Below are 288358 nucleotides of genomic sequence, written 5' to 3' on the forward strand. Positions count from 1 at the left end.
TTGCTGATTCTTAAGGTGGTTTCCAGTTCTGAAAATGTTAGATGAATGATTTAATAATTGTTATAGTGGTTTCTACTATGTTCCCCCTATATGTGCACCTCATTTATTTACCCATGGTCTCCTTATTCTTTACAAGTAACAGGGAAATATTTTACCCATATTACAGAAGTGTTTTTAAACTTCTTTTTTGTGAAAGGGAAGTGTAACAAAAAGTATAGTTCATTGAATTACCATATAATGAAGACATATGTGCAACCATAATTCCAGGTCAAGAAATGGAGCATGACCAGAAGCCCCTCATACCCCTCTTCCAGTCACTGCTTCCTCCTGTTTCCATGGATTGTTTCTGAAGTGACACTTGTGTGTTCCTGTCTGTTCCTCTTTTCAGAGCATCACTCAGCTCAGTTTTGAATTCTTATTTGCACAGGTAGAGACTTAGGTTTCCTTTTCAGTTTTTAATAAACATAATTTTTGAATAATTTTAAATTTAGAATCAGGTTGCAAAGATATTGTGAAGAGTTCCTGTGTGCTGTTTGCCCAAATTTCCTTCAAGTTAAGTTACTATATGATACATATGAATCAAGACATATTGATCAAAGATAAGAAAATATCAGTGGGACATTACTGCTAATGAAATTGCACACTGTATTCATATTTTACCCACTTTTTGACTAACATTCTTTTATTGTTTTGGGAATCAATTTAGAAGATCCAAAATTGCATTTGGTTTCCCTTTTTAAAAGCAGTATTTCCAGAAATTAAGAGTTGGGGAACCACCAGATGTTGCTCCCCTTGATGTCATCATCTTGGTATATCATTTCTCTGGTCAGCAGTGTTATATTATTGTAATATGAATCTGTGGATACAGCTTTATATTTTTATCTTTGAACTTTAAGGAAAATTTTTTTCTTTTGATGACATTTGATTAGTCCATTATCTCATAATATATTATCTGTTTTTCTTGGTTATTATATGAATATCAAAGTCAGTATTTCCTATTTATGGTTTAATTTATATTTTTTACACAACAATGACTTAAAATTCCCTGGATACATATTTCTTCATTAAACAGAGACAGATTATATCTATAATTTATGGACAAAATGTACCTACCAGAATATATGAAATGGCCAAAATTTCTAATACTTACTTTTTAAATTATTAAGAGTATAAATATATCTTGTTATATTTTTCCTCCTTTTGCAAGATAATTGCCTTTTATGTACTTTTTGTTATAGCAAGAAGCACACCAAAATTTGTCATCTTATCTATTTTTTAATTACATGTTTCAGATGCTAATGAACATTTTACAATGAGTGAGTTTATTTTCCATAAGATGAAAAGCAAAAGGTTAGCTTTTAGAAATTTACTTAAAACTATGTACATATTGTTATGAATTTTAAATTTTTTCTTGTGTGTCAAAATTAGGAGCAGGCCAATTAATTTGCTTTAAAATAAAAGGAACCGCAGGGATATATAAATGCTGGTTGCTATTTATATTCTAGTTACTCCTTCTTGACTACAAGATTGGTGCTAGGGAGGGCTCCTGAGTATGTTGTGAAAGGAAGAAAGGAAAGATAGATTTGAAAGAGGAAATACACATACCTCTTGTCCTGTCTTTGGAACAATTTTCCATGAGCATTATACAGAACATGGATTTTATTAACGTCAACAGAATCTATTTACTATTTATCATTAATCTGAAAAGTAGCATTACTCATTTATGCAATATTTTTTCCTAGTCCAGTACTTGCTCTATGGACTTTAGAAGTGAATTGTGTAGGCAGCAGAGATGGAGGCTGTAATTTGGTCCATTGATAACTTCAGCTGTCACCAAGGCTGCTCTTTGGACAGCCACTGTTGATGTTTGAGCTGTCAGCAGCCAGGACTAATGCTGAGTTCTCAGTGTGGTCCTGCCCTTTAAGGAGATTAAACTAGCCTGAAACTTGTGGCAAATAATTATATGCAGTAATTGAATGATTGTCCCTAATGTCTGTGGAGATCACTGCTTTGGGCTTTAAGTCATAATGGAGGCAATGACTTTATAGAAATGTTTTGGTATTTCTCTAGGCTACTTTTGGGCCTTTGAGGGCAAAATAATTTTGAAAAGACTGCTGTGGTCTACAAAGCCTAAAGTATTTATAAACTGTCACTTTATATAAAGTTTTCAGACCCATACTAGAGATCAATAGGGCCTGTTCCTATTTGGAATACTCAGGTCCATAAACCAAGGAATATTGGCCTCTGTCCTTACCAATTTTATTAACTAAACTGTAGAATTTATACTTCCTCTCTGTAGCTGTAGGCCCTGATAGATTAGAGTTCCTGAATCCTAAAGAGCAGGAAGCCATGTCCTGGTGGAAATTTGGTAAGGGTTCCAGTGAATCTGATAGTTTCTGCCACTTAGTCTCTTTGGGATTTCCACACTGATGGAGCAGCAGCAAAGAAAGGAGTTAAAATATTGGTCTAGTAGCCCAGTTAGAAAACCTGTCACTTCCAGACCCTGAGTTCAGAATAAATTGTGAGGGACAGTTATATAAATAAGGAGGTGTGCCTTAATATTCCACTCACTGGTGGTCCTGCCTTCACTCTAGGGATTGTATCTGTGCTGGTGAGGATGTGGCTAGAATCAGAGTCCTTGTGCATGTGCTGGAACTGTAGACTGTGCAATCACTAAGAGGGAAGCCTCAGAAATCTGAGAAAAAGTGTTTATACATTTGAATCTCAGCATAATCACCCTATTACATACACAGAGGAACTCATGGGAAGTTAACAAGAAATTACACATGTGCAAAGATTTTGACATGGAGGCATTAGAGCCAACTCTTCATTGAAGGAATGGATAAATATTTTGGCTGCAGTTAACACATAGTCATCAGAATAACTTACCAGAGATACATTATATAGAAGAATTACAACTTAATGACATAGTAGAAAAAAGGGCAAGATCCTAGTATAGTTGCCTCAATCCACTTGTTCAAACACATAAACAGGATTTATTTCTCTTCATATTGAAAATTATTGGAATGAATATTTTATGAAGAAAAAAGTAAATACTAAATAGTCTAAATGAAGAAGAGAACATAGTAATGTTTGGTAAAATGCACAAAACATTTATTGGGTTTGATAATGACAAGCATGCACAACATACTTAAAAATATAAATTGTTATACATAAAAGTTACTGTCAGAAATCTTAGTGGTAGCAAAAAAAATGAATTAACAATGAAACTCCTTAGGTTGATAAAAAGATTTTGGACCAATTTTTCTTCATCACATTTAAAAAAGAAATATTAAGATAAAATGGGACAATTAAGGCTTTTATGAAAATGCTTTCATTTTGAACTCAAAATGAATCTTGGAAGATTTCTTTAGTGAATTAAAAAATCATGCACATTGACCTAATGGAAAGCAAAAGCATTTTGTTTGGTTAAAAAACAGATAGGAATGAAACAAGGCATTCAAATTATTATATGTTTTAGATGTGTTTCTAGTTTTTTAAAATTCAAAGCCTTTACTCAGGATAAAATGCAAGAACTAATAATTTTTCCATATCTGGAACTGCACATTCATTTCAATAGTATGCTCAGACTTATCTGATAAATTTAGACTGATCAGGGTAAATAATAAAAGATTGTTAAAAACATTACCATAAACCATTCAAGAAATCTTTTTAGAGTTGAAGTTTATGGACAGTTGGCATTTCTGGGAACACTGGCCACCTCCAGTGCTTAATGCATATTGCATTTCTCAAAGCTATTTTGTTTACCAAGGTATTGGCACCTTTTGACTATTACATATAAGTAGAACATAGCTCATAGTTTCAAGATAGCTCTTGCAATCTCATGTCATTATCTTAGGTGACCAAATATTCCCAATGTTTACTCCATTTAGCAGGGTCACCATGAAATGTTGGTTAATCAACTTTTGCATCTTTTTAAGTATAGCACAGCTCCAGTGGCCAATACCACTTTATCATTGGGGTGCCCTTGCCTTCTCTTGGTCATATTACATCATATGAGGTCACTGGTCATTCTAGTTACCTCTTAGGCTGCAAGAGTATAAGGATTTCCTGTGGTCAGTACAAGAATTCATCTTACAAAAGAGAAAAATGTAAGTGATCCTTATGAAAAAAATGACATCTTAAGGATTTTCAAAATTGATGTCACTTATTAAACTGGCAAAATTAATCTTTTTCAATCAAAGACTTCTTTTTAACCTTTTAGAGGTAAGTCATGGGTTGTCATTTTTATAAAAATATTAGCTATTTTATGCTCGTCAAGCAAGACAACATTGACTAAAATATCCTACCTTAAGGTTGTGAATACCTTTATTTATTTTTCATCTATGAAAGGCGCTCTAGAGAATCCTATTTTAGGGGAGGCAATATCTGAGATTTAGTAACAACTTTTTCCATTTCATGAATATTTTTCTACTTAAGGGAATGGATCTATCTCTTCCCACTGAATTACTCATAATTATACTTAGGGGACACTGAACACCTACCCAAATTCTTTGTGTCACAGCAAATTATTTTGTGACCTCTGATTTCAGCTCTCAGTGCCTGCAGCTCTTTCCTCAGTGACAGCTGCACATTAATCAGCACTTTTGAAAAATAACATTTTTATTTTCTATTGAGAAATATATTTCTGCCATAAATTTGGTGAAACTCTCTCTAATGAAAAGAGTTGCTGCTAACTCAACTTTGGCTGATAGTTTCCAATAATGAAAGAAAGTTCAGTACCACAGCTTCCTCTTTCTTAAATTAAACCTCATCTGTACTATAAATCCAAGTGTTGATATACATGATGAAGAATATTTGACATCTGCATTCCTGGAACAGTAGGAAATGAGAACTTTAGTTATGTAATACTTTAAGAATTTTGAAAATTTCATAAAATCTTACTTTAAATAAATACATTTATTGACTTAAAAACTTTGAATGTATACTAAAAAACTTAGTAAGTGGTTCTCCTGGATAAGTTATGACATTAAATTCATTTACAAGTGAATTGAGACACATGAGGTGAATAAGTGGAGAAATCATATGCAAAATGAATTACTGAAAAAGTCAAACTCTGTAACAATTTTAGGCATCCGCCAATTTTTCTATGCGAGGATTAGAGCCACTATTTTTTCTTATGATTGATCTTTTGTGACTTTCTCAGCTGATTTGAAAAACACCTGAAATATAAAAAATAAAATTTGGTGATATAGTTAGTCTCACAAATATGTTATATGAGAAAATAAAAAATAAAACCAAAAGTAAATATAATACTTAATGTTTCTTCTAATTATTCTTACTTCTAATGTAAAGGCTATATATATATTCTATGGTATGGAGTTCTTTTATAATTCATTTTTTAAAAAAGTTCATCCCAAGAAGTTAGTTGAAGTAAAAGACCCTTTCACTAACCCTAACCCTGCTGCTGGGAACTCCAAGTCTTTTAATCCCACCTACAAGGAGGTTGTCCATAGAGTACCTCAACTTTACAGCTTCTGCTGGGGGAAGAGGAGCTTCTACCTCTGGGAGCAGAGGAAACTAAACATAAGCAGGTCTATCTAGATCACAGAGGAAAAGGTGGGCTTCCCTGGGTGCCTAAGCATTGCCAGGGGATTCATCCCCCAGGAGAGGTGCGGAAGGGGTCGGGAAAACAGGCACACCTCCTGTTTCACCAGAAAAGCTCGATGCTCCCCAAAGGAATCTTAGATTGCTTCCCTATGGGAGCAGAAGGTATATGTGGGCCTCCCCAGGTCACAGAAGAGAGTGGTGGTCTCCGGTGGGCACACAGACATTTCCCCCTAGGGCTATACTCCTTGGAGCCACACCGAAGAGAGGCACCAAAGTGCAGCTCGTTTTCCCTCCAGGAGGCCTTGGCAGCATACTCGCTGTGCCTACTTGACGGCCAGGCTCCAAGGGAACTTCATAAGGGGTCTAGCAGGGCAAAAGATACCCCCTCCCCTTCAACCCCCCACTCCCACCCTCCAGGTAGCACTTTAGGAGCTTTCTCCCCCTCTAGTTGCAGTCAAGTGAGAAATCCAGGTCTACCTAGTCTTCCTGGGAGGACTTTGGCCATGCACCGAATGCCACAGCTTTGAGAGCTCCCACCTGAGGGACCGTCCCGGTAACAAACCCCAGCTCGGGGTGTCAGTGGAGCTGTGCATTTCTCAGTGACCCTAGACTATGGAAAATGTGGGTGAACATGAAAGGGGCCCACTCCCAGCAGCTATGTCTAGCAGACCAGAGGGTGTGGTGGGATGTTAATATGGGTAAGTTGCTACAGACGCTCTCCTGGACATAGCGCAGAAAGACTAGGAGATGAACATCCAGGCTCAGCGTCCCATGGAGATGGCAGTTGGCACGCATATCCAACATCCGACCTTTCCAGCTAATTTCAAGTGTGGGTCTTATACTTCACTAGGATCAAGGTACTGGTAGGATCTCTGGGGGGTGGGGAGGGGACACCAAAAATGGACATCAGCCTAGACAAAGATTGGAGGAGCCCTTAACGTTCAAGGCGAGATGGTTTGGTGAGGTTGTTCTACATGAGGCCTTTCTCACAAGACTGAGAAAGGTCAAATCTAATGTGCAGATACCAACAGGATCAAGGCAATTGAGGGAACAAGGTCATATAGTCTCAGTAAGTGAACAAAATACATCTCCAGCAACCAACCCGAGTGAAATGGCTCAGAAAAGCAGTGACAGGATTTCTTGAGGATATGAACATTTCCTAAGCACACTGCTAGCATCTTTAACTCCCTAAACTGTAATGTTCAATGCAGACTTTCTGCCTAAAGGGCCCATGGTCATCAGCTCAGCCTGATCCAAGTTTATGTTCCATCCCTTGCCTCCTCTTCTTAAACTCCATTCCCATACATGTTCCTCAGACCTCTGTATATGTTGGAAAACACTTCTTTATCATGTACTTGCTCATGGCTCACACTGTGGTCCTCACCTCTAGGGGCTGCTGAGGCCTGCTTCTGGTTATAGGTGTAGAAGGCAAAAGGGGGTAGGGCTGGGTCCTGACAACTTCCCCAGAGGAAACCAGTACTGGTTCCTCGGCCAGGTTAGGATTAGTTCCTTCAGGGAGAGGTGGAGAGGCCAACCCTGTGGGGCACGTGTGTGTGTGTGTGTGTGTGTGTGTGCACACGGGCGTGCAGCAGGGGAGTAGGGCTGTCTACCAGGGGTTGGAGAAGCCACTGGATCTGATCAAACAAACTAGGAATAGAGGTGTCCAATTTTCCCAGGCTCAGCAGAGTCCTTGTATTCCCTTTCTTCCCGATATACCGGGTCCCAATTATTTTCCCCAAATTGACCTCTTTGTAACTGTAGGCACCTTGCCAGGCTGAGGTTTCAACTTGTGTTGTGATACAGTCCATTGCACGAGAAGGGCTTGTGCATGGCTGATTATAGACAATTTCAGCCTTGTATGTACAGGAGAGAAGTTTCTCCTTCAGGAAAATCGGAAGCTTTTAGGTTATGTGTGGAACAGAAAATTTGAAGTGCTGAGCCCATTCTTTTATTACGATGTCCTATCGTGCCAAGAGGAACCAACTCTGGTTGTATTTCTTGGTCACCCCCGCACCCCGCAAAAAAAAAGTTCAAAAGTACCACAGATGAGCCCTGAACTCCTTGCTTCTTACAAGTCATGAATTGGGAAACCGCATACATTAACTTTGCCTGTCTCCTTCAACGTAGAGTGAGTAGGCTTAGTCTGAAAGCCAATTCCAAAAGACACAAAACCAACCAAGGACATTCATCTTGAATATCTGTTTTCTCCAGAAGTACTTCTGGTACTAACATCTGTATCAGTCAGGGTTCTCCAGAGCAACAGAGCCATTGGAAAATGTGCAGTCACCACTGTGTGTTTTTGTTGCAGGTTAATGTGTATTGCTAGCAAAAGTTGAAAGGAGGCTTGCCCTGGGGTATTCCAAGTCTGGTCACTAATGGCTAAGGCTGCTGGGAAATCCCCACCTTCAAGATGTTCAGGCAGAGAAGAAAGAATGACATCTGTCATTTTGGGTGAGAGAGCTGGTAACAGATTTCTTTGCCAGGTTGTGTAGCCCGGATTCCACCCTGTTCCTTTACAAAGTGTGATAACATTTCCCTACGTTGTTCCTGCCTATAGGATCGGAATGAAATCTGTAGTGACTTTAAGCCCTTGATAGAATTTGTCATTTGACAGGACTGCCGATGTTTTGTGTGACCTGATCGTCCCAATTTCGTAACAGGTAATGTTTCTAAGGCTAATGTGTATAGGGACACTTGGGCTTGGAAGATATTGGGTCTCCTGTACTCTAGCTTCTTATCCACAGGGTCCCTTCTGTCTACCCTGTATCAACAGTAGGGAACATGTACATCCCCACAAGATTACTAGAGAATGGGCAGACCTGAATTTCTAAGGAATGGAAGGGATCTGGTCCCATCAATTAGCTTGTCACTTGGACATTCGGGGGGAATTTCCAAAGAGCCATTTGTGGTGTTCTGGGTGGTGGAATGACATAGTATTGACATTACTTCTGTGGCAGAGCTACACTTACCTCCCAAATGGTTAAGCTGTTACGCTGCGGTCGGCCTTAGGATATGAGGGTGACAGATTCTTGATACCTTAGAAAACAGCTTGTCATTTGCCACTGCTTCGTGAGGAAGCAGGAAACCTCTTATGCATTCAGAACAATAAGGAATCTCTTTCTGTATCGATAGGGCAGGGCGTCTTCTCCGAAAAGGTATGCCTTCCAAGCATTGCCACTCAGGAAACCCAGGTTTTCGTACTCTGTAGAATCACGTCTGGAATTACCCATGAAGGTGAGACAGCCCTGATAAGCTGGAGAGAACTTCTGAAGACCCTTCGCTGGGTCACTGGGCCAGATGCACATTGGAACCTCTCTTCCTGCAGGAGGAAAGAGTACTTGCACTCTCCAATCATAAGATCTGAGCCAGTAGGCGTTGCTCTGAATTGATTTTTTTCCACCGCCCTGTCTTTTCCCTCTTCTCTGGCAGTGCTGAGGTGGACACACTGGAACCGAATTCTTTCACGTTGTGGCCGGCAGAGGGCAGCACTCAGTCCTACACCAGAACTCCAGGCTCTTTTGTGATCAAACTTGGCTCTGGGCATCCTGCCTCAGCTGGGCAGTTTCGTAAAGGGCTTTTTGAGGAGGTTGGGGGCAGGGGTGGGGTGGGGGTGCTGGTGGAGATGCAGCAGTGATGGTTTGGGGCCAGCCTAGTCGGTGCAGCCTTAAATGCAGGCAGGTTTTGGGAAATGGACTGGGTTATGCTCACAAACGGATCTCTAAGCAGATGACTCAAAACAGAAGCTGCTTGCCAGGGAAGGAGAATCCGAATGGGGGAACCAAAACCAAACGGATGAAACAGAACAGAGAGCCAGAGAGAAGCGAGTCACCTCTTTGTACGTATCAGTGGCTTCTACCGGACTGAGGGGATTGAGCACAGCAGTAGTAGAGCATGCCACGCTGTTCAGAAGTACATGTGTTGGAGCAGCGAGTGATCGTTTCTAGAACCAAGACCATGGTCAGATTTTTCCTCTACACAGGGTCAGTCTGTTTTAATGGATACATCTTTTACTCAGTGTAGGAACCTTTCTTAAGCCACGTAGGCTCGTTTAATATTCCTCACAGGCTCATTTAATGTTTCCCAAAGTGAGGAAGATCAGTGATAAAACGAATGAAGCAACATGAGAGCAAAATGTGCACCGTGTGGGCACTGGCAGGGCAGGAGTTAGGTCATGCCCACCCTCCCGTGTGGTGGTGCTGCTGTGATGCAATTTTCTGGTGAGCACTCATAGGTCCAAATCAGTGCATTACGTACTTGCACAGTAGAAAACCTTTGCTGCTGCTGACAAATGCCAAAATAGTTTCTTATGTCTCCTGAAAGTTAATGTGGGTAGTGCGTATCTGCAATGTATCTCAATCTTTTACTGGAGGTAAATTATTTGCTGTGAACTGTCAATAGCTATGTTAAAGGGTCACATAGGGGCCATGCCAGGAGGGGATACACTCATAAGAAGCAATTCATTATATGTAACATTATATTAAAATACATTCTACCCAAAGACACACCCATGCGCTAGCACATGCACACACACACACAGACACACACAGGCAGGCAGGCGCACACCCATGCACAAGCCCCCACGGAGGCTGGGGAAGGAACCCAAGGTCTCTTCACAGAAGCACCTGCTCTGTCACTGAGCAGCATCCCCAGCCCACATTCATTTCCTTTCTCAGTCCCACGGATGGAACCCAGGGCCTTGGCACTGAGCAACATCCCCAGCCCCTTTTACATTTGGAGACAGGGAGCTGCTAAGCCACTCCTTTGGCCAGGCTGGGCTTGAACTGGGGATCGCCCTGCCTCAGCCTCCCGGAGTGCTGGGGTGACAGGCAGGTACCACCAGGCCAGGTTGGCAGTCACGCCCGAACCACATCTGGCTCCATGTCCCCGCAAAGGAGAGAGTTGGAGGAGCTCACCTGCACCCTCATTCAGGCTCTTGACTTGTCGGTCACTCAGCATTGATGTGTTTGCCTTTGGTTCCACAAACTGCTTGGTGTTACACAGAATCCGTGGCAACGAATAAACGTGTCAGTCCCGAAAATGTGCAGTTAAGTGGCATCTCCAAAAGATGCAGTGAATTCTGCTGTTCCTAGGTACAGTTGAGACCTGTGCTCACCAATTCCCAAAGAACTGTGAGAGCGAGGACAGTGTTTGCTGCTCTATGTTCATGATTCTGCGGCCCCCTTCTGTGACAGAGATTGGGAAAGCAAACACAGGCCTTCCCTGAGTGCCCTTCTGGAGACGAGGGTTTTGCTAAGTTGCACTGGCTGGGCTAAACTGGAGAACCTCCTGGCTCGGCCTCGCCAACTCCTGGAACTGCAGGCGTGTGTGACTGGGTGGCGGGCTGGGCTGCGGGAGCCAGGGGAAGGTGTGTGACAGATCTGGACTCGCTGGCCCGCTGGGATCAGCCTTGAAGGCGATCAGATCTCGGGCACCCACAGCTGGGACCCACGCTCCCAGTCTCCAGACTGGGGCACTTCCTGGCCCAGGCCGAGTCCCCTGGAGCACAAGGCACCCAGGGTCCGCCTCCTCCTCACTCTCCCAGGTCCTAGGGCAGCCCGCGCGCGCCCCCTGCCGGACACAGTGCCGGAATGGACACAGTGCCGGAATGCGCCCAGAGGGAGAGCTTGCAGGCTCTGGGGCAGGAGATTTCTCTCGCCCGTAGGGGGCGCCACTCAGCATGTAGAGTAGAGCGGCCCACTCCGGTTATCCCTTAGGGATAGCAGACACACTTCTGGGCTCGTCTCTATGATCCAGCGGGTCAAGGAGGCGGGAGAGGTTGGGGAAGTTTGGACCCGGAAGCAAAGTAGAACCGGGAGCTTGGTGAGGCAGGAAGCCAGAAGCAGGAAGCTGGAAGCCGGAAGCCGCAAGCGGCAAGCCGCAAGCAGCAAGCAGGCCTGCAAAGCACAGCCATGGAGGTGGCGCTGGCCCAGGGGGGAGCTTTCAGCGGCTCAGAGCCGGGCCCCTCGGAGGAGCTTGCCAAGCTGGAGTATCTGGCCTTGGTGTCCAAGGTTTGCACGGAGCTGGACAACCACTTGGGGATCAACGACAAGGATCTAGCTGAATTTGTGATCAGTCTGGCTGAGAAAAATACCACTGTGGAGACTTTTAAGGCTTCCCTGGTCACAAGTGGTGCAGAATTCTCGGATTCTCTGGTCAGCAACCTGCTGCGCCTCATCCGGAGCATGAGCCCCCCCGGCAAAGCCATCCACGAGCAAAGATCCCGTGGTGAAGGCCCAAAGCGAGAAGGAGAAGCTGAAGGAGCTGTTCCCGGGGCTGCGGCAGCCGGACAACCCCGCCCCTGCCGTTGTCTCTGCCCCCTTGGGGACCGTGCTGGAGGAAGACGACGTGAAGGCCGCCCTGGACGTCCGGAGAGAGCTGGAGGCCCAGATGCTCAGTGGCTCTGCGGGGCACTGGGACACGCTGAAGAAGCAAAGGCGGGGCCGGGGCCCGGGCCTGGACAGGCTGTAAGGCCTTACCAAACGCTCCGAGGAGCTGACTGCAGTGAAGCACACCCGGGGATCCCAGCGGTGCCTCCAAAATGTGAGACTGTGGGCCTTACCAAACGCTCCGAGGAGCTGACTGCAGCGAAGAACACCCGGGAGGGAACACACAGGACAAGTTGGAAAGTAAAACAGACCTTTATTAGTCTGGCCAGATGGCATTCCCAAAGCAAAGTAGCTTAGGGAGGCAACTGGCTCAGAGTCCGAGGCTGTTTTTATAGGGGGTTGAGGGGGAGGTTAACATGTGGATTTACGAGAAAAGGAACAAAGGTTAGCGGTCAGCTGTCACGTACTGTTGGTCAGCAGACACACACACTAATGGTCACGACTGTCACGTACTGATGGTCGGCAGACACACACACTAATGGTCACGATTGTCATGTACTGATGGCCGGCAGACACGTTGATGGATTGTCCAACAGATAGTGGGTCTGGGAACGTCCATTCTCTGGACAAACAAGGAGTTGAGTAATTTACTTTTAAAACTCCATGTCTGTTACAAATTTTATCTAGCTTCCCAGAACTAACAAGCTTCTTAATCATTAACTCACATTTAATTGCAGTCGGGGCTACAAGAATTCTAATATTACAAGGTTTTGCAGTCCCACAAGGGACCCAGACAGACAGCGAGACAGAGACAGGGACCACAGGTGCAGACACCGGTCCTGCTCTTGGCGGTCTTGTTCCCGGACCCCGGAGAGGAGGAAAGGGAAGTCCAGACAGCAGTCCAGGAGCAGGAGCCAGAGCCCTGCCAAAGGCAGGAAGGACCCCTGGGACAAGGACTTGGAAAGGAGCCTGCCCAGGTGGTGGGACAAGCACGTGGACCCTCCCCCCCCCGCCGCCCAAGGAGCCGGCCATCAGCCACATCTACACAGACAAGGTCACCAGCATCCTGCAGTTCGGGTGCTTTGTGCAGCTGGAGGGGCTGAGGAAGTGGTGGGAAGGCCTGGTGTACATCTCCGAGCTGCGGCGCGAGGCCCACGTGGCCGATGTGGCGGACGTGGTGAGCAAAAGCCAGTGGGTCAAGGTCAAAGTGCTGTCCTTCAGCGGGACCAAGACCAGCCCGAGCATGAAGGACGTGGATCAGGAGAGTGGAGAGGACCTGGACCCGAATCGGTGGTGGTGGTGGCGGCAGTGGCAGGGGTGGCGGAGCAACCTGGTCAGGGGGACCAGCAAGGAGGAGACCTCCATGCGGAACCTGGACAGACCCAGCCACCTGTGGCCCATCAGAGGCCCCGAGGTGGAGGACCACTGGCTGGAGCACAAGCGCCTCACACGGTGCAACTTGGACCCCGAGAAGTGGAAGAGGAAGCAGATGATTGCGGCCAGCATCCTCTCCAGAGAGAAGTTCCCAGACTTCGATGAGGAGATGGGCATCCTCCCGCAGCTGGATGGCAAGGAAGAGGAGGACCTGGAGATCGAGCTGGTGGAGAAGGAGCCCCCGTTCCTGCGGGGCCACATGAAGTGGGGCACGCAAATGAGCCCAGTCAGGATGGTCAGGAACCCGGAGAGCTCCCTGTTGCAGGCCGCCATGATGCAGAGTGGGCTGGCCAAGGAGCAGCGGGAGCTGAAGCAGGTGCAGCAGCGGGAGGATGCCAAGATGGACTCCATCCCCACAGGCCTCGACAAGCACTGGTTTGACCCCCTGCCTGATGCCCAGGGCAGGCAGACTGCAACCAACCTGCGGGCCATCAGGGCGATGGCACGCCACATCCCCGAGTGGAAGAAGCAGGCATTCGGGGACAACAAGGTGTTCTATGGCAAGAAGACGCAGCTGTCCCTAGTGGAGCAGCGGGAGGGCCTGCCCATCTACAGGCTGAAGGGGCAACTGGTGCAGGCCTTCCGTGACAATCAGATCCTCGTCGTCACTGGAGAGACCGGGTGCAGGAAGACCACACAGATCACCCAGTACCTGGCCGAGGCCGGCTACAAGTGCCGGGGCAAGATTGGCTGCACCCAGCCCCGGCGCATGGCCACCATGTCTGTGGCCAAGAGGGTGTCGGAGGAGTTTGGCTGCCGCCTGAGTCAAGAGGTGGGCTACACCATTCGGTTCGAGGACTGCAGCAGCCCAGAGACCAGCATCAAGTACACGACGGATGGCATGCTGCTCTGCGAGTGCCTGGTGGACCCCGACCTGACGCAGTACGCCATCATCATGCTGGACAAGGCCCACGAGAGGACCATCCACACCAACGTGCTCTTCGGCTTGCTGAAGAAGGCCGTGCAGAAGCAGCGGGACATGAAGCTGATCATCACCTCGGCCACGCTGGATGCACTGAAGTTCTCCCAGTACTTCTGCAAAGCCCCCATCTTCATCATCCCTGGGCGCACCTACCCCATGGAGACCCTGTATGCCAAGGAGCCTGAGACCGACTACCTGGACGCCAGCCTGCTCATCGCCATGCACATCCACCTCACTGAGCCGCCAGGCAACATCCTGGTCTTCCTGACTGGGCAGGAGGAGATCGACACAGCCTGGGAGATGCTGTACGAGAGGATGAAGTCGCTGGGCCCCGACGTCCCTGAGCTGATCATCCTGCCCATGTACTCTGCCCTGCCTAGCAAGATGCAGACCCGGATCTTCGAGCTAGCCCCGCCAGGCAGCAGGAAGGTGGTGATTGCCACCAACATTGCGGAGACCTCGCTGACCATTGACAGCATCTATTACGTGGTGGACCCCGGCTTTGTGAAGCAGAAGGTCTACATCTCCAAGACAGACATGGACCAGCTGGTGGTGACGCCCATCTCTCAGGCCCAGGTGAAGCAGCACGTGGGCAGGGCCAGCCGCATGGGCCCCCAGAAGTGCTACCGGCTGTACATGAGCATGCCTACCACCACAAGATGCTCGCCACCAACGTGCCCGAGATCCAGAGGACCAACCTGGCCAGCACCGTGCTATAACTCAAGGCCCTGGGCATCCACGACCTGTTGTCCTTCAACTTCATGGATAGCCCCCCGGTGGAGACCCTCCTGGAGGCCATGGAGCAGCTCTACACGCTGGGGTTCCTGGATGACCAGGGCCTGCTCACCTGCCTGGGCCGCAGGATGGCGCAGTTCCCGCTGGAGCCCATGCTGTGCAAGATGCTCATCATGTCGGCGCACCTGGGCTGCAGTGAGGAGGTGCTGACGACTGTGTCCATGCTGTCCATGCAGAACATCTTCTACAGGCCCAAGGACAAACAAGCCCTCACCAACCAGAAGAAGGCCAAGTTCCGCCAGATCCAGGGCAACCACCTCACGCTGCTGGCGGTGTACAACTCCTGGAAGGACAACCAGTTCTCCCAGCCCTGGTGCTACGACAACTTCCTCCCGGCCCGCTCCCTGCACCGGGCACAGGACATCTGCAAGCAGATGCTGGGCATCATGGAGAGGCACAAGCTGGACGTGGTGTCCTGCGGCAAGGCCACGGTGCGCATGCAGAAGGCCATCTGCAGCGGCTTCTTCCGAAACTCAGCCAAGAAGGACCCGCAGGGGGGGCTACCGCATGCTGCTCGACCAGCAGGTGGTCTACATCCACCCCTCGGGCACCCTCTTCAACCGGCAGCCTGAGTGGGTGGTGTACCATGAGCTGGTGCTGACCACCAAGGAGTGCATGCGCGAGGTCACCACTGTCGACCCGCGCTGGCTGGTGGAGTTCGCGCCCACCTCCTTCAAGCTCTCCGACCCCGACAAGCTCAGCCAGCTGAAGAAGCAGCAATGCCTGGGGCCCCTGTACAATGGCCACAAGGAGCAGGACGCCTGGAGTATCTCCAGAGCCCTCAGGCAGCGGCAGCAGCGATGAGGGCCTGCCCCGCACCCTGAGGCCACAGCCCTGTGGGGTGGAGCCCAGTGTGGGCGGGGCTGGAACCGCAGCCCCCACCACATGGGCGGTCACCCCGTGCGCCCTCCTGGGGAGAAGCCGGGGTCCAAGGGAACCCCAATGACTTCCTCTTTCTTCTCCTCCTCCTCCTCCTCCACCTCCTCCTCCTCCTCCACCTCCTCCACCCCCTCTCCCTCCTGCCCCCCTCCCCCACCCTCCTCGTCCTTCCACGTCACCTCCCAGAAAGATTTCTTGGCTCAAGGAATTGAGAAAGGCCCTCTGCCTGGGTCTTGAGCTGAGAGGGTGCCATACCGGATCGCGGCAAAAGGAGCAGCAGTTGCCATGGACGCTCAAGAGCTTCCATCCCCTGCAAAACAAGGCAGACAAGGGGCATCCTCCCCCCGCCCCTCCGTGAGGGGCTGCTGGTGCACTCTTCTAGCAACGACTTGGCTTCCTGGCGTCCAACTAATTCGCGCCGAAGAGGTACAGGGGGATGTGGAGAACACTTTGAAATAAGATTGAATTGTATAACCCTAAGTGTGCTGTAACCCTAAGTGTGACATAATCATAAGAGTGATGTGTAACCATAAGATATGAAAGTAGAACCTTAAGCGGTATGGAACTGATAAGGGTGTACCCCGAACTGGACAGTGTGATAAGATGTGATAAGTCTGAACCAATACCACAAACGCCCAGTTAGAATAGTAGAAAAGGAGCTGAAGACTCCAAGCAAGTCGTCGATCCGACCAGTCGACCAGTCGATCTGCTGATCTGACTACCGACTGAGACATCTGCACACCTGATCCCGCTGAAAGGAGCATCGCCACCAACCAGACGAGACCAGAGGATGAGGCAAGCGGAGAGTCGGATAGCCTCGCGCCGACTCGACGCCCTTCGTCTACGGATCGGACCCTCTGACTCTACGGGAGGAAACGTCACGCTCCCATAAGGACTTGAGTAGTACAGGTACAGGGACGTGGTAATTGGCAGACTTAATATTGTGTGATAACTGTATTGAAGTGAATTATGATAATATAAGATAAGTGTGTGAACTGCCGTCCGAGTCCGAGTCCTCTTTACCCACGGTACCTGCTCGTGACAGGGAAACAGATATCAACGTACCATCCACCTGGGAAGAACTTGTCCAGAGACTGAGCACCCCAGCCTTCACAGCTTCCAATCCGGAACTGCATCCTGACTGCCCAGCCCTGCCCACGGGGGGGTGGGGGTTGTGGGGAGGGGAGGGGAGACTGGCAGACACAGGCCTGCCTCTCTGCAAGGCAGGGAGACAGTTTTCATGTGGGCACACAAGCACTTCCCTGGACTTCCATCCCTGGCAGAAGAGCAGAGAGAACTTAAAGTTAGCAGTGGCCTCTTTTTCCCAGTAAATAAATTCTTTCAATGGCTATGTGGCCTGGTTTCTAGTTTCTATGGGGGACAATGGAGGGGAAGGCAAGCGTTAGCTCTCCTGCAGCCCGGCAGGCAGATGACTATGTCCCAGCTGTTCTCTCTACACTCTTTAAAAATAAAGCTATGTATTAAGCTCATGAGTTGCATCTGAGTCAAAATAAATACCCTGTTTTCTCTTTACACACTTAAAAAAAATGACAATATTGATTTCTGTGGCTGAAAGCTCTATACCAGTTCTTGCTTTAAAATGCTATGTGATAGTCAACTGTGAGGACTCAGGCAGGGTAGCAACTAGGCATACTACTCAATCAATACACTTTTTAAAGAATTTTTCTGAAGTCAATATTTACTTCTAGATTTATCATAATAGAAAAAGAAAAAATTCTTTTTTATCCATCGGAAAGTTTATATAGAATAAATTAAATTGCAGATTTAGCCATTGTGTCACAAAGGCCAGCAGCATACGGTATTCAGGGAATAGAAATAGTACACTTGGTGTGGAAATTCAATTGAGTTCTTTCTCTCCTGTTGGGAACACGGAGTGACACAGTGATTATCTACTGGTGTTGGCATAGCTGGTTCTACCCCCACCTACCAGGCCCTCTGTAGACAGGAGGATGAAGAACAGGTGCTTCTGCTGTGAGGCTGATGGTGGATCTCCAACTCATGTGCCTAGACCCTGATTTAACTGGGAAGATGTCTCATCAGATTCTCAGAGTTCCAGCTTTTCTGGCACTATTTTTTCATCTGTTCCCTGGGGATGTTTGTATCCCCACCCAGTCTTTCATCCCTAGAAGGGAAAAAGAAACCAGATAATTCTAGCAGGGAATGCACATTCTTCTATAGAGAAATTGTGTTACAAAATCTGGGGCCAAGTAATCTGTTTGTAGTGAGTCTGGAAAGTTAGAGCAAATAATAGTAATTCTAAGTCACATGACTGCAGTAACTGTTCACCTAACTATGTCCTAGAGTGAAGGCAGGACCACCAGTGAGTGGAATATTAAGGCATGTCTCTTTCTTTATATAATTGTCCCTTACAATTTATTCTAACAGGGTCTGGAAGTGACAGTTGTTCTTGGTATGCTATGTTAAACAAATAAAGGCGCTCAGCTTTTAAGAGTAAAAGAGATTATGGTGTATTTAATTACAGGGCATAAAATAATTGAGAAATGAACTCCAAACTAGTGGCATTTCTATCAATAGAGAATATAAAACATTCTATAATTGTATAAAATATATATAAATATAAAATATTTCTATAATTCTATATATAAAATAGAGAATATTAAAATTCCTGAAATAGAGCAAGAGAAGCTACTATGTATTTTAACAAATTTCAATAATGAATGTAGGTTGGAAATTTGACTGAAATAATGCTATTCTTTGTAGGGAATTTTAAAACTTGGAGAGTTGGGGATTATCCTACTTTCTCATAACATCAGAGTTCCATTTCAACTTTCTGCTAGGACAAATCAGATTTCACTTGGAAATAAGTCTTATTAATGACATGCCTGGGGCTGATCAGACCCTTGGATACCTGGGGGAGGGGGACAATAGGGAATAAAGAGAAACAGAGACAATATTCAAGGTGCATGGATCAGAAGGAGTCTGCCTCAAGTGAACAGACTGACAATCTCCATGGTTGACCCACTTTTATTAGCTAGCAAGAAGCATAAGGAGGATTCCTTCTGGTGCAGTAGTATGGAATTATTTTAGTAAAGATTCAAAAACTAAGAGCTTCTCATCTTTTGGTTCCTTCTTAATTTTTTTTTTTTTTTTTTTTTTTGAGTACTGGGGATCGAACTCTGGACCTCATGCTTTTGTGGTAGGTGCCAGAACCACTGAGCTAAATCCCCAGCCCTCATCTTTTGGTGATTGATCTGATAAAGTGACCTAATAATTTAGAAGTCCACACAACCTGTTCATGTTTTAGTATTTCAGAATGCCACAGTTATATCCATCATTTGATAGGTGCCACACTCAGAAAGTCTGGTGGCATGAGATCAACTGAAAAGTTCCCTGCACAACTCTCCATACCTGATCTTTTATCTCTGTAGATGATCAGGTGCCCTAGCATCCAAACTACCATCATGTTAGAGGGTAATGAAGGGTTATTCTCTCCATAGGCTCTCTTTAATAAGTTATAGAAAGAGGAAGTTTCTGATGATTAAGTTTTAAAATTAGCCAGGAAGCACCAATGTACCAAGACTACACTTTCATGATCCTCCTGTCCCTCTGAGATCAATTCAAGAACATCTAATATTCAATCAGTAAACATCATCCACTAACCAGCAATATCTGATATGACAACTTTGGAGATGTGACACCGAACTGGTGAAAATGTAATTACTCAATCTTTTTACGAAGGGTCTATAGAAAATTTACCTAAAATAGAAGCAATTTTTCTATTCTCAAGGTGATTGTGCAGGTAAGGAAATCTGAAATGATAGTAATTAAATGAAATATGCTCACTACCTAAATTAAGCTAAATTCATTTCATACTCTCTCAGGAAAAGTTATTGTACAAATATTTTAAAAAACAACTTTTAAAATGTTACTTTACTTAGGGCAAGGTTGCTAAAAGTTAATTTGTACCAAATAAAGGAGATCAAAAAGTTACTTTAAAAATTATATTTCAAGCCATTTCCATTCATTGTCAAAATTAACTTTAAGTTTTATACATGCATTGAAATTATTTTTAAAAATCATTTTAAAGCAATTTCCATTCACTGTCAGATTTATATTTTTGCAGGAAGTCCCTAGGAATTTGAAATGTGAATATGTTAAGGCAGAACATGTCAAAATCAACATGCAATAATTCACTCTGATTCTGCTTTTGACATCCTCTTTTTAACTTGCTTTGTCAGTTTGTCTTTTTAAAAGAGAAGAAGAAATAGAGAAATGAAAAGTCATATGAGCAAGTGACTATGTAAGTGCTGATATTTGTGATAAAATAGCATGTAAAGCATATTCTACTTTTGAGGCACAAACATGATTTTAGGAAAATTAGTTGATTTGGACTTGTTTTATTTTTTCATTGAATACATACATGGATAAATGAGATGCTATTGAAAAGACATTTTATTAAAGCTTAAAATTGTGAACCAACATAAAGTTAAATATATTTTCTAAAACTCACATTTTTTTTCTGCCTAGGTCTTTTTAGTTGAAATGATCAGAAAATAGTGTGAGAGGAAAGAGAAGATGGTGGTTTATGAATACAAAGTTTAAATCACTCCACTGTAGAAAAAGGTGTGCAGGCCAATAGAAAGAACAATATAACACAAAGAAAGTGAACTATCACAACTCCAGAACTCAATGAACTACATCAATCTCTGCAAATTTCTATAACCCCAAATAATATGGCACTGAGTGAGGCTATGAAAACAGAGCAAAACAAAACAGCACAAAACAAAACCAAAGAAGTGTCCAGCAGTTGATGTAATATTTCTTGAAGATTATTTCACACTTTTGGCAGAAAATTGTCAATCTTCGCATGCATATGGAAGAGACAAAACAAGGAAATTTAGAGCCAGGTGTTGAGGTCCACATCTGAAAACCCCACCACTTGGGAGGGTGAGGCAGGAGGATAATAGTTCCAGGCCAACCTGGTCAACATAGCATTACTCTGTCTAAAAAGAAATAAAGATTAGAGAATGGCTCTGTGCTAGAGCACCTACCTGGCATGGATGAGGCCCTGGATTCAATTTTTTTAAATAAAGAGAAAAGCCACACATGCATACACAAAAGAATATATTTGAAGGGAAACATGGCATACATAAATCAAAGAATTATCAGGCTTTATTAGGCTTGATCTGATTCAGTTCTCATCAACTCACAGCAAAAGTTCTGTATATTAATGAGCGAGAAGTACCAGTGAGCAAGAGGGAAACAGACCATCTTACTAACAATGAGTGAGAAGCTCTGTGTGCAGCACTGTAATATGTATGACAGCATCCTTTTTCCCCTCTCTAAGCATGACAGATGCAGGCAGGAACCACTCCTGGAATGCAGTGTGAGCATGTGTGACAGTGACAGAGGTGTCCAGAACATCAGTAAAGGTTGGAAGGGGCTGCTTCAGCTGGGTACCAGTAGAGCTTCTCCCTGGATCTGGCTTCTGAGTTGATCTTGAACATGAGGAAAGATGAAGATCCTTTAGTTGGCCATACTGTAATTATGTTCCAGAAGCTTCTCCTAGAAACTTAATTTAGTAATAATCTTCCACTCTTGATATCTGATCACACTTTATATCTGATTCTATTCCTCATTCCTCACCATCCCTTAAGTGATATCTGATCACTCTGGTGTTTTCTGCAAGAATAGTATCAGGTGGATTTACCCAGAATCTCATTACCCCTGATGTTTCCTTTCAGTCTTCTTCTATCCACTGACCGCACCCTGCTCCTTGGCTGTAAATTCCCATGTGTCCATGCTGCACTCCAAATCCAGCACAAACTCTCTCTCCCACTGCAAGGCCTGTTGCAGCAGTTGCTGTACCTACTGACATGGTCCTGAATAAAGTCTACCTTAAGGCACTTTAACAAACGTTGTTGAATATTTTTTGCTTTAACAGCAGAAATTAGATCAACAGGAAGGGAATATTAGACATGGAGGCTTTTTTGAGAATCATTTGATTTGATGAAGTTGAAGTACTAAGTAATTATAGGGCCAGTAGTACTGAAAAACCAAAGACCATGTAGTAAAATGCCAGTCTGTTATCTAATGTTTTTAAAGATTTTCTTGAAAATAACATTATTACATTATATCAAAGGGGAGAGAAACCTGCATTAATCTGATCAGAAATAGAAATGCCTGAAGATAGTGCCTGGGAATCCTAAAATTCCAGTTATAAGGCAAGTGGCTCCCATGAGATCTGTGGTTCACATGGCATTGAGTCATCTTACAATTTAAATAAGTGTTGTCACCCTCTTGTTTAAATCCCAGATTCCCAATAAAGCCCCTATGAAAGCCCAGCAGACATAGGATCATGTGCCTGACTCCCTTCCATCTTCATTTGATTATTCCAGGCCCAGAACCTTTATTTATACAGTTCTTTTTTCACGTAAGTGGTGCCACTCTTGCTTCAGGCTTTAGAGGGGCCCTCCTTGTAGGGTACCATCTTCCCTAATCCTATTCTTACATGTCACTCACCACTCTTAAGGTCAGGGTCTAAATCTATTTGTAATTAATTAAGTTACTAAACAGTCTCATATATGAAAAACAATAATTCAGGACAGATACAATGAGCATTTAAATAGAGAAAAGAGTGATGTATGAACTAAGAGGTGGAACACTACCATCAAGAGCAGTAAGGGAAGGCCAAGTCGGGGGAGGGATGCATGCAGGTGATGGTGATATTCATGTAGAGACAGAATGTAACTGAAACACATTTAGATGAATGGCATGATGAACAGCCCTGGACTGTTAGGAATAGCACTTCTATGAGAGATTCCATTGGGGTGACTAGCAGAGCTGACAGAAGTGTGTAACTCAGTAGAGCGGTTTGGAGCTGGAGAGAGGGACTTAGATGCACCACATGCCAGTCTAGTTGAAGTTTGATGTGGAAAAGATTACTTGAAGAAAAAGCACAACCTAATCACAGAGAATACATGGTACAAATATGCTTCCAAAAGAAATCAGAAAGGACAAGGAGAAATCCAGAAAGAGAGGCAGTAACAAAAGTGAAGAAGGAAAGTTTTTAGAACGCCAATTGCCATAGGACCAAATGCCTGAAGGTTTGAAAGCAGAAGACAAAATGTGGCAATGAATATGAATAATTACCAACTTATATCTGTGAGATACTAAATGACCTTGGAAAAGAAAAAGTTAATAATCACAGGCTGTAGATATTGCTCAGTGGTACAGCTCACCCATGGGCAAGGCCTTGGGTTAGTTCCCCAGCACTGCTTAAAGTAGTAATAATAATTAAATACTATTAAAAATAGACAAAAGCTAATGTATACAATTGGACATAATAGTGAGCTTTATAAGTTAAAATGACTATAATGAGAAAGCTCCTTGAGCAATCTTCTAGGGCATCATTAATTAAAAAAAAAATCTGGGTGACACTTAGAAGTTTGTTCACATTGCAAACATATACCCAGCTGTCTACTTAGATTTCTGTACTTTTGGTATGTTTATTACCCTTCAGTGAAAAGTTTACTTAAATAAAAGAACTTTATGTGCATTGAAATTTAGTATGGTGAACTCTCATCATTTAACCTTTCAGCCTCTGATGCAAGGAGAAATGTTATTTCCTTTACTGTACTGATTCTCCAGATCAATTATCAATGTCTAGTCAATAATCCACCGCCCCCCGCCCCCGCCCCCGCTCCATTACAGGCATTAGCTATCTGAGAACTTTACAACCAAATGAATTATTTCTTAATGGTTCTCTAGTCTGCTGTGTAAACCAACTTACAAGAACCACAGTGATCTGCTCCAGCTTCTGGGCTCATAACACCCTGCATTCTGAGACAGACACAGACAGACAAGCACGCGCGCGCGCACCCACACACACACACACACACACGCACACACGCAGAGTGCCGCCCTCTGTGTTACTCTCATGACCATTCTTTGTTTCTGTGGCCTATCTGTAAAAAAGGAATTTTGGGTTTGTCCCTGAGAATTCCCTGACAGTTTTCCGAAGGGGATCTGGGCATTCCTGGTCTCTCCCGAGGAACATAGATTCCTCAGGAGGGTGGTGGTCCCGGGTATTCCGCGAGGCTCAGGCCCCAGCCCTCTCGGGGCTCACAGCACTGAGTGTGGGCGAGGCTGCTTCCTGCTCCGCTGCTCCCGCAGCCCGAGCCCTGCGTCGTGACGCTAGCGTTTGCACCGGGTCCCTGCCCGCTGGCGCTGGACCTGGTCCCCGCCCTCAGCCCCTGACCGTGGGAACAGCGCCCTCCCAGGCAGGGGAGTTGATCGCCTGGAAAGGGGAGCGGCGGCCGGACAGGTGCAGTACAGGTGGGGAATAGTGCCGTGTCCTCACAGAGCCCCCAGCGCGGGAGGGGTGGGGAGTCATGGAGGCTCTGACTGAAAAAGGGGGACTTGGGAAGGAGGCAGCCAAGACAGCAGTCGGGGTAAGGGCTTCAAGATTGCCACGGAACTGCAAGCCAGGCATGGTGACTCCTGTGGTCGCAGCTGATGGAGAAATGAAGACAAGAGGGTCACTGGAGCGCAGAAGCCACCGCATCTCAAGGCAGGGTGGTGGTAGGGGTGGGGGTAATAATAATAGCACCGTAGAGCTGCTTGGAGTCAGTTTTGAGGGACGCTGCCTCTTGAGGGCGCGTTTCCAACATCTGGCTGACTCACAGCCTCTATCCGGGGCTGCCTGCGCGTCCCAGACTGGAGCCCTTGGTTAGAATTGCAATAATACTGAGCTCAGTGATTATGTGGCAGGAAAGCTCAGTGAGTATTGTGTATACATTTTGTTAGAAAAATAGCACACTCTTCTATAGAGATGACTGAGTACCAAATAGAAATTAAAAACTCAATGGTTTGTTGGAAGATGACGTTGTGCAATGATTCTGGGTCTGGATGTGTGCAGTGGAGCTACGCTGGAGTGGAAAGCATGCTGTTTCTTCAGAAAAGCTTTTTCTGACATTTACTTCTGTGGGAAATGTATTGTGCTAATGTCACACAGAGATGCAGAGAAGACAGAAGAATGGCAATGGGAGCACATCCTCAGTGCTACCCATAGCACACAGCAGTACATGTTCTTAGTGTGCTTTCTGAGATGGCTTGCTGTAATTATCATTGTCCTTACCCTAAGTATTATAGGACACATTTAGATGCTAAGATCCTCTGATCCCATATGCTGCTGTTTAATGTCTGGTTCTTCTTTGGCAATAAACCTAGATATTATGGAGGGATAGGTGGATCCTATATTCTCAAAATACTTCTGTAAAGAGTTTTTAAGTATAGTTTTTTATTTTCAATTGCCACAAGTAACTGATAATACATATGGTGCTCAGTGTGGTATTCAGTATACATGTAGAATGTGCAGTGATTACATCAGCATAGTTGGCATTTCTGTTACCTCACAAATTTTGACAGTTTTTGATGGGAGTATGGCAGTAGCTGAAGACTGTGTCAAGTTGGCAGGTTCATACTGTGTTGTTTAGTGTGGCAATAATTTTAAATTGAAATGTTTTAGTAAAAATTAAAGAACCTAATGGCCACCCTACCTGTATCTATAGGTTTTACAGGAAAATAAAGTTCATCCTTTAAAAAAATAAAGTTCATTCTTTAAAAAATATCAATGCTCAGCTCACTTCAGGATGTGAATCCAAAATTGATGCCTAAAGGATTTTGGTTTCACAATTTTTTTCTTTTCAATAATAGCTTTATTGTGATATAATTTACATTCCATACCATTCACTAAAATGCACAATTTGGATGATATTAGTATATTCAGAGTTGTGCTAGCATCACATTTCCATCACCATCTCTTCCCAAAACTCATACTTGTAAGCAGCTATTTCCCACTGATTGGGAGTCTGAGAAGAGTGTATATCTAATTTTGGACTATGTAACTTACTGGCAGAAATAAATAAAACATCCAGGGAATAATATTCAAAGCTAGTAGTATACTAGTTGTTTAAACTGGGGATGGATGGGCATGTATGGAGCAAAATTGCTATTCCACCTTCTTCTCTCCTTCTGAACTCCCTGAATATTTTCCTAAGAAGGGTGAATAAAATTTTGGCAAGGTTAGAGACCCTGTTGATGCTGAACTTCATTGAACCCTAGCTCAATCCCATGGGCTTGATATTGAAATGACCTTGTTACTATATGCAATGGGGTCTGGCTGGAAGTGAGACCTTAGGCCCAGGTAGCATTGCAAATTCACATTAATTTAGTTCTTCATGTTATCCAGAAATGTGAAAAAGAAGTGCTTAGAATGTAAGAAGTGATCTCTGTCTGAAGCCACAGGATGTAAGTATCTTACAAAGAAAAGGCCTATAGCCTCATATGGTAGCTGCATACCTATAATCCCAGCTACTGAAGTGACTGAGGCAAAAAGGCTGCAAGTTTAAGGCCAGCCTGTGCAACTTAATGAGGACATATCTCAAAATAAAATTTAAAAATGAGCATGTGGTTCAGAGGTAGAGCATTTGCCTAGCATGTGTATGTCCCCATTTCAGTCCTCAGTACTGGAAAACAAATACCCAAAACAAAAGTAACAATCTAAAAGGTATGTGAACTTAGCTTATCCTCTTCTAGAAGGTCAGTTCCTTCTTATTCTGTTCATCAGCAGTGCCTCAATCTGCAAGATCTTACTTGAACCTAGGGTGGAGAAGAGAATGGACAGCAAAGTAAAAAGGGAAAATAGACAAAACTATCTCACTTTATGTTAAGCATTATTCTGGAATGAAGATATTTGGATGCTTAAAATAGTAAAAAGAACTGTCCTTAATATTCATGTGAGTGTTTACTGTGACAACCATCATCATACTCACACTTTAGGTAGTGATTTTAGTTCCACAGTAAGAAAATAGTAGATGAGGAAATTGAGATTTCTCAGCATCACTCATAGTTGGGACAAAGTAGGGGGCTGATGGTGTAGGTCAGTGTTTGAGTATATTCTTTGTATATGTGATTACTTAGCACCAAAAAAAACTCCCCACATAAACAGAAAACAACCACCACCAACAATAAACAACAAAAGAGCTATTACAAACCCTTCCACACAAGTTGTTTTAGTCCCATATGTATATATGAGGAAGATGAGTTCAGTGGAGACAAAACTTTCATTAAAGTTCACTGTGTCTTTCCATTTGTCTGTCTGTCCTTACTTTTTTTCTTTTCTCTTTTGCCCCTCCGTTTTTCTCTCCCTATCCCCTCCTTCCTCCCTTTCTTACCCTATTTACTTCTTCCTTTATTTTTGTTCTTCTTCTTTTCCATAGAAAAGAACTCCTACATGTTCAGGTCAGCAGAACAGCTCATCAAAATGGCATGGAAGGAGGAGAAAGGAGGGTAAGTCTCTTCAGGTCTGGATGACAATGTTTTTTCCTGAGATCAGCAAATACATAAGTTTGTCCGGAGTGAGCTATATTTCTTGGGGGAAGTCTTGAAGTCAACTGGGACACTTATGGGACATTAAATTAATTCAGTGATAGGAGTTAATTCAGGTGATTTTTTAATCCTGAAAATAAGGTATATGTTGACCTACCTCCTTTAATAAATAACTCATTTCTAATTCCTAACTGTTCTTATAAATACAGAAATATCACAATGTCAGTAACCTGGGAAAGAAGATTTGCCCATTATTTTGATGTATACTCACCATGTTAGGGAAGCCTTAGAGACTTGACTTTTAGTTCTAGCAACCTTCCATCACTTGAATTTACAGTCTTTTAAATCCTTGTCTCCTGTTCCATGACATGAAAATGATGTTACTGTGGTACAGTATATATACATTTAGTCCTCCTTTCCATCCCTGGCACAGGATCTTGAAATCCTTGGAATTTCCAGAGTAACAAGAATGTCTTGTTTCCCATAATGAGGTCTAGTCCCAAAGCCAGATACATGCTAGGCATGTACTCTACCTGTGAGGTATACCTCTATTCCAAAAGAGGCCAGTTTGATCACACCTGAGCTTATGCTAGAGACATAGTCTATGCTGAGCCTCAAGACAGCCTCAGCTAGGGGTGGTCTCCACAAAGACCTAAGGATTAGAAGGCTAGGAATTTCAGCCTCACATATGGACTTTTGGGAAAGGGAGTTGGGTCTGGAGGTCAAGCTTTATAAAAGCTCTAAGGAATAAGATTAGATGAGCTTCTCCCTAGTGAATACATCTATGTCCAGGGAGGAGGCATATTATGGTTTATATCTAGATGTCCCCCCAACACCTCTTGGGCTCATAGGTGATGCCTTGGGGAGGTAATTAGATCATGGGGTGTGATACTTATCAGTCGATTAGTCCACTGGTGAGTTTGTAGCTAAATGTGGTTTGTAAGGAAGTTGCTGGTTGGAGGAGGTGTGTTACTGGGGTGTAACCTGGAAGGGCATATCTCCCTCCCTCCTCCCCTGGTATTGCTTTCTAATTCCTGCCTACCATGCCATGAGCTATTCTCCTCTGCTATGGCACTCTGCCTTCTTGGAGCATTCCAACTATAAAATGAAATCTCAACAAACTGTGAGCCAAAATAAACCTTTTCTTCTTAAGTCATGGGTATCAGTTATTATGTCTCAGCAATGAGAAAGTAACAGACAGATTTTGATGCTAGAGAAATGGGGTTATTGCTGTGATGTTACCTGACCATATGGTTCAGAAGTCTTTGGATATTAGAGCTTACGAGAGGAGTTTAATAAAGATTTGGAGATGCTGGCTAGAGAAGCAGCCCTAGAATGCTGAGAACTCAGTTGATGGGAGAGTCTGGGTCAGAGCTAGAAGACCAGAATATTTACTACTGTACAGTGCAGCCAGAGTAGACCAGGCTCAAGAGGTTTCAGTTGGAAAGAACTCCATTAGCCATTGAACTCCAGGCCATGTGTGTTATACTGTGGCAGAAAATTTGTCTAAATTTTTCTTGGGTCCAAAGACTTTACAGAAGACTGAGATTAAAGGTGGTAGGCTAATTAATCTACCAGAAGAAGTTTATTGAGGCTGTGGCATGGCTACTGTTGGGGGTCTTTTAGCCAGGTCTACATTGAGAATCAAGAACAAACAGCCTACCTGAATGATTTAAAAGGGTTGAGTCTGACCAGAAGGAAACTCTGTTAAAGTTGGGGGCCTGAGAAGATGGAGCACAGGAGAGCTTTATTTTTAAAAAAGATTGGCTTTAAAAAGCCAAGTACCTTGGAACAGGACAACAGAAATGATGGCCTAAGAGTGTAACAGGAACCAGCAGGACTCCACCATTTGAGGCTTAAAATTACAAAGGTGAAAGACTTTGCTGGAAGAGGAGAATCCTAGGGGACTATGCTCCAAATGTGTACATCATAGGAAATGGGAGTAGATTTAGCCTAATGCAGTTCATTCTGCTTAGCCATCCAGGTGCACAGAGGCCTCTGCAACCACCAGTAAGATGTAGAAGTGCTCAGCCACTATTCCAGCAGGCAGCAGACCTGGGTATCATTCACATGGTGCTGGTTTTAGGTGCATGCAGAATGCCAGAGTTGTGGGCTCAGGAAGGTTTCCACCCAATTTCTGAAGAAGCCTTGGAATGCCAGAGTGTCCCTGAGAGGGCAGTGCGTGAAGTTGTGAGTATGAAGCTGAAAGTGCATTGGAGACCACAGAAAGTTGGAGAAGCCAGGAACATGGAACATCTGAGGAAAAGTGCAAGGAGTGAGGAAAGCCAGCCCAAGAAAGAAGCCATGAGGCCTACAACCACTAGCAGTCCCATAGAGCCAGGGCTGCTAAAGTCCTTTGGATTTCACATCTCATAACAAATTGCCTTGGGTCTTGGACCTGGAATTACGAGATTTAATATTTGCCTTGATGGATTTCAGTCTTGCTTTGGTCCCATGGCTTTCTAGCCCATATCTACTCTTTGGAATGAGAGTGTCTATCCTGTGCCATTGTATATTGGAAGTGTTTAACTTTTTTTTTGATCTTTGTAGGGGCTCACAACTGAGAGTTTGTCTTAAATCTTAGAGGAGACTGAACTGGGATGTTTCAACAATTTTGAAACTGGTAGGACTTTGGAAACTCTTAGAGATGGACTAACTGTATTTTGCCTAAAGGGATGTGCATGAGTCTTTTGAGGGCCAGGAGTGGAATGTTATGATTTGTATCTGCATGTCCCACCAAAGCCTCATGAACCCATAGGTGATGCTTTGAAAAGTTATTGGATCATGGGGACACTCATCAGTGGATTAATTTATAGCCAAATAAGATTTGGAAGGTGATGCCTGGTTGGAGCTGGTGGGTCACTGAGGGTGTGGCCTCCCTTATTTCTTCTCCATTTCCTGGTTCCCATGCCAGGAGCTAGTCTTCTCTGCCATGCTCCTCCACCATGCATGCCAACTATGGACTGAAACCTCTACAAATTGTGAGCCAAAATAAACCTTTCCTATTTAAGTTGTGGGTATTGGGTATTGTGTCTCAGCAATGAGAATGGAACTAAGGCAAGGCACTTCCCAACCCTATTGGAACAGAAGTTCTCTTGCTGAGGACCCTTTTAGTGTATATATATATATATATTGTATTCTGGCAATTCACTTGTATCATTTGTATTATCCTTTTTTATCATCAAGTAAATGGAAATGAAGTGAGCTCTTGGGTTTTTTGAGCCATTCTACCAAAATAATTGTTATAGCTTGTGTCTAGATGTACCCCCCCAAAGCCTCAGGCAGTCATAGGTGGGGCTTTATTTTCAGAGGTAGCTGAATCTAGAGTGTGTGATTGATTCATGGTGCAATGCTAGGCTCAAGGGCACTAAGATTAAGGGTGTAAGCACTACCTGCCCTAAGTAGTCTGTGTTACAGATGGCACACATGAATCCATTCATTTAAATAGGCTTTTTTTTGTTGTTGTGAGGAAAAGAAAAGTTTATTCCAGTGAACAAGAACTAAAATCAGGGAGATTCTAGAAGCTAGCAGGGAAAGAAAACTATACTTATATAGATTTGGGGGGAGTGGATGTAATCATAAGGAATGTTTATGATTTGGATGCCCAAGGACAGTCTGCTTAGGTGTGTTGACAATCACTGGACTTCTCAGCACCAGAGGGGTTATATATTTCGTTTTGAGTCCATTTGTCCTATTTACTGAGAAGCTGCTGTTGTTTTGTGAAAGCAGCCTGTTTGCTTCATCCTGTTCATTTAGGCCAGGCCAGACAGTCTGAATAAGATAATAGGGGCAGAAAGACTGCTAAGTTCCCTTCTTGCTTTGCTACCTTTGATCCACCATGAACTGTTGCTTCTCTGCAATGTGCCCCCCTGCCTTGGAGCCAGAGGATTATGGACTGAAATCTCTACAAACTGTGAAGAAATAAACCTTTTTTCCTTTAATTTTGGGTGTTTGGAGTTTTGTTTCAGAACAAGAAAAGTAACTAACACAAAAGAATCCATCCCAAGGAGGGGTTTGTGTGAATCATGACTTATAGCCCATCAGAAGCATAGGTGACAGCCCATTATTTAGATTGCTGTCTGAAATACAGGGCTAGTTGTGGGACTGAGCTCTCAACCTGTGAGATCTGATACTCTCTCCAGGTAGATAATGACAATTTTTCTATATGAAGTATTGAATCCAGGGCATTCACATTGATTTATATCATAGTCTTTTTAATTCTTTTACTTTGAGACAGGGACTGTAAGTTGCTAAATTGCCCAGTGTGGGCTTAAACTTGTGATTACCTTGTTATTGACAGATTTGAATTGAATTATTGAATATTGAACTGGTAGGCATTGGAAGTCTGCTTGTGGGGCTCACCTTTAACATCCAGTTACAGATGTGTCATGTTGTGAGAGCAAACAGTCCATCTGTTGTCCAACATACCCTATGAAATTTTCATCAGGTAAAACATATGTGATTCAGAAACTATAAAGCAGTAGTCTACTTTTAGTTAAAAATCTAAGTGCTACATTGCTTACACCAAACCACTCACCCACCTCCATCCTCAAATCTAGCACCCCAATAGATAATTCAAATGGCTTAATTTATCAACACTGAGCAATGGTTACTCTTTCTTCATACTTTCAACCTAACAGGGAAGAGATACAAGTATTTCTGAATAGTTTACTAAACTGTAAGCCTCATGCTCTCTTCTTTCTTGGTATGACAGTGATATCCCCTCAAGCTTGATTTCTATCAGGATCTGATGGCTCTGATAATCACCTGAATTTCAGAGAATCATTACTATGCCAGAGAAACAAGGAAAAGATGCTTTTGATATACATTCTTTATAAAACCACCTTTTCCATAAGACAGCTTTGACTGAGTTGTTTAGGTTTTGATAATGAAAATTTTAAGAACAAAAATGGCAAGTTAAATCTAGCATTATGCTTCCATTATAAAGACTGAAAAGTGTTACTCACTTTAATATTTATTTTAATTTTGATGTAACTATGAACTTACTGAAAAATTGCAGAAAATAAAAAAAGAATACAGAGCATTTTATATAACACCTTGCATAATTATATTACAATTGTCAAAACTAATAGTTGACATCAACTCAAAACCATAGCACTAGTAGATTGACTAATAACTATATCATTAAATAAAGACTTTATCTTGATCTCTCTGGTCTTTCCACTATCCTTTTGCTGTCCTGAATCCAATCCAGGTTCTCACATTGCAGTTAACTACCATTTATCTAATCCGCTGCAATTGGTGATGATTCCTCAGTCTTGTTTCTTTCAGGATCTTGATTTGAATAAAGGCATCAGTCTGTTGGATTGTAAATTTCATCTCATTAGTGCTTATTGGATGTTTTCCTGATGAGTTGATTTAGGTTCTACCTTTGGAGAAAATGCCTCAGAACTAAGGAGCCCTTTTCAGATCATTATATTAGAATTTTGTGATGTTGATATAGCATATTACTGTTGTTGTTAATCTTCTTTAAGGTGGTGTTTGCCAGGATCTCAACAGGGACTTATTATTTTCCCTTTTATAATTAATAAGCATCTTGGCAGAGAAACTTGTATTATGTAAACATTCTGTTTCTCCTAAGTTTCTTTTCCTTAATTTTTGCAGAAATTAATTTTTCATTTTTTCTACATTTTAAAATTACTCTGTAAGGAAGAACTTCCCCTTGTCCCTTGTCTATTCAACTATTTTAATCAATACCAACTCATAGATGCTTGTTTTATTATATGAAGTATATGCCAGGAGTATTGTTATTTAATTTGTCTTCAAATTGTTTCAGCTTTCATCACCAGGACCTTTCTTTCCTGTTGAGCTCCAGGGCATTTTGATATACTACTTTCCTTTTTCAAAAGGCATTTTATTACCTCCTGCTGTCACAAAGTGTACCAGGCTCATTTAGCATTTTCTTGTCCTAACCCTGGAGTGATCTATTTCTACAAAGCAATGTGATTATGTTTGAAACAATATTTAAAAACATTATCCAGGAAATAAGTGTGCTGCTTGAAGTTACTTTTGGGTTTTTAAAAAATATGGCACTGAAAGTTGAATCCTGTTACTGTATTTAGGTGTTCTAGTCCCACTGTCTTGTATAGGAATGGATGATATTTCTTGGGTGTTTATTTCCAGTTGTTACCTTTTATTAGTGGGAAATCTTACAAAAATTTCATTTCCATCTTGATTCAGTGATTTAGTTAAAGTAAAGCAGTATGTTTCATAATTCATTCAACATGTCTTGGAAAGAAGTTTAGAAATATTCCCAGTGGTTGTATATCAAATGGGGTGGCTGTAGAAAAGATGATTGGGGTTGAACCTTACATACTTTGGAAAGTTCTGAGGACTTAAGCAGATGGTTTATAAGGTCCTCATTATAGAGGTGTGAGGTTTCTAAATTATTTGAACCTCTCACTGTGACTGGAGAATGGAATTTTGGTTTTTGTCATTCGTTGTGTTCACATAATAAAGTTCAGGTATTTACCTTTAATTTCTTAGACAGCAATTATTAAATGACTTCCTATTTTTTCAGTTTTGATAGAAAATGAATATTTTAAATGATATATTTTTGGGTATAGAAACAATTACTCGGTGATTACTTTTTTTATTAGCTGTTTGGTTATTCCATGCTAGTGGTGTTTTCTTGAATTTATCCTGTTTTGTATTTGTAGCGCTTCTTCAATCTATAGCTTCACCTGTTCATCAATTTTAGAAAATACTTGGACATTATTCCTATAAATGTTGATTCTATTCTTTTTTTCTCTACATAATCTCTGGTGGCACATGTGAGAGACCCACTTCTTCATGTCCAATATTTTCTATGCACTTTCAGGTTACCTTTTGTTGTTATATTTTTTTCTGAGTATATTTATCATAGCATCTTCATTTCTCATCACAGAGACACAACACCTGATACCTGCAAATTCAAGGAGGAGAAGTTTATTTTTGTCTGACAGCTTGCATATGCTTCTGTCCATAGTGGGCTGGCTCCAAGGCAGGGCAGCATGGCAGAGGGGCAGGGCAGAGGAGAAACAGCTCATGGCATGGTGGCAGGAAGCAGAGAGCGATCAAGGGAGGAGAAAGGCAGATAGATCTTGCCAGGCTACATCCTCAATAACCTACATCCCCCAACCACATTTCATCTCTGTTATGGCTTATATTTAGATGTGCCCCCCCAAAGCCTCATGGGCTCATAGATGGGGCTGGATTTAGTGCATGTGATACTGGAATTAAGAGTGTATAGTAGTAAATTAATCCACTGACTGGAATTAGCATAGTTCTGGCTGTGGATAGTGGAAGCTCCGCCCTGGGTGTGGACAGCACCAATCAATAGGTGTATAACCTGGGTAGGCTATAAAGGGAGAGAAGAAAGGCAGGCTTGCTGCTGCCTCCTGCCTGCCACACCATGAAATGTTTCTCTCCTGTGATGCCCCTCTGCCATGCAACCTTGCCTTGGAGCCAGCCAACTATGGACTGAAACCTCTACAAATTGTGAGCTGAAATAAATTTTCCTTTGTTTAACTTGTGAGTATTGGGTATTTGTCTGCTGAGAAAAGTAACTAAGAGAACCTCACAACATCACATTTAGCCATAAAATCATTAGTGGATTAATCCATTGATAAGTATGTAACCCCCATGATCCAATCACCTCCCCTAAGCCCTACCTATCAGTACATGAGGCTTTGGAAGGACATACCGATATAAATCATAACATTTTGCCCCTGGCCCTCGAGAGACTCATGTGCATCCCTTTATGCAAAATGTGTATCCCTCTATACAAAATTTAGTCCAACTCTAATAGTTGCCACAGTCCTAATAGTTTCAGGATTGCTGAAATGCCCAAGTCCAAACTTTTAGCTGTGAGTCCCCATAAAAATGAAAAGAAAGTTAAACATTGCCTACATTTAAAAAAAAGCATAAGGTAAACATCCCCATTCCAAAAGGGAGAAGCAGAGGAATATGAAGGAATGGAACCAAAGGAAGATCTAAATCCAGCAGACCAAACATTAAATCTTGTAATTCCATGTCCCACACCTGGAGCATGCTGTGGTATAATATGAATTCCAAGGGAGGTGAGTGGCTTGACCCCTTTGGCATTGCTGGTGGCTGTAGCTTTCATGGCTTCTTTGTTGGACTGCTTTGCTCACTCCTAATGGCATTCCTCTGATGTTTCATGTTCCTTGCTTCTCCAACTTTTTGGAGTCGCCACAGCACTTTCTGCTTCACACCCACAGCTTTATGAACTGCCCTCTCAGAAGCACACTTCTTGGCCTCCCAGGTCTTCTTCTGAAATCTTGGAAGAAGCTTTCCTGAGCTCACAACTCTTGCATTGTGCAAGTGATTAAAACCAAGACCATGTGGATGACCCCAAGGTCTGCTGCTAGCTGAAGCAGTAGCTGAGCCCTTTTGCATCTTGCTGGTAGTTGTAGAGATCTGTGTGTGTGTGGACACCCGAGCACAGTGAACTGAATTCTGGGGAATAATTTCTATTCCTTAGGTTGCTGCCACTCTACAACATACGCTTCACCTCTCTTGTTAAAGCAAAGTCTTTCAGTTTTGTAGTGTGAGCATCTAAAGGGTATAGCCTTGCTGATTCCTCACATTCCCTCAAGGTATTTTTCTTATTGTCCTGTTCCAAAGTACTTGGCTTCTTTTTAATGCTAATATTTTCTGCAACCAAATTCTCTGTTCCATCTTTGCAGGCCCCAACTGTACCAGAGCTTCCCTTCTATTCATACTCAAAACTTTAAAAATTATTCTGCTGGGCCATTTGCTCTTGATTCTCAATGTAGACCTGCCTAAAAGCCACCAGTTGTATCCAAGCCACAGCCTCAAGATTTGGCTACCTTGAAATTTTCTCTGCCAGATTAATTAGTCCACTACCCTTAATCTCAGTCTTCCACAAAATCTCTGGGCATGTGCAACATGCAGATAATTTTCTGCCAGAGCACAACACATGACCTGGAAATCATCTTCTAGTGGAGTTCTTCTTCCCAACTGAAACCTCTTGAGCCTGGTCTTTCCTGGCTGAATTATAGTCAACATTTTAGTCTTCTGAGCTCTGACCAGAATCTCCCATTAAGCTTGGCTCACAGCATTCTAGGGCTGCTTTTATAGCTGGCATCTCCAAACCTTTCCAAATTCCTCTCACAAGCCAGTTTCAAAAGCTTCTGAACCACATGCTCAGGTGGTGTCAAAGCAATGAGCCCACTTCTGGTACTAAATCTGTCTTAGTTACTTTCTCATCACTGAGGCACAATACCAGATGCCTGCAAATTAAGTAGGAGAGGTTTATTTTGGCTCATAGTTTGTAGAGGTTTCAGTTAATAGTTGGCTGGCTCCAAAGCAGGGCAGCATAGCAAAGGCCCATTGAGAGGAGAAACGGCTCATGGCATGATGGCAGGAAACACAGAGTAATGAAGGGAGGAAGAAGAGAAATATACTCTTCCAGGCCATGACCTCAATATTCTACCTCCTCTGACCAGGCTTCATCTCCCAGTATTACATTGAGCTATAAACTCATTGGTGAACTAATCTACTGATAGTATCATGCCATCATGCCACCACAATCCAAATATTTCCCCAAAGCCCCATACCTATGAGCACATGACAATTTGGGTGAACATTCCTATATAAAATGTAACACATACTGATAATTTTCATCACTTAGAGTTTTCATCTTGGTTGTTTTCTACATAGCATTCTTCGGGTTTACCAGCTCTATTTCCTAAACCTTGTTTAAACTCCTGCTAAGCTCATGTGCTGAATTTTTACTATTTAATATACTCTGGTTCTTAGGTCATAATCTGTATTTTCATTGCTTTCTTGAACATATTAATCAGTTGTCTTCATGTTATTATTTGATAACTCCAGTCTAGATTACCTGTTGGTCTATTTTTCTACTCTTAATTTGGAAATTTAAATCTTATTTTCTGGCATGTATGGAAATTTCTCACTGAAAGTTTGGATCACAATAACTCTTTGAGAATGATATTACCATTTATTTAGGAAAATTTCAGTAGATTATATTTATGGAACAGAAGCTGATCTATTTTTTGGGTTGTCCATATTCCCAGGCTTTAGTGGTTTCAGAACTCAAAGCTTGGAGATTCTAAGGCTCCTCATCATGTTTACAATTTTTAGTCCAAATTTTGTTTTCCTAGTCAAGTGACTGCGAAGTATTTGCTCAGATATATTACAGAATTTAGGAAGAACTCTCCCAGGAGATTCTGCTTCATTTACCTGAGATTTCCCCATATGGTTTCAGTTTGTGCAAATGCCAGGAGAAGAAAACACAAGCTGATGGTTTTGCTTTAGTTCAGGCCTTTTCTTCCCAGAAATTTTGTTCCTCAACTCCTGGCAGCTTTAGTTTCTCTCCTTGGAGAGCTCTTCACCCAGTTGCTTCTCATGTTTTGTCTGTTTTTGTGGCTGCCCTCATGGTGATGATTTCTTTGAAGCTGCTGGCGAAACATGACAGAGAAAGTACTTCGTGGATGCCTTTGGCTTTTAAAAATAAAAAATAATTTTATACTTTTTACCTACTTTAAAAGTTCAGTTCACCTAAATTTTTTACTGTAATTAAATCTCTAAGGAGTCTTTTGTAACTTGTTTAATAAAACTTTGAAAACTTTTAATAAACAATATTAACTTTTAATGTTAAAACTTAAAGCTGTATTATTTTTTGTTTTGATTTCCTTAATCATTTTATAATTAATTTTACATTTCTTTAAAAATCTAGTATATTTGCCCATTGAGGAATAAATTTTGACCTTGGGACCATTTTGGAGTTCAACTTATTAGTTGATTGAAGGTATATATCACTACAGATGTAAAGTCTAGTTGTTTAAATTCAGACAAATTTCCTCTATGAATGCTGGTCTAAGTCCTTTGTGATATTAACCATATCATAAATCCAAAATTAAAATGAGATACAAGAGGTATAATGATGACCATGTAATTGTCCCTGAACATTAAGCTGGATCAGTTTAACACAAACCCATCTTTTTTCACTTTTCATGAGTTTTTAGTAATATTCATACTCTTTACTTATTAGGATCCATTTGCTTCTTAGAAGTTTGATCTTTAATTGGAATGCATGTACTCACAGGTGCATCTGCCTTCCATTATAAATTCTAAGATTATCGTAGTGATGTAAGCTGGTGATTCATAAGGAATTTCTCATTACAATGCCATTTAAAACAAATTTGATTTAAATGTATTGTATGTAGGGGTATGATCTAATTTATTGGGTATGTCAACTATCTGTTGCTTTTCCCTCTAAAAATGTAGAAACTCTCCAGAAGTTTTTAATAAATGGCAATTTTTTTATTCCAATGTTACAAAGAAACAGCAAAGACTTCCCCAGGTTGAACCCCAGTGATCTGAAGACGTATACTCCAGGACCTGTGTTAAGTTTTCATAACATCTGCTATCAAGTACAAAAGAAGAGTGACTTTTTATATGGCAGAAAACCAGTTGAAAAAGAAATACTATGAAATATCAGGTAGGTGCTTAAACTTTTCAAAAGAGCACTTTATTAGCTGCTCAGCTTTGCTTGGTTTTCCTTTTATACATAAGCTGCTGCTGTTGCTGTGAACTTTTTTTTTCTTTAAATTCTTTTATTGGTACATTTTAGGTAAACAATACATTTACATTTATCATTGGGTGCTTGTACCTGTACATGATGTATCTTGTTTCTTATTTTTTTCCGCATTACCTGTATGCCCTTCACCCCTTCACCCTGCCCTATTTACATAGACTTTGTTTTCATTTTTTTTCTTTTCTCATACTTTTTTCCTTGCCCTCCTTTCCTTTCCCCTTCCCCTCCCACCACCCCTACCCCTTTGGACCATTTCTTCCTATTTCAAATTATCAATTATTCACTTTAATCATTTCAATTCTTATTTACACTTTCAGTTTCTCACACTAGTGAAATTATTTGGTATTAACACAGGTGTGTCTTATTTATTTCACTTATGAGTATGGCCTCAATGTGCATCCATTTAGCTTTAAATGACTCTAGTTTCTCATTCTTTATGGCTGAGTAGTACTCCATTTTATACACAAAAGCCACATCTCCTTTATCCAGTTTCCAGTTGATGGGCACATGGGCTGTTTCCAGGTTTTAGCTATGACAAACTGGGCCGCTATAAACATGGGTGCACATATATCACTGTGGTATGATTCTTTTAATTCTTTTGGGAAGATCTCCAGCAGAGGAATAGCTGGGTCAAATGGGACCTCTAGCCCTAGTTCTTTGAGGTATCTCCATACTGATTTCCACAGTGGTTACACCAGTCTTCACTCCCACCAACAATGGAGAAGGGTTCCTTTATCTCCACATCTGACCAGCATTTGTTATTGGTTGATTTCTTTTTGTGTGTGTGTGTTAAATTCTTTTATTGGTACATTGTAGGTATACAACACGATTACATTTCTCATTGGGAATTGTACCTTTACATAATGCATCTTGGTTCTTATTTTTTCCCCATTCCTAGCCCTCCCTTCACCCATTCCACCCTTCCCTATTTACAAAGACTTTATTTCCATTTTTTCCATTTCTCATCATTTTTCCTTTCCATTCTTTCCTTTCCCCTCCCCCTCCCACTACCCCTACCCCTTTGGACCTTTTCTTCCTATTTTACATTATCGATTATTCATTCTAATCATTGGTACATTTTAGGTATACAATATAATGACCTTCGTCATTGGAAATTTGCACCTTTACATAGTCTCTCTGGGTTCTTATTTTTCACCCTTGCCCAACCCACCCTTCAACCTCTCCAGTCCTCCCTATTTACAAAGATTTTGTTCCTATTTTTCCATTTTCTCATATTAATCCCATTCCCTTCTATCCTTTCCCTTAGCCCTCCCACTTCCTTCCCCTTTGCCCCTTTTCTTCCTGTTTCACATGACCTATTATACATTTAGTTCTTATTCACACTTTCAGTTTCTCACACCAGAGAAACTATTCGGTATTTATTCATGTGTGTCCTATTGATTTCACTTAAGAGTATCACCTCAATGTGTATCCACTTAGCTATAAATGTCTCTAATTTCTCAGTTTTTAAGGCTGAGTAGTACTACATTTTATTAAAAAACCACATTTTCTTGATCCAGTCTCCAGTTGATGGGCATTTGGGCTGTTTCCAAGTTTTAGCTATTACAAACTGTGCTGCTATGAACATGGGTGCACATATATCACTGTGGTATGATTCTTTTAATTCTTTGGGGAAGATCCCCAGCAGTGCAATAGTGGCGTCAAATGGAACTTCCAGTCCTAGTTCTTTGAGGTATCTCCATACTGATTTCCACAGTGGTTGCACCAGTCTACACTCCCACAAGCAGTGGAGCAGGGTTCCTCTTTCCCCACAGCCCCACCAGCATTTGTTATTGGTTGATTTCATGATAGCAGCCATTCTTTCTGGAGTGAAGTGGAATCTCAGCGTTGTTTTCATTTGCATCTCTCTAATGACCAGTGATGTTGAACATTTTTTCATGTATTTATTTGCTATTTCTACTTCTTTGTCTGAGAAATGTCTGTTCATTTCAGATGTCCATTTTTAGATTGGGTTTTTAAATTTGGGAGGTCTGATCTTTTTAAGTTCTTTATAGATTCAAGATAGTAGACCTTTGTCTGAGGAAGAGCAGATGAAGATTTTTTCCCACATTGTGGGTTGTCTCTTCACACTGCTGGTGGTTTCTCTTGCTGTGCAGAAGCCTTTTAATAAGAAGAGATCCCACTTGTTGATTGTTTGTGCTAGTTCATGGGCAACTGAGGTTTTGTTCATAAAATCTTTTCCTACACCGATGTCTTCAAGGGTTCTACCTAACCTCTTTTCCAACTGGTTCAGAGTTTCTATTTTAATATTTAGATCTTTAATCCATTTTCATTTTAGTTTAGTGCATGGTGAGAGATACAGGTCTAGTTTTCATCTTTGGCAAGTTGAAGCCCAATTTTTCCAGCACCATTTATGAAAGAGACTATCTTTCCTCCAGTGAGGGTGTTTAGCTCCTTTGTCGAAGATGAGATGGCTGAGTGTGTCTGGCGTTGTTTCTGCATCTTCCAATCTGTTCCACTGGTCCTCAAGCCTGTTTCTTTGCCAGTACCATGCTGTTTTTATCACAGTAGCTTTGTAGTAGAGTTGCAGGTTGGGGATTGTGATACCCCCTGCCATGTCTCTGTTACCTAGAATTGCTTTTGCTATTCTGGGTCTCTTCTTGCTCCAAATGAATTTTTGGATTGTTTTCTCGAGGTCTATGAAGTATGCTGCTGGGATCTCAATTGGAATTGCATTAAATCTATATAGCAGTTTTGGAAGTATGGCCATTTTCACTCTATTAATCCTTCCTACCCAGGAGCAGGGGATGTCTGTCCATTTTCTGATATCCTCTTCAATCTCTCTTTTCAGAGTGCCATAGTTTTCAGAGAAGAGGTCTTTGATTTCATTTGTTAGGTTGATTCCTAGGTATTTCAGTTTTTTGGATGCTATTGTGAAAGGAATTATTTGCGCTATTTCTCTCTCAGTGAGTCTGTCATTCGTGTAGAGGAAAGCAATTCATTTTTGTGTGTTGACCTTATAACCAGCTACTTGACTGAATTTAGTTATTAAGTCTAGAAGACTTTTGGTGGAGTTCTTGGGGTCTTCTATATAGAGTATCATGTCATCCGCAAATAATGACAATTTGACTTCTTCATTACCTATCTTTATTCCTTTTATTTCTTTCTCTTGTCTAATTGACGTGGCTAATGTTTCCAGAACTATATTGAACAAGAGTGGTGATAGTGGACATCCTTGTCTTGTTCCTGATTTTAGTGTGAAGGATTTCAGTTTGTGACCATTTAGTATGATATTGGCTGTTGGTTTTTCATAGATGGCTTCTGTCAGTTTGAGGTAGAGACCATCTATTCCAATTTTTTTAGGGTTTTTATCATAAATGCATGTTGGATTTTGGCAAATGCTTTTTCTGCATCTATGGAGATAATCATATGGTTTTTGTCCTTGGCTCTATTGATATAGTGTATTACATTGATTGATTTTCATATATTGAACCATCCCTGCATCGCTGGGATGAATCCCACTTGATCAGGGTGTATGATCTTCTTGATGATCTTCTGCATTCTGTTTGCCAGTATCTTATTAAGGATCTTTGCATCTATGTTCATTAGTGAGATTGGCCTATAGTTTTCTTTTTCAGTTGGGTCTTTCTCTGCTTTGGGGATCAAGGTGATGCTTGCTTCCAGGAATGAATTTGGGAGTATTGCTTCCCTTTCAATTTCATTGAAGAGTTTAAACAGTAGTGGCAGCAGTTCCTCTCTAAATGTCTTGTAGATTCAGCAGTGAAGCCATCAGGGCCCGGGCTTTTCTTAGTTGATAAGGTTTTAATTACATTTTCAATTTCATTGATTGATATTGGGTTGTTCAGAATTTTTAGATCTTTTTCATTCAACTTTGGTAATTCATATGTATCTAGGAATCTGTCCATTTCTTCTGTGTTGTCCATCTTATTGGCATATAGGTTCTGGAAATAGGTATTGATGATCCTCTGGATTTCTGCTGGGCCTGTTGTCATTTCACCCTTTTCATTCCTAATTGCATGGATTTGGGCCTTTTCTTTCCTTTTTCTGACAAGGTTGGCTAAAGGTTTGTCAATTTTGTTGATTCTTTCGAAGAACCAACTCTTGGCTTCATTGATTTTTTGTATTGTTCTCTTAGTCTTCATTGCATTGATTTCTCCTCTGATCTTTATAATTTCCTCCCTTATATGAGCTTTGGGGTTGTCCTGCTCTTCTTTTTCTAGAAGCTTGAGGTTCAGCATCAGGTTGTTTAATTGGGCTCATTCTGTTTGCCTAATATGCATATTCACTGCTATGAATTTCCCTCGTAAGACTGCTTTCATTGTGTCCCGTAGATTCTGATATGTTGTACTGTCATTGTCATTTAATTGAAGGAACTGTCTGATTTCTTCTTTAATTTCCTCTGTGACCCATTGCTTATTCAGAAGTGTGTTGTTCAATTTCCACGTGTTTATGAAATTTTTTGAGTTTCTTTTTTTTTTTTTTGTGCCGGGGATCGAACTGGGGACCTTGCGCTTGCGAGGCAGGCGCCGGAACCACTGCACTAAATCCCTGGGCCAACTAACTGTCTTGGTCACATATTTTCCCCAAGACCTTTTTTTTTTTTTTTTTTTTTAGTGCCGGGGGGATCGAACTTGTTTCCTTGCGCTTGCGCAGCATGCGGCGAAACCACTGAGCTAAATCCCTGGCCCCTTTTTTGAGTTTCTTTTGCTATGGATCTCCAATTTCATTGCACTATGGTCTGATAATATACAGGGGATAACTTCAATTCCTTTGCACTTACTTAAACATGTTCTATGTGTGAGTATGCGATCTGTTTTGGAGAATGATCCATGTGCAGCTGAGAAGAATGTGTATTCTGATTTTGTGGGGTGGAAGACTCTGTAAACATCTGTTAAGTTCATTTGTTCAAGAGTTCAATTGAGTTCTAGTATTTCATTACTTATTTTTAGTCTAGTTGATCTATTTGTGACAGTGGGGTGTTGAGGTCCCCCACTACAATTGTATTAGTGCATATATGACTTTTCATGTCTGTTAGTATTTGTTTTATATAGTTGGGTGCACTAGTGTTTGGTGCATAGATATTTATGATTGTCATCTCTTCCTCTTGGATTCTTCCCTTTACAAGGATGTAGTGTCCTTCTTCATCTCTCTTAATCAGTGTTGGTTTGAAATCTACTTGATCTGCCAAGAGGATAGCTACTCCTGCTTTTTTTCATGTTCGTGTCGCATGGAGTATTGTTTTCCACCCTTTAACTTTCAGTCTATGAGTTTCCTTTTGAATTAAGTGTGTTTCTTGTATGCAGCATATTGTTGGATTTTGCTTCTTGACCCATTCTGCCAGTCTATTTCTTTTGATTGGTGAATTGAGACCATTAACATTGATAGTTATAACTGAAACGTTTTGACTTGTCATTGCCATGACTTTTTCTTTTTGCTGGGTTCTCCCCCTTCACATTTAATTTCTTGTCATGGCGGATGGGTTCATTCTGCTTTGCTTCCTGGCGTTGTGATCCTCAATGTCTGTTCCTAGGATATTGTGTAAAATTCTTTGGAGTGCTGGTTTGGTATTCACGAAGTTCCTAAGGTGCTCTTTGTCATGAAAGTGTCTTATTTCTCCATCAATTTTGAAAGATAGTTTTGCAGGGTACATCAATCTGGGTTGGAGGCTGTTTTCTTTTAGGCCTTGGAATATGTCACTCCAAGCTCTTCTTGCCATGATGGTTTGTGTTGAGAAGTCTGCTGTGATTCTGATGGGCTTTCCTTTGTATGTGATTTGTTTCTTTTCTCTGATTGCTTGACGAACTTTGTTCTTCTGTTATGTTTCTGGAATCTTAACAATTATATGCCTATGTGTAGATTTTTTTTGATCAAGGCTATTTGGAGTCCCATATGCCTCACTTATCTGTATGTCAAGCTCTTTTCCCCTGCTTGGGAAGTTTTCTGCCATTATTTCTGTGAAGAGATTTTTTTATGTCATCTCCACTCTCTCCTGTTTCTTCATTGAGCCCAATCAGTCTTATGTTATTCTTCCTTGCATCATCTAGCAGCTGCTGGATTGATTTCTCATGTTCCCTTATAATTTTGAAGCAATTTTTCTTTTCCTGGTCACTAATTGCAATCTTATCTTCTATATGTGAAATTCTGTCCTCACATTGGCTCATTCTGCTGTGTAGACTTTCAATGGAGTTTTTTATCTCCTGGAAATCTATTTGCATCTGTTTTATGGATTCCATTTGTTTCTTATGTTGGGATTCCATCATGTCCCTGAGATCCTCTGTAGATTTATTAATCATGTCTTGCACTAGGGGCACAATTTCTCCTGTTATCTGAGAAATTATTTCTGATTTCATTTTTTCCAGATCCCCTTTTGCTGCCAGTTCAGTGGGTCCAGGTGGTTGAGTATCAGAGTGTTCCATCTCATTTCTCTTTGGGGTTGCTGTAGGTGATCTGGAAGTCTGGTTTTGAGACTTATTTATGTGTTTTCTCATTTTGACTGGGGCGGGGGCCTCTTAGCACCTACACGGATTACCTCTTCTGAGCTGGGATAGGTGGGACAGGGGCTGGGAGCATCGGTAGGGATGGTGACCCAAAAGCCCTTTCCTATGGGCTGGGACCAGTGGGAGGGATGATGACCGGGAAGTCCCTTCCTCTGAACCAGGAGAAGTGGGACTCAGTACCTTGGTCTGGTGGTCTGGTGTCCTCTGCATCTTTGTAGTGTGGAACCAGGTGGCTGCCTGTCTGCAGCGGGGCGATTGGGCATATTCCGCACGACTGGGGACCTTGGTAGGGTGTGGGCAGACCTGCCTGTCTGCAGCGCGCTGATTCGGCGTGTTCTCTAATGTTTGATTTTGATGTATAAATTTATGCAAGAAAAGAGAATGCTGATTTACATTTCATGGTGTCTTCCAATGAATGCCCAAGGAAAAGAGAATTGACAGGATCTTGGTTGAGGAAAGTTCACTCCGTGTATGCTGTTGTTGCCCTTTTAGCTCCCACTATTGATGACAAGTTGGGCTTACAGGTAACACAGACTAGAAATTTTGACGTAACTATCAAAGCAGCCCATTTCAAATTCAAATGTCCGCAAAAGGAATCATTTGATAATCCACAAAGTATATAAATAATTCCTAGCTTTGAGACAAATTTCTGTTTTGAATTATTGGCTGTAAAATTCTGTATGAAAAGTGGTTTTCTTTACCCTGTCCACTTTCTTTGGTTTGATCCAGGTGTGGTGACTTTGTAAGGGAAAAATCAATGCCAGCCTTTTGGCCAGGAGGAAGTGGACAGGAAAAGTGGAACCAGAGAAGGAGGATCTGCCACAGGCTTCACAGTCACCCGAGGTTCATCCTCACAAGAGCAAGGAGGAAGCTACTTTTATAATAGAGGTCAGAATTGCTTTTGGAACTAGTAAGTTTCAACAGATGTACAAGAATGGGAGCAGGTAATGACTTTGGCGACCCCAGATATTTTTAGTACCATGTGCTTTTCTGTAGCAGTCACAGTCTATCCCATTCTGCTTCCTCTATGAAAGATTTGAATCTGATACAGAGGACCCTTGAGTTTTGAACTCAATTGGTTCGCTAGAGCTGGTTGTAACTCAAGTTGGTTGCAAGTGAATACAGCTGAGATCTGGATGTTTCCCTGGGGACACACTATAGACAACAAGAGGCAGATGAATCCTCCATTAACCTAATTAACCCAAGTTGTTCATATATCAGGCTGGTCATAACATGAGGGTCCACTGTACCTGAGCCTGCTGTAATGTTTTGTACCTGAGTATCTTTGATGTCTTGGAGCAAGAGTTGACAAAGTGTGATTCTGGCCAGAGTCCCTTGTTTGCCAGGGTATTAGTTTTAGAATTCATGCCTTCTTTCCTGGATTTTCCTGTAGATAAGCAGAATGGTGATGAGCTTTGATTATCTTAGCTAGGGCTGTGGATGTCTCTGAGTAAAACCTCACTATTGCTCATTAAAAGAAAGTAAAAATAATTACTTAATAAATATTTCCTTTGAGGAGGGCAGCATTATATATTTAGGAACAAAGGAGTCTCAGGAGGCTAGAAAAATAGTCCCACTCTGTAATCTTGGCCAAGTTTCTTAAACATAATCCTCCTGCTTCTTTGAATGTGTGCAACTATACCTCTCTGGATTGTTTTAGGGACTAACTGCATAAATAGCATCTAGCAAATGGTAAGCACTCAATGCCTGTTGTTTCTATAAATAGGGTGAAAACTATTAATATTTGGTTAACCTATAGGATTCTTTACCAAAGGAATTCTGGTATTGAATAAAATTTAATATATGTAAGGAATAAAGTTACAACCTTTTTCTTGAATTTCAGATGTATGGGTGAAGAATTCTTAACAAGTCTGGGCATTGATCTGTCACTATGGGGCTTATGGAAGAATCACTTGGCTTTGGCTGTTGTCATGATTGTTTTCTTCCCAATTGCTTTTCTAAAATTGTTATTCTTTTAAAAAATACTCTTAAATTCCCCTTTAATTTACTGTGAACTACCTTCATATGAAAAAGGACCATTATGATTTCTTTTAAATGTCCAAAGGACGTTTCCTTTTGTGTCTGTCACTTGCCATTACACTACTGCTTAGAAAAGATTAGTTTTAATCAAACCATTAAAAAAAATTAAAATAAGTGGAAGAACCCAAGCCAAAAAATAAAAATATTGCACACAGTGTATTAGATTATCTTGTCAGACAGAAACCACGGGGAAGTAATCTAATGTATTGAATTGGAAAAGGAGAATGAAATTCTAGATAGTCTTGATCGATTACCAATTTCTTTGATAGCAGTTTCCTCATCTTTTAAATGAATATATACGGTAGTATCTTTTAAGTTTTAATAGTCTATGAATCTATGATCTGCTATTCTTTTATAAACAATGAAGATACTAATGTTGTACTAGAAGGATGAAATCTAAAATATGTTGAAAAACCAATGTTACTTCTAGGATTAAAAAAATTCTTGGTGGTAGAAAATGTGTTGGTTAAGCTTATGAAGGTTGATAGAACTTTCTGATGCTTCTCTCTAGGGAACTGTACTATATCAAGTTTGTTTGGGGAATCTTTGGTTCTTGTACCATTTCTGGAATATTCTGGTTCCCCCTTCTCCATTGCAGGATAGTCTTGTGGTTTATAATCTGTGGGTCAGTATCTACTGAGGAACTTTGCTAAGACACATAACACCCAGCTGAATTAAGTCAGCATGGCTCTGGGTGTGGAAGACCCACTTTAAGGAGGATTGTTGTTGGAACAGTATAAAAGGAGAATGGAAGGGAAGGATTTCAGCTGATTTTCCTTCAGAGGAGCTTTGGCTGTTTATCTTTGAAAGAGCTTTGGCTCTTTCTATTCTTCAGGGGAGCTTCAATTCTCGTTTTCATCTTGGACGTCATCTCCTGGCTTCCAGCACATGTGCCTCAGCCTTCTGACACATACCCATCAGCCCTTACCACAGATACTTCAGCTTCCAGCACTGGCCCTGGGGCCTTTCTGGTGAAGATCCTTTCATATCCCATTACATATCCTCTGCTTCCTGATACAGACTTGTATGGGACATTGCCCTGGGCTACAGTCCTTCCACTGGATCCTTTGGGTCTCCAATGTGCAGACAGCCAACAAATGTTTTGCACCCTTTTACATCTGACTCTAGTAAGCATTGATTAATACAATATGTGTACATCCTGCCTCATCCTATCGCATTATCTGCAAAGCTGTTTCCATGAAAAGCTGCTGGACTCAGTAATTTTCTAGATCCTTGCCACTCTGGAAATTCTAGACTTCTGGGACTCTGTTATAACTGTCCCTGCACATATCCTCCAGCTATATGTTCACCACATTATTTCCATATTTCTCACTTTGAACCTTCATCAACAGCAAAGTACTGTATTGAGCACTAATACAAAAGTGTTTTAAAACTTTTTGTTTTGGAATGATCGTGTAACATAAGGTACATTTCAGTGAATTGCTGTGAAGTAAAAACTCATAGCCATTCATCAGTCCAGGTCAAGAAATGGAGCATGACCAGCTCACCACCCTCTACCCAGTCACTTCTCCCTCCTGTCTCCAGGGGATGTTTTGAAAGGGCACTTGTATGTTCTCTGTTGCTATAGCAGAGGATCAATACTGTTCAGCTTTCTGTTCTTGTGTGCGCAAATACAGACTTACAGTTTCCTATCACTTTTTAATAACTTTTAGCTTTCAAATGATTTTAGATTTATGGAAGAGTTGCAAACATATTTGGAACATTCCCATGTGTCCTTTGCCCTTAGTGCTAACATATAGCACATATGAAACAAGATATATTAATCAAAGCTTAGAATTACCAGTGGGACATTACTGTTCAACTGCACATTCTATTCATATTTACTGTTTTGGAGTGATACTCTTGCATTATTTTGCGATCCAAATCAGAACATCACATTGAATCTCGCTCCTTTTTAAAAGCAGTAGTTCCCTAAATAAGGAGACTAACAGGGACACACAATAAAGATCCCCTGTGAGTGTGGTTATCTTGGAATATCATTCAGTGCCTCAGTGATGCTCCCCTGGCTACTGCAACATCAGACTGAGAACATAGCTTTACATTTTTGTTTTTGAGGTTTAAGGGATAGTTTTACTTTGAAAGACACTCAATTAATGCATCATTTCACGACATATCTGTTTTTCTGGTTTACCACATGAAGACCAGGGATAATCATCTTTACATTTTTGATATAATTCCTGCTTTTTTTATGAAGGTAATTGTGCCTTACCCACAGTTGCTGTATAAGTACCATGTGCTAACCCACTGTGTCATTGGTGCTCCAACCCACAGCTGCTTATGGACAAACTTCTCATTACCTAGACAGAAATAGATATCTAAACTTTATACCTAAAATATACCTATCAGGACAAACAAAAGAGCCAAAGTTCTTAATATTTATTTATAAATTATTGAGAGTTTCAATCCTATTTATCCTCTATTTGTATTATAATTGCTTTGCATATATTTTTATTGTGATAAGAAATAAATAATAAAATATATCATTTATTCATTTTTAAATTAATAAAAATTTTACAAAGTGTGAATTTATTTTCCATAAGACAGAAAACAAAATCTTGGCTTATAAAAATTTGCTTAAGATACATACATATTCTTAATGTATTTTGTTTTTATTTTCTTGGATGTCAAAGCTAAGATATAATGGAGATTAATTAATTTAGTTTAAAAAGAAAGAAACCACAAAAATAAACGAAGTGCTAGATAAACGTATACTCCAGTTATCCTTCTTGGGCTATCAACCAAGTCTGGGAGAAGACTGTTGCTAGGGAAGGCTCCTGGTTATGTTGAGGGCAGGAATAAGAAAGCAAAAGAAAGAGGAAGTGCTCATACCTCTTTCTTTGTATTAAAATCATGCTCCATGGTTGTTAGCTTTGCTTTTCATTAACATCCATAGCATCTATGGATGTTTGAAAGTAGCATCATTCATTTATGAGATGTCTTGCCTACTCCAGTGTGTGCTCAATGATCTGTAGGAAAGAACTGTCAAGGTGACAGAGGCTGTAATGGGTCCTGTGGCTGCTTGAGCTGTCACCAACACTGCTGCATTGACAACCATTGCAGATACCCGAACAGTAGGGTGTGATGTTGAGCTCTCAATTTGTCCTTATATTCAAGGAGACCAGACCATCTAGCAACTTGTTGGCAGCTAATGATATAAAATAATAGAATGATTTCTATAGTGTTTGTAGGAATCACTGTCTTGGACTGTAAGTCCTAATGGAGATGTTTTCCATACAGACTTCTAAAAATATTAAGGATGGCTCTTTTTGCTCTTTAGTGACAAAGTAGTTACGACAAAGACCATTATGGCCTACTAGGTAAAAACTAAAAGATTTACTATCTGTTCCAATTATATGAAATTTCCAGACCAAGGCATTAAACCAATAGCATTATTTCTCAGTTATTAAAATAGGTTCATGAACCAAATATCACTGCCTTTTAAACTTACCATTTCCAATAACTCACTTGCAGAATTTATGCTTCCTGTATCTGTTGCTGTTATCTCTACTGGGTTAGAAGTTCCAAATTCTAAATAATAGGGAAACATGTGTGTCTGGAAATTCAGTGTTATGGCTTGTGTCTAGATGTCCCTCTGAAACCTCATCCAGTCATAGATGGGGCTTTTTCAGAGGTGGCTGAATCTAGAGTGTGGATTGATTCATGGGACAATGTTAGGATTAAGGATGCTAGGATTAATGGTGTGTGATTACTAAATCAGTCCACTGATTGGTTTGGCACCACCCTAGTGCTGGTATCCTGGATACAATATAAAGGATAGAAGGATGCTTGTCTTGTCTCTCCTTGCTTTGCTACCTTCTGCCCACCATGAACTGTTTCTCCTCTGCAATGCCTGTCTACCATGCCATCCTGTCCTGGAGTCAGCCAATGGTGGACTGAAACCTCTACAAAGTGTTAGCTACATAAACCTTCCCCTTTTAATTTTGGATGTTGAGTATTTTGTCTCAGCAATGAGAAAGAAGTACCTAAGATATTCAGTAAGGGTTTCACTGACTAACAACTTCTGCCATTTGGTTACTTTGGGATTTCCACACTTTTGGAACAGTGACAAAGAAAGGAATTAAAATATTGTCATTCTGAAGGCTAGGACTGCTGCTGCATAATGGGCCAGAAAAGTGACAGAGGTACCTTGGTGTTTCCAGTTCTATATTCTGATATGGGTACAGCAACCAAGGCTCTGAGCCCTCAGGATGGACATTACAATATTTATCACTGTGTCAGGTAAGCAGCTGAGTGCAGCTGCAGTATTGACTGAGAATGATGGGACTAGAAATAAAGGGAAGAAGTACAAAATAGGAATCACAGCCTGTGACACAGCACCCATAGCTATTTGCACTATAACTCTTGTGTTTTCTAGATATTAAAACTGGCCTCTCCCTCAGTGTCCACAGTGGACTTAAAGTGGTCATATGTGGATCTGAGAGGTGAGAGGGGTGCACTGAAGTGGTGCTCTCTGTGCTCTATCATGTCTCTTCTGTGCACCGCCACTTTTGGGTGCAACTGGTGGGTAGTCCCATGTGAGCTGAGACCACATCAGGCCTGCACCACATACCTCCCCTCTTTCTGCCCTTAGGCTTCTCCACAGCTGAAAGAAGCTCAACTTGGGTGCACTTGTAGCCTGGTAGTGCAGGGATTAACAGCTCACAACCACCAGGGATCAGAGCAAGGGGATAAAAGCCCCAGTCTAATCTATTTTTCTGCCAGGGAGTCATGGGATGCATTCCTTTTTGCTGTAGGGGGAGAAACTGAGCTTCTGTTGTTCTCTGGAGAGCAGCCTCATATGTCTGGGTGAAAGTATTTAAACACTTGGGTCTTGGTACACGAGTCCTGCTTCATACCTACAGAGGAACTCCTGCAAAGTATTATGTATGTTCACATAGTTTTGATACAGAGGCATTAGAGCCAACTCTTCACTATAGAAATTAATAAGTAAAATATGGTGACTGCATGCTAGAAAATACCACACAATCCTAAAAATAACTTCAAAGAGCTATGGAAGACATACACTTTATTAGTGTAGTATAAGAAAAAAACCATGATCTGTTTTTAGAAATTCACTTACATAAGCACATACACAAGATTTATTTTAATATATACCCAAAATTGTCAGAATGGGCCCCTAGGGATTAAATGGAAGAAATGGTATAGCCTGGAAATAGAAAAGAAGATATGATACTGGTAGACAAAACAAAATTGTCTAGGGAGGAGGTGTTGGAAGGTGATGCTAGGAGGTGGGGCCTGGGTGGAAGTGGATCACTGAGGGTGTGACCTCAAAGGGTAAATTTTTTGCTCAATTTCTCTTTTTCTGCTCTCTTTCTCTGCTTCCTGGCTGCTGTGAGATAAACAGCTTTTCTCTATGATGCACTTCCATTGATTTATTTCTGCATTGGAACCACTCACCCATGGAAAGATCTTCTAAATCCATGACTAAAATAGATCTCTCCTCCTGTAAATTACATTGTTATGGCTTGTGTTTAGTTGTCCCCCCGCTCCCAAAGTTTCATGTGGTCATAGGTGAGGCTTTTCTTTTTCAGAGGAGGCTGGATCAAGAGTGTGTGATGCTGGAACTGATTCATGGTACAATGCTACGCTCAAGGGCACAAGGATAAGGATGTGTGTGCTACCTCCTCTAAGTAGTCTGGATAAAATAAAAAGGGAAGAAGTGGGGGCCTGGGACTTAGTTCAGTGGTGCTGCCACCTGCCTCACAAGTGCAAGGTCCTGAGTTTGATTCCCAGTACCAAAAAAATTTTAAAAATAAATAAAAGGGAAGAAAGATGCTGTTAAGATCCCTTGTTGCTTTTGCTTGCTTTGCTACCTTGAGGGTGCCATGAACTGGTTTTCCTCTGCTATGCCCCTCTGCCAAGCCACCCTGCCTTGGAGCCAGCCAACCTCTACAACTTTACACCAAATTAACCTTTTCTCCCCTAATTTGTGGTGTAGGATATTTTATTTCAGCCACAAGAAAAGTAACTAACACATGTATTGTGGGGGGCCTTGTCCCCCCCCCCCCGCTAGTACTCTTGAGTGCCTTTTACGGGCATGTCTAAGCCTGCTGCAAGTCTACCCGGCAACAAGGAAGTAGCCCCAGCACCCTCCCCTTGCTCCCTCCCTCTAGCCCTACGGTATATATGCTGTAGCAGCTTCCACAATAAACGAGACTTGATCAGAAACCTGTCTTGTCTCCATCTCTCATGTCCCCTGTCCTTTGTCATTCTCACTCCCCCTCTAGGGTCTCCATTGACTTACCCGCGGGCCGGGACAATGTATTAGGTATTTTATCCCAGTGATTAAAAAGTGACTAAGTGACTAATACAGACAGCCTTGTTTGTTCTTTCATAAGTCACATAATAAATATTTACTGAACCACTATATTCCCATATGGAATACATGTCTATATATAGTGTATATTATAACATTTACTGTATATTATGCACTATAGGGTAATGCAGTACATACTGAGGATAGCATCATAAGGAAAACAGAATTTAACCTTGCCTTCACGAAGATTCCAATGCCTTGTGAGGAAAATAGACATCATTGAATTCATCACTGAGTAGCTGCAAAACACAGTGCTGCAAAGCAAGAGCATGAAAAAGAGAGACTTGATACACTGGGTGCAGTGCTTTGAGAAGGTCTCTTGAGAATAAATGTTGGAAATATGAACCTTTACCACTGAAGAAGGGAAAAGTCAGGAAGGGGAAAGAGCTCTAGCTGAATGACAGCAGCTAGACTATGGAGCATTTACCCTGCAGCAGGGCTGTCCTGAACACTTTCCATGTATTATCCATTAACATGTACAACCAGTCTGTAAGGGAGGTACTATTACTTTTCCCATTTTGTACACACAAATAAAGTCCTAAAAAGAAGACTTTGTAAAGTTAAACAAAATAGTCTAGCAGTGCTGAGACTGAAACTCAAGTCTGTATCCTTTCTTCGAAATGTTTTTGATATTACTCTTTTTGCTACCCCCCACTATATTCCTCTTTGCAGAGGCCTTTTTTAACTCTAAAATATATTGTATAAAATTCAAATAGGATTCTACAAAACAATTTGGAATAAGCACAAAATTCTACTAGTTTGTGTTGACTGCTGAAATTTGAAGAGCATTTTAGAGTTCTGCACACATAGTAATTAGTGCAAAATATCTGAGAGGTAGACAGCATAGATGAGCTAAAGTAATAAAATTACTCCACTGTTCATAGGTAAATATATTAGCATTGAATTTGTATTTGACTATCCTTTTGTGCAAATATATCATAATACATGTTTTTCTAAGTGAGAATACACATATTTTCCTTTTTTATGACTTAGTGGAGAAAATACTTCTTCACAAAATTGGTACAAAAACTATTAATTATGACATCAGTTTGGTGTTTACAAAAATATTTGTTTCTTCCTTTGATTTAAAGAGCATATGGTTTTGATCATTTTCCATGACACTCACTTTGAAGTTGAATCTGATTTGGTCCAGCAGAAAGCTGAAATAGAACTCTCAGTTATTACCAGTAATATAGAATAATCTCTACTCATAATTTCACTTAGTTTCTACTAAAAAATATACAGTAAGATGGCAATAAGAAACGCCAAGATAGCATTATTTGTCATTTTTCCATATCAATATTACTCTATTGAAAATAATTAAAATAAAGAGTAGATTGTTATATTTTTTAATATTTTCTTTTGGTTTTTTTGAGATAAGACTTCTCTATATACAGTGCAGGCTGTCCTTGATCTATGTAGCCCAGGCTGACCTTGACATTGTGGTGATCCTCCTGCCACAACCTCCCGAGTGCTAGGATAATAGGTGTTTACCACCATGTCTAGCTTGATTGCTTTATTTCAGAAATAACTTAAATGCTCTCTCTCTTGGAAGCTTAACAGAAATGCTGTTAGCTTAAATTTAAATTCTGAGAATCCCTTTATGCCTTGAATATAATTCTCCCTAATCTTTTGACCCTTGAAAGCTAAGTGCCTTTAGACATTTTGAGATTTCCTCTATGTGATTATCACTTCCAGATCCTGAGTTCAAAATAAACTAGAAGGGACAATTATATAAAGACTCTTCCAGCTTTTCTATCTCAATTACTATTTAAGAAAATCAAAAGTTACAGAAGGATATATTTCTTACTTTACTCTGTACTCTTGATCTTCTAGGGTAGTTGTTACATAGCCAGGGGAAAAGGAGGCCACATCCTGGGGCCTAAAAATGTCTCTTTCCATACCTTCTCAAGAGGTGTTTAATTGTTAGAAGAACAGGATGGGAAAGTTGGGCACATTTGTTCTTCTCCATGTGACAACTATATTTGTTTTAAAGAGTAAAACTTACACAAGAAAGGACATTTAAATTATACGATTGTTCCTTAATATCATGTAAGATATAGGGGATCCTTCACTCCAATTTTCTATCAGTTGAAGCCTCCTTATCACCTTGTCTATGGATCATGTTGTAAAGGAAAACTTCAGCCTCTTAAAGTACTTTGGATGAGACCTAAGATTCATGTTATCTTGAACTATGCATCACGGTTGCTTACACATTATCCAACTCCAGTGTACATATCACACTCCATACTGTGCACAGTCCCAATACCCACATATTTCATTTAGCAGTTTTGTTGGATAACACCACACCCTGAACAACCTGGTTCAAATTTGAGTTATCACAGTGTATTAATTATGATTAATAACACAAAGTACAAATTTAATTTTTGGCTTTTAAGTCTACATATCAGTACCTAGATAACAGATGTCCATCATGTTCAATGGTTAGCATGACAATGCTTCAATATGCTGTTGACTGGTCACTGGACATCCACTATTCAGTTCGGGCACAAAGTATGTAGTGCTGTTTTTTATCTCTAAGTGATAAATCTGAATAACATTTTACAACAATACATAATTGAAAAAGAGAAAATGAGCCAGCAAAGACAAAAACATCGCAAAAATAAATAAATGACATTGGAAGTGAAATCAAGATAAGTGTCATAGAAATAGTGTCTTCTAGAGGAAATTGCTGACTGGGAATTGTACACTGCCTCCTTTTGAGAAGCAGGCAAACAGCCCAAAGAACATAGTGAAGGCAAATGAACATAGCAACATAAATCAGGAAAGGGTGAAGAAAAGAACGAAGATGATTTGGACAAAGTGACGCAAGCAAAAATATTCATATTAAAGAGACTCTTATTTGAGATATTTAACAATAATGAGTGTGCAAAAGACAAAATCATTGGATGTTAAACCTTATTTATAAGAAATATGACAGTTCACTAAAACATGAACATTAGAGTTAGTTTATGTGAAAGATAGTGAAATATTATATAAGAAGAAGAAAAGCAAGCACTGTTCGACTACTCTATGTATTTTTTTACAAAGAAATAAAGCACATTAATTTACAAAATTTTTATTTTTTTAATTTCACTGCACTGAATATTGGTTTTATTTTCTATATCTGTCAAAACTTACAACTGACACTAATGGGTTTTATTGGCAATATGTTTTGAAGATAACTAATTAAATTTATTCCTGTTGATGACTCAGTTCTCTTTGCACAGTTCCAGGCTGCACAGTTGCATTACAATCCTGCACCACTATGCAAAGCAAAGACAGCCTCCTCCGCTCAGCTACATCCCTCTTTTTTGCAGTGCAAAATCCTCACCCACATTTCATTGTTTTTTTACATACTCATCATGTGTAAGAAAAATACTATGCAATAATGTTAAAAATAAGCAAACCATGGCTTGGGTTTCTTGGCATTTGTAAGAAATATTGAACATTTCTATCTATTCCAGGCCAGACAGCTGTGAATATGTAGTGTTTGTCATTTTTGTTCCCTAAACTTAAGTACACATACACACAAGTCCTGTGTCATGATGCCACATGTGCATATGCACCATCTTCACTACTTCCTCCTGCCCCACTGCACCCAGCAGCTACTGAAGGTTCTGGGGTCATGCCATACCAGCCCTGCCAGGCAGGAGAGTTCCAGCCAAGAGGAAAAGCTGCACCAGCACCATGGGTGTCCTCCAAGAAAGGGACAGCTGCGGGCAGTGTCCTGGATACCTCTACTGAACAGGGAGAGGCAAGGAGGCTGGCAGGAAAGGAGCAGCGATACTTGGGGAAAATTCATCAGGATTGCAACAGAACTAGAGAAGCCCAAGGCAGTGATGCACTGCTACAATCCCAGCAACTTTAGACATCAAAGAAGATCACTTAAGCCAGGAGTTGGAGGCCAGCCTGGGCAATACAGTGAGTCCTCATCTGAGGAAAAAAAAGAATGATAATAGCACCTGCTGGTGCCTGGTGTTAGTTTTGAGTGCGAGCTGACCTCCAGGGTGTGTTTAGAAGGGCTGGCTGACTTACCTAAGCTTGTGGATCCAGGACTGTTCATTCTCTGCCTCTGAGCACCTGTGTCCTGAGACCTGAGCTCCTAATAAGCCTAGTGAGTAAATTTGGGCCGTGTGACAGGAAAGGTAAGTACTTGGTGTATATTTTATTAGAAAATAGCACACAGTTCAATAGAGAAGACTAAACTTTTCACCTCTCCGAGTCTCATTTGAAAATGAGTAAGAATTAAGAGAAACTGACAACCCAGAGTGGTTTTTCAGAGGATGATGAAGCAGTGCACCTGATTCTGGGTCTGGAAATGTGTCAGGGGCTGGCTAACAAGGTAAATCTCATGCTTTTCTATGAGTCTGTAAAGATAAATATAGCTGTATAGGATGAATAAAAGCTCAGTGAGCCTGGGATTTACAACCAGTGAAGGAAAAATTTGCAAACATTGGGATTTTAAAGGGATTGACCAATCTGTTCTTTTTCTTAGTCCCAGGATATAAAGTTGGTTTCAAATTTAAATGGTTTGCTAAATAGTTATGGAACCCACTTTTATAATTTTTCTTTAAATAGTTGAATTTTATTAATTGCATTAAAATTGAACTAATTTGGTATAATACATATTAAAAAGAATACTGAAAAAGCTTAAGCAATATGGAAAAAATAACAAAATATTAGGTAGTATCTCTATCAGGTAAAAGACATATATATATGCCTTTAAAAAAAAAACCCCTATATATATATATATATATATATATGGGGGTTTTTTTTTAACCTAGTAGTAGAAATGTAAGCACTCACAACTTTTAACCTAGTAGTAGACATGTAAGCACTCACAACTTTTAGGAAGAAACATACAAAACATACAGATTCATAGTAGCCAATGTGTATTAGGCATTTTTATTCCAGGTGCTGGGCAATGTGTGATTCTTTTAAGAAATGTTACTTTTACATCAGTTGTATGAAAATATACACATGAATAATTTATTTCCACATTTATTATTATTAAGTATCCATGAAGCATTTGAAGTGAGTATGAGCACAATATTTGACAATAAAGTACAACCTGGAGTGGAAAGTTGCCGAGAGAATACATTGAAATGGACCTCGGTGGACAGAAGTACCCTTTGTGCTTAGTAAAACTGCATGTGGAGGCCATCATAAAAGAGAATGATTAGTGATCTGTGAAAATACAAGGAAAAACATGCTGCACCTTCAGAGAAGCTTTTCTTGGTATTTACTTTTGAGGAAAATGATTTATGAGTGTGTCACACAGGGATACAGAGGAGACTGAAGAACAGCAATGGGAGAGCATCCTCAGTGCTACCCCACAGCACACAGAGCTGTGCGTAGTCTCGGTGTGCTTTCTGAGACAGCTTGTGCAGTTGTCATTGTCCTTATCCTAAGTGTTTCAGGACACACTAGGGTGATAAGACTCTGGTCCCATATGCTGTTGTTTGGTGGCTGAGCCTTATTCAGGGATCCACCTAGATTTTATGGAGGGAAAGGTGGACCTCACAGTCCATAAATACTCTCCAAATATTTTTGTCAAAACATTTAAAAATATTTTTATTATTAACTGGCACACATTAATTGAAAATATTTATGGTGCTCAGTGTGACATTTCAGTAAACACATACAACATGTAATGATCAAATCAGGGTAGTTGGCATTTCTATCACATCAGACATTTTGTCAACAGTTTCTGAAGGGATTCTGATTCTGATGGAGTCTATGGCAAGTGGCAAAGTTCATACTGTGTTGCTTACAGTGGCAGTAATTTTGGGTTGAAATTTTTTGGTTAAAATTAAAGAGCCCAATGGCCAGCACTCCTCTATCTGTCTTGTCATCTTACATGAAACAAAAGTTTACTGTGTAAAGAAAATTAATCCCTTACTCACCTCAGGATAAGAACCAAAATATGATATTCTAGATTATTTTGGCTTTGTATTTTGTCTTCAATAATATTTTGAATGGGCTACAATTCATACACTATACAACTTGTCTAGTTAAAGCACACAATTCTGCCATTATTAGTATAATAAAAATTATGCAAGCAGCACAATACAATCTCCATCTCCCCTCATACCTATACGATGAGCAGTCATTCCCCACTCCCTGTGGATTGAGAAAAGTGGATATCTAATTTTGAGTTATGAAGATACTTATTTATAGAGATAAATATTCAGAGAATCTTATTCAAAGTAGTAATGTACTAATCATTTAAACTTGGAATGGGTGGGTAAGTACAGAGCAAATTGCTGTTCTATCTTCTACTTCCCTTCTGATCTCCAAGAATGTCCATTTTCACAAGAAGATTGAATAAAGGCTAGGTCTGAGACCTTGTTTATCCAGCATTTTGTTGATTGTGAGTTCAACCCTTTGGCTTGAGACTAGGAAAAGTTTGTTACTATTTAGAGCAGTTTCTAGCTGGCAATTAATTCTTAGGATCATGTAGCATTATGTAATTCACCTCGACGGAGCTGTGCAACTTATTGAGAAGGGTGTATAGAAATGTCTGGAAAATAAAAAGTCTTGTGACCTCTCTCTGAAGACAATGAAGGTAAGTGTCATATAAAGGAAGATGAAAGACTAGCTACATGTGATGGATGCATCTCTAATCCCAGCTACTGGGGAGGCTGAGGCAAGAAGGTTGTAAATATGAGGCCAGCCTGGATACCTCAAAATAAACTTGAAAGGGCTCAGGATGTAGCTCAGTGTTAGAGCACTTGTCTAGCCTGTTCAAGGCCCTGGGTTCAATCCTCAGTACTAAAGAAAAATACAGAAACAAAACACAACTATCTAAGAGGTATGTAAACTTAGCCTACCTTTTTCCAGCATGTCAGTTCTTTCTCTTTCTGTTCATCAGTACTGGTTCACTCTTACACAGCTTGCTTGTATCTTAGGGTGAAGAGAAAGGATAAAAAAGTAAGGAATAACAGAATACACGGCAGAAGAAAGCATTTTACTTTTTGTTAGGCATTAGTTTGGAATGATTTAACAACTTTGCATCTTTAGAATAATAAAAAGAAGTAGCCTTTAATATGCAGTTGAGTACTTACCGTATACACATATATTTTACCATCCTTAACATGTCCATACTTCAAGTAGGTATTTTAGTCCCATAGGGGCATCATGCTAAATTTTTTGAAAGGTGCATTATGGGGGGTGTATAATTCCCACTTTTTAAGGAGCATTTCTATTGATTAATTATTAATTTTAATTTTGAGTTTTATTATATTCAACAATGTGTACTTAGCAGGAAAATAAAACATTAAATTTTAATATATAATGAGTGTTTAGAATAAACCTATGTTTTCAACATCAACTGTTTACAAGATCTAAAAAAAAACCAGCAGAAATAAATTCCTATGTGAACTACAATGAAAATAGAAACAAAATTCTACCACAGAAATAATCTTTGCTCCAGTTATCACACCTAAGGCAGTCTTCACACATGACAACAGCATACACAAGTCTCCCTTACAGTCATAGCACATGTGCTTAGCTTTCCTTTCCTGTTTGGCAAGCCATACTTTTCATCTCTCTTGTCTTTTTCTTTTGTCAGGAGTTTCTTATTATATTATATAATGTGCACTTAGCAGAAAATGAAATATCAATAAAATAAAATATCAAATATGTACTGAATGTTTAGAATAAACATCAATATTTCCTACATCCAGTGTTTGTTTGCTTACTAAGTCTAAAAAGTAACAAAAGAAATAAATTCCGATGTGAACTACAATGAAAATATAAATAAAACTCTCCCACAAAAATAATCTTTATTTCAAGTATCACACCTAACGCAGTTTTCACACGAGAACAGTGTGTTCCATACACAATTATCACTTACACTCATAGCTCATATGTTTTGTTTTCCTGTCTTCTTTGGTGGGACACACTTGGCATCTTGCTCGTCTTCCTGTTTTCTTCAGAGGTTCTTGTGATGTTTCATCTCTCAGTTCACTGGTCTGCTTGAGAATTCTTTTTTTGGGTTCTTTGGGCAGATTGTTCTTCCTCTGTTGTAACTGATCACTTATCAATTCCAGTCCCAATCCTGTAAGAAAATTTCACTGTGATATTTTGTGCTTGTTATTTTCTTTGTAAACTATGAAACTATTTATGCCTGACATGTTTAGGATGGAGTAAAACACAACCATTGGCCAAAGCTTTGTATTTTGAGCAACATCATAATTGCTGGACTACTCAACATTTACTCTTCCTTTTGTTTTGTTGTAAAATGTGATCATTTTTGCCTTCATTTGTGTTGAGGATTCATAGGAATCTTTTTTGTTTGCTTGTTTGTTGTTTTGAGACAGGGTCTCCCTATGTAGTCCAGGCTAGCTTTGAACTCACTAAGTAGCATAACCCGATCTTGAACTCACAGGATCCTCCTGCCTCAGCCTCCAGAGTGCTGGGATTACAGGCATATACCACCTCACTTGTGTTCACTATCAATTTTATCATCATGGTGTAATGTTGACAGTATCAATACTATTTTGTTCCCAACATTATATGGTTTATTGCTGCATAAATAAAGGAAACAAGAGTTGTTGCACCTATTTCAAAAAGTAATCCAAATGTCACATTCAACAATTGGTTCACTAGTTACCCACTGATGTTACATTTGCTAAAAAAAAACCCCACAAGTTGCCCAGAACAAGAACAAAGAGGAAATTCCTGAAAAAAATGTTGCAAGTTCACAATAGAAAAATGTATAGTACAATCTTCAAATTTCAGAAAGACATAACATTGGCTTCTATATGGCCAAGAAAAACAAAATAGTATTGATACTGTCATATATAGCAACTTCTAATATAATTCGTCTGGTAAGCATCCCTCTGTGATCTGAAAGCAGAGGCACTATTTATGAAAGGTTCCAAGATCCACAACTGTGTAGCTTTTGTGTAGGAACATTTGCATGATCAAGACTTTCGCACCTCTGTACAAGACAGATCAGGAAGAGAGAACTTTGTGGTCAGGAGATTTGGGTTTGGATCTTTCTCCATCACTTGCCAGTGGTGAGGCCTTGAGTAGGATCCACTGTGCTAGGGTTCCTACATCTGGGGAATCCATCATTGTGGACTTGGCATAGGGAAATGCTTAATATGTGGCAACTCTAACTTCTGTTCAGGGACTAAAGGACGTAGAGTGAGGGATGTTCACACATCCATGACCACCAATTACTCCACCTTCCCTATGAAAGTGTCATAATTATGGTTCAGAATTTTAGTGAAGAGCATTGATTCCTGCTCTGCCATCTAGTGGATCCTTTTCTTCTCTGGACTATTTTTGATACATGGGGAACACTTCATCTCCTCTCTATCCCTTTAGAACTTGGCAGTTATTATCAAGGAACTGTGGTGGGTCAATGGTGTCTCATTAGTTTGCTCCAGGAGCTCTGCTTCTAAGCAGGACAAATCCAGCCACTTCTCATCATGGTTATCCTTACCAGATGATCATTAGGAACAGACTGGTCAGCCTCACAGAGGTAGGGAAAGTTAGTATCAAGCAAATATAAGTTTGGTGCCAAGTTCTTTTATATATTAATAGGTTTCCATGACTAAGCCTTCTCTGTGCTTAAAATCAGTAACCCTGACCCCACTTTTTAGTTAGAATTTTACAAAGTAGCTCCTGTAATCGAAATATCGATATTTCTCATTTAATGACCTGTTTAATGACTGTTTGAATTTATAAGCCACTCAGACTTACAACACAAATTCAGGCTTATGGTGCAGAAATGTGAGTAGCAGTGAGGCCTTAAGGTGGTTTCTTCTGCTTTTGTATTTGATTCTATGCACCAAGACTCTACAGGCTTCCCAGTGTGTCTACAGTATACTGTCTACAGTGTGTTCTCAAAAGTGAATGCAGCTTTGTTAGAATTAAAGGATATGGATCCAAATGTTGAATGGTTCTCATAAATGCAAGGACAAATAAGTGAACTTTTATAATGCTACTGTGAAGTTTATGAAGCAAAATAGAAAATGACAAAAGAGACCACACTAACAGAATTCTTCTCAAAAGCTATACCCAGAACTCTACTACTAGTTCTTCTATTTCTACTTCATCATCTCCCTTACCTGGGCCTTCTACATCTGATCATTATTCCAATGATGATACTGAGGATTTTGAAGGATCTGATGACTAAAATATGAGCTTGAATGTCTTTTTATACAGTTCTGTACACTTGTTTATAGAGCCTCAATCTTTTTATGCACAGTACACCTTGTTTATACAGTACTGTACTTTTTGCTGGTTGTACTGCTCAGTACAGTACTGCAGTTTTTGGTTGTTATACATTACAGTACTGCATGTAAGAGTTATGCAAATACAAGCAAAGTCATCAAGTTGGAGTTTCCTTTGACTATTTCTTTGTTGTGAATATTGTAAGTACATACTGTATATATGATTCCTCATTTAGCAACCAATTCTTTTAAAGATCTAGTCATATGAACTGCACTTGGTCATTAAAGAAGGAATGTCTGTATGGTGTTATATTTTAGGTTACCAAGGAGTGGCCATGTCTCATTTTCCCCAAGTGGATACATGGGCCATTTGTTATTACACAAGAATATAAGATGATTTTTCTAGGGCACCTTAGGATGGAACTGTTCCCAGTGGGTGAGGAGGCATCTGAGCAGGGAATCAGAAGGAATAAATGAAGCATTTCCTATGATGGGTCTATAGATAAGAGGGGTAGAAATGAGGTTGTGTGACCCTCTTAGGTCTGTGTGTGTGTTAATCCCTGACTCATTAATGTGATATTACAGGGGTACCCCTGAGGGATACTAGGCCCGTCAGCCCTACTGCATGACCTGTTATGGCTGAAGCTGTGGAACCCACACAGGCCTGTCCTTGGATTAATCCCTTAATCATTACTGGGGATATTACAGGTCCACCCCTGTAGGACTTAATCCTCACAGGCCTGCCCCTGGGTTAATCCTCAACCCATTAATAGGCATATTACAGGGTCATCCCTGTAGGATCCTGTCCAGCCATGACTTTGGGTGTCCCTGAGTACGGCTGAACCCTTTGAGGCTGGACATCTCCTGCCTGAAGTGAGCACTGGTGACAATATCTTTGAACCTACTGAATATCCCGCTAGAAACACAATTCATCTTCTGGTCAAAGACTCCAGAACTGTGATCCCTAATTGGGTGGATGCCTCTTAGCCAATTATAAAATTACTTAACATACTGTATAGGAAGAGACAGCAAACACTTTACTCAATAGAACACAGTAGTCACCTGGTTAATGGTGACTCCTAAGGCCCTGCTTCCCTCTGAGATGTTTGAACCCTGGGGAGGAACTACAGATCAGCAGTATGAATTCCAAACTTTATCCATTCACAGGGAAGGTGAACTCTATATACATTCTTCTAACAATGTTATTGTATTTAGAAGTTCTAGCCCACGGTTTTGTGATGGTATGGGTGAATTTTCTTGCATACTTTAGTTCCAATTATTATGTTTTATTAATTGAGAACTTCACAAAAGTCTCATTTCCATCTTGAGTCAATGGCCTATTTAAAATAAAACTATGTATTCCACACTTCTCTTAATAAGTTTTGGGAGAAGGTAGACAAGTTTTTAGTACCTGAACATCACATGGGTATGAGATGTTATCTTTTTTTCTGAAGTTTTATATTTTTCTATATTTATCATGATCACAATTTTCATTACTTAGAAAAAAAATTTTGAGAAAGGATTTTGCTATTTAGTTCAAGCTGAGCTTTAACTCACTATGTAGACCAGGATGGACTTGAACTCATGGATGGTGATCCTCCTGCTTCAGCCTCCTGAGAGCTTGGGTTACAAGTATATACCACCATGCCCACCTAGAATTTCCATCTTGGATGTTTTCTACATAGTACTCATCAAGTTTACTAATTCTCTTCCATAATCTGTGTTTAAAGTACCCCGAAGTCCACATAATTTTTATAGAACAATCTAGTTATTAGGTAATAATCTATTTTCCTTTTTCTTGGACATATTGGATAGGTGGGTTAATGTCATTGTTTGATAACTCCAGTCTGGATTACTACTTGGTCTACTTTTCTATTCTCAAGTGGAAATTTGGATCTTATTTTCTGGTACACATGATAATTTCAGATTGGAAATTTGGATGAAAATATCTTCTTTTACACTGGATTAGCTTTTTTTAGCAAAGTCAAAGCAAATCACTTTGATGAAGCAGTGACTTATTTTCAGTTTGCCTGCATTCCCAGGCCTTACTGCTTTCAGATATCAAAGCCTTGGAGTTTCCAGGACACCTTGTTTTTGAATACACTGTATGTTCGAATTTTGCCTTCCTAGCTGAGACACTGTTGAATTATTTGCTTAGATATTTTACAGCATTCAGGAGGACCACTCCAGCAGCTTCCTTTTGCTTGGTTTTCCTGAAATTTTCTCCACCCAGGTACAGCTTGCCTGCACAAATACCGAGAGGAAAACATAAGGTTCTGAGCTGGGTTCAGTGCTGCTTCTTTCTTTTCAAGATTTTGGGTCCTCTAGTCCTGGTTTCTTTGGCCTCTCTCTCTCTCTCATATATATATATATATATATATATATATACTTCTTTGCACCAAGTACCATTTTTTTTTTCTTTTCTTGTTCTTTTTTTTTAGACAGGGTCTCACTATGTAGCCCAGGCTGGCCTCAAACTCACAGTGATCTTTCTGGCTCAATGTCTGAGTGCTGATATTATAGCCATGTGCTACCACAGCTGGCCATTTTATTTTTCAAATGAAATACATTAAGTAACAATGGTATCCATACCAGTATACTAGATTCTCAGTGGGGAGATAAAACTAGAACAAGACTTGTTTCCATGAATTTGGGAGATAATCTGTGCATTGCCATAGACTTATGAAAACAGGTAACAGTGCTCATTGTTACACATGAAGTGCTGAAAATAGTTTAGGAGTTTGTCAGGCAGGAGATGCCTATGGAGCTGAATAGTTAAGAGGCAAGAATTATGCACAGGCATAATGTTTGATGGAGACAAGAAAGAAACTAACCAAGCTAGGCTGAAAGATTCACTTTGAGCAATGGAAAACAGGAAGTGAGAGTATCCCACAGGCACGAGGGAGTAGTTATGGATGTCTAGAGAAATACAATGATGATATGGGAGTCTTGAGAACTGTGTTGATAGTAGGTTTGAGGTGGGAAATAGTAATGGTGTGGAGGGAGAAAAGCCTGATTAGGCAACAGCAAAAAACTAAACTTACCTAAGATGGTAACTAGGGATGAATGTGAAAAGAAGAAGGAAGGTTTTAAAATTTTTTTTCTTAAATGCTTAGGCATTGTTATGGCTTGTGTCTAAATGTTCCCTCAAAGTCTCATGCAGTCATAGCTGGGGGCCTTTTTCAGAGGTGGCTGGATTTAGAGTGTGCGATGTTGGGATTAAGGATGTGTGATTACTAAATCAATCCACTGGTTGGTTTGGCATAGTTTTGGGTAGGATTAAGGGTGTGAGTGCTAACTGATCTATGGGTGGGTAGCCTGGATAAAAATATAAAGGACAGAAAGAGAGAGGGCTAGTGTATGAATTGTTGCTTGTTTGTTTACTATCTTCTGCCTGCCATAAACTGTTTCTCCTCTGCAATGCCCCTCCACCATGCTATCCCATCTTGGAGCCAGCCAACTATGGAAACCTCTACAAACTGTGAGGTAAAAAAACCTTTGCTCCTTTAACTCTGGGTGTTGGGTATTTTTGTCTCAACAATGAAAAAAGTAAGACAAAATTTGGTTCCAGGAGTGGGATCATTGCTGTGACTATATTTGACCATGTGGTTCAGGTGCCTTTAGGACTGGCTTGTGGGAAGAGTTTGTAAAGGTTTGGAGATGCTGGCAGGAAAAGTATCCCTGCAATGTTTTGGGCTGTGCTTGGTGGGAGATTCTGGTAAGAGCTCAGAAGACCAGAATGCTGATAGAAATGCTGCTGGTAACGACTGGGTTCAGGAGGTTTCTGCTGGGAAGAAGGACTGCCTTGGCCATTGAACTCCAGACAATGTGTGTTATACCTTGGCAGAAAGTCTGTCTGTATTTTGTTCATGTCCAGATACTTTGCCTGAGAGTGAGATTAAGAGCAGCAGACTAATTAATCTAGGAGAAGAAATTTTAAGGCAGTCTAACGTTGAGGTTGTGGCATGGCTACTGGGGGCTCTTAGTCAGATTTATGTTGAGAATCAAGAGAAAAGAGCCCAGCAGAATGATTTAAAATGTTTTGAGTTGGGCCAGAAAGGAAGCTCCAGTAATGCTGTAGCCTGCAAAGACAGAACAGAGGAGAAATTAGTCACTGAAATGATCAGCAAGAAAAAGCCAAGTATTTCAGAAGAGAGTAGAAAAGATGGCTTGAGAACATCACAAGAACCAGGAGTCCACCTTTGCAGCCTCAGAGCACAATGTTCCAGAATGGTCTCAGTCTAGGGAAGTTGTTTCTCAGGATTTGGTTCATAGGTGTTCAACCCCTACAGCCAAGACAGAAGGAAGCCTAGCTCCAGCTGGCAGCAGACGTTGGCATCATCCATGTGGTGCTGCTTTTAGATGCATGCAGAATGCAAGAGTTGTGGGATGAGGAAGGCTTCTGTTATACCCAGTGAGAGAGAACCAACCAGAGACAGATATTAAATCCACACAGGAGTTTATTACTGGCCAGGACCGGAGCCGAGGTTGACAAACATGTTTTATACACCTTTGAGGCCAACAGTTTCTAGGCCCCCCTGTGGGATAAAACTAGCAAAGCAAGCGAAAGGTACAGAAGCGGATCGTCCTGTCGTTAGAACATTTGTAAAACAATAGTTGATTAATTGTTGTTTCTAAGAGACTCTCTAAGGGGGGGGAAGTTTCTAAGCCTCCTCCTTCTGAATTCATCTAAAGGGCAGGCAGGTAGGTCAAGCAGCAATATGGAGTTTGTCTTGCTAGCTAGGGTCCTTCAGCTTCCACCCAGATTTCAGAAGAAGGCCCAAGAGGCCAGGCAGTGTGCCCATGAAAGGATAATGTGTGAAGCTGTATGAAGCTGAAAGTGCAGTGAAAAAGTCTGGAGAAGCCAGGAGTGTGAATTATCTGAGGAAAGCTCCAAAGTGATCAAAGCCAGCCAAAGAGAGAAGTCATGGGAGCCTCAACCACCAGAAGTGCCTTGGGGACAGAGCCATCCAAGTCCTTGGGAGTTCACAATTTGCCACAGATTGCCAGGGATGGTGAACATGGAGCTATGGGACTTAATGTTTGCCCAGTTGGATTTTATTTTTACTTTGTTTCCATTCCTTTCCATCCACCCTTACCTTTTGGAACAGAAATGTGGATCTTGTGCCACTGAATGTTGGCAGCGTTTAACTTTCATTCCATTTGTACAAGGGCTCCTAGCTGAGTTTGCCTTAAATCTCAGAGGAGAGTTTGGACTTGGACTTTTCAGGAATGCTGAAACTATTAGGACTTTGGCAACTCCTGGAGATGAACTAAATACCTTTTGCATAAATCTTTGGGGGAATCAGGGATGGAATGTTATGTTTTGGGTCTAGATGTTCCCCCAAAGCCTCTTGGGGTCATAGCTAGGGGCTTTTACAAAGATGGCTGAATTTAGAGTGTGTGATTACTATATCAGTCCACTGATTGGCTTGGCATAGTTCTGAGTAGGAGTAAAGGTATGAATGCTACCTTCCTTAAGGATGGGTAGTTTGGATAAAAATATAAGGGATAGAAAGAGGGCTAGTGTGTGGATTGTTACTTGTCACCTGCTTGTTTGCTATCTTCTGCCTGCCATAATTTTCTCCTCTGGGATGCCCTGCTGCCATATGATCCTGCCTTGGAGCCAGCAGATTATGGACTGAAATCTCTACAAACTGTTAGCTAAAAAAACTTTTCCTCTTTTAACTTTGGGTGTTGGGTATTTTGTCTCAGCAAGGATAAAAGAAACTAAGATAGCCAATATGGAGATGGAAGGTCAAAGAAAATAAAGAGGTTTCTATCCTGAATGACTTGGTTTGAGGTAGGAAAGGTTACCAAGTGTCAGGTAGGTGACTTTGTAAAGTAGAAAGCCCCAAATTTCAATTAGTAAAATCACATAAACATAGGATTTTAAAGCTGGAAATGGCCTTAGAAATCATTCTAGTTCCTAAATCTATTCTATCTCCTTTATTTTAAAGCAGGGCAAGTGAAGCAAAGGAAGAGTAACTCAACCAGGACAGTGAGCAGTGAGTAGGACAGTAGTGTAGTAGAACCCAAGTTTTCTCCCACTGTGTCAACCTTCATGGTCTAGATTTCTGGACAATGACTCACATTCTGGACTGAGGACCAGTGCCTGACTGCAGCCAAATTAGATTAAAAAATAAACAAATTAACAATGATTGAATACAAAACTCAGCTCTTTTCCCCCTTCTAATTTAGGGATCTTGAAAATACAAAAATCTGAGTCATTTCTCTGCAGGATGTCAAATTATGTGTGAGCTATTTTCCAGGGAATAACAGGGGTTAAAATGCAGACATAAGGACTACAAAGCAGCATTTTCCCATGTCTGCCCTACCCACACTGCCAGATAATACCCACTTTTCTTTTTCTTTCTTTCTTTCTTTCTTTCTTTCTTTCTTTCTTTTTTGCTTAAATTCTTTTATTGGTACATTTTAGATATACAATACATTTAAATTTATCATTGGGTGTTTGTACCTGTACATGATGTATCTTGGTTCTTATTTTTTCCCCATTACCTGTGCACCCTTCATCCCTTCCATCCTTCCCTATTTACAGATTTTGTTTCCATTTTTTTCTTTTCTCATAATTTTTCCTTTCCCTCCTTTCCTTTCCCCTTCCCCCTCACGCCACCCCTACCCCTTTGGACCTTTTCTTCCTATTTCAAATTATCAATTATTCATTTTAAATGTTTTAATCCTTATTTACACTTTCAGTTTCTCACACTAGAGAAACTATTCAGTATTTACACGTGTGTCTTATTTATTTCACTTAAGATTATGGACTCAATATGCATCCGTTTAGCTATAAAAGTCTGTAGTTTCTTGTTCTTTATGGCTGAGTAGTACTCCATTTTATAAAAAAAAAAAACCACATCTCCTGTATCCAGTTTCCAGTTGATGGGCACTTGGGCTGTTTCCAAGCTTTAGCTATTACAAACTGTGCTGCTATAAACGTGGGTGCACATATATCGCTGTGGTATGATTCTTTTAATTCTTTTGGGAAGATCTCCAGCAGGGGAATAGCTGGGTGAAATGGGACCTCTAATTGTAGTTTTTTGATGAATCTCCACATGGATTTCCACAGTGGTTGCACCAGTCTGCACTCCCACCAACAATGGAAAAGGGTTCCTTTCTTCTCACACTCCTACCAGCATTTGTTATTGGTTGATTTCTCCATAGCAGCCATTCTTTCTGGGGTGAGGTGGAATCTCAGTGTTGTTTTCATCTGTATCTCTCAAATGACCGGTGATGTTGAACATTTTTTCATGTGCTTATTTGCTGCTTTTAATTTTTGTCTGAGAAATGTCTGTTCATTTCAGATGCCCATTTTTGAACTGGGTCTTTAAATTTGAGGGGGGGGTCTCATTTTTTTCAGTTCTTTATATAATCTAGATAGTAGTCCTTTGTCTGAGGTAGAGCTGCTAAAATTTTTTTCCCACATTGTAGGTTGACTCTTAGCTCTGGTGGTGGTTCTCTTGCAGTGCAGAAGCTTTTTAATAAAATGAGATCCTAGTTGTTGATTCTTTATGCTAGTTCCTGTGCTACTGAGGTTTTGTTCATAAAGTCTTTTCCTAGTCCAATGTCTTCAAGGGTTCTACCTGTCTTCCAGAAAGTTTAGTGTTTCTGTCTTAATATTTAGATCTTTAATCCACTTTGATCTTAGTTTAGTGCATGGTGATAGGTATGGGTCTAGTTTTAATCTTTGGCATACCCATCTTTTCTTTATCATAGTTTTCTTGAGACAGAAGTGGGCCAGAGTGGCGGGGACAGACTCCTGTCACCCAGCAGAGCTCAGCAGGACCTTCTCTTCTGGTCCCCTGGCCTCAAGCCGGGTTTTTTTGAGCCAAGGCAGGGGAGCCATGCACACCCATTCTCCTCAGTCATATGTAAAGTATTTTCCAAGAGCGACTTTAAGCCCCATCCCCCCTAAATTACCTCGCGGGAGGATGCTTTGGTCCTTACACAAGGAAAACAGGTCACAGGTTGGTTCTGACACTAAACCACAGGTCTTGTGAGTGCAGAGTTGCCTGGTGGGGAGACCCAAGGAGGGGATCAGCAAAGATTCAAGGGAGGGTGGACTCTGAAGCCAAAATGAGGGCACAGGAGAGCAGCCATCTGGACTGCTTCTCACCCATCTAAAAGGAAAACTAGTCATTCTTCTTGGGGCTGTTTCCTCTAAAATGAGTGGTCTAAACCTCCGCCAAGAACGCAAGATTCTGAACTCTAACAGGAACTGGTACCACTTAGGGTGATCCAGGCAGGGGCAGCAAAAACAGTTTACAAGCGCTGCGGGCGAGGTTTCTGTACTCACTACCGCCCGGGATCAGCGGGCGGTGAGCGCTACCCCACCCCCACCCCCGCGCCTGCCCTGGGTGCTCGCTCCCGCCTACCCTGCGTGCGCGTTCCCGAGGGGCTGCCGCATTCAGGGGCGGCCTTGGTGTTGAGCCTTGTAACATGGTTTGCAAGCCTGATTAGTCTCATGTTTTTCATCCTTTAAATTTTGTCTAATATTTATACTCTTAATTATTAGGTCCAATTTACTTCTTAGGAATTGGACATATACTTGAACTGCATGTACTCAAAGTTGCATCCACGTCCATTTATAGGCTCTAAATTTGTTCTTATCACAGTAATGTAGGCTAGTTATTGGTAAGGAATTTAATCATTACAATTTAAAAAACAAATTGCAATGTAAAATACATTTGATTTAAATGTGTTACCTGGGGTTTACAGTCAATGTACTGGCATTATTATATAACTGTTGCTTTTCTCTCTACAGCAAAGCAGAAGCTCTCCAGATGTGTTCCAGAAATGACAAGATTTTTATCCGCATGTTACAAAGAAACAACAAAGACACCCCCGGGAATGACCCCCAGTGACCTGAAGACATGCACTGACTGGGCTGTGTTAAGTTTTCATATCAACTCTTATAGAGTAAAAATGAAAAGTGGCTTTCTACTTGGTCAGAAAACAATGGAGAAAGAAATACTGTCGAATATGAGGTATGTACTTTAACTTTTAAGAGCTCTTTGTTGATCTACAGTAATGAACACTAATTTTCCCATTTACCAACAAACTGTTGTTAACTTTTATATCTAAGTGTTTGTATAGATATACATACACATGATTTCATTTCTTTTGGCTAACCTAGGAGTGAAGTGATTGGATGACTTTTGTCTTACAATGAAGACATTTTTGAGTTTTCTTAAAAGTGATATATATATATACACATATATTTGTATATATCAACAGATGAATAAAGAAAATGTGGCATATCTACGCTATGGAGTACTACTCTAAGGAAGGATGAACTTGAGTCATTTCTAGGAAAATGGAGGCACCTTCAGACCATAACGTTAATTGAAGTAAATCAGACAAGTTTAAATACTACATGGCTTTTTTATATGAGAAACCCAAAATGTAAATGAAAAGGAAAATAAAATATAGAAAATAGGAAGAAGGGAGACAGATTTTGTTTAGATGGGAAGGGGATTAAGAGATGAAAGTAGGGGAGACAGAGGAGAAAGAAAGGGGATGAAAAAAGGATTGAGATGTGTAATGAACATGTAGGAACTCCCCACAAGGAATCTAATCATTACATAATGGAAACATATACTAATAAAAAGAAAAACTGGAAAAAGTGATATGTGTATATATACATATATATGTATATATGTGTATATATATATATACTTACGGAATATATGTATACATGTACATATACACACATACATATGTATGCATCTACTGTTCTGTTAAACAGCTCCCTTTCTAGTTAAAAACTCATGACTTCTCATTAATTCACCAATTCCAATCTAATTCTTCTGATTCTTTCCAAATTTTCATGTTTGTAAAAATCTCAAAAAAGTGAAAATTTTGACTCTCATTATTCTTTTTTGGTACCAGGGATTGAACTCCGGACCTTGTGCTTTTGAAGCAGGTGGCGGAACCACTGAGCTAAATCCCCAGCCCCTGACTCTCATTATTCTTAATATGCTTACAAGCATACTTACAAGAATACAAGTATTCTTAATATACTTACAAGTTTATTTACATTATACTTAATATACTTATTCCCTAATATGAGGACTTCCACACCACATCTGTCTCCTCTGTTCTTCCCACTCCTCCTTGTTTGTAGTCCATGTTCCTGAGAGCTCTCAGTTGCTGCTGATCTACCCAGAACTTCCATCATCTTCCTATTGAGAAAGGGAGGGGGATGGAAAGTCTGGTACAAATTATTGAGACAATATTAGAACATGAAATAACAAATAGTAATATAAGTATATTTGTCCAGGCAGAATATATCATACCTCTTTTAAATAAATTATTTCCTATTATATGACTTATTTTTTTAATTGGACACATATTTTATTGCTTTCTTAAAAGTATTTCTTACTTATAAAAGAGGTTCATTTGTTCATCAAATTTTGAATGCTTGGTATTATACAAAATAAGTAATGACCCAGATATGGCCTCCTTTTCTCAGAAACAGTGTAATGTGTGATTAAGAAACTAGAGCATTTTTACTGTGTTATTCTCCTGTGATCCAAGAATCAAAACACACAACAGAAGCCCATAACATTGAATTGGAGGTCTAGAAACATGGAGAGCAAGAGAGTGAAGAGGTATTTATATGTGAGTAGGGAGGTGGGCCATGCTCAACAAAGGCATTGGCATTTCTTGTTCATAAAAAATGACCAAAGATTGACTGTGATCTACTGAAGTGAATAGATGTGACAAGGATCCTTCTGGTAGGTTTCATTTCATGTATTCAATATTCAGTGTTCCACATGTTTAGGGGAGGGAAGGAAAAAGAGATGATAACAGTATGACATAGTTATTCCGGGGAAATTTACAGTATATTAAGGGAGAAGTAACATAGACAAATGTTGTAAAGCAAGAAATAAGGCTGGAGATGGGTTGAGATTGGTTACAAATGGGTGGAGAGTGAGGTGTGGAGACCAAGGAAACTGTGTACCAGGGGCTAGAACAGTGGTCAGCAAACTCTTCTTGTCAAGGGCTGGATGGCAGATATTTTCAGCTTTTTGGGCTCCTTGTGCCTGAATCAGGTTCAGGTGAGTCAGTGTAAGACACTTTCTTATCAGTGGGACACAACACTCAACACTCACAAATTAAAGAATGAAAGATTTATTTTGGCTCATGTTTCAATTTATTGTCAGCCATTCCAAAGAAGAAGTTGTATGGCAGAGGGGTATGGTGGAGGAGAAAAGATGCACACATATGACTGCCAGGAAGCAGAGAGAGAGAGAGAAGAGGGGAGGTGGGAAGGCAGATATATCATTCATGGTGATACTGCCAGTGACCCACCTCCAACCAGGCCCCATTTTCTAACAGCAAATCACGTGTAGGACTCACTTGATCTGATCACCATTTAAAGGCCCCACCATCGAACACATGAAACTTTTGGGGGTCATTTCAGATCTAAACCATAGCAGTGGAAAACTATAACAACCTCATTCCATCTGGAATGGATGACAAATGGCCAAGAACTTTCACAAATGAAGTTACCTGTCACCCTTCTAGGTAAAGAATCAAAACTTGCTGAGGTGCCTACTGAAGGCCCAGGAGTATAGAATGGGTAGTAGAAGAATGTAGCTCTAAGTATCGGTGACAGCCACTAGTCAGTTACAGAAATAAGGATTGTAATTGTCATATTTCTTTCCTATTTTGATCATATGTTTGTGCATATTGACACATATTAAGCAGATGTTTTTGTTTTCTTTCTTTGGAACATAATATTCATTGACTTCATAATGGTTCTTAAGCATTGTTAAATCTACATTATAATGTGTAAGTTATGGAATATCGGGAGAAGAGGAAGCATCACCCAAAGGAAAACTATGTCTTCTATTCTTGGAAGGAGGTAGTGTATTTTCATTTGTATGCATAAAAGTTATATCATGTTAGGGGTAATTATGAACTTTCTATTGTATTTGGAGATTGTTGTTGAAGGAGTTGTGTCTGGTTGTCAAGTATTCAAGGGTGGATTGTAATAATTAATTGTGATATCTGAAACTAACTGGAATAAAAACCACCTAGGAAATTACTAAGTTCCCGGTGTGTCTGTGTACAGCAAATTGAGCAGGGAAGACCAAATCTGAGTATGGGTAGAATACAGAAAAAAGAGAAAGTAGAAGGCAGTGTTTCATTTTTTTGAAATTGCTCCAGTCTTCACCATTGCTTTGGACACTGGTCTGTAGTTTCTTCAGTCTTCCAGTTCAGACTCCTGAGGGTTCCACTGCAGACTCTGGCTTTCTGACACAGACTCACACAAGTGACTCAACAGTGACTGCTGTGAGCTTTCAGGCCCTCAAGCTTTGGCTGCCACTAGATTCTGTGGATCACCAGCATGCAGATGGCCATTTTGGATTTTTCTCCCTCTAATCCTGGAGATTGCCCCTGGGAATCTTTTCCATCTGATCCAGGAAATGAGCCTAATAATTCTCTTTGCATAGTTGCATGTAAGTTTTATATTGATTAGGTTCCTCTAGACATCATTAACTAATATAGTTACCAAAAGGGTAAGTGGTTTTGAGACTACATGAAAGGAATTTAGAGTCCTGAGCCATTTTTTATTAGTCCTGACTCATTTTTTTATCATTCCTTTGTATGGTGATCTTCTGTTAATCAGCAGATTTTTGTTTATAGATTGATGTTTCTTTCTGTCAACAATTTCATCAACCTACACTAAGTGAATTCAATTTAGACTCTAGTACAGCTTGGTTTAATGTGAAACAATTATTCAGTATTTTTTTATGTTTACAGTGGGATCATGAAACCTGGCCTCAATGCCATTCTGGGACCCACAGGTGCAGGCAAATCTGTGTGAGTATAAAACAAAGTGTTAGCCTTTTTCTGTGCAATTTCAGTGTCCTTTACAAATCACTGTTACATGAGCATTTGCTCTGCATGTCTGGCATGCCCCTAGGTACTGTGAATAATGTGCAGTTGGGCCAGCTTGAAGTTTTGTCCTGAGGACCACAAAGTCTTATTGGCCAGGTTTACTAATAGGACATGATAAAGTGATTGGAATTCTGCAGCCGATATTATGAACCAATGGAGAGGGAAAATAAGTGAACAATATCTGAAGTGGAAAGATGTAACAGAAGTTCTGTGTGTGGGCATGAGACTTAGATAAAGCAGCACATTGCCTGGATTGGAACTTCAAAGATCAGACAACCAGAAGGATGACTTGGGAGGTCTGTGCTGAATAAGCCAATCAATGATACTATGCTTTTATGGTTTTTGGCTTTCATGCAGCACGTAATAAAAAAAATTATATATATACTATCATATTTCTTTACCACTTTATTTTCTGACTTGAACAGAAAAATCAGAGATGTGGCCTAAGTTTTAAGGATAAAACCCCACAATATTTATTTCTTTTTATAGATTGTTAGATGTCTTAGCTGCAAGGAAAGATTCACATGAATTCTGTGGAGATGTTTTGATAAATGGAGAACCTCATTCTTCCAGTTTCAAATGTTATTCAGCTTATGTGGCACGGGTAAGTATTGGTGAGTTTGCATTTTATGTTTCCTCATTTTTATATAGCAAGTGTCTTGGCTTATAGCTTCCAGTTGATTAGAAGATATACATATAGAACCAATCTCTTCACACCATCTCTTAATAATTATCCATTATATTTAGTGTGATGTTAAATGGCCATGCAGAGAGGATCTGGAATAAGACCTTTTAGAACAGTGGTATCGATTATAGATGGTATACATTTTCTAAAATAGTCCAGTGCTATCCTTGCTTCAACTTTCTCCTTTCCCTAAAAGATATTTTTCACAAACCCGGTACAAAGGATTCTGAAAGTGTTTACTATTAGTCATCGTAATTGCCTGTGCTCTCCTTGGGTGTGCAAATGTGGGGTGAAATGTGATTCCAATAGGTTCTGCAGTTGTCTGTGTATGTAGTTAGTATAATTTGTAAGACTGAAAGATCACCATAAGGTAGAGCTTTACTTTAGATGTGGTATGATCTTGGATTAAGTTATATCTTCTAGAGTGATGATCTTAGATAAGACTTTTTCTCAGTAAAGTATCATTTTCCATAAGGATGATATCATGAAGGGCACACTGACGGTGAGAGAAAACTTACAGTTTTCAGCAGCTCTTCGGCTTCCAACAACTATGACAAATCATGAAAAAAATGAGATTAATGAGGTTATTGAAGAATTAGATCTGGATAAAGTGGCAGATTCCAAGGTACTGTGAGTTAAACTCGTAGAATCTTAGCCAGGTGATGAGACTTCTCCTCTGTTGATAATCCGACCTTAATCAGAGGTTGTCTATAACGTGTGTGGTCAAAGTGGCTGCTTTCTCTTGTGAGGAAAGTGACTAGTTCCATGATGAGGAGGAGGAAATTAAGGTGGAAAAATCAATTTAAGAATGATTGAATCGTGGTGATGGAGTGAAGTCTAGGAAGAAAAACTTCTTCATGTTGCTTTTCCATATCCTCATTGTATCAGTTCTGGATCATTTGATAACTTTGCACTAACGTTTCTATTTGTTTTTCTATTCTCCAAATTAAGAATTCATCTATCTCTGTCTTGTTACAGAGGACTTTTTTTGGTTGCTTTTTGGAAGTTTATTTCTGAAGTTGATAAATGATGAGATCCAAGAGTTGTTGCTCAGCACTTTTTACTTTTGTGTAGTTCTCCAGTTATTTTCTGTGGCTTTCATTTTAACTTTTCTTTTTTTCCAGTTTTGTTTCTTTCTTATCTATCTCTTTCTTTTTTCTCTTTGTTCTACCAGTAGTTTTTTCAGACTCTTCTATTTATTCTAGGTTCCCTTTCAGTTTTTATAGACAAACTTCTGGGAAAGAATAAAAAAATATGACAGAGAAACTCCTTATTTTGAGGATTGTGCAGGATCATGAAGGAAAATAAGAGAATGAGTGACATCTCAAGCTGATAATGTCATAGGAAAGAAATGCTGAGCTGTCATTTGGAGCATTAGGTGAAAGTGAGCTATTTAGATAATAACTAAAGTGGTTTAACCCACTATGACATCCCTTCCTTAGAGACAATGAAGAAAAATAGTTCTACTGGCTGCTGCTTCCCGTCATACTTGATGACAACCTTTTTGTAGAACTCTGTTGTATTTGGAAAAATAACCCTGAAATGCCACTGTTTACTACTTATTTTCTTATTAAAAATGATTCTTTTTTTTTTTTTTTTTTGGTACTGGGGATCGAACTCAGGACCTTGTGCTTTTGAGGCAGGCAGTGGAACCACTGAGCTAAACCCCTGGCCCTACAAATGAATCATTTTTATTTCCATCAGTTTAAAAAATTTTACTTGCTTTTGTCTTTCCCACAATATCCTTCCTTTTACTCTTATTTTTATTTATTTATTTATTTATTTGGGGGGAGGGGGGTACTGGGGATTGAACTCTGGTCCTTGCACTTTTGAGACAGGCGGTATAACCACTGAGCTAAATCTCCAGCATTTACTCTATTTTTAAAGTGTGTTTTATTCTGTATATTCTGGAATTTTCAGGAAAAATACCCAATTATTATTGACTTCTTAGAATTCATATAATGTAATTGAGTGAAATAATTATTTTTTTTACTTTCTATGATGTATTAAATATAACAGAAATTCTGAGAAAAGAATCTGATTGCTTCATTGATATAAAAAGAAAGCAATATAGCAATATAAATGTATAATTACTAATCCTATTCACCTTAATTTCTTAGTTCTTAGCATTGTATCCCATTATTGCCTCAACTATTAATTACTGATACAGTGTAAGCAAAATTATGTACTATTTCACCCCTGAGTACATATTATGGATCTATAACCTATCAGAACCAATTATCAACTAACAAAAAACATACTCATTAAAACCATATTCATTCATATGCCCCAAATTGTCTCCAAATGTCTTTTGTAGTTCAGTTTTTAATAGGTCCCCACTGAGAACCATGAGTGGCATATGATTATTATGTCTTTGGAGACTCTAAATTACAATTTCACATTTCCTCCCTCCCCCTCCCTTAATCATACACAATGCTATCGATTGGTTGAAGAGTTTGAGACAGGTGCCCTGTGAAATATCCTTTTTACATTTGTCTGAGAAGATCAATAAAAAATTCTGTGATGCATTAGATCCCAGGCAGTGTCAATTAGGAAAGTGTTATGCAAATCAAAAACCTGCTAATGTAGTCTGATTAAAAGTGAACCTTTCTGAATTCAGGTCCACTCTTGCCTTATGATTCTACTTGGAGAATTTTGCTGGAGACAGAGAGGGGTGTTGCTAGGAGACAAATACATTTGTATAGATTTCTTCCCTTTTCCTTTCCTGTTTTTATGTTATTTATTATTTATTTATTTATTCATTCATTCATTCATTCATGGTACTAGGGATTGAACCTAGGGCCTTCACACTGAGCTTCATCCCTAGCCCATTTTAATTTTTTTTTTTTTTAAGTTTCAAACAGAGTCTTGCTAAGTTGCTAAGTCTGGAATTGAACTTGTCCTTCTCATTAGCTTCTCAGAGTGTCAAAATTGCAGGAGCATGCCACAGTGTCTGGCTTTTGACTCCTGTTCTAGACTCTGGTTTCACTATGTCATCCATATCTTTAGTATTCTGACTTACTGGCTTACAAGTAAAGATTTCACTTGGTAAGGCACCTACAGATCTATGAAAAATATGAATTTCATATCGGATCTCAGCCACTTAGCAACTCTGACCTGAGCCTACGTTTGCTCATCTGGTGAAATGGAATCCTCTTTCTTCTCCCAGATGTCCCCGTATTAGCTGTTCAGAATAATAAATATAATAAGATAGAGTGTCTTCCACTGGGCTGTCACAAAATTCTTCACCAAGTGACAGTGAATGCAGTCATTCCTGTTCAGATTGATAGTGTTTTGTTTTAGGTTGGAACTGAACTTATCCACGGTATGAGTACAGCAGAAAGAAAAAGGACCAGTATAGCTATGGAGCTGATCACTGATCCTTCCATCTTGTTCCTGGATGAGCCTACTAATGGTTTGGACTCGAGCACAGCACATACTGTCTTTTTACTTCTGAAAAGGTAACTGCTGTGGGAACTGTTCTTTTATTTATTTCATATCTAGTCACTTCTTCTGTGTATAGATGAGATGTTCTTGGTGGAGGGATGCAAAAATGAAGCAGCAGAATTTCTTCCTTTCTTGTTAGAGGGAAACAGTCAAAGAACACAGCAGTGCTATCAGGACAGATGAAAGAGAAGCACAGAGAGGAGTGGCCATGGTGGTGGTGAGGCTGATTTGAATAGCAGGAAGGTCAGAGAAGACCTCAAGACTGTGGCAGGTGAGCTGCAAGCAGGGGAGTGAAACCAGGCTGGATCCGGCAGGAGAGAACTCTAGTTGGAACAGCCAGTGTCCCTGGGGCCAAGGCAGCCTGCTGCATGTGAGATATCTGAGAGGACCGAGGGACAGAACTCAGTGGATAAGAGAAGTGGAGCTTGGCTAAAGTTCTACATAACAAAATACTATAGAGTTGTTGGCTTAAAAATAGATATTGATTTTCTTGTAGATTTGAAGGCTATACATCTCAGAGTGAATTGTCCATAGGGTTATTTCTTCTGAGTCCTCTGCTATTGGCTTGCAGATGGCCATATTGTCCCTTCACGTGTGTGATGTATATGTCATTTTAAATGGATATTAGTCACCCACTCAGAATTGATTTAGCCTTAATTGCCTAAAGACTACTAGATTATTGCTTCTACATCCATAGTAGACAGACCTAAGAAATATACACTTATGAGTCTGTATTTATGTATATGTGAATTATGGAAATAGGTTTCTATATTTCACTTAGAATTACATTGACTATAAATATATTTAGTGTGTGTTTGTGTGCATATATGTGTACTATATGTATGTATTTGTACCATTTCAGTGTGTGGATGATGTTCAGGATCCAGTGCAGTTCCTCACATGTACTGTGTAACTGCTCTTCCACTGGACAACATTCCATCCCAATGGATCTGGTTACTCCCTTTGTCTCCCACATCTAGAAACTCCTAGGCCCCATTTTTAAGGGGCTGTGCATACACCCCTCATGGCTTTCCCTCTCCATCTCTATCTTGCTTCCACTCTTGCACATGGCCCCAGGAGCAAGTCTCTGCTACGAGAGAAAAAAATGGGAAAATTACAAAATATTTGAATTTTTATACTTAAATTTCATTTCTCAATTGCAGACATAGGAAGCCAAGTTATACGTCTATGGTCACATCCTATTACAGAACATATCCATGGCATTTTTATTCTCTTTAACTGTGTTAAGTGTGCTCATGAGAGAATCATAAATGATACAAAGCACTGCATAGCACATCAGCATCCCTCCTTGTGCAGACCAGCTGATGGCTCCTTCTCAAACGCCACAATGCATACTCATCACCCCAGGTCAGGTAAAATGCAGAGCCTGCTTCTGAATGTCTGAGGCACAGCCAGATCCTCCATAGGAGACTCTAAGAGGAGGTACTGACACTCAGGGCACAGGTGTTCACACTACACTGAGTAGCAGAGCTCTCAGGCAGTCTTGCTTCCTATCCAGGCCTTCTCCACCTCCCTATTGACAAAGTGCCAGTTCCTGAGTTAAGCAGCAATCATAGGTCTGATTTGCTTTTTCAGTACATTTACATATCTTCTTCATCCAGTACCAACCCACACATACAATGGCTGTGACTCTTTGCTCTTTGAAACTGAGCTTTTTATTACTGACATAGTCACTTTTGTTTCATAGTTCTTTGACCTTCTTATTCTATCTTGAGTATCTTCTCTCCTTTTAGCTCATTTTTGTTGGCCCTTTTCATATTCTATTTACAGCATCTTCAGACTGAGTTGCAAGTCTGTTTTGCTTAAAAGAAATCTTAGCTACTTGTCTTCTACACTGTGCTGAAATTGTTGATCAACTTTCCTGATATTTTACACAGAACACCCTTAGATACACTGCTAGTCTATACTAGGTGCATATCAAATGCTTAAATTGATAACTTTAATAAAATATTGTAATTAGAATTTTGCAAAGGAAATTAAGTCATTTTTTACTCATAAATATTATCTCCTTATGAAGAACTAGTTTAACATGGTTTCTACCATGGAATTAGACCATATCATAACCTTGCCACATACTATCTGTGACACCTACCAGTCTTGATCTGTTAACACATTATCCATAAAAGGAGGCAAATAATATTATCCACCTGCCTTCCAACAACATTGTGAAAATTGAAGTGAGATTATCTTCAAAGAATGTGGAAAAGACATAGTAAGTGTTTTGTAAAGTTGTTTTCTCAGGACAGAATAATAAATACCAATCATAAAGAGCAAAAAGATTTAAGTTTAAGCCTTGATTATTCTTTTAATATTTAGTCCATGTAACTCAAAATGGAGTATATTTATAGATTACTTGCTGTGGTTGTTAATAATCTAGACTTCCTGTACCCACCCCAGAGATTCGGATTCATTGTTTGGAAAGACTGTCCAAGAATCTGCATTTTTACTAAGTCTTTTAGTGGATTCTAGACTGTCAATGCACCATCCATAAGAAGCCCTTATCTTTTAAATAAAAGCATTAAAGGTAGCATCAACTAAAATATGAAATGAGATAACATGTGTAAGAGAAGATGAAACTGAGCTGGAATCAAATGGTCTAAATCAGGAATAAACTATTTTATCAGGAAGTGCAAGGTTCAGATGTGTAATGGTTGGTTGTTTTCTCTCCTTTAACATAGGCTGTCTAGGCAGGGATAGACAGTGATCTCCATTCATCAGCCTTGGTATTCTATCTTCAAGATGTTTGACAGCCTTACCTTATTGGCTGCAGGAAAACTAATATTCCACAGTCCTGCACAGAAGGCTGTAGAGCACTTTGCTTCAGCAGGTATGGTTGAGTTCTGTATGCAGTAGGTCCCTCATGCAAAGAATCCTGGAAGAGATCAGAGGAGGTCAGCAGGAGTGCTGTTTGATCTTGTGAAGACGGACCTTGGGTTCTACTACTCTAAAACATCTTTGGTCAGTTTAGTATCAGCACTTTTCTTCATTATGAAGCACTCATTTGTTGTTTATGTTCCATTTCCTGTCCTATTTGAGTATGCATGCACTTGTGTGTCTGTCTGAATTCGTCTGCTGGGCCTATGTTTGTGTTGCTTCCCAGGTGTGGTAACATTTTCTTGAGTGTTTAGTAACTGATACGTTGGACACACAGTGGTTATGTCTCTTGAACATACCTGTCTCTCTGTTTTTCTTTTTGAGTTATTAAGAATTGAAGAAAGAACCTTCATATTGAGCTACATCTCTAAATCTTTTTAAAAATTTTTTTGTGACAGTGGTTCTCACTAAGCCACTAATTTGCCCAGCCTAGGCAACTTATAAATAAACTTCCATAATCTGTTTGTAATGTGCCAACATTTTTGAACTGTATCTTTCTATTTCAGATTGAATTAGGTAATTTTGTTTTTAATGGTGCATGCCCTCTGGTTCATTTTTGAGATACCTTGATGTGACTATAGATGCTTCCCCATGACCCTATAAACATTTTAAATATTTATGAGTCATCTTTCTTAGAAGTTGAGGTCAGAGTTCAGATGTATTGTGCTGGTCATGCTCTATGCAGAGTGCTGTTGTGAGGATTTTTTGTGTATATGGAGTTATGATTGCATGACAAATAAAAACTTCAACCTCTGAATTTGGTAGGTGGAGAAGCCAGCATTGCTTCCGTGTATACTGCTGTTCCAGTGTTTCCTAGGGGAACTTGGGGTAAAATGCATGCTGGCACTTGTACTTTTTCTTAGACCTAGATTTAGATAAGTGAGGGGAGAAGAGAGGAAAAAGATGAGGGAGACATTTTGAGATACTATTTTGCCAACATCACCTCACCTACCCTTTAATATTAATCCTTTTCATTTCCAAGGACATCAGCTTTGTCTTCTTGAGCTGCCTTCTTTCTTCCATAGGTTACAACTATGAGCCCTACATCAACCCTGCAGACTTTCCTGGATGTCGTTAGTGGAGTCTTCACTGCTGTGAAGTTAGACAGGAAGACAACCTTGAATGTATGTGAGTCTGTGAAATTCACAGAATTTTACCTAAGTGGAGTGGCAGAGATTTAGCAATATGAAAGCTCATCTGAAAAAGGATTTGTGAATTGTGAATGCACTGTACCTTATATATATATTTATTTATTTATTTATGATGCTAACGATTGAATACAGGGTCTGTGGAAGCTAGATAAGCCTTCTATCACTGAGCTCCACCCGCACCCTTTTATAATTTTTATTTTGAGTCTGGGCCCAGGCTGGCCTGCAACTTGCAGTGCTCTTGCCTCAGCCTCCCTAGTTACCAGGATGTCAGGTGTGTGCCGCAATACCTAGATTAAAGTAGTGTTCTGATAATTCGCAAATATACTATTATCGATGATCGGTGTTGATATTTTTATGTAATTTACAAATAAGCATTTATAAACTACTGTCAGTTCTAAGAGGAATTTCCATAAAAATAAATATGATCATTATTTTTATGCAAACAGGTATTTGAACCACTTAGCTATATCACCAACCCTTTTTATTTATTTATCTGTTTTTCTTAAATACAAGGTGTTAGTAAGTTGCCCAGCCTGTGGTCAAACTTGAGATCCTCCTGCCTCAGCTTCTAAGAATACTCATTCCTGTATTATTTTTAAAACAAAAAAACTTGGCACCTTAGGCTTTGCAAATAGTAAAATGCAAGAACTTGAGTTTCATATTATCAGTTATACAGGGAAGGTGTTATATAAGGAGTCACAGTAAAATATATTCAGTCATTTCTTGTCTGTAATACTGTTTCCCTTCTTTGTCCACTTTTATTACAAAGGTGAGACAATTGACGAGTTTCCCATGAGAGATGAGTCAGTCATAGAGAACTTAACTGAGTTCTATGCCAGCTCCTCCTTCTCCAGAGATACAAAAACTGAACTAGATCAACTCTCAGATGGTCAGAAGAAGAGGAGCTTAGCTTTCAAGGAGTTCACCTGTGCCACCTCATTTTATCACCAACTCAGATGGATTACATGGCATTCATTTAAAAACTTTGTGGGTGATCTCCAGACCTGTATAACTCAGGTAACCTGGAAGATTCTTTTCTTCTTGAAGTGTAAAACTGCATAGTGGCTTCTTGAAGTATAAAACTTTGTAGTGGCAGAGGCTGAGGTGTCAGTTCAAGACACAACTCTTAGTCATGTGGACTTCATTGTCATTTCACAAGGACTTCTCCAGGTGTCTGCATTGTTGTGCTCCCCTGTGTGGCATTCATGAGTGCAGCACCTGAACTGCACCCTGATCTGGCAGTGCCTGGCGGGACACTGGGAGGAACTTTCGCTTTTTCAGTCATCTCCTCTGTTTTCCCTCAAACAGCGCAACACTTCAGTTTCCTTTAGTGGGTGACCTAGTAAAGTATACTTTACCTTCTCCAAGGAACAATGGCCAGTCCATTTAAAGTGCTTAGTTCAGTGGTAATATTTGAATATATACATATTCATATATATACATATATTGTAATCAATATATTGAAGTATAATTCAATAATTATATATTGTATATTATTTACTACTCAGATGTACATAAAAATATATGCAAAAAATTTTACTTCTAATTGAAATTCTATTTTCTTTTTGAAAAGATCGTTATCACAATTATAGAGGGACTGCTTACAGGTAGCTTTTTCTTCTGGTTCAAAAATGATTTGCTGCAATCCAGAATAGGTAAGTAATTTTCTCTGTTGATTTTGAGAAAATACTGTTATTTTATTTAAGCTTGTACATACTTGTTAAGAATTAGAATTTAAGAAAAATACAGTATGTCACTGCATTATTATGATGAGAGGAGAAACTTGATGGAAACTGAATGAAAGAGTTTGGTTTTTTTAAAAACATGTATGTATACAGCATTAAACTATTGACAAAAATTTCCATTTTAACTATTTTTAAATGTATAGTTCAGTAGCTTCAAGTATGTTCACATGGTACACCACCATCCAACTCCATCCAACTCCAGAAGTGCTTTTCATCTTCTCAAAAGGAATGTCCGTATGTGTCAAAAAGTAATTCCCCATACCAACCTCTTTCAATTTCTTTCTTTTTTTTTTTTTTTGGTACTGGGGACCGAACTCGGGTCTTTGTGCTTGCACAGCAGGCGGTGAAACCACTGAGCTAAATCCCTGGCCCCAATTTCTTAATACAGTTCTCCTTTCTGTCTCTGAATATGACTATTCCAGGAACATCATATACATGGAGCCACAGATATTTGGGGTGTGTGTGTGTGTGTGTGTGTGTGTGTGTATGTGTATGTGTCTGTGTGTGTCTATGTGTCTGTGTGTCAGTGTGTGCCAGTCCCTAAGCATAATGTCTTCAAGGTTTATGAAAGTTTTAACTTGTCTTTGAATTTTATTCCTTTTTAAGACTTGAGTAATAATCCATCATGTTAGGCAGAAATTAGCCATTAGGAGGCTTGGAGACAGGTGGCTTGGGGCTACATGAAAATCAAAGAAGACAGGATGTTGTTTTTCTTTTGCTTTCTGAATCACTAACTGTAGATAAAATCCACACAACCTTGTGGTTCACACTTTAGGTGAAGCGAATACAGACATTCCTATTTTAACAACCAAGTTCTGCTCCTGTGACTAAGTCATTAAGTGAATTCATGCTGAATCAGGAATTGTATATAGTATATACATTACAATATTCAAAACAAAGAAATGGTCAAAGGAAACTCCAATTTGATGACTTTGCTTTTATTTGTATAACTCTTACATGCAGTACTGTAATGTATAACAACATAAAACCATAGTACTGTATTAAACAGTGCAATCAACAAAAATTACAGTATGGTATAAACAAGGTGTGTGCTGTATGGAAAGAGACATTGAGGCTTCAAAAAGATGTATAGAAATGTACAAAAAAAGACATCCAAGCTAACATTTTAGTCGTTGAATCCTTCAAAGTCCTCATAAATGTCATCACTGGAATTATGATCGGACGTAGAAGGCCTGAGCAAGGGAGATGATGAACTAGAAATAGAAGAACTAGTCCTGGTGCTCTGTGTAGGTTTTGAGAAGAAACCTGTTAATAAAGAAGTAGAAGAAACCACCATAAGGCTGCACTGCTTCTCATATTCCTGCATCAGTAAGTCCAAATGCAGGTCATAAGTCTGAACAGTGGGTTATAAGTGAACAGCATGCCTTGGTTGTAAGTCCAAACAGTTATTAAACAGGTAGGTCCTTCAAAGAGGAATGTCTGTCTAATATCCTGTGAGCATGCTGATAAGGTCCAGGTCATGTAAAAGGTCCAGGGCATGGATGAAGACTTGGAAAAACATTAAGGTCTCAAAACATAAAACATCCACCTAGGAAGTAAGCAAGAACCTAGAAGGTCAGCATGGCCTATTTTGCTTATAAGTAGACTTTGAGCTCAGATAAAGGAAAGAATTGAATATCTCAATTCTAGGTCATGGAGTGGGTTTGAACTAGTGTCTCTTTCTACTCTGCCTTCTTGATCTCTCTCCCTCTCCATTTGCCCCAGAACAGTTCCATCTTCTTTCTTTTTTCTTTTTCTTTTCTTTTCTTCCTCCTCCTCTTCTTCCTCCTCCTCCTCTTCCTCCTCTCTCTCTCTCTCTCTTTTTTTCTTACCAATTGAAAGTTACATCATTTCTGGAAAAAGTCCTGTGAGTAGAAAACTAACCTAAAGGTGTTTAAGAAACTGGAGCTTTTCATTTCTGCTGCATCTTGACAGGACGTGGGTGTTCTATATGGTGATAGTCTCCCATTGTTTCAGCTGCTTGTCTGCAATAGAGCTCTTTCTGGAGGAGAAGCAGCTCTTTGTGTGAGAAAGCTCTGTTCAGGAAAGAGGATATTGGGCAATCTGGTTTTATTTAGAATATGGCTAAGAATGTCATCCTGGGGGTTACCACTGCGTTTTATTTTTCTTTCTTTATTGGATTGGTTTACAGTTATAAATTGTAAATTTTTATCATTTACAAGAGATGCCAAATGTTTATGGGGATTATCAACATTTATTGAGAAATAGTCTCTGTGGACAGGGGAGAAAATCAAAAGTATGTTGGGCCTGCTACCAAAGTAAAAGTGTTTCAAGTTTATGGTATGGTCAGCAAATCGCAGTGCTGCAGGGAAAGCAGTGATAAAGAAGCTGAACAGTCTTTGGTTAAGGTTGAAGGGCTTGGAAAAGATTGAACAGTGGGTCTATCAGCAATTTGGAATTGGAAGGTAAAGATGACAAAAAATGTGACCAAATTAATCCCTAGGTAATTGCCGGAGTGGAAAGAGCCAAAGGGTAGCTTTATAGTAAAGGGAAGAATGGTTTTTGTTCCTTGTGTATCATCAGAGAGGGATGGAATGAATATCCTCATGGAGGAGTATAGAATTATTGGAGAAAGATGTCAGGATGAGGAAAGATTAGGATTTGGTAGCTGATATGACTGTGTAGGTTGGAGGTGTAATAATTAGAAGAAGAAATATTTTACTTTTTAGCATGGGAGTAGTAGAAGTCAAAACAATTTAGTAATCTAAAGCTACCTTGGGAGGCTTGGAGAATAATACTGTCACCTTCTTCATAATCAGAAGTGAGGCAAGAAGAGCCCTCATGGCCACTGAGATTAGTGTTTGCAGTGCTGTTCTTCATAGAGAGGCAGCACTTGAGGAGAAACACAGCCTCTGAGGAGAGGGAAGAGACACAGACTCTGCACATGGAGGTGGTCTTGGGTCTTCTATGGACAGCACCCAGAAGAGATCTGTAATGAAAGAGGGTCACAGTGAGAGCCTCCTGTGGCTGATACCCAGGGGTTCTGGCATCTGAGAGCATCGAGAGTTGGAGGGAGCATGGAGGATGTGGGAAACTCTCATGTTAATGCCACATGTGGCAGGAGAACTCTAGTGAAAGTCTCTTATCTACTAGCTTATGCCTTATAAACTTAACAGGAATGTAAAATATATATTTTTTTCTTCTGTAGGCATGAGTAAATGAGTAGATACTACAGAGTATCATCTTATTTCCTTAGAAAACTTATCTGATTTAGTACCAAAGAGGTTGTTGCAAACTTTTATATTTACTTGCATACTGTACTTCATAGTAGGTAAGTAACAAGACAGAGAGGCTGTGTCTTTAGTCTTGGATGTCAAGTGAAGCCAGTTACCCTTTGTTATTATACTTATGGTTCTCAAAACTACATACCAAATCATGAGCTAGGGAAGCATGTGGAGACTGTAAAATATCTATTCATTGTGGACGTTATTTTCAAGATTTTTTTCAATTGAAATTTTAGAACTACTTATACAATTATATTTCATTGAGGCACATTTACAGTGTGTCATATACAAATGTGAAAAAAATTCATAAAATTATTTAGACTATCATAGAAGAGTTCAGATATTTATCGCATAACTATTTGATTTTTTTCTGTATCCCTCAACATGCAGGTTAAATAAAAATAAAGTAGAGATAGGTAGTTAATAAGTGTAATATCTCTGTCTATACATCTATCTATTTATATAGTATATATAGATATTTTATAATTATAGAGATGCCCTCCTTTTTGAAGATATTAAAACTACCCTGAGATCATGTTATTCTGATCTTAGTTTCATCACTGATGCAGTTATAGCAAATAATAAGTACTGTGGAAATGTCTGTTTAAGTGAAAGTGTCATTAGTGAATTTCCTGTGAGAAAAGACAATGGAATTCTGATCAGTTGGGTTATCTATAACTCTCCATTTTGGGAACTTAGAAATTTCATAAGTACATGCATTAGATCACAGGTGCTGTATGGTAGAGTGCCTTTGTAGTAAATGTAAAAAGAAAACTCTGTGATAACTTTCTGCATTTACATGGACATGACAATGAAAACTAGTCACCTAGCATACCTGGTTAGTGGATTTCTTTTTTCATTTTGATATTAGTTTCTCAGAATGTTGTAATATTATTTGAACAATAAACCATCACAAATACCTAGCATTGTAGGCAGCAGGACTAATCCCTTCTTTTCTTTCTAAGGATTGAAACCAGCAGTGGAGGCTTTCTTCATTATGATGTTTACCCTTTTGATGGTATCTTCTTCAGCAGATTCTGTGGCATTGGCCATGGCAGTAGGTCAGAGTGTGCTGCCGTCCATAGTAATATTTCTCCTCAGCAATTACTTTTAGTTTATGCTGGTGAGTAAAAACTACGCATCTCTGGGAGGGAAATGTTTCCATTGTTTCTTCCTGCACATTCGCCATCCTGTAAATCTTCCTTTGAGGATTTTGTTCATGATAATCTGATGCTTAGGAAGCCATTTGTTGAAATGGAGTATATTAGGGAAGGTAACAGCTATCTTCGATGCTTGTATACTGCCTTTTTTCTTGCTGTTTTAATGTAGTTACTGTAATTTAGTTATCACATCTTTACCGATGAGCTTTTAAAATGACAAGTCTTGTGACATATGCAATCTACATAAACTAGAAACAAAATAAACAGAAGAATTATGATTGGCAGATTCCTTTGCAAAAATGCCTGGTTATCGGCTTGCCTTTTATGAACTGAAGTCTAAACCTTAACACGGCAATAGAACTAAAATGTGAAAAAAAGGCAACAAGATGTCTCAAAATATAGATAGCTCTGGAAAAACTAATCCCATAGTAGGAAGTAGGTGAAATTCCAGACAAAGAATTTTAAAAACTAATAATTGAGATGGATCGGGGTGGCAGAGTGTAATTGGCAGCAAAATTCAGCCTCTCTATGATCCAGAATCCAGACTCTGGAAAATAACCACTTGGGGAAGAAGAAAAGGGAATTAGAAAAATAGATCACAAAGAATTGGGAAGGAATGATTAGAAAAATTAAATGCTATAGAGGAGTTTGAGAAATGGACCACAGCACTGGGAAGGAAACAAAACAGTATACTCTCTCCCCAGCTCCCAGATCATGGCTTGTGAGGAAGGGAGTCTGGCTCTGTAGCAGTAAAGTGAGTACTGGGAGCTGTAGGGAAACAGCAGTGAAAGACGGGTGGTGACTTTGGCTCCAGTGGATATCTGTGATTGTTGAGTTCTGCAGGTGCAGCATGGGATTTTACTCTGTGGGTACTCCCTCCATACAGCAGGCAAAATCTGGATGGGTATCCTAGCACAGGCACACACTGCTGTATTGCTGGGGAATGCTTGATCAAGTGCCATTCTGGGAAAGGATTGATTATTTGAATCTGGGACTTAGAACAACGGAGGGATAGCTTCACTTCAGGGTTACCTTCTTACAGTGACTAGATGAGAGACAGCCAGATGAGACAGCACTGGACAGGAAGTAGGCTGGAAAGAGACCTCCTGAGGAGTTTGTGTTTGGACCAGGAAGGATATGAGCCCCCTCCACCATCACCACCACCACTAAGTTGGGAGGCTAGGGATGGCTTGAGTTGCACCAGATCTAAAAGTGCCAGCATTGTGTACTTGAGTCCTAGCGCTACTGCCAGCATCCAGCATGACTCTGGGGTTTGATTGCCTTATTTGTTTAACAGAGTGAGGGAGGACACATCTCACCTTGGATTTTGCCATAGCCTGGAGTTATCAGAGGGGCTTCTGGAATGGAGGAGGGGGGCACCTCACAAACTGGTAAAAATGATGAATTGCTGAACTCCAAAACTGCAGATCCAGAAAGAAAACCACTCATTCATACAAAAGTACAGATATGAACTTTTTTATTTCCTCTCTCTTCTTCACTGGTTTATTAGGTTCTGGGGAATTTTCCTTTGTCTTTGTTCCTTATTGTTTTCCTTCTTTCTTTGTTTTTTCTCTTTCCTTTCTTTTTTTTTCATTAATTTTTTTCTGATCTTATCCTCCATATTATTTCTTTTTCCTTCTCCTTCCCTTCTCCTTTTTTGCTTTTATCTTCTATTCCTCATTTTTTGGTTACCTTTAATTCTGTATCCTTCTACTTCTCAATAGGATCCTTTGTCTCACTACTGTCTTATCTTTCTCATCTCCTTTTGTTTAATTTTTCAAAGTTTTCCTTTCCCATCCATATCCCCCTACATCTTTAATAGTATAAGCATTAAATTTTATTAATGTTTAGATAATTAACTGTATATTATACCTATTGAATTCCTTTCTATCATTAGTGGAGATATATTTGCATTTAGTGCATATTTGTTGTATATCAATATCTGGGTTGTTACAGAGTTTGTACTATAACTGTGGATTTATTTTCTGTGGTTAAGGGTAGTACATTATTGGTTCTTATGGCAGGCATATCAATATCCAATTTGTCTTAGATGATATTACCGTTGTTGATTTACTTGATATTGCCAGGGTCACATAGTTGTTGTTATTAATGGGTTTTCTCTGTATGCCAACAATTCAGTTACCTTTGTAACGTTAACAGTACACAATCCAGTCTCAGAAAATGGGTGTTGGGCCACTTGCACTATATTATCTCCATCCAGATTTACAGAGGAGGACAGATTTTGAGACAGAGGCAAAGGACTATAGTTAGCCACACCCAGAGTGAATCACTGAAAAGCAGACTTAAGAGATCTCCATATTAGCAATGAAGTCTTTCTACTATAAGTGCCTGCAAACCTAAGCATTAAACAAAACAAGGCAATCAAAAAAATAACAGATACATTAGGAGACAAAGCAACAAACTGCCTCCCAAAATTCCCAGTTACCCCAAAGCTGATCCTGGAGGTATCAAGGGGGAGGAAAGCAAGAGCCACAGACTCTAAATTATTTGGAAGGATAATAGGAAATTTAAAAACAGATCAGTGAGGTGCTCAGCAAGATCACAGAGGATATAACTAAACTAATAGTGCAAGTATTAAATGAAATGATAAAGGAAACAAGACACTGGTAAAAAATTATCTAAGCTAAACAGAATGATACAAGACCTTAATGAACAGTTTAACACAGAATTACAGTCCATGAAAAGGTTCCAAACAGAATTATGGGAGATTAGAAATTATATCAAAAGTATGGGCAACAGAGGTGACCAATGAGAAAATAAAAATATCACAGTTAGAAGACAGGAATGCTTTCAAAGACCAATTACTTGAGATGCCTTAAAACAGTGGTGATGAACCTATGGAACACATGCCACAGTGGGCTGTTTGCATCACTGAAAGCTCTAATATGTTCAACATCACTTCCTTAAAACAAGAAAACAAAAAATGGATCCACCAACTGCTATAAAGAAGATCAATCTGATACAGACTAAGATTAATTGGAATAAGTGAAAAATCAAAAGATAATACAAATGGCCTAAAAAACTTGTTTATAGAAATAAAACTTCTCAATTATATGGAAAGAATTAAACAGATAAATGAAGCATATAGAACCCTAAGTAGTCATAAACAAAAGAGAACATGTCTATATGACATTATAAACAATATCAGAAGTCCAACATGGGACAGAATCTTAAAATATGTTAGCAAAAAGCAACAGTCACTTATAAAGGTATACCCATTAGAATTACAGCAGACTCCTCAACACAAATCTTAAAGGCCAGGAGATCTTGGAGTAAAGTGTTTCAAACCCTAAAAGATAAGTATTTCCAAATTAGACTTATATGTCCTGCAAAACTTTTCTTCAAAATCCATGGGACAGTAAGGTATTTCCTTGACAAAGAGCACATCATGAAATTCACCACCAAGGCAGCACTTCAAAAATCTCCAGAGTATTCTAGAAAGAGAAAATGAAACCAACAGTGCCCCCAAAAATCTAATAAACAAGTATGCCAGGCAGGGTGAGCTGTGAAACAGAAAGGAGAAATAAAGGAAATCACCAAAAAGAAAATAAAACAATGACAGGGATAAGTCATTACCTTTCAGTCAGAACTCTCAATGTGAATGGTCTCAGTTCCAGAATGAAAAGTCACAGATTGGCAGAATGGATGAAGAAACAAAATTCAGTTATATGCTATGTAAAAGAAACACATTTAATTCAAAAAGAAATTCACAGATTAAAAACCAAGGGATGGGAAAATATTCCATGCAAGAACTCAGGAAAAAGCAGAACTAGCTATGCTAATTTCAGAGAAAGTAGATTTTAAGTCAAAATTGATCAGAAGAGACAAAGACAGACACTACATATTGGTTAATGAAACAATGCAACAGGAAAAGATAATAATTATAAACATGTGCACCAAACCTTGGTGTACATTACTGGACATAAAAATATCAGATAACCACAACACAGTTATACTGGAGAACCTCAATACTCCACTGTCACAAATAGACAGATCAACTGGACAGAAAATCAACAAAGAAATACCAGTCTTGAACTAAACCATCAAACAAATGGAGTTGATAGATATCTACATACTATTGCACCCAACGACCACAAAATAAGAATTCTTCTCAGCAGCATGTGGGACTTTCTTTAAAACAGACCACATGCTAGCTTGTAAAGCAAGCTAAAGTAAATGCAAAAGAATTGCAAGTACCCCATACATATTATCAAATAATACTGCAATGAAACTATAAATCACTTGCAAAAGAAACCACAGTAATTAAACAAATGCATGGAAACTAAACAATACTCTGAAATAATCAATAGGTCACAGGAGAAATCAAGGAAGAAATTAGTTCATATAATCAACAGACAGTGCCAGAACAATATACAGAATGTATAGGATACAATGAAAGCAGTCCTAAAAGGGAAGTTTATACCTGAGAATGCCATTATTTGAAAAACATAGGAAGTCCTAATAAATAGCTAAATGTTGTACCACAAGGCCTGAGAAAGCTGAGAACAATCTGAATCCCAAAGTAATACAAGGATGGGAATTATAAATATCAGAGCAGAAATTCATGAAATTAAGACTATCAAAAATGATACAATCAATGAATTAAAGAGCTGGTTCTCTGAAAGAATAAACAAAAGAGATAAACTCCTAGCTAATCTTATCCCTCCTCCCCCCGCAAAAAAAGTAAAGACCCAAATCAATGCAATTAGAAAAGAAAAATGTGAAATTACAACAAACAGTGCTGATATCTAGAAGATTATTAGTAGTTGCAGCTACCTTGTGAACTTTGATGAAAATGGAGAATTAAATAGAAATGGATAGATTCCTGCATAAATATGAACTACTAAAACTAAACAAAAAAGATATAAAAATCTTGAGTAATCCAGTATTAGGCAATAAAATTGAAGAAGTAATAAGAAAACTACTCACCAAAAAAGCCCAGGTCCAGATGGATTCATTGTTAAATTCTTCAAGACTTTAGAGAAGATCTAATGCCAATACTCCTCAAACTGTTTAATGAAATCTAAAAGGAAGCAGTATTCAAAAGGCATTCTTGGAAGCTAGCATTACCCTGATTCCAAAACCAGACAAGGACCCAATCAAAAAAAGAGAACTATAGGCCAGTCTCTTTAATGAACATAGGCACAACAATCCACAACAAGATATTGGCAAATAGAGTGCAACAAATTATCAGAAAGATCATATGTTCATGACCAAGTAGGATTCATCCTAGGGCTGTGAAATTAGCTCAACAAAAGCAATTCAGTAATGGAATACATCATATAAACAAAAGCAAGGTCAAAATCCAGATTTTGTATCTCAATTGACAGAGAAAAAGGCTTTGACAAAATCCAACATCCATTCATTATTAAAACCTGAAAGAAAATAGTAATAGAAGAACCTTATCTCAACTGGGTAAAAGCCATTTATGACCAACCTACTGCCAACATTACATTAAATGGGGAAAAACTGAATAATAATCAGGAGCAAAACACAGATGTCCACTATCACCACTCCTGTCCAATATAGTAATTGAAACGTTATCCAGAGCACACAGTCAAGAAATCGAAGAAGGTGGAGTGGTGAATACCAGCAATACAGTTTCTCCAAGGCAAAGTGCCCAGAGTCTGGAAAACAACAACCTGGAGAGGAAACTGAGTGAGTGAAGGGCACATGGAACCACAAGGGAATGGACAGAGAAGAAAATAGGATTCCTTATTGTAGAAGAAATAGTTCACTGCTGCAGACAGAGCACACAGTACAGTGTAGCCACACTGCAGAGGGTAGGCAGTGAGAACAGTTTTGCTGTATGGTGGAAAACGGAGACTGGACTTGGATCAAAAGAACTTTATGTAATTGGAGACAGCAGTGAGAACACAAGGTACCGCTTCCCAAGTGGCCCTTCCCAGTGTCAATTGGTGAGTAAAAGGGAATGGAGTCCCTAGTCAGGTGGAGCAGAGTGGATGCAGTCACGATCTTCTTTCAAAAAGCTTGGGGCTTGCACTCCAAATAGTTCCACAGCTACTTCAGGGCCAACACTCCTGAATGGAAGAGGGAAGAGCTCCCTCACAGAGGACTGCAGGCAGCTGGACAGCAGATTTAAGAGAAATGCTGCTGAGAAGTGGGGGCTGGAACTACCCAGATTAGTCCTAGCCACTAAGGACTAGAGGCATCTCTCTGCTCTGCGATCAGAGGCACAGGGTGGACAAGTGCTTTGGCCTGGGGTGGGAAGGGAACAGACACTCCTGCCCTGAGCAAGCAACCTTAGCCAGCCAAGGGACAAGGGTGCCCCCCGCCCCCGACAACCAGTGTATGAAATTAATCAGCAGCCTGGAACTGAGAAAGCCACAGGGTCCATGTTCAACAAAGCTAGAATAGACACAGGTAAAAAAGTAGAGAGGCTCAGGAAAGTGATGGAAACCAACACAGAAAGAAATGGAATCCATAAAACAGATTTAAACATATCCGGGAGGTTAAAAATTCCATAGAAAGTATTCGCAAGCATTTGAACCAAGGTAAGGATACAATTTCAGACCTAGAAGACAAAACTGTGGTTACCAACCATGAAAAGAAAAATTTCTTAAAAATCAAGAGACCATGAAAAATCAACCCAACAAATGGGAAGATGAAGCAAAGAAAAATAATATAAGGTGAACTAGAGTCAATGAGAATGCAGAAATATTGCAAACGCCATGCAAAAGCTGTTCAAAGAAATAATGGCAGAAAACTTCCCAAACTTGAAAAAAGAATTTGGCATTCAAATAAATGAGACATATAGAACTCCATATAGCCATAACCAAAATAAATCCTAGCCAAGGCAAATAATACTCAAGATTATAGAAATTCAGTTCAAGAACAGAATACCAAAAGCTGTTAGAGAAAAGAAACAAATCACCTGTAAAGGAAATCCCATCAGAATCACAGCAGACTTCTCAACACAAACCCTAAAGGCAAGGAAATCCTGGAGTGAAGTATTTCAAGCCCTAAAAGAAAACAAGCCCCAGCCCAGATTAATATACACTGCAAAACTATCTTTCAAAATAAGCGTAGAAATAAAATATTTCCATGGCAAAGAACAACTGAAGAAATTCACAGCCAACAAACCAGCTCTACAAAATGTTCTAAGCGGCATTTTAGAAATCTCTTTCTTTTTTTAATCTTTTTTTTAATGAAAATCACAATTCCAAGAACACCATAGAAGGAAGCCACCAGGCAGGGCAAACAATTAAACAGCGGGGAAAGACAAGGAACCTACAGCAGAAAAACAATATGACAAGGATAACCCAATACATGTCAGCTATAACCATCAGTGTAAGTTGTCTCAATTCACCAAGCAAATAAACAGACTAGCAGAATGGATCAAAAAACAAGATCCAACAATATGCTGCATACTAGAAACACATTTAACCCAAAAAGAAATTCATAGATTGAAAGTCAAAGGATGGAAAACAATGTTCTGTGTGACAGGAACACAGAAAAAAGCAGGGATAACTATTCTATCTGCAGACAGTGTGAACTTCAAGCCAAGACTGATCAAAAGAGACAAAGAAGGTCACCACATACTTGTTAAAGGAATACTTCGAGAAGATAACAAATATAAATTTATATACACCAAATATTGGTGCACTCAATTATATAAAACAAATATTAACGTATATGAAAAATCTAATAAGCACTAACACAATTGTAACAGGGGACCATAATACCCCACTATTACAAATACATAGAACAGCTAGACAAAAAAATATCAGAACTGAACCCGATTTGTGAACAAATGGACTCAGTGGATGTCTACAGACTGTTCCACCCCAAAACTTTCAGCATACACTTTCTCATCAGCTGCATATGGGATGTTCTCCAAAATAGACCACATACTAGCCCTTAGGAAAATGCAAAGGAATTAAAATTATCCAATGCATATTATCTGACTAATGCAATGAAATTAGAAGTAATGGCAAAAGAAACCACAAAACCCCCATAAACACATGAAAATTAAATAACACACAGATGAAATTAAACAGTGTCTATAATTAAATGATAATACTGGTACAACATACTGCAACTTATGGGATGCTATGAAAGCAGCCCTAAGAGAGAAATTTATAACAGTGAATTTTCACCTCAGGAAAACAGAACAAGCCCAAATAAATAACCTAATGTTGTACCTCAAGTTTCTAGAAAAAGAAGAACAAGTCATGCCCAAAGCTCATATGACAGAGGAAATTATAAGGATCAGAGCAGAAATTAATGCAATTGAGACTAAGAAAACAATACAAAGAATCAATGAAATGAAGAATTGGTTCTTTGAAAGATTAAATAAAATTGATAAACCCTTAGGCAACCTTATCAAAAAAAGGAAAGAAAAAACTCAAATTCAAGCAATTAGAAATGAAAACAATGAAATCACAACAGATCCTATAGAAATTCAGATCATCCATACCTACTTTGGGAACCTATACGCTAATAAGATTGAAAACACAGAAGAAATGGACAGATTCCTAGATACATATGACTTACCAAAGCTGTAACAAGATATTAAAATTCTGAATAACCCTATATCAGTTACTGAAAATGAAAATGTAAATAAAAACTTACCAACAAAGAAAAGTCCAGGTCTTGATGGTTTCACTGCTGAATTCTACACAAAATTTAGAGAAGAGCTAATGCTGCTACTTCTCAAACTCTTTAATGAAATAGAAAGAGAAGAAATACTCCCCAAATCATTCCTGGAAGTAAGTTATTACTCTGATTCCAAACCCAGAGAAGGACCCAATCAAAAAGAGAACTAAAGGCCAATCTCCCTGAGAAAAATAGATGCAAAAATCCTAAATAAAATAACTGAAAAAGAGAATGCTGCAAATTTTCAAAATGATTATACACAATGATCAAGTAGGATTCATCCCAGGGATGCAAGGATGGGTCAATATGCACAAATCAATAAATGTAATACACCATATCAACAGAACCAAAGACAGAAATCAAATAATCATCTCAACAAATGCAGAGAAAACATTTGACAAAGTCCACCCATTCATAATAAAAACTCTACAGCAAATTAGAATGGATGGTCTTTATCTCAATCTGATAAAAACCATCTCAGACAAACCAGCAGCCAACATAATAATAAATGGACAAAAACTGAAAGCTTTCATTCTAAAATCAGAAAGAAGATAAGGATGTCAATTGTCACCACACATTTAATATAGTTTTGGAAACATTAGCCAGAGCAGTTAGACAAGAGAAAGAAATAATATGTGATTTTTCTACACAATATTACTCAGCCATAAAGAAGGCTAAACTTGAGACATTTATAGCTAAATGGTTGCACTTTGAAGCTATAGTCTTAAGTGAAATAAATTGGACACACATGTAAACATTGCATTGTTTCTCTGGTATGAATATTGCATTGTCTCTCAGAAACTGAAAGTGTAAATTGGGACCAAAATGTATAATACACAATGTGAAATAAGTAATTCTTTAAAAGGAAGGGGGAACTAGAGAGGGGGAAGGGAGAAAGGAAGGAAGGAAAAAGAAAAATGGGGCTTTTCTAAATAGGGAGGGGAAGAGAGGTTGAAGGGAGGGGGAGGAGAATGAAAAAATTAGAGGAATCAAGATATATCATGTACATAACTTTTAAATTTCAATATCCAGTTCTTCATTTATAGCAAGTATACACAGACCTGAATTTTTATATATACTTTGTGTTTTCTAATCCTGCTAAATTCAAATACAAGTTCTAGGGGCTCCTAGAGATTTCTTAGTATTTTCTCTGTAGATGATCATTTCATCTACATATAAAGATTTTGCTTCTGCCATGCCAATCCTATCCTAGTTGTGTCATTTTATTGCCAGACTATTTTGGTGGGGACTAGGTTTCAAAGTTTAATGGACAGATAAAGAGTAAGCATATCTGCCCTTGTTCCCTACCTTAAGGAGAAAGCATTGTATCTTCTCCATTCATACAAGGCGATCTCAGTGGAAGTATGGAGTACATGTCTTTAATTTGTTGAGAAGTTTCTGTTCTACTTCTAGTCTCCCGATAGCTTTTACCATGAACAGCTGTAGAATTTAGTCCAATACTTTTTCTCCAACTAGTGACAGGATCATATGGCTTTTTCCTTTCCTCTGTTAAAACGATGACTTTTGGGGGCGGATCTTCCAATGCTGAACCAACACTGCCATCCCTATAATAAAACCACTTTCTACATACTGCCAGATCTGACTTCTAATAGTTTGTTTTGTTAAATTTCTATCTATGTTCATACTTTTTTCTTCTATTATCTTTATCCAGTTTTAGGATTAGCACAATGTTGAGTTCCTAAAATGAGGGGAGATGTGTTCCTTCTTTTTTCTGCTTTAATTGTTTGATATAATTTATCAGTTAAAATGTTTATGAGCCTGCTGTTGTCATATAGGTAGGTTTTCAAGCTAGGAATGTACTTTCTTTAATAGGTGCTATTCAAATTTTATATTTCCTCCAGAGTTAGTTTCATTAATTTGTCTTCTAAATTACTTCTTAGAAGTTGTCAAATTTATTTCAAAAAAGATTTTTGTAATATGCTTTCTATATCCTTTTATATTCTGTAAAATCTGTGGTAATGTCTCCTAGATCTTAATATTGTAATTTTAAAAATGTATAACTGATATTGTGTAACAGGAAGAAAAGGTCTAAAAGAGCAGGGGAATTGGGAGGGGAGGGGAAGGAAAAAAGGGAAAGGAAATAATATTAGAAGAGGAAAAAAATGGAAACAAGGTCTTTGCAAATAGAGAAGAGTGGAGGGGGTGAAAGGAGGGCAAGGAAAGGGGAAAAAATAAGAACCAAGAGACTCACGTAATGGTACAAGATCCTCATGATGAATGTAACTGTATTTTATACCTAAAATGTACCAATAAAGTTAATGGGGAAAAAAAAGATATATCATGTACAGGTACAAATTCCCTATGATGAATGCGATCATTATGTATATCTAAAATGTACCAATAAAATTCAAATTAAAAAATTATACTCCCACAATTTGGAGAATCTGGAAGAAATGAGTATATTTCTAGACAAATATGAGCTACTCAAATTGAGCTAGGAAGAGAGACAAACTCTAAGCATATCAATAACAAGCAAGGAGCTTGAAGTAGTAATTAAAACAGTTTCATTTAGGAAAAGCATAGGGCCAGATGGATTTATGGCTGAATAATACCAGACCTTTAGAAATGATCAAGCACTAATGCTCCCCTAATTATTCCAAGTAATAGAAAGGGAGTATTTTTCTCCCAAATTCCTTCTATGATAATAGCATTGCCCTAATACTAAAAAGCATATTGACTCAAAAAAATGGAAAACTACAGATTAATATCCTTGATAAACATAAATGCAAAAATCCTCAATTAGATCCTCACTGACAGAATTCAGCAGCACGTTAAATAAATCATATGTCATGATCAAGTGGTCTCTCAATAAATAAAAATGTTTTCATTGATTTATTTCATGCTGGTATGGATTGTTCTGTAAAGATGCATTTAGACAGCTTTAAAAAAAGTCATAAAATATATTTACCCAGAGATACAGTGTTATATAGTAAATGTTTGGTTATCTGAAGACTGAATATATGCACACTCACTGGCAGCATTGTTATTATTTTACATATCCCAGTGGGGCTAACCAAAAATATTGGCGTTGTTATCATTTCCGTTAACTCATACAGGATACTGTGAGTTACACTGCATCCCATTAAGGGCACAACAACTAAAGGTTCTGATCCCTAGGAAATTGTAGATCACTGGGCCAGACAAGCAGCTGGTGTACTGGCCATGAATGATGGAACTCTAGAAAGGATATTAGAGGGAAGAAGTACAAAATAGTAATCAAAAACTGAATACATAGAGTGTATAGTGGCTTTCACACTACAGAGGTTTGTTTTAATACAGATGTATGGCCCAAATAGCCGAAAACATTTATAACTTGTCCCTTTACAAGAAGAGTTTGTTGACCCCTGTTCTAGTTCATTTTACACATTTTTGTGGTCTCATACCACTCTCCATTTTTTTGGTATCATACTGTTACCAGTGAAGGTAAACTAAGTCATTGACTGCATGACTAATGTCCATTTAAGAGGAGAGGAGAGCACAGACACACACACATGGGGAGAATACAGCTATCTTTGAGCCAATGGCAAAAGACTCAGGACAAACAACCCTATGGACACCTTATTCTCAGATTTCCAGGCTCTGGTTGCCAGGACTTGAGTCCATGACAGTGGCAGCTAAAGAGATCCTGGATTTGGAGACAGTTTATTTGAGTCAGTGTGAGCAGTGCTTCATCTGGAATATTGGCCTCCACGTTCATGGTTTTATTTTTGAGATCTTGAACAGTTACTAACTCTCATGAGCTTGAATTTTGCTATCTAGAAAATGAGAATAACATGAATTTAAGGCCATTGTGAGAACCAACTAAGAAATGTATATGAAGATTTTCACACTGTAAAATGCAATAGAAGCATAATCATTACATCCCCTCCCCTGGCTTTTCAGGTCCCCATGGAGAAAGCTCTCTCAGAAAGTGGTCCATACTCTAAGTGAAATCAATTAGGAAAGACAAAGATTCTGCATCGAACAGAAAATCTGAAATGAGGACCAGAAAAGAGAGAAGAATATCAATTTAGGTAAAAGTCATACATATATACCATGTACAGACAATTCTCACTATTTAGCTCCTGTCTTAATCCCCAAATTTCCATTTTACATAAACTAAGTTAGAACAAAATATATGGAAACTGACAGCACATTACAGCTCCTCCAGGACCTAGAATCAATTCCTAGAAAAACTACTTAGCTAAGAAAAAGAGAAAATGAGCTCTTGGAATCAAGAGAGAATTGACAGGAAAGCTAAAACTCATGGAGAAACACAAGACAACACAGAGAAAATAATGAAAGTTTTGACCAATAACTGCAAATCCTAAGGGAAAAGTGTCTCTAAAAACACAAAGGAAGCCTAAAGAGGGCCAGTAACTCCAGTGATATAAACAACAGGCTGGCAGCACTAGTCCCAGGAAAAGCCCATGGATATTGTAAACAGCAAAGACATTGTGGGATTTTATTCTGAAAATGATTCCTTCCACAGGACAGGCAAGTTATGCAGAAGAAATCCTCTGCAGCATCCACTATATGTAGGAGTGATATAATCAAGAGCCATCATAAGGAGGGGTTTATTGTTTAATACTGAGCTACTCCAGGGATCAGAAATCACAGAAAAACTGTACTTCAGGGTATCTGAGGTCACCCTGCCACAGTACCTATGTCAGAAATGGCCATCAGGGGCAGTTGTAGACAAGTGAAGCCTACCCACAAACTCACTAGGAAGACTAAGCAGTAGCAGTCTCAGGCTATGGAGGACACAGTACCTCCACTCTGGTGACAAGCTACGCCAAGCTCTTGTTTCTGAGAAGGCTAGTCTGAAAGCACAGAGATGGAGTTCAGTAGACTGCTTGATTTCCCTTGCTGTCTACTTCCAGACAGATATCATTGGTCTGGTTGTTTTCCTGATCTGCCAATGTGATTGGAAATATGACTTAGCCTGGAAGTTTGCTATGTCCCTGGATATACAGAGAGAGAGGCATTCGGAGGAAGAGGGATACATCATGAATCCAGAGGCGACATAGCTCGTTGGACAAAGCAGTTGTTAGTGTGTACATAGGGCACCAACAAACGCTAAAAGGCTTTGGAGTGAACATAGCCCTGAGACAGAAAACACCCCATTGACTGACCGTATCACCAGGGAAGATGAGGCACGAATGAGCATTCACACAGCAAAATCTTGGTATGGAAACACAACAGCCCTCTGTTGTGGTCATTATCCCTTCCCCATGTCTTGTGGACTACAATACTACAGGCCTCATCCAAGTACCTGGACATGGAGGAGTTTAGGGACTGTTTTTTCTGGGGTTTTTTTTCTCTTCTTCTGTCTTCTTAAATTCTTTTTTCCTTTCTTTTACTTATTTTTTTCTATTATTTATCTAAATCATTTTACTTTTAAAAATTCTTTAATTGAATTTCTATTTCACTTTTTCTCTTCTTTTCCTTTAATTCTATTTCAAATTTTCCTTCTTCTGCTTTATGTCTTCCAACACTTGTCCATTTTTATTCTTATTACTGTTAACCTTTGTGAAATTTTAGCTGTTTAGTTTACTCTATGACATTTTTGCTGATTTCTGTTGTTTATGGTGGTATAATCATTGCTTTTTAGTAGATATTTACTGTATGTGGTGTCTGATTTGTCTTTGAGCCTATATTATTACTGATGATTCTCTTTCTGTTGTTAATAGTTCCATAGTTGTTGCTTTTAATTGGACTTTACAGTTTGTCAATATCCAGTTTGTCTTTGTGTTGTCAATGTTACTGCAGCTTAGTTTCTTGTTCTCTGAATGCTTCTGCAGATGAAGTCTTAAAAAGAAAGGCTGAAACCAAGACACTCTCAAATATAACTGGGAAAGATACCCATCCCAACAGCATTAATGCCAATATAAAAATACAAGAAATATGAAAAAACAAGGCAACATGACTCTCAAATTTCCATAATTCTTCACTAACTGAATGCAAAGATATTAAAATAGATGAAATGCCAAATAATTCAAAATACTGATCAATAGAATGATTAATAATTTCAAAGAAGTGCAAGTAAACCACTGAATGAATTCAGGAAAACAATATAGTCTATGTGGTTGCAATTTAGCAAAGAGATAAAAGATTCTGAAGAACTAAACTTTTCTTAGAAATGTAAAGCAGTAAAGTCAGGTAAAAACCTTCACAAAAACATAGGACCAACCAGAAGACAGAATATGAGATTTTGAATATAAGATAGAAAGCCTATCACATGCAGATATTAAGGGAGAAAACATGCCCAGAAATTATGAGTGAAACATCCAAGAACTGTGGGACACAATTATAGATCAAACTCTTTACTTGTGGTATAGAGGAGGGCACTGATGTCCAGATAAATACCCTAAAATCTATTTCATAAAATAATAACGAAATTGCCCACATTCTGGGAAATAAATAAACATCCAGGTAGAGGAGGAATTAAAACTTCAAAAAGGCACAGCCAGAAAAGAATTCCACAGTTATATAACACTTAAAAATGTGAAAAGTACAAAGCAAGAAAACAATTTTGAAAGTAGAAAAGGTGAAATACCTGGTCAAATATGAGGCAAGCCCATAACAATAACTTCAGATGTCTCTATAGAAAGCCGAAAGGCCTGGAAGGAATAGAATGATGTATATCAAGCATCAAAACAAAGTAACTGTCAAACAAGAATACTATATCCAGCAAAACTATCCTTCAAATTTTAAGGAGAAATAAAAACCTTCCAAAATAAGCATAAACTAAATAAATATGTGACCACTGTGGGGTCAAAGGAGTTTGAAGTGAACGTGAAAGAGGAAAGGACTCTTTTCAGGACTCCTGGAATGAATGGATTAAGTTTAGAACCAATCTGCAGGACAGATCTGCAGAATTAAAAGTGGGTTATTTTCAGAATATGTTTTCTTTGGCCGTTGTGTTCCCAAGGCCTCTGATAAGCTTGCCTAGATTAAATGGGCACATGACATGTAACAAACCATCCTGCTCCCTCCGGTCCCTTGGCCAAAACTCCTGCAGAAATGTTTTCTTCTCCTTCTTTGTTTTCATATCCTTGAGTTATAAATAAATAGCTACAAAGGTCTCAGGCTGCTGCTGTTTCTCTGAGGCTCACTTCTGAGCATAAAAAGCTACTCTGGGCTCTTGGACTGAAATAAGTATGGTCTCTGAGTAATCTTTTCATCCTGTATGCAGCCATGGTTGCATACTGCAATAGGCCACTAAGTCAAAATCACAAAAGATATATAAAGAAATTCTACACACAGAAGAAGAGTTTACAAACTATTGAGAACTTGGAATAAAAATAAACATTAGAGAAAGATAATGACAAATTGGTATATACATAGTAATAACTCTGAATGGAAATGATCCTAATTTTCCAATTAGGAGCCAGACTCACAGATTGGACTAAAACATAAGACCCAACTCTTTGCTGCTTTGGAAAAAAAAAACTTACTAGCAAAGATACACACAGACCAAAAACAAAAGGAAGGCAAAATATTCCACGCAGATGGAACGTGAAAGCATGCAGCAATTGATTACTCTTATCTGACAAAACTGAATTCAAGATATTAGTTGAGATGAAGAAGGTCACTGTATTTTGGTAAATGTAACAATAGAACAAGAAGATATAAAAATTGTAAATATTTACACACCAAGTGTGAGTCCACCAAACTTCATAAACACTAGTCAATATCAATGGACATACAGGCCCCAATACAATAATAGTGAGTGACTTCCATACTCCACTGTCACAAATAATCAACAGAGAAACATCAGAGTTAAGGTATTTTAATAGATGAAATGGATTTAAAAGATGTCTACAAAATAATCCTTCAAACAACTACACAATACACATTCTTATGAACTGCTCATAGAATATTACCCAAAAAAGATCATATTTTAGGACATAAATCAAGTTTTAAAAAACAGAAAACTCTGAAATAATTTATTGCATCTTATCAGATCATAATGGAATGAAAACTAGCAATTAACAGTGAGAGAAACTATACAAACATATGGAAATTGAACAATTCACTTTTGAAGGCTCAGTGGATCATTGAAGAAATGAGTTAGGAAATGATAAATATTCCTAGAATCAAGTGAAAATGGAAATATAGCATACAAGAATCTCTAGGATACAGCAAAGGCATTGGTGAGAGTGAAGTTTATAATTTTGAGTGTGCACATAAAAAAACAGACCAGAGATCTCAAATAAATAACCTGATGATGCATCTCAAGTTTCTGGAAAAACAAGAAACTGAAACTAAACTCAACAGAAAGAGGGAAATAATAAAGATCAGAGCTGGTATTATTGATATAGATATTAAAATAACAATACACAGGATCAATGAAACAAAGAATTGATTCCTTGGAATGCCAATTGGCACAGGACCAAATACCTGAGAAGATGAAGCAGCACATAGGATTTATCATTGAAAAGATGTGCAGTGACCTTGGTGGGATGCTCAGTAACGTTTGAAGAGAAACTGAAGAATCAGCAAGAAGACTTTATGAAATAAAGTTACTAAAATATTTACAGGCTGGGGACATTACTCAGTGGTAGAGCTCACCCACTGGGAAGGCCCTAATTTAGATCCTCAGCACTTCTTAAAGTACTAACAATGATTAAATACAAATAACTAAAAACATAAAACAACTAATGATTATAATAGGATAGAATATAATTATACTACCTTTATAAGTGATGACTAGCTAGGGGCATGATGGAAGCTCCTGAGGCAATCCTCTGGGATACTGTTAATGCTCTTTTAAAAAATCTGAGTGGCAGATATATGGGTAAATATACGTGAAGCTGGCTACTTGGATTTCCTGTACTTTTTGTATTTTTATTGCCCTTCAGTGAAGAGTTTAGTTAAACAAAAAATGTTTTTGGGTATCAAAGTTTTGTTTGGTGACCTCTAAACATTTAACCTCTCAGTCTATGAATTATCAAGTCCTAGTCATTATTTTTTATTCTGCTTCATTTTATAGGGCTTAGCTCCTGTGAATCTTATAACCAAATGAATTCTTTAGTTCTCTACGGTGCTGTTTAAACCATCTTACTTGACCTACCGTCATCTGCACCAGCTTCTAGGGTTTTATCCTGCCTCCTGCCTCCTGAAGCCTCATACACGCATGGATACACACACACACACACACACACACACACACACGCACACACACACACATTGTGTCTCTGTTTATTTTGCCTGTCTGTACAAAACAGGAAGAGTTTGGGATTTGTCCCTGAGTGCTTCCTGACAGTCTTTTCTCGGTGAAAGGGGCTCCACCCAGGGGCTCCTGGTCAGTCTGTGGGTGGCTCGGGCACCCAGGGGACTCACTACAGACCACAACCAGATAACCTGAAGCTCTCCGCCTCCAGATCTCTGCTCCTGTAAGCTGAGCCCTGTGTCGTGACTCCGCCTTTGCACAGCCTTCCTGATTCCGCACACCCCGCCCATCTTGCCCCACCCCTTCCCGCAGCCATTGAATGTCCCGGGACCACACACACACACACACACACACACACACACACACACACACACACCCCGCCAAGTGAGTGGCTGGGGCCGTTGGGAGGCTGTGGGAGGTGTCCTGTCCTGTGTCTGCAGGGTGGAGACCGAAGAAGCGAAGAGGGAGTCCTGGACACCTCGACTGAGACAGAGACACTTGAAAGAGGCACCCAGGAAAGGAGCAGGGCTATTTGGGGAAAATTCTTCAGTATTGACAGAGACCTGGAAAAGTCCAAAGCAGTGACTCATCCCTGAAGTCCCAGACACTAGAGAAATGGAGGCAAGAGGATCGCTTGAGGCCAGATGATCGAAGCCAGCCTGGACACCTCAGTAAGACCTTATCTGAAGAAAAAAAAAAAAAATCATAATAGCGCCGCACTGGTGCTTGGTGTTACTTTTGAGAGGAAGCTGCCCCTTGAGGGCGCTTTTGGAAGGGCTGGTTGACTTTATCTCAACTTGTGCATCCCGGACTGTTCACGCTCTGCCTCTGACCGACCACATCCTGAGACTTGAGCTGCTCTTAAGCCTAGTGAGTAAATCTGGGCCGAGTGTGTGGCAGGAAGGGTGGGTGGGAGTACATGGCACACTGTTCAGCTGAGATGACTGAATTTGTCACTCCTCACTGTCTCATTTGAAAACGAGTGTGAAATAGAAACTGATTACCCAGAGTGGTTTTTCAGAGAAAGTTTAGGTGAGGCAGTGCAACTGATTCTGGGTCTGGAACTACGTTGAGGGCCAAATGGTAAGGTAACTCTTGCTTTTCTACAAACGAATGAAGAGAAATATAGTTGACATAAGATGAGTAAAAACACTGACCATGGGGATCTGTACTGGTGACGGAGAAATTTGTTAGCATTGGTATTTTAAAGTGATTGACCAATCTATTCTTTTTCATATTCCCAGGAAATAAAGTTTGTCCATAATTTTGGGTGGCTTTCTAGAGTTATTGAGTTCTCTTTTGTAATTATGATGTGAATAGTTGAACTTTAATAAAAACATTCAAATTTAACCAGCTTGTTACAATGTATATTAAGAAGAATACAGAAAAGTTCAAACAATAGGGAAAAAAATAAGGTAAAAAATTTAGATCGATCCGATAAAAAGATACATATATCTAAAATGTAGTTTTGTTTTTTCTTAGCTACTAATAGAAATGTAAAAGCTCATGACTCTTCAGAATAAATATACAGATTCATAGTGGCTAATGTTTGTTGGACATTTCTGTTTCAGGCCCTGGGAATCATGTAGTTTTCCTAGGAAACATATTACTTTAAATCATTTGCCTTAAAATACAAACATCATAATTTATTTATGCATTTATTATCATTAAGAAACTGTGAAACATTTGAAGTGAGCATAAGTATAATAATTGGAAATAAACTACAACCCAGAGTAGAAAGTAGCCATGAAAGAGTACATGGGAATGGATGTGGGTGGACAGAGGGCCCTTTGTGCTTAATAAAGCTACATGTGGAGGCCATCATAAAAGAGAATGATCAGTGACACAGCTCTGTGACAATAAAGGGAAAAGCACGTTACATCTTCACAGAAGCTTTTCCTGGTTATTTTTGAGGGAAATGTCTTATGAGGTGTCACACAGGTATACAGAGAAGACTGAAGAACAGCAATGGGAAAGCATCCTCAGTGCTACCCCACAGCACACAGAGCTGTGCATGGTCTCGGTGTGTTTTCTGAGATGGTTTGTGTAGTTGTCATTATCCTTACCCTTAGTGTTTCAGGACACACTAGGGTGATAAGACTCTGGTCCCATATGCTGCTGTTGGGTGGCTGAGCCTTAATCAGGGCTCTACCTAGATTTTGTGGAGGGAAAGATGGACATCATAGTCCATAAAAACTCTCCAAATAATTCTGTCAAAATCTTTAAATTTTTTATTTTCAACTGGTACACATTAATGGAAAATATGTATGGTTTTAGTGTGGCATTTCAATATACATATACAATATGTAATGATCAAATCAAGGTAGTTGACATTGGTGTTGTGAGACCTAACTAACTCCATTTTAAAGTTTGACTCCATCTTGGAATAAGACAGTAAAGTGGCCTTGACATAAATTCCACTTCACTGAAGTCAACTATTCCCCTAGTCTCCTTTGTGCCCATAAAATAATGATAAAATGTCCTTGCTGTGGGACAACAGATAAAAAAGAGACACAGCTCCTAACTCAATCCTCTGTCTGCCCAGAAAACAGATGCTCCCAGGCCCATTATCTATAGAACATTCTGTCAATGTGCTGATTGTTCCTTTTTCCCGTAAACTCTACATGTAGCCACCCCTCACCCCCCCCCCATGTAAACCCCATGCTTGGTAAATATCAACCAATCATGTAACTGCTAAATGGAACATCCCCAAACCTTGCGGTAGCCACAATAAAAACCCTGCTGATTTGGAATTCGGGGCTCTCAATCCTGAGCCACTGCATCGGTGACGGTTGAGTGCCCCTGCTCGAGCTTGAATAAACGACCCTCATGTGTTTACATCGGAATCGGCTCCTTGGTGGTCTTTGGGGACTTCGCGATCTGGGCACAACAGTGTCACTGCTTGTCAACAGTTTTTGTTGGAATTCTGATTCTGATAAAGATGATGGCAATTGGCAGAGTTCATACTGTGTTGCTTACAGTGGTAGTAATTTTGAATTGAAATGTTTTAGTGAAAACTAAAGAGTCCAATGGGCATGCTTCCTATATCTATAGGTCTTACAAACTTACAGGAATTTAAAGTTTGTTATTAAAAATATAAATGTCCACATCACCTCAGAATGTGAACCAAAAATTGTTAGTCTAGATGATTTTGACCTGATCATATTTTTTGTTTTGAATAATTGCTTGATTGGCTATAAATCACACACCATATAATTTACCTACTTAAAGTACACGACTGTGTGATTATTAGTATAGTCAGTTATACAAGCATCATATTCCAATCACCATCTTCCCCCCAAACCCATGCTATGAGCAGTTGTTCCTCACTCGCTGGGAGGCTGACAAGGGAGGATATCTAATTTTGAGCTATGAAGAAATATACAGAGATAAATATTCAGAGAATTATATTCAAAGGTAGTAATGTACTAATTGTTTATATTAAGAATGGGTGGGTAGGTACAGAACAAAATTCTGCCTTCCACTCCCCTTCCAATCTCCACATTTGTTTTCACAAAAAAAGGTGAGTAAATCTTTGATAAGGCCTGAGACCCTGTTGATCTTCCCAGCTCTGCTGGAATAGAAGCTGTCTTGCTGAGGACTGTTTCTGAGCTCACCTTGTATTCATACATTGTATTCTGTCATTTATTTTAATGCTTTGTAGTATCTTTTATTATTGCCTGGTAATTGTAGGTAACATGTTTTCCTCAATTCTATGAGCTTTTCTAGTAAATTAACCTATACCAAGGAGAGTTTTGTGTGAAGTATGAGTAATAACCAATCAGAATTGTAGATGACAATGTGCTATTCAGACTGATGCGTGGAGGGTAAGGTCAACTCTGTGGGACTGGAGTGTCAATCTGTGGGACTGACAGTCTGTCTAATTAGATACTGTTTTTTTGTTTGTTTGGTTTTTTGGTCCTGGTGTTTGCATGTGGGGCTTTCACATTGAGTTACATTCCCAGCCCACTCTTTTTTTTTCAGACAGGGTCTTTCTAAGTCACCAAGTTTTCCAGGCTGGGCTTGATCTTGCAATTCTTCTGTTATTTGCAGGTTTGAATTGAATTGCTGGATACTCAGCAGGTGTGCTGTAGAAATTTGTTAGCTCATTGTGGGGACCCACTGCAGTATCCAGTCACAGATTTGTTCTATGATATGAGAGTTGAGTAGAAGTGAAGCAGTGCATATGTTGTCAGTATATACTTTATAATATTTACTTTAAGTAAAATGTGTGATTCAGAACTTTACAGCAGTCAGCCACTTTTAGTTTAAAATCCAATGGTATGATCTCAATTATTCCTAAATCACTATAGTAGTACTGTTTTGCTCACACCAAACCACTCACCCACCTCCATTTTCTTTTCTTTTTAATTTTTTTAATGTTATGAAAAAAACCCACAATGTTTCATTATCAAGCAATAATAGCAATAGTTTTTATACTGTGCATCATTATCTACATTTTCAAATGCAAACAAGGAACAGAACCCACTTAGCATATGCAGTGTTAGTTAATACCCAGGAGTAAGTATCAACCTCTTAACAGTGGGCCTACTCCTGTTGCTCTAGCACAGATCTATTCTTGCTACTTATTCCTTGGGAGCCTTGAACCAGTTTTTTTGTCTTGATTTTTATATAAGTATACATCTGCCTACACAAGAAAGATGTGCTCCTTTTTGTCTCACAGAATTCCATATGTAGAAAGCCATAGAGGTGAAGTGGTTATCCCCTGGGACCAAATTTACCTAGCATTAGTAACTGGTCCACTCCAACAGGTAATTCGAGTGGCTTCAGTTTCTCAACAAGAGCAGTTGCCACCCCTTCCCCTAAAAAGAAAGAGGTGAAAACATTTCTGAACAATTTACAAAATTATAGGCTTCCTGCTCTTTACTCCTTTCCCTGTATGCTAGAGATATCCCCTCATCATTGGTTTCTAAGAGGATGTAAATTTTGCTTATCATTAATATACCAGAATAACAAAGAAGAGCTGATTTTGATTTGGAGTCTACAAAATCATGCTTTTCAGGAACAAGACAAGGATGTCCACTATCACCATTCTTGTTCAGTATAGTTCTGGAAACATTATCCATTGCAATTAGACAAGAGAAAGAAAGAAAAGGAATAAAGATAGGAAATGAAGAAGTCAAATTGTCATTATTTGCAGATGACGTGATACTCTATAGAGAAGACCCCAAGAACCCCACCAAAAGTCTTCTAGACTTAATAACCAAATTCAGTCAAGTAGCTGGTTACAAGGTCAACACACAAAAATGAATAGCTTTCCTCTACACAAATGACAGACTCACTGAGAGAGAAATAGGGCAAGTAATTCCTTTCACAATAGCATCCAAAAAACTGAAATACCTAGGAATCAACCTAACAAAAGAAATCAAAGACCTCTTCTCTGAAAACTATGGCACTCTGAAAAGAGAGATTGAAGATGATATCAGAAAATGGACAGATATCCCCTGCTCCTGGGTAGGAAGGATTAATATAGTGAAAATGGCCATACTTCCAAAACTGCTATATAGATTTAATGCAATTCCAATTGAGATCCCAGCAGCATACTTCAAAGACCTTGAGAAAACAATCCAAAAATTCATTTGTAACAAGAAGAGACCCAGAATAGCAAAAGCAATTCTAGGTAACAGAGACATGGCAGGGGGTATCACAATCCCCAAGCTACAACTCTACTACAAAGCTACTGTAATAAAAACAGCATGGTACTGGCAAAGAAACAGACCTGAGGACCAGTGGAACAGATTAGAAGATGCAGAACCAATGCCAGACATATTCAGCCATCTCATCTTTAACAAAGGAGCCAAACACCCTCACTGGAGGAAAGATAGCCTTTTTCATAAATGGTGCTGGAAAAATTGGGCTTCAACTTGCCAAAGATTAAAATTAGACCTGTATCTCTCACCATGCACTAAACTAAAATCAAAACGGATTAAAGATCTAAATATTAAAATAGAAACTCTGAACCAGTTGGAACAGAGGTTAGGGAGAACCCTTGAAGACATTGGTGTAGGAAAAGATTTTATGAACAAAACCTCAGTTGCCCATGAACTAGCACAAACAATCAACAAGTGGGATCTCTTCTTATTAAAAGGCTTCTGCACAGCAAGAGAAACCACCAGCAGTGTGAAGAGACAACCCACAATGTGGGAAAAAATCTTCACCTGCTCTTCCTCAGACAAAGGTCTACTATCTCGAATCTATAAAGAACTTAAAAAGATCAGACCTCCCAAATTTAAAGATCCAATCCGAAAATGGGCATCTGAAATGAACAGACATTTCTCAGACAAAGAAGTAGAAATAGCAAATCAATACATGAAAAAATGTTCAACATCACTGGTCATTCGAGAGATGCAAATGAAAACAATGCTGAGATTCCACTTCACTCCAGAAAGAATGGCTGCTATCGTGAAATCAACCAATCACAAATGCTGGTGGGGCTGTGGGGAAAGAGGAACCCTGCTCCACTGCTGGTGGGAGTGTAGACTGGTGCAACCACTGTAAAAATCAGTATGGAGATACCTCAAAGAAATAGGACTGGAAGTCCCATTTGACCCCACTATTCCACTGGTGGGGATCTTCCCCAAAGAATTAAAAGAATCATACCACAGTGATATATGTGTGCCCATGTTCATAGCAGCACAGTTTGTAATAGCTAAAACTTGGAAACAACCCAAATGCCCATCAACTGGAGACTGGATAAAGAAAATGTGGTATTTTTATAAAATGGAGTACTGCTCAGCCATAAAAAATGAGAAATTAGATACATTTGTAGCTAAGTGGATGCACATTGAGGTGATACTCTTAAGTGAAATAAGTAGGACACACATGTGTAAATACCGAATAGTTTCTCTGGTGTGAGAAACTGAAAGTGTAAATAAGGGCTAAATGTATAATAGGTAATGTGAAATAGGAAGAAAGGGGGCAAAGGGGAAGGAAGTGGGAGGGCTAGGGGAAAGGATAGAAGGGAATGGGATTAATATGAGAAAATGGAAAAATAGGAAGAAAATCTTTGCAAATAGGGAGGACTGGAGGGGCTGAAGGGAGGGCTGGGCAAGGGTGAAAAATAAGAACCAAGAGAGACTATGTAAAAGTGCAAATTTCCAATGATGAATGTCATTATATTGTATACCTAAAATGTACCAATGATTAGAATGAATAATCGATAATATAAAATAGGAAGAAAAGGTCCAAAGGGGTAGGGGTAGTGGGAGGGGCAGGGGAAAGGAAAGAAGGGAAAGGAAAAATGATGAGAAATGGAAAAAATGGAAATAAAGTCTTTGTAAATAGGGAAGGGTAGAGGGCGTGAAGGGAGGTCTAGGAATGGGGATAAAATAAGAACCAAGATGCATTATGTAAAGGTACAATTCCCAATGAGAAATGTAATTGTGTTGTATACCTACAATGTACCAATAAAAGAGTTTAATTTTTTTTAAAAAATCATGCTTTTCAGAATACAGCTTTGATTGGGTTGTACAAATTTTCACAAGGAAAACTTGAAGAATAAATATTGCTTATTAAGCCTAACATCCTGCTTCCATTATAAACATCCCACAGTATTGCTTATTTTAATATTTAATTTGACATAATTATTGACTTACTGAAAAATGCAAAAAAAAACCAATATAGAGAATTTCTATAACACCTTGCATAACTATACTACAATTGTCAAAACTAATAATGGACATTGGTTCAGAATTATAATACTAGTAGTTTCATTTTAGTCCTATTAAATGAATATGAATTTATTTCTCTGCTATCCTTTTCTGTCCAGAATCCAATTCAGGTTCTCACATAGCAGTTAAATAATGTATTCTATGTTGATTCCTCAGCTGTGTTTCTTTCATGGTCTTGACACTAATGGATACTGGTCAGTTAAGTTGTAGAATGCAACTCACTAGTATTTCTTGGATGTTTGCTCGTGATTAGGTTGATAGTAAACAAGAATAAATTTGAGACATTTTTAGGTAAACAGATGAACCTCAAGACCATAATTTTAAGTGAAATAAATCAGATACGAAAGTTCAATTATCACATTGTTTCACTTATGTGAGAAACTCAAAGGGTAAATAAGGAGCAAAATGGATGGTAGATATTGGGAAGTAGGAAGAAGAGGGTAAGGCAGAGGGAGAAAGAAGGAAAGGGAAAAGGGATTAAAAAAAGATTGGAAAAATGGAGACAAAGTTTTTGTAGATAGAAAGGGGACTAAGGGTTGGAGGAAGGGGAAGGGAATGAGAAAAAAAGAATTAAGATATATTATGTACAGGTGCAAATTCCCTATGATGAAAGTGATCATTATGTATAGCAAACATATACTGATAAAAATGTACATGGCTGTGGGAAAAATGCAGCAGAGGTACAAAGCCCTTTTCACAGCATCATATCAAGAGTTTATGATGTTGAAAAGTCTTATTACTGATGATGTTAATCTTGGTTAAGATGAAGTTTGCCAGGATCTCAACATAGAGTTATCGTATTTCCCTTTATTGTTGATAAATATTTTGGTAGAAATATGTATGTAAACATACTGTTTCTTCCAAGCTTATCTAATTTTTGTATCAGCTTGTCAAACATGTTTTACTTGTTTGAATAGTGTGTGTGTGTTTTCTTTAATTCCTTAGAAACTTGTAAATTTTTCTGTAAGGAAGAGCTTTCCTTTTTTTCCTGGTTTATCCAACTATTTATATCAGTACTAACTCATACTCTTTATTATGCAGGTTGTACTCCAGTAGGATCATTATTTAATTTGCTGCTCAAATTGTTTTGATTCCTACCACCAGGACTGTTCTTTCAAACTTGGCCCTCTTCCATTCTGATATAACACTTTCCTTTTTCTTTCTTTTATGTTTTAAAACTGCATTTCCATACTTTCTGGTATCAAAAATATGTTCCAAGCTCATTTTGTTTTTTCCATGCCCCCACCCAGAAATGATCTACTTGTACAAAGCAATTTGGTTATTTTTCTTTGGAAAGGTATTAAAAAATCAACATCTAAGCATTTACCATTCTTCTTGAAGTTGCTTTTAATGTTTTTTTAATATGTTACTGAGGATTGAACCGAAGGCATTGTGCATACTAAGCAAGTACTGTACCATTGAGATACACTCTCATCCCTAGAGCTTAATAGGTTTGTGACCTAGTAAATATATCTGTACAAGAGTGATAGTGCTTTCAAGTTCATACATTAGAGAGGACTTGACTGGAGTCACCAATTTGTATTCTTTTATGGAAAGAGGTAAAATTGGCAGGATTTAGGAGGTTTTATAAATTATCAGTTTTTATCAAAAGATGACCTATGTGCTTACAAAACAGCACACATGTGAACTTCTATTTATTACACTCTGATATGAAACCAGGGATATTTTATTATTTTAGAACTTAATTAAACAACATCCTAACTAATAACTGAATGTACGGGAAGGGAAGATAAGTAGAGATCGTATCTTTGAAATGTTTAAAATGTCTTCAAATGAGATATTTTTTGCTCCACAGTGTTATTTTAGAGTGAGGCTTTGAGCCCACATTTTCACTCTAAAAGTACAGATTTTAGGCAATATTGGCCCTCCATACTTTTCTTGCAGTTCAGAGTACCCCTTAATGTCCAGAACATTTAGGAACTATTTCATTTATAATTTTAAACTTCTTCTGACTCTGAATGATTGACTAAGTCCCTTTTGTTGGTAACGATGTCATAAATTTCATAAAGTAAAATACAGGAGATATGATAAAGATGTAGTCTGTCCTTGAACATAAACTGCATCATAATATGCTTTTCAAGCCAGATTAACCCTAATTCATCTTTTTCATGCTTCATAAATGTTGAGTAATATTTATGCTCTGTTTAATTACTAGGTCAAATTTACTCCTTAGGAATTTAACATATAATTGAACTGTATATATCCAATGATATATCTGCCTCTCATTATAGGTTTTAACTTTGTTCTTATCACAGAGATGTAGGCTGGTCATTGGTAAAGAATTCATTACCGTGCTATTTAAAACACATTTAATTTAAATGTATTACTTGAGGTTTACAATCAAATTTAGTAGGAGTATCATCTAATTGATGCTTTTCCCTCTACAGCAAGGCAGAAGCTCTCCAGATGTGTTCCACAAATGAAAACTTTTTTATCCCAATGTTACAAAGAAACAGCAAAGATCTCCCAGGGATGACCCCCAGTGACTTGAAGACATGCACTGAAGGAGCTGTGTTAAGTTTTCACAACATCTCCTATCGAGTAAAAACAAGGAGTGGCTTTCTATTTGGCCAGAAAACAGTAGAGAAAGAAATACTATCAAATATAAGGTATGTACTTGAACTTCTTAAAAGAGCACTTTGTTGATCCCACAGTGAAGTATATAGGTTTTCCCTGTTACCAACAGGTGTTGTGAACTTTTGTGTCCATGCATTTGCACAGATATATGTAATTTCATTTCTTTCAGCTACCCTAGGAGTAAAGTGATTTGGATGACTTCTTTAATAGTGGAGAGATTTTTTATGTTTTCTTAAAAGTAATATATACATATATATATATATATCTTAAATATATGTATACATACTATATATTGTGGGCCCTTGACTTATGAACTCAATTTGTTCATGAGGGCTGGTAGTAACTCCAGTTGGTTGTAAGTCAAGACTATTTTTCCCATAAGAAATAATGGAAAAACCTATAATGTATTCTGAATATCCCAAAGCGTCTTTTCATAATAAAAAGGTTTATATAATGTGCATAATTTACCAGAAACACCACTAATTTTCCTGGTGTATTCAACAAAAATTTATAAAATGTGCCTAGTTTACCAGAAACAACAATTTCATACTGTACTCACCATGCAAGTTGGCATCTTTGGCTTGCAGGAAGGGAGGATGAAATGGAAGGTGGTTATTGTTTAGAAGGAGAGTCCCCTTATATAAGAACATCAGGAATCTGACTCTGGTGTCCTTTCTCTCTTTGGGGGAGTCTGTAACCCACTGGGACCTGCTTCTGGCTTACTAGGTCTCAACCTTTTCAGAACTAAAACTGGTCTAAGGTTGTCAATTTCTGTCTTTTTTTTAACACTGTTCTGTAGTATGACACAATGTTATCATTAAGCAAGTAAATGCAATGATTAGCTTTTTCTCTATCTGAATGGGTCTTCTCTACAAATGTTTGTAGCTCTGTCTATTTTTTCAGAATTTCCTCTATTTCAGACAAAGAATTTTGCTGCACTGATTGTTGACACTCCCTCTCCTCCTCAGAAAGCTCCTCAGCTGCCATTCCCTGTTGCTCAGCCAAAAGTTCCTGATGTTCCTCTGTAAACAATTCCTGAGTGTCTCTCTACCAGTTCCTCAACATCACCTCTGTCTACTTGCAAGCCTATGGACTCTGTTATAGTGACAATGCCATCAACCATAGGGTACACTGAAGGCTCAGGCTCCTCTATGTAGCCTTCTTCTCCTGTATGGTTTTAGGCCATAATTTCTTCCAGGCAGATACCAATGGTCCTTAGAGAGACATTGGCCCAGGATTTCTCAATTAACCCCACACAGGACAGGATGTTATAATGTTCCTTCTAGAACTCTTTAAGGGTTAAATCTGCATCTGAGACCATCTGGAAGCATTTTAGGAACAGTTCCTTGGTGTATAGCTTTTTAAAGTTAGCTATTACCTGCTGGTCCATAGGCTGCAATAGAGGAATTGTATTAGGTGGGAGGAACTCGACCAAGAGCCATGAGAATTCTTCAGCCAATTCTTCTTCCAAATCTCATGGGTAAGCAGGAGCATTATTCATGATGAGGTGAGCCTTGAATGGTAAACCTTTGTCCTCTAGATATTTCTTAACAGTAGGACAGAAAGTCTCCCTGATCCTCTCAAGAAAAAGTACTCTTGTTACCCAGACTTTTGTGTTAGATCTCCTCATGACCCCTAGCCTATTCATAACTTTATGTTTTCTGAACATTCTAGGGGCCTCAGAATGATAAACCAAGAGAGGCTTTATCTTGAGGTCACCACTAGCATTGGCACATAGCAATAAGTTTAGCCTATCCTTCATAGGCTTTTTGTCTGATATTTTCTTCTATTCCTGGGCAATGTATGTTCTCCTGGGCATTTTCTTCCAGAAAAGGCCAGTTTCATCACAGTTGAAAACTTGGTGAGAGCAAAAGCCATCTCTGTGTCATTGTTTTGAAGTAGTGTATGTAATTTTCAGCACTCCTTTTATTAGCACTGGCTGCTTTACCATTCCTAATTACACTATTAACCCCAGTTCTCACTTTCAATTGTGAAATCAACCCTTACTAGCATGAAATGTTTCATCATTATCATTCTTTGATGTATCCTTTATGAGATCTGCATTTATAGTCCTAGCTTTTAAAAAAATTATAGACTCAGGGTATCACCTGCCATCTGCCTTTGATTTATTCACATTAATAATAGCCTTTCTACCTCATCTAACTGTTGATCATGACTTACAAATTGGAATAACACCTTCAGCAACACTAGCTTCCTTATACAAATTTTTTCCTATAAGATTTTCCAGATGACATGTTAGTGTACATATTAGCGAGATTGGTCACACAAATGCCCCTGTGATATTTCTCCACACCCTAGAAAATATATTTCTAAGATACCTACATTTGCTAACCTTGACTCCTTTTCCCACATCCTCCTTCTTTTAAAAAGCCTTGATCTCTCAACCTGATCATGTTGTTTCCTCCCTAGGAACTCACCTGCTGTCCCTTTTGGCAGTATATAATAGGAATAAACTCATGTCTTTTCTATATTTTTCTTGTCACTTTTTTCATATTTTTATTAGTACATGTTTGCAATGCATAATGATTACGTTCTTCGCGGAGAGTTGGTACATGTACATAACACATCATAATTCTTTTTTCACCCCCTTTCCCTACTCAGACTCTCCCTCCCTCTGTCTCTTGGTCTCCTTCCCATTTGCAAAACATCTCTCTCTCTATTTCCTATTTTCTATCATTTGTTTTTTTTAATTTATATTTTGGGTTCTCATATAAGAGAAACCATATGCTATTTATTTTTTTGTGTCTGATTTCTTTCACTTCACATTATGGTCTCAAGTTGCATCCATTTACATAAAGATGACTCAAATTTGACCTATTTTATGGCAAAATAGTACTCCATTGTGTTTAAATACTACATTTTTTTTCTATTCATCTGTTGATGGGAATATTGGTAACACAAATGCACCGTCTGACATGGCACTTTTTCTTTGGCTAAGTATTTTTAAAACCTGGAAGAGTTTACTGGCAATGATGCCTTAGTGAATATCAACCTTATCTTTGGTCATTTTAGAAGCAGTTTCTAGGTAGCTACTAATAAGGAAGATGCATCAATTTATAGCATCAAGATGCTATAAATAAATAGACCTTGAGAGTTTACCTACTTAGTATGTTTTTGCATTGACAGGAAGGGAAATACCACAGCCAAAATAAGAGGATTTTCTGTGCTACACCTTGTTCCAGGTTTACAGAACTGTCATTGTCTTTGTTCAGTATTTCAGTGAGAGGCATTTCAGTGAGAGGTATTTCAGTTATGCAACTAAGCAAAATACATGTTTTCCTCACCAACTATTGTGTAACTGGACTGGATCAGGAACAACAGACAGTAAATGCTGATGTCCTCTTAGATTATGCATTGTACTAGGGACCTCTGAAACATTACTAGAAACCTCAGCAGTACACTCCAATGTACGATGCAGGACTGAGGAAAAAAAAAACCAAAAGAACTAAGAGAGACAAAGTAGGCTATCAAGACAACCAATGCCAGTGCAACCAACAAAGGCACTGGCCAGTCCAAACCACTGATTTTTATTAGTATTTATCAACTAGAGTGAAGGCAAGCTATGTGCAAGGGCAGGACTATATGCAAGAATGTGCAATTGTGTGGTTTCTATGGAAATTAATGTAAACAAGGCTCATAAAAAGACGCAGCATTCTCAAATTAGGAACAAAATATACAAAATATATGGTTGTAATTAAAACATTGTCCTTCTAGTTAAGAAGGTTTTAGTTGTTAGAATGGAATTTGGGTGTGAATTACTCTGACTTTGGCACATAGGCTTCGGCCTGACTCACTTCTATGAACAAGCCAATTGTAGTATTAACTCTTTACATCCTGCACTGCTTGCAGTCTACTTTGGGCATAATCAATATTGCAGTTTCCCACACATTGTGGTGCAGTTACATTGGAGATCTTATCATTTATGAGAATTGTGTAATTGTAGGATGTACCTTTGTGGATTGAACATTAACTGAGATCAAAATAGCTTTTAGTTTGGCCTTCCCCTTGGAAATTATACTCTTTTCTCTGTGTGATACATATTGACCTATTTACAAATTATGAGAGACTGAACATACACACTGGGGTTTAGAAAGGCTAAGTCAGGTCTACATTTTCTTTTGCCTGCCTACTTACTAGTCTTAATTCTGCTTTCTCCAATCTGTTCTACTTAACCATTCCACCTGTGACCTTTAGCATAACATAATCAAATATTTGCCTTCTTTTTGGGTCTCAGCACAGTCAGCTCTGCTGTAATTTTTTCACCTACTCTGTCAGAATATTAGTTACCCTCACACACGCATATAGTTTGTTTGAAACATAGTTGTGTCTATTCCATGCCTAAACATCCTTAAATATCTGAGCATCCCATGCTAAAGAGTGTAAACTGAACATTTTCTCATCCTCTTAGGAGACACTTAATGAGGAAGGAAATAATTCATCTGGAGTGTGTATTTCCTTTTCCAGTTGGAAGGAGTTTTTCAATGTTAAGAACTGGTGAAGTTTGTTTTTTTTTATCCTCTGGAGTGATTTTTCTTGCTTCTTTATTTCTTCTTAAGATGTATTTTTGGGGGGTCTTATTAGGGGTTTTTTTTGGTACCAGGGATTGAATTTACAAGGCAGGTGCAGTACCACTGAGCTAAGTCCCCAGCCCCATTATTAGATTTTAATAGTAAGAACTCTACTATCTATATTCTGTGAATCATTGATTACTTGTCTAGTACTTGACTAGGCAGTAAATGAGGAGGTATTTTGAAGACATGAAACATCACTCAGAAGCTGTTACATACTTGACACAGGGTTAAAAAGACCTAAGTGTAATTGATGATCAGGAGAATTTATTACTTATTTCAGGCAATATTGATTATTACCAAAAGGGTAAAAGGTTTCAAAAAATAAATGAATGGAATTTAGAGGGACCTGAACCACTTTGTATAGGTCCCAATTCAAGATTAATAGCCTTTGTATACTAGTCTTCTTATTATTTTTTCTTTACAAGTTATTCTTATTTTTTGTCTAAAATTTCATCAACCTTCATTAATTATTCAGTTCAGACCGAAGTTAATAGAACTCTATTTGAAGTGGAACAGTAAATCAATTTGATTTTATGTTTACAGTGGGATTATGAGACCTGGCCTCAATGCCATTTTGGGACCCCCAGGTGCAGGCAAATCTTTGTGAGTATAACAGACAATACGAGTAAATTTCTTTGCTATAAATTACAGTGTGCTTTAAAAAATCACTTTTCCACAACCAGGTGTTGGTTAAGGATTTGTTATGCATATCCAGTCTCATCCTAGTTGCTGTAAAAATGCGCTTTCGGGCCAGATTGTGGCTCTGTTCCAAGGACCAGGTAGTCTTATTTGGTCAGGTTTACTAATAGGATGTGAAAAAGTGATTGGCCTACAACAGCCAATATTATGAGCCAATGGGAAGGGAGAACAAGGAGATAATATTAAAAGGAGGGAGATAGAAGAGAAATTCTAAGTGAAGGCATGAGATTCAAATAAAAAAGCACATTGCCTTGGTTGGGACCTTCAAGGTTAGACAGCAGGAGGATCATTTGAGATGTCTGTACTGGATAACTCAGTGATATCCTGCTTTTATGGTTTTGGGCTCTCTTGTAGCATATAATGAAAAGGTAGGTGAGAGTTTTAAAATATACATATATATCTATTATCTTTCTTAACTAGTTTATTTTCTAACTTGAGCAGGGAAGCTAAAATATATAGCCCGTGTTGTAGAGAAAGAAACTCCGTGTCATATATGTCTTTTTATAGGTTGTTAGATGTCTTAGCTGCAAGGAAAGACCCATGTGGACTATCTGGAGATGTGTTGATAAATGGAGAACCTCATCCTCCCAATTTTAAATGTTATTCAGGCTATGTGGCACAAGTAAGTATCAGTGGATTTTCTTTTTTTTTTTTAGTTTCCTCTTGTTTCTATATGTGCATGTGCCTTAGCATATAGTTTAGTGTGCTTCCAGCTGATTATATAATGTGCTCATAGAACCAACTTTCTTTACACCAGTTTTAATAATCTTCCATTAGATTGAGGGTGGTATTAAATGGAAAGGCAAAGATCTGGAATATGATCCTTGTAGGGCAGTGGTATCAATTCTAGCTGGTATATCATTTTGAAAAGGGTCTGCTGTTATCCTTCCTTCACTTCTCTGCATCCCCTAAAATGTTTTTGATAAATCCTTATACAAAGGAGTCTGCAAGAGTTTGCTAGTATTCATCATAATTACCTATGCTCTCCTTGGGTGTGCAAATGTGGGGTGAAATATGATTCCAATAGGTTCTGCAGCTATCTGTGTATGTAGTTAGTGTAATATGTAGGATTGAAAGATCACTGTTAGCTAAAGATTTACTTTGGCTATGTTATTTTCTTGAATTAAGTTTTGTGTTTTAGTGTAATGATCTTAGAGAAGACTTGGTTTGTCTTATTAAAGTACCATTTTGCCTTAAGGATGATATCATGAAGGGCACACTGACAGTGAGAGAAAACTTACACTTCTCAGCAGCTCTTCGGCTTCCAACAACCATGACGAGTCAAGAAAAAAATGAGAAGATTAATGAGATTATTGAAGAATTAGATCTGAATAAAGTGGCAGATTCCAAGGTACTGTGAATAAGACTGGTATGAAACTTCCCTTGTGTGAATAAACTGACCTTAATCAGAAGTTTTCTGTAATGTTTGTGGTCAGGTGGCTTCCTGTAATGAGGGAAAAGTGACTAGTTACATTCACAATTTACACAATTTACAAGGAGATGTAAATTAAACTGGAAAAAATTTAACAATGATCCAATTCTGGAGATGGTGTGAGATTTAGGATGGAAATGTGTCCTCATATAGCCTTTTCCATATTATCCTCCCTCACCCTCATTGTTCAAGTCCTGGCTCATTTGATAACTTTTTACTAATTTTCCTCTTCATGTTTTTCTCTTCTTAGTGTGCCTCCCCCGCCGCCTCCAGGGGACTTTGTTCTGCTGCTTCAGGGAGGTGTATTTCTGGAGCTGATAAGTTATAAGAATCCAAGGATTCTCGCTCTGTACATTTCTCTTTGTTATCATTTTGCTTCCAAAATTATATTCAGTTCCATTATGATTTACTTGTAATTTGTGTAGAAGTACAGTTATTTTTCTATGTATTTCCTTTCTGTTCTTTTTACTTTCTTTTTTATCAGTTTTGTGTCTCATTCCTACCTACCTCTCTGCTTTTTCTCTTTGTTCTGCCAGTATTTATTTCCAAATCCTTCCATGCCAGGCTGTTTCAACTTTTAGAGATACACCTGTGGGCAAGAGTAATAAAAAGGGGACAAAGTAACTGCTCCTTTTAAGGGTTGTGTAGGATCATGAAGAAGGATCAGAGGAATGAGTGAACTCTCCAGCCAACAAGTCCATATAGAAATTTTGCTGGGTAGACATTTGTAGTTTCAGGTGAAATTGAACTATTTAGGTGGTAATTGCTAAGGTTTATCCCACTGTGACAGCCCCTCCTTAGAAGCAGAGAAGAACAAGGGTTCTAATGGCTGCTGCTTCCTGATACTTGACAATAGCCTTTTTATGAACTCTTTTGTTTGGAATAATAATCCTGGGATGCCAACATTGATCACTTACTTTTTTATCATGAATGATTCACTTTACTTTGGGCATGTTTATTTTTATTTCATCTTTCCCATAAGGTACTTCCTTTTACTGCTCTTTAAGAATTTATTAGGGCCAAGGATTTAGCTCAGTGCCACTGCGCCTGCCTTATAAGCACAAGGTCCTAAGTTCGATCCCCAGAACAACCCCCCCAAACAAAGAATTTATTGCCCTATATTACTTTCTTGGATTTTCAGGGAAAACATACAAAGAAAGTTGACTTAGAATTTGTTTAACGTTATTGCTTGAAATAATTACATATTTTTATACTTTTTATAATAGTATAAACAACAGAGTTTCAGAGAAAATAATCTGATTATTATAGTGATAATATTGTAAGAAATTGGTATAAAAGTGTAATTATTAAGACTGTTTACCTTGATTTCTCAATTCTTCATGTTAACCAGAATTACCTTAACTCTTTCTTACTGAAATACTTTAAAGAAACTTTTATAATATCCTACCCCTGATAACTTACTATGCATGTATAAAAATGCCCATATTGTTATCAACTAACCAAAAGAATAATATCTTCATATTGTCAGCTGTATTAGAACAGTATTCATTCACATTGCCCAAAGTATTTCCAAATGTCTTTTATATATATTTCTGTTGTTAATAGAACCCTAGCAAGGGCCATAAGTAACATTTGATTATTCCTTTTGGAGACAGTATTTTGGGAGCAGTGTGGTTGAGACAAGGTCTCTTTATGCCCCAGGCTGCCTCAAACTTGCAATTGTGCCTTAGCCTCCCAAGTGCTAGAATTATAGGCTTGGACTGCCATGCCCGGCCTTTTTGGAAATAAATAACAAAACTGTTTTTCACTTCTCCCTCTCTAACACCTTCCTTCTCCCTTTGCCACACACAATGACTTTGACTGGTTGAAGAGAGTGAGCCAGTCACCCTGTGATATATATCCCACCTTCTGCATATGGCCGAAAATGGTAGTCATTTTTGTGATGAGTTAGGGTGTAGGCAGTGTCAGTGGTGAAATGTGATGGCAATTGAAAAGGTTGTAGACAGTGCAGTTTCCTGAGTCAGATTCAACCCTCACCTTGTAATTCCACGTGGAGACTTTCATGGCCGAGACAGTGGGGAAGGTACTCTTGGAAGACTAATAAATTACTATAGATACTTTCCCTTTTCCTGTTTTATTTATTTATTACTTGATTGATTCATTGATTGATTTATGATTCTGGGGATTGAACCCAGGGCTTCTGCACTGAGCTACTTCCCCAATCTGCCCCTTTTCAACTTTTGAGACCAAGTCTTGCTAAAAGTTGCCCGGGTGAGGCTTAAACTGCTATCCTTCTACCTTAGCCTCCTACAGTGCAGGGGACGTGTGAACCATGGCTGAGTTTTATTCTTCTGTTTGGACTGTGATTTCACTGTCATGACATATCTTAGTATTCTGACTATTTTAAAAATAAATGTTCGACTCAGTAAGGCACATGTGGAACTGTGAAAAGCATGGGCTTCATATTAGGTCTCAGCCACCTAGCAGCTCTGACATGAGGCTCAGTTTACTCCTCTGGTTAAGCAGAAATCTATGTCTTCTCCTAGGTGTCTCCTTATTTGCTGTTCAGAATGAGGAGAATAATAAGATAAATGTACAGGGCTGAAACTGAATTGTTCACTACATGATAGTGACTGTGGTTATTCCTGTTGATAATGTTTTGTTTCAGGTTGGAACTGAATTTGGTCTGTCTGGAGTAGAAAGAAAAAAGACCAGTATTGGAATGGAGCTGATAACAGATCCTTGCATCTTATTCCTGGATGAGCCTACTAATGGTTTAGACTCAAGCACAGCACATGGTATATTTTTACTCCTGAAAAGGTAAGTGCTGTGAGAACATTGTTCTTCAGTTTATTTAATATCTGATCACTTCTATGTACATAGTATTCTTGATGCAGGACACTCAGAATGGAATAACAGAATTTCTTCCATCCTGTTGGAGGGGAAAGGTCAATTAAAAAAGAAGATGGTGGTGGTGAGGGCTGATTTAAATAATAGGAGGGTCAGGGAAAACCTTAAACCCATAACGCAAAAGCTGAGAAGCAGTGAGTGAAACCAGGCTGGATCTGGCAGAGAGAGAGTGCTAGTTGGAAGAAGAGCAGCCAGGGAGCCTGGGCTGAACAGGCTGCCATGTGGGACATCAAAGAGGCCCAAGGGACAGAACCCAGTGACTAAGCAGAGTGGAATTTGGCTAGTGTACTGTTATAACAACATACCGCACCCTGAGTGGTTTAAATAACAGAAATTAATTTTCTTCCAGCTCTGGTGGCTGGAAAAAGATGTCCTCATGGCTGTTTTTTTTCTGACTCCTCTGTCACTGACTTCTTGATGGCTATCTTCTCCCTTGGTATTTTGTGTGAATGATGTAATCTCTTAAAAGGACATTAGTCTGATTAGGATCCTCTCAATGAACTTGTATAACCTTAATTACCTTTTTGAAGACTCTTACCTCCAAATGCAGCCCTATTCTGAGGTACTAGGCATCAAGGACTTCAGCACGTGAGTTCTGGGAGAACACAGATCAGCCCATCACAGGTTGAATAGGATGGGAGGTGGGATTGGGATGGTGGAAGATTATATAGACCTTGTAGGCTACTGTAAGAAGTATGGCTTTTACTGTAAGTAGAATGTGGGAGGCTTTTTGAGAGTTCAAGAGCAGAGCAGTGACAACTACAGAGAGCTATAGATATGGGCAGTGGTAAAGGTGAGGAGAACAGGAAGGAGGATGTTGAGGTCTGAGGGAGCCTTGACCAGGATGGTCATGGTAGGGGCTGAACAGAGGTGGGTTCTGGGTCTGTTCAGACCAGTTCAGGAATTGGACATGGGGTGGTTGATTTAGGGCATGAGTTCTAGGACTTGGAATCTGAACACATGGAATAATGAAGTAAAGTTTCTTATTTCATGAAGAAACAAGACTGGAAGGAGCCTTTTTCTTTTTGTATTAAATTCTTTTATTGGTACATTGTAGGTATACAACACAATTACATTTCTCATTGGGAATTGTACCTTTACATAATGCATCTTGGTTCTTATTTTATCCCCATTCCTAGACCTCCCTTCACGCCCTCTACCCTTCCCTATTTACAAAGACTTTATTTCCATTTTTTCCATTTCTCATCATTTTTCCTTTCCCTTCTTTCCTTTCCCCTGCCCCTCCCACTACCCCTACCCCTTTGGACCTTTTCTTCCTATTTTATATTATCGATTATTCATTCTAATCATTGGTACATTTTAGGTATACAATATAATGACATTCATCATTGGAAATTTGCACTTTTACATAGTCTCTCTTGGTTCTTATTTTTCACCCTTGCCCAGCCCTCCCTTCAGCCCCTCCAGTCCTCCCTATTTACAAAGATTTTCTTCCTATTTTTCCATTTTCTCATATTAATCCCATTCCCTTCTATCCTTTCCCCTAGCCCTCCCACTTCCTTCCCCTTTGCCCCTTTTCTTCCTGTTTCACATTACCTATTATACATTTAGTCCTTATTTACACTTTCGGTTTCTCACACCAGAGAAACTATTTGGTATTTACACATGTGTGTCCTATTTATTTCACTTAAGAGTTTCACCTCAATGTGCATCCACTTAGCTAAAAATGTCTCTAATTTCTCATTTTTTATGGCTGAGCAGTACTCCATTTTATAAAAAAAACCATTTTCTTTATCCAGTCTCCAGTTGATGGGCATTTGGGTTGTTTCCAAGTTTTAGCTATTACAAACTGTGCTGCTATGAAGATGGGCACACATATATCACTGTGGTATGATTCTTTTAATTCTTTGGGGAAGATCCCCAGCAGTGGAATAGCAGGGTCAAATGGGACTTCCAGTCCTATTTCTTTGAGGTATCTCCATACTGATTTCCACAGTGGTTGCACCAGTCTACACTCCCACCAACAGTGGAGCAGGGTTCCTCTTTCCCCACAGCCCCACCAGCATTTGTGATTGGTTGATTTCATGATAGCAGCCATTCTTTCTGGAGTGAAGTGGAATCTCAGCATTGTTTTCATTTGCATCTCTTGAATGACCAGTGATGTTGAACATTTTTTCATGTATTGATTTGCTATTTCTACTTCTTTGTCTGAGAAATGTCTGTTCATTTCAGATGCCCATTTTCGGATTGGATCTTTAAATTTGGGAGGTCTGATCTTTTTAAGTTCTTTATAGATTCGAGATAGTAGACCCTTGTCTGAGGAAGAGCAGGTGAAGATTTTTTCCCACATTGTGGGTTGTCTCTTCACACTGCTGGTGGGTTCTCTTGCTGTGCAGAAGCCTTTTAATAAGAAGAGATCCCATTTGTTGATTGTTTGTGCTAGTTCATGGGCAACTGAGGTTTTGTTCATAAAATCTTTTCCTACACCTATGTCTTCAAGGGTTCTACCTAACCACTTTTCCAACTGGTTCAGAGTTTCTATTTTAATATTTAGATCTTTAATCCATTTTCATTTTAGTTTAGTGCATGATGAGAGATACAGGTCTAGTTTTAATCTTTGGCAAGTTGAAGCCCAATTTTTCCAGCACCATTTATGAAAGAGACTATCTTTCCTCCAGTGAGGGTGTTTGGCTCCTTTGTTAAAGATGAGATGGCTGAGTGTGTCTGGCATTGTTTCTGCATCTTCTGATCTGTTCCACTGGTCCTCAAGTCTGTTTCTTTGCCAGTACCATGCTGTTTTTTTCACAGTAGCTTTGTAGTAGAGTTGCAGGTTGGGGATTGTGATACCCCCTGCCATGTCTCTGTTACCTAGAATTGCTTTTTCTATTCTGGGTCTCTTCTTATTCCAAATGAATTTTTGGATTGTTTTCTCAAGGTCTATGAAGTATGCTGCTGGGATCTCAATTGGAATTGCATTAAATGTATATAGCAGTTTTGGAAGTATGGCCATTTTCACTCTATTAATCCTTCCTACCCAGGAGCAGGGGATGTCTGTCCATTTTCTGATATCCTCTTCAATCTCTCTTTTCAGAGTGCCATAGTTTTCAGAGAAGAGGTCTTTGATTTCTTTCGTTAGGATGATTCCTAGGTATTTCAGTTTTTTGGATGCTATTGTGAAAGGAATTATTTGCCCTATTTCTCTCTCAGTGAGTCTGTCATTCGTGTAGAAGAAAGCTATTGATTGTTATGTGTTGACCTTGTAACCAGCTACTTGACTGAATTTGGTTATTAAGTCTAGAAGACTTTTGGTGGAGTTCTTGGGGTCTTCTATATAGAGTATCATGTCATCTGCAAATAATGACAATTTGACTTCTTCATTACTATCTTTATTCCTATTTCTTTCTCTTTTCTAATTGCCGTGGCTAATGTTTCCAGAACTGTAGTGAACAAGAGTGGTGTTAGTGGACATCCTTGTCTTGTTCCTGATTTTAGTGTGAAGGATTTCAGTTTTTGACCATTTAGTATGATATTGGCTGTTGGTTTTTCATAGATGCCTTCTATCAGTTTGAAGTAGAGACCATCTGTTCCAATTTTTTGTAGGGTTTTTATCATAAACGCATGTTGAATTTTGTCAAATGCTTTTTCTGCATCTATGGAGATAATCATATGTTTTTTGTCCTTGGCTCTATTGATATAGTGTATTACATTGATTGATTTTTGTATATTGAACCATCCCTGCATCCCTGGGATGAATGCCACTTGGTCAGGGTGTATGATCTTCTTGATGATCTTCTGCATTCTGTTTGCCATTATCTTATTAAGGATTTTTGCATCTATGTTCATTAGTGAGCTGGGCCTATAGTTCTCTTTTTCAGTTGGGTCTTTCTCTGCTTTGGAGATCAAGGTGATGCTTCCTTCCAGCAATGAATTTGGGAGTATTGCTTCCCTTTCAATTTCATTGAAGAGTTTAAACAGTAGTGGCAGCAGTTCCTCTCTAAATGTCTTGTAGAATTCAGCAGTGAAGCCATCAGAGCCCGGGCTTTTCTTAGTTGATAAGGTTTTAATGACATTTTCAATTTCATTGGTTGATATTGGGTTGTTCAGAATTTTTAGGTCTTCTTCGTTCAACTTTGGTAATTCCTATGTATCTAGGAATCTGTCCATTTCTTCTGTGTTATCCATCTTATTGGCGTATAGGTTCTGGAAGTAGTTATTGATGATCCTCTGGATTTCTGCTGAGTCTGTTGTCATTTCACCCTTTTCATTCTTAATTGCATGGATTTGGGCCTTTTCTTTCCTTTTTCTGACAAGGTTGGCTAAAGGTTTGTCAATTTTGTTGATTCTTTCGAAGAACCAACTCTTGGCTTCATTGATTTTTTTGTATCATTCTCTTAGTCTCCATTGCATTGATTTCTCCTCTGATCTTTATAATTTCCTCCCTTGTATGAGCTTTGGGGTTGTCCTGCTCTTCTTTTTCTAGAAGCTTGAGGTTCAGCATCAGGTTGTTTAATTGGGCTCATTCTGTTTTCCTAATATGTGTATTCACTGCTATGAATTTCCCTCATAAGACTGCTTTCATTGTGTCCCATAGATTCTGATATGTTGTGTTGTCATTGTCATTGTCATTTAATTGAAGGAACTGTCTGTTTTCTTCTTTAATTTCCTCTGTGACCCATTGGTTATTCAGAAGTGTGTTGTTCAATTTCCACATGTTTATGAAATTTTTTGAGTTTCTTTTGCTATGGATCTCCAATTTCATTGCACTATGGTCTGATAATATATAGGGGATAACTTCAATTCCTTTGCACTTACTTAAACATGTTCTATGTGTGAGTATGTGGTCTATTTTGGAGAATGACCCATGTGCAGCTGAGAAGAATGTGTATTCTGACTTTGTGGGGTGGAAGACTCTGTAAACATCGGTTAAGTTCATTTGTTCAAGAGTTCAATTGAGTTCTTGTATTTCATTACTTATTTTTTAGTCTAGTTGATCTATCTATTTGTGACAGTGGGGTGTTGAAGTCCCCCACTACAATTGTATTAGTGCATATATGACTTTTCATGTCCATTAGTATTTGTTTTATATAGTTGGGTGCACTAGTGTTTGGTGCATAGATATTTATGATTGTCATCTCTTCCTCTTGGAGTCTTCCCTTTACAAGGATGTAGTGTCCTTCTTCATCTCTCTTAATCAATGTTGGTTTGAAATCTACTTGATCTGCCAAGAGGATAGCTACTCCTGCTTTTTTTCGGGTTCCTGTCTCATGCAGTATTGTTTTCCACCCTTTAACTTTCAGTCTATGAGTTTCCTTTTGAATGAAGTGTGTTTCTTGTATGCAGCATATTGTTGGATTTTGCTTCTTGACCCATTCTGCCAGTCTATTTCTTTTGATTGGTGAATTGAGACCATTAACATTGATAGTTATAACTGAAACATTCTGACTTGTCATTGCCATGACTTTTTCTTTTTGCTGGGTTCTCCCCCTTCACATTTAATTTCTTGTCATGGCAGATGGGTTCATTCTGCTTTGCTTCCTGGCGTTGTGATCCTCAATGTCTGTTCCTAGGATATTGTGTAAAATTCTTTGGAGTGCTGGTTTGGTATTCACGAAGTTCCTAAGGTGCTCTTTGTCATGAAAGTGTCTTATTTCTCCATCAATTTTGAAAGATAGTTTTGCAGGGTACATCAATCTGGGTTGGAGGCTGTTTTCTTTTAGGCCTTGGAATATGTCACTCCAAGCTCTTCTTGCCTTGATAGTTTGTGTTGAGAAGTCTGCTGTGATTCTGATGGGCTTTCCTTTGTATGTGATTTGTTTCTTTTCTCTCACTGCTTGGAGAACTTTGTTCTTCTGTTGTATTTCTGGAATCTTAACAATTATATGCCTATGTGTAGATTTTTTTGATCAAGGCTATTTGGAGTCCTATATGCCTCACTTATCTGTATGTCAAGCTCTTTTCCCCTGCTTGGGAAGTTTTCTGCCATTATTTCTGTGAAGAGATTTTTTATGTCATCTCCACTCTCTCCTGTTTCTTCATTGAGCCCAATCAGTCTTATGTTATTCTTCTTTGCATCATCTAGCAGCTGCTGGATTGATTTCTCATGTTCCCTTATAATTTTGAAGCAATTTTTCTTTTCCTGGTCACTAATGGCAATCTTATCTTCTATATCTGAAATTCTGTCCTCACATTGGCTCATTCTGCTGTGTAGACTTTCAATGGAGTTTTTCATGTCCTAGAAATGTATTTGCATCTGTTTTATGGATTCCATTTGTTTCTTATGTTGGGATTCCATCATGTTCCTGAGCTCCTCTCTAGATTTATTAATCATGTCTTGCACTAGGGGCACAATTTCTCCTGTTATCTGAGAAATTATGTCTGATTTCATTTTTTCCACATCCCCTTTTGTTACCAGTTCAGTGGGTCCAGGTGGTTGAGTATCAGAGTGTTCCATCTCATTTCCCTTTGTGGCTGCTGTAAGTGATCTGGAAGTCTGTTTTTGAGACTTACTTACGTGTTTTCTCATTTCGACTGGGGCGGGGGGCTGTTAGCGCCTGCAGGGATTACCTCCTCTGAGCTGGGTGAGGTGGGACAGGGGCCGGGAGCAGCGGTAGGGATGGTGACCCAAAAGCCCTTTCCTGTGGGCTGGGAGCAGCAGGCGGGATGTTGGCCAGGAAGCCCCTTCCTCTGGACCAGGAGCAGTGGGATGGTGGCTCAGAAACCCCTCCCTCTGGGCCGGGAGCGGTGGGAGGGATGGTGGCCTGGAACCCAGAAGGAGCCTTTTTAGGAAAAATATTCAAAAATTAAGTTTTAGCTATTTTTTATAAATTAATACAAATAATGTCAAATCTACACAAATCTCCAAGAATAGTACAAAGAGAATCCCACTCCTTTCATCTAGATTCCTCAGCTGTTCTCTTTTACTTCATTTGCCCCCTCTCTCTCCTTTTCTGCTCCTCATACATACTTTTTTTCCAGCATCATGCCTGATACCCCTAAGTACTCCAAGAAATCAGGACATTCCACCATTCCACCCTCCCAGTGAGGAGGTCAACATGCAGGGCTTTGCCACCATCCAGTCTATAGGTTCCATTCAGAAGTCACCAGCTTCTCTGGTGTCTGTTTCTGGAGGCCTCTGGATCCTCTCTAGAAACACACATTTTTTCTGGTTTTTTTCCTACTCTAGAACTGCTTGCTAGTCTTTCCCTGTGTCTCATGTCCTTCTGAGTCTTAGTACATTTAATGGAATGATCTCAGCCTGGGTTTGTCCCAATGTCCACGAGCGGATTCAGCCCCTGAAATGCTGCAGTGTCTTCAGTGCAACACACCTGGGGCTGCACCCACAATAGGCGATGCGAACCTTGGTCATCTGTTCCTGCTCGTGTCTGGTGGTGTTCTGCTATGACCTTACTGTTTTTCCCCTTTAGAACTGATTAGCATTTTGTAAGGGAGATAATTGGCTATTGTCTTTATTCTGTTCCTTACCACATCTCTCCAGGACAGTTTTAGCATATACTACTAGTACTTGAAGTGGTTGCTGAACTTGAAACAGTTGATGTTCTATGTAAGGAAAACATTTCTTCCCTTTCTTATTCCTATCATGCTCTGTAAAGGATGGTAATCTGTTAACCTTGATTTGGCCAATGGAAGCCCATTCAGTGTGGTTTTTGTGTTGCTTTGAAATTTCCCTACTATTTCCTCTAGTATTTCTTCACTTTTTGGTCACCTGGTATTCCAGACTGGTTTGCTTTGTTTTATTTATTTCTGCATGAGCAGTGTTTTAGGGGTCATCATTGGTTTCTTAGTGCAGTCACTGCTACTGGAATGTCATCTTCTAGACCCTACGTAGACAGAACTAGAAACATACATGCACTCATGCACACACACACGTGCACACACACACACACACCTGCTGAGCCACATCCCTAGGCCATGTATGTATTTTTCCATTAGAAAGACACATGTGAACATAACTTCAGTGACTATTTCTGTTAATATAACATATTTTTAAAACTTATGAGTTTTTAATTATATTTCTAGTTTTAATCTAGCATGCTAACACCTTAGAGATTTTTTTCATCTTTTTTTTTGCTTTCCATGTTTGTGACTTTAGGCAGCAGAGATTGTGCTCCCATTATCTCAAAATATTTTGTCAATTGTTCAGTCAAGTAATTTAATTATTTGCTGCAACAAATCTCCTAATTGCTCTGGTCATTCCCTTTGTCCACCATCTCTGGAAGCCCCTCTACCCACTTTTTTAGCTCCCAGATACACCACTTTGAGGCTTCTCCTCTCTCTCCCTCACTATCTTTCTTCCTCTGACACACATGCTTCTGGGGCCAAGTCTATATTCTAGAAGGGAAGAAACAGGAAGTTGGGAAATGTCTAAAGTTTTAAACATCCTAAGTGTGAGATCTCAACTGCATAATACACGAAGATGTCAATTTATGGTGCTGGAGTTTAGGTCCCATTACATAACATATCCACACTATTTTTCTCATCTCTGTGTTACAATGTTAATTAAAGAATAATGAATTGGTATAGAAAAGTGTTCTATTTTCCACTACACACTACACCACCATCCCTCCTCAGGTAGAGAAGTTTCAACATACTTATCACCTGGGATCTGGTTAAAATGCAGAGACTGCTTCGGTAGGTCTGAGGTGGAACTCAGATTCTCCATGGGAGACTCTAAGAGGTACTCTGCTGATGCTGCAGGTCCTCAGACAACATTCTGAGTAGCAAGGATTTCAGACAGCCCCTCTCCCCCACTTCCCTGCTTTGGGTTCTTTACCAGCTCCCTGTTGCCTACCAACCAAAGTACCAATTTCTAAGTGAAGATGTGAAATGGGCTTGCTTTGCTCATTTTGGAATCTCTCTAATTATCATTGTCACCCAGTACCATCTACACACACACACACACACACACACACACACACACACACACACTCCTAATTTCCCATATTAAGGTTTTGTAGTTTCCTGAATGGACCTTTTTATTTCATATTTCATAACTTCCTTCTTCCATATTGAGTATCTCTTTTTAGCTCACTCCTGTGGGACTTTTCATATTCTTACATCATCTTCAGACTGGGCCCTAAGTCTCCTGTTTTTCTTACCAGGAATACTTTGCAACTTCTATTCCACATTGTATTGAAATGTTGATCTTCTGGCTAATTTGAGGCAGAACACTCATGGCCATAGCACTAGCAGACAGGAGGTGCTTATCAGATTTTAAATCGAAGTAACTTTTCTCATAAGATATTTTTAATAACAGTTTAAACAGTGACTTTGACCCTTTTTTCTTCTATCCAGATGTAATACCTCCTGTGAAACATAATTTAGCAATGTTTCTTCCAAGAAATTAGACCAGCGATCGAATCTTGGCCTTTCTTCCTATTAACTGTGAGCCTGTGGCCAATTGTTTAACCCTTTAAGCTTTACTGATAAAATGAATAAAACCTCAGTTGCACATGATCTAGCACAAAGAATCGACAAGTGGGATCTCTTATTAAAAAGCTTCTGAACAGCAAGAGAAACCACCAACAGCGTGAAGAGACAACCCACAATGTGGGAAAAAAATTTTACCAGCTGCTCCTCAGCAAAGGTTTATTATCTAGAATATATGAAGAACTTAACAAAATCAGACCTCCCAAATTTACAGACCCAATCCAAAAATGGGCATCTGAAATGAACAGACATTTCTCAAAGAAGTAGAAATAGCAAATAAACATATGAAAAAATGTTCAGTATCGCTGGTTATTAGTGAGATGCAAGTGAAAACAATGCTGAGATTCCACCTCACCCCAGAAAGAATGGCTGCTATCATGAAATCAACCACTAACAAATGCTGACAGGGCTGTGGGGAAAAAGGAACCCTGCTCCACTGTTGGTGGGAGTGTAGACTGGTGCAACCACTGTGGAAATCAGTATGGAGATACCTCAAAGAACTAGAATTAAAGGTCCCATTTGACCCAGGTATTTCCCTACTGAGTATCTTCCCAAAAGAATTAAAAGAATCATATCACAGCGATATATGTGCACCCATGTTTGTAGCAGCACAGTTTGTAATAGCTAAAACTTGGAAACAGCCCAGATGCCCATCAACTGGAGACTGGATAAAGAAAATGTGGTGTTTTTTTAATAAAATGGAGTACCACTCAGGCATAAAGAATGAGAAATTAGAGACATTTATAGCTAAATGATAGCACATTGAGGCGATACTCTTAAGTGAAATAAATAGGACAGATGTGTAAATAGTGAATAGTTTCTCTGGTGTGAGAAACCGAAAGTGTAAATAAGGATCAAAAGACATAATAGATATTGTGAAATAGGAAGAAAAGGTCCAAAGGGGAAGGGGAAGTGGGAGGGATTGGGGAAAGGAAAGAAGGGAATGGAATTAATATGAGAAAATTAGAAAATAGAAACAAAGTCTTTGCAAATAGGGAGGGGTGGAGGGGTTGAGGGGAGGACAGGGGAAGGGCAAAAAATAAGAACTGAGAGAGATTACATAAAGGTGGAAATTTCCAATGATGAATGTCATTATATTGCATACCTAAAATGTACCAATAAAAATTTTTTTAAATGAAGTAAATAATAATGTTGGACCTGCCTTATAACGACATTGCAAAAATTGAAATGTGCCTACCTCTAAAAGCAAATACATAGTATTTGGTGATGTTAGTTGTATTATCAAGACAGAAGAATGAAAATAATGCAGAAGAGCTAGAAGACATAAGTGATTAATGAGAATTGGGCATATGATCATTGTTTACTATTTAGTCTATAAATAATTCTCAAACTTTAGTATTTACAAATCACCTGAATGCTTGTTAATAATAGAGACTTCCTCTACCTTCAAATTATAATTCAATGTCTGGTAAGACTGTCCAGTAATCAGTATTTTCAATGACTCTTCCAGTGGCTTCCGTACTATTAATGTGTATTCTTTAAGATCCTGTAGCCTTTTTAATAAAAGCATAGAATTTAGTTTCCTCGGGTAACAAGTTGATAATATGAAATGAGATGAGAAGTTTGTAAGAGATAATCAAGTGAACTGGGAACAGATGATCCCAGTTCAAGGTTCAGATGTTTAATGATTGGTTTTCCCTCTTTTAACTTAGGATGTCTAAGCAGGGACGAACAATCATCTTCTCCATTCATCAGCCTCAGGATTCCATCTTCAAGATGTTTGATAGTCTCACGTTACTGGCCTCCAGAAAACTGGTGTTCCATGGTCCTGCAAGTGAGGCTGTGCAGTACTTTGCGTCATCAGGTATGGCTGACCTTCCTGCAGCAAGTCCTTCATACATGGAATCTTCAGGAGTACTGTTTGATACCTTGGGCTCCAGTACTCTAAAACATCTTTGGCCAATTTGGTGCCAATTTTTTTCTTCATTTGGCATCATTTTCTTGGTGTTTAGGTTTCTCTCTATTTCTTGCGTGTCTGAGCATCCTGGGCCTTGTCTGTTGTGCTCCCTAGGTGTGGTGATCTATGCCTGACAGTTCAGTAACTAACATGTTGGACTCCCAACCAGTTATTCTGTCAAGTGAACATCTTTGGAAAGACCCAGAATCATTGTCTCATTGACCACATCACAGCTGGTCATTTATCAATTTTTCCCCTAGGATGTGATCTTGCTCTGCCTTGGAGAGGGATCGTGGAGATGCTACTTCATTTTCTAATAACATTGGATTGCAGATTTAGGCCAGGAGTGGTTGTGAATGACCTATTAGTAAAGAGATGGCTAATTCAGTGTCTCTGATATTTTGAAGTTGCCTGGTTCTTTTTCTTTCAAATTGAATTGTGTGGTACTTTTAATGGTTCATGTAATCTACTTCATTTTAGAAATATTGGGAGATGATTATAGATGTCTCTCACCAAAATGTCCCCAACTACAGTTGTAGTTATTCATTAGTTGTCTTTCCTGTTTGTTTAATCTCTATGATTTTAAACTAATTCGGTATGTATGGGTCTGAGGAGTCCAGAGGTGATGAACTTGAGTCAGACTTCAAGCCCAGTTCAGATGATTGTGCTAGAAGTTATTGAGATCAGAGTTTAAGTGTGCTGTGCTAGCCATGTTCTCTCTAGAATGTTACTTTGAGGATTTGGAATTATGACAGCATGACAGATGGTAATTTGGTTTTCTTTTTATTCTCAGAATATTCTTTTTTATTTTATGAAACAGTAAAACAAAATTTGGGGGGCAAATGATAAGAGAAAGCCAGGCTTGATAGTGCATGCCTGTAATCATCCCAGCACTCAGGAGGCTGAGGCACGAGGATCACCCTGAGTTCCAGGCCAGCTTGAATTACATAGCAAGGCATTGTCTCAAAAAAAAAAAAAAAAAAGAGGGAGGGAGGGAGACTGGGAAGAGGGAAGGAGAGCGGGAAGTTCTTCAAGTTTATATTTCTTTATGACAGAGTAGTACTCCATTCTGTATAAATGCTACATTTTCCTTATCTATTCATTTTTCATGGACATATACACTGTTTCCAAGATTTAGGTATTATAAATTTGCTGCTGTAAACATAGGTGTGCATGTATCTCTGTAATATGATAATTTTAACTCTTTTTTTTTTTTTTTTTTTTTTGGCTACCAGGGATCGAACTCAGGACCTTGTGCTTGTGAGGCAGGCAGCAGAACCACTGAGCTAAATCCCTGGCCCCAATAATTTTAACTCTTTTGGGAAGATACCCTGAAGGAGGGATAGCTGAGTCAAATGGAATTTCTATTTTTAAAACTAAAAACTAAAAAACTGAGGAATCTCCACATCGATTTCCATGGTGGTTGTACTAGTTTACATTTCCAGCAACAATGTAGAAGAGTTCCTTTTTTTCCACATCCTTGCCATCTTATTCTTAGATTTTTTTTGTGATAGCCATTCTTTCTAGGTAAGATGGTATCTCAGAGTAGTTTAATTTGTGTTTCTTTAAATAGCCAGCAATGTTGAACATTTCTTTATATATTTATTGGCCATTTGTACTTCTTAGAACTGTCTGTTATTTTCAGCTGCCCATTTTTGATTGGGTCTTTTATTTTAGGAAGTTTATTTATTTTAGTTCTTTATATATTCTAGATATTAGTCCTCTGTCCTAGAAATAGATGGCAAAATTTTTTCCCATTCTGCAAGTTGTCTCTTCACTCTGTTGGTGGTTTTCTTTCTGTGAAGATTTTTAATTTGATATTACCCCACTTGTTGATTCTTGGTATTATTTCTTGTGCCATTGCAGTTCTAGTCAAAAAGTGATTATGGCTATATGGGGTTCTACATGCTTCACTTATCTGGATAGTAAATTCATTTTCTGTGTCTGGCGAGTTTTATGCTATTACTTTTGCAAACAAGTTTTTATGCCCTTGTGCCATCTTCTAATTTTTTATTCCAGTTCCTCTTATATTAGGCTTCTTTGAGTCATCTAGCAGCTGCTGGGTCCATCTTTTATGTCCTATTGTTGTTTTAAGGTACTTCTCCTAAAGTGATCATTGACCACAGCCCTGTCCTCTAGATCCAATACTCTGTGTTCACATTGGTCACTCTGCTACCCATACTTCCCATCATGCTTTAAGTCTCATGGATTTCTGTTTAGAACTATTTTATGGACTCCCCTTCTTTTCTGTGCTGGGCATTGATGTTTTGCATCTCTTTCTTTAGCTGTATTAGATTTTTATTAGTGTCTTCTCTAGTCTTGCTGATCATTTGTTTCATTAGGATCATCATCTGATTAGTTATGTCTTATTTAAATTTGCCAAGTACTTTCTTGAACTCTTTTATCTCCATTGATACCCTTTCTGACCCTTCTGTTATGTGGCTTAGGCTTTCCTACCCCTCACTGCCCCCTGAACCAATTTTGGGAGATTCAAGAATTTTTAGAGGTATTTTTTGCCTCATCTTTTCATGTTTCTATTTTTTTGTTTATTTGTTTTTTGTAGTGGGGTTTGCAACTCTTTGGCCCAGTGCCCAGTACTTCAGGAGTGAGCTACTGTATTATTTATGACCCCCAGGCAATGTAGATATTAGCATACAGAGAAAACCAATTGATAGCAACAGATGTCACCTTATTTATAGTAGTAAAGTCAGTGACAACAAGGACATCAAGAATCAACTAGATGCTGACAAAACCTAAAAACCATTCAAAAAAATCCCCTTTACCAGAGCAAAGAGGTCTATAATTTTAGTGAAGACACTTAGGCCACCCAGATATTACCTATAGTATTTCAGACCATTAATGTCTTCTGGTTGTAAGCAGTAGTTTACACACCACTGGAATAAATGCCATCTCCGTAAGGCCCATCCTACCAAACCTGGTCTTCTTCCACAGAATACAGGTGCTGTGATCCTCCTGGCTCAAGCCTGAGCCTCCCATGGTATCCTGGGACATTCCTGTCTAGCTCTCCCCCTCTCCAAGCCTGTCTCCAAAGGCTGTCTCTCACTCAGTCTCTGGTAGGGTAACACCCCTGCCCTGGAATGAAACTCTCCTCTGGGTGTTGGTCTTATCGTCAGTTGGGTCAGTGTTTTGGTTGTCACTTCTGCTGCCCTGTGCTATAGAGAACTGGAACAGAACTGGCTAGAATTTGGTAGTTTGCTCTCCTCTTCCCTCCCAGGCCTGGGCTGGCTGCGATGGTGAGGGTATGGGGCTCCTGGTTCCTCTTTGTTTCTGCTTACCACGCAGGCCTTGTGGGTTTGGGATCTGGTAGTGGTAGCAGTGGGCACTGATGACAGTTGAGACCTCTGAATTTAGTAGGTGGAGAAGCTGTCATTGCTGACCTATAAAGCTGTTCCAGCTTTCCTTAGAGGAACTTAGAGAACACAGTGCACATGGGCATATTAAACTATTTTATCCCAGCTTTATATTTATGAATAAGTATGAATAAGCACCATAGAATATCTGTTTGGGTTTCATGATTTTTGTTTGGTAAGAATGAATATAAGATGCTCTGAAGAGTCCAAAATTGGTGTGGGAGACAAAAAATATGTCTATCTGAGAAAGAAAATTGTAAATTGTTATATGATTAAATACATAAGAAGAAAAGATGAATTGATAAGGAGAGAAGAGAGCAAGAAGATGAAGGAGAAGTTAGAATCCATGTTCCCAGGCCTCACCTCACCCACTCTCTAAAAGTGAATCCTCTATGTTCTTGCATTGCCTTCTCTCTTAGGTTACAGCTGTGAACCCTACAACAATCCTGCTGACTTTTTCCTGGATGTGATTAGTGGAGACTCCTCTGCTGTGCCATTAAACAGAGAGGAAGAAGACTGTGAAGGTACATGAACCTTAGATTCATGTGTTTTTGCTTAACTGATCTGGCAGAAAGTTAGCAATGTGGTGTCTCATTAAAACATGTCTTTGTGAATTCACATTAGTGCAGTGTTCTGATATGAGTCAACAGAGTCTTGTCCATAGGTACTGTGGATGTTTTTGATTTAATTAATGAATGGGCGTTTATATAATACTGTTAGTTGTGAGTTACCATTAACAATATATATGCTCACTGTTTATAGAATTTAAAAAATAAGAAACATTATGCATTTGTACATAGTAGAAAGCAGGGACCAGATTCTTAACATTAAGACATGTTACTGTGTATGATAAGAAGTCTATTTTAGAAACTAGGATCCAAATACATTAGGAAAAGGTCATTGAGCTTGCTGTATCCGTAAGATATGATGGCAGTCAGATCACTAGCTATGCTTTTCTAATGTGTAAAGCAGTACTAAAGCTAGTAATATTAATTAGTCAAGCTTTAGAATTTAAATGTTAATCAATAAGAAAGTTACAGAAAAATGATTTAAATCAATAGCTATCTGATAATAATGTTTTCCTTCTTTATCTACTTTTACCTACAAGCCAATGAGACTGAAGAACTTTGCAAGAGAAAAAAATCAGTCAGAGAAAATTTAGCAGAATTTTATGCCAAGTCCTCCATGTGCAAAAAAATAAAAGATGATTTAGATCAACTCTCAGGAGATCAGAAGAAGAGCTTAGTAGTCAAGAAGACCAGCCATGTCACGCCTTTCTGTCATCAATTCAAATGGATTGCCTGGCGTACATTCAAAAACTTGTTGGGTGATCCTCAAATCTCTATAGCTCGGGTAACCTGATAGATTCTTTAACTGTGCTGTTAAACAGTCATGTGGGAGAAATTTGGTTCTGATATAATCTAATTTTGGATTATATTTATCTTCACATTTTTTTCATTCCTACCGTATTTGGGAAGTAGAAACAGTTAATAAAATAAGATGTCTGTTATGGATTATGTCTAGATGTCTCCACAAAACCTCAGGCAGTCATAGGCGGGTCTAGAGTGTGTGATGCTGGGATTGATTCATGGTGCAATGCTAGGCTCAAGGGCACTAGGATTAAGGATGTGAAGTGCTACCCACTCTAAATAGTCTTCAAATGTTTTGATCTTTGTGATTTGGCTTTTATGTAAGAACACAAGCACTTTTGTGTCCTACCAATCAAGAATAGTTTTATGATGTCATTTGAAAACAAGTCAGGTAAATTACACCTATCAACCTGAGTTAACCATTGTTGAATAGTGAGATGATGTAAGAAATGGATCCTTTAGTATTATTTATGCAGTAGATTTTTTTTTACTTGCCCTTAATAGTGCTTTAAGTGTCTTGTGCAAGACACATACATGTTAGTTCTGGACAGAGTATGATTAGAACACAGCCATTTGCAATAATCCAGGAAGATGAATGGTATAACACTTGGCTAGCATGCATGAGGTTCTTCGTTCAATCTCCAACACACACACAGTTACACACACACACACTCAGAATACACCTTGAGAAATGTTGGAAGTATAGAATAACACATTTGGAGAGCTTTTTTTTAATTCTTCTGTTTGGAGGCTGGAGGACAGATGTCTAAATCTCCTAGATAGTGTTAGGTGCTCCATTGTACCTTATTTAGTTTTCCTGGTGATTTCCTCTTCTTCATGTAAGAAAGAATAACACAAGTACACCTTGTAAAATCAGGACATGATTATGGGGTTCATTGTTTTTGTCAGTATGTTTGAAATCTGACTTAAAATACTATAAAACCCTTGAAAATCATAGGAAGTACCCTAATGCTAGTACTGACAGTGCTAGTATAAGACATTATGTTTGAATGCAAAAGAAAGACTATTGTGCATCTAGTTTGACAGTCTGAATATTCTTAACCCTTGTGCTATGTGGAAGTACAGACTCTGATACACATGTGCGTTGATACACTGATATACTGTGTGTTGATAGAACAATAGGCATTTATTTTGGAAGCTTGATCTGTTGAAGTGAAGTAGAGTGTATGTTGAGAGTAGTGAAAATATGCTAGGGTAATGGATTTTTTCTCCTAAAATTATTTTATCAGCAAAGGGATTTTTAAGGACATGTGATTAGTGAAGGATTTCTTTAAATAATAGTCTTTCTAGACTATGGTCTTCACAAACTAGTCTTCACAGAACATGATTCTAATTTTCTGGGGGTTTTGGTATGTATGTGTGTATGTATTGATTGATTGATTGATTGATTGATTGCAATATGAGGGGTTGAACTCAGGACCTTTCCACTGAGCTATAGTGCCAGGCTTTTAAATTTTTTTTGAGGCAGGGTTTGACTAATCTGGTAAATTGCCCAGACTGAGTAAATTACTAGACTTGCAATCCTCCTTCCTCAGCTTTCCACGGCTCTAGGATTATAGACATGCACCACCTGTCTTGATTGTAATTTTCTACTTGATTTTCTTCATGCCAAATTACTTCATATCTTGATAGTATTGAAGCACTGATTTTTTTTTTTGCTTTGAAATTTTCAAGATACAAGGTAGGATGTCTTGTTTCAATAATCAAAAAGATTATCATTTCCTGTATTTTTATATGTAACTCAGAATAATTACAAGTAGAATTCCTCAAATAAATTATATCATTCTGTAACCCTTAATCCTTTGCTAACTGAGGCATTCTTAAAACAAAATACTGTATGTCCAGTTTCCCTGGAAGCCCTCCACTCAGATTGAGCAGGTGAAGATGCAAAGCACTGTCAGCTCAGGTGGCCGTGTGGACCACAGGCCTCACTGGCCGAGGTTAATGGAGAAGCAGTGACAGAGGAGAGGGGTAAAGGAAGCACATGGGTGCTCCAGAGAAAGTTGGCTGGATGTTTTGGTCAATGTGAGAATGTACTTCCCCATCCAGGCAGGATCTTCCCAGAGGCTGGGGAGGCAGGGCCCAGCTCACCAATACTTTCTTACTGTGCAAAATTTCATTGTAAGAAATTGTGTATGTGCTTTTATAATTTTATTATTTATCCACTCTCTATACTGAGGATCCACAACAAAGTCTGCCCCATGCTAGGCAAACACTCTACCACTAAGCTACATTCCTAGGCCTAAAGTTTTATTTCTGATATTAAGTGTAAAGACATCCTATTTTCTCTTAAACCTCTTAAAGTATAAAATTGGGTATGTTCACAGGCACAAGGGTTGAGAGTTCAGTTTAAGTCAAAACTCAGCCATTTGGACTTTATTTTGTTCCCAAAACAACTTCCTTAGGTACCTGCATTGCTCTGCTCACCATTCATAATCCAACATCTGAACTGGGCCCTGAGCCAGCAGTGTCTGGTCACTGGGAGGAAACTTAACTTTTCTACTAGTCTTCCCTGCTGTTCTGTCAGGTCCTGAAACAATACCTAACTTAATTTTCCATTTAATTTTTAAAGTGTTCTAATAAAATACACATTTATATTCTCCTAGGGACTCTGGGCAAACTACTTAAAGTGTTTGTCTAAATCGAGAGATTTATGATGTAGCTGTATATCTTATAATAAATGATGTGTATAACTTTTTACATCTAATCAAAATTCTTTCCTTTTTCATATTGAAAAGGCAACTATCCCATTCATAGTGGGAGTGGTTATTGGTGGCATTTTCCTTGGGCTAAGAAATCATTGCACTTTATTCCAGAATAGGTAAGTAAATTTGTATCTTTTTGTTTGTTTGCTTTGTTTTGAGACAAGATCTCACTATATAGTCCAGGCTGGCCTTGAACTCACTGTGTAGCACAGTCTGGCCTCAAACTCTCAGTGATCCTTCTGCCTCAGCCTCTGAGTGCTGGGATTGCAGGTATGCACAATCACACCTGGCATAAATTTGATCTTGATTTTGAGAAAATGCTGATACTTTATTTAAGCCTATTATTATTTATTATTAATTTAAATGTAAAACTTGCACAGGGTAAACATCGTTATTTTATTGTGTGGTAGAATGAATTAGTGCATTGAAAACTCACTGAGTCAGTTTTCTTTTTCACACAGGTAAGTATGTATGTATGGGTAAACTTAACCCCTACAATTTATCCTTTTTACCTTTTGAAGTGCACAGTTCAGTGGTATCAAGTACATTCTTGTTGTGTAACTATCACCATCATTCAACTTCACAGCTGTACTTCCTTTTCCCCAATGGAATCTCCATGTGCATTAAAGAACAACTCCCCAGCCCCACCACTCCAACCCCTGGTTAATGCCATTCTATTCCACATCTCTGGATTTGACTATTCCTAGGAAACTCATACATATGGAGTCACACTCTATAGCTTTCCTTGTGACTATCTTATTTCTTATAGCATAATGCCTTCAAGAGTCATCCAAGTTGTAGCATGTATCAGAATTGTTTTCATTTTCAATGCTGCAAAATATTCCCTTGTATGTGTAAATTACACTTTTTATGCGTTAATTTGCTGTTGAAATTTTGGGTTTCTTCAACATTTGGCTATTGTGAATAATACAGCTATGGTTGTACAAATACTTGTTTGAGTCCTCGCTTGCTCCTCTTTGGGGTAGATCCCAGGAGTAGAACTGTTCAGTCATACTGTGATTGTGCTACTCTTTGAGAAATCACTGTATTGTCTACCAGCAACATGCCAGATTGCCTATTTCTCACATCCTCCCCAAAACTAACCAACCAAACTTTCTTTTCTTTTCCTTCCCTTCTACCTGCCTGCCTCTCCTTCCTTTCTTCTTTTCTTTGTTTTTCTTTTCTTTTTTCCTCTCATTTCTTCTCTCTCCTCACAACCCTTATCCTCCTCTCTCCCCTTCCTTCTTTTCTTCTTTCTTTCTTTTTAAAATTTTTTTGCAGTGGAAAGGGGTTGAACCTAGGGACTTCCAACTGAGCTACATCCCCATACCTTTTAAAACTTTGAGGCAGATCCTCCCTAAACTGCCAGATATTTCTCCTGCTTTAGCCTCCCCAATATTGGGATTAAAGGGATATACCACCATCCCTGGCTTTTCTTTTTAAACAATAGAGATCCACTGAACCTTTGAAAAAAATGTCTATTCAAGACCTTTTACAATTTTCATATTGGACTGTTTAGGGTTTTTTGTTGTTGAGTTGGAGTATGTATTTCTGGGCTATTAAAACCCCAACAGTTACATTTTGTTTTTCTGTTATTGTTTTTTTAATTTGTTTTTTGAGACAAGGTCTCTCTATGTAGTTCATGCTGGCCTTGAACTCATTTTGTAGCCCAGTCTGCCCTTGAACTCACTTCATAGCCCAGACTGGCATTAAACTCCCAGCAATCCTCCTGCCTCAGCCTCCCAAGTGATGAGATTACAGGCATACACCACCACACCCAGCTCCTAACAGATATATTTTCTATATATTTTCTCCCATTCTGTGGGTTGTCTTTCACTCTGTTGATAGTGTGTTTGATATATAAATGTTTTTAAATTTTGTGAAATTCAGTTTAGCTAGTTGTCCTTTGTTGCTTGTTAACCAGTTTCCTTGATGTCTTTTGATTTGTGTTTTTTTTTCATTAATTTTATTGGTACATTTTAGGTATACAGTACAGTTACATTCATCATTGGCATCTTGTACCTTTACATGATGTATCCTGCTTCTTATTTTTTTCCCCATTCCCCTGCCCCCTCCACCCTTCCCTATTTACAAAGACTTTGTTTCCATTTTTTCCTTTTCTCATATTTTTTCTTTTCCCTTCTTTTCTTTCCCCTACCCCTCCCGCTTCCCCTACTCCTTTAGACCTTTTCTTCCTATTTCACAATATCAATTATACATTTTGATCCTTATTTACACTTTTAGTTTTACACACCAGAGAAACTATTCAGTATTTACACATGTGTGTCCTATTTATTTCACTTAAGAGTATGGCCTCAATGTGCATCCATTTAGCTATAAATGTCTCTAGTTTCTTGTTCTTTATGGCTGAGTAATACTCCATTTTATAAAAAAGCCACATCTTCTTTATCCAGTCTCCAGTCGGTGGGCATTTGGGCTGTTTCCAAGTTTTAGCTATTACAAACTGTGCTGCTATAAACATGGTTGAGCATGTATCACTGTGGTATGATTCTTTTAATTCTTTTGGGAAGATACCCACCAGAGGGATACCTGGGTCAAATGAGACTTACAATCCTAGTTGTTTGAGGTATCTCCATATTGATTTCCACAGTGGTTGCACCAGTCTGCACTCCCACCAACAATGAAGAAGGGTTTTTTTCTCCCCACACGCCTGCCAGCATTTGTTTTTGGTTGATTTCTTGATAGCAGCCATTCTTTCTGGGGTGAGGTGGAATCTCAGTGTTGTTTTCATCTGCATCTCTCAAATGACCAGTGATGTTTGACATTTTTCCATGTGTTTATTTGCTATTTCTACTTCTTTGTCTGAGAAATGTCCATTTCAGATGCCCATTTTTGGATTGGGTCCTTGAATTTGGGGGCTCTGATTTTTTTCAGTTCTCTGTATATTCTAGATACTAGTCCTTTGTCTCAGGTACAGCTGCTAAAATTTTTTTTCCCACATTGTAGGCTGTCTTTTAGCTCTGTTGGTGGCTTCTCTTGCAGTGCAGAAGCTTTTTAATAAGATGAGATCCCAGTTGTTGTTTCTTTGTGATAATTCCTGTGCTACTGAGGGTTTGTTTATAAAGTTTTTTCCTATGCCAATGTCTTCAAGAGTTCTACCTAACTTATCTCCCAGCAAGTTTAGTGTTTCTCTTTTAATATTTAAATCTTTAATCCACTTCAATGTTAGTTTAGTGTATGGTGAAATATAGGGGCCTAGTTTTAATCTTTGGCAAGTTGAAATCCAGTTTTTCCAACACCATTTATTAAAGAGGCTATCTTTCCTCCAGTGAGGATGTTTGGCTCCTTTGTCAAAATGAGGTAGCTGAGTATGTCTGGAGTTGTTTCTTCATCTTCTAGTCTATTCCACCGATCCTTGGGTCTGTTTCTTTGCCAGTACCATGCTGTTTTTATCACAGTAGCTTTGTAGTATAGTTTCAAGTTGGGGATTGTGATATTCCCTGCCATGTCTCTAGACATGCTTTTGCTATTCTAGGTCCTGGAATTGCTTTTGCTATTCTAGGTCTCCGCTTCTTCCAAATGAATTTTTAGGTTGTTTTCTCTAGCTCTGTGAAATACACTGTTGAGATCTGAATTGGGATTGCATTGAATCTGTATAGTAGTTTTGGAAATATGGCCATTTTCACTATATTGGATCTTCCTACCCAGGAATAAGGGTTGTCTTTCCATTTTCTTATATCCTCTTCAATCTCTTCTTTCAGAGTGTTGTAGTTCTCAATGTCGAGGTCTTTTGCTTCCTTTATTAAATTATTCCTAGATATTTCATTTTTTTGGATGCTATTGTGAAAGGGATTGTTTCCCTAATTTCTCTCTCAGTGAGTCTGTTATTTGTGTACAAGAAGGCTATTGATTTTTGAATGTTGATCTTGTATCCAGCTACTCTACTGAATCTGTCAATTAAGTTTAGTCTTTTGATGGAGATTTTTGGGTCTTCAATGTAGAGTATCATATCATCAGGAAATAATGACAGTTTAACTTCTTTCTTTCCTATCTTTATTCCTTTTATTTCATCTTCTTGTCTAATTGCTGTGGCTAATGTTTCCAAAACTATTGAACAGGAGTGGTGATAGTGGGCATCCTTGTCTTGTTCCTGATTTTAGCATGAAAGTTTTCAGTTTTTGACCATTTACTATGATGTTGGCTGTTGGTTTTTCATGCCTTTATCAAGTTGAGATAAAGACCCTCTATTCCAGGGCCAGGGATTTAGCTCAGTGGTTTCACTGCCTGCTGCACAAGTGCAAGGACCCGAGTTCAATCCCTGATACCAAAAAAAAAAGACCCTCTGTTCCAGTTTTCTGCAGTATTTTTGTCATGAATGGGTGTTGAATTTCATCAAATGCTTTTTCTGCATCTATTGAAATGATCATATGGTTTTTGTCCTTGATTCTGTTATTATAGTGTATTACATTTATTGATTTATGTATGTTAACCCATCCTTGCATCCCTGGGATAAATCCGACTTAGTCAGGGTGCATGATCTTCTTGATGACCCTCTGTATTCTGTTTGTCAGTATCTTATTGAGGATTTTTGCATCTATGTTCATTAGGGAGATTAACCTGTAGTTCTCTTTCTTTGTTGGGACTTTCCCTGGTTTTGGATTCAAAGTAACACTTGCTTCCAGGAATAAATTTGGAAGTATTACTTCCCTTTGAATTTAAAGACTAGTGGCAATAGTTCTTCTCTAAATGTCTTATATAATTCAGCAGTGAAGCTATCAGGACCTCGGCTTTTCTTTGTTGGTAAATTTTTAATTACATTTCCAATTTTACTGATTGTATTTGGGGTGTTGAGGATTTTTATATCATCTTCGTTCAACTTTGGTAATTCATATGTATCTAGAAATCTGTCCATTTCTTCCATGTTTTCCATTTTATTAGAGTACAGGTTCTTGAAGTAGGTATTGATGATCCTCTGGATTTCTGCTGGATCTGTTTTGACTTCACCTTTTTCATTCCTAATTGCATTGTTTTGAGCCTTGTCTTTCCTTTTTTGATAAGGTTGGCTAACGGTTTATCAATTTTATTTATACTTTCAAAAAACCAACTCTTAGATTCATTTATTTTTTTGTATCATTCTCTTAATCTCCATTGCATTGATTTCTGCTCTGATCTTTATAATTTCCTCTCTTGTACGACCTTTGGGTTTGTCTTGCTCTTCTTTTTCTGGGAACTTAAGATTCAGCATTAGGTTGTTTACTTGAGGTCACTCTCTTTTCTTAGTGTGGGCATTCACTGCTATGAATTTCCCTCATAGAACTGCTTTCATTGTGTCCCATAGATTCCTGTATATTGTACTGGCACTATCATTTAATTGCAGAAACTCTAATTTCTTCTTTAATTTCCACTGTGACCTATTGGTTGTTCAAGAGAGTGTTATTCAATTTCCATGTGTTTGTGAAGTTCTTGTGGTTGCTTATGTTATTGATCTCCAGTTTAATTGCACTATTATCTGATAATATACATGGGATAACTTCAATTCCTTTGCATTTACTTAAACATGTTCTATGAACTATTATGTGGTCTATTTTGGAGAATGACCCATGTGCAGCTGAAAAGAATGTATATTCTGATTTTGTGGGGTGGAACATTCTGTAAACATCTGTTAAGTCCATTTGTTCAAAACTTGGTTCAGTTCCAGTATTTTTTTTCCCCCATTAACTTTATTGGTACATTTTAGGTAAACAATACAGTTACATTCATCATTGGGATCTTGTACCATTACAAGAGTCTCTTGGTTCTTTTTTTTTTTTCCCCTTCCCTTGCCCTCCCTTCACCCCCTCCACCCTTCCCTATTTGCAACGACCTTGTTTCCATTTTTTTCCTCTTCTTGTATATTTCCTTTCCCTTTTTTTCCCTTCCCCTACCCCTCCCAATTCCTCTGCTCTTTTAGACCTTTTCTTTCTGTAAAACAATATCAGTTATACATTTTTAAAATTACAATATTAAGATCTAGGAGACATTACCACAGATTTTACAGAATATAAAAGGATATAGAAAGCATATTACAAAAATCTTTTTTGAAATAAATTTGACAACTTCTAAGAAGTAATTTAGAAGACAAATTAATGAAACTAACTCTGGAGGAAATATAAAATTTGAATAGCACCTATTAAAGAAAGTACATTCCTAGCTTGAAAACCTACCTATATGACAACAGCAGGCTCAAAAACATTTTAACTGATAAATTATATTAAACAATTAAAGCAGAAAAAAGAAGGAACATTTCTACCCTCATTTTAGGAACTCAACATTGTGCTAATCCTAAAACTGGATAAGGATAGTAGAAGAAAAAAGTATGAACATAGATAGAAATGTGTTTAACAAAACAAACTATTAGAAGTCAGATCTGGCAGTATGTAGAAAGTGGTTTTGTTATAGGGATGGCAGTGTTGGTTCAGCATTGGAAGATCCAACCCCAAAAGTCATCATTTTAACAGAGGAAAGGAAAAAGCCATATGATCCTGTCACTAGTTGGAGAAAAAGTATTGGACCAAATTCTATAGCTGTTCATGGTAAAAGCTATCAGAGCCTAGAAATAGAACAGAAACTTCTCAACAAATTAAAGACATGTACTCCATACTTCCAGCAAGAATGCCTTGTATGAATGGAGAAGATACAATGCTTTCTCCTTAAGGTGGGGAACAAGGGCAGATATGCTTACTCTTTATCTGTCCATTAAACTTTGAAACCTAGTCCCCACCAAAATAGTCTGGCAATAAAATGACACAACTAGGATAGGATTGGCATGGCAGAAGCAAAATCTTTATATGTAAATGAAATGATCATCTACAGAGAAAATACTAAGAAATCTCTAGGAGCCCCTAGAACTTGTATTTGAATTCAGCAGGATTAGAAAACACAAGGTATATAAAAATTCAGGTCTGTGTATACTTGCTATAAATGAAGAACTGGATATTGAAATTTAAAAATTATGTAGGAGTACAAAGGACCCAGAAAAGCCAAAAACAAAAACAGTACTGGAAGACGGTTAGCACCCAATTTTAAGACTTCTTCTAAAGCTACAGTAATCAAGGCAGTGTTGGTGTAAGGAAAGACACATAGATCATTGGAATAAAACAGAGAATCTAGAAATAGAACCACACATATATGGTCCACTGAGTTTTGAAAGATTATTTAACATTAGCATTTTATAGAATATAAACTCGATTCAAGAGCCGAGGAAGAGATAGTGTCTTCAGCAAACAGCACTAGAACACCTGGTATCCGTATATAAAAAATTAACCTCAACCCTTTTTTTCCATACATGAAAATAACTTGAAGGGATCTGTGAACTTAAATAAGAAAGCCTAACACTATAAAACTTTAAGAAGAAATTATAAGGGAAAATATTTATGAATTCAGGGTAGGCAAGAACTACCTAGGATACAAAAAACATGAAGTATAAAAGAAAAAAACTGATAAATGAGATTCCATCAAAATTTAGAACTTTAAATGACATCATTAAAATGAAAAGTAGTCCTTAAACAGACCATATTTACAATGCATATAACCTATAAGCAGAATATATAAAGAATTCTTAGAGCTCATTAACAGACAAACCAATTAAAATGTAGACATAAGATGATAAATAGCCAGTATAGCACAAGAAATGGTGTGCAACTCTAGAATCAGAATAATACTAATCAGTACAATAATAAGATTGAATTATACACTCATTAGGGAGATGAAGTTAAAAGTTTTAAAAGCCTTGTCATGACTTTTTCTTTTTGTTGGATTCTCCCTCTTTGCATTTAATTTTTCACCCCCAATGGATTCATTCTGCTAGGTTTTCTGGGGTTGTGATCCTCATTGTCTTTTCCTAGGGTATTGTCTAAAATTTTTTGGAGTGCCGGTTTGATATTCATGAAGTTCCTGAGGTGCTCTTTATCATGAAAGTATCTTATTTCTCCATCAATTTTGAAAGATAGTTTTGCAGGGTACATCAATCTGGGTTGGAGGCTGTTTTCCTTTAGGGTTTGAAATACATCACTCCAAGCTCTTCTTGCCTTGACGGTTTGCATTGAGAAGTCTGCTGTGATTCTGATGGGCTTTCCTTTGTATGTGATTTGTTTCTTTTCTCTCACTGCTTGTAGAATTTTGTTCTTCTGTTGGATTTCTGGAATCCTGACTATTATATGCCTATGTGTAGATTTTTTTTGATTAAGGCTAGCTGGAGTGCTATATGCCTCACTTATCTGTATGTCAAGTTCTTTTCCCCTCCTTGGGAAGTTTTCTGCCATCACTTCTGTGAACAGTTTTTTTATGTCATCTGCACTCTCTCCTGTTTCTTCATTGACTCCAATCAGTCTTATGTTATTCTTCTTTGCATAGTCTAGCAGCTGCTGGATTGATTTCTCTTGTTCCCTTACAATTTTAAAGCAATTTTTCTTTTCCTGGTCACTAATTGCAATCTTATCTTCTATATCTGAAATTCTGTCCTCACATTGGTTCATTCTGCTGTGCTGACTTTCCATGGAGTTTTTAATGTCTTGGAAATCTGTTTGCATCTGTTTTATGGATTCCATTTGTTTCCTATGTTGGGATTCCATCATATTCCTCAGATCCTCTATTTTTCTGTGTCCTCTCTAGATTTATTAATCATGTCTTGCACCATGAGCAAAATCTTTGCTGTTATCTGAGTAATTATTTCTGATTTCATTTTTCCCAGATCCTCTTTTGTTGCCAGTTCAGAGAGTCCAGGTGATTGAGTATCAGAGTTTTCCATCTCTTTTCCCTTTGGGGTTGCTGTAAGTGATCTGGAAGTCTGTTTTTGAGGCTTGTTTATGTGGCTTCTCATTTCCACGGCGGGGAGGGGTGCTTCTGGCACACACGCGGGTCACCTTCTCTGCCCTAGAAGCTTGGGATGGCAGCAAGGGAGCTTCCTTCCAGGTGCTGGGACCAGCTGAGCTTCACTGCCCTAGGAGCCTGGGATGGCGGTGGGGAGCTTCCTTCTGGGTGCTGGGACCAGCTCAGCTTCACTGCCCTAGGGGCCTGGGATGGTGGTGGGGGAGCCTCAGTTCCAGTATTTTGTTGTGGTTTTTTTGTCTAGATGATCTGTCTGTTTTTGACAGTAGGGTATTGAGGTCACCCTCTACAATTTTTTAGTGCTTCTTTGGTTTTTCATGTCCATTAATATTTGTTTTGTATAGTTGGGAGCATTCATATTTGGTGTGTCTATATTTATGATTGACTTCTCTTCCTCTTGGATTGTTCCCTTCACAAGGATGTAGTTACTATCTTTGTTTCTCTTAATTAGTTTTGGTTTGAAATTTGCTTTGTCTGCAAATAAGATTACTACCCCTGCTTTTTTCTGGGTTTCTGTTGTGTGGAGAACTGTTTTCCATCTTTTTACTTTTAGTCTATGAGTTTCTTTTTGAACTAGGTTTGTTTCTTGTATACAGCATATTGTTGGATTTTGCTTCTTAATCCATTCTGCCAGTCTGTTTCTTTTGATTGGTGAGTTGAGCCCATGAACATTGAAGTTTATAACTGATATGTATTGACTTTCCTGTTCTTGGCACTTTTTTTGTATTTTTTTCCCTCTCCTTTTAATTTCTTGCCTTGCCCAATGGATTTGCTCTGTTGGGCATCATGGAGTTGTGACCTTCATTGTCTTTTTCTAGGATACTTTTTAGAATTTTTGGAGTGTTGGTTTGGTATTCATGAAATTTCTCAGGTATTTTTTGTCATGGAAGTATCTTATTTCCCACCAATTTTGAAAGATAGTTTTGCAGGATACATCATTCTAGGTTGGAGGTTGTTTTCTTTTAGGGCTTGAAATACCTCACCCCAGGCTCTCCCTGATTTGAGGATTTGTGTCACAAAGTCTGCTGTGATTCTGATGGGCTTTCCTTTGCAAGTGATTTGTTTCTTTGCTCTAACTGCTTGTACTATTTTGCTCTTCTGTTGGGTTTCTGGGATCTTGACTATTATATGTTTAGGTGTAGATTTTTTTTTTATCAAGGCTAGTTGGAGTCCTATATGCTTCACTTATCTGTATGTCAATTTCTTTTGCTCTGTTTGGGAAGTTTTCTTTCATTAATTCTGTGAACAGTTATTTTATGTCATTTGTACTTTCTCCTGCTTTTTTGTGGACTCCTATCAGTCATATTATTCTTCTTTGGATCATCAAGGAGCTGTTGGATTGATTTCTTATGGTCCCTTACTAGTTTTAAGAGATCTCTCTTTTCATGGTCACTGACCACCATTCTGTCTTTATATCTGATATTGTATCTTCAGATTGTCTCAGTCTGCTGTGTATTCCTTCAATAGACTTTTTAATCTCCTGGATATCTGTTTAAATCTGTTTTATGGATTCCATTTCTTTCCTATGTTGGGTGTTCATGATTTACATTTCTTTCCTATGCTGGGCATTTATGGCTTTCATCATGGTCCTGAACTCATCTATTTTTTTTATCTGTTTCTGTTCTAGAGTCTCTAATCATGTCTTTCATTCTGTTTACCATCTCTGTAGTTATCTGGGAAATTATTTCTGTTTTGAATTTTTCTAGAGCCTCATTCATCTGTTTTGTTGCTTCCTGTGCTATCAGTTCAGGGTGTCCAGGTGGTTGATTATCAGACTTTTCCACCTTGTTCTCCCAGAGTTTGCCTTTGGTGAGCTGGAAGTCTTGGATTGAGCCTTGCTTAAATGTCTTCTCATTTCTATTTTTGTCGTTGGTACTGTCCTTGGTTTAGTTCCTGGGTTGATACTTCAATATTGGTTATTGTAGGTATCTTTGTTGCTTGTATTTAGAACCCCTGTGGAATGATTTCTTCTCAGAGATGTCTTCCAGATATAGCTAGTCTTAATTTTTTGAGTCTCTAATGACTCTGGGGCAATCCCATTTTCATTATACCAGAAGGATAACTGATTACATCAATCACAACACCTTTGCTCAAGTGATACAATCAGCAATAACAATAATATAAAGTACAACTTAGAAAATAACAATTTGTGGTAGTTATTAATCTATCATCTTTAACAGTGTGAATTAACTCAAAATTGAGGACCAGCCCAAAATATGTTTATAGTGATTAGACTCTTCAATATAGCAACTTTACCCTTCAGGATGAGAACTTAGAAGGAGTTGGGGAGGGAGGGATAGGTAGAAGGAAAAGGAAAGATTAGAAGTGAGGCCAGAGGACACAGGAAGATCACACAAACTCCAGGGAACTGTTGAAGACAAGAGGAAAAAACAGAATGAAAGAAAAAAGACAAGAATAGATCAACCTATCAGCAATAGGAAAGCTAGAAACTGTATTCACTTTCCTTTGAAACTAATGATGATCGAGAGAAGGAAAAAATGAGAAGAAAAGAAAAAGAAAGAAGAAATCTGAATTAGGGCCAGAACAGGAACAAAAAGGGAGATGAAGAACAATGTGGGAGAGCAAGAAAGAGAGAAAGAAAAAGAAGAAAAAAAATTTGGAAAGAATAGAAAAAAACAAAAATTAAAAATAAGACAAAAAGATAATTTTGAAAATAACAAATAAAAAATAAAAATGAAGGGGCTCCTTCAGGGTATGTCTCTGCTGTCACAATAGACAACGTGGGCAGTAGTGTACAGATATAAGTCAGTGAGTCTCAGCAAGCCAGTCCCAGACCCATGAAATTCAAGCAGATTTCTGGCTGCAAGTCCCAAGTTGAGCTCCCTGTCCTCCTGCAGGGTTGAACTCTGCAAGGCTCTACTGCAGGTTCCAGCTACCCTTCCCCTGAAGACGGTCCAAGTTCTGATGGGAGGTGGTGATCCCTCCAAATTACCAACTATAGTGGTCTGGTGTGCCTTTATTGAAGAGATACTCTTCACTTTTCCAGTGGGCTTCAATTTTCATCAAGGAGCCTGAGAGAGGCCCTCTTTCTGTTGTTCACTTCTGCTATATCTTCTGCAGCTCAGCACAATGGCCTTTATGACCTCCTGTGCCTCTGTGGTGTGGATCCAGGTACCAGGCAGCTAGAAGGCCAGAGGCAATGGGACAGGGGGCTATGGGGGCAGGGGGTGGGTGGTGATGCTGCAGGAGCACACATGGCTCTTCTCCTCACCTGTCCACCCCTGGCTGGGAGGCCCCTTGATTTGTTTGACTTGAGGGTTGGGTAAGCATGTGGACTCAATTTTTCCTGTTATATGAGTAATAGTGTCACTCTCATGATCTTTACTTCCTTTCAGTCCTATGACTGGAAATCAAATGTGCCCTTAAAAATTTTGTTTATGATTAGGCTTTGGTTTGGTTTTGTTCTATTCATGGGAGAACCCAGAGGTGCTTTACCAGTGAGCAATACTCTCAGATCTTTTGAGTCTTTATGTTAAAATGATCTTGCTAAGTTGCCCAGGCTGGCATTAAACTTTCTGTCCTTCTACCTCAGCCTCCCCATTTGCTAGGATTACAAGCATGTTTCACCATGTCCAAATCACAATGGGACATTTTTAATGGCTGTGTCACATTCTGGACACAGGTCCTCGGCACAAACTCAGGGTCCTTGTGGAATCCATCTCAGGATTCATGTGTGGAGAATCACTGTGCCAGGCTGGACATTCACAGCCTCAGGTTATTTCTCCATGACCAGCTGGGTGGGTGGTATTATTTCACTATTTTACCATTTTACTATTGAGAAAAGTTGTGGGAGCTTATTTTGATATGGAGATGAACAGTTATTTTTGAATGAAAGAATAAACATGAAAGCCAATTTTCAACTCATGGGAAATAAATTTACTTCCATATGAAATCAGATAGCTTTACTCTAAAATGAGATATTTATTACAGTGATTTCTAGAGTTTTAGCACCTTTTTACCTTCACTGAAGGCTGAGATCTCTGGATTGTTTCCACACCTAGGAGTTTTGGGTTATGCCCTGAGTGGATGCCATCTCTTCATCCAACATACCCTACATCACAGGATCTAAGATTGTGGACTTATGTATTGTGTAGCAGGGAGCATTTGGAAAATAATTGAGAAACATTTCATCTTGTTTCAGTGATAACAAGTTTCTCAATGGCATCCACACAGACCACAACCCAAAAACTGAGCATTAATCTTGGTATTTTTTTGTTTATTTATTCATTTATTCTATTTAGTTATGTGGTAATGTGGACTGAACCCCAAGCCTTTGTTCTCAGGGACATCTCAATCCTTTTTAATTTTTTTTAAATTTTGAAATATATTGTTAAATTGCCATGACAGGAGTTGAGCTTGAGGTTCTCCTGTTCCAGCCCCATAGAATGCTAGGATTTAAGTGTGAACACCATACATGACTTTTTAAATTTGTACTTTTGACTTAATCTTTGCTATAATTTTGTTAGAAGAATTCAGACTTCATGAAAGTGATTCATGTGTGTGTGTATGTGTGTGTGTGTGCGTGTGTGCGCGTGCGCGCGTGGATGCAGACAAGCATGTATGTGTATATGTTATCTCATCTCTCCTGAGGTGATGAGTGGTTGATTTTTTGGATTAGACAAAAATGCCCCAGCATCATCTCTGGAACCTAGTTCTCAAAGTGCCCCTCAGGGGTGAATATCAGTACTGCATCATTTTAAATTGCTCAGTGGGTCCGTAGTTTAGTTATTCTTGGAGTGCTCAAGCACCCTCTTTGTATTTTTTCTAACCTGTGCAACTGAGACAATAGGTTTGAATCATGGACACTGTATGAATTCTTTTGAATTAATGGCTCTATCACCAGGGTTGTAGATATAACTAAACAGATTAGGAAACAGGTATTTAAAAATAATTGGATTCATTATTCCTACCTCTGAGTATTTACAAAGAATATTTGAAGTCAGTTTGCTGAAGTGATGCCTGAACTACCATGTTCATTATAATACTATTCACAATAGCCAAGTTCAGGAATTAGTCTAAATGTTCTTTTCCAGATGGAGCAATAATAGTGTGTAGTGAGTGTACTCAATGGAATACTATTCTGTTTTAAAAATTGTTATTTCTCTAACATGAATGAAACTAGAAAACATAATCCTAAGCAAAACAATCCAACCTCATGAAAACAAACACCTCAGTTTCACAAGTGTATGTGGATTCTAAAACAATTGAACTTTTAGAAAATAGAGAGTGGAATGGTGGTCATCATAAGCTGGGGGATTACCATGAGGAGATCATGGGCAAAGGGTACATCATCTCAGCTACTCAGGAGGAAGAAGGCTTTTAAAAAAATTTTTGAGATTCATAGTAGAGTTTGATTAGTAATAACATATTTCAAAATTGCTGAGAGTAAATTCAAATATTTTCAACATATATAATGGTAACTATTTGAAGTGATAAATATCACCTTAACTAAATGGGTTCAATTTTTTTCTCTTTGTATTCATAAATCATAATTTCAGTTTTACCCCATAAATATGTAATTTTTAAACTTACAACTAAAAACTTAAAATAAGTCATCAATAAATAGATATGACAGATATACATTCATTACCTTGTTGGAAGGAATTGGAATACATTAAATGTTTTGCTTGGTTTGGCTTGGTTGGGTTGTTGGTATTTTTCTTTTTTTTTGTTTTTTGTTTTTTGTTTTTTGAGACAGGGTCTTGCTATGTAGTTCAGACTGGCTTTGAACTCACTATGCATCCCAGGCTGACCTCAAACTCATGGGGTTCCTCCTGCTTCAGAGTGCTGGGAGACTGGAGTGCACCACTAGGTTTGGCTAAATGTTTTTAAAATAAAAACTATTTAGTATAAAATAAATTATTTTAAGATTTAGAAGAAATTTACTTTCGACTTTTTCAGAATCATAAATATTACTATTCTATTAGATGTGAGACCACAAAGTAAACTGACTCTTCACTATGTCCCATGTTTCTGAAACTAGCTTTTAACTTTACCAAAAGTTATTCAGCTGATTTTCTACTAGGCCCAGCTACTTTCATTCATTTCAACTATTGAATAAACATTTACATTATAACAGCCTATACTTGCAATTATTCATTTTTCAGGTATTAAAATAATTGAGTCTCTATAGGCTCTTAATTTTCCTTTGTTTAGCTGAGGTGTTCACTGGAGTTCATATATTTTTAAAAATTTCTCTTGCTTTTATGTCATTTAAATAATACACCATGTCATCTCATTTTCAGTTTCAGCTAACAACCTCCATGTCTATTAAGTTGTTTATTTATGAAGAAAAGCTGATTCCTATTTCAAGAATGTTAGCATGCTTTTATAAAACCTGTATTTCTCTCAAGTGTACATTAACTGAGCCCTTTTCTTTTTTATAATTAACATCACTTTGTTTCTTTTTTGACTACTTGGGAAACCACACAGGAAATGAGTTGTCCTATGTCAAGGATAATTATTAAAGCTTTGCTCATGGGTATGTGATGGGTGTCTGTAATAAACTACTGAGTGAGGAGTCTCTTCTCTTTCATTTTTGTTCCATGTTTTACTTTCTTCTTTACTGAATTTTAACACCAAAATGATAATTGAGAATTGAAAATTTAGAAATGGTTAAGTTTGATTTAGCTTGCTATTTTTCTCTTTATACATTGGGAATGATTTAGAAATGACACCCTGCATTTTTGTTAAACTGAGAGGTGATTAGTATTTTTGTGATTTATTTATTAGCTCAGGTTGCCATAATGAAACACCACAGATTGGGTGGCTTAAACCACAGAAGGTTTATTTTCCCTCAGTTCTGACATCTGAAATCTGCAGTCAGGATTCTGGTCCAGTAGGATCAGGGTCCCTTAAGGTCCCTGTCCTGGCTTCAGGTGACCACCTTCTCCCTGTGGCCTCCCTTAGCAGAGCATGTATGCTGTTTCTTCCCCTTCTAAAACCACTAATCTCATTTTGAGGACTCTAGTCTCTTGACCCCATCTTACCTCTCAAAAGACCTACCTCCTACACTAAGGGTTCATCCTTCAACACGTGTATTTTAGAGCACAGTTCCACAGTTTGGTGTACAGAAACCTAAGATCATGCATTTGAAAATATGTTATAATATGGAGTCGCAGTCACTATGGGAACAGATAAGGGACCTCGTGGGTCACGCATATGCTTCCCTCTCTGCTTTAGCCAGGACAGTTGTAATATATGTACGTTATGTATAATCTGTTTAATGTTATATCATTTGTAGAAAGAGTTTTGTGGGTAAAATATCGACATAAGTGTGTTGAATTGACTGTGGTGCGTTTGTCCTGGTTCTATCCTGGCAGAGCCTCAATACTATTTGTGCTGACAATCTACCAGAGTTTCAGCTTCTTGGCGGCAGTGGAAACATTCGTGTTAGAGAAGAAGCTCTTTATGTGCGTAAGCTCTGTTCTGGGAAGGGCATCTATGGCTGTTGGGCTAACTAGTCACTTCCAGAATTGGGCCAAGGATTTGATCTCAAGGATTATCTTTTTCTCTCCTTTCATTTCTTCCCGTATTTGCTTAATTTACCAAAATAAGTTGTATATTTTATCATGTACAATACAGTACTAGATTTTGAAATAAGTATGGGAATGACCAATGTTAACAGAAACAAAAAGGCATGAGTGTGGTGGAAAATCTAAAGCATGTAGGCCTTACAACCATAGGAAAGGAATTTCAAGACTAGGATATAGTTCATAAGTCCCAGTGCTGCACCAGAGAAAACAAAGGATTGAGAAGTATTTTTTGTTTGTTTGTTTTCAGCAAATAACAGGTCATGATGACCCTTGCCAAGAAAAGTTTAGGAGGCTTGGTGTAGGAGTAGGGTCAGCAGCAAATTGCCATGGGAGGCATAGTCGACAAAGAATTCACCAAGTTCAGTCTTCAGTGGGTAGAGAAATACAGAAAGCCAGAGAGCGGGTTTCCACTAAAAACCAGTCTGATTTTGTTTCATGTGTTTTTCAAAGATGGAAGAGATTTGCCTATACTTATATGTCAAGTAAAGGAATCATCAGAGAAAGAAGAAATGAGGATAATGACAGTTTTGGAATTATGGGAGACTGATGTCATGAGGAAGAGGAAAGATTAGGATTTGGTTGCTGTCAGACCTGTTTGTTGGGTGTGACACTAAAAGTGTGTGATCACTAAAAGTCTATTTCTTTTCCTAACATGAGAGTAGCAAAAGTAAATAAAGTTTAATGTTTTGAAGCTGTACTGGGAGCCTTAGATAATAACGTCCCCTTCATAATCAGAAGTGGGGAGAAATAAATCCTTCATCAGACCTGAGATTAGCCCCCGAAGTACTGTTCTTCACAGAGAGCCAGCATCAGAGGAGAGGCAGTGTCTCTGAGGAGCACCTGGAGGGAGGCTTTAGGGAGGTGTGGACAGCTGCAAGAGGGAATTCAGTAGTAAGAGATGTCACAGCAAGAGCCTTCTGGGGCTGATCTCCAGGGGGGCTGGCAGCTGGGGTGAGGGGAGTCTGGAGGATGTGGAAAGCTGGTGTGTTGAACCTCAGGTGGCAGCAGTCTGTACAGCCTCTCGTCTGTGCCCTCTGAAACTAATCTGAGATTTATGATGTGTGTTTGTCTTCTATAGGCATGAGTATATCAGTGGATACTACAGACTGTCCTCTTATTTCTTTGGAAAATTACTATGTGATTTACTATGCAGGAAATTGTTACCAAGCATTATATTTAATTGTATATTGTACTTCATGTTAGGTAAGTAACAAGACAAAAAGAATGTGCCTTTAGTCTTAAATCTGAGGTAAAGCCAGTTTATAGAAGCATGAAAGCATTTTTATGGTTCTGAAAACTACAAACCAAGCCAGGAGCTAGGGAAGCATTAATCTACTGTGCATGCTTTAAAGTGGCTATACAACGTAGATATTTTTCTCAAGTCTTGTTCCACACCAAACTTTTTTTGTTTTGTTTTTGTTTTTTGAGACAGCATTCCACTATGTAGTTCAGGGTGGCCTTGAACTTACCATGTAGCCTGAGTTAGCCTTGAACTTACAGCAATCCTCCTGCCTCAGCCTCCAGAGTCCTGGAATTACAGGCATGTGTCCCCATGCCTGGCAACCAAAATTCAAATTATTTATGCAACTACATTTTGGTGACAGATGCTGAGTGTCATGTACAACTATGGAAGAATTTATAAATCTATTTGAGACTGTGCTAGAGCCACTGGAATATTTATTGCTTATCTATCCATACTTTTATCTATATCTCTGTACATACATCACTATATAGAAATAAAGTATAGATAGGTAATATCTATTGTTACATAGACAATAAATCAATATACATTCTCTCATGATTAAAATATGAGATTTGGAGGTTTATTAATGTAATAAAAATACTTGTTATAGGAATGGAGACAGATTCATTTGTGTCTTTTTCTCAAGCTTCACCTCCCAAGCTCATTACATCAGTGTATCCATATATTTCCCTGACACACACATATACATAGCAACCTTATCTATTTTTGACAGTACATTACAGGATAAGAACCACTGAAAGAGCTTAAAACTTCCATTTTTTCAAATAAGAAGTGCCTCATAAAGAATTAAACATGTAATTCATACACCCCTCAACTCTGGACTCTTGATTGATAGTTGTGTGGCTATACCAAAATCTTCAGACTGTGTGACCCAGAGCACTGGCTCATTGTAGTTTAGAGAATAGTTTATTAAACTTAACTTAGCTGGATTCCCAATCACAGAGTCATGTGATGCTTTGTCAGGGGACTTAGGTTTTAGAGATACAGTCTGCTCTTCCAGGATATTAAGACTTTGAGAGGCTGTGGAACCCTAACCCCAGTCTCCTCACTAGTGCAGTCACAGCACACACCGAGTGCTGTGGAGTTGCCTGGATAAGAGAGTGGCTATTGCTGAGTTTTCTGTGAGAGGCGAAGGCAGAAGAATTCTGGCCCATTGTGTTGTCTGGAGCTCTCAATCTCAGGAACTCAGAAATTGTTCATAATCACACATGAGGGAGCACAGGGTGTGTGGAAAAATGTTTTTGCAGTAAGTGTAAAAAGGAAAACAGTGTGATAACTTTAGGTAGCTACATAGAAGCAAACAACACAATTGGTGACCCAGGATAGTTGTATAGGGAGTGACTTTTTAGATTCTGACATTGATTTCTCGGAATACTATAGTTTTACATACTCAGTAAACAATTGTACTTACACAGTAACCTAGGCTGTTGAACTGAGCCCTTCTTTTCTTTCTAAGGTTTGAAACGAGCAGTGGGAGCTTTCTTAATCATGATGTTTTCCCTTATGATGGTGTCTTGTTCAGCCCATTTTTTGGCACTGGCCATTGCAGCAGGTCAGGGTGTGGTGTTTTTAACAACACGTCTTATGGACATCTATTTTGTGTTTATGATGGTGAGTATGAACTGTCCTTCTCTGAGGGAATTTTCCCTTTTTTCTTCCTGCACATTTACCTGTCCTGTAAAACCTGCTATGGATTGTGTAGATTCTTTTAAGGGGCCATAATATAGTTAATAATTAGAGAATGCACCAGCTGTCCTCCTTGATCTTATACAGGGTTTTTTCTTTTTTTCTTTTTTTTTTTTTTTGCTGTTGTTCTAACATAGTATAACTTAGCTGACATACTTATTTACTAACTAAGCTTACTAATAAGCTTTTAAAAGATACTTATAAGTGACATTTTATAAAATCTTGATAAATTAGAACTTCCAAACCCAGAAAAACTAGGATTCACCAGTTCCCTCATACAAATTCCAGGTTACCTGCCTACATTTCATACTAGTGTTAGAGAACTTCCAGCTATTTAACCACAGTGGAGGTAATAGGTTTGGGTTCACTACCCTCCTAGGTGAAAGTGAAGCTCTGCGAAATGTGTAACATTGTAGGGGATGGGAAGTCTGTCTTGGGAGCCTCTTGTATTTTGAAAAGGAGTGTTTTTAAAATACTGGAGAATTCCAAAGTCTGTGGTACCAGGTTATCTCCTCTCTGGATTTCTGGCAATCTCATATCAGTATATTCCTGCTTATCTTTTTTTTTTCTCAGTACCAGGAATCAAACTCAGGACCTTGTGCTTGCCAGGCAGGCATGGTGCCACTGGGCAAAATCCCTGGCCCCTTGCTTATCTTTTTTTAAATAGTTAGTGCAAATTTGACATGATCATAAACTTTGCACTCACATAAATGAATCAAAAGATAAATAGAACCACTTGCCATAGATTTTCTCCCTGCTATATCAAGTATACAGGAATGCTTAGCCTATTAATACATATTCTACTAGAGTAGGAGTAAATACCTTTTAGTGATATCTAATTAGCATGTGCTTTTGCCAAAGTATGGTTCTTCCTTTTCTGAATTTTGCAACAATGTAGATAAGCCTTCTTTATATTTCTATACTGTCTTCCAGTAAAGAAAATGTCCTTCAGTAAATATAAATCGTTTGTTTGATTTATATGATATTTTGATTATTTTGTAAAGGTTTCCACATAGAACTTTAAAATCAGTCAAAAAACTATATTTTACTCAAGCTGCGTTATATACTAAATACCTTATTAGCTCAAGTTTAAATATATTCAGATATGCCATCAGCATTGTCATTGTTTTGTATACCTCAGTACACCCAGCACTAGTTGGGACAAGTGTTAGGTAATCCTCATAGTGTTTCTTGTTCATGTTGAATAATCCTTCCTTCCATCTCCATTGTGATACTGTTTTGAGGGTAGATTTAAATGAAGGTATTGACCAAGTTTCCTGTTGTTCTTTTTCTTGTCCTGCTGTTTTTCCTTCCTTCACTTTGGGTTACCTGAAATCTGCATTCTGAATGGCAAGTTATTCTGAAAGTCATGAATGTAGAATGTAAAACCTTGTAAATAACAAATCTCATTTTTGTATAGAATTATAGAGTAGCCTCTGATATTCAAAATTATTCTGGTGTGTTCTTAGATTGCCAGGATAATTAGGAGGATCAGATAGTGGTGGTGAAGTTAGAATAGTCAGTACGGTTGCCCCTTTGTGTCCATGGCTTCCACATGCAAAGATTCAACCAATCACAGATCAAAACTATACAAAACAAAAATTGTATCTGTGCTGATACAATGTGGAGTTTTTCTTTTCTTGTCATCATTCCCTAAATTATTCAGTACAAACAATTTTCGTAGCATTTACATTGTATTAGGTACCACAAGAAATCTAGAGATCATTGAAAATATACAGGATATGTATATTTAAAGTATAAAAGATAAACATGGATCACATGGAAATACTATACCATTTAAAAATAAGGAACTTGAGCATCTGCAGAAGCTGAGAGGTTCCTGGAACCAGTGGCACTTGGACACCAAGAGATGACTTGCTTTTCTTCCCCAGGACTGAGGATTGAACCCAGAGACACTCTACCACTGAGCCATTTCCTCAGGCCTTTTTCATTTTTTATTTTGAGACAGAGTCTCACTAAATTGCCTGAGTAGGACTGTAATTTACGATTCTACCTCAGCTTCCCATAGAGCTAGGCCATACAGGCCTATGCTACCATGCCCTGCTATGACTGTACTTCTTAATCTTCCATTGTGTGTAGTTATGAAAAATATAAGGACCTACTGTTGATATTTAAGGGTCTTCCAAGTAAATGGAATCAATAATATATCATGGGTGGTATTGACTTCATCTGAAACTACAGGAAGCCTTAGCTGTGCAGGGTTATTCATATGCAAAGGAGGGAGACGGGAGACGAGTGTTTAAAGTGGAAGTAACTTCTAGAAATAGTTCTAGTGGAAATGTTTCAAAGGTCATAGAGTTCTTGAAGTGGGTCTTTTTTAGAATTTTTCATAAAATAATTGGACTGGTTCTGACTTGTGCTTTTTTTCTGTAGATTTTTTCAGGTATCACAGTAAATCTTAGAACCATGGCACCTCGACTTGTGTGGCTTCAGTACTTCAGTATTCTGTATTATGGCTTCACGGTAAACTATCCTTAACTGTCATCCTGACTTGGTTTCCAAGCTAAAGCAAACCAAAATAAAGCCTAACCATGTCTTTTCCCCAGGCATGGGCTGTGGCCATCTCCAATTGAAGAATTTTCTTTCAGGAGCAATGGATGAAAATTTACTATTGGTACAGGGAGCCCTCCGGGGTTTTCCCCAATGACTTTATTGTTTGAGGAAGATGTAGGAAATGGAGAAATCTCATAGTAAAGGAGAAAGATTGGCTTATTGATGAAAGAAATATTGTGTTTCAGTTCAACAAGGAAATTAATGAGAGGAGGAAGACTACAATATGTAGCTTCTATTGAAAAAAACATTAGAACAGAAATAAAGACCGTATAATATTCAGAGCTATATTGCCTTTACCAGGCTAATCAACTTGAAAGAAAGCTATCTATGTCTTTCTATAGTGTAACCAAGCACAACTGGTTTTGATAAAAATAAACAAGAACAAAACGTCTTTGCCATAAATTATACTCCTTTCATTTTAGTATTTAAGGGAGATCCAGAGATCTCCCTTCTTGGCCAATCAGAAGCAATATCCCAAATCTAGGCCTTGAGATTCCCAGAGAAAATAACTAGTTGTTTTAGTGAGTGAGACAAAGCCTGTGAATATGAAACTTACTGTTTTTAGAAATAATATATAAGGACTACACTAGAGGACATAATTGTGCTACTTCTTTGAGAACTTTTTGAAATTCAAAGCTATTTACTTTGTCCTATTCCCACATGTGTTACAGGCTTTGCAACATAATGAATTTTTGGGAGAAGACTATTGTGTAGGACTCAATACAGAAGAAAGCAGTAGCTGTCCCAACTATGTAATGTAAGTTTGTGTTCAGTGTCATAATGCATTTGTTTATTACTGTGGTGTGATGTAGAATGATCTCCAGATGCAGAGCTGGTACAGGTCCTTTGAAGGTCAATAAATCATTCTTGACCTGTGTTTTCTTAATCTTAAAGTGAATCATTGTATACTAATGCATGTGAACATGCTGTATTTGTGTTATGCTGCAGTCAACATGTATTTAATGTACAGAAATATTTTGGGCCCTTTGAAAGATTATTTTCATGTTTTGATTGTGGGTTTGAGTTCTTTTCAGAACATTTCCATTTAAACTGAACTGTTTTCAGTTTAGCTTTCAGTTTAGGGTTTACACCTTCTGCACTAAATGGATTATATGCTACCTATGAGCCGAAAACATGGATGATAGTAAGACTCAAAAGGGCAGTATCAGTTAAACAGGGTGATCATTAACTCTGCCAGGATTATTCTGCACTTGCCTTTCCTTCACGTTTTTGGAAAACACCATGAAATCAAAGGATACACAGCTGTGTGTGTGTGTGTGTGTGTGTGTGTGTGTGTGTAAGCCAACTCGGAATACTCCCTATCACAGGAGTATCATATCTTCTAAAGAAAGAAACACATATTTCAGTAAGTTGAGAAGGAAATCTTACTTTTAAATTGTATCATTAAAACAAATAACAGGCTTTAATAAAATTAGATCTTGTTTTAAATTTTAATATTTTCCTTCTCTATTATTCTTGTTAATATTTGATTTTGACACATAAATTAATAAGAGAAAAGATAATGCTGGCATCCTAAATATCTCAATCATTCCAATAGTACTTAAATAATTCTTAGCAATAAGACAAATATCCATGTTTCATTCTTAACAGGAAAAGCCTGTTATGAAGAATGGTTTTCCTTACTCAGCCCCCTTCCTCTGGCTTCATCTGGGTGTAGTATCTTTGTAACACAAGGTCATTGCCGGCCTCTGGTCAGGAGGAAGTGGACAGGAAAAGTGGGAACAGATGGTGAAGAGTCACCACAGGCTTCATCCATGATTACTCAAGCTCATGCTAACAAGGGGAAGAATCTAGCCACCCTTACAACACAGAAAAGCTATTGCTGTTTTTAGAAATGCTAAATTTAAAATTCTTCCAAGAGAAGGACAGAAATTGTAGCAGGCAATAATTGTGGCTATGTTAGATGTTTTCAGCACCAGGTACTTTTCTAACCTGTGGCAGGACTCTCCATCCTGCTCTGCTCCAGCTGCTCCTTAATGTTTGAGTCTGATCCTGGATGTTCTGGCAATGCTCTGTGATTAGTGTCTGCAGTGCTCACTGCCATCTTAGTGTTAGAGCTGACAAAATGAGACTCTTGCCAGAAGCACTTGCTCCCCTCTGGTTCTAGTTTTAGAATTTATAGCCTGTGCTCTGGATGTCTGTCTTGAAGATGAGCAAAACTACAAGGAGTTTTTCCCATTTTATCAAGGCTGTAGGTGTTCTCAGTTAAGAGTAAGTGAAAGCATACTTGATAAATATTGGCTTTGAAGAGAGTAGCATTACAGTTAGGCAAACTAGAAATGTGGTTCATAATATGATTCTATAACCGTTGGGAAGTTCACGAAGCCTACTCTTTTATACGTGTGTGTAGATCCCTTTGGATTATTGGAAGAATTATCTAACCTGTTGGGTGAAAATTACTCAACATAGCATTGAGCAAAATTGCAAGCACACAATGTCTGTTAGCTATTACATATCAATGTTAATTATTAACTATTTGGTTAACCTATATTTTTCTTTATTAAAGAATCGTGAATATATTGATTACATTTGACAGCTACTAGGAATAAGTTATTTTCTTTTTGTGTTGAATTTCAGATGTACTGGTGAAGAATTCTTGACAATCCAGGGCATTGATCTCTCATCTTGGGGTTTGTGGAAGAATCATGTGGCTTTGGCTTGTATGATGTTCATCTTCGTCATCATTGCCTACATAAAATTGTTTTCTCTTAAAAAATATTCTTAAATTCCACTATAGTTTACCATGAGTTATTCTCACATTAAGAGGAGCACCATGATTTATTTTAATTCTGATGTGGATTTTATATTGTATTCTGTTCACTTGCTGTCAATTGTTGTTCAGCATGTTATTTTCTATAGATCTATTCAAACAATCATGAGAAACTGAAACTTATAAAAATAAATAAATATAAATAAATAAATAAATAGATAGATAGATAGATAAAAATAAAAAATTGAAATAACCCAAGCCAAAAACTAAGGATGTTACGTATTGCAAATTATTTCATCTTATCAAACAATATCTTCAAGGAAGCAATCTACTATAACTTACTGATCTGAAAAAGAACTGAATCCTAGAAAAAGAACTGAATCCTAGAAGCACTTAACAAATTACTAATATCTCTGCCTTCAGTTTCTTCGTCTTTTAAGGGAATAGGTAGGCTATTCCTAAACTAAACTAGTTGCCCTCTAGTTTTTATAGCCTATGAATCTATGGTATCCCATTGTTTCCTAAATAACAAGTGTATTAATGCTGTATTAGAAATAAGAAATCTAAAATATTTTCAAAAACCTCATGTTATTTCTAGTGTTAAAAACCATGCTGATAAAACATATCTCTGATCAGCTTATTAAGGATGATGACACTTATTCCTCTCCAGGGGAGCTGTATTATCTCAGGAAACTTGGCTGGGTCTTAGGCTATAGGTAGAGTACAGGGCCAGGGATCTGGTAATAATGGCACTTGTGTCATTCTGGGGCATTCTGGCTCTGAGAAGTCATTCCAGGAATAGCTCAGTAGTGTATAATAACTTGTGCATCAGATTTCCCTGAGGAACTTGACTGAGACTCTGCTGTCTGGTCCCTGCCTTGTCCCACTGCACCAGAACCTGCGCAGCGGCCTCCACAGAGAACTGACCACTGCGGGACTCGGTGATTCCCAAGATGCTTTCCACTTTAAAAGTTCTGGACTTGTTATTTGTTAATGGTTATATCTGTCTCTGTGCAGGTTCCTGTGCTACTTGTCCACCACATTATTTCCATATGTTGTTTTCACTCCAACCTTTCTGGTAATAGAGAAGCATTTTTTAAACTCCTTTTTTATGGAGAGGTAGTGTGACATGAAGTACAGTTCTGTGAATTACCTTAAAATGAATACACGTGTATCCACCACTCCAGGTCAATAAGTGGAGTTTGCCCAACACACTGAAGCTCCTAATGGCCCTCTCCCAGTTACTGCTTTCTCTTGTTACCATGGGTTGTTCTGAAATGATGCTGTGTGTTCCTCTCTGTTGCTCGAATCAGAGCATAATATGGCTCTTGTGTGCACAGGTGCAGACTTGCATCTTCCTCATACTTTTTAATAAAATTTTAATTTTAAATAACTTTATGTTTATAGAAAGTTGCAAAGATACAGTGGAAAGTTCCCATGTGTACGTTTATATTTCTTTAATTTTAGCAAATGGTATATATGAAACAAAGCTAAGTAGTTACCACTGGACATTATTGTTAATTAAACTACACTTCTTTTTCATATGTCACCAATTTTCCACTCATTTCTTTTATTGTTCCAGGATTCAATTCAGGAGATCCCATGACATCCAGCTCCCCTTTTTATAAGCAAATTCTTACAAGAGTTAAGAGAGCTGACAATCACTAGTGGTCATTTTGGGGTTTCCTTCAGCCTCTCAGTGGGGACAAAGCTCTTATATTTAGATTTTTAAGGGAAAAATTTTTTCTATGATTAATGTATCATTTCATAAGGTATTGTCAGATTATCCTGGTTATTATGTGAACATAAAGGTCAATAGAGTTTTCCTGTTTGGGGTATTATTTCTGCTTTGCATATGATTGTGCCTTATAGTTCCCTATGTATACATTTCCTCATTACACAGAGAAAATATATATCTATAATTTATACACAAAATAAGTCTACAGGAACTAACAAAACAGCCAAAATTATTAATACCTCCTTAATAATTTACTAAGAATTTAAATATATACCATTATATTTATTTTGTTTATATTATAATTTACTTTTTATTATGGGTAAAAACATAAAATCTATCATGTTATCCATTTTAAAATTAATGAGCATTTGAAAATGTGTTTATTTTACATAAAATGTGAAATAAAATGTTGGTTTACAGAAATTCACTTAAGAATATGTATATATCCTTATGAATTTTATTTCCTTGAACATCAGAACTAATTTAGAAAAGGTTGAAGGTACTAATTTGGTATAAAATAAAAGAAAGGTAGTAAATGGACAGTAGTTGCTATTTATTCTACAGTTAATCTTCTTGCACAGTCAACCAAGACTGCTAAGAGGACTGCTGTAAGGAAAGGATCTTGAGTATGCTGGGGAAGGAGTGAGAAAAGAAAGAACAAGTGACACATGCCTGAAATCCTAGCAGTTGGGGGGCTGAGGCAAGAGGATCACAAGTTCGAGCCCAGCCTGGGCAATTTAGCAATTTAGTGAGAACTTGTCTCAGAAAATAAAAAGGGATGTAGTTCAGTGTGAAGCCCCTAGGTTCAATCCTCAGGATCACAAGTAAAAGAAGAAAGAAAAGAAAAGGGAAGAAAGAAAGAAAAGAGAAGTGGAGGAAGAGGGAGGGAGGGAGGGAAAAAGAGGGAGGTAAGGAAGGGGAAAGAAAGGATGGGAGGGAAGGAGGGGGGAAAGAGAAAGAAAAAAGAAAAAGAGAAGAAAGAGAAAGAAAGAAAGAAAGAAAGAAAGAAAGAAAGAAAGAAAGAAAGAAAGAAAGAAAGAAAGAAAGAAAGAGAGAGAGAGGGGGAAAGAAAGAAAGAAGGAAGGGAGGGAGGGAGAGAGAGAGAGAAAGAGAGAGAGAGAGAGATGGGAAAGAGGAAGGGCATCTACCTCTTGCCCTGTCTTTGAAGCCATCCTCCATCAACTTAGATTTGATCTTTGTTAACATCCATAGCATCTATCTACATTTGAAGAGCAGCATTGCTGGTTTATGGCATCTTTTGCCTATTCCAGTGCTTTCTCAGTGGGCTGCCACCAAGCCTGCTGTAACAACAACCACTAATGGCACCTGGGCTGACAGCAGCAGGCACTGATGCTGAGCTCTCAGTGTGGGCCTGTGGTCCTGCCCTTCAAGGAGACCAGCCAGTCAGCAACTTAGTAGCAGATGACAACATGCAGTGATGGAAGGATGTTCCTGGTGTCTTTGGGTATCACTACATTAGGCTTTAGGTCCTAGTAGAGCTATTAACTTTACAGAAATATTTGTATATTGTTTATTGCTGTTTTTACCCTTTTATGGGGTAAATAATGCCGTAAAGGAGAAACAGTGAAAAAAAGAGACAAAATGCAGAAAATAAAAGGTAAAATGGCAGATTTAAATCCAACTATATAAATAATAGTTCAAAAAATCTAATCACAATTCAGAGATTAACAAATTGAATAAAAAGAGAAGATCTAACTCAAAAGATGTGTTTTAGATTCAAAGTTATAAAGAAGTTTGAAAATAAAAAATGGTGAAAGATATACAGTGGACCCTTGATTTACAAACTCAATTAGTTCCTGAGGGCTGGTTGTAACTCAAGTTGGTCAGTGAAGGCTCAGGCTCCTCTACACAGCCTTCAAAGTCTCTCCTTAGAGAGACATTGGCCCAGGATTTCTCAACCTCACTCAGGAAAGGTTGTTGTAATGTTTCTTCCAGAATTCTTTAACGATTAAATATGTATCTGAGACCATCTGGAAGCACAAGCAGCTGGCATTGGGGTCATAACTCAAGAATTTGGTGGTACGTTAAAACTAAAATTCCAGTCATAACCCAAGTTGTTCTTATGTCAGGATGGTCATAACTTGAGGGTCCACTGTATAATTCAAACAGCAACCATAAGAAAGCCGGGGTGCTATTGTTATATCAGACAAAAGGACTTTTAAAGAAACATTTTCCTAAGGACAAATGAGACATTTTATATTGAAAGTAGGATCAATTTATTAGGAAGATGTACTAATTATAAACTTGTATGCACTTTCTATATAGTTCCAGTATACACCAAGCCAAACCTTAGGATTGAAAGGATAAATAGACAAAATGATAATGATGATGATGATGATGATGATGATGATGATGATGATAATAGGCTTTAAAGCCAAATTATCAAAGTAGATAGAGGCCAGGCATGTTGGCACACATCTGTCATCCCAACGCTCCAGGAGATTGAGGCAGGAGGGTTGTAAGTTCAAGCCCAAACTGGGCAATTTAGCAACTTATATCTTGTCTCAAAATAAATAAATGAATAAATAAATAATTTTTAAATGTTGGGGGTATAGTTCAGTGCAAAGGCCCTGGGTTCAATCCCCAGTACTAAAAAAGTAGAACAAGTAGGGGGAAGATCAACAAGGAAACAGAAGATTTAAATAACATTATAAACCAACTAGACCTAACAAACTTAGAACACTCCTCTCAAAAAAGAGCAGAATATACATTCTTCCTGAGTGTGCATGAAGTCCTCCACGTGTTAAGCCATAAAGATGTGTAAAAATATTGATAAACACACATACGCAAAGATAAAAACAGTAAAATATTAATACACATTTTGACTCATAGAAATGTGAGAGACTGCAATGTTTTCTTTGCTTTTCTTTATTTGAAAATTTTCCTGTAATAAACACCTTATTTTACAGAGAAAAAAAAGTTATAAAAAATAACTGATAATTATGAAAAGGAGTAAATTTAGGAAGACAGAGGAACCTGCTGCATGTCATTTTGTCTTTGACCAACCCAAATACTGCCAATTTTTTTATACTTATACTTGAAGCCCTTCATAAGAAACCCCACTGGAGATGCTTCTCTTCCAATAGAGCTAGGTCCACCATTTTTATCTTCCTACTCTTCTGGCTTCTTGAGGAATTCTGACCACTCATAGAACATAGTAAAGAGCTGTAATCCATGTTCAGGTCCTCCTGGAGAACACGTGGTCATTGAGTAAGAAGCAGGAATACCGAGATCCCACATAAATTTTGCCAAGGTTTTGGTAAAGTAGGAAACTGGTCTGTACTAGCCCAGAATTCCCATACTTTTCAGTTTTGTACATTGACAAATTCTCAAACCGAATCTTAACAACTAGCAAGGAGCTGTTTTTGTTTAGTCAAGAAAGAACACTAAAGACATAACATAGCAAATAAAAAAGAAATGAACATATTTTCACTTTCTTTTCATAAAAGATAACTCTACAGTAATAGCTCTATACTCTCTATACTATTATACTGTAAGACAGTTATAATGTTAGCAGAATAATTTGACAAAATATGGGGGGAGGGTAGAGAGAGAGAGAGAAAGAGAGAGAGAGAGCAATTTACATCAGCCCACCACTTTGGAGCATGATAATCCTGAATGCAAATATGCCCTCAAAGAGCAGACCCAACCTTTCTTTATCCAAGTCTTCTCTCATTTTTTAATGCTCTCATGTTTGGCCAGTTCTTGTTCTTTATTTTGGTCATACTTGGTGAATATTGCCTCAATATCCATATCAATAGGACCTCTCCTATAATTATTGAGAGGGCGGAGATGAACTCATCCTGTACATGATCTAACCTGATCACAGAGGCGTCAAAATGCAGACTGACAGGAGAGATTGCTGAATGGCACCAGTCCTCTTCTCACAGTATGCTCCAGAAAGACACCTGCCTCTAGAAAAAGTATTTCTCTATGAGTACTTGGGCTAGAAACATGCTGGCACCAACAATTTGTGTTTAGAAGCAGGGACTTTCTGCAGCCTCAGGAAGTGTGACTCTTACCCTTCAAGATTTTGCTGCAGTTCATCAAAGTTTAACTTGCCTTCCCCTTGCCACAGACTCTTCAAGTCTTTATTGTATCCCTACTGAAAAGAAAGACTTTAGTTTATTATCTTCTTGTGTTTGTTATACTTTTCACAACTCCTTTCATAACTCAGTGCCTAATGGAAGTGGCTGTTCTACAAGTGTATGTTAAGTGAATAATAAATGACATATTCTTGGTTTTCCATAAAAGAGTTATAATCTCAGAGAAGAATTTCGAACAAAAACGGACATGAAAATTTTATTCATTGTCTTTGTCTCCACATTTCACTATGACTATTGAACTCTGTCACTTATTGGCATTGTTCTCATTTTGTAGAAGGGTTATATAGAAAGAGTCAAGGTCTTTCAGTAAATTGAGGAAAACTGAGTGCCTGGGATTGTGCCTAGCAACACACACACACACACACACACACACACACGCACACAAGACACTTTTCTTTGCAAGATGGTGTAGTTCTGTAAAAGTGATCATGCCAGCTGAAATTTTGCTAGTGAATTAAATAATCAAAGGGAATTTTAAATTTAAACTGTATTTAAACTTTTTATCAAAATATTATTAAAACTTTTAGTATCAGTAACAAATTTATAGAAAAAGTAAATTTATATTTATTTAATGTACTGAAATCTAAAACTCTACAAACACTGAAAATTAAACTTCTTTAGTTGTAGAAAAGAAAAGCATCCAGAGTAGTTTAAACAATGCTTACTTTCTTCTCCTCATATAATTATTTCAACTTATCCCTTATAATACAAACTAAATGTATTTTCTATGCATTGGTGAACTGCCATATTCCATTCTAAATAAGAATCAGTTTTCAACATTTTTTCTTTTGCCCTTTCATTATTTTTTGTTAATTTTCTTTATTATGGTAAAATACATGTAATATAATTACCATATTGACAATTTTAAATATAAAGTTCAGTGTTGTGAAAAAAACCATGTTACTATGCAACCATCAACCCATCCACTTCTTCTCGTCTTGTAAAATCCAAACTCTGTACCCATTAAACAAGAGCACTGTTTCACCTTTCCCCAGCCCCTGGTAACTGCCATTTTTTCTGTGATTTTTAAAAATCATTTTTAATTTTATTTGTACAATTTAGATTTACATAATTATCACATTCATAATGAGGAATTTGTACTTTAGATGATGTATTTTGATTCCTTTTATTTTTGTGAGACCCTCCCTACCCAAGAAAAAGTGAAAGGAAGAAGAAAGAAGAGAGAGAGAGAGAGAGAGAGAAGGAAAATATAAAGACATGTCCTGGTCCTGGGTAGGTAGAACCAATATAGTCAAAATGGCCATATTATCAAAACCAATATCTAAATTTACTGCAGTCTCAGTCAAAATATCAACAGCATTCTCACAGAACTAGAAAAAACAACCCTAAAATTTATATAGAACCAAAAGAGAGCCAGAATAGCAAAAGCAATACTGAGCAACAGGAGCAAAGCAAGGGGCATCACAGTTCTGGATTTCAACTTGTATTACTACTCACAACAGCTAAATTTTGCAAATGGCCTACATGTCCACCAACAAGTGAATAGACAAAGAAAATGTGTATGTATAAGGAAAAATTTAAGTCATTTGTAGAAAAAAATGAATGCAATTTGAAACCATAATACTAAGGGAAATAAATTAGACATGGTTTAAATGTTGCATGGTTTCTCTTATATGAGAAACTTAAAGAATAAAAAATTTAAAGAGCAAAATATAAGATAGGTCATGAAAAACAAGGAGTTAGACTTTTGTAGATATGAAAGGGATCTAGAGATGGAGGGTGAAGGGAGGAAGGGTAGAGAATGGAGAAGTAAAATGTTGTAAGATGCAGTATGTATGTACCAACTCCTCACAATGAATATATTCATTTCCCTTCTATGATGAGAAATGGAAAAAATGGAAATAAAATCTTTGTAAATAGGGAAGGGTGGAGGGGATGAAGGGAGGGCTAGGAATAGGGAAAAAATAAGAACCAAGGTGCATCATGTAAAGGTACAAGTTCCCAATGAGAAATGTAAATGTGTTGTATACCTAAAAGGTACCAATAAAAGAATTTAAGTAATAAAAAAGCAATGAATATATTCATCATATTCCACTAGATTGCTACCTTGTAAATTGTTTACAGTTATTTAGCTGATCTGAGCTTCATTCCTCTTAGTGAGAAATAATTTTGGTTTATTATAAAAATATATCTTAATTAGTAGACATTAATTCTTATAGCCTATATTCATGTTTTTGTAGTTCTATGATGTTTATCTAAAAAATTCTAAAGTTGTTTTCACTATAAAGAAAAACAAACTCTTATGAAACTAGTTCTTGGGATTTGACATGATTAAATGATGTGTTTTATCCCATGTGGTAATTCATATTGGTTTATAGGAAAAGAGGAATCTAAAAATATGTTTACTGGTACCTTTCTGACAGAAAAACTTGATGTACAGGCAGATTGGTTTTATTTGATTATCTTGACTACTATTTTTCTTAGTTTACCCTTGCTTTTAAGTAGTAGCTTGTTTTACATTTCCTTATGAACTTTGTAACTGTTGCCTGCTCAAGTTTTAAAGTTAAAACCTGCAAAATAGATAAGATTAACTTTGGCAATGGACTCTAGATAAATATAGCCTAAGTTCATCTTTTGGAATCTGTTGTACTGCTCAAAGTCAGATTAAAAAGTCTTTTGGGACTTAACTCCAATCATCTCTACTTCCCTCCAAGTGACTGACTGACTGACTGAACACCATGAGAAAACTATCTTGCCAACGGGAGAGGAAAACATACAGATAATTGATTGACAATGCCTTTAAGAGAAGAAGAGAATGCATTCAGAGACCAGGATAGGATTAGTGGAGATCAAAAGGAGTCACCTGTGTCAACCTTACCAGAAAATAAGGACAGCTACCGAGGTCATAAACAAGAGTTCTTGAGCATGAGTGCCTAAAAGGAAAAAGCCCTTCCAACATAGCTGATATCTGCTGGCTTTGGCTACCTTTTGTATTTGGCTCCACGATTTTTAATGATACTTTTTTCAGGCACAAACACCTGGATCCCTTCACTTGTGCTTCTGTCATTTTTGGTGGAATCTCTGTGCCAGTCCAATGATAGTCACTGGATGACACAGCTTCTTAAAACCCTCAAGGCTGAGGGGTGGATAAAAAGGGAGCTGTATAATTTAAGAGGTTAAAAAGGATCTTTAGAAACTAGGATTTTTAAAAAAGTTAAACTGTTTCTCCAAGTTTCTTTATGCTGAGATTGTGAATCACTCCCTTAACACATAGAATTTAATACGATCAGCCCCCTGGACCAAAGCTTGTCTAACTCCACATAGGACTATTTCCTGGCTTCTTGTCTAACTCTCTATAGATTGGGGTGCTTTTGTGCATTTAATGAGGGGGCAGTTAGTGGCTGTCCCAATTTGGCCAAATTGTAAATAAATCCATTTTTCCATTTTTATGAGTTTCTCTTGTGGGCAAGCAAATGAACCCAGTAATACAGAGCTGAGCCCTGCGTCCAACCCTGACCAAGCCCTGGTTGGTAACAGAATGACTAATAAACAACACACTGAAAGCAGTGTCACCATGGTTACTGAGTATTAGGAACATCTATTACTTAGGTAATGATTTGTTGATGGAAGAGCCAAGAGCAGAGATCGTATGGTTAATACAGAGTGATGGCTCATATCTGAACCCGGAGGCTGTTATCTTCTGTTATCAGTGGTAACTGAACTTTGTGAGTACTGAAATACTGAAATTGCATACAGTGTGGAGGGGGTATATATACAACAGAACTTATTAAAATGCAGTCAGTTGTAATAGAGAATTCAAGATAACATGAATCTTAGATCCCATCAGGGGGCTTTGTTTTCAGAAGCTGGTTTTCCCTTCAACATGATCCACAGACACAGGTGTGGGAAGCATGAACAGATAGGAAAACACAGTGAAGGAGTCCTATATCTCACCAACATGGAATTAGGGAACAAGTTGTATACTTTGAATGTCTTCTTTGTTGTTGTGTAAGTTTCATTTTAATAGAGAAGTCACACTGAACAAAGCTTCCCCACTTTCCTGCCCTGTCCTTCTGATTCACAAAGACCTCAGAAGGTGTGGAAGAAGAGCTCAGACGTCCAGGCTGTAGCCTCCATCCTCATACCCACTCCTTTGGCTATTTTGCAACTGTCCCAGTAGGCCAAGAGTAAAAGATGAAATACTTTCCTCTAATCTTTTCCTTTTTTAAAATAGTAATTGAGACCAAACAACTGACAACATCTCTATATAATTCATCCTTCAAATTTATTATTCTGAAGTCAGAATCTGGAAGTGATAGGCAACTGGAGAAAATGTCACAATAAATAAAGGTTCTCAATTCTTAAGAGTGAAGGTTTCTAAGAATCATATCTAGGCATAAAATGATTCCAAAATTTAAGTCCAGGCTAGCCATATTTCTATCAATATTCCAACTTGGAGAATTACTAAATTAGTCCTAAAATATAGTAATCTACACTTTTGGGGGGGTACTAGGGATCAAACCCAGCACTTTGCACAAGTCCTCTACTTCTGATGTACATCACCAGACCTTAAAAAAAATTTTTTGAGGCAAGATCACCTTAAGTGGCCCAGGCTGGAGTAGAACTTGCAATCCTCCTGCTTCAGTCTTAGCAGTAGCTGGGATTACAGGTGCGCATCATTGTGCCTAGCACATTCTACTCTTTGAATGATTTTAGTGGATCTATATTAACTTGGACATGTGGCTGAAACAATACTCATTTTATATAGAAAATAAAAATTCTGAAAAGGAGACCTTATCGTACCTTTCTAAAAAGATCTGAGAGTTCCATTTCAGCTTTCTGCTGGGCCAAATCAGATTTTATGACGTAATGCCACTGATGATGGCCAAAAATATATTCTGTTAGAAGATTAAAGGGAAAAACTCAAATATATTTTATAAATCTCAGCTCAATAATTTGGATGCATTTTTTGTTCTTCTTTTTTCCAAATCTGAAAGCTTTATCATAGTTAAGTTTTTCTACCATGTTCTTTGAAAAACTTATTTTCTCTGTTAGTTACTGCCAAAGGAAAAATATATAGTCTTACTTTAAAATAATACATTATGAGATATTTTGGGAAAAAAGATACAAAATATCAATGTATTTACCTATGAACAGTGGGATTATTATTTTTTTTATTAAATTCTTTTATTGGTACATTGTAGGTATACAACACAATTACATTTCTCATTGGGAATTGTACCTTTACATAATGCATCTTGGTTCTTATTTTTTCCCCATTCCTAGCCCTCCCTTCACCCCCTCCACCCTTCCCTATTTACGAAGACTGTATTTCCATTTTTTCCATTTCTCATCATTTTTCCTTTCCCTTCTTTCCATTCCCCTGACCCTCCCACTACCCCTACCCCTTTGGACCTTTTCTTCCTATTTCACATTATCGATTATTCATTCTAATCATTGGTACATTTTAGGTATACAATATAATGACATTCATCATTGGAAATTTGCACTTTTACATAGCCTCTCTGGGTTCTTATTTTTCACCCTTGCCCAGCCCTCCCTTCAACCCCTCCAGTCCTCCCTATTTACAAAGATTTTGTTCCTATTTTTCCATTTTCTCATATTAATCCCATTCCCTTCTATCCTTTCCCCTAGCCCTCCCACTTCCTTCCCCTTTGCCCCTTTTCTTCCTGTTTCACATTACCTATTATACATTTAGCCCTTATTTACACTTTCAGTTTCTCACACCAGAGAAACTATTCGGTATTTGTTCATCTGTGTCCTATTGATTTCACTTAAGAGTATTGCCTCAATGTGCATCCGTTTAGTTATAAATGTCTCTAATTTCTCATTTTTTATGGCTGAGTAGTACTCCATTTTATAAAAAAACCACATTTTCTTTATCCAGTCTCCAGTTGATGGACATTTGGGCTGTTTCCAAGTTTTAGCTATTACACACTGCCCTGCTATGAACATGGGCGCACGTATATCACTGTGGTATGATTCTTTTAATTCTTTGGGGAAGATCCCCAGCAGTGGAATAGCAGGGTCAAATGGGACTTCCAGTCCTAGTTCTTTGAGGTGTCTCCATACTGATTTCCACAGTGCTTGCACCAGTCTAAACTCCCACCAGCAGTGGAGCAGGGTTCCTCTTTCCCCACAGCCCTGCCAGCATTTGTGATTGGTTGATTTCATGATAGCAGCCATTCTTTCTGGAGTGAAGTGGAATCTCAGCATTGTTTTCATTTGCATCTCTCGAATGACCAGTGATGTTGAACATTTTTTCATGTATTGATCTGCTATTTCTACTTCTTTGTCTGAGAAATGTCTGTTCATTTCAGATGCCATTTTTGGATTGAGTCTTTAAATTTGGGAGGTCTGATCTTTTGAAGTTCTTTATAGATTCAAGATAGTAGACCTTTGTCTGAGGAAGAGCAGGTGAAGATTTTTTTCCCACATTGTGGGTTGTCTCTTCACACTGCTGGTGGTTTCTCTCGCTGTGCAGAAGCGTTTTAATAAGAAGAGATCCCACTTGTTGATTGTTTGTGCTAGTTCATGGGCAACTGAGGTTTTGTTCATAAAATCTTTTCCTACACCGATGTCTTCAAGGGTTCTACCTAACCTCTGTTCCAACTGGTTCAGAGTTTCTACTTTAATATTTAGATCTTCAATCCATTTTGATTTTAGTTTAGTTTAGTGCATGGTGAGAGATACAGGTCTAGTTTTAATCTTTGGCAAGTTGAAGCCCAATTTTTCCAGCACCATTTATGAAAGAGGCTATCTTTCCTCCAGTGAGGGTGTTTAGCTCCTTTATCGAAGATGAGATGGCTGAGTGTGTCTGGCGTTGTTTCTGCATCTTCTAATTTGTTCCACTGGTCCTCAAGTCTGTTTCTTTGCCAGTACCATGCTGTTTTTTTCACAGTAGCTTTGTAGTAGAGTTGCAGGTTGGGGATTGTGATACCCCCTGCCATGTCTCTGTTACCTAGAATTGCTTTTGCTATTCTGGATCTCTTCTTGTTCCAAATGAATTTTTGGATTGTTTTCTCAAGGTCTATGAAGTATGCTGCTGGGATCTCAATTGGAATTGCATTAAATGTATATAGCAGTTTTGGAAGTATGGCCATTTTCACTCTATTAATCCTTCCTACCCAGGAGCAGGGGATGTCTGTCCATTTTCTGATATCCTCTTCAATCTCTCTTTTCAGAGTGCCATAGTTTTCAGAGAAGAGGTCTTTGATTTCATTCGTTAGGTTGATTCCTAGGTATTTCAGTTTTTTGGATGCTATTGTGAAAGGAATTATTTGCCCTATTTCTCTCTCAGTCAGTCTGTCATTGGTGTAGAGGAAAGCTGTTGATTTTTGTGTGTTGACCTTGTAACCAGCTACTTGACTGAATTTGGTTATTAAGTCTAGAAGACTTTTGGTGGAGTTCTTGGGGTCTTCTATATAGAGTATCATGTCATCTGCAAATAATGACAATTTGACTTCTTCATTACCTATCTTTATTCCTTTTATTTCTTTCTCTTGTCTAATTGACGTGGCTAATGTTTCCAGAACTGTAGTGAACAAGAGTGGTGATAGTGGACATCCTTGTCTTGTTCCTGATTTTAGTGTGAAGGATTTCAGTTTTTGACCATTTAGTATGATATTGGCTGTTGGTTTTTCATAGATGGCTTCTATCAGTTTGAGGTAGAGACCATCTATTCCAATTTTTTGTAGGGTTTTTATCATAAATGCATGTTGGATTTTGTCAAATGCTTTTTCTGCGTCTATGGGGATAATCATATGGTTTTTGTCCTTGGCTCTATTGATATAGTGTATTACATTGATTGATTTTCGTATATTGAACCATCCCTGCATCCCTGGGATGAATCCCACTTGATCAGGGTGTATGATCTTCTTGATGATCTTCCGCATTCTGTTTGCCATTATCTTATTAAGGATTTTTGCATCTATGTTCATTAGTGAGATTGGCCTATAGTTCTCTTTTTCAGTTGGGTCTTTCTCTGCTTTGGGGATCAAGGTGATGCTTGCTTCCAGGAATGAATTTGGGAGTATTGCTTCCCTTTCAATTTCATTGAAGAGTTTAAACAGTAGTGGCAGCAGTTCCTCTCTAAATGTCTTGTAGAATTCAGCAGTGAAGCCATCAGGGCCCGGGCTTTTCTTAGTTGATAAGGTTTTAATTACATTTTCAATTTCATTGGTTGATATTAGGTTGTTCACAATTTTTAGGTCTTCTTTGTTCAACTTTGGTAATTCATATGTATCTAGGAATCTGTCCATTTCTTCTGTGTTGTCCATCTTACTGCTGTATAGGTTCTGGAAGTAGGTATTGATGATCCTCTGGATGTCTGCTGGGTCTGTTGTAATTTTACCCTTTTTATTCCTAATTGCATGGATTTGGGCCTTTTCTTTCCTTTTTCTGACAAGGTTGGCTAAAGGTTTGTCAATTTTGTTGATTCTTTTGAAGAACCAACTCTTGGCTTCATTGATTTTTTTTATCATTCTCTTAGTCTCCATTGCACTGATTTCTCTTCTGATTTTTATAATGTCCTCCCTTGTATGAGCTTTGGGGTTGTCCTGCTCTTCTTTTTCTAGAAGCTTGAGGTTCAGCATCAGGTTGTTTAATTGGGCTCATTCTGTTTTCCTAATATGTGTATTCACTGCTATGAATTTCCCTCTTAAGATTGCTTTCATTGTGTCCCATAGATTCCGATATGTTGTATTGTCATTGACATTTAATTGAAGGAACTGCCTGATTTCTTCTTTAATTTCCTCTGTGACCCATTGCTTATTCAGAAGTGTGTTGTTCAATTTCCACATGTTTATGAAATTTTTTGAGTTTCTTTTGCTATGGATCTCCAATTTCATTGCACTATGGTCTGATAATATATAGGGGATAACTTCAATTCCTTTCCACTTACCTAAACATGTTCTATGTGTGAGTATGTGGTCTAGTTTTGAGAATGACCCATGTGCAGCTGAGAAGAATGTGTATTCTGATTTTGTGGGGTGGAAGACTCTGTAAACATCGGTTAAGTTCATTTGTTCAAGAGTTCAATTGAGTTCTTGTATTTCATTACTTATTTTTAATCTAGTTGATCTATTTGTGACAGTGGGTTGTTGAGGTCCCCCACTACAATTGTATTAGTGCATATATGACATTTTATGTCCATTAGTATTTGTTTTATATAGTTGGGTGCACTAGTGTTTGGTGCATAGATATTTATGATTGTCATCTCTTCCTCTTGGATTCTTCCCTTTACAAGGATGTCGTGTCCTTCTTCATCTCTCTTAATCAGTGTTGGTTTGAAATCTACTTGATCTGCCAAGAGAATAGCTACTTCTGCTTTTTTTTTTGGTTCCTGTGGCATGCAGTATTGTTTTCCACCCTTTAACTTTCAGTCTATGAGTTTCCTTTTGAATGAAGTGTGTTTCTTGTATACAGCATATTGTTGGATTTTGCTTCTTGATCCATACTGCCAGCTTCTTTCTTTTGATTGGTGAAATGAGACCATTAACATTGATGATTATATCTGAAACGTATTGACTTGTCATTGCCATGACTTTTTCTTTTTGTTGGGTTCTCCCCCTTTACATTTAATTTCTTGTCATGGCAGATGGGTTCATTCTGCTTTGCTTCCTGGGGTTGTGATCCTCAATGTCTGTTCCTAGGATATTGTGTAAAATTCTTTGGAGTGCTGGTTTGTTATTCATGAAGTTCCTAAGGTGCTCTTTGTCATGAAAGTATCTTATTTCTCCATCAATTTCAAAAGATAGTTTTGCAGGGTACATCAATCTGGGTTGGAGGCTGTTTTCTTTTAGGGCTTGGAATATGTCATTCCAAGCTCTTCTTGCCTTGATAGTTTGTGTTGAGAAGTCTGCTGTGATTCTGATGGGCTTTCCTTTTTATGTGATTTGTTTCTTTTCTCTGACTGCTTGGAGAACTTTGTTCTTCTGTTGTATTTCTGGAATCTTAACAATTATATGCCTATGTGTAGATTTTTTTGATCAAGGCTATTTGGAGTCCTATATGCCTCACTTATCTGTATGTCAAGCTCTTTTCCCATGCTTTGGAAGTTTTCTGCCATTATTTCTGTGAAGAGATTTTTTTATGTCATCTCCACTCTCTCCTGTTTCTTCATTGAGCCCAATCTGTCTTATATTATTCTTCTTTGCATGATCTAGCAGCTGCTGGATTGATTTCTCATGTTCCCTTATAATTTTGAAGCAACTTTTCTTTTCCTGGTCACTAATTGCAATTTTATCTTCTATATCTGAAATTTTGTCCTCACATTGGCTCATTCTGCTGTTTCAATGGAGTTTTTCATGTCCTGGAAATGTATTTGCATCTGTTTTATGGATTCCATTTGTTTCTCATGTTGGGATTCCATCATGTTCCTCAGCTCCTCTCTAGATTTATTAATCATGTCTTGCACTAGGGGCACAATTTCTCCTGTTATCTGAGAAATTATTTCTGATTTCATTTTTTCCAGATCCCCTTTTGCTGCCAGTTCAGTGGGTCCAGGTGGTTGAGTATCAGAGTGTTCCATCTCATTTCTCTTTGGGGTTGCTGTAGGTGATCTGGAAGTCTGGTTTTGAGACTTATTTATGTGTTTTCTCATTTCGACTGGGGCGGGGGGCTGTTAGCGCCTGCACGGATTACCTCCTCTGAGCTGGGTGAGGTGGGACAGGGGCCGGGAGCAGTGGTAAGGATGGTGACCCAAAAGCCCTTTCCTGTGGGCTGGGAGCAGCAGGCGGGATGGTGGCAGGGAAGCCCCTTCCTCTGGACCAGGAGCAGTGGGATGGTGGCTCAGAAGCCCCTCCCTCTGGGCTGGGAACAGTGGGAGGGATGGTGGCCTGGAAGCCCCTTCCTCTGGGCCAGGAGCAGCAGCACAGAAGGTGGCCCAAAAGCCCTTTCCTCTGGGCTGGGAGCAGCAGGAGGGATAGTGACCTTCCCTTGGACCAGGAGCAGTGGGATGGCAGCTCAGAAGCCCCTACCTGTGGGCCGGGAACAGCAAGACTCAGTACCTTGGTCTAGTGGTCTGGTGTCCTCTGCGTCTTTGTAGTGTGGAACCAGGTGGCTGCCTGTCTGCAGCGGGTTGATTCGGTGTCTTCCACGCGACTCAGGACCTCGGTAGGGAGTGCACAGACCTTCCTGTGTGCAGAGGGCTGATTCGGCATGTTCTGTTGGACTCAGGACCTCGGTAGGTCATGAGCAGACCTGCTTGTCTGTAGCGGGGTGATTCAGCATCTTCTGCGCGACGAATGGTTCATATTTTCAACGTCTGATCCTAACAAAATTTCTCAAAGCACTGTGCCCAGTACATCTGGTTCCTCTTTCATATGCGTTTGCTGTTCAACTTGGAACTGTGGCTTGTACTGTAGAATGGAGTATTTAACTATGTATGCTTTTACATCAGGATAGAGTCAGGTTCTGTTTTCCTTCCAATGATATCCTCAGTACCTATCACATTGCCACATACTGTACAATACATACTAAGCACTGTAATATACACTATTTACTATGGAAATATAATGGCTCACTGAAATTAAGTGATTAATGAATAAACAAATGAGGCTCCTTTATTTTAGTGGACAATTGAATTTCTATCAGTTAAGGAAGAGTTGGGTGTTGTGGCACATGGCTGTAAATCCCAGAACTCAGGAGGCTAAGGCAGGAGGATTGCCATGAGTTTGGAGTCAGCCTGGCCTCCATAGTGAGTTCAAGGCCAGCCCGAACTACATAGCAAGACCCTGTCTCAAATAACAAAACAAAAAACAGAACAGAACACTCCTGAAGATTCTGTAGCAGAAGTGAGACTAGCACACAGAACACATATAAGTTCCTGGCTACTGGCTCCATTGATAGTCAATTGAAGTAACATCTCTTACTTTCTCCCTTCAACTGAGGCATCTCATATTATATTTTTGCTTCCAAATTCCAACTGACACCTGAAAACGTCTTAGTTAAAATGGATCAAAGATGGGTCCTCTGAGGAGATTTAGGAAAGTAGACAGCAGCTGAGAAAGGTTCTTGAAGGGGTGGGGAGAAGTAGTTCACCTGCCTCTTCCCAATCCTAACTCTCAAGGGCCCCTTGATTCTCATATAAGCCCACATCCTGGGAGGGCTTTCTCAATGTAGGTGTAGGAGGGGAAATGTCTAGGATCAGTTGTGCCACTTCATACTGCTGTGGATTTTTTTTTTTTTTTTTTTAAACAGAGGAGCTAAACTAACACCAGGCCAGCAGCTCAGGAAGTTGCCCAACCTGATACTCAGCTTCAAAGTGAAGTTTGTATTGAAATCAATTTCCTGTCTGCCACCTGTCTTTCTGCCTATTATCTGTCTATCTAGCTAACTACCTTCCTAACTACTTATTTGCGGGGGGGCGGGGGGGGCGGGGGGCGGGATATGAGGAGAGTCATTTCTTTTTATTGCAGTGATATAAGAATTACTGTAGTTTAAAGAAAAACTAAGAGGTTCTCTTTAAATTCTGGTGATTGATCTGATAAAATGACTAAATAATGTAGAAGCTGCTGCCTATTGAAATACGACATTTAAACATTCTCGCTTGAGCATTTCAAGTCTCCCTAATTGTGTCTCAGATGACTCACTGAGAAAACCAGGTGGGCTGAAGCCAACTGAAGGGCCTGCTTTGTCAGTTCTTAGTTTTTTTAAAAAAAACAAGAGAGAAATGATTTTTTTTGCTAGCCAGTGAGACTGAGAGTGCTGACATACGTGTTAAAAAATATATAAGCACATCTATTTTGAGAAAAAGTGTTATTTTAGGTAACTTTACAAAGTTGCATTTGTTCTAACATTTTTTAGCATTGAATAGACACATACGTGATAAAAGGGAGCAATAGGGGGAAAATGTTTGATTAAGGCTTAATTTAATTAAGTCATCAAAAAGTAAAATAAATTTTCTAAAATTGACATGTTTACCTCCTAAATCTTTATTTGAAATAATGTAGAACAGAGTGTGAGAGAAAAGAGAAAACGATTATTTACAAACACAAAGTTTCTATCACACCACTATAAACAAAGGAGTTCATAGTAAAAGAATGAAGAACATAACACAGAAGGAGTAAAACACAGTGGCCCCAGAACTTTACCAGGTTCTATGCAAAATTGACATCACCTGACATGATATGCAACTAAGGGTTGTCATAAAAAGATCAAAAGCACAATATAAAACCAAAGAATGTCCAGCAACTGATTTAATATTTCTTAAGATGATTTCAGCTTTTTGGATCGTTTTGGCAAATAATAGAAATTTGTCAAAATGTTTGAAAAAGTCTTGCTGCTTATATTAGTAATTGAAACCTTCTGGAACAATAGATTTTCATACTGCATGCTATTTTATTTAAGTAATATAAAATATAATTATTAGCTGGGTATGGTGGCACACAGCTGTAATCCCAGCACTGTGGAGACTGAAGTGGGAGGATCACCATGAATTCAAGGAGAACCTGGGCAACATAGTGAGTTCAAGATCACCTTGAACTACATAGCAAGACTCTGTGTCAAGAATAAAATAAAATAAAATAAAATAATTATTGTAGCATTTTCCTATAAGAATCAACACAGCCTTGGCAAAATATGTAATACTAAACTTTCATAATGGTCATCCTGGATCTGTAATTAAAATTTCTCAGAAGAAAGGATTTTTGAAGGACAGCTAGAATTGTATGTGTTCAAAGATAAATATTCTCACATTCACTCAAATTGAGACCAAGTAGCAGGGTTTTGCCAGGTCTGGGTCTTGGTAAAATCATTTCCATTCTTGACTTTTGTGAAAGCGCAAGATTAATCAAGGGTTCTCACGCACAAAGCTCCATCAAGTTGCATTGTCATGGTCTTTCTCTCTTTTCCTAATTACTAATCCCTTTGTAAAAGACGCAGAAATCTTTTTTTTTAGCAAAACATTGATTGGTACATTGTAGATATACATAATGATAACATTCATCATAGGGAATTTGTACCTGAACATAACACATCCTGCTTCTTCCTTTTTTTCCCCTCTTCTCTCCCAACTCAACCCCTCTACCCCTCCCCATATACAAAAGCCTTGTTTCCATTTTTTCCTCCCATTTTCTTTTTCTTTTCCCTTCCTTCCCTCTGCCCCCTCCCTTGTTCCCCTTCCCATTTGAACATTTTTTTCCCCATTTCCCAATGTCTGTTGTACATTTTAGTCCTTACTTCTACTTTTGATTTCTCACACCAGAGAAACAATGCAGTATTTAAGCATGAATGTCCAATTTATCTCACTTAAGAGTATGGCCTCAAGGTGCATCCACTTATCTATAAATGTCTCAAGCTCATAAAGGCACAGAAGTCTGACACTGATTACTTCTGTTTGTTTTGGTTTTGTTGATAGTATATTTTGAAACTTAGGAAAAAGACTGAAAATTGCTGTACTTTCTTCTAGAATATTAAAAACACATTTTTTCTTATAAAATAACTTGAAGTTCAAAATATATGGCAATGATACTGGACAAGAATGAAAATATATGCAAATGGACTTTTCAAAGCTCCAGTTGGCATTGAGCTTTGAAATACTGCTTGTTCTCTATAGCTGCTCTAATGTATCTCACTACTTGAGGTCTGCCACATTTTTTGTAGACTGGGGATTGAACACTGGGTCTTCGGCTGAGTTATAGCCTACATCCTCAGACCTTTTTTAAAAAAAATTTCAAGGTCAGGTATTTAGCTCAGTGGTGCCGCACTTGCCTCGCAAGTGCAAGGTTCTGAGTTCAATCCCTCGTACCCCCACACACACACCAAAAAAAATTCAAGACACGTTCTCATTAAGTCATTGGTTTGCTCAGGGTGAACTGGAACTTATGATCCCTCTGTCTCAGCTTCCCAGAGTGCTGAGATTACAGGTATATTCCACTGTGCTTGGCTGAGATGTATAATCTTAAGCATCAGCATTTCAAAATCAATGTTTCTGAAAGTGGCAATTCACTCTTATTTTAAATGACTATTTTTAACAATAGGTGGTCACAGAGCAACCAGAAGCAGTGACATCTCTGATGTTTTCTTCTTCATTTCATGTATACTTACATGTATTCTTGGGAAAAATAGAAGTCATCAACGTGAATGCCGTAGGTGAGGTATGCCAACTAAGCACGTGCTAAGAAAATAATGAAGAACATAAGGGCAAATCCAAATAGATCTTTGGCACACTGAGACATAGTTGAAGGCAGCCGCCTCATGATCCTGTTCAATTCATAGATTTGAAGAGCTGTAACAATAAAAAGACAGCAACAGATGAATGGATAAACACCATGTGGCAAATAAATACAAAGGAATATTATTCAGTCAAAAATGAATGGCATTTAAGACTCATCTATTACCCTTTTGGGTATCTTCCTAAAAGACTTAAGTACATTATATTATAATGAAACATGTATACCCATATTTATAACAGCAAAATTCATGATAATTGAATCTTGGAAGCAGCCTATTTGTACAGTTTGGGTTCCTGGTAAGATACAATATGTAATAAATGGGTCTTATCAAGCTGGATAATATGCTTGCCAAAGTACTTCATAAGTGTTTTCTTACTGAATTTGGAAAGAGTTATCAGCCCCGGTTTATGAATAAGGGCCCTGAAGCTTGGTAAAGTCAATTTGGCTTAAAAGTTCTCACAGGTGAACTGTAGAACTTATAATTTTCACTGGAGGTTCAAGGTATGTGGCCCCTGACTATAGCCAGCTACTGGGGAAGGTGGCCATGGGAACTTGAGCTGATGGCACAAGGTTGGTGGACACACAGTCCTGGTGTAGGTTCTAGATGTGATCTCAAGTTTAACTACCATTGGAGTCCTTGTCTCTGACTGAAACCTTCTGAGTCTGGTCTTTACTGTCTTCATTTCTATCAACATTCTGGTCTTCTGAGTTCCATCCCATATTGCCAATCAAGCTTGGCTTACAGTATTTTGGGGGCTTCTCTAGCTGGTCTCTCTATCCTTTTCAAACTCTTCTTACAAATCAGGTTTAAAGCTTCTATACCACCTGGCAAGGTACAGTCACAGTGATGATCCTACTCCAGGTCCCAATTTCTTAGTCACTTTTTGTCACTGTGACAAAATACCTGACACCTGCAGTGTACAGATACAGTGGTTTATTTTGGCTCACAGTTTTAGTGGATTCTGTAAATGAAATGGATTGTGAAAGACAAAGCTGATGTGTGAAAAAGACACCTGGAAGTGAGCACCAGAAAGGAGAATGGTAACTTCTATCAGTTAAGGATTTATATATATTCCATGTGCACTTATTTCTTCTGCTCTTTAGCTTGTCTCAATCCCAGAGGTCCTACTTTTTCATAAACTAAATCATAACAAAATACATTAAATACAGACTACCAAACAAGTAGCATGCAAACTAACAAAAAGTGACTTAAAAACATGGTCTATTGCTTCAAAATAGCAAGTAGATTTGATCTTATCCATGTTATTGTTTAAAAAATATAGGTACAAATATTAAAGCAAAGCAGGTATTGTAAAACAATATATATTATAAATTCCTATCTTAGGACAAAAAAGCAAATAAAACCATCTCTAATCTAAGAAAAAATGGAAAACAACAGCGTATTACAAAGTGGGAGGAAAAATAAGATAATAGAAATTTGACCAAAGCAAGAAATATGAATAAATTAAACTCTTAATGACAAAATTTCAATAATTGATTAAAAATGAACAAGGCATCTGTAGAAATTTTATAAGAAACTCACCTCAAAATAAAGATAATCTTTGAGGAAATACATAAAAATATTTTAAATAAATAGGTGTTAAGTGATATTATACTCCCCTGACAAAGAGATTATAATGTGAGCATTGAGTCTGATAAAATATTACTTCATATTGACAAATTATGTACAATGATTAACTATCAAACATTCATGTGTATTCGATAAGAGGACATCAAGATATATAAAATAACACCTGTTAATAATATGAGGATAAGAAAAATCACATTGTAATTGAAGACCTAATACTACATCTCTCAATCTTTGACAGAGAAAGTAGTCAAAAATTATCTAGGCATATTGAAGTTTGAATTAGTATATGACTTACTGTATACTATATATTTCAAAATTATGTAGAGGTTGGACAGCCTTAACTCAAAGATCTAAAAACTGAAAATTCTCTAAAATCTGAAAGTTTTTGATCAGACAACATGACAGCATCAGTAGAAAATTCTACACCATGAGACTTGGTTTCATGCACAAAATTATTAAAATATTATATAAAATTAACATCAGGCTATATGTACAAGGTGTATATGAACTTGGGTCTCCTCCCAAGATATCTCATTATACACACAAATATTCCAAAATCGAAAAAATCCAAAATTCCAAACAATTCTGGTTCCAAATATTTAGTGTAAGGGATGCTCAGCCTTCACTGTACCAAAAGATAACACTTACATTCTTTCTCAAATATCTGTGGAATATCTTGTAATACACTGAACCACAAAAGGAACATCATTATATTCATGAAATTAAATATCAACAAGGCAGGTGTCCTTGTAAAGGTTGGCCACATGAAGACACAGAGAGAAGGAGAAGCCATGTGAAAACAGTGGACTGGCACAGACACACACCAAGGAGGTCCAGGACTGCCAACACCATGGGTAGCCAGGAAGAGGTAATGAAGGATTCCATGAGAATTTCAGAAGCACATCTCTGCCAACACCTTGGTCTCAGACTTCTATCCCCATACCTCTACAACAATAATTTTCTACTGTTGTAAATCAGAAAACACAGTAAACAAACAAACAAAAACAAACAAAAAACAACCACAAAAATATAACCAAATTACATCTTTTAAAGCCATAAATTCTGAAAATTCATTAACAAAAGGATAAATAAATGTAACGAGAAGTTAAGCCACTCAGAAATTAAAAATGTTTTCCCACATAAATGAAATCAAACTAGGAAAATCAAACTGCCATAAAAATGTAACTTCAAGCTCAGCCCAGTTCTACCAGGCCCTGCTTGCAGTACTGATGGCTCTGGGTTATGGGCAGGACCTGGCTGGGACAGCTGCTCAATGCCAGGCAGGAAGGACTTGAAGATCATGATCATGAGTTATCTTGGCCATTGTGGAAGGTCATTGGTCATGGTGGACAGCCATGGATCCTTCTGAGAGCACTGGGCTCCATTGGTGTCTGAGAGGTACACAGCCAGTGTGACAGTGGATGGCAAGGAGGTGATCCAGAGCCTCTCAGATAGGCTGGGCAGGAAGACTGTGACTGGCTGTGGCCCCTGTCTTTCCATGACACCCATCTCATGCTCATCTGCTATGACATCATGAACCCCACCAGTTACAATGACCTCATCAAGTGGTTCCCTGAGGTCACACATTTCTGCTGTCTCAGGACAACCATGGTGCTCCTGGGCTTCAAGGCAGGCTTGAAGAACAAGGATCAGCTGTAGGTGGCCCATCTGGAACCCATCACCTACATACAGGGCAGGATCCAATATCCACACTCTGCCTGGAATATTTCACCAAATTTTGGGAGAATAGGGAGAACATCTTTTGAGAAGCTGCTAGAGTGACAGTGGTCAAAAGAGAGCACAGACAAAAAAGTTGAAGGCTCTGCCTGTTGCTGTGACTGTAGGAAAGCTGGCCCTGGAGATAGTATTGTATAGTTGGGGGCATTCGTATTTGGTGCATATATATTTATGATTGTCATCTCTTCCTCTTGGATTGTTCCCTTCACAAGGATGTAGTGACCATCTTTGTCTCTCTTAATTAGTTTTGGTTTGAAATCTACTTTCTCTTCAAATAAGATTGCTACCCCTACTTTTTTCTGGGTTCTTGTTGTGTGGAGAACTGTTTTCCATCCTTTTACTTTCAGTTTATGAATTTCTTTTTGAGTTAGGTGTGTTTCTTGTATACAGCACATTGTTGGATTTTGCATCTTAATCCATTCTGCCAGTCTATTTCTTTTGATTGGTGAATTGAGGCCATTAACATTGATGGTTATAATTGATAGATATTGAATCATTCTTGTCATGATGTTTACTGTTGTTGGCTCTTTTATTTCTTATTTTTCCCCCTCTCCCTTTAGTGTCCCTTTAGTGGCTTCCCTCCGTTGGGGCTCATGGAGTTGTGACCTTCATTGTCTTTTTCTAGGATATTGTTTAGAATTGTTTGGAGTGCTAGTTTGATGTTCATAATTTTCTCATGTGTTCTTTGTTGTGGAAGTATCTAATTTCCCCATTGATGTCTTCTATATCTGATATTCTATCTTCACATTTCCTTAATCTGCTGTGCATACTTTCAATGGAGTTTTTAATCTCCTGGATATCTGTTTGAATCTGTTTCATGGTGTCCATTTCTTTCTTATGCTGAGCATTCATGGCTTCCAGCATGGTTCTGCGCTCATCTATTTTTTTATCTCTTTCTGTTCTAGAGCCTCTAATCATGTCTTTCACTCCGCTCACCATCTCTGTAGTTATCCGGGAGATTTTTTTCTGCTTTGAATTTTTCTAGAGCCTCATTCATCTGTTTTGTTACTTCCTGTGCTATCAGTTTGGGGTGTCCAGGTGGTTGATTATCAGACTTTTCTACCTCATTTCCCCCAGAATTTGCCTTTTGTGGGGTGGAAGTCTGAGTTTGTGCCTTGCTTAAATGTCTTCTCATTTTTGTTTTTGGTACTGTCCTTGGTTTAATTTCTGGGTTGATACTTCAAAGTTCCTTATTGTAAGTATCTTTGTTGGTTGTATTTAGAACCCTTATGGAATGATTGCTTCTCAGAGGTATCTTCCAAATATAGTCCTTCCAAGAAGGACAACTGATTAGATCAATTACAACACCTTAGCCCAAGTGATACAATCAGCAACACCACAGCATCAAGTACAGCTTAGAAAATGACATTTTGTGGTAGTTATTAATCTATCACCTTTAACTCTGTGAATTAAATCAAAATCGAGGACCAACCCAACATATGTTTATAATGAATAAACTCTTCAATATAACAACTTTACCCTTTGGGATGGGGAGTTAGAAGGAGTTGGCGAGGGAGGGATAGGTAGGTAGAAGGATAGGGGAAGGTTAGCAATGAGGCCAGAGGACACAGGCAAGAGAAGGAAAAGGAGAAGAAAAGAAAGATAAAGTAATACAAATTAGTGGCAGAACAGGAATACAAAGGGAGATGAAGAACAATGTGGGACAGCAAGGGAGTGTGGCAGAGAGAGAGAGAAAGAAAAGAGAAAAAGAAAGAAAAAAGAAAAACAAAAATTTTTGAAAGAGTAGCATAGAAGAAAAAAAATAAGAGCCAAAAAAAATAGTGGTAATTTTGAAAATAACAAATAAAAGATAAAAATGAAGGGCCTCCTTCAGGGTATGTCTCTGCTGTCACAATAGAAAACTTGGGCAGTAGTGTGCAGTTATAAGTCAATGAGTCTCGGTAAGCCAGTCACAGACTTGTGAGATTCAGGCACATTTCTGGCTGCAAGTCCCAAGTTGAGCTCCCTGTCCTCCTGCAGAGTTGAACTCTGCAAGGCTCTACTGCAGATTCCAGCTGCCCTTCCCCTGAAGATAGTCCAGGTTCTGATAGGAGGTGATGATCCCTCCAACTTACCAAGTATGGTGGTCTGATGTGCCTTTATTGCAAAGATTCTCTTTACTTTTCCAGTGGGCTTCAGTTTTTATCAAGGAGCCTGAAAGAGGCCCTCTATCTGTTGTTCACTTCTGTAGCTCAGGACAATAGCCTTTGTGTCCCCCTATGCCTCTGCAGTGTAGAACCAGGTGGCAGCACAGCCAGGAGGCCAGAGGCAGGGGAGTGGGGGTTGCAGACACCCATGTGGCTAAGCTAGTCACTGGTGGCCATGTCAAGGGGTCCTCACCATCTCGCTGTTCACAGGTAGGCATGGTGAGCTGGATGGAGTGGAGCTCCAGATGGCCAGGGACCCCTCAGCCTGCACGGCTAAGCTGGTCACTGGTGAGCATGTCCTCTGGAGATAGTATTGATAGGATTTGGGGTTCAAGCCATGCCTAGGATTCTGTCTCATTCCTATTTCTAACCAAACCTGGTGTCTGGGGCCTGAGGCTAAACTGATATTATTTTGAAACTCTCTTCTTTCCCACACACTCACCTTTGGGCTCACACTAGTGTTAATGAGGGTGGAAGATCCATGACCCTCTACCCTGGACCCAGCTTTTGTCCCCAGGACTCAGGAAAGCCCTCACCAGCAGTCCCCTCACCATACTTGTGTTCTTCTTTGTACACAAATTGATGCTTGAAACTTAGAACTATGTCAGAATGTGGGTAAATGTGGATCTGGCACTGCTCTGTGTGGTTAACCCCATGTCTCTTGCTCCCATGTCCCTACTTCCCAGGGCCCCTGAGATAGGCAGGCTGCATCTTCCAGCCTCTTCCTTCTTGGTCCAGGGAAACAGGGGGCACCACAGGGCCCAGGGTCGATCAAAAGAACTCAGACATTAGTCCCCTGTGTAAGACTCGTGCCAAATCCCTTTTCTTTTCTGTCCCATACAGAGAATCTCAGTCTTCAGGTTGCTACCATCTTTTCAGCATGAGGCTATCAGAGACTTCTGCAGTAGGTTCTGATCTCCTGCTTGGTACTATGGTACAATGCTGAGAAAAAAAACTAAATGACAAAACTAAAATGACAGAGAAATTGGGGTGCCAGGATGACAATTGCTGTTCATCCAGCAAAGGCAATGGTCAGTCCAAGCCACTCATTTTTATTAGTAATCAATTGGTGTAAAACTGAACTATGTGCAAGGATGTGCAGTCCTGCAGTTTCTATGGAAACTAATGTAGGAAAGGCTTCTAAAGGAAAAAGACAAAGGACTCTCAAATTAGGAACAGAATAGACAAAATATAGGGTTGTAGTTAGAACACTATACTTCTAGTTAAAAAGGTTTTAATTGTGAGAACCAAATTTGAGTGGGAATTACTCTGACCTTGGCATGTAGGCTTCGACTGGACTCACTTCTCAAAACAAGCCAATTGAGGGGTTAACTCTTTACAGCCTGTTTTGGGCATAGTCAATATTATGGTGCCCTGCATGGAGCACATGTGCCCAGGAGGAGAAGACAAAAATCTTTCAGAAGGTCAACTAAATACCCTGGGCCTCGCATCTGACCCCTGCTCCAGATCTCAACCCTCCCACCCAAACCCTATTGGAGGTTCAGGATGAAAAGGGTTATTAGCCCTTGGGGGTCCCCAGGCAACTCAGTTCTCTTAATAGATTCTTTTCTATCTACAAAGGGATAGGATTAGGCTATTTAAATAGTCAAGCTCCCCACCTTCTTTCACAGCTTCCTCTTCAACAAGGATATGGAGCCCAGGAACTGCTCATCCCATCCTCCTTTAAGAGATGAAGGGCTCAATCCCTGTCCATGTGGAATGGTTTCCTAAAACTGGTGCATAGAACATCTGTGTCACTGACAAGTAGCATTTGAACCCTGAGTTTCCACTCTGGAATGTCAAGGATTAGGTCCTGGGACCTTACAGACAAGCTCCCCGCTGGCCCTAATGACACTCTGTTACTATTTCATTCTAGAAAAAGCCTATGGGTCAGTGTTGCCTAAAATGGAACCATGGGTTTGACCAGCACCTGTCCTGCCTAGGACCTCTTCCCTCAGGCCCCTTCACCCAGTCTGACAAAATCAGACTGTCAGGGAAAGAGACTCTTGCAGCTCTCCTGCCCCTAAATTCCCCCAGACCCTGCCATCCCTTGGAAAGTTACCTGTGGAGCTCTTGTTCTCAAAGAACACCTCAGAGACAGATCATGGTATAAGGGAGAGGTCAGCAATCTACAGCCTGTGGTCTACATCTGGTCACTACATTTTGGGGGGGTACCGGGGATTGAACTCGGGTCCTTGCACTTGCGCAGCAGGCGGCAAAACCACTGAGCTAAATCCCAAGCCCCATTATCTATTTTTTTAAGTAAAGCTTTATTGGCACATGGGAAGACATATAACTACAACAAATGTAAAAGTAGTAGAAACAAAATACCTTGATCTGAATTTCCAGGCTATATACCACAAAGTGATGTCACCACTTTGCACAGGAAACATAACTTATTGCTAACTCTGCACACTACCATGTCATCACAGGGATGTGCTGGAAATAAAATAAGGACATGTAGATCCAGGTGTGGTGGTGCACACCTGTAAACACAGCTACTTGGAAGGCTGATGCAGAAGGATCCTAGTTCCAGGCCATCCTGAGCAAAGAAGTAAAACTGTCTCAAAAGAAATGAGTATAAAGGGCTGTGGACATAGCTCAGTGGTAGAGCACCTTTCTACACTGCCCAATGAACTGGGTTCAGTCCTTAGTACTGAAAAAAAAAGAAAAAGAAAAAAACAAAGGATTTATTTGATGAGGTTCTATGAACTGAAAGTGCCATATGTAAATCAAAGAAATATTAGACTTGAGCTTATTTGGTTACCAACTTGAGCAATAGTTCTGTGTATTAGTGAATGAGAAGTACTAGTGAACAAGAGGGGAATGGCAATCTTATCAATAATAAGTGAGAAGCTTCATGTGTCAGCACTGCGGTATGCACATCTATATCCTTCCTCTCTCCCTGATGCAAGAACCAGTGTTCCAATTCATTGTGACCATGTGTGAGAGAATTGGGCCCAGAATATTAGTACAGTCTGTAAGGAACTTCTTCAGCTGGGCACCAGAAAAGTTTCTCCATAGATCTGGCTCCTTGAGCTGATCTTGACTATGAGGAGTGACAAAGTTCTTGGCTTAACCAAACTAATTAGTCTCTAGAACTTTCTGTTAGCTATTTAGCTTTAGCAAAAAACCTGCTAAATTTTTTCAGCAACAATCCTCAATGTTTGGTGTATTAGTCACTTTCCTTTAACTAGGACAAAACACCTAACACCCAGAACTTAAAGGAGGAGAGGTTTAGTTGGCTCACAGTTTTCCATGAGTTCAGTCCATGGTTAGCTGACTCCAATGCACAGATGGCATTATGGAAGAGCATGGCAGAGAAAAACTGCTCATCACATGGCAGTCAGGAGTCAGAGAGAGAAGAGGCTGGATGGGAGATGTACTTTCCAAAGGCATAGCCCCGGTACCTCTTCCAAAAAGCCCTTCCCCCAACAGCACATTCAGCTACAAACTCATTAAATAGATCAATCCACAGATAAGTATAGTGCTCACATGTTCCAATCACATTCCTAAATCTCCCCCACTCCCAGTATATGAGGCTTTTAGGAGATATACTAGTTTTAAGGCACAACACTCAGTATCTGATCACCCTTGATAGTTGATTCCCTTTCTCATCCTCCACCATCCCCCAGGTGATATCTAGTCTCTCTGGCCTGTCTTCAGTATGAATTTTATCAGATGGGTTTATACCAAAATCCCCATTACACCCAATGTTTTCTGTTAATCATTTTCCATCCACTGACCCCACCCTGCTCCTTGGCTATAATAAGTTCCTGTGTCCATGCTGTAGTCATAGTGAAGCTCAAACTCTCTCCCCCACTTCAAGAACTTGTTACCGTGGTTCCTGTACCTATTAATATGGTGCTGGAATAAAGTCTAGCTTGCTGTACTTTAACAAGCATTGTTGAATATTTTTTTCTTTAACAATAGGAACTAGATTGATAGGAAGAGAATATTAGATATGAAGGCCTTTTTGAGAGTCACAATTGACTTGAGGTTGAAGTTCTAGATGTTTATAGGAAGTGGTAGATATGAAGAAGTAGGCAAATACCAAGTAGTGAAATCTTGTCAGTCATCTAAAGCTTTTAAATATTTCCTTTTTCCTTCTCTCTTTTATTTTAAAGACAGGGTCTTGCTAAATTACTAAGTTGACCAGATTTTGTTCAAACTTGAGATTCTCTTGCCTCAGCATCTCAGAGTGCTGGGATTATGGCTGTGCACCACTATATCCGACTTAAAGTTATTCTTGAAGATGAGGTAATTAAAGCATCTCAAAGGGAAGAGATATCTGACTTAATCTGGTCAAAAACAGGAATGCCTAGAAGCAATGCCTAGGAATCCTAAGAGTTGAAGTGTAGGGTGAGTGAAGTGGTTGCTATCTAATCTGTGGTTCAATCAGCATTAAGTCACATTCTTAAAATATAAATTAATAGTGTCACTCACCTGCTTTAAATACCCAATCTTCTTTTCATCTTCATTTGATGGCATTTTCTTGTAATTGGCTCCACTCAGCTTCCAGAATGTTCTCTCTTTTTCCATTTCAGAATATTCATTCATGAACTTCTATCTTCATCTAAATTGCTCCCACTCTTATTTCAAGCTTCAACCAGCCTTCCGTACAAGGAACTCTCTTTCCCAATGATATTCTGTCATATCAATCATGAAGTCAAATGTCAGGGCTTAAATCTATTTGCAAATAATGAAATTATTAAACAGTCTCAGAATGAGAAAATAAATAATTCAGGACAAATAATGAGGGTTTAGATAGAGATCAGAGTGCTGTATGAAAGAAACATATTTGATAGGCATTTTTATGGCTTGTGTTTAGATGTCCCCCAAAGCTTCATGTGGTCTTGGGTGGGGCTTTTTCAAAGGTAGCTGAATCTAGAGTGTGTGATTAATTCAAGATGCAATGCTAGGCCCAAGGGCACTAGGATTAAGGATGTTAATGCTTATGGGCCTAAGTAGTCTAAATGAGATAAAGGGGCCAGGAATAAGCCATTAAGGTCCCTTGTTGCTTTTGCTACCTCGTGGGTGCCATGCACTGTTTTTCCTCTGAAATGCTGCTCTGCAATGCAGCTCTGCCATGTGCCACTCTGCCGTGGAACCAGCTGATTATGGACTGAAACCTCTACAAACTGTGAGCTAAATAACCCTTTCGCCTTTAATTTGAGTGTCAGGTATTTTGTCTCAGTGATGAGAGAAAAGTAAGACAGTCACTAAGAACGCAGAATACTACCATAAAAAGGGTAAGTGAGGTCATCTTGGGTGTCACTCAGATTTTGTGTGAGGCATTGCAGGTGAAGCGGATAGAGAATGTGACCAAAGCATGTTTTGGTGGAAGGGTTGATGAGTCAGAGTCAGGACTGTTAAGGATGAGATAACCTGTGAGGGTTCCCATTCAGATGTCTGTTAGAAGTTGCCACAGATGTTTAGTTCATAAGAGAGATCTGGAACTGTTGAGAGGAACTTGAAAGATTTATGTGGAAAAGATCACCTGAAGAGAAAGCCAAAACCTAATCACAGGGAAAACACTGTCCAAATATGTTTCCAAAAGAAAGAAAAAACTCCAGAAAATGAACTTCTGAAAAGGAAAAATAGGGCAAAGAAGAACAAAGAAAGAGATAGTTACAAAAGCCAAAGAGAGAAGTTTCTAGAATGCCAACTAGCATAGGATTAAATGCCTGACTGACAGAAAGCAGCCCATAGAAATTGGCAATGAAGAGATACCCAGTGACATTAGGGAGATGCTCAATGACCTTTAAAGAGAAACTGAAGAATCAGTAAGAGAGTTTTAGAAATAAAGGTATTAAAAACCTCACAGGCTATAGAAGTTACTTCGTAGTAGAGCTTGCCAGTGGACAAGGTCCTGGGTTGGATTCCTGGTACTGCCAATGATGAAGATGATGATGGTGATAATTTAAAACAGACAAAAATTAATGTATGATTGAACATAATGGTAATCTTTATAAGAGATAATGACTAGGTAGGAGCTAATGGAGAAATTTTCTGGGGTACTGTGAAGGCTTTTTAAAAAAAATTTAGGTAGCAGATATACACATGTGTTCACATTGTAAATATAGATCACACCATCTACTTAGATGTTCTGTACTTCTTTTCTACATAGATTGCACTTAAATAAAATTTTAGTTAAACAAAAGGCTTTTATGGGTATTCACTTTTAGTTTGGTGAACTCTGAACATTTAATCTTTCAGTCTATAATGCAGAGATAAATGTTATACCCACTACTGTACTATCTGATTAATTATCAATGCCTAGACAATTTTTTTCCCAAAGCAAAGAAGATGTATTATTGCTTTCATTTTTTCTTCACTTTATTAATCATTAGCTGTAGATAAAATCTAAGTAGCCTGCGGTTTCAAGCTTTAGCACAAGAGAAAGTAACATTCTCTGAGCCTACTGATAAGGTCCAAGGCTGGTACAAAGTGCAGACCATCAGCGGAGGGTTGGAAAAACACTCAAGGACTCAGAACAAATAAGGTGAAATTGCTCTACTTAGGCAATAAACAGAAAATTTCTTCTCTCTGAAGTTGATCAAAACAGTCCATTTTCCTTTAAAGGAATGATGACATTATGAGAAGGAAATGATATTCTTTTAAAGACCATTTAATTATATAAATGTAACTGAGACCTAATTCAGTGCAACTACCATCTTGGCACTTGTTCACCTCCATATTTGAAGGTATATTCTCTCTATTGCTCTGAAAACCTGTCATTTTGCAATAAACTCTACTAACACATGAGATGAATGTCTTATATCTTGTCTGAAATATTTTGTAACAGATATGAACTGAAAAGCATGTGCTGCTTGTTCCTCACAGTGTTAAGATATGGCTTCCTGGAGACATCTTCAATGCTGTGATTCAGATTACTGATTCACTAAACAGGAAGGCTAGACCTTTTCACTGCTTCTGTCTCTGAAGTTAGATCATGAGCCTTCTTTTTCCCTCTGTTTATCCTGTGCTGCAGCATCCCATAGACTTGGAATTTTTCCAAAATATGCAATACTTTGAGCCTCTGGATAGGCTATTGTGTTTGTGAAGGTTGTTTTCCACTAGGTTTACTTGGAATCCTGTACTGGCTACTATTCTTAGACTTTCATATTACTGTTGTCTCTTCCACCACTATCAGAAGTAACACCACTTCTGGTCAGAACAGCTCTGAATAACTACCACAGTATGCCAAAAGTGCCTTTTTCTGTATAATATACTGATTAAGCCTTGTTCATGCCAATGGATTCTAAAATACTTATAATCTTTTGGTATATATTAGATCATATCTTGGTCACTTTCTTTATTGCTGAGATGAAATGTTTTAGAGGTTTCAGTCCATATTTGGGTGGCTCTAGTGCAGAAGTGGTATGGGGGAAGGGCCTGCTGCAAGGGAAAGCTGCTTATGTCATTTTATTGAGAAAGCCAAGAATTCAGGGAGGAAGTGGAGAGGGAGATACACCCTTCCAGCTCATACCCCTTCCAACTAGGCTCCACCTCCTAACATCACATTTAGCTATAGGACCCCCAATGGTCCAATCCTCTTCCAATAGACACCCTTTGAATACATAAGTCTCTTGGGAGCGTCTAGATATAAACCATAACACATGGTAAACATCAGTCTGTGCATTGGAAAGTGAATGTCACACTCCTTTCTCTACAGATATTGGCAGAATACAAACTAAAGTAGTTCACAGTCTGATGAGAGGCATTCTAAAGTCAACCACTAGTTACAAAAAGAATACAGAGGCCACTTGAGACCTGTCAATCACCTAGATCCAGGAGTCAGGCAAGATGAGTTACATTCAATCTTGAGACCACATGTGAACAAACAGGGATGTCTCTGCACTTCCTCTCAGTTTATTTCCTTTTCTTACAAGGGGGTTGCCTTTTCTGAGCTGTATAGTTTTTTGTCACAGAGGTGTCCCATTGACTTGCTTCTCAGATGCATCCCATGACTATACTCCACTTAGATCTCTTTTGCAGAAAGGCAAGGCAATGGTTGGAGGTATCCTATGTGCAAGCTCTCTTTGCTTTATGAGATAATCCTAACTTAAGTTCCCAGTCCAAATTAGATCCAGATATGATGGCACTCGGGAATAAAATGGAAGTCCTTAGTATTAATAACTTCCCATCTCTTGAACTACCTCCCAAACAGGATAACACTAGTGCTCCAAACTCAGACAATAAGAGACCTACTGTACCTTACTCAAGGTCCTCAGTAAATGTTACAGCCCCACTGGCATGTGTGTGTGCTCTTGAGGAGGTATTGGGTGAATTCAGACCAGTTGGAACTCAACAATCTTTCTTTTTGTAAGATATAAAGCAAATAAAACAGGATTTGAGTAGTTTTTCAGATGATGACCTAAAGACATCACATGAAAGAGCAGAACTCCATCCTTTTCAGCCCCAAAATTGCAAGTTAGAGACTTTGCTTTGAAAAGAGAGTCCCAGAGCACCAGGTTCCAGGACGGCGGTTGCCTTGGAAATTTGTTCCTTGGAATTGGGTTCAGAGAGCTTAGCAATCTAGGCACTGGACCCCTACAGCCAAGAGAGAAGGAAGCCTGGCCCTGGGTCCAGCTGGCAGCAGACCCTTGTGTCATCCGCCTGGTGCTGGTTTTAGGTGCATGCAGAATGGAAGAGCTGTGGGGTCAGGAAGGCTTCTACCCAGATTTCAGAAGAAGGCCTGGGAGGCCAGGCAGTGGTGCCTCAGACAGGGTAGTGTGTGAAGCTGTGAGTGTGAGGCCTAAGGTGCAGTGGAGACCCCAGAAGTTTGGATAGTCTCAGGAAAACTGAAAGGAGGGAGCAAAGCCAGCCTAAGAAAGAACCCATGGAAACTACACCCACCAGAAGTGCCATAGGGGCAGAGTCACCTAAATCCGTTGGAGTTCACAACTTGCCACCGATTGCTAGGGATGCTGGAAGTGGAACTGCAGGATTTATTGTTTGCCCTGTAGGATTTTAGTCTTGCTTTGTTCCCATTCCTTGGTATCCCCCTCTTTGTAACTTTTATAATGGAAATGTCTATTTTGTACCACTAAATGTTGGAAGTATTTAACTTTCTTTTCCTTTGTACAGTGGTTCACAGCTAAGAGTTTGCCTTAAATCTCAGAGGAGACTTTGGACTTGGACTTTTCAGCATTGCTGAAACTGTTAGGACTTTGGCAGCTCTTGGAGATGGACTAAATGCCCTTTGCATAAAGGGATGTGCATGAGTCTTGGTGGGGGGGCAGAGGTGGAATGTTATGGCTTGCATCAAGATGTCCCACAATGCCTCAGGCAGTCATAGATGAGGCTTTTTCAGACTGGCTGGATTTATAGTGTGGATCCTGGAGACAGGTGGCTGGGGTCTATGTGAAAAGCAAAAAAGACATGATTTTTTTCCCTTCATTTTCTTAATCATTAGTTACAGATAAAATGTAACAAGCCTATAGTTTCAAACTTTATCCCAAGAATATGTAACCTGCTCTGAACCTAATAAGGTTCAGGGCCTATACAAAGTCCAGACCAGGACCACTGGTGAAGGATTGGAAAAGACCTCAAGGGCACAGAACAACTAAGCAGAAACATTCCACCTCAGGAGTAAACAGAAACTTTCTTCTCTCTTAAACTGATCAAAGGAGCCCATTTTCCTTGTAAAAGAATAATGGAGGGAGGAAATGACATTCCTTGAAAGAGCAATTTTTTTAATATAATGCTTTTTTATTTAAAAATACTGAAAGAAGACAAGAGTTTCTCGCATTATTTTTGTGTTTCAAGCATCCCACCGTCCATCTGATGAATCTTGTGGGCCCTTACTTAGAATAGTGTTTCTAAATACATAAAATATATAGGATTATAAAAGAAACCAATTACATTGAAATATAATGATCGAACTATTTTTAAAGCAAGCTACGTATGATAATGTATACTTTTAATTAACACATTAAATACATGATCCAGCAACAATAACTCAAGGTAGTGCATGAGTAAAGAATATTTTGAGACATCTGAAAATACTGTAATATGATACAAAAATATCTTGGATTTCTAACCATGACAGAGTCACAGACACTTCTAACACCACTGTAGTTTATTGGCTGTGTTCATAATTAGGGGGAAATGGTGTTCAAAGTCCCTTCCAAGTTCACAGACCTTAGGAATACTATTAATGAAGCCCAAGAAGCAGCAGTGCCTTAAAACAAGTTCTAAGGGAATCCTCACAGGGCCTACTGCTAGAAGACTTGTAGGTGCCTATCCCTGCAGTTCACTGCTTAAGTCCATACAAGCCCTAACTTCAGCCTTAAACTGAGAGTCCTACTATATTTAGAAGAAAAAAGAAGTTTCAGTATGCATTTGTGATACATACTAGTTACATTAACCTTGGGGAATTAGTACATATAATTATTATATCTTCATCACTCTACCCCACCCCCATTCTCTTCTTCATTCTCAGATCCCTTTTTCTTCTCCACAAAATCTACCTGTTTCCTATCATTTTTTATTTTGCTCTTTATATTTTGAGTTTCTCAGGCAGTATGAGGGAAATCACGGGGTATTTAATCTGTGTCTGATTTATTTCACCTAGCATTATGGTTTCAAGATCTGTTCTTTTGCCTACAAATGGCTCAGATTTATCCTTGACAGACCCGTTTTAATTATTTTACTGTAACATGAGACCTAAGCAGTGCAACTGACATCATGGCATTTGCCCATTTTCACGCTTGAAGTTGTAGTCTCTCTATCACTCTGAAAAACTATGATTTTGTATAACCTCTACCTATACACCACATGACTGTCTAGGTAGCTTGTCTGAAATCTTTCATCAAAGACACAAAGAACCTAGGAGCAGTGTCAGTGATTCTTAGCAGTGCTAGGACGCAGCTTCCTGTTGACATTAATCCCTTATCCGCTGTGTTTCCTTTTCCTATCTAAAAACCAGGGAGGTGGGGCTTAAGCAACTGACAGCCTGGCACTGATCTAGAGACAGCGGGAACTTCTGGGCTCAGGACGAGGGCTGGGCCCCCACCAGCTCAGCAGCTCTGGTGAACTAAGCCCTGCACTGAAATGCCACTGCCTCAGTACAGTCAGTCACTGCTGCGTCCTCTAGCCTAGGCCCCCCGGGGTGTCCACGCCCCCGTGGGGTTGAGGCCCAGCCGCGCCCCACCCTACCCACGGGCGCCTAGGGCAGCAGGCGCCAGAGTGTAGCCCTGGCAGGGAGGTGCTGTGGGTTGTGTCCTGCGTCCTGCGTCTACACTGAGCCCTTAGTGAACAAGAGGGAAGGAGCTCGGTACCCCGACTGAGGCAGGGAGAAGCGCAAAGAGGGCGGCCAGGAAAGGAGCAGGACTACTCCGGGAAGTTCAGGATTGCTACAGGGCCCGGGAAGCGTGCGCAGCGGCGCCACACTCTGGTCCCAGCAGCTCGAGACATCCGGGTGGGAAGCTCGCTTAAACCCAGGGATTCAAGTACAACGTGGGCCACACAGTGAGCCCTCACCTGAAGAAAGAAGAATGATAATAGCACCGCGCAAGTGCTTGGTGTTGTTGAGTGGAAACTGCTTCTCTGGGGCGTGTTTGGGAGATCTAGCTGATTCATCTCGGCGTCTACACCCAGCGTTGCTCGGACTCTGCCCCTGAGCCCGAGCCCTGGGTTATCTGAGCCGCAGTTGAGCCCCGTGAGTACATTTGGGGCTGTGCATGTGGCTGGAAAGATGGGTGGGAATTTCATGTACATTTTATTAGGAAATAGCACACTGCTCAAATGAGGTGCCTGGGTTTGTCGCGCCTCGCAGTCTCCTTTTAAAGAGAATGTGAAATAGAAACTGAAATTCAGTGGTTTTTCAGAAAACAATGTGAGCAACTGGTTCTTGGTGTGGACCTGTGTTGTGGGCCACTTGGTGGGTATAAAGCTCTTGCTTTTCTGCAAATGTGTCAGGATAAATATAATTGATGTTGCATGGATAAAAACTTGCCAAGCATGGAAACTACTACAGGTGGAGGAGAAATTTGCTCACATTACTGTTTTAACCGTGTGGACAAATCTTTTCATTTTCTTATCCCCAGAATATAAAGCTTGCCCACAGGTTGGAGTTATTGAACCTCTTTTGTAATTTTTCTGTGAATAGTTGAGTTTTGATAATTAACTTTAAAAAATGACCAGTTTGTTGTAATATATTTATAGGAATGCAATATGTATTCAAAAGTTCAAACAATATAGAAAAATATAAAACCAAAAATGAGGCACTAAAATCTATCATTTAAAAAAAATATATATATATGTATATATGTAATGTTGCCTTGTTTTATTTTCTCACTTAACAGTAGAAAGGTAAGCACTCATTACTCTTTCAATAAAGCACAGATTCATAGTAGCAAAATGGTTATCGGACAGTTTTTATCCAGGTCCAGGCAATTATGTAGTTCTCCTAGAAACATACTCTTATATAAGTTGTATTAAAATACACACACATGCATAATTTATCTCTCCATTTATTATCACTAACCATCCATGCAACATTTAAAGTAAGCATTAGTATAATTAATAGGAAAATAAAATACTACCTGGAGGGTAAAAATGCCATAAGAGATCACACTGGAATGGACATGGCCCTCTTGTGATTAATGAAGTTGCATCTGGAGGCCATAATATAAAGGGAGTGGTCAGTCACACTGTTCAGTAACAGTAAAGGGAAAAAATTCTGGATCTTCAGAGGGGCTTTTCCTGGCATTTACTTTTGAGGAAAACATCCTGTGGGTATGTCACAAATGTCTTGGTGTGTTTGTATGGGGAACACACCCCCAATATCCTGTCCCAGATGTGTTCTGTGTTGGGAGAATTTAGTCAGAATGAAACTGTGCATGTTATCCAATATGTTATATGAAATTTACTAAAGGTAAAACATATGCATGACCCAGAAACTATAAAGCAGAAGTCTACTTTTAATTAAAAATCTCATGCTATCATGTACTCATACTTAAATCTAAAAGTACTATTTTGCTCACTCACCTGCCTCCGTCCTCAAATCTAAGCAAAGAGTAGAACTCCCTTGGCATCTGCAATATTGATTTATAGCCAGGGATAAGTAGCCACATCAGTCCTGTGGGTCCATTCCACTTGTTCCAGAATGGATCTGTTCTTGCTACTTAGTTATTTCCCTGGAGCTTCAAACCAGTCCTTGTGTCTTGATTTCATATATAGATCTAGACCTGCCTTTCCCCGGGAGGATGTGCTCATCTTCCTCACAGAATGCTACCTGTGGGAGCAGAGGATCCCTCAGTAGTTATCCCTAGGGCCATAAGTTCCCAGCATTGCCTCCAAGAGATAATGCTAGTGGTTTCAATTTCTCAGCAAACAGCAATTGCCACCCCCCCCAAACTTTCCACCTGAAAGGGAAGAGGTATAAACAGTTCTGAACAGTTTATAAGACTGTAAGCTTCCTGCTCTTGCTTCTCTCTCAGTATGCTCAAGATATTCCCTCCAGCTTGGTTTCTGGGACATCTCAGAATTCTGATGTTGTTCAAATTTTAGCTACAATTAATAGGCCAGAATAACAAGGAAGAGATGCTTTTGATATGTACTTTTTTTCCCCTTTGGTACCGGGGATCAAACTCGGGACCTTACGCTTTCGAGGCAGGCACCGGAACCACTGAGCTAAATCCCCGGCCCGATATGTAGTCTTTATAATAAACTACCTTTTTCAGAATACAGCTTTGATGAGGTGATATAGATTTTAATAAGAAAAACTTGAAGAATGAAGATGGCATGTTGTCTAACATTGCCTTCCATTGTAAACATTAAAAATATTGCTTATTTTAATATTTATTTTAATTACTAATTTTGACATGATTATTGACTTACTGGAAAGTTGCAAAAAAAGCAAAACAAGAGAGAATTTCTATAACACATAACATAAGTATACTACACTTGTCAACGCTAATAATTGACATTGGTACAGAACTATTATACTATTAGATTAATTATAGTTATATCAAGTACATCTTTATTTTGATTTTTCTTGTCTTTCCTCTATCCCTTTTCTGTCCAGAATTCAATCCAGGTTTTCACTTTGAAATTAGCTACTACAAAACTAGTGTGTTCTAATCCATGACGATTCCTTACCCTTGTTCATGATCTTGACAATAGTGAAGATAGAAATCAATTTTATAATGCACCTCACTAGTATTTGTTGGATGATTGGATTGAAGTTCTGTCTTCAGGAAAAATACTTGGACTATGTAAGCAGCCTTTTCTCCAAAACTTCTGGTGTCTGATTTTGGCATCCGCTTGTTTTTCCTGCCATTACTCAAACCCGACTCTTATCCAAATTCTCTGCACTGGTTTTCTTCAGTAGCCCCCTAACTGGCCCTCACTCCTACACTTGCCTCCCCTTTGCCAGTGTTAACAGAGCAGCCAGAGTGTTCTTTTAAAAACTTAATTAGCTGATGCTAATCATGAGCACTCCCTGATTAAGGGCCTCAGGACTTCTCACTGAGCATGCACAGCTTCCATGATGGGGTCTCCTCCTGTCTGTCCAAACTCATGTCCTGACCTCAGATCACTGCTGGAGCACCTCAATGGGCTGACTCCAAAACTACCTTTCTGATCAGCCTTGAAATTTAGAGTCAACACTTGATGATTTAGGGTGGATCTGTTGAATAAAGCAACATAAAAACCACTGATCGTTAGAAGACATTTAAAGTACAAGAGATTTTTTTTTTTTTTGGAAAATAAAATCCACATTTTGCCTTTATTTTCACTTATAAGTTTGACCAATCACCTGACAGTGACTTGATGGCACTGATTTGTCAGGATCATAATCTCCTGGCTTTAACTCAATAGTTTAAAGGTGGTGTGTGCATAAGCAGCAGCACTATAACCATGAGGAAATAGGCAACTCTTCATTTACTAAAATGTTCTCTACTGAAAAAGATAAGGGAAGACCCTAAACTCTTGGCTTGAGGCTGCCCTCATGTCTATGAATAGGTGCAGTATTTATAACTGGACAGCTGTCTGGCTGAGGACTTAAACTTGTGTCTTTTTCTTATCTATTTATAACTGGACAGCTGTCTGGCTGAGAACTTAAACTTGTGTCTTTTTCTTATCTATCTACAATTTTCTTTGAATGAAAATTGAATTTTGTACTCTGGTTAAAGAAGAGTATACAATTAAGAGTATGGTAAAAAGTAAAGAAAATTGGTATTTTTGGGTGCAGATCTTCATTATAATGGATATGCCAGGATATAGTGAGATTTTAAAAACTTTTTTAAAAAGTGAAAATATAGCTTTAATATAAAAAAAGCAACAAGAATGTGTTTCCCACGAAAGGAGAAAAGAAGCCCTCTGATTTTATTTGGAAACACTTTTCAAGCTGGTTAGGTTTGTATTCATCCCAGATAAGATGAGCAGGCTAGGTGCAGGTGGATTATGAAGTCCTGTGGAGGCTTTTGTCCAAGGACTTGAGGTCTTTGCAGCAGGTATAAGGCCCAGACAATGAGAATAAGTCAATTAGGATTAGCAGTGTTTTGGAAGCAGGAAACAAGAACAGGAGAGAGGCTTGTCACAGGAAAATGCAGATATAATATGAGTGTTTATTTCTCTTTATATATAAATTGCTGCTAATCCAGTGAGAGCAACATGTGTTAGCACAAAGCTGCTACATAAGAAAAGATTACTGAGTACTTGAGGCAATTGCCACATTTTGTGAATCATCTAAACCTAGTATACTGTATTAGCTAGACTGGGTACTTTCAGGTTATTATGGTGCTGAAGTGTATTTTCTTTATATTTTAATCCTTACTGTATTTTTTGTTTCATCTTAAGGCAGTGTATTGTACCATATTGTTGTAGAAATTATTTTCTTTCTTCCTTTTGTTTCCTGACATAACACACTTCAGTTAGATGGGGTGCCTTGGTTAGACTTGTCTAATCACTTGGTTTATGACTCATAAATTACAATGAACCTGCATTATTGCAACCCTAACAAGAAACTACTGCTGAACAATGTGAATTGCAAATTTAATCTAGTCACATGGAAGGAAAACTCTGTTCACATATTTCTGACACTGTTACCATACTTCAAGTTTTAGTCCATTTCCACAAATGTAATCTGCTACAAATGTAAATAATTGTTTCTATACCTAAAAACTTAGCATACAAGACTCTATTCATTTTGGAAACTGAAAAAGTAGAAAACAAATCAAAGATTTGAACCTAGATATTAAAGGTAATGAACCTTTACTTTTAAAGCTCTTCAAGTCATCTCCTCAGGTCTTCAGAAATCAAAACAAGCTGATTCCGACACAAGATGTCACCTCCCCTACTGTTCCCCCACGTGATGTTCAGCCATTGAGGACATTTAAAACGGGCTTATTAAGAGAACCGTGTAACATATTGCTTTATTTTAAACAGGTCATTAACTCAAGATGAAAAAGAGAGTTTTGCAAGGTTTCCCACTAATAAAGAGAAACACCTGGAACTAAAGCATGCAAAAAAGATCACATATGCTTATAAAAGGCAGTGGACCAAAACTTGAAGTATGGTAACAGTGTCAGAAGAAACCAATGAGACTGAAATCCAGCAGGGAAAACATTAAATTCTGTAGTGCTAAGTATAGCACATGGGACAAATTGTGGTGATGTATGTGAACTACAAATGGCGTAGGCAGCCTTCTCCCTATAGCATTTCTGGTCATTGCAGCCCTCATGGCTTCTCACTTGTACTGGCTTTTCTCACTCCTTGCTGCTTTCCTCGGATGTTCCACATTCTTGGCTTCTCCAGCTTCCTGGAGTCTCCACTGCACTTTGATCTTCACTCTCACAGCTTCACTATTGCCTGTGTAAGGCACACTGCATGACCTCCCAGGCTTCTGAAATTTTGGTGGAAGCCTGCCTGACCCCACAACCCCTGCATTCTGCATACCTGAAAACCAACACCATATGGATAACACCAGCATCTACTGCCAGCTCAAGCAGTAGGCACCCAGCCCTTTTGCAACATAGCTACGGAGGCCTGAGTGCCTGGATGGCTGAGCATAATGAACCAAATCCCAGAAAATCAATTCCCTAGGTGGCTTTCTCCTCCCTTCTTTGGTGGAGTGTCCTGGGCCTTTCTTCTCAAAGAAAAGCCTCATTTTTGAAACCTCTTAGCCTGGGAAGGGTATGGCTGTGCTGATACCCAGGATGTCCCCAAGGCATCCTTCCTATCGTCCTGATGCAAAGTACTTGGCTTCTTCTTAATGTGAATCTTTTCAGCAACAAAACATCTTTGTGGAGTATTTTCTTTCTGAAAAAACTGAAAATACTTTAATGAACTTATTGCTTTTGCTTTTCAGCATAAACCTAGCTAAAAGTCCCTAATAGTATCCATACCACAGCCCCAATGTTGGGCTGTTGAAATTTCCTTCACCAGATTAGTTAATCTGCTGCCCTTTAGCTCAGTCTCCCACAAAGTCTAAGAACATGAGCAAAATGTAGACAATTTTTTTTTTTTGCCAAAGAAAAAAACACATGGTCTTAAATCCAACTGCCTTCTGAGTCTTTCTTCCCAAATGAAACCTCCTGAACCTGGTATTTACCATCAGCCTTTACATTAACATTCTGGTCTTCTGAGCTCTGACCAGAATCTTCCATTATGCTCAGCGTACAGCATGGAGGGCTGTTTCTACCGCCAGCATCTCCAAACCTTTCCAAACTCCTCCTGCAAACCACTTCCAAAGGCTTCTGAACCACGTGGTCAGGTAGTGTCACAGCAATGACTCCAGTTCTCTGGTACCAAAATCTGTCACAGTCACTTTCTTGTCACTGGAACAAAATACCCGACACTCTGAACTTACAGGGAGATAGGCTTATTTTGGTTTATGTGTCAGTCTATAGTCAGCTGGCTCCAAAGCAGGAAGGCTGATGAAGGAGAACTGCTCAGACCATGGCATTAAAGAAGCAGAGAGCATGAAGGGAGAAGCAGGGAAAGAAGATATACCCTTACAGGTCACACCCCCAGTGACCCATCTCTTTTGATCATTTTGATCATCTCTTTTGATCTTTAGACCCCACCATCTAATGGCAACTCAGCTATAAGGCCCTCAGAATCCAACAAAATTTCAAAAGCTCTGCCTGTGAACACATAAGCTTTGGGGGGACATCTAGGTATAAATCATAAAATGAACCTTTTATAAAGTTTATACTGTACTTATTAGGGCCAATTTACTTCCTAGTAATTTTATGTCTATTTGGAGTGTACGCATTCAAAGTTATGTCTGCCTCCCATTATAGTTTCTGTGAGTGTTATCACAGTGATACAGGCTATTCATTGGGAAGGAATCTACTTATTGCAGCACAGTTTAAAACAGACTTTAAAATGTATTGTTGTTTACTGTTTACAATCTCATTTATTGGGGCTATCGCTTTATTATTGTTTTTCCTTCTACAGAAAAGCATAAACTCTCCAGATGTCTTCCAGTAATGACAAGGTTTGTATCCCAGTGTTACAAAGAAACACCAGAGGCCCTCCTGGGATGACTGCAAGTGACCTGAAGACATGTACTGAAAGGATTGTGTTAAGTTTTCATAACCTCTCCTACCAAGTAAAAATGAAGAGTGGCTTTTTCATTGGTCAGAAAACAGTTGAGAAAGAAATATTATCCAATATCAGGTATGTGCATGAACTTTTTAAAAGACCACTTTATTGACCTACAATGGATTTCACAGTTTTTCTCTGCTGGGAATATTGTGTGCATGCCTCTGTACAAATATTTAGACAATACTTTCATTGCTATTGGCTAAACTAGTTTTTATTTCCAGAATTGGACTGAAATGATTGTTTTGCTTTGTAAGTAGTATATGTTTAACTTTGACAGGAGCTCATGAACTTTTGAAAAATGGTAGTACTATCCCCGGTACCAAAAAAAAAAAATGGTAGTACTGTGTGCATTCACCCTTGTTTGAAAAATTGAACAATTAATATATCATTTAGTTTTTTTCTGAGTAAGTCTTACGTTTTGGTGGAAAGAAGCTTTGATGTATAATTTAATGCTTTTTGATCAAGAGAATGTATTTATAACCTATGAGCTTTAGTTTTCCAGTCTGTAATAGAAGACTTGCTGGTGAGTTAGACAGTTATTAGGTATGTGTGCCCTATATGTGCTTTATATTCTAGTAACAAGAAGCTTGCTATACTGTGAAGTACTTTGTTTTTCAAATAGATCTGTTTTAAGTGAATTGCCTGTTTATAATAGCTCGTAGTCTGTAATAATTTACTCAATTTTTTTCTCCATTATAGAGACAAACAAAATATTTATAACATAACTATAGTTTAGCTTACATTACACAGTTGGAAGTCCAAATTGATGAGAATTTGGTTTTCAAATCAATGCAGTTATTTCTGTTTTAAAAGCACCTAGTAATTAGGATTTTCATTCTTTTCATCCAGCAGTGAATTTTGCATTCAGAGCCTGGTGTTGAGTGGGAGCTAGTGTGGGAGGGAAATGAGCCTTTCTATAGAACCTGCTCACTACCAGATATCTGTTAGTCCACAGATGCTAGCCATCAGGGCTGCTACTGTTTCTCTCAGTTCTAGAGAACTGAGCCTACACTTCTTCTTTATGGTGTTGAGAAGTGAATTTGGGTTTGGTCAAAGATATGAATACTGAAAAATTGAAAAAATCTTTGTGAAATGTAATAATCAAAAAATGTTTGTCCCTTCATATTTTGTGATAAAAGGGTAGAAGATAACAGAAGTGAATATGTACAGTTGAACAGGTGTAAAGGGCATGTTGTGTGAGAGTACATTTACTTTGCTTATCTTTTCAGCCTAGTAAGTTGGTGATTTGATGCTCTAAGTGTCTCATCTGCTCAAAGCTTCACAGTTTTTATGGCTAAATAGTATACATTTATGTAAATGGAAGTCATCATCTTATACTTTTGTAGGCACATAAAACTGCAGTCAAACCTTCAGTTCTTTTGATTTTTATAGTTAAAAAGACAGTGAGGGTTGAGATTCACTTACTCACATCTCTAGTTAGATAGCCATGAAAAAGACCATCTCTTTATTGTCTTCAGTGTCTCCAATCTTTCTCCTGTCTGCCAGTTTCTAGTAAATAGAGTAAATAGAGTAAATAGAGTCTCTGGGCTATGAGAAGGTTTGCTCTCATATCCTACTTTTGATTTTTGTTTGATAACACCATCACCACTCAGAAAGGAAAACTGTTCCAAAAAAACTGATAACAATCTTGATTTTCCTTTGGATTTTTTTTTTGCCTTTTGTAAAGAAGAGGAAGATAAAACAGAATCTGACCATGTGAATTCAAAGGATTTTCCTCCCTTATGAAACATCTTTCTATTATGCTTAGTTTGTCTGCATACACAGTAGTTGAGCTTTTTCTCTCCAGTGCTGAAAATCTATGGAAAAAAAAATCATTCATTCCAGGAGATGTGTGGATATCATGTAATCACAAGGGAACTTCAATTACTCTCTTGAAGAATTTTGATGTAACAATTCATTTTGAAATAACTTAAAATTTAGGCCTTGCATGAACATAACACTACCATCCAGATTTCCCAGCTGACTAAATTTCACTCTATTTGCTCCCATCATTATAACTCTTTTTGTAGCCATTGTCTGTAGTGGTTTTGGGGAGTCACCTGAGAGCAGGTCATTCACACAGTGTTCCTATATCACTAAGTCCTTCGGTATATACTTTCCAGAAAGAAGGACCTTTTTCTGTATAATCACTCAGTCATTGGCAGGAACCTCAGAATGAAGGCAGCAGTAGTCCTGAGGGCCACCCGTCATCATGCTCCTAATGTAGTTGACTGACCACCACATCACGTGTTTTCAGTCTTATGCAGTCAGGTCCTTTCTGGTCCCATCCTACCCTTGGTTATATTAAAATTGATTGTGTGGTCACATTACTGGCTGTCAGACTTTACCATAAGGCCACCATTTTCCTCTTTGTACTTCTGAGAGGAGATACTCTGACATTATTTCCAAATCTTGTTCTTCAATAAGCTTCCACTCCTTGGCCTCAGCCCTCATTGATGTCTCCTGTCTGAATCAGCAACCACTGTGATAGTTGCCAATGGGTGATTCTCTGCTTTTATCATTACATACTTTGTATTTTATTAAAAGGGAAAAGTGTCATTCATCATCTTTCATTTATATTTTATTCAGTAACCATGGATCATCATCATCATCTTCATCATCATCATCATCATCTATCTTGATATTTCTACTGTTCCTGATTTGGAATGTGGTAGACTTTTCAAAAGTTCCATATCTCCTTCTTTCTTTTGATTTATCCCCTCAGTCTTTAGTATTTCCTGGGCACAGAAAGCAGTCCCAGAATTACTGTGCAGTAACCCTGATGTTCATTTTTGTGGAGGTTGGTATTTAAGCTAAGATCTGGATGTTCTGAGTGTTCATGGACATTTGAGTGTTGTTGCTCCTCAATGAACAGACCTAGGGAATATATACATGCATATCCATATATACACGTGCACACATATAATCTATAACTTTGTTAAACAACAGCCTCCTGTGCACAGATGCATGGGTTTTTTGTCTTAGGAGGGATGAGAAAAGAAGTAGATAGCAGGCAGCTACTCCCATTGTACCCTGAGTCTTTCTATGTCTCCATGTTTGTAAAATCTCAAAAACTTAAAAATCTGGCTCTTGTCATTCTTGACATACTTACTGTTTTGCTCAGTCAATTCTATTGTTTATAAGCATGTGCTCAGCCTCAGCTGCCTCCTCTCTTCATCCCCTGCTTTGTGGCTCATGGTCCTGGGATCTGGCAGTTGCTGCACCTTTACCCAGAATATCCATCGTCTTCCTATTGAGAAAGGGAGAAGAATGGCAAGCGTAGTAGAAGTGATTAACACAATATTTAAACATGAAATAACAAATAGGAATGTAAATTTTCTTCCAGGCAGAATATTCCCCTTTTAAATAAATTATCTTTTACTCCTTGATTTTTGTATTTTATTGGAAACATTTTTTTGTTATTTTCTTCATAGCAGATCTAATTCATTAAAAATGTAGAGATTTGTTTACTGAGCAAATGTTGAATGCCTGTGCGGTGCTTGGCATTGTGCAAAATGTCTTCGGTTCTCAGAAACCTCATAGTCTAATGAAGGATTCAGAAAACTAGAGGACTAGAGAATGCTTACTTTTTTTTCTCTGACAGAAGTATTAAAGACACATTAGAAGCTACTAACTGAGTTGGAGTCTGAGCACATGGGAACCAAGAAGTGAAAACGCACATGCTTGAAAGTGTGGGTATATGTAAAGAGGCACAGTATGCTCCAAAAAATGGCGCTGACATCTCTTGCCTGTAAACAAAACAAGACGAAAAGATTAACCACCAGCCACTAAAATGTAATAGATTTGACAGGAAACCTCAAACAAGTTTCATTTCATATACTGTGTCCTCCTGTTATTACCTCCCTACCATGGGGAGGGGAAAGAGAAAAGTAGCAACATAACGACCCAGTTCTCTTGGGAAAGTTTTACAGTAAAAGGAGAGATAACTGCACACAGATACTCTAAATCAATGAGTAAGATTAAAGATAGCTTGTGAAGGGTGATGAAGGATGGAGGGGAGGGTGAGGAGACCAGGGAGATGTGGATCACAGACTAGAACAGGAATTGGCAAACTCTTACAACAAAGGGCCAGATGATAAATATTTTCAGCTCTTTGAGCCATGCATCTGTGTTGTAAGGAGACTGCCTTTATAAAATGAAAGTCATAAACACTAGATAAAGTGTGGAGCGTGGCTCTGTCCCAAGCACACTATACAGAGAACAATGGCCAGCTCTATTGTGCTAACCCCTGGGCTGTAATATATACTCCAAGAGGGAAGGACTGTCTTTTCTTTTGTTTATCAGTTTATTTTGTTTTCAGCTCTACTCAGTAGAGTAGAAAAATGTCTTGTATGTACATAGTAGACACTTAAAAATTATTTGAGTGAGGGAGGTGGAGTTAGACACACTGATGGGAACTTTGCACTTGTGATGATACATTATTGAAGTTTCCTGTAATGCTTGGGCATAGTGTCACAGGAAGTCAAACTAAGCAACTTGTTAAATTCTTTATCTCAACACATTCACATTCAGTTTCTGGTTAAATCATTCAGACTTGCTTATTTGTTATCTGAGTATTTTAAAAACCTGTAAAGGTTTTATGGCAGTGAAGCATTAGTGAATAGCTAGCTTGTTTTTTTATCATTTTAGAAACAGTTTCTAGGTAGCTATTAAATAAGATATATCAAAACCGGTAGATAAATGCACTTTGACAAATTCATTGGGACTGTTTATGTGGTGCTCAACATTGAATTCACCAACTCACGCATGCTAAGGAACATCTCTACCATTGGCCTATATCCCCAGAGCTTTCTTTCCCTCTGAGTGTAATTAATGTCAACAAAAGAATAAGACTTTTCTGTATTACACCTTGTTCCAGGGTTATGGAACTCCTGGCGTCTGTCTGATGTTTCAGTGAGAAGTACCTCAGTTTATGAGCAAAGTGAAGAGTACATTTATAATCCACCAGCCATTGTATAATTGTGACAGTTCAGGGACAACAGGCGGTAAATGCTGAGGTCCTGTTGGATTCCTGCACTATGGTGCAGTTACACTGGGAAAATTATCACTCATGAAAATTGTGTAATCATACTATTGACCTCTGTGGAAATCATTATCTATGAATGAAATTACTGTCAGCTTTGACATTCCACTTGTACTAGACACTGTTTTCTCTGTGGACTACATCTGTTTTTATATAAATATATACAATTGTAAATGGTCAGTTTACAATAAAATAAAAATTAAAAAGATGTATTCTAGTGGATGTATAGAATAATTTACTTATATGTTTGTGATATATAATATCACAAACCCCTCCCTTCCCTCACAACTCACCCCATCACCAGGTTCCCTTCCCATCTCCATAAAGTCTACTTCCCTACTTTCTATCATCTGAGTAATACATCTTGACCAAATTACCAATTATAAAGGGAGACTGGATCTAGACACTTGGGTTTTAAAAAGGCTGTCAGGCCTCTTTTGCATCATGTTCATCTACCTGAAGTGGCTGATCCTTGATTCTGAATTTTCCAATTTGTTCTACTTAAATATTCCACTGTTACCTTTAGATAAAAGTCAAAATATTTGCCTGCTTGTTGGGTCTCAGTACAATCAGCCCTGATGTAATTTTTTCCACCTTCCTACTCTACCAGAATATTCCATTTCCTCACACATTCACATCCTATAATTTGTTTGAAAAGTACTCCTGTGTGTTCTGTCCCTGTAAATCCTAAAGGGCATCCCATACTAGGGTGATGTCTCCCTATTCCAAACAGCACTTTCATGTCTACTTAATGTATCTTTAGCAAGAAAGGAAATAACCTATCTGGAGGGTGTTTCATTTTATAGTTGGTAAGATGTTTTTCTTAAATTTTAAGGATTGATGATGGTTTCTTACCCTTTGAGTGCTTCATGCTAACCTTTGGATTTCTGTTTAAGAAGTGTTGATTTTTGGTCTAACATTTTCTGTGCTGAGAACACTGCCACTGGCATTCTACTAATCCATGATTAATTCATGGTGTAGGACTTCACTAGGTTGAAGGTGAGGTGATTTGTAAATACTGATAAACATTTCAGTAAGTCCCCAACTTACGAACATTCGAGTTGGGAACTTTCACAGATACAGATAGACCTCAAATTATGAACATTCATAGATGTGAGAAAATCTTGGAAGTAGCTCACTTGTCTGCCAGATATTGTCACACTTGTGCTGCTGTGTGCTTACTGTACAGTGTGATAGTGTAACATAGTACAATGGAGACTTACTGTAGTTTTGTGTATGTTTGGTTTTTTGTGCTTTATACTATATATTTGTGTCAAAAGTGTATATGACTAACTTTGTCAGACTTACAAATGAATCCGGTTTAGGAATGTTCTCCTGGAAAGGAACTCATTCATAGGTAGAGAACTTACTGTGCTCAGAATCTGTAATGTACTTAAAACTCTTAAAAGGTATAAATGTAACCAAAATGTTTCAAGACAATCTGTTGCTTATCTCAAAGAACCTTGAACACTGAATGTTCCAACAAGGCTACATAGTTTTGAGAATAAATTAATTTATAGGAACCTGAACCATGTTTTCTTATATGTCTTAACTACTGATTTACATACTTCGTAAACTAGTCTTTTATTAGTCAATGATTTTTGTTCTCTTTTTACATGTAGGTACTTGTTTTCTGTCCAGTATCATACACCCTCATTGAATGTATCCAATGCAGACCTTAAAGTAATATAAATTAGTTTAAAGTGGAACAATAAGTTGGTATGTTCTTGTATTCACAGTGGAATCATGAGACCTGGACTCAATGCCATTATGGGACCCACAGGAGCAGGCAAATCTGTGTGAGTATAACAGAAAATACAAGTAATCCTTTTCTGTGCAGTTTCAGTGTGGTTTTAAAAATGACTTTTACATGTGCAGATGTTGGTTAAAATTTTCCTGTGCATGACCAAGCTGGTTCTAAGGAGCTGTGAATAACATGCAGCTGGGCCAGCTTGTGGGTTTTTGTCAGACTTGAAAGTACCTGAATAGACCTGAATAGATCAGCTTTATTAATAGGAGTTGGTAAAGTGAGTGGTGTACAGCAATGGGACATAGTATGCTCTAATGCAGAGAGAAAAGATTGGGGGTAATATAAAAAATGGAGAAATGAAGCAGAAAGTTTAAGTGAGGGGATAGATCTTAGAAAAGGGAGCACATTGCCTAGATTAAGACCACCGAACATTGACAGCAAGAGGGTCACTTTGAAGGTCTGTGAAGGATATGTCAGTGATATCTTGCTTTTATGGTGTTGGGATTTCTTGTAGCATATAAAGAAAGTGAAAGTAAGAATTTAAGTATATATGTATTTTAATAAGTATTTATATTAAAATTATATATATAATTTTAGATAAGCCATAGAATATCATTGCTAGTTCATTTTCTAACTTGAGCAGAATTTGGATTCAGACTGAGACATGGTCTAAGAAATCCCACATTTATTTTCTTTTATAGATTGTTAGATGTATTAGCAGCAAGGAAAGATCCACATGGATTATCAGGAGATGTTCTGATAAATGGAGCACCTCACCCTGCTGACTTCAAATGTCATTCAGGTTATGTAGTACAAGTAAGTGTCGGTGGTTTTGCCTTTTAGGTTTCCTCTGTTTATGTGTGGGGAAGTGCTTTGGCATATAGTTGATTTATTGTGTTTCTAATGGATGGTGTGAAATGCTCATAGAACCAACTTTCTTTACTTCACCATTCCATAATTCACCATTAGACTGAGGGTGACATTAAATGGAAAGGCAGGGAGTATCTGGAATATGACCCTTATAGGGCAGTAGCATCAATTCTAGCTGCAATAATATTTCTAAAAGAGACTACTGTTGTCCTTTTGTGCCCTTCCCTTATTTTTGTCCTTCCCCTAAAAGATGTCTTTGGCAAATCTTTGTACAAAGCAGCCTGGAAATATCTAATCATAGGCATTATAATTGCCTGTGCTCTCTTTGAGTGTGCAGATCGGGGATGGAAATGACTTCACGGTGCTGTAGCTATCTGTATATAGAGTCACTGAAACTTGTAGAACTAGAAGTTCACAATTAGCTGGACCTTTACCTTGGGTGTGCTAGTTCTGTAATTTAATTTACACATACTAGAATGCTCTTAGAAAAGACTCAATATGTCTCATTCAAATGCCATTTTGTCTAAAGGATCATGTCATGATGAGCACACTGACAGTGAGAGAAAACTTACAATTCTCAGCAGCTCTTCGGCTTCCAATGACTATGACAAATCTTGAAAAAGAGGAGAGGATTAATAAGGTCATTGAAGACTTAGGTCTGGATAAAGTGGCAAATTCCAAGGTAATGTGTGAATTCAACTGAAAAAGATCATAGTTAGGTGTGTTCAAGTTTCCTTGCTGTGACAAAATTCTGAAAACAATTTAAAGAGGAAAGATTTATTTTCTCTTACAATTTTATTCAGCCTATGCTCCACAGTCAGCTGGCTCCATTGCTTTAGGGCAGTGGCAAGGCAGAAACATCCTGGCGGAAGGAAATGACTCACCTCCAGGAGGACAAGAAGGAGAGAGAGCAAGAGCCTACATTGGCAGGCTCCCTCCCTCCACTTTGGTTTTATCCAGGCTGGCAGTCCACTAGAGAGCACTGCCTACATTCTAGGCAGGTCTTTCCCCTCAGTTTGCTTGCCCACATGCCATTTCCTTTGGAAATACCCTCATAGACATATCCAGAGTTGTACCTTGCTAGTTTTTCTCAACCCAGGCAAAATGACAATGAAGATTAACTATCATACCAGGGAAAAAGACCTTCTTTGTGTGATAATGTGACCCTTAATCAGAAGTTTCCTATAACTGGAGGTGCCAAAATTGGTTGCTTTATGGAACCCCGAGAAAAGTGACTAGTTATACAATATGAAAGTGAACATTAGATAAAAAAACTGTCTCCACGATGGCTGAATCTGGGTAGGATGGAAAAGTGTTCCTCATGTGGCCTTTTATCAGATCCTCACTCATTTGATACCTTTGCACTAACTTTTCTTCCTTTTTCTTCTCATTTTTAGCTATTCTTCTCCCTCTTTTTCTCCAGGGGAGTTTGTTCTATTCCTTTTTTGAAGTATATTTCTGGAGTTGCTAAATAATTTGAATCCAAAGATTCTTGCTCTTCATGTTTTGCTTTGTTGTAATTTGGCTTTCAAAATTATGTTGAGTCATATTATGAATTACTTCTAATTTGTGTAGTGTTCAAATGCATTTCTTTTGGCAGTTTTGTCTCTTGTCCCCTTTTTTCTTCTGTTCCTTTTTCCTTTTTTCTGCCAGTATTTTTTTCCATATTCTTATTTGCCAGACTCTTTCAGGTTTTAATGATGCAGTTGTAAGCAAGAATAACAAGGAGAGAACAAAATTACTCCTCTTTTGTGGGATTAGGAAGAGAAAATGAGAGAAATGAGTGAATTTTACAATTGTTGAGTTCCCATACAGTGTTAGCTGAGCAGATCTTTTGAGCTTTGTGAGTTATTTAGGTTGTAATGGCTGTGGTTTAGCCTACATCATATCTCCTTAGAGGCAGTCGACCCTTAGGGATTCTGCTGGCTGTTCTTTTCCATGAAAGTTTCTGGCAGTCTTTATGTGAAGCATATTGTGTTTCAAGAATAACCTTGGGATGCAGCTATTTATTACTTATTTTTGTTTTATGAGTGATTGGGTTTTCTTTGGTGTGACTCTGTTCATTTACTTGATTTTTTCTTTCCATGAAGCACAATTTTAGGTATACAATATGTTTACATTTGTCATTGGGTGCTTGTACCTGTACATGACGTATCTTGGTTTTCATTTTTTCCCCCATTACCCTCTCCCCCTCCACCCTTCCCTATTTACATAGACTTCGATTCCATTTTTTTTCTTTTCTCATAATTTTTCCTTTCCATTCTTTCTTTGCCCCATCTCCTCCCACCACCCCTACCCCCTTTGGACCTTTTCCTATTTCAAAGAATCAATTATTCATTATTCATCCTTTTAATCCTTATTTACACTCTCAGTTTCTCACACTAGAGAAACTATTCGGTATTTACATTTGTGTGTCCTATTTATTTCACTTAAGAGTATGGCCTCAATATGCATCCATTTAGCTATAAATGACTCTAGTTTCTCATTCTTTATGGCTGAGTAGTACTCCATTTTATAAGAAAAAAACCCACATTTTCTTTATCCAGTTTCCAGTTGATGGGCACTTGGGCTGTTTCCAAGCTTTAGCTATTACAAACTGTGCTGCTATAAACATGGGTGCACATATATCACTGTGGTATGATTCTTTTAATTCTTTTGGAAAGATACCCAGGAGGGGAATAGCTGGGTCAAATGGGACTTCCAGTCCTAGTTCTTTGAGGTATCGCTATACTCATTTCCACAGTGCTTGCACCAGTCTACACTCCCACCAGCAGTGGAGCAGCGTTCCTCTTTCCCCACAGCCCCTCCAGCATTTGTTATTGGTTGATTTCATGATAGCAGCCATTCTTTCTGGTGTGAGGTGGAATCTCAGCATTGTTTTCATTTGCATCTCTCGAATGACCAGTGATGAACATTTTTTCATGTTTATTTTACTGCTTTTACTTCTTTGCCTGAGAAATGTCTGTTCATTTCAGATGCCCATTTTTGAATTGGGTCTTTTAATTTGGGAGGGTCTGATTTTTTTCAGTTCTTTATATATTCTAGATAGTACTCCTTTGTCTGAGGTACAGCTGCTAAAACTTATTTCCCACATTGTAGGTTGTCTCTTAGCTCTGTTGATGGTTTCTCTTGCAGTGCAGAAGCTTTTTAATAAGATGAGATCTCAGTTGTTGATTCTTTGCGTGAGTTCCCGTGCTACTGAGGTTTTGTTCATAAAGTCTTTCCCTATGCCAATATCTTCAAGAGTTCTACCTAACTTATCTTCCAGCAACTTTAGTGTTTCTATTTTAATATTTAGATCTTTAATCCATTTCGATCTTAGTTTAGTCCATGGTGATAGGTATGGGTCTAGTTTTAATCTTTGGCAGGTTGAAATCCAGTTTTTCCAACACTATTTATTAAATAGGCTATCTTTCCTCCAATGAGGGTGGTTGGCTCCTTTGTCAAAGATGAGGTGGCTGAGTATGTCTGAAGTTGTTTCTGCATCTTCTAATCTATTCCACTGATCCTCGGGTCTGTTTCTTTGCCAGTACCATGCTGTTTTTTATCACAGTAGCTTTGTAGTATAGTTTCAAGTTGGGGATTGTGATACCCCCAGCCATGTCTCTGTTGCCTAGAATTGCTTTTGCTATTCTAGGTCTCTTCTGATTCCAAATGAATTTTTGGATTGTTTTCTCTAGTTCTGTGAAGTGTTGGAATTTCAATCAGCACTGCATTAAATCTATATAGTAGTTTTGGAAGTATGCCCATTTTCACTCTATTGGTTCTTTCTACCCAGGAACAAGGGATATCTTTCCATTTTCTTATATCCTCTTCAATCTCCTTTCTCAGAGAGCTGTAGTTTTCAGTGTAGAGGTCTTTTGCTTCCTTTGTTAGGTTGATTCCTAGATATTTCATTTTTGGGGATGCTATTACAAAAGGAATTGTTTCCCAAATTTCTCTCTCAATGAGTCTGCTCTTTGTGTATAAGAAGGTTATTGTTTTGTGAGTGTTGACTTTATATCCAGCTACTCTTCTGAATCTGTCAATTAACTCTAGAAGTCTTTTGGTAGAGTTTTTTGGGTTTTCTATGTAAAGTATCATATCATCAGCAAATAATGACAGTTTAACTTCTTCCTTTCCTATCTTGATTCCTTTTATTTCTTTGTCTTTTCTAATTGCTGTGGCTAATGTTTCCAGAACTATATTGAACAGGAGTGGTGATAGAGGGCATCCTTGTCTTGTTCATGATTTTAACGTGAAAGTTTTCAGTTTTTGACCATTTAGTATGATGTTGGGTGTTGGTTTTTCATAGATAGCCATAATCAGGTTGAGATAAAGACCTTCCATGCCAATTTTCCATAGGGTTTTTATCATGAATGGGTGTTGGATTTTGTCAAATGCCTTTTCAGCATCTATTGAGATGATCATATGGTTTTTGTCCTTGACTCTGTTAAAATAGTGTATTACATGTATTGATTTATGAATACTGAACCATCCTTGCATCCCTCGAATTAATCCGACTTGGTCAGGGTGTATGATCTTCTTGATGACCCTCTGTATTCTGTTTGCCAGTATCTTGCTGAGGATTTTCGCATCTATGTTCATTAGGGAGATTGGCCTGTAGTTCTCTTTTTGGGTTGGGTCTTTACCTGGTTTTGGAATCAAAATAACACTTGCTTCCAGGAATGAATTTGGAAGCCTTGCTTCCCTTTCAAGTTCCTTGATGAATTTAAAGAGTAATGGCAATAGTTCTTCTTTAAATGTCTTATAGAATTCAGCATTGAAGCCATCAGGACCTGGGCTTTTCTTTGTTGGTAAATATTTTATTACATTTTCAATCTCACTCATTGTAATTGGGGTGTTTAGAATTTCTATTTCTTCTTCATTTAACTTTGGCAATTCATATGTATCTAGGAATCTGTCTATTTCTTCTGTGTTTTCCATTTTATTGGAGTACACGTTCTCGAAGTAGGTATTGATGATCATCTGGATTTCTGCTGAGTCTGTTGTGACTTCCCCTTTTTCATTCTTAATTGCATGGATTTGATCCTTTTCTTTCCTTTTTTTTTATAAGGTTGACTAAAGATTTATCAATTTTATTTATTCTTTCCAAAAACCAACTCTTTGATTCATTAATTTTTTGTATTGTTCTCTTAGTCTCCATTGCATTGATTTTTGCTCTGATCTTTATAATTTCCTCTCTTGGAAGCACAACGTTTTACCCTGTATTTATTGTGCTAATTTACTTGTTTGAATTTTCATAGAAATCATGCTAAGGCAGTTACTGAATTCTTAAAATTCATGTTCTTAAAATTCAGCTTTTTATAATCTCCCAATGACAATTGATTGAAATAATTTCAAATTTTATGATATTTTAATAAAAATGAAAATATTTTCTTCCTGAGGTAGACAATCATGCGTGGGAAGGAGCTGGTGTTCCCTACCTATGCCAATCAACATTTTATTCTGTCTTCTTTGGTTATGTACCCCAGGAGAGAGCAAAGGCTGGGAGTCCTTCACCACTTCCATCTTTTCTGTTGTTTGCCAAATGACCAGTGGGGGTGGTTTAGCATAGATCCAGTTGGAATAGCTCTCAGCTGCCCAGCTCACCAGTACAAACTAGTGTGGCGATATTTTCAGTGCACTCCCAAGGCTCAGCCTAGCTCAAGCACTGAGACACATCCGGATCTCTGGCCCCCTTTGTGAAGCCCTGAAGAAGTGGGAAGTAATTATCTGCATTAGAGTGAGTTGGGTGGGTGCAGCTACTCCTGCACAATCCATTGCCCAGGTCTCTGGTGTTCTGAGATCTAGCTCCCTTGCATATGCATCCCCGGCTTCCAGGTCCCAGAGCATTTTCAGCTGGCCACCAAGCTTCTGATCTTAAAAGGGAAAGGATTTCCTCTGTCTTGTGTGTTGCCAACTGGCTACTCACCACCTAGTTTTCAGTGGAATTGTTTCAGTGTTGCCCCTCCAGAGCCAAACGTAGTCTCAAAGTAGATCCAAGATGAGAAAGTATAGTAATTCTTGCTGTAGGTTCCCAGAGAAAAAACATTTGAGGAATCTTTGTTTCTCAGAGCAGCTAGCTCCTAATGATCTTCTGAAAGAAGTCTTCCCATTACAACATCAGGAGAATATGTTCAGAAATGCCAAAGACAGTCCTAGAATGCTTTGCAGATCCCAGATCAGCTGTGTGCCTTTCTTATACCATGCTGATTACTGTTACCACTTGTGATTCTGTCTCCTTTCCCTGCTGCCCTTGCCCTCTGCTCTGCAGCCTTGTGCCAAGGTGTTCCCACTCTCTCTGATCCAGTATCCATGGTCTCTGGCTTTTCCAAGGTTCTGCAACTGAACTTCAGACATCCATTACAATGATCAGTTGCTATTTGAATTGTTTTTCATTTTGTTGGTTTTTATTTTTGTGTTCCTGAGAATTGAACTCAGGGCCTTTGCAGTGAGTTATACCCCCTCCCCTTTATTTTTGGTGTTGAGACAGGGTCTCACTAAGTCACCAAGATGCTCAGGCTGAGCTCAAACTCTCAATCCTCCTGCAGAGTTCTAGGATGATAGGCATGTGCCACTATGCCCTGCTTATCTGGTTGTTTTTTATTTTAACTTGCAAAGAAGTAGGCAAGTACTGGCAGCTTCTAACTCATCACCTTGAAACTCTTTTTATGATATATCAAACATAACAGAAATGTAGCGAAAATAATCTGATTATTATAGTGAATGATTGTCAGGTAAATAATATAATAGTATAATTGCTAGTACTATTAACTAATTTTCACTTATTAACATCTTACTCCATGTTTACTTCAGTTATTCTTAATGAAATATTTTAAAGAAAATTATATTTCATACCTGAATACTTACTATGCATTTATAAAAAATAAGGACATTTTCTTTGTTTGTTGTTGTTAAATTCTTTTATTGGTACATTTTAGTTATACAACACAATTACATTTCTCATTGGGAATTGTACCTTTACCTGATGCATCTTTGTTCTTATTTTTTCCCCATTCTTAGCCCTCCCTTCACCCCCTCCACCCTTCCCTATTTACAAAGACTTTATTTCCATTTTTTCCATTTCTCAGCATTTTTCCTTTCCCTTCTTTCCTTTCCTCTGCCCCTCCCTCTACCGCTACCCCTTTGGACCTTTTCTTCCTATTTTGCATTTTTGATTATTCATTCTAATCATTGGTACATTTTAGGTATACAATATAATGACATTCATCATTGGAAATTTGTACCTTTACATAATCTCTCTTGCTTCTTATTTTTCACCCTTGCCCAGCCCTCCCTTCAACCCCTCCATTCCTCCCTATTTACAAAGATTTTGTTCCTATTTTTCCATTTTCTCATATTAATCCCATTCCCTTCTATCCTTTCCCCTATCCCTCCCACTTCCTTCCCCTTTGCCCCTTTTCTTCCTATTTCACATTACCTATTATAGATTTTAGTAATAAGGACATTTTCTTACCAATACCATTATCAACTAACAAAAAGAACAATACCTTTATATCACCAACTATGTGAAGCCCATATTCATTGACATTCCCCAAGTTGTATCCAAATGTCTTTTGTAGTTCAATTGTTAATAGGACCCAATCAAAAACCATGAGTAACATTTGATTATTATCTCTTTGGTGGCTCTTAATTTCAGAATCACTTCCCACTTCCTACCTTCCCCCAAGTCTTCCTACTCCCCTTGACATGCATAATGACTTCTACTGATTGTAAAGGGCCAGATGTCCTGTGGAATATCCCACCTTCTGGATTTGTCTGAAAGGATGAATTAGTGATTCTGTGGTAAATTAGAGTGTTGGCCACATCAGGTTTGGAAAGCTTTGTGGAGATTGAAAAGGTACTAATATGGTTGGATAAAAGTGAACTTTTCAGACTCCAAGTTGAGTCTCTTCTTATGAGCCTATTTGGAGACTTTTGGCAGAGGGTTTTGGGGGAGACTATTGTTGTTACATGAGTAATCAATAGTTATAGATGCTTTCCTTTTCTTCTCTTGTTTTCATCTCCTGTTTAAGACTGATTTTCCTATTTCAGGGCAATATATTTTAGTATCCTAACTTACTTCCTTAAAACTAAATATCTGATTGGATACAGAGCTGAGTGCAGTCGCACACAACTGTAATCCCAGCACTCTGGAAGGCTGAGGTAGAAGGATCTCAAGTTTGAATCCAGATTGGGAAATTTAGTGACTCAAAATAAAAGGTAAAAAAGGGCTAAGGTATGGCTCAATGTGAAGGCTCTAGATTTAATCCTGAGTACTGAAAAAAAAGTATATAGGGAACTATTAAACGCCTGGGATTCATATCGGATCCAACCACTTAGCTGTTCTAAACTGGATTAGTGTACCTATCTGGTAAGAGAAGCGTTTTTTCTTCTTCCAGCTATCCATATTTGCTGTTCAGAATAATGAAGACAATAAGATACAGTGTATCTTATACTGCCAGTATAGGTTAGTTCACCAGAGGTTAGTGACCATGATCATTTTTGTTGATAAAAATATTTTGTTTTAGGTTGGAACTAAACTTACCGGTGGCCTATCTGGAGCAGAAAGAAAAAGGACCAGTATCGCCATGGAGCTGATCATGGATCCTTGCATCTTGTTCCTGGATGAGCCCACTAATGGTTTAGACTCGAACACAGCACATGCTGTGCTTTCACTCCTGAAAAGGTAAGTGCTGTGAGAACACTGTTCTTTCATTTATTTTCTATAATACTCGGTGCCAGAGACCAGAGTGGAATAACAATTTCTTTTTTCCTTGTTAGAGGAAAACACTCAGTTAACACAGAAGTGCTCCCAAGAAAGATGAAACAGAACAGGAGCACATGGAAGGAAGGCTGTGTAGGGCTTGGGGGCTGTTGTGAATAGCAGGAGGATCAAGGAAGATCTCAAGCCTGGATGTGTGAGCTGTGAGAGAGAGACACACCAGGCTGGATCTGGCAGGAGAGAGCTCTATTTGGGATGGGCTGTGGCCTGGGGGGCAAGGAGGCCTACTCTGTGACAATGGAGAGACCAGAACTACAGAATCCAGGGACTAAGGAGAATAAAGGTTGGCTAGGGTACTTTCCTAACAAAATGCCACAGACTGGGTGGCTTAAACAACAAAGATTGATTTTCTTACAGCTCTGAAGGCTGGAAGTCTGAGATCAAAGTGTCCTCAGGGGTGTTTCTTCTGAGTCTTCTGTCACTGGCTTCTGGATGGCCATTGTCTCCGTGTGTGTGTGTGTGTGTGTGTGTGTGTGTGTGTGTGTGTGTGTTTGTCTGTGTGTACGTGTGCGTGTTTGTGTGATCTTCTCTTAAGTGGACCCCAAGCAGATTAGACTCACTCGGTGACTTCACGTAATCTGAGTTACCTTTTTAAGAACTCCATCTCCAAATGGAACCACATCCTGACTTAGTGGGGGTCAAGACTTCAACACATGAGATCTGGGGAGGACACAGTTCAGCCCATCCCAGGTAAAATAGAATGTGAGTTGGGTTCTTTGGTGGTAGATTACAGAAACCTCACAGACCACTATGAGGAGTATGGCTTTCACCGTCCTTTGGTGATATAGGGAAGATTTTCAGAGTTCTAGAACAGACATGAGCAGCTGTGGAGAGGCTGTATGGGTGGCAGTGGTGAGTGTGAAGACTTCAGGAAGGAGGGTGTTGAGATGTGATGGACCCTTGACTAGAACGGTCATGATGAGGTGCTGAGGAGGGAGTTGGATCTGGGTCTGTTCTGAAGACAGAATCAACAGGTTCAGCTCAGGAAGGGGACCTGGGGTATGATGCTAGAGGCAATGATTTCTAAAACTTGAGGCCTGAACAAATAGAAGAATGAAATAAAAGAAATGACATTTCCTTTAATTAAGAAATAAGTCTGTGGCAGGAATATTTATAGGAAAAATTTCAAAAGTTAAGTTTTGTATATCTTCCTTTAAACTATAAAAAATAATTTGAAATTGTCAGAAAAGTTTCAAGAATAAACAGTACAAAAAAATCCCATTCCTTTTATCGAGATTCTCCAGTTATTACTTTTTACTCCATTTGCTGCCTCTTCTTTCTTCTCTGATCCCACTACATGTTTTTTTTTTTACACCATGCCCCATCACCCATAAATACTGCAGAGTTTAATTCCAAGAAGAAAGGACACCCCACTGCCACCCCCCTCCATGAGGAAGTCAACTACTGTCAGGGTTTCAGCACCATCCAAACTGCAATAGAAGCATTTGTGAACCAAGGCATAACTGTAATTTAAATGCCCAGTGTCACAATCTCTCAATCACTGTGGCCATTCCCTCTGTCCACTATCTGTGGAAACCTTTGTGCCCCATTTTTAAGCTGCCAGACACAACGCCTTGATGGCTTCTACTTTTATCACTATTACATGCCTCCAGGAGCAAGTCTGTCAGCTGGGAGGGTAGAAATGGGAAGGTGTCTAAAATTTTAAACATCTTACATTCGAGGTGTCCATTGTACATATAAGTGATGATGCCAAGTTTGGAGTTCAGGGCATTTTCAAAATATATCCAATATGTTGTCTGCAACTGTGTTAACTGTGTTTATTAGAGAATGATAAAAAGGTATAGAGTACTGTAATTATATTGTTTTTCACTAATTATGAGCTTTTTGTTTTTCACTGTGTAGCACATCAGCAGCCCTCATCATACCCACAGCTCTAATCTAATCTCAAGCATCTCTGGGCACACTCATCATCTGGGGTCAGTTAAAATACACAGTTTGTTTCTCTAGAATGGTGGTGGAGCCCAGACTCTTGGTGGAGGAGACCCTGACACTGATGCCACTGGTCCTCAGACCACACTTAGAATAGCAGGGCTCTCCCACAATCCCATTTCCTGCACCAAATATTTTACCAACTCCTCAGTACTGACTAAAGTTCTAATTTCTGAGTGAAGTGCTCATTATGGGTCTCTTTTTGTAATGTCTTTAGTTATCTTCTTCATCCAGTATCATACACACACACACACACACACACACTCACACACACACAGTCTTTGATTTGTAACATGGAGCTTCTTATAGCTTCCCAAATAGACCTTTTTATTTCACACTTTGTTCACCTTGTTCTTCTACCTTGAATATCTTTTTTCTTCTGAGCTCACTTTTGTTGAGCCTTTTGATATTCTACTTAGGAGAAATCTTTAGCTATTTTTATTTTACATTGTATTGAAATTATTGATCTTCTGGCCTACTTCTCTTTGAAGCAGAACACTATGAAAATACTGCAAATACTGCTGACTTATAGAGGATCTTATCAAATGTTTAAATTAAAATGATTGTTCTAACAAAATAATTTAATGAAAATTTTAGACAGCAATTTTGGCCTTTGTTTCTTCTTCCTGTAAGTAATAACTCCTGTGAAAATGTACCTTAGCACCATTTCTGCCCCGGAAATTGACCAGGAATCAAATACTAACATTTCCCTTTAGTAACTATGAGCCCTTGGCCAATTGCTTGCCCTGTAAGCTTTTTGTTAAGATAAACAAAATAGTAATATTGGAATTGCATTACAACAACATTGTGAAAATTTAAATGAGTGTACCTTTAAAGCATTTAGCAAAGAAATAGTGTTTAGTAATGCTAGTTGTATTATCAGTCAGAAGAATGAAAACCAATCCTAAAGAGTCAGAAGACTTAAATGATCTGTGAGAACTGGACATATGACTAGGCCTGTAATATTCATTCCCTAGGTAGTTCTTAAACTTTAGTGTACTTATCCATTACCTGGGAAACTTACTTACAACATGGGCTTCCTGTATCTAGCCATTCAAGTTCAGTGTCAGAGAGGACTATCCAGGAATCTGCATTGTGAATACACATTGCGCTGTCTTTTTGCACCATCCTTTTTGCCTATCCAAGTCTTTTTTTAAAAAAGCATTGAATTTAGGTTTCCCAGGCAACAAGTAGATAATATGAGGTGAGATGAGGTGTTAGTAAGAGAAAATAAAGGTAAACTGGGAAAAAATATTCTAATGTCAGGAATACAGTGTTTTATCAAGAAATATAAGGTTCAGTTACTTAATGATTCATTACTTTCTCCTTTAACTTAGGATGTCTAGGCAGGGACGAACAATCATCTTCTCTATTCATCAGCCTCGGTATTCCATCTTCAAGTTATTTGACAGCCTCACCTTATTGGCCTCAGGAAAACTAATGTTTCATGGTCCTGCACAGGAGGCTATGGAGTACTTTGCATCAGCAGGTATGGTTGACTCATTCACACAGATTTTTTATGCCTAGACTACTGGAAAAGTACAGAGTGGGTCAATAGAAGTGCTGTTTGATCTTTGTGTAGATATACCTTGAGTTCTATGACTCTGTTATGGCTTATATCCAGATGTCCCACAAAGCCTCATGAACTCATAAGTGGGGCTTTTCAGCACTCGCTGGATCTCAGGTGTATGATACTGGGATTGAGTGTATGTAGTACTAAACTAGCCCACTGATTGGAATTAGCATAGTTCTGGGTTGGCCAAAAGGTTTTGCTGAAGACACAAGACCCACCCTGGGTGTAGGTGGCATCACCCAAAAGACTTGTAGCCTTGATGGGCTAAAACAGAAAAGCAGGTTCTGTTTGCTGCTTTGCTGCCTCTTGTGTGCTTTGCCATAGACTGTTTCTCTTCTGCCATGTCGCCCTGCTGTGGAACTCGCTGACTATAGACTGAAACCTGTACAAACTATGAGCTGAAATAAAGCTTTCCTTCTTTAACTTTGGGTGCTGAATATTTTGTCTTAGCAATGAGAAAGTAACTAAGACATACTCCAAAACATCTTTGGCCAGTTTGATGCCAAAGTTTTTCTACATTTTGCAGCATTGTTTGATCTCTTCCATCTTTTGTTCTGTTCGAGTGTGCATGCATGCAATTCTGCTTCCCAGGTATGGTAACTTTCTCTGCTAATGTGTTATATTGCCAGTTATTCTGTGAGTTGAACAGTTTTGGAAAGGTCCAGTATCATTCACTTCTTAACTATGTAACAGATGGTTGTTTGTCAACTTTTCTGATAGATGTGCTCTTATTTCACTTTGTCAAGGGCTCATGGAGAAGCTACTGCATTTTCCTAGTAACATTAGATTGCAGATTTAAACTTTAAATGACTTCAACTGATCTTTTAGCCAATGTGATCCCCAGTGCTGAATCTGAATTTGATAGGCTACCATTTTTGACATTTATGGCCTGCCTTTTATTTTAGATTGAATGATGTTATTTTTGTAATGGCTCAGAGAGCACAATTTACCCAAGCATTTAATACATTTTTCTTGCAGCTAGATTTAGATTTCTTTAAAACTACCAATAAGCACTGTAGAATATTGGTAGCTGTTTGGGTTTCAAGAGAAATGATGTCAAGGGACTAGTATAGCATGCTCTATATAGATCAAGATTTGTGTGGGGGATATATATATATATATAGTATTTGTTGGCATTCCTGTTGCTAGGATAAATTACCTGACACCCACAACTTAAAGGAGGAGAGGTTTATTTGGCTCGTAGTTTCAGAGAATTCAGTCCCTTATTGGCTGCCTCCAAGGCAGGAGCATAATGGCAGAAAGGAGTGTAACAAAGCTGCTTAGTTAATAGTGGTCAAGAAGCAGAGCAGGGGAATAGTGCCATAGAGGAAAGGGCAAGAGGACAGATATGCACCCCCAGGTCATCCCTCCATGAACCATCCAGACACATCCCAAAGTGTACTTTACTAATCTCCTAGGCAGCTTCCAAGCTAATCAAGTCGACAAGCTTAACCATCATATTACATCCCTTGTCAAATTGATACCCAAACACATCTCCTTAAAGTGTACTTAATCTCCAAAGACAATAGCAATTTCATAATTCCACCTAACATGATACAACTATCCTGTGCACCACCAAAAATGCAAAAATTTCTTCTTTAACATCTCAGTAGTTACAGTAGTGCTCAAAAGCCTAAGGCATGTCTCCCCTGAGAATCAAGGCAATTTCTTCTCTGTGAACCCCTATAGAAATAAAAATAGAAACAGTCTGTTGGAAAATAAAAAAGGTAAAACTGTTGAAGGCAGAGGCATAGGCAAGGACTTTCTGAACAGAACTCCAATTGCACAAGAAATAATACCAAAAATCAACAAATAGGATCATTTCAGATTAAAAGGCTTCTGTTCAGCAAAGGAAACAACCATCAGAGTGAAGAGACAATATACAGAATGGGAAACATTTTTTGCCAGCTATTCCTTGAACAGGAGGACTAATATCTTGAGTATATAAGAACTCAAAAAAATTAGAACCTCTCAAATAAAAGACCCAATCAAATGGCCAACTGAAAGAAATAGAAACCTCTCCGAAGAAGAAATACAGATGGCCAACAAATACATGAAAAACTTTTGAACATCTCTGGTCATTAGAGAAATGCAAATTTTAAAAAAACACTGAAATTTCATCTTCCTCCAGGAAGAATGGCTATTATCAAGAAATAATAACAAATAATAATAACAAATGCTGGCAAGGCTACAGAGAAAAAGAAACCCTAGTACATTGTTAGTGGGAATTAATGGGTTTGAACTTGTAATCTTTCTGCCTCAGCCTCCCAGAGTGCTGGGATTACAGCTGTGTGCCACCATGCCCAGGTACTTGATTTCTTTTTAATGGGACTAATCTCTTGAGCAACCACACTTCCTTTGTCCTCCAACTTTACACATAATCCCTCTGGGCCAAAAGTTATTTCTGCTCTGATTTTTTTGCTACCAGTTTTCACTGTAAATCTGACTAAAAGCAGTGAGCACTACCTATACTGCATCCTGAACATTGGTCTGCCTCGAAATTTCCTTCACCAGATCAATTAGTCCCCTGGCATTGTACTTACCTTCCCACAAAGTCTCAGGACCTGGGCAAAATGTAGACAAATTGTAGGCAAATGGCATGTACTCTACTTCTCTTTATTCCCATAGTTGAAACCTTATGAGCCTGGCCTTTACTGTAAGTATTCTTATCAGCATTCTGATCTTCTGGGCTTTGATCAAAATCACCCATCTGGCTCTACTTATAGTCTTCTAAGCTTTCTCTTGCCTGATTCTCCAAACTTTTCAAACTCTCCCCACATACCAGTTCCAAAGGCTTCTGAACCACATGGTCAAGTAGAGTCACAGCAACAATCCCAATTCTGGTATCAGTTTTCTGGTAGTTTTCCTGTTGCTAAGATAAATTTATCAACATCCACAACTTAAAGTAGAGGTTCATTTGTCACAAGATTTCAGAAGATTCATTCCCTCATCACCTGGCTCCAAGGTAAGAACATCATGGCAAAAATCTCTGGCATGACAAAGCTGTTTAATTCATGGCAGCCAGGAAGTGAAGCAGAGGAGCAGTGGTGAAGAGAAAGAGGCAAGGAACCAGATATGGATTCTAAGATCAGGCCTCCATGAGCCACCAAGACACACCTGGGTGTGTGCTTTACTAATCTCTTAGGAGGCTCACAACCTGATCAAGTTGACAGTGAAGCTTAATCTATACACTTTGTTAAGAGACAAAAGATTTCAAATATTGTGTGAGTGAATATATAAAAGGAAAAGACATGTTACTGAGGACAGTAGAGACAAGAAGATGAGAGAAGTTGTTGGATCTCTTCCCATGCCTCACCACACTTGCCCGCTGTAAGCAAGTCCTCTTTATTTTCTAAAACCATCAGGTGGTGTTTTTGAGTTGTCTTCTCTCATAGGTTACCACAGTGAGCCTTACAACAACCCTGCAGAATTTTTCTTGGATATCATTAATGGAGTCTCCTCTACTGTGGTGTTAAGTGGAGATGAAGAAGACTATGAAGGTGTGTAAATCTCTTAGATCAAAAATGTTTGCCTAATTAAACTGAGTGAGGTTTAGTAATTTATTAGCCAGTTAAAACTTGGCTTCTTGAATGTTAATGCTATGCTCAATTAATAATCCACCTATAGGTTTTGTTGTCCATGAGTAGTGTCTGTTCTTTTTTAAAAATTTATAAATCAACAGTTGTATACTATCAGTTGAAAGGGGAGTTTCATTAAAAATGAATATGCTGATTTTATAGTACTTCTTAAAAATTAGAAACTTGACACTTTTGGATTTGTACAAATTAGAAACCAAGCATCATATTTTTATATAAACAATTATAATTATATGCTAAAAAGTCTGTTTTAAAAATTAGGGTCCAGATAGTTTTTAAAAAATGAATTCTCTATATCCATAAAATTGTAGCAGAAGTCAGGTTAGCTAGCTTTCTTTTCTAATGTATAAAGCAATGACAAAACTAGCAGTTTTTTATATTCAAACTTTAAAATGTAGACATTATCCCTTAAAGGGGTCACAGAAAAATGAGTTAAATCAGTTGTTATCTTTTAATAATATTTCCCTTCTTCATCTATTTTTATTCTAAAGCCAGTATGACTGAAGAACCTTCAAAGAGTGACAAGCCAGTCATAGAAAAATTAGCCAAGTATTATGCCGACTCCTCCTTCTACAGAGAAACAATAGCTGAATTAGAGCCACTCTCAGGTAGTCTGAAGAAGAGTTTTGGCTTCAAGGAGATAACCTATGCCACCTCCTTCTTTCATCAGCTCAGATGGATTGCCTGGCGTTCATTCAAAAACTTGTTTGGTAATCCTCAGGCCTCCATAGCTCAGGTAACCTGGCAGAGTTCTTAACTGTGCTGTGAAATACTTACGTGGTAGCAATTTGGTTCCAGTGTAGTCTACTTCAGGATTGTGTTTATCATCTACCCATGCTTCCATTTATTTGTCATCCCCACTCCATTTGGGATATAAAAACAGTTGAAAGGAAGCGTGATTTCTAAATTAAAATGCAGCTCAGTTTTTACTTACAGATTTTTTTTTCATATTTTCTTTGACTACTGAACTAGAATTGTTGTTCATTTAGACAAGACACAATGGATGATTTGAGGAAAATAAATTTTTTTTTCAAAAACCAGAAACTAAAGGCAATATCATCTATATTTGAGGTTTTCCAGTGGCTATCCACTTTCATTCACTGATTCATCTGATAAGTTCAACACAAGATTATGTCTTGCATTTGAGCACTCTACAGAAATAGCAAAAATAAAAGTGCTTTCATGGAGCTTATTTTTTCATAAGGGAAGACAGTTGACTACTGAATAAAGAAAAAATATAGCACATTAAAACAAAACCAGGGTACAATGGTAAAAGGTAAATATTCCTATTTCAAAAAAGGAGGAGTAAGGGGGAAAGAATTGGACCAAAGCAAGACCCAAACTAAGCAGGGAAAATATTAAGTCCTGTATTTCCATATGTAGCATGTAGTGCATGTGATTAACTATGAGTTTCAAAGGCTCAGGTAACCCTGTCCATGTGGCCTGATTGCTGCCTATTCAGCCTCTTGGTCTGGCTCCACTCATGATTTGCAACTTTCTTCAGCTGTTGTTGCATAACATCTCCAACATCCAGGGGTCTCCACTGTACCTTTGACTTCATTCCTACAGAAGTACACACTGTCTTTTCAGGAGCTCTTTGCCTGATCTCCCAAGATTTCCTTTGATATCTGGATGAAAGCCTTCTTGACCCCACAATGCTTATATTCACTGTGATATTAAAACCAGCATCCCAGGGATGATGCCACGGTAGGCTGTCAGTGAGAGTAGTTTCCAGGCACCCCTGGATCATGGCTGCAGTGGCTTCTGAGTGTCTGGAGGGCTGAACATAGTGAAATGTATCCCAGGGGGGCAATTCCCTAAGATCCCTTTCTTGAGCATGAAAACCAGCAGCTGTCTTCTCAGATGAAAGTTTACACTCACAACATGAACAAGGAGAGCTTTATTTTGTTTATAGTTTGAGCCTCTTTTGACCCCAACTTTATACATGGTTCCTTTTGAGCCAAAATTTAAGTTTTACAAATTTTTATCCTCTGCCTTTTGGCTTTAATTCTCACTATAAATCTGCCTAAAAGTAGCCAGAAGTATCATGCTGCAGCCTGAATATTAGGCTGTTTTGAAATTTCCTCCACCAGATTAATTAGTCTACTGCCCTTAATCTCAGTCTCCCACCAAAATCTCAGGACATGGGGAAAATATAGGCAAATTTTCTGCTAGGTTGTAACATAAAGGCCAATGTTGATGGAGTCGTTGTTTTTAATGGAAACTTCCTTACCCTGGCCTTTACTGCTTGCATTCCTATCACCATTCTGGTCTTCTGAACTCTGGTGAAAATCACCCATCAAGTTCAGCTCACAACATTCTAAGCCTTCTCCAGCCAGCATCTCTAACCTTTCTAAACTCATCCTATAAACCAGTTCCAAAAGCCTTTGAGCCACATGATCACAGCAACAACTCCATTCCTAGTATCAATTTTTATATTACTCAGCTTTCTTGATGCTGAGACACAACACTCAACACCCACAATGTAAAGAGCAGAAGATTATTTTGTTCACAGTTACAGTCCACAATCACCTACCTTCAAAATTGAGACATAATGACTGAAGGGCTCAAAGGATCAAAGCTTCTTTTTTCATGTTGGCTGGAAGAATAACTGAGGCAGAGTGCCAGAGCAGAAGGAGTAAGGAACCAGACATAGACCTCAAGGCCACATCTTCATGACCCACTGAGACACATCTAAAAGTGTACTCCACCCATCTCCGGGATGGAGCCCAAAGCCAATCAAGTTAAAACTATCGTAATTGCTACAGTACTCACATATAGCACCACATGGTAAAGTTCCATGAAGAGTGTGTGTGCAACAGTGCCACTCAGCAAAATCCATAAGGGACAGCTATTCAACAACAGCATCATTTGGAAGGTACATTGACAGCTGTTTCGATGAATTGCTCAGCAGCAGGTTACATCAGGGAAGGAGTTTTATTAATTAATCAACACAGTAGAGACATCATTAGTGTTCTATTCCATAACAAACATATGACATCTAACTTAGCATATAGACAGGCAGGAAGTTTTTACAGATAATAGTACTTTTCCCAGGTACCACTGTGCCTTATTTAATACTTATCTAGACATTTGGTCTCTGTTAACAATGTGCCTTTGACTTGGCATGAATCTTGGGAACACAAAAGGAGTGTTTCAGGGATGTGGTGCTATCTGAGTTTTTTCCTTGGAGATCATACATGTATTGTGGCTTTCTTTATGCTAAAAATATCCTTCACCAATTACTTCATGTGTTGATACTTTTGTGGTATTGAGCCTTTCTTTAAAGCTTGAAACTTCCCAACATACATGGTAGTATTTTTTTAAGATTATTATTTTCTATCTTTTTAAAATACCCATAGATAATTATACATAGAATTCCTCAAATACATAATCCTTGAGAATTTGCTAATTATTGCATACTTAAGAGCTATTTTATCCTAAAAATAAAAGTGTTGTTTGGAAGCCATCCACACAGATTGGGGAGGTGAAGACAGATGAGGATGCAAAGCATTGCAGCTCAGGTGGCCATGTGAACCAGAGTCCTCACTGGCTGAGGCTGATGGAGAAGCATTGACAGAGGAGAGGGCTAATGGAAGTGCTTAGTTGTCCCAGAGAAAGCTGGCTGGATCCTTTGATGACATTGACAATAAACTTTCCCAAGAAGGCAGGGACTCCACAGAGGAGGTATAGGTGGGGCTCAGCTCACCCCTACTTCCTTATTGTGAAACTTCCATGTGAAAAACTCTGTGTGTGCTTTTAAAATTTTATCTATTCATTTTCCAGTGCTGAGCATAAACTCCAGGATCTGGCCCATGCTAAGCAAGCACTCCATTCCTGAGCTACATCTCCAGCTCTGAAACTGTGTTTATTTCTAATGATAAGTGTAGAGCTACCTTGGTTTCACTTGAACCTCTTGAAGTATAAAATTGCATGTTCACTTGCACAAAAATTGAGTGTCAATTCAAGTTAAAACTCTTAGCCAGGGCCGGGGATTTAGCTCAGTGGTTGTGCCTGCTGCACAAGCACAAGGGCCCGAGTTCGATCCCCAGTACCAAAAAAAAAAAAGAAAAGGAAAAGGAAAATACAAATGAAAATTTAAAGAGGCTGGGGATTTAGCTCAGTGGCTCCACATCTGCCTCAAAAGCACAAGGTCCCGAGTTCCATCCTCAGTACCCCCCCCAAAAAAACACCTCTTAGCAATCTGAACTTTATTTTGTTTCCAAAGCAACTTTGCCAGGTACCTGTGTTGTTCTGCTACCCTGTGTGGTGTTCATGCTCCAGCACCTGGACTGGGCTCTGAAATAGCAGTGCCTGGTGGGATATGGAAGGGAAGTTTAGCTTTTTTCTTTTGTTTAAATTCTTTTATTGGTACATTTTAGGTATACAATACATTTACATTTATCATTGGGTGCTTGTATCTGTACATGATATATCTTGGTTCTTATTTTTCCCCATTCCATTGAGTGCTCCCTCCCCCCCACACTCTTCCCTATTTACAAAGACTTTGTTTCCATTTTTTCCTTTTCTCATAATATTTCCTTTCCCTTCTTTCCTTTCCCCTTCCCCTCCAACTTCCCCTACCCCTTTGGAACTTTTCTTCCTATTTCAAATTATCAGTTACTCATTTTACTCATTTTAATCCTTATATACACTTTTAGTTTCTCACACTAGGGAAACTATTTGGTATTTACACATGTGTGTCCTATTTATTTCACTTAAGAGCATGGCCTCAATATGGATCCATTTAGCTATAAATATCTCCAGTTTCTCGTTCTTTATGGCTCAGTAGTACTCCATTTTATAAACAAAACAAAACAAAACAAAACAAACCACACATCTTCTTTATCCAGTTTCCAATTGATGGGCACTTGGGCTGTTTCCAAGCTTAAGCTATTACACACTATGCCGCTATAAACATGGGTGCACATATATCACTGGAGTATAATTCTTTTAATTCTTTTGGGAAGATATCCAGCAGGGGAATAGCTGGGTCAAATGGGACCTCTAGCTCTAGTTCTCTGAGGTTTCTCCATACTGATTTCCACAGTGGTTTTACCAGTCTTCACTCTGACCAACAATGGAGAAGGGTTCCTTTCTCCCCACAACCCCACCAGCATTTGTTATTGGTTGATTTCTTGATAACAGCCATTCTTCCTGAGGTGAGGTGGAATCTCAGTGTTGTTTTCCTCTGCAGCTCTCGAATGACCAATGATGTTGAGCAATTTTTCATGTTTATGTACTGCTTTTACTTCTTTGCCTGAGAAATGTCTGTTTATTTCCGATGCCCATTTTTGAATTGGGTCTTTGAATTTGAGGAGTCTGATTTTTTTCAGTTCTTTATATATTCTAGATAGTACTCCTTTGTCTAAGGTAGAGCTGCTAAATTTTTTTTCTCACATTGTAGGTTATCTCTTACCTCTGTTGGTGTTTTCTCTTGCAGTGAGAAGCTTTTTAATAAGATGAGATCTCAGTTGTTGATTCTTTGCGTGAGTTCCCGTGCTACTGAGGTTTTGTTCATAAAGTCTTTTCCTATGCCAATATCTTCAAGAGTTCTACCTAACTTATCTTCCAGCAACTTTAGTGTTTCTATTTTAATATTTAGATCTTTAATCCACTTCTATCTTGGTTTACTGCATGGTGGTAGGTATGGGTCTAGTTTTAATCTTTTTCAGACTGAAATCCAGCTTTTCCAACACCATTTATTAAAGAGGCTATCTTTCCTCCAATGAGGGTGGTTGGCTCCTTTGTCAAAGATGAGGTGGCTGAGCATGTCTGAAGTTGTTTCTGCATCTTCTAATATATTCCATTGATCCTCAGGTCTGTTTCTTTGCCAGTACCATGCTGGTTTTTTTTATCACAGTAGCTTTGTAATACAGTTTCAAGTTGGGGATTGTGAAACCCCCAGCCATGTCTCTGTTGCCTAGAATTGCTTTTGCTATTCTAGGTCTCTTCTGATTCCAAATGAATTTTTGGATTGTTTTCTCTAGTTCTGTGAAGTATATGGTTGGAATTTCAATCGGCATTACATTAAATCTATGTAGCAGTTTTGAAAGTATGGCCATTTTCACTATATTGGTTCTTCCTACCCAGGAACAAGGGATGTCTTTCCATTTTCTTATATCCTCTTTGATCTCTTTTATCAGAGTGCTGTAGTTTTCAGTGTAGAGGTCTTTTGCTTCCTTTGTTAGGTTGATTCCTAGATATTTCATTTTTGGGGATGCTATTTCAAAAGGAATTGTTCCCAAATTCTCTCTCAGTGAGTCTGCTATTTGTATATAAGAAGGCTATTGTTTTTTGAGTGTTGATCTTGTATCCAGCTATTCTACTGAATCTATCAATTAAGTCTAGAAGTCTTTTGGCTGAGTTTTTTGGGTCTTCTATGTAAAGTATATCATCAGCAAATAATGACAGTTTAACTTCTTCCTTTCCTATCTTGATTCCTTTTATTTCTTCGTCTTTTCTAATTGCTGTGGCTAATGTTACCAGAACTATATTGAACAGGAGTGGTGATAGTGGGCATCCTTGTCTTGGTCCTGATTTTAGTGTGAAAGTTTTCAGTTTTTGACCATTTAGTATGATGTTGGGTGTTGGTTCTTCATAGACAGTCTTAATCAGGTTGAGATAAAGACCTATTCCAATTTTCTGTAGGGTTTCTTTTTTCATGAATGGGTGTTGAACTTTGTCAAATGCTTTTTCTGCATCTATTGATATGATCATATGGTTTTTGTCCTTGGCTCTTTTAATACAGTGTATTACATTTATTGACTTACATATGTTGAACTATCCTTGCATCCCTGGGATTAATCTGACTTGGTCAGGGTGTATGATCTTCTTGATGACCCTCTGTATTCTGTTTGCCAGTATCTTGTTGAGGATTTTTGCATCTATGTTCATTAGGGAGATTGGCCTGTAGTTCTCTTTTTGGGTTGGGTCTTTACCTGGTTTTGGAATCAAAATAACACTTGCTTCCAGGAATGAATTTGGAAGCCTTGCTTCCCTTTCAATTTCCTTGATGAGTTTAAAGTGTAATGGTGGTAGTTCTTTTTTAAACATCTTCTAGAATTCAGCATTGAAGCCATCAGGACCTGGGCTTTTCTTTGTTGGTAAATTTTTTATTACATTTTCAATTTCACTCATTGTAATTGGGGTGTTTAGAATTTCTATATCTTCTGCATTTAACTTTGGCAATTCATATGTATCTAGGAATCTGTCCATTTCGTCTGTGTTTTCCATTTTATTAGAGTACAGGTTCTTGAAGTAGGTATTGATGACCCTCTGGATTTCTGCTGGATCTGTTCTGACTTCACCTTTTTCATTCTTAATTGCATGACTTTGAGCCTTTTCTTTCCAATAAGTCTGGCTAAAGTTTTATCAATTTTATTTATTCTTTCCAAAAACCAACTCTTTGATTCATTGAGTTTTTGTGTCATTCTCTTAGTCTCCATTCCATTGATTTCTGCTCTGACCTTTATAATTTCCTCTCTTGTAGGAGCTTTGGGTTTGTTATGCCCTTCTTTTTCTAGGAGCTTGAGGTTCTGCATTGGGTTGTTAATTTGAGTTCTCTCTGTTTTCCTAATATGGGCATTCACTGCTATGAATTTCCTGCTTAGAATTGCTTTCATTGTGTCCCACAGATTCCTGTGTGTTGTACTGGCATTATCATTTACTTGTAGAAACTGTCTAATTTCTTCTTTAATTTCCTCTGTGACCCATTAGTTGTTCAGGAGGGTGTTATTCAATTTCCATGTGTTTGTGGGGGTTTTGTGGTTTCTTATGTTATTGATCTCCAATTTTATTGCACTATGGTCTGATAATATACAAGGGGTAATTCAATTATTATACAGGGGGTAACTTCAATTCTTGTACATTTACAGAGACATGTCCTATGAGCTAGCATGTGGTCTATTTTGGAGAATGACCCATGTGCAGCTAAAAAGAATGTATATTCTAATTTTGTGGCATGGAACACTCTGCAAACATCTATTTAGTCCGTTTGTTCAATAGCTGGGTTCAGTTCTAGAATTTCATTGTTAATTTTTTGTCTAGATGATCTGTCTATTTGTGATAGTGGGATATTGAGGTCACCCATTATAATTGTATTAGTGCTTATTTGGTTTTTCATGTCCATTAATATTTGTTTTGTATAGATGGGGGCATTCATATTTCGTGCATATATATTTAGGATTGTCACCTCTTCCTCTTGGATTGTTCCCTTCACAAGTATGTATTGACCATCTTTGTCTCTCTTAATTAGTTTTGGTTTGAAATCTGCTTTGTCTGCAAATAAGATTGCTACCCCTGCTTTTCTCTGGGTTCCTGTCGTGTGGAGAACTGTTTTCCATCCTTTTACTTTCAGTCTATGAATTTCTTTTTGAGTTTGGTGTGTTTCTTGTATACAGCTTATTGTTGGATTTTGCTTCTTAATACATTCTGCCAGTCTATTTCTTTGATTACTGAATTGAGGCCATTAACATTAAGGTTATAATTGATACATATGGACTCATCCTTATCATGATGTTTTACTGTTGTTGGTTCTTTTATTTTTTATTTTTCCCCCTTTCCCTTTAATTTCTTGCCTTGCCTGGTGGCTTCCCTCTGTTGGGCCTCATGGAGTTGTGACCTTCATTGTCTTTTTCTAGGATATTGTTTACAATTGTTTGGAGTGTTGGTTTGGTGTTCATGAAATTTCTCAGGTGTTCTTTGTCATGGAAGTATCTAATTTCCTCATTGATTTTAAAAGATAATTTTGTAGGATACACAGTCTAGGTTGGAAGTTATTTTCTTTTAGGTCTTGAAATACTTCACTCCAGGCTCTCTTGACTTGAGGGTTTGTGTTGAGAAGTCTGCCGTGATTCTGATGGGCTTTCCTCTGTAGGTGATTTGTTTCTTTTCTCTAACTGCTTGTAGGATTTTGTTCTTCTGTTGGGTTTTGGGTCTTAACTATTATATGTCTAGGTCTACATATATTTTTTTTGATCGTGGCTAGTTGGAGTTCTATATGCCTCACTTATCTGTATGTCCAATTCTCTACCTCTGTCTGGGATGTTTTCTACTCTTACTTCTGGAACAGTTTTTTTATGTCAATTGTACTTTCTCCTGCTTTTTCATAGACCCCTATCAGTCTTACGTTGTTCTTCTTTGCATCATCTAGCAACTGCTGGATTGATTTTTTGTGGTCCCTTACTATTTTGAAGAAATGTCTGTTTTCTTGGTCACAAACCACAATCTGATCTTCTGTATCTGACATTCTATCTTTACATTCCCTTAATCTGCTGTGCATACTTTCAATGGAGTTTTTAATCTCCTGGATATCTGTTTGAATCAGTTTCATAGATTCCATTTTTTTCTTATGTTGGGCAATTGTGGTTTACATTTCTTTTTTATGCTGGGCGTTCATAGCAGAAAGCTTAGCTTTTCCAGTAATCTGCTCTGCTTACTTGTCACTTCCCAAAACACATTAATTTTCAATTTTATTTAGAAATAAGTCTAATAATATTCACTATTTTATATTCTCCTAGCAACTCTGGCCAAGGATTTTAAAGTGTGTATATCTCAATGGATAGATTAGATTATGTAGCCTTGTATCTTACATTAATCCATGTTGTATAATTTTTTACCTCTAATTGAAACTCTTTCCTTTTTTTCTTTTTTGAAAAGATAATTGTCATAATCGTAATGGGACTGATTATAGGTGCCATCTTCCTTGTGCTAAAAAATGATTGTAATGAAATCCAGAATAGGTAAGTAAACTGCAGCATTGATTGGGGGAAATTTAAATTACTTTTTTCAAGCTTGTAAATGTCCATTAAAAATTTAAATTTATGACAATATAGGGTGGACATTACTGTTTGTGAGTTAAGGTGAGTTAGTGTATTAAAAACTGCATAGAAACATTATTTTTACACATATATTTATATATGTAATGGTAAACTATGAACAACATAAAATTTACCCTTTTTAATAATTTGTAAGTGTAAGGTTCAGTAGCATCAAACACATTTATGTTGTACAACTATCTCCACTCGAAAACTCCAGAATAACTTTTTATCTTCTCAAATAGAATCACCATACACATTGCAGAACATCTTTCCACTTTTCCCAATCCCTGGCTGGCACCATTTTATTTTGTATCTATAAATCTGACTCCTTTAGGAACCTCATGAACATACAATCATAGTCATAAATTATTATTTGTGTGACTAGCTAATTTTCCTTAACACAGTGTTCTCGGGAAGATCACTGTGAGTTTGAGGACAGCCTTAGGTTCATAGTGAGTTCAAGGCCAACATGGACTATATAACAAGACCCTTCTCAAAAACATGTATTCACTGAAATTGTAGCAGAAAAATTTCCAAATCTAGGGAAAAAATTCACTTTTTAAGTAACTGAGGCATATAGAATTCCAAACAGCCACAACACAATAAAAACCTCTCCATGACACATCATAGTCAATATTAGAGAAATTCAGCACAAAGAGAAAAAAACTAAAAGCTGTTGAAATAAACATGTCACCTATAAATGCAAGCCAATCAGAATAACAGCAGATTTCTCAGCACAAACCTTAAAGGCCAGGAGAGCTTGAAGCGAAGTGTTTGAAACCCTAAAGGAAAATAAAAATGTCCACCAGAGTTCTATATTTTGCAAAACTATCCTTCAAAATATCGGGAAAAATTAAACCTTTCCATGACAAAGAAATCCGAAAGAAATTCATGACCACTAAACCAACATTGCAGAAAACATTTAAGAGAATCCTAGATAGACATAGGGATGCCACTAGTGCTAAAGAGTCCAAAGGACAGCATACGTCTAACCAGGAGAGTAAAACCTATATATAAAAACAGAAGCAATAAATCTATTGTAAGATAAAATAGGTAAAAGTCTTGAAGACATAGTCATAGGCAAAGTCTTTCTGAATAGAACCCCAGTTCCACAACAAATATTACCAAGAATCAACAAATGGAATCATACAAAATTAAAAAGCTTCTATACCACAAAGGAAACAACCAAAGAGTAAAGAAACAATCTACAAAACTGGAAAAGAATTTTTCCATCTATTCCTCCAGAGGACTAAAATCTAGAATATACAAAGAAATATAGGAAAAAAAATAGACCATCCCCCAAGTAAGAGACCCAGTCTGAAAAATGGGCAACTGAAATGAATAAACACTTCTCCTAAGAAGTACAAGTAGCCAATAAGTTCATGAAAAATGTTCAGCATCTTTGGTAAAAAATGCAAATCAAAAGAACACACTGCTTTTATCTTACTTGAGAAAGAATGGCAATCATCAGGAATTTAAAAAGCAACAAAGGCTGCTAAGCCTGTGTGTTTGTGTGGGGGGCACTTCTACATTTCTCATGGGAACATAAACTAGTACAAGCACTAGGAAAATCAGAACGGAGATTCCTCAAACTAGAAATAGAAGTTCTACTTGACCCAACTTTACCTCTGCTGGGTATCTGCCTCAAAGATTAAAGACATCATGTTACATTGATACAGACATTCCCACGTTTATAGCAGCATTTTAGAGATATTACCAAAAACCCTGGCCATGGGTCTTGGTTTCCTGTGAGCCAGTACTACATCTATGAGATAGGAAAAAGAAAGGAAATGAAAACACAGAGACAGAGATTGGGTCTTGGGCTGATCTAAGCCACTCTGAGCTGCAAAGACAAAAGACATCAAGGACACCCAGGGTTTATTCATTACAAGCATAGGAAGAAGGGAAGCTTGGCAGGCTTTGGGAGAACTGCTGATAACAGTATCACAGGCAGGGGCACCTGCTTAACTTTTACAAAAGAGAACAAATGGTTAATTCAGAGGGAAGAATTTAGTTGGAGTCAGTTGACCTTAGCTGGAAGTGAACTTAGCAAGGCCTTGCTACTTCTAATGTAGTATAGCAGAATTATAGAGGGGCAAGAAGCTTGTGCCACTTATAGCCTGTTAATACTGGGCAAAGATGTCTGCTACAACAGCACAATTCGTAAGAGTTAACTTTGGAAGCAGCTTATATTGTTCACCAACAGAAAAATGGATAAAGAAAGAAGAATGGAGATATATACATATATAGTATATATATTCACATTTTCTTTAATATATATTATATTATATATTATATATTTTATATATATATATATATATATGCTAAGTCACAAGGAAGGTAAGTTTGAGTCATTTGTGGAATATATGTGAGAAACCCAAAATATATATAACTTAAAGAGCAATAAAAAGTGATAAATGTTTGAAGTGATGGATATCACCTTAATCATCTTGATTTAATTATTATTTAATATTGTATCTATGAATCATAATGTCTTCATCTAGGGATGTAGGTCAGTGGTACAGAACTTGCCTAGCATCTATGAATTACTGCAAAACAATCCCTAGCACCACTCCCACAACAAAAAATTGCCGTACACTCAGTGGCGTAAGCCACAGAGGTTTATGTTTTCTCAATTCTAAAGTCTGAAATCTGTAGTTAGGGTTCTAGTCTAGCAAGGCCAGGCTCTGGTGAGGCTCCAGCCCTGGCTTACAAATGTCCCTTTTCACCTTGCCCTCTCTCATGGCAGACAGTGCTTTGGGATTTCTCCTCTTCTAAGGGCACTAATGCCAATTGGCAGGCCCCATTCTCCTGGCCTCATCTAAGCATAATTACTTCCCCAAAGACGCATCTCTGTGTACCATTAGGCTGGGAGATCTAGCTTCAATGTATAAATTTTAGAGGAACACAGCCACTTAAAACCACAAATTTTAAACTATGCTAAAATATGGAGTCAAAGCTACCTGTTTAGGCACAGAAATAGGTGAGACCCCATGGAGTCACAATTCCCTCTCCATTTTAACCAGAACAGTTTAACTTTCTTTTTCCCTTTTTAAAAAACAAATCCATTGACTTACATCATTTATGGAGAGTTGCATGGGTAGAAAACCACTCGAAAATGTTAACTGTGGTGATTTTTGTTTTCGTTCTAACCTGGCAGAGCCTTGGTACTCTTCATGCTCACTGTCTATGAATGTTTCAGCAACAAGTCAGCCGGAGAGATCTTTGTGGTGGAGAAGAAGCTCTTTCTGTGAGTAGTTCACAGCTCTGAAAAGAAACATTGGTGACTCTAGGGTTGCATCCAGAATCAGACAAAGGACACCATCTTACTATTCATTAGTGCCTTGTCATTTTCCTGTATTTGTCTGATTGACAAATGTAAACTGTATGTATTTGTGTATAGCATGAGCATTAGAAATATGCATCAGATTTATCAATATTGAGAAAAAGCTGGCATAGGTGGGGTGAAAAATCAAGAGCATATGTGCCCTGCTAATAAGGGAAAGCAATTTCAAAGTTAGGTACAGTCAGCAAATCTCAATGCTGCAAGAAATCAATAAATAAAGGGGCTGAAAATTATTTCATGTTTTAGACAAATAACAAGTCATCATGATCCTTCAAGAAAAACTTAAAAGGCTTCATAGAGACTATGTATTGGGTCTAGCAGCAATTTGGAGAGGGAGAAGTAAAGTTGAGAAAGAATGTGATCAACGTTTTCCCTCAGTGAATGGAGAAGTGGAAAGAGTCAGAGGGCAGCTTTTTAGTAAAGAGGAAGCTGGTTATTTCTTGTGTTTTTCAAAGATGGAAGAGCTTCAGCCATATTCTCCTGCCAAGGAAAGAAATTTTCAGAGAAAGAATGAAGATACTGGTGGAAAACTTTGGAACTGAACACAAAATCAAGGAGATGAAGATTAGGGTTTAGTGGCTGAGTCTGATGTTGGAGGTGTGATAACTGAAAAAGGAAGTCTTCTCTTTTTTACCCCAAGAGTGGCAGAAGTTAAAAGAGTGTAGCAATTTGAAGCTACACTGGGCACCTTGGAAAACAACCATGTCACTTTCTTTATAATCAAAAGTGGGAAGAAGCAAACCCCATGACCACTAGGATTAGCCCCTGAAGCTCTGTTCTTCAGAGAGAGCCAGCATCAGAAGAGAAGCAGTCTGTAAGGAGGGAGGAGACACAGACTGTGCACCAGGAAGGGCTTCTAGGCCAGTGTGGCTGGAAGGAGAAGGGGATCTGTAGTGAGAGAGATCACAGCAAGGAGGTTTGGCACTTGTGAGGTCAAAGGGCATAGGGGAATATGCCTGGGTGATATGGGAATCTGTCTTAGGTCACTGGTGGCAACACAAATCTGTAGACCAAGCATCTCGTCTTCTGATCTCTGGTTTATTAAAGTAACCTAAGATATATGATGTGTGTTTTCTTCTATAGACAAGAGTATAACAGTGGATACTACAGACTATCGTCCTATTACCTTGGAAAATTATTATCTGAATTACTACCCAGGAGGTTGTTGCCAAGTATTTTATTTACTTGTATTCCATACTTCATGCTAGGTAAGTTACAAAGAAGTGCATTCATAGTCTTGATATGAGGTGAAGCCTATTTCTCTTTGCACACAAGAGTATAGGTGCTGTGTGGAAAAGTGCTTTTGCAGTGAATGTGAAAGAGAAAACTGCATGATAACTTTATGCAAATACATGGAGGGGACAATGAAACTGATGAGCCAGCATAGTTGGATAGTGGATATATTCTGATATTAGTTTCTCAGAATGCGAGTATTATTGTGTTTTATCTACAGTAAACATTCCCAAACTCACAGTAAGCTAGGCAGCTGAACTAACCCTTCTTTTCTTTCTAGGATCAATGCCAGTGGCAGAGGGTTTCCTTATCATGACTTTTACCCTTATGATGGTGCGTTACTCAGCCAGTTCCCTGGCACTGGCCATAGCAGTGGGTCAGAATGGGGTGTCCATAACAACCCTTCTCATGAACATCTATTTTCTGTTTATGATGGTGAGTATGAACTGTGCTTCTCTGAGGGAATTTTTTCCCTTGTTTCTTTCAGCACATTTACCTGTCCTGTTAAACCTGCTTTGGGGGTTATGTACATGGGACTCTGATAACTCATTTTGATGTTACTGTAAAAAAAGGATCATTTTTTTCTGTTTTTAGATTCCAGGTTTGTTCGTGGGAACAGATTGCAGTGGTGTTAGAATAGTTAGTACAATTAGCCCTTTGTGTCCATGGGTTCCGTATTCAAAGATTCAAACAACTATGGTTCAAAACTATACAAAATAAAAATGGTATCTGTACTGAATATGTGCAACTTTTCTTGTCATCATTCCCTGAACTATACAGTATAAGCTATTTACATAAATATACTGTTTAAGGTATCATAAAAATATAAAGATGATTTTAAATATACAGGATATGGGTATTTAAAGCATAAAGTATACATATAAGTTGTATGCAAATACTATGCCAGATAAAAAAATAAGAGACTTAGGCATTTCCAGATTTCCTATGCCTGGGTAAGTGGTTCCTGGAACCAATCTCCCTCAGATGCTATGGGACGACTGTTACTTGTGCTCCTGTTGTGTGCAGTGACAGAGAATGCTGAGGGTATAGTCTTGATAATTAATCTCCCAAATAAATGGAAATATAGTATAAATATAAAATATACTGTCCATCCTTTAAAACTATAAGCAGCCTTAGCTGTGCATAAGTATCACATGCAAAGGAGGAAGATAAGTATTTAGAGTAGCTGAAAGAAATTACAAGAGTTGGTCCTAGCAGAAATATTTAGAAGGTTGTGAAATTCTTGGAGAGGGGCTTGTTGAGAATTTCTCAAAATCACTAGACCAGTTCTGATATATAGATTTTGTTTTTTTCTTGAAGATTTTTTTGGCGATGTCACTGTATTTTGAAACCATGGCACCCCAGCTCTTGTGGCTTCAGTACCTCAGTATTCCTCATTATGGCTTTATGGTGAGTTGTCCTTGTCTGTGGTTCTGACTGAGTGACCAAACTGGGAACTGTCAATACAAACCCTAACCACCTCTTTTCTTTGGCCATGAGCTATGATTGACTGCTTCCATAAATTTTATTTCATGAGCAATGGATGACAATTTCCTAATAGGCTTGGTTAGCATAAAGTTAGGGTATCATCTGGGTTTCTTTCAACCCATAGTTGTTTAAAGGAAATGAGGGGTGGGGAGAAATCTCATGCTAAAGGGAAACATTGACTAATTGATGGAAAAGATATTGTATTTCAGTTAAATAAGGAAATGAGAGGTGGAGAGACTAAAATACATAGTTTGTATCAAAAGGAAAAATAGAAGGAAAGCAAAAACAATAAAGCATAGCATAGTCATAGCCATATTGACTTTAGCAAGCTAATCAACTCCAAAGAAACCTTGTTTTTTTAATATACTATAAATGAGATTTTAACTCCTGTAATTGCAACCAGTTTTGGTGTAAAAAAAAAAAAGATTGTTGACAAATTCACAATATTCACTGAGCACCACTGGATCACTTTACATATAGTGTATATGGGATTATAAAATTGGAAGGAGGTATCTCCATACTGATTTCCACAGTGGTTGCACCAGTCTGCCATAAAGAATGAGAAACTAGAGATATTTATAGCTAAATGGATGCATACTGAGGCCAAACTCTTAAGTGAAATAAATAGGACACACGTGTAAATACCGAATAGTTTATCTAGTGTGAGAAACTGAAAGTGTAAATAAAGATTAAAATGATGAAAACAAATAATTGATAATTTGAAATAGGAAAAGGTCCAAAGGTGTAGGGGTGGTGGGAGGAGATGGGGAAAGGAAGGAAGGGAAAGGAAAAATTATGAGAAAAGAAAAATAATGGAAACAAAATCTATGTAAATAGGGAAGGGTGGAGGGGTGAAGGGCACACAGGTAATGGGGAAAAGAATAAGAACTAAGATACATCATGTTCAGGTACAATCACCCAATGATAAATGTAAACATATTGTATACCTAAAATGTACCAATAAAAGAATTTTTAAAAATAAAATATAATAAAATTGAGGGGAGAAAAAAAGATATTGGGTAATATAGACAGAGGATTCCTGTCTTGACCAATTTGAAGAAGTATATCAGAACTAATCCTCTTCACTGCTAGGAAAATTAACTTCAGTTCCTTTGCCTTGACAGGGACTGTGAATGTGAAAATTGGTATATTTAAAAAAATAAAAATAAGGATTCAATTAACAGTATTATTTTGATAATTCTTGGTAAATTTTTTTTTAATTTAAAACTACTGTATTTCTCTTGCCCTGTTCCCTCTATGTCACAGGCTTTGCAGCACAATGAATTTTTGGGACAAATCTACTGTGCAGGACTCAATGCCACAAAAAGCAGTAGCTGTCTCAACTATATAATGTAAGTCTGTGCTCAGTGTCCTAACGCGTCTGCTTCCTATGGCGGTGTGATGTAGAAAGGCCCTGGGCTTAGAGCTAGTATGAGTCCTTTCAGATCACCAAGCCTTTCTATATCTTCTAAATTTTTTATACTTTGATTAGTACATGTTTGCAATACATAATGACTACATTCATCATGGGGAGTTGGTATTTGTACATAAAACATTTAATTCTTTTTACATCCCCTTTCTCTTCTTCCCCCTTCCCTCCATCTCTTGGACCCTTTCCCATCTGCAAAAGATCTATGTCCCCTTTTCCTGACGAGTCATTTTGGACTACTGCAGTCAAAATTTTATTTCATGTGGAAGGCTGTTTGAGGCGTTTTTAATTTTTTTTTTTTGGTACCAGGGATCGAACTCAGGACCTTGAGCCTGCAAGGCAGGCAGTGGCCTTTTTAATATTTAGATTGTGGGTTGAGTTCTTATATTTTAAAATATTTTAGTTTGAAATGGAGTGCTTTAATAGGTAAGAAATATGACCTCAGAAAGGAATGGATTATGTGGTACCTCAGGGCCCAGCCCTGATTAAAAAAGCGAGCAGTAACACCATTAAGGGAGTGAGTGTTACCCTCCACCTGCTCTCTGGGATCCTGGCATTTCCCTCCAATTCATGGAGTTGTTAAAGCATGAAATAAAAAAGTGTGTGTGTGTGTGTGTGTGTGTGTGTGTGAATTGACTTCGAACACTCCCTATAAGAGGGTGTATCCTTCAATGACGGAAACACATTTTATTAAGTTGATGGAATCTCATTTTTGCATAATTCATCAAAACAGAAATGCATGTTTTAACAAATTTAGATCTTATTTTAAAATGTCAATATTATTTTTCTTTTCTATGATTGCTATTAATGGTTTGATTTTAGTACATAAAAGAGAATGATGGAGCCTAAATTTTTTTGAATGTACAAGTAGTATAGAAATAACTTTTAGTAATATGATATAGTTTTAGTTTATACTGTTTGACAGGAAAACTTCTATGTAAAGAGATTGTTTACCCATTCATTTTTTCTTTGACTTGGGTGTGGTATCTAACACAAACTGCCAACCTAGCCAGCCTAATGGCCAGGGGAATGTGAACAGGGACAGTGGGACCAAATGAGAAGCCACCACAGATTTCACACTCATTTAAGGGTCATCCTCCAAGGGGAAGGAGGAAGCTCCCCTTGCTATAAAGAGAGGCCACTAATGTTTGTGGAACTGCTGAATCCTAAGAGAGGCAGAGTAATGGTAGCAGGCAATAATACTGGTTATTCTGGTTCCACCAGATGTATTTAGTACCAGCTGATTTTCTAACCTATGGCAGGATCCTCTGTCCCGCTTTGCTCCAGCAGCAACCTAAAGTCTGCTGGTAAACATCCTGTAGCTGAGAATCTACAGTGCTCAGCTATCCTGGTGCCACCTCTGACAGAGCAGGACCCTGGCCTGAAGTCCTTGCTCCTCTCTGGTCTTACTTTGAGAATTTTTAGCCTGTGTTCTGGAATGCTATCTTGTTGGTGAGTGGAACTATAAGGAGTTTTGATCATCTTAGCAAGGGCTATATGGGTGTCATTGGTTAAAGCTTTGAGTTTCTCCATTAAAAGAAAATGCAGAGTAACTTGATAAATAATTTCCTTTGAAGAGAGCAGCATTATACATTTGAAATAAATGAATCTTAAGAAACTAAAGATTTTGTGCATAGTGTGACTCTGTAAACTTAGCCACGTTTTTTAAGCCTAACTTCCCTCCTCTTTAACCATGAAAATATCTATAACCCTTTGGATTGTTTTATGGTTTAAATAATCTATTAGATATAAATTGTTTAGCATGGAATTTCTAACAAAATTGTAAGCAGTCAATCATTATTAACTATTGCATGTGAAGAGATAAACTACTACTACCAATCCTTTAATGTATAGACTTCAACAAAGAAACAGTGAATATATTGAGTAATAGTTAGTTGACTGATACTAGAAATGAAGTTGTATTCTTTTTGTGTTGCATTTCAGATGTTATGGTGATGAATACTTGACAACCCACGGGATCAATCTCTCACCTTGGGGCTTGTGGAAGAATTATGTGGCTTTGGCTTGTATGATAATTATCTTCCTCATAATTGCCTACCTAAAATTATTGTTTCTTAGGAAACATCCTTAAATTCCCCTTTAATTTACTACAAATTACCCCCACATAAAAAAGCAACTTGATTTATTTTAAATATCCAATGGTTTATCGTTGTTTTTGTTGCCTTATGTGTACTTTCTATTATACTGTGTTATGCAACTAGTCAGGCTTCTCTTTTCAAGCTGACTACTAGAAAGCTTAGGGCCAACTCAGCTGAAATTGTAGCCCAGTCTCTCTGTGTATATGTGTATTTATAGAATGCACTTTTTACCTTCATCATGATCTATTATTTTCACTTTAGTTTTGCATTACTCTTTACTTTGATTTTTTTACATTCACACTACTCTACCTATAATATATACATACATATATATATACTTTAAAGTATAAGTAAAGTAGCATGAATATATATATATATATATATATATATATATATATATATATATAACTTTGGAACAATTGGGATACTAATACATAAGGAGAGAAAAGGGAAGACGAGGAGAAGGAAGAAGAGGAGAGGGAGGGAGGGGGAGAGAGAGAGAGAGAGAGAGAGAGAGAGAGAGAGAGAGAGAGATTTTGTAATATCCCACCACTTAATGTAGTGCATGACACATAATGGAGTTGAATTCAGTCATCCTCTCTAAGACAAGATCCAACCTCTTCTGAGTCATCTCTCATCTGCTAAAGTTCATGTTCAGCCAGTTGTTGGTCTCCATCTTAATCAGACTTGTTGAACATTGCTTCCATCTCCACATCAGTATGGATCTTCCTAAAGTTATTGAGAGGATACAGACAGATTCATCCTGTACGTGGTCCAAACCAAACACAGAAACATCAAAATACATGAAAAAAGGGAGAAAGTGCTAGATGGGGCCAGTGTTGCTCTTATAGCATGTTCCAGAAAGACACCTGACGTTGAAAAACAAGTGTCTTTCTATGAGTACTTGCCAGAGACACCCTTGTTACCAAGAATTTATCTCTAGGAGGAACTTTCTGGTGCCCCAGGAAATGTGACTTTTACCCTTTGAGATATTCTTGAAATTCATCAAAATTTAACTTGTCTCCCCCATGGTTAATGTGTCTGCTGTAGGTTATTTTGCAAGCCCCCAACCTCTAGACCTAATTTGGAAGAGGAAAAGGTTGTCCTCTCATAACTAATAAGGTACAAGGAGAGACTACACAGAAACACTAGGGGCCTCTGAAGTTGGATTCTATAATCACAGTGACATAAAAACTACAAATGAGCATGGCTTCCTTATTCATAAGATGTGAAGATAGAGGGTTGAATAAACTCTAGGATGTGGCTCTGATTGGTGGGTATAAGAACCAAGATACATCATGTACAGGTGCAAGCACCCAATGATAAATGTAAAGGTATTGTATACCTAAAATGTACCAATAAAAGAATTTAAGCAAAAAAAAAAGAAAAAAGAAATGGGAAAAAATGGAGCGAGGGAATTGAGAAAAGTGATGCATCATCCCAGGAAAGTAAAGCCTATAGGTAGGTACAAAGGGGGCACAGAGAGGTGTCACCTGGATTCTGATGGAGCTGAGGCATGTAACTCTGACATTCCTTATTTTGACAAATTCCCATCGTTTGCATATGAAAGTAGCATTATGGAAGTGGAGGAGAGCTGTTTTTATTTTCGGTTGCTGAATAACAGATTATCATCGAGTTTATATCTCACAGCATCCACTATCTCCTGGGTATGGATATCAGGAGTTTAGGTAGATTAGGGTATCACCAGGCAAAATCAATTTTGAGCCAGATGGACTCTTAGCTGAGTCAGGTTATTGGCAGCATCCTGTTGCCTCTAAGACCGAGGTCCCTGTGTCCTTGCTACTATCAACTGGAGCTACCTTGGTTCCTGCAGGCTGCCTGCATTTCTTCCCATGTGAGCATCTCCATCTTCCAAGCCAATCAAGTCCTTCTCAGACTTTCAGTTCCTCTTTCTCTTCTAGTTTTTAGAGGATTTAGGATTCTGAATGAGGGCCACCACCACAGTCTCTACGCCACTGATTTGTGATTTTAGTTACAATTATGCAGTTCCTCAGAGTGGTCCCTAGATTAGTATTTAATGAACTAACCACCGGATAAACTGAAATCTCTGGGGAGAGAGAGAGAGAGGAGAGAGAGAGAGAAAAAAAATATTTATAGGGGATATGGAAGAGAGATATCTCTAGAATACTCTGAAGGTGAAGTTGAAAAGACTGAAGATCACAAAAGTCACAAGAGGTAGGCAATTTATCTCAATAGTAGAATCTCTGGTTTCAAATTCCTGCACAAAATGAAGGAAAGAGGAAAGGAGGGATGGATGGAAGGAAGGAAGGAAGGAAGGAAGGGAAAGAAAGAGTAACAGAAAAGTAAATGCCTGGAAATCTTCTCTGAAGAGGGAGTACATCACATGGAACTGTGTGATGGATCATTCCCTTTTCAACTCGGCCTCCAGAGTGCAGCTTTATTACACACAGTAAAGTCTTTAGTTCACTCAATTTGCTATCTCATGGCAACATTACACTCTAGGTTGCATTTTATTTTCCTTTTACAACACTTATGCTAATTTCAAATGTTTTATGGATGCTTAATTACAATGTGTGCAGAAATAGGTTTTTGCACATGTGCACATTTTAATATACCATAATGCAAAAGAATGTATTTTCTTTCTTTTTTTTTACAGTGTGTTTTCTATGGGAACTCTTGTATAATGTCCAAGCCTTGAAACAAATATGACCCATACACATGTTACTATGAATCTGTTTTTCTGGAAAAAGGAAGAAACTTTTACATTTCTTTTTTTTTTTTTTTTTTTTTTTTTTTTTTTTGGTACCAGGGATCGAACTTAGGTCCTTGTGCTTGTGCAGCAGGTGGCAAAACCACTGAGCTAAATCCCCAGCCCTAAACTTTAACATTTCTACTCGCAGGAAGGAAACTAAAATGAGACAATATTACAGATATACACATATTTCAAGCAATAGATTTACAATCTAATTTCCTTGGTCCTATTATTTTCTATTCTTTGAACTTCTTCAGTATTATTGAAATAAGGTCAATTGTTAAAGTTATTTATTTAAACTCAACTATCCAACAAACATAACAAAACAGAGTTCAATTAACTCCAGTAAACACTCAAACTTGTGGGCAAAATTTATGTCTTGAAAATAAAAACAAGGAATATTTTATTTAGTTCCTTTAAAATGCTTATGTATTTTATACATTAATATATATAAAATGTGTTATAAAGTAGAAGCATCTGTATCAGGGAGCCTCCTGGAAGGAAAGAGATGGTGACCCAGAGTGGTGCTTATAGAAAGCTGAATGAGAGTCTTTACTGAGATATGGCATGGCTAAGGGAACCAGCATGGGAGCTGAGGCACTCAGGAAAGTCAACACTTCCAGGTTCAGGGACCAAGGGACCCAACCGCTCAGAGAGAAGCTAGTAGCTGTGGATAAAGATATTCCCCAGAAGCTGTGGCCAAGACTGGAGGATCATCTTCCAAATTACATCCAGATGAAGAAAAGATGGAGTACGGGAGAAGAGGAGACAGGTGGTAGAGTCCACAGAGGTCAGTCTCAGGGACAGAGGAGGGCAGAGAGGAAAGAGAATCAAACTGTGGGAACCAGGAAGGGCTGCCCACATCATTGTAGGGAGAGTGAGCAGCAAGGGCACAGCTGCAGCATGAGAAGCTTGACCCAGCTCATGTCAGGGCCTGTGTACATCAGTCCCATAAGCCTGAGGGGTCTGAAATGGGAGAGGGCAGAGATGACACTGAATAGGCCTGTGAAAAGTACCCAATGTCAGGTAAAAGTGCCTGATCTTAAGGTGATACTCAGTAGTGAGGCAATTTATTTCACTTAAGCCAACATCTATGTGAAATTTTTTTTGAGAGAGAGAGAAAGGGCCGGGGGGGAGAAGGAGAGGGAGAGGGAGAGAAGAAATCATCAAGGAATGATTAGGGAAGAAGACAAGGATGAGGTAGACCTTATGTGAACATTCGTCCATCCCAATGTCCGTCCACTGTGACCAGTCCCTCATGGAGGTGTTAGTTGTGCAGACATGTGTGCAAGTTCTGACGTGGAGCTCACTTGGCTCTGTACCCCAGTGACTTCTGGAAGGACGAGCGCCAATGTGTCACCTGGACAGTGTCACAACTCTTTCTAGACACCTGGTCTCCAAAACAAGGAAAACTAACTTTAAAATTCTATCTTCAATGGATGACTTCTGCAATATATTCACAAATGACTTTGAAAGTCCCTCTTTCTCCTTGAAAATTGTATATTTGACATCATCGATTCAATGTATCAGTATGTTGAGGGCTTTCTGTGTGCTTACCACTGGATGAGGTGGTATAAGTTACGGCAAGGTGTTCAAAGTTACTGTTCCTATACTAAAAGAGGGTAAAGTATCATTTACAGATAATTTTATAGCAGTCTCACATGGGGCTGTTTCATAACTTACCTTTTTTCATCCCCACAGTCACCTTAAAAGCTAAGTGCTAATATTATATGCCACTTTATAAATGAGGCAAATACAATTTAGGAAGCTTAAATGTGCAAGGTTTCATGGCTAGGAAACAGGAGAAATGGATTTTTTCTAAAGTGATAGCCTTCACTTCCTTGTTTATTATTCCTTCAGGGACTCATGACTCAATAAATATTTAAAAACTAGGATATAAAGTCCAGGAGGGCAGTTTGTTGTTCTATGTTGCTTCATCTATTCTATTTTGTGTCTTCGTTGATGATGGCATGTATCCCCAGCTCCTAAAACAGTGCCTGATCCAAGGTGATGGTGGTTTGTTGTGGTTCTTATCATCATCATAATAAAGTATATTAAAAGGCAGTTATAATGTAAAAGGAAGATAAATATAATAGGTTATATTTACAATCTTAATTTAAAGAGTACATGTTAGAAATTTTGGCTATGTCTTTGGTTCTGATAGGCACATTTCATGCATAAAGTATATATATAATTTCTCTCTGAATTGTCTAAAAGTTAAGTGAATTTTTAGAGCCAGAATGTTCCAGGAATGGCACAAAAGTCATATCGCCACGACCCCTATCTCTTTACTCCACCTATACCCTAAAGCCCTAGACAAGACACCTGGGATATTATAACTAAGTGCCACCAACCTTAATAAGACTATTGAAGATATTTTTCTACGATTTTGGCTTTTTTTTTACCCTGGAAAACATACATAAAACAATGATAGATCATAGGTTCGTGGACTATTAAAACTGGAGGGTTACTAACCTCATTTTAAGGATAAGAAAACTGATACTGAAGAAATTAGTAACTTGTCAGTGGCTTTTAGAATTCAATTCTAAGAACTGTAATCTTGCCACACACTCACCAGTGTTGGTATCATTTGACTCCCTCATCTGTGAATGGAATGGGTTAAAATGGGAATTCATCTTATTTTGTACTTCTTTGATTTCTAGTATGGCTAAATATCCACTCATATAGATTTTAAACATTCAAGTTTCCTCTTTTACAAATAGCTTGTTCAAACTTATAATTACATTTTTAGCATTTTGAAAAATTATGCTTTTGCTCATTGTCTTTTTCAAAAGAATCAAAATATTAATTGTTGATTTATAAAAGTTGTCTGGTTTTAGTATTAATCCCTTAGAGCTTTGGAATATCTTAATAACTCTCATCCATCTAATAACTTTGTCAATGTTTCCTTTGTTTTCACATAATAAAACCCATCAATTTTTGCCTTCCCGAGTTTTGATTGTTAAGCACGCTTGCATAAGATCACAAAGTGTTATTTAAATCTTGATTTTACTTTTCACATTAATATGAGTTAAAGAAAACTTTGCATAAGGTTCATGGGAATTTTCCTCCATACAAAGAGCCAATTTTATCAATACTGTCTATTAAATATGTCCTCATTTACTACTAGTTCTTGGTGTCAGTTATATATTTCAGATTAAATATGTGTCTGCTTTTGAACACTTTAACCCTTTATCAATGATTGCTCCCACACAAAGATACCTATTACTGTCTTAAGTTGTATGTCTTCATATGTAGTAAGGTGATACTTCCCTTTGTATTTTGTTTGTATTATTTTTCCCAAAACTAAGCTATTTTTGTGAGCCTTTGTTCTTCCATATAAATGTTACAAAAAGTTTGATGGATTCCTGGCAGAGGTAAAGGGAGAAGTCACACTGAAATTTCATTGGAATTTTGTTAAATTTATTGGTTTCTGGTGAACTGACATCTTTAGAACATCAAAAACATGATACTTCTGTTTATTCAAATTTCCTTTATGCTCTTTAAATTTTTTATAAATGTCTTGTGCATTGAATAACATGAATGGTTTTGTTGATGCTATTATTTCATTACTATTTTATGGTTTTATTGCTATTATGAACATAACCTTGGTTCCATTATATATGTATTTTTAGTTGGATTTGGCTATTACATAGGACATTTAATTTTAAGTAATGAGCCTACACTCAGAACTTTGTTGACTCTCTAGTTCTGAATCTGTGTTGATTCCTTCAGGGCCTTTCTGTTGGAGATGACACTGGGAAACTGCAGTTACAAACAGCATGATGATGCAGGAAAGGAGGAAATGCAGGTACACAAGTGTGCTGATGGCTTTGCCTCTGTAGACAACAGGACTATTCCCCCTCTAACAGCAGGAAGGAATGCCTCCCATGCCTTCCTGTCTGAAAAAAATAAGGCTGAGGTTTTTGTGTCTGGCCTTGGTAGTCATGGGGTGTTAATCCTGGCACTGCCAGGCTATACCTGCCCACAGGCTGAGCTTCTTTCCACTGTGGAGAAGACTAAGAGCAGAAAGTGGAGAGGTCTGTGGTGAAGGCCAAAGATGGGAGCTGCAAGAATGATCTCAACTCACATGGAACTGCCCCCGACAGCTGCAGCAAAGAGTGGAGGAGGATTACACAGAGGAGATGCAGTGGAGCACCAAGAGGCCCCACTTCAGTCCACTCCCTCACCACCCTAGATGCAGTAATGCCCACTTTGACTCCACTCTGGACACTGACAGAAAGGACAGTTATAATCTCTAGTAACCATAGGACAGGAGGATTAGTGCAACTCACTAGCAGATGAGTTCCAGGTGGGCGTGCTCCCTACTCTTTGGGATTCCAGGCATCTAATTAAGCAGAGCCCAAAGCTACAGAAAGGAAGTATAAATCCTACAAATGAGTTAATGACAATTATATAAAGAAAAATCAGTGTTGCTTGGTTCATGGACCTGAATATTTCAACTATTGGAAATAGAACCTATTAGTTTTATATAGGGGGAAGCAAACTTTATATGCTGGGACAGATAGTAAATATTTCAGATTATATGAGCAATAATGGTTTGTCAAACCACTTTGCTATCAAAAAGCAAAAACAGCCATAGACAATTCAAAAGTATTTCTGTAAAGTTAATGCCTCCATTAGGACATACAGCCTAATAAGTGATCCCAAAGATGCCAGGGACAGTCAGTCGGTTATAACATATTATCATTTAGCCACCCACTTACTGGTTGGTCTGTTCAGCTTGAAGGTCAGGACCATATTGCATCAAGTGTCAGCAGTGATTATCATTAAATCCTCTTTGATGGAGCTCAACTTGTCAGAAGACCAATTAAAAGTCTCTATCACACTATCTTTACATTCTGATAAAAACCCCACTGACCAAACACTGGAGTAGTTAAAAGTCTTCTCCAAATAAATAATTCTACTTTTTAAAAGTATATAAATGATAAGGATGTTAATAAAATTCACATTAAAGATCACAGAGGATGGCTTTAAAAACAGGGAAAGAGTGTGAGCACTTCTCTCTAACACCTGCTTTCCTTTCTTATTTCCTTCCCCAGGAGACGCACTAGCTGCAGCCTTCCCTAGTAGTCTGAGAAGAGTTACTGGAATTTAAATACAAACTAAATCCATTTATCCTTTTGTTTCGTTTTATTTTGAACCAAATTTATTTGTTCCCTCCATTATAATTTTATTCTGGCATTCAAGAAAGTAAAAACAAAATTGAAAAGAATGTACATATATTCTTCAGAAAATATCTATAAACTAGCACTTTTTTTTCCATTTTATAAAAAAAAGGCTCTCACTTTAAAAAAGTGTTCCTCAATTTAAAAACTGATGTGATAGTAAATTATTTGTTATATATTTTACCAGATAAAAGGATATATAAAAGGTATTTATAACACAAAAGTTTACAAATATATCTATAAATTCTTTTTAACTTATTTTTAAAATAGGTATTAATAATTCTAACAGTTTCACTTGTTCTGTTGGTTATATTTTGCACATAAAATATAATATTTTCTGTGTAATAAAAAGCAAAAATAAATTGAACTTGACATTCATGTAATAACTACATGAATATCATGTAATATCACACAAAGAAAAAATGTTCCTTAAAGTTCATGGACAAAAATAATGAGCCTTGTCCCCAGACTGATATAACTGAGACAGGGCACTCACTGTCAGGCTGAATGATGTCTCAAAGCAACCACAGTCGCAGGGGCCCTGTATTCTGGAGATGCTCAGCTCTCTTAAATTCTCTTAAGTGTTTGTGTTTGAAAAGGGAAGGTAGATTCCAGGGGGGGAAATGGTACAAAAGTGGTACAATCTGATTGGAGTGTGCAGTTTATTTAACACTTATGTCCCAATATCAACTTCTTTGCTGTGTATCATATAAAATGTTAGCAGTAAGGAAATGTGGACCAAGAATACATGGGAAATTTCACATTTTCTTTCTAACTTTTCTGCAAATTTTAAATTATTTGAAAATGAAAAGTTTATTAAAGAGTAGGAGTGAGACCTAAATCTGTGCACACAAAAAACCAAAACTGAGTTGTCTTGATACTCTGATGAGACCATCAGAGGAACACACAAGTGGCATTTCAGAACAACCTCTGGAGACAAGAGGAAGAAGTGACTAGGAGAGGGGCCTGTGAGGATTCCGTGTGCTGGTCATGTGCCATTTCCTGACCTGGAGTTGTGGTTCTGCACATGTATTCCTTCTATGGTAATTCACCATGCTGCACTTCATGTTACATTACCCTGACATGAATAAGAATTTTCTAAGAACCAAGATACTCATGTAATGGTACAAGATCCCAATGGTAAACGTAACTGTATTTTATACCTAAAATGTACCAATAAACAATGGGGAAAAAAAGAATTTTTAAAATACCTTCATATTTCTGGTAAATACTCCTGTGTCACTGGTATCAGTTAAAATGTAGAGAACATATGGAAATAAGTGAGGTGCACAATATGAGGAGCTACACAGGGGCAGAAATAAAAAAAATATTAAACCACAATGTAGAATTTCCAGAGTGGAAAGGATCTTGGGAGTCACGAAGTCCAGCAGTGGTCAGTTCTCTGTGGAGGCCGCTGAGCAGGTTCTGCTGTGGTGGGGCGAGCTATCTTGTCCAGACAGTAGAGTTTCAAGATTCTGATGTACAGATTGTGTATCACTGAGCCATCCTGGGAAGGTGAACTGACATGTCGGAGCCAGAATATCAGAGAACTGGCACAAGGACCAAACTACACACCCAGTCCTCTACTCCTACAGCCCGAAGTGCTCACCAAGTCTCCTGAGAAAATGCCACTAGAGAGATGTATCAGTAAGTACCACCAACCATAATATGCTTATCAAAGGCATTTTTCCTTTCATTGTGGTGGTTTGTTTATTTTTAGATTTTAGTAGTATGCTTGGAGTATCAAGAATTCTTCACCAATACATCTGAAATTTAAAAGAAAAAAAAGAATGTAACAATTTGTAGTATGTTAAATTCTGCTCACTATATTTCCTGTTCTTTTGTTTTAAACGCCTTTAAGTTAACTAAATAGTAGTTTACGGAGTTGCACTCTAAACCAAGTTTCTAGCTGTTGCAGTTTCATTTGTTTCCAAATATACAGTGCTGCTCTCTTGATAGGGAATATTTATCATGTAACCTTTCCCTAATGAATGAGGCTTCATTGTGTATATACATCACATTCTCTTTATCCATGCACCTGTTGAGGGGCACTGACACTGCTTCCATAGTTTCCCTATTGTGAGGAGTGGAATAAGTAACATAGGCATAGAGGAGTCTCTTTTACATGCTGACTTCATTTCCTATACCCATTGTCCCATTTTTGTTTGTTTGTTTTGTTTCGTTCTGTTTTGTACCCGGGATCTACTCGGGACACTGCGCTTCCAAGGCAGGCTGCAGCGCCACTGAGCTAAATCCCTGGGCCCCATTGTCCCATTATTAAAGACCCTGCACACTGTTTTCCACAGTGGCTACATTAATGTACATTTCCACTCACAGTGTATAAATGCTCTTTTTTCTCCACCTGTTCATCAGAACTTTTTTTTTTAATTGGGATAAGTTGGTATCTCTTTGTGGTTCTGATTTGTATTATCCTAGTAGCTCATGATACTGAAGTTTTTCATACATTTATTGGCCATTCTTCTTTTCAGAAGCGTTTATTCAGATCATTTGTCCATTCCTCACTTTAAATTGGACAATTTGGGTTTTTGTTATTGATTTTCGTTTGTTGTTATTCTTTATAGATTCTGCATATTGACCTGACAGATGAATAGCTGGCAAGGATTATCTTCCATTCTATAAGTTGTCCCTTCACTGTGTTATTTACTACGCAGCTCTTTACATTGATGTATTCCACAGTGATGTGAAGAACATTGTAAACTTCCATAGTGACACTTTCATGTAAATTCCATAAATCCTTAGAAAAAATTCCTGATTTTTTTATCCCTGGGGCACGGCCATGTAATTTCACTTGAGCTCATACACCGAATACCATCTATTGCCTTCGGGTGAACAAAGTCTGAGGGAGAAATTTAAGCATCAGAAGCCCCAACACTGGGGCTCGGCCAGTAGCAGCCCAAGCCTTTCCGGGAGAGAAGAGATCTCGATCAGCCCAGGAAGATTCCGTGATACCAGCGCTAATCATCATTTTCTATTTGGAAGACGTCCCCAGGCAGAATTTTGGGCTCGTCCCTGAGGGCCCCTGGACAGTCTGCTGGGAGACCTAGGCTCTTCAGAAGGGTGGCGTCCCCGTTTGTGGGCGGCTCCGGCTCTCCTGGCACAGGGCGCTTATCGTGCCTGGCAGGCGGCGCCCCGCCTGGCGGGAGGCAGAGGTTCCACCTCCGTTCCGCTCCTGAGGGCCAACAGCGCTGCATCCCACTCCCAGCTATCTGCCTGCCGACCCGGACACAGCTGCGCCTGGCCCCGGGGAGTGGCAGACCGCAGCGGTGTCCTCCCGGGAGGGGAATTTGCCAAGGGGGGCGAGGGTGCTGCAGACTGTGTCCTGTGACAGCGCGGGGTCCTGAGCCGTCTGGGGGATGGGGATGGGGGTGGGGGTGTTGCTGCATATACATTTTGTTAAAACAAAAAGTAGCACACTGCTCAGTAGAGATCACTGGGTTACTAGCACTTTGAAAGTATGAAATACAAATTGAAAATTCACAGCAGATTTTCAGAAAAAGGTTATGTTAATGCATGTGTGTAATGGGCTGCTTGGTAATGGTAAGGTGAAACCTTACAATGGTAATGGTAATATAATGGTAAGGTGAAACGCTAACTTTTTTGTAAATGTGTAAAGATAAATATAGCTGACAAGGGATGGATAAAAACTTACTGAGCATGGACATTACCCTAGGTAAAGGAGAAATTTGTTAACATTAGTATTTTGTGGGGATTGGCCAATCTGTTATGTTTTCTTATTCCCAGAACATAATGTTTGCCCACAACTTTCAGTGGTTTGAAAACATGGCACTGAACTCTCTTTTGTAGTTTTTCTATGAACAGTTGAATTTGTTAATAACATAAAATGTTAACCAGTTTATTAAAATATTTCTTAAAACTAATATTGAAAAATTTTAAACAATACACAAAAATATAAGACCAAAGAAATTAGACTGTGGAACTATCAGTTGTTATATATATACATATATATGTATATATATGAAATGTGCCTTGTTTTATTTTCTTACTAATAAAATAAATGTAAAAGCTCATTCTGCTTTCACAAAACCATACAGATTCCTAGTAACAAGTATTTATTGGTCATCTTCGTTCCAGGCCCTGGGCATTACACAAGAGCTCCCTTAAGAATCATATTTTTTGCATCAAAATGTATTAAAATAAACGCACACATACAAAATCTGTCCCTGTATTTATTGTCATTAAACATCCAGGAAACATTTAAAGTGAGACTGAGTATGATAAATGAACAATAAAATACAGCCTGGCATGGAAAGTTGCCCTGAGAGAACAAACGGGGTCGGGGGGCATATGGGACTGAAAGGTCATCTGCACTTAATGAAGCTACAGGTGGAGGTCATAGTAAGAGAATGGTCAGTGGCCCAGTTCAGTGGCAATAACAGGGGCAACATGCTGACTCCTCAGAGAGGCTTTTCCTGGCATTTACTTTTGAGGGACATGTCATGTGGCTGCATTGCATAGGGAGGCAGAGGGGACTGAAGAATGCAATAGGAGAGCATCCTCAGTGCTACCCCATGACACACACAGCAGTGCATGTTCTCAGCGTGCTTTCTGAAATGGTCGGTGTAGTAGCCATTGTCCTTACTCTAATGCTATGGACACACTTGGAAGCTAAGGCCCTGTGGTCTCCTATGCAGCGGTGTTATAGATGGATGTTATTTGGGGAAAAACCCAGATCTTATGGAGGGATGGGTGAACCTCATGTCCTTTAAATATTCTCCAAATATTTCTATCAAGAGATTTTTAAATATACATTTTCATATATAATTGAACATATGTATGGAGTTTGGTGTGAAATTTAAAAACGTGTTTACTCTGAGTAGTGATCAAATCAGGCTGTGTGACACTTCTGTTACCTCAGACATTTTGTCAATAGTTTTTGGTAGGCATCTGTCACTTGAAGACTATATCTAGTGATATGGTTCATACTGTATTGTTTACTATGGCAGTATTTTGGATTGAAATGTTTTCATGAAAATTAGAGAACCAAATGACTGCCCTACCTGTATCTGTAGGTCTTACTGAAAACTAAAGTTTGTCCTTTGAAAAAAGCAATGCCAGTCCACCATAAGATCTGAGCCAAAAACTGAGTTATTATTTTGGCTTAATAGTTTCTTTTTTTCTTTTCAATAATGGCTTTATTGTGATATAATTTATATGCCATGTAATTCACCTAGTTAATGTGCACATTTCTGTGGCCATTAGTATATTCAGAGTTGTGCGAGCATCACATTTTCATAGGTCTTGTTCTTTTCCTACAACCATACCGGTGAGCCATCATTCATCATACATTGGGTGGGTGAGAAAAGTAGATCTACATAGTTAATTAATTGATATAGAGAGATGAAGTAGAGTCATTTTCAAAGGCAATACTGTATGGGTTACTTATATGGGGATATGTGATATGTACACCTTTAACTCCCATCCTGATCTCAATGAATAAGTGTTTTCACCAGAAGAGTGAACTCTTGTTGAGGTCAGAGACTCTACTGAGTCAGGATTCCTGTACATGGTTGATCACTAGCTCAGTCATCTGGGCTTAAAACTGGAAAGGCTATGTTACTACTTATAGCAGGATCTGGCTGGAAATAAGTTCATAGCCCAGTGTGGCATTAGGTAGTTCACCCACCTGCAGGTCATGCTACAGAAGTGTAAGAAAGAAGTGTCTAGAAAGTAACAAGCCTTGTGGTCTCTCACTAAAGCCAGAAAGTGAGTGTCTTACAAAAAAAGAGGAAGAAGATCCAGAGAGGTGGCAATTTTATCTACTCTCACACTCATATAGGCGATGCTACTTAGGTGGGTTTGTCCTGGTGAAGGCAGAAGAAATTATCCATTCACCCCGCACTGTGCAATTGCAGGGTTTTTTTGGAGTGATAGCAATGTTCTACATACTGATAGTAGAACTCACTACACTTTCAAAAGTCTACAAGTTGCATAAAAGAGGGTAAATTTTACTCTTACAGTACTGCTTACAGTTGTCATGTTTCCATTAAACATGGCAAGAAAAACCAAGAACAATACGTAGAGGCCAAACTGAAATGTGAGTGCAGTAGACATAGCTGGATTACCAAAGCACACTGCTTCTGTTTGGTAAATTATTAATCTCTATCTGCCATTAATTTCCAGAAGATCCTTTACAGGTTTCCTGAGTACCTGGTCAGTGATGGAAGGTCAAGATGACCAAGTCTTGTGAGAAGAGGGCAGGGAAGGCTCTAGGGCCCTTCAGGCTTCCAGGATCAAGACTTGTGAGCAACATTGTCACCTCCCTATTTATGGCCTTTGCCTATAGCTTTTACCTCATTTTCCCACTGCCCTCTCTGAAAGCTACACTCCAGAGTGATGAGCTGCTTGTGTTTTCCAACATTTTTTGCAATTAGAAGACTTTACAGTCCCTTACTACATCAGCTTTTTCTCTTTTTCTTTCCCCTCTTCTCATCTACTGGATCTCCTTCCACCCAGATTTTGTGCTTCATCAGGGTGGAACTGTATTTCAGTCACTCAGGTACTAAATTAATGTAAAGTTACAGGAATTGAGGTGGGTTAGGATGTTCCTAGCTGGAAGTATGTCCTGAATTGAAGCAGGAGAATTCTTTTCTGTGATTTGGAGATGTTCACGCACTAAGATCTCAGGCAGTATTATCTAGGACTTATCCTCACCTTTTAAAATTTTAAAGCTAAATCTTCTCCATGTGGGTTTATTCTGTTTCTAAATTTTATATGTGGTTCAGTAACCTTAGCAGAATCTAACATCTGTAGAGGAATTCTAAAACTCTATTCCTGATGATAATTGCTACTAACTTCTTGCTAGTGATTATAATAATAGCTGTGGCACATTGTGAAATTATTTTATTCAGTTTGAGTCATTGTGTATAGGGTATAAAGTCTTTGTAATCAAGAAATAGTGGACATTATATCCTTGATTTTATGATAGCCAGCATCTACTGGCCTATTCACTTCTCAAATGGAAATAGTGCTTTTAAAAATTGCAGATTTGCATTGAAAACAGCATACTTTTCTAAGTATAATTGTTTTATTTACCTATACTATGGGAGATAGCTGAGGGAAAAGAACAATAGAAGAAAAAATTCTGCTCTATGACCTGGGGTTAAAGAACTTTTTAAAAAGAACAGCTGGGGACAATCGAGTATGACTGTAATCCCAGCTCTCAGGAGGCTGAGAAAGGAGGATTGCTGTGAGATCAAGGCCAGCTTGGGTCACATAATGAGTTGAAGGCCAGCCTGAACTACATAGGGAGACCCTGTCTCCAAAATTTAAAAAAATATTGAAATTATTAGTGCATGTTAATTGTAGAAATTAATGGCTTTCATTGTGACCTTTCATACATGTACATGAAGTGCTTTGATTGAATCCATCCTCTCTACAACCTTCTCTTACTCCTCCTCTATGATGCCCTAACACTTCTTTACAGTCCCCTTGAAGCACATTTTAATGGTAAATTGTTGAAACTATAATCAACATACTGGCATGCAAGTTTGGGGATCTTTGCAACTTTTATAGGAAAGCCTTGGAAGGTGCCTGGATGGTTATAGTTATTTAAATTATTCTTACTTTTCTTTCATGTGCTTTCCATTGATATTTGAAATTTTCAGTGGAGCAGTATGAAACTTACTTCAGAAATGAAAATGTTATGTTTTGTTAAAAACATGTGAATTCTCTTTTAGAGACCAGGTCTAATTCTTTTGAATTCACCTCATTTGTGCTTCTAGGGGAAAAGAATTGAGTTTAGCTAATAGAAGACAGTTATTTAAAAATAAACAGCAATTTCAAAGGCTATTGTGATACTTGTTTTTATAAATTATTTTTTCATTTTTGGTCTGAAGTACACAGTGACTTCTTACGTTTTCAAAAGACACATTTCCAATTTTGAAAGAAGTATAATAATATCATGATTTTGTGCTATTTTGAAATTCAGATTTAACTTTTTCTATTATAAAATAAATATGTGAAATATTTATGAGATTGTAAAATTACTTGGTAAATAACTTACAAATGAAAAATACATCTTAGAGTCTAAATAGTGTAGACCTACTTTGTTCAATGTGGTAGTCAACAGCTATATGTAGCCATTTAAATTTAAGTGACCTGAAATTAAGTAACATTAAAACTTGAATTTCTGTCACATTACCTTCATTACAAGTTCTGAATATTAATCAAATGTATCTAGTGGGTAGCATATATATATCTCTTTTATTCTCTATCACCTACACTTGAAAAAGAAAGTGGAAAAATGAACAAGTAATTTTTATTTTTTAACTTTTATATATGTATACTTTATTCTTTAATAATTTATATGTATAAATTGTACAAATAAATGAGATTCACTGTGATATTTCCATACATTCATACAACATGCATTGTTCATATCCATCTACATTTCTACCCTCAATAATTCCTTCAACCTCCTATTTTTCCCTATTCCTGGTAATCACTCTTCTCTTTTCAGGTTCTATACAAGAGACAGAAAATTATTCATTCTGATATTTTTATTTCTGTGTCTGGATCATTTCATTTAGCATAATAGCCTCTAGTTCCATCCATTTTGCTGCAAACAATAGTATTTCATTCTTCACTATGTTTAATAATATCCATTGTGTACATATTACCATATTTTCTTTTTCATTCATCTGTTGACAAGGAGTTAGTCTGATTCCATATCTTAGAATTGTGAGTACTGCCGTAGCAAACTTGGGCTTGTTTTTATGCTGACTTTATTTCCTTTGAATATATACCCATGAGTAAGACGGCTGGGTTACATGATATTTATATTTATCTCTTGTTTTAGGGGAAACTCTACATTGTTTTCCATAATAGCTGTAATTTATATTTAATGGCTCTAATAATAGCTCTGATTTATATTTCTACCAACAGCACATAGGAGTCTCTATTTATTTGTTTGTTTTCTGCTTTATGGTAGCAGCCATTTTGATTGGGATGAGATGGTATCTTATTGCTGTTTTGATTTGCATTTCCCTGATGACTAGTGATACTGATCATATTTTTATACATTTATTGGACATATATTCTTTGGAGAAGTGTCTATTCAGATCAATTTCCCAGGGTCAAAATGGATTACTTGGGGTTCTTTTGTTTTTACATTTTTTGAGTTCTTATAAATTCTGGACATCAACCCCTCTATCAGATAAATAATTGGCAAAGATTTTTCTGTCATTCAGTAGGTTGTCTCTTCACTCTGTTGATTGTACTCATAAGCTGCAGAAGGGTTTTAGTTTAATTCGTTCTCATTTGTCAATTTCTGCTTTTGTTTCCATTGCTTTAATTCAATCCAGAAAAGTCGTCATCTGTGCCAGTATCTTGTACCTTTGTTTTTGCCTCTAGAATTTAGATCTTACATTAAGATCTATTTGGAGTTGACTTTTGTACAAGGCAAAGGATTGGGTCAGGTTTTAATGTTCTACATGTGGATATGCAGTTTACCAGGGACCATGGAAATTTCAAGGTCCTTTCTCCAAAGTATGTTTTTGCCAACTTTCTTGAGAATGGGTTGGAGATGTGTGGGTACATGTGTGAATTTATTTGTGGGATCTCTATTCTGTTCCATTGTTTTTCTGTCAATACTGGCTCTGTGGTACCTCTTTAAATCAAGTATTATGATGTCTCTATCTTTGACCAGGTGCTCAAGATTGCTCTGGTTATTCTGGTTCTTTTGTGAAGAAGCCCATATGCTTTTCATCCTGACTTCATTGTGAGATACAAAACATAACAGAATCACTTTCAGTGGTTCAGTAATAAAATACTTTACACATCAAGAACCATATTATCATTAGTTATTTGTTCTGCAATGTGTGGATGGCAGGAAATGGTTAATTTTTGACTGTCAAATTCCATATCTTTGCTGGTACTTTAATCTCCACCACTTAAAACAGTGTCAGGGCTCAGTGAAATTTCTTTGTCTATGGTGCAGGGGGAGAAAATTTTTCTTCTCTCCTTTTAGGTGCAGTGTTTGGGGGAACATGTAGTTTTAACTGACAAAAAGCAGATTAGCAAGAGAAAAATTATTGATTCAAAAATTATGATTCAATATATCTAGTAGAATTTTATTATCTTATATAAGATATATATAAAATCTATTTATTATCTTATATAAGAGAAAAGATGAATGGTTCCTTAGGAGAATAGATGAGACCTATGAAGTTTTGTTATAGTGTCTGTGATGAGAGTTAGGAGTTTTCTGACAACCAAGTTCTTTTTGGAGGCTCCACTTTTACACAGGTAAGGAATTTTTGAAATTCAACTACTTTAAATTCAAAATATCTGTCAGTCTTCTCCTTCACTGTCTTCACAGTGTGGACTTAACACTCTGTGACTGTCTTGAGATCTCTTCTGTGAATTGTAGACTATCTGACCATCTACTTTATCTGTGCTCTAATGTACAAAAGCCACTGCATCGATTTTGCTCTACAGAGAGAGTGCTTAATTAGGAAATCTAGCTGAAAGGAGTGAGCTTGAAAGGTAGGAGTTAGAAGAAGGTTTTTATTCACAGCAACAAGTTGGGAGAATGCTGAACTGAGGTACTGGGAAGGGCAAGGTCTTTGGAGGAGAGATCAAGGATGGGGAGACCAAGGACAAAAAAAAAAATCTTCCATATGGATTCTGAAATCACTGTACTCACCAAGACATTAAGCATTCAAATTGTGTGAGATAGTGTAAGTCTGATGATGCTTCTCTGAGAACCACTCATACTTGAATGCTCTATGAAATGTGAGTCTTCAATGGCTCTAGGAGTTGAAACCAGGGCCTAAGCCATTCCAAGCTCCTGGTCTCATACTGAGCAACACCCAAGCCTATGGTCGATTTCATTTCCAGGGCCTCTGATAAAAAAATTTAGAGGGAAAATGGAAAAGAGTTTTTTTCTCTAATACCTCATTGAAGAAAATCTGAGGAGGCTGGGATGTAGCTCAGTGCCGCTGCACCTTCCTGGCAAGTGCAAGGTCCTGAGTTCGATCCCTGGTACAGGAAAAAAAAAAAAAAAAAGAAAGAAAAGAAATACATGTGTGCCTCAATTTTCTGTGGTAACCCTTTAATCACCCTTTACTTCTAGCTTGACTTTTTTACCTCAATAATCCCAACACGGCAATCAGAGTGTCCTTTGAAAAACATAATTGCATTATGAGCCTTTTCTGGCTAAAACCCTCATGGTTTCTCTTCTTCTTTGATGATGGAGTCTCTTCCAACTGCCATGAACCCTGGATCACTACTATAGCGATATGGGATCCTGGAGTGCTTCAGTGGCCTGACTCCCAAACTATAGCAACAAGCAACATTGGAATTTAGAGTCAATACTGAGCATTTTAGGGTGCATTTTTTAAAAATAACTTTATTATTAAACACACACACATACAAAAAATTAAAACAACTCAAAGAAGAACAATGCAAGGGGAAAAAAACTACAATAATATTCAAATACAGTAGAACTCCACCAAAACAAAACTGAAAAGCACTTAAACATTTTTCCGTATAACTTAAAAAAACATCCCAAGCACCAAGAAGACACCAGACGATGTGGTTTGTTTCAGAAAGATCCCCAAAACCAACACTGAACAAATAATGATCTGGAAAAAAAAACTCCAGTTAGTTAGCAGACTCCACATAAGCCAAACTTCTCCCTAATTTAAATTTCGATACAGTCACATGACACGCGATGGAAACACAGTCCGAGAAATATGTTATTGGGCCATTTCATCCGTGTGTATCCTTAATTACACTTTCAGTTTCTCACACTAGAGAAACTATTCGGTATTTACACGTGTGTCTTATTTATTTCACTTGAGAGGATAACCTCAATATGGATCCATTTAGCTATAAATGTCTCTAGTTTCTCATTCTTTATGGCTGAGTAGTACTCCATTTTATTTTTTAAAAACCACATCTTCTTTAATTTTATTTTGAATCTACTTTGTCTGCAAATAGAATTGCTATCCCTGCTTTTTTTGGGTTCCTGTCATGTGGAGAACTGTTTTCCATCCTTTTACTTTCAGTCTATGTATTTCTTTTTGAGTTACGTGTGTTTCTTGTATACAGTATATCGTTGGATTTTACTTCTTAACCCATTCTGTCAGTCTATTTCTTTTGATTGGTGAATTGAGACCATTAACATTGATGGTTATGATTGATAAATATTGACTCATCCTTGTCATGATGTTTTACTACTGCTGATTCTATTTCTCATTTTTGTTTTTGTTTTTGTTTTCCTTTTGCTTTAGTTTCTTACCTTGCCTGGTGGCTTCCCTCTGTTGGGCCTCATGGAGTTGTGATTTTCATTGTCTTTTTCTAGGATATTGCTTAGATTATTTGGAGTACTGGTTTGGTATTTATGAAATTTCTCAGGTGTTCTTTGTCATGAAAGTATCTAATTTCCCCACCGATTTTGAAAGATAATTTTGCAGGATACAACAGTCTAGGTTGGAAGTTATTTTCTTTTAGGGCTTCAAATACTTGACTCCAGGCTCTCCTTGACTTGAGGGTTTGTGTTGAAAAATCTTCCGTGATTCTGATAGGCTTTCCTTTATAGGTGATTTGTTTCTTTTCTCTAACTGCCTATAGGATTTTGTTCTTTTGTTGGGCTTCTGGGATCTTAATTATTATGTGTCTAGGTGTAGATTTTTTTTTGATCATGGCTAATTGTAGTTCTATATGCCTCACTTGTTTGAATGTCCAATTCTCCATCTCTGTCTGGGAAGTTTTCTACTATTCTGTGAACAGTTTTTCTATGTCAATTTTAATTTCTCCTGTTTTTTCGTGGACTCCTATCAGTCTTATGTTATTCTTCCTTGTATCATCTAGCAGCTGCTGGATTGATTTCTTGTGGTCCCTTATTATTTTTAAGAAATATCTGTTTTCATGGTCCTTAACCGCAATCCTGTCTTCTATATCTGATATTCTATCTTCAGATTCCCTCAGTCTGCTATGCATGCTTACGATGGAGTTTTAAATCTCCTGAATATCTGTTTGAATCTGTTTCATGGATTCCATTTCTTTCTTATGTTGGGCAATCATGGTTTCTATTTCTTTCTTATCCTGGGCATTCATGGCTTCCAGCATATTTCTGAGCTCATCTGTTTTTTTTATCTGTTTCTGTTCTAGAGCCTCTAATTATGTCTTTCACTCTGCTCACCATCTCTGTAGTTATCTGGGAGATTATTTCTGCTTTGAATTTTTCTAGAGCCTCATGCATCTGTTGTGTTACTTTCTGTGCTATCAGTTCAGGGTGTCCAGGTGGTTGATTATCAGACTTTCCGACTTCGTTTTCCCCAGAAATTGCCTTTTGTGGGATAGAAGCTTGGGTTTGACTTGCTTAAATGTCTTTGCATTTTTGCTTTTGGTATTGTCAGTTATAAGTCAATGAGTCCCAGTAAGCCAGTCACAGACCAGTGAGGTTCAGACAGACTTCCCACTGCCAAGTCCCAAATTGAGCTCCCCGCCCTCCCTCAGAGCCAAATTCCATAAGGCTCTATTACAAGTTTCAGCTGTCATTCCCCTGACAATAGTCCAGGATCAAATGGGAGATGATGATCCCTCCAACTTACCAAGTACGGTGGTCTGGTGTGCCTATATTGCAGAGATTATCTTCACTTTTCCAGTGGGCTTTAGTTTTCACCAGGGAACCTGAGAGAGGCGCTCTCTCTGCTGTTCACCTCTGCAACTCAGGACAATGGCCTTTATGTCCCCCTGTGCCTCTGTAGTGTGGAACCTGGGTAGATGCACAGCCAAAAGGTCAGAGGCCGGGGGGGGGGGGGGGGGCGCTGTTGTTACAGGTGCCTGCGCCACCAAGCCAGGGACCTGGACAGAGCAGGGCACAGCTACCCGCATCTGACCACCTAGGGTGCATTTTTATTCCTGTTCCTTTCCATTTATAAGTTGAAGCAACCACCACATGGTGATCAGGCAAAATTTGGAAAATTTTGCCAAGAAAGAAGTCATAAAAGTTGCAGCCAGGCAAGCCATAGCAGTGGGGCCACCCAAGACCCTTGGAATCCAACTTGCCCCAGGTTCTAAACACAGAACTACAAGATTTAATGTTTACTTTGTAGGGTTTGGATCTTGCTCCTCCCTATCTCCATATCTCTCCCCTTCTGAATGGGAATGTTTACCATGTGCCATTGTATGCTGGCAGTATTTAACTTTCTTTTTTTATCTTCACAGGGTCTCACAGATAAGCTTGCTCTGAGTCTCACAGGAGAGTTAGATTTGAACATTTTAACAGTGCTGAAACTGTGACAATTTTGGTGACTCTTAGGGATGGACTAAATACATTTTACATAGAGAGATCCACTGATGATTTCATGGCTTAGTGTGAGATTAGTATGTGGGATCTAGTGAGAAAAGGTGGGTTCTAGAGCTGTGACCTAGAAGGGTATTTCTCCCTTCCTCAGCTCCTGTCTTTTCACTCTGCTTTGTAGCTGGCATGAGATGAGAAACTTCCCTTTGTGGCAGGCCCTTTTGCCATTTCTGCACTGAACCCATGATGGGCTAAAAATTCTGAGAATATGGACCAAAATAAACTCTCCTCCTTTAAGTTGTGGGTGTAGGGTATTGTGTTTCAATGACAAGAAAAAATATAATCGTAACCTCTGAGCTTTAGTTTTCCCATCTGTGAAATAGAAGGTCTACTAACATACTTTCTGAAACACATAATTTTTGGGTCCTTGTGCACTTCATGTGTTTATGTTCTACTAGTGAGGAGGTTGAATGATAGTATACTAGGAAAGTACTTTGTTTTTCAAAGAGACCTGTTATTGTACTGAAAACTGTCAGAGTTGTGTCTGCTTCCCATATTCTAAGGCTGTTCTTATCACAGTACCGCGAGGTGTTCTATGGACAGGAATCTACTCATTGCAGCACAATTTTAAGCCACATTTCTCTAGACTATCAACTTACTATTACTTTTCCTTCTACAGAAAGCCAGAAACTCTTCAGATGTCTTCCAGTAATGACCAGGTTTCTATTTCAATGTCAAAAATAAAGATCAAAGAGCCTCCTTGGATAACTTCCAGTGACTTGAAGACATCTTGTGAAGGGTCTGTGTTAAGTTTTCATAACATCTGCTATCAAGTAAGAGTGCAGAGTAGTGCTCTACTGTTTTGGAAAACAAAACTGAAAACAATATTATGTATTACATATAAGTGTGTGGTTGAATTTTTAAAAGACCATTTTGTTGACCTACAGGAAAATTTACAGGTTTCTTCTGCTACAGATAAGCTGATGTGAAAGTCTGTGTCCACTTTGGATACATATAGACACATGATTTTACTTTTATTGGCTAAAATAGGACTGAAATAATTGCATCACATGTTATTTATATGATTAACTTTACAAAGAATTGCCAAACAAATTTGAAATGTTTGTAACATGTATAACATGTATCTTAGCTTTAAAAAAAAAAAAAGAACTGAGAAATTAATGTGTCATTTAGTTATTCTTGCTTAAGTCTTGTTTTGATAGAAGTCCTAGCTGTATGATTTACTGTTTTGGTAATGTATTATAACCTTTAAGATTTAATTTTCCAATCTATGAAATAGAAGATCTGATGATGTATTTACTAAGCAAGACACTTATAGATATTTCTGCAATTTATGTGCTTTATAAGAAGGTTGAAATGATAGTCTATTTTCCATTAGTAAATGTTTTTCAAAGACCTGTTTTAAATGAATTGTATATTTATAGTAAGTAGTAATAATAGTATAGTAAGTATAGTAGTAGTCCGTAACAAATTATTCCTTTCTTTCTATTATGCAGACAGAAAGAAAATATTTAAGGCAGGATTTTTGTTTTTTGGTTTTTGGGTTTTTTTGGTACCAGAGATCGAACTCAGGACCTTGTGCTTGCGAGGCAGGCGGCAGAACCCCTGAGCTAAATCCCCCACCAGAAAGAAAATATTTAAATGTAAGAAACTAGTTTAGCCTATATTTGAACTCATTTAAACTTAACTTAGTTAATCTCAACTAGTTTAACCTATATTCGGACTTGAAGTCTGAAGTGGTAATAATTTAAGATCCAAGTAAGCACAGTTAAATCAACCTTATTTGAGAGGCTGAAGCAAGAAGATCCTAAGTGTAAACCCATCTGGGGCAATTTAATGGAACCTTGTCTCAAAATAACAAAGGATTGGGAATGTAGTTTAGTGGTAGAGTGTTTGCCTAGCATGTGTGAGGCTCTGGGTTCAAATGGTATAACAAAAATGCAACAAGAAAATCAATCATTATGGTTTTCATTGTTTTCATCCAACAATGAATTCACAATTCAGAGGGAGGTTTTGAAGTGGGAGCTTGTGTGGGAAGGAAATGAACATTTCTATAAAACCTGTTCACTACCAGGTGCAGTATCTGTGTTAGTTTACAGATACTAGGTATTGAAGTTGTTAATTTTTTTCTGATTTCACATGTGTTGATCCCCTACTTCCTCTCTCTGGTGTTAGAAAGTGAACATGCTCAAGAAAACATGGCCTATGTGCTTTATCTATCTAATGTGGAAAATAATTACTTCTAACTTTTCCTAGCTCCGTAAAGCTAGGAGCAGTTATTAAAAAGTTATTTGACCATGTGGCTGCAGATCTATATAAATTCAGATATTTCTCCTATTTTCTTGATGTTTGTATCCCACTGTGGTCTTTTCCGTTAAAAGCAGCCAACTCCTTTCAGAGGACAACGGAATTACATTACAGGATAGAAAACTTCTAGATGTGGGTGTAAGACCGTGGGCCTTACCAAACGCTCCGAGGAGCTGACTGTAGCGAAGAACACCCAGGAGGGAACACACCGGACAAATTGGAAAGTAAAACAGACCTTTATTAGTCTGGCCAGACGGCACTCCCAAAGCAAAGTAGCTTAGAGAGGCAACTGGCTCAGAGTCCGGGGCTGTTTTTATAGGGGGTTGAGGGGGAGGTTAACATGTAGATTTTAAGAGAAAAGAAACAAGGGTTAGTGGTCGACTGTCACATACTGATGGTCGGCACACACACTAATGGTCACGACTGTCACGTACTGATGGTCACGACTGTCACGTACTGATAGTGGGTCCGGGAACATCCGATCTCCGGGCAAACAAGGAGTTGAGTAATTTACCTTTAAAACTATATCTGTTACAAATTTTATCTAGCTTTCCACAACTAACAAGCTTCTTAATCATTCTTAATCATTAGCTCAAAAAAATTTTAAGATTACAAGGTTTTGTAGTCCCACAGTGGGTAGGAGGGAAATGGTAAGGATCTGAGAATTGACTGGGCTGAGTGCTGGACAGGATTAGGGCTTTTTCTGTGCAGCACCACTTGCCTGCTTTCTTGTGTTGTTTTAGAAACCTTGACCAGGAGAATAAAGTGAGGAATGATGAATGCAAATCTTTTGTCATTGCCACATGCTTAAAATTCACTTATGAAAAGCTTACAAAGTTTTTCTGAAACATAATTATCAAGAAAATGTTGGGTCTTCAGTGTGATGATGGAGACAGAAAGTAACATGCAAGGACAGGTTGAATACATGTAAAATGTATTATATTTTTAAATTTTAATTTTATTGGTACATTTTAGGTATACAATATAATGACATTCATCATTGGGGATTTGTATCTTTACATAATATATCTTGATTCTTATTTTTCCCTATATCCTACCCTCCCTTCAACCCCTCCACCCTTCTGTATTTACAAAATCTTTGTTTCCATTTTTTCATTTTCTTATATTAATTCCATTCCCTTCTTTCCTTTCCCCTACCTCTCCCACTTCCCCTTCCCCTTTGCAACTTTTCTTCCTATTTCACATTATCTATTATACATTTTGATCCTTATTTACACTTTCACTTTCTCACACCAGAATAACTATTTGGTATTTACACATGTGTGTCCTATTTATTTCACTTAAGAGTACAACCTCAATGTGCATCCATTTACCTATAAATGCCTCTAATTTTGGGCATCTGAAATGAACAGACATTTCTCAGACAAAGAAGTAGAAATAGCAAATAAACATATGAACAATGTTCAACATCACTGGTCATTTGAGAGATGTAAATGAAAACAATGCTGAGATTCCACTTCACCCCTGAAAGAATGTAAAATGTGTTCTGTGTGAGGATGCCTTTGCATCCTATCTTCCAAGCTAGTAGATAAGTAACTTGATACACTCTCATTTGCTCTAACATTCATGTCCTTTTCAGGCCTAAATAGTATTTGTGCCTTTCAGCAAAGGAGGTCATTGTCTTGTATTTTCATAGCCTACTGAAGTACAGTCAAATTTTGCAATTTTTTCAACTTTTACATTTAAATGGACAAAAAGACTGGTGTTCTTGCTTACTGATATTTCTGGGCTAGGTATCCATGAGAAAAAATCATCTGTTTTTCAGCTGCACTGTTGCCAATCTTTCTCCTGTCTTCTAGGTTTATATGATAGTGTCTGAAACATGGGAAAGATTACTCTCATTACCTTATTTTAACCTGTGTTTGATAGCAAGAGTAGAATCATTCAAAATGTTAACTGTATTCTAAAAGAACTGGTGGGAATCTAGAGTTTTATTTGAATTTTTCTTTTTTCTCTTTTTATGAATGAGACACAACAAAATTTGGCTATAAGCATTCAAAAGAGTTTCCTCCCTTATGAAAAATTTTTATTTTATGTATAGTTTACCTCTTAGCACTTGATACTCTTGTTGTTCCTGATTTGATCAAATAGAGACCTTTCAAAGTGAGCTCCATTTCTCTTTCATTATTTTGACTTATTCCCTCATTCTTTGAGTATTTCATTGGCCCAAGAGAAGTTGTAGACTCATTGTGTACTTACACTGCCAGACCTGGAAGCAGTTGATGTTCATTTTTGTGGAAGATGGTATGTACAAATCAAGATTTGGGTGTTCAGAAAGGTTATTTGAAAACACTGATTAACAAACATTACTCACAGTTCTTATGTACTTGACACCTTAGTAGCTGCTGTAAGTATACCCCAGATGCTTCATGAGAATCTGTTACTCATAGCATGGAATATTGCATGTTAGATATATCACTTTCCAAAGGGGTAAGTAGTTTGGAAAATGAGAGGAATTTTTCTTTTTTTTAAATTCTTTTATTGGTATATTTTAGGTATACAATACATTTACATTTCTCATTGGGAACTTGTACCTTTACATGATGTATCTTGGTTCTTATTTTCTCTCCATTCCTTGCACTCCCTTCACCCCTCCAGCCTCCCCTATTTACACAGACTTTGTTTCCATTTTTCCCATTTCTCAGAATTTTTCCTTTCCCTTCTTTCCTTTACCCTACCCCTCCCACTTCCCCTACCCCTTTGGACCTTTTCTTCCTATTTCACATTATAAATTATTCATTTTAATCATAGGTATATTTTAGGTACACAATATAATGACATTCATCATTGGAAATTTGTACCTTTACATAATCTCTCTTGGTTCTTATTTTTCACCCTTCCCCTGCCCTCCCTTCAACCACTCCATCCCTCCATATTTACAAAGACTTTGTTTCCATTTTTCGATTTTCTCATATTAATTCTATTCCCTTCTTTCCCTTCCCCTACCCATCCCACTTTCCCTTCCCCTTTGCACCTTTTCTTCCTATTTCACATCATCTATTATACTGTTTAGTCCTTATTTACACTTTCAGTTTCTCACACTAGAAAAACTATTCAGTATTTATACATGTATGTCCTATTTATTTCACTTAATAGTATTGCACCAATGTGCATCCATTTAACTATAAATGTCTCTAATTTCTCATTTTTTATGGCTGAGTAGTACTCCACTTTTAAAAAACCCCACATTTTCTTTAGGCAGTCTCCAGATGATGGGCACTTGGACTGTTTCCAAATTTTAGTTATTACAAATTGTACTGCTATGAAAATGGGTGCACATGTATCAGTGTGGTAAGATTCTTTTAATTCTTTGGGGAAGATCCCGAGCAGAGGAATAGCTGGGTCAAATGGGACTTCCAGTCCTAGTTCTTTGAGGTATCTCCATACTGATTTCC

General features: G+C 38.4%; 4 protein-coding genes and 2 pseudogenes across 9 annotated transcripts; all 6 read left to right on the forward strand.

The window, feature by feature from the left end:
* Positions 1 to 11370: 11370 nt before the first annotated feature.
* LOC101722537 (ATP-dependent RNA helicase DHX8-like) lies at positions 11371 to 17025 on the forward strand. The gene is given in 6 exon segments (XM_021261055.2): positions 11371 to 11756; positions 11758 to 12072; positions 12648 to 12896; positions 12898 to 14887; positions 14890 to 15542; positions 15544 to 17025. Coding segments are annotated over 6 exon segments (3792 nt in total). The 5' UTR covers positions 11371 to 11480; the 3' UTR covers positions 15853 to 17025.
* A 4165-nt stretch (positions 17026 to 21190) lies between these two features.
* Positions 21191 to 37131, forward strand: LOC147827134 (uncharacterized). The gene is made up of 4 exons (XM_087215792.1): positions 21191 to 21341; positions 23923 to 24246; positions 27192 to 27261; positions 29277 to 37131. The coding sequence occupies exons 1-4, from the start codon at positions 21191 to 21193 to the stop codon at positions 29674 to 29676; spliced, it is 945 nt and encodes a 314-aa protein (XP_087071918.1). The 3' UTR covers positions 29677 to 37131.
* A 1521-nt stretch (positions 37132 to 38652) lies between these two features.
* LOC101699202 (broad substrate specificity ATP-binding cassette transporter ABCG2-like) lies at positions 38653 to 104906 on the forward strand (annotated as a pseudogene). The gene is made up of 14 exons (XR_015452866.1): positions 38653 to 38812; positions 72761 to 72983; positions 76771 to 76830; positions 77398 to 77512; positions 78069 to 78218; positions 80897 to 81054; positions 83740 to 83888; positions 84961 to 85063; positions 85856 to 86103; positions 86660 to 86741; positions 88767 to 88856; positions 90001 to 90123; positions 91042 to 91199; positions 104760 to 104906. The product of XR_015452866.1 is annotated as a broad substrate specificity ATP-binding cassette transporter ABCG2-like (transcript).
* LOC101721703 (broad substrate specificity ATP-binding cassette transporter ABCG2) lies at positions 91042 to 174849 on the forward strand. Of its 3 annotated transcripts, none has more exons than XM_087215841.1 (16): positions 91042 to 91199; positions 119154 to 119375; positions 124479 to 124538; positions 125142 to 125256; positions 125833 to 125985; positions 128696 to 128847; positions 140019 to 140170; positions 144054 to 144158; positions 144743 to 144987; positions 147764 to 147846; positions 163900 to 163989; positions 165191 to 165315; positions 166833 to 166987; positions 169457 to 169546; positions 170308 to 170393; positions 172235 to 174847. In XM_087215841.1, exons 2-16 carry the CDS (start codon positions 119173 to 119175, stop codon positions 172380 to 172382), a joined length of 1962 nt encoding a protein of 653 aa, XP_087071967.1. In that variant the 5' UTR covers positions 91042 to 91199; positions 119154 to 119172; the 3' UTR covers positions 172383 to 174847. The 3 variants fall into 3 exon arrangements, with proteins under 3 accessions (XP_087071967.1, XP_004848108.2, XP_021116712.2); XM_004848051.4 differs by lacking the exon at positions 91042 to 91199 and adding an exon at positions 109368 to 109924 and having other exon boundaries at positions 172235 to 174849; XM_021261053.2 differs by lacking the exon at positions 91042 to 91199 and adding an exon at positions 109369 to 109924 and having other exon boundaries at positions 119158 to 119375; positions 172235 to 174846.
* Positions 174850 to 196254: 21405 nt separating this feature from the next.
* LOC101698848 (rho-related GTP-binding protein RhoF pseudogene) lies at positions 196255 to 196819 on the forward strand (annotated as a pseudogene).
* Positions 196820 to 209833: 13014 nt separating this feature from the next.
* On the forward strand, positions 209834 to 268276 carry LOC101721350 (broad substrate specificity ATP-binding cassette transporter ABCG2-like). Of its 3 annotated transcripts, XM_021261052.2 has the most exons (17): positions 210351 to 210533; positions 217283 to 217504; positions 224216 to 224275; positions 224928 to 225042; positions 225626 to 225778; positions 233610 to 233767; positions 237151 to 237302; positions 240782 to 240886; positions 241474 to 241718; positions 250643 to 250725; positions 253964 to 254053; positions 255233 to 255357; positions 255663 to 255817; positions 256703 to 256792; positions 258137 to 258222; positions 266868 to 266943; positions 268196 to 268276. In XM_021261052.2, the coding sequence occupies exons 2-17, from the start codon at positions 217302 to 217304 to the stop codon at positions 268205 to 268207; spliced, it is 1908 nt and encodes a 635-aa protein (XP_021116711.2). In that variant the 5' UTR covers positions 210351 to 210533; positions 217283 to 217301; the 3' UTR covers positions 268208 to 268276. The 3 variants fall into 3 exon arrangements, with proteins under 3 accessions (XP_004848107.2, XP_021116711.2, XP_021116710.2); XM_004848050.3 differs by lacking the exons at positions 266868 to 266943; positions 268196 to 268276 and adding an exon at positions 260244 to 260454 and having other exon boundaries at positions 209834 to 210533; XM_021261051.2 differs by lacking the exon at positions 268196 to 268276 and having other exon boundaries at positions 266868 to 267289.
* Positions 268277 to 288358: the final 20082 nt, after the last annotated feature.

Source organism: Heterocephalus glaber, unplaced genomic scaffold, assembly GCF_053883595.1.
Source record: "Heterocephalus glaber isolate CG9 unplaced genomic scaffold, H.glaber_assembly_v1.0 deba00001454, whole genome shotgun sequence".
Lineage (NCBI taxonomy): Eukaryota > Metazoa > Chordata > Mammalia > Rodentia > Bathyergidae > Heterocephalus > Heterocephalus glaber.

Coding starts and splice junctions, on each gene's coding strand:
- LOC101721703 (XM_087215841.1), top strand. CDS start 119,173: ATGTGTTCCACAAATGAAAACTTTTTTATCCCAATGTTACAAAGAAAC. Junction 125,986..128,695: donor ATAAAGTGGCAGATTCCAAG/GTACTGTGAATA, acceptor GTTTTGTTTCAG/GTTGGAACTGAATTTGGTCT. Junction 144,988..147,763: donor CTCAAATCTCTATAGCTCGG/GTAACCTGATAG, acceptor CATATTGAAAAG/GCAACTATCCCATTCATAGT.
- LOC101721350 (XM_021261051.2), top strand. CDS start 217,302: ATGTCTTCCAGTAATGACAAGGTTTGTATCCCAGTGTTACAAAGAAAC. Junction 225,779..233,609: donor ATAAAGTGGCAAATTCCAAG/GTAATGTGTGAA, acceptor ATTTTGTTTTAG/GTTGGAACTAAACTTACCGG. Junction 240,887..241,473: donor AGATGAAGAAGACTATGAAG/GTGTGTAAATCT, acceptor TTTATTCTAAAG/CCAGTATGACTGAAGAACCT.
- LOC147827134 (XM_087215792.1), top strand. CDS start 21,191: ATGAGTGAGAAGCTCTGTGTGCAGCACTGTAATATGTATGACAGCATC. Junction 21,342..23,922: donor TGTCCAGAACATCAGTAAAG/GTTGGAAGGGGC, acceptor ATTCCCTGACAG/TTTTCCGAAGGGGATCTGGG. Junction 24,247..27,191: donor GCCGGACAGGTGCAGTACAG/GTGGGGAATAGT, acceptor TCTTTTCCATAG/AAAAGAACTCCTACATGTTC.